Source organism: Rousettus aegyptiacus, unplaced genomic scaffold, assembly GCF_014176215.1.
Source record: "Rousettus aegyptiacus isolate mRouAeg1 unplaced genomic scaffold, mRouAeg1.p scaffold_m13_p_17, whole genome shotgun sequence".
Lineage (NCBI taxonomy): Eukaryota > Metazoa > Chordata > Mammalia > Chiroptera > Pteropodidae > Rousettus > Rousettus aegyptiacus.
Genome location: NW_023416292.1, coordinates 43,450,888 through 43,715,720, shown reverse-complemented (window position 1 = coordinate 43,715,720; position 264,833 = coordinate 43,450,888). Strand labels below are relative to the sequence as shown.

The 264,833-nt window shown below is 39.3% G+C and overlaps 4 protein-coding genes and 1 pseudogene across 8 annotated transcripts in view; 2 read left to right on the top strand and 3 right to left on the bottom strand.

Moving 5' to 3' along the window:
- The window catches only part of CNN3 (calponin 3), a 23,966-nt gene extending 17,025 nt beyond the window's left edge, over positions 1 to 6,941 (bottom strand). The window contains exon 1 of the mRNA XM_016140913.2: positions 6,699 to 6,941. Coding sequence (XP_015996399.1) covers positions 6,699 to 6,755 — 57 coding nt within the window. The 5' untranslated portion in view covers positions 6,756 to 6,941. The remainder of the gene's footprint in view (positions 1 to 6,698) is intronic.
- Positions 6,942 to 42,226: 35,285 nt separating this feature from the next.
- ALG14 (ALG14 UDP-N-acetylglucosaminyltransferase subunit) lies at positions 42,227 to 119,692 on the bottom strand. 2 transcript variants are annotated; one of them, XM_016140917.2, is made up of 4 exons: positions 119,524 to 119,692; positions 116,215 to 116,366; positions 91,505 to 91,636; positions 42,227 to 42,659 (listed from the first exon to the last, which is right to left on the bottom strand). In XM_016140917.2, the coding sequence occupies exons 1-4, from the start codon at positions 119,657 to 119,659 to the stop codon at positions 42,429 to 42,431; spliced, it is 651 nt and encodes a 216-aa protein (XP_015996403.2). In that variant the 5' UTR covers positions 119,660 to 119,692; the 3' UTR covers positions 42,227 to 42,428. The 2 variants fall into 2 exon arrangements, with proteins under 2 accessions (XP_015996403.2, XP_036091057.1); XM_036235164.1 differs by lacking the exon at positions 42,227 to 42,659 and adding an exon at positions 46,403 to 52,185.
- Positions 119,693 to 120,376: 684 nt separating this feature from the next.
- Positions 120,377 to 197,051, top strand: LOC107508889 (TLC domain-containing protein 4). 3 transcript variants are annotated; one of them, XM_016140915.2, is made up of 8 exons: positions 120,377 to 120,735; positions 147,728 to 147,876; positions 171,861 to 172,026; positions 175,360 to 175,449; positions 177,288 to 177,346; positions 179,586 to 179,680; positions 184,557 to 184,630; positions 191,351 to 197,051. In XM_016140915.2, exons 3-8 carry the CDS (start codon positions 171,872 to 171,874, stop codon positions 191,667 to 191,669), a joined length of 792 nt encoding a protein of 263 aa, XP_015996401.1. In that variant the 5' UTR covers positions 120,377 to 120,735; positions 147,728 to 147,876; positions 171,861 to 171,871; the 3' UTR covers positions 191,670 to 197,051. The 3 variants fall into 3 exon arrangements, with proteins under 3 accessions (XP_015996401.1, XP_015996400.1, XP_036091056.1); XM_016140914.2 differs by lacking the exons at positions 120,377 to 120,735; positions 147,728 to 147,876 and adding an exon at positions 151,785 to 151,918; XM_036235163.1 differs by lacking the exons at positions 120,377 to 120,735; positions 147,728 to 147,876; positions 191,351 to 197,051 and adding exons at positions 151,785 to 151,918; positions 185,424 to 185,822.
- Positions 176,142 to 176,260, bottom strand: LOC118613183 (annotated as a pseudogene).
- Positions 197,052 to 213,490: 16,439 nt separating the features above from the next.
- RWDD3 (RWD domain containing 3) lies at positions 213,491 to 228,412 on the top strand. 2 transcript variants are annotated; one of them, XM_016140918.2, is made up of 4 exons: positions 213,491 to 213,607; positions 225,732 to 226,219; positions 228,039 to 228,154; positions 228,253 to 228,412. In XM_016140918.2, exons 1-4 carry the CDS (start codon positions 213,523 to 213,525, stop codon positions 228,365 to 228,367), a joined length of 804 nt encoding a protein of 267 aa, XP_015996404.1. In that variant the 5' UTR covers positions 213,491 to 213,522; the 3' UTR covers positions 228,368 to 228,412. The 2 variants fall into 2 exon arrangements, with proteins under 2 accessions (XP_015996404.1, XP_036091055.1); XM_036235162.1 differs by lacking the exon at positions 228,253 to 228,412 and having other exon boundaries at positions 225,732 to 226,172; positions 228,039 to 228,115.
- The last annotated feature ends 36,421 nt before the right edge of the window (positions 228,413 to 264,833 follow it).

The following is a 264,833-nucleotide window of genomic DNA, read 5'->3' as shown; positions in this document are numbered from 1 at the left end:
GCCGTGGAGCTGGAGAGAGCACAGGCTCGAACCTGCTCTCGGGAAACGGCAGCCTCAAAGGGCGCTGCCGGCACGGTTCACGAGTTCATCGTAAGAGATTTGGCAGAGATATCTCAGACTGAAACACGTTAATTCTTCCATGGGCCCCTATAAAAAGCAGCCTCCTACCACGTGCATGTTTTAGAAGGTGGTCTAAAGTGGACTTCAGGAAAGGGTGTCAACAGCAGAGCTGTCGCTTCAGGAGAAAAAGAACGTTTCAAAATCAAGCAGAGAGAGGAAGAAAAAGAAATGAAAGCCTAGCTGGCTAAGCACATGCCTGTGTGTGTGGCCCGGGCGGGGCGGGTGGGGCTATGACGCAACCTCAGGTCTTTGAAGAAAGGTAAGGAAAAAGCCGGAGACAAAGGCACGTCAGTCTTCAGAGGCTGGGCCCATTCCGGGACGGATCTGGCCACCGGTGGACTCTGAAGAGCAGCCCTGTGGTCTCAGCTCAGCTGCTAAGGAAAGACCAAGAGCCTGACAAACTCACAGTTGGAAGTTTAATATAAGTATAATCTCTATACTCTATTAGAAGTATGATTGCTGTTGCTATTTTTGCTTTAAAAGTAGAATCACATGTTTGAATTACAAGAGACGCCACATGGTATTGATTATTTCCTCTATTTCCTTCCACGTGAAACAAAAGGAGGGAGGGCAAACTGCAATAAAAAGGCACACACTCTATCCATCTGTGGAGCCTTGTGCAGCACTAAGCAGGCTGAGAGGCCTGCAGTAATGAAGAAAGATCAGCCTGCAAACATTTGAGAAGGGGAGGAGAAGAAACAACAATGACATCATAGCCAGCCTTGTCTAGCCACTCGGCAGCTAGGAGCCCCTGGAAAATTTGTTTGGGGAAGAAAGCAAAACAGCCATCAATGCTTAAGGCTCTGACTTACCCAGGAGAGTCCTGCCAAGCCCAAGGGGCCTCCTCTTTTGTCCACACTCACATCCCCCGTGCCCTGGCCTTCCCATTGCTGATGCGCCCGCCCAACAGTCCCCTCATTCCCCGAAGCTTCCATGTCATGAGGAAGATGTTGAAGAAGTTCCCTTCCTACCGCAGCATGGGGGAAAGCTAGGAATTAGTCTTATCTACTCATGGACTTGGTTCTCAAAGGTCTAGATGGAGCCTCTGGTGATAAGTGAGATTTGAGTACTAGAGAAATACGGACCCTCTCTGAAATCAAGAAATGAAAGATGTATTGTGTTTAATGGAAATCTATCTGTAAGGAAGAAAGGCCAGATAATACCATGCCTAGAAATAACGGCCTCTAACTCTACACAGAAGTCCCTGGTCGGAGGGTTAGAGACCTCGGAATTTCAGTGAGAGAAGGCATCACAGGCTGCCTAGGAGGAGTCCTGGACAGGGACTCTGCCAAGGGCAGATCACAGTCCTGACGGAAGCAAAACAGAGCAAGAGCTTGGGCATCGCTGTCTGCCCGAAGCCACATTCAGATACAATCAGTTCCATACACGAATGTCCAACTCCTGGAAATACACTCAACATCTAGAAGCTAAAGGAAGCTCAGGAGAACACGGAACCTAACCAGCAGCAAACCAGCCAGCAAAATGGAACAAGTGTTAACATTTACATAACATGTACTCTTAGTTCCAGGCCTTATTCTAAACACTTCACATGGGCTGTCCATCTTACTTACTTCTCCCAACAACCCTATGAAGGTAGGGACTACCAAAGCCTCACTTTACAGTTGAGACACACACAGTTCACTTGCCAAAAGTCAGAGTGAGAACCAGAACGAAGATCCTAACCCAGACGGAGTCCATGGTCCACATTTTAGCCACTTGGCCCCACTTTCTCCCTGGCAAGAACCTGGAGAAGACTCACTAAACATCTTCAAGTCCACAAGGATTCCCATGGTCATATGTTTTTATAATCTTTGCAAGATATTTTTCTACGTCTTTGGAATGATGATCCACAAATTGTGTAAACTTCAGGTGCCACAAAAAAACCTTGATCTACCCCCGGGCTCAAGAAATCCTTAATGAAAACCTGAGCACAGGTATCTGAGTAATAGTGAAGAGCCCATGATAGCTATAAGCTCAGTTACGGAGAACCAGAGCATGTAGTACATATGCTGTAGAAGCTTAATGCCTACAATTAAAGGACACTTGCCAAGAAATTCTAAGGACAAGCTCCCTTCCACCACCTAGTCATACTGAGAAGGGAGATAAAGCATGTCCTCACTCTCCTGGATATAACGGTGACTGGCTTAAAAACCAAAACCATCCAATTGTGTATGTGTTTTTTTTACATCACAGATGATATTAATTGTGCTTCATGATACGCTGTTAATTGAAAACACTCACTAACCCTCATGATCTCAACTTGGAAGGGAAGAAGGCATAGGGAAAAAAAAGATATATGTCTGGTTTGATGATAGTCCTATTGAGGTCTTCATTGTCAAAGCTTATTTCTGAAGTCTAAATGAATGAATAGAGGCAAATGACACAATTTCCACAAAGCTGTAGGTCACAGGATAGTGAGCTTGATAGTAATGCTCATTAATACTCCAGAGTAGATAAATCTGAGCATTTTAAAGAGGCAGCATGGTACCTCTTACGTCAGCAAAGTGTTTTTTCTTTATCCATTTTGGTCAAGAGGGGACCTCTATCACACTTGCACTACAGAATTCCTTTACACAGACTACTCAAACAGGGTTAATTTCTAGTTTCTAAAGATAGTAAAACCTATTCCTTATGGATCAACTCATTAAATCCACACGCATTTATTGAGCATCTACTATGTGTCAGGTTCTAGTCTAAAAGATCTTATGCATCTCATCAGTGAATTTCTACTGGAAAAAAACAATAAAGAAAAAGTTTTGAACTGTAAAGTGAAAAAAAGTTAAACATAAACCCATCTATACATTTTTACTATGATTCTGGTGTTCTTGCATTAAAACAAGGCAGACCACCTTAGGATACGATTTACAGTGGGAGTCCACAGTCATCCTGGGGTTACTCTGATCAGGGGCAGCCTTGGAACAAATGCTTGTCCAGGCAGGCCAGCAGGGCCTTATGAGATACTGGGTCTAACTGAATTATTACTATAGGATCTTTTAACTTACTCTTCTCAATGACTTACAGTATTAGTAATATCTTCCAACATGGTTTTTAGCTGTTGAGAGATACCGTTTTGTAGCCAAGCAGATTCTGAGAACTCAAGAGCTATTTTGCTCTAATTGGACATTCCACAGGAACAGACAACTGTTAAGACTGTGCAATCCGATGTCACACTTAGTATTTCCTCCCAGAAAACATATCAAAGTCAGCTTCACGCACTGTCCCCCAACAACCAACTTCTCCCAGTTTCCCAAAACCTGTAAGAAAGCTCCCTGCAGCATGCGCTCTAAGACATCCTTCACGGTATCCTGAACTTTCTACAAGAAACTACGCCGACTCTAACGTCTCGTTCGGAGCCAAGTATCAGGAAAGGCTGTGCTTCTCTTCAGGACCTTCTGTGTTTTCTCATGGCCCATAAGGGACAGGGGTATTTCCCTTTTCATCCTTGTCCCCAAGATGCAGGCAAGGGCCTGGACAGTACATGGGGGACCCTATTACTTTACGAGTGTTTCCACCCCTCACCGAATGACCTATATACCAGCTTCTGCATTTTTCCTGACCCTCTACTCTATTACGATCTTCATAGACTGCAAGTTATTGATCTTTTCATTGTTATTAAAGAGACGTTCATATTCTAGGCTTAAGGATTCTTTTTTTAGGCTGTTTTCAAACACCTTCTTGCCCATTGCAGGTGGTTGGGGGGGGGGGGGAGTAAGTTTGTATGTTCTACCAGCTATTATCATCTTGTCAAAGAAGTATCTTAAGTTTACAGATTTTTCCCTGAAATTTTACTAACTCAAAGTATTTAAATCAGGACTTTCTCAATTCATTGATTAACTGCTTTCACAAGTCAAATATAAAGACCAAAGGCTTATTTAATAGAAATGGAATACTACCTAAAGAGGAATTGACATATGAGTGTAAGAAATATAACATCAATCCTAAGTAATTTTCTATTACAAAGAACAACTACAATGTAGTCATTGAGTACTTACTACAAGCCAGGCCTGTCTCAACAATGTAGAGTTTAGGGGTATTTCCCCCCATCCTACTGATGAGGAAACTAGAACAGAGATATCAAATAACTCGCCCAACGTTATACAAAGCAGTAAGAGGCAATGGTGGAGGACTAGGACCCGTATCTGCTTGACTCCCAGGTCCATTCCATACAGCCTCCCCAGGATACTTATGCTTTTTCCACTCTGTTAAATCAGGTATCAAGGAAAAACAAATACTCTTACATTTAAGTGACTTACCCATTATGTAGTACATAAAGAAAAAGCAGGAAGGACTCGACAGGTGTCCAAACCAAGCAAAGTCAAACTTCCTGTTCATGTACCCACTCTTCAGGTGGTTCAGAGCCATGATTTGAAATGCAAGTACAAAGGCCCAGCAAAATGGAGATTTGATGTTCAAGTTCAGAACAGATTAAAACAGAATTACATGAAGAATCACGATGTCAGTAACAGGTGAGCATCAAAAACGGGGTTAGGGAGAGTGGACAACAGTGATTTACAGAACATCCCTGAATACTTCACTAAACTAAGACACCACTCTTAGAGTTAAAATTCTTAGAATATTCCAACTTTCTTCTGTAACTTTTGGGCTTCAGCCTCCTGATCTGTAAATGATGTTGGATAATCCTCCTGACTTCAGAGGGCTGTTAAGATCAAAAGACTTCTTATGGAAGGAATACTGTACAAAAGGACCATGTAAATGAAAGGGGTTATTAAAAGAGGGGTTTGGTACTTAAAGGATAAACCTAAAGTTATAACGAACTTTCCAAAGCTTCTGAACACAGGTTTTACTGTTTTTTTAAAAAGTCTAATAATTAGTGGTCTAGCCTCAGTCTATGCCTTTCCTTAAGTCTACTCAATAATAAGTAGGAAGCGGGCAGAAATCACTTTATTAGTTAAAAGAAATTAACATATTAAGAGAAGCAGGCACTTGAAGGACTGCCAAAGTTATCAGTACCTCATCTACAATGCAAAAGGTAAAGACTCGCTTGCTGCCAGCCAAGAATCACAAGGGCGAATTAAAATTAATGTGCACAAGCCAGACCAGAGTATCACATTCAACACTGTGGACAAGCAGATTCCTGTGAAAAGATTCCTAAAGCTCCTGTGTAAACCTTGGGGGAAAAAGGACACCATTTTGCAAATATTTTAGTGGGTGAGGGTTGTAGTCAACCATACACAAACCATTCACTTTTCTGTTCTTTAAAAAAATGTTCAGGAAACTAAGGGCAAAAATCAAGATAAATTACAAAGGAAAGGACCTAAAAATTTCGACTTTAGAGGCGTGGACTAAAATCAAGTCCTTGCTACAAAGATTGTTCAGAATTTAACAACTGAATTATAATATGATGCGTAGATTGTACGGGGTGATGAGAGCCTCGACTCTCCCTTGGGGTTTGATAAGGGTGCGCCTCCTCACTGCAGAATGCACTCCACGCCGCGCAGCCCGCGACGCGGGGATGCTACAGCTCCGACAATGCCACCCCAGGCGCGGTGGCCATCCCGACGCGCCGCGGCTCGGGGAGGCGAATGGGAATTAAACAGCAGCCCTCCTTTGTGGTGCTTTGGCCAGAACAGCAGAAAGGAGACAATGAGCGTTCTGTGCGCAGTTCCGCGCGGATTGGCTGGTCTCTCCCCCCAGAAACCCCTGATGTCATGGACTTGGAATGCAGGGAGGGAGGAAGGAAGGACAGGATTTGGGGAGGGGGACGCCTCTCATCTCTTTCCCAGACTCAAAGTCCCAAGATAAACTCGACGTATTCTTCTGTTAGACAAAAGTGACAAAACTGGATGCTCCCCAAACTCGATCATTCCAAAATACAACCCGCCAAAAAAATCAACCACGAACAAAAGAAACCCACGAAGACGCTCTTGATACCGTACCAGCCTCAGTACACAAACTTCTCAGGGCTTCATGAAAACTCTTAAGTCTCTGGCAGATAACGCTCCAAAGCGGCGCCCTTAGGCTTTGTCTCGGTTTCCCACAAAAGCCGCAATTCGCCGCTAGGCACTGAGATTCGGCAAACTGAAGGGTCCCTGGGGTGGTGGGGCGGACGCTTGGGAGCCTCCCTGCCCGGGGGAAGAGGGGGAACAATGCGGGGTCCACGTCAGCCCCGTAACCGCCTAACTTCGCTCGTGGCTGCATTCGCCCCAGGGGTTGGAGTGCGAGGGGGCGCAGGGGCTGCAGCAGTGGGGGTCAGGGCTGCTCTCGGAGTCCCCGGCCTTGCGGACCGGCCCCACCTAAGGGTGAGTGACCACGCAGGAGCGCCCCCTGCCCGGAGGGGCGCGTCCTGCAGCCACGAGCGACACCGCGGCCCCAGGCGCGCGCGGCGGGACCCCAGGCGCCGGGAACCCCCGCCCGCCGCTCGTCCGGCCCGCGGCGCAGGAACAAAGCCAGAAGAGCGGCCGGGGCGGGCGCCTCGAGCCCGGGACAGGGTGGGGACACGCGGCTGCTCTCCGCCGCTTCGACGCCTCTGCGGCGCTCGGCCGCAGAGCCGAGGAGCGCGGGGGGAGCGCGGTCCGGCGCCGTCCGGTCGCAGGGGCCCCACCCGCGCCCCGGCGCACCTTGTTCTTGACCTCGGCCGAAAGCCCGTAGGAAGGGCCCTTGTTGAAGTGGCTCATGGTGGTCGGCGGCGGAAGGAGGCTGCGTCCGGCCGCGGGGTGCTCGCGCTCGGCTTCCCGGCTCCTGGCCCCGAGGAGAGGCCGCAGCGCCAGACGCTGGGGGATCGCTCCTGGGCGAGGCGGAGGCGCGCGGGCGGTGCCTCGAAGGCTGGATCCGACTGCGTCCCGCCGAGCCTCCCGTCCGCTCGGCGTCGCGCACTCACTGCCCCCACCTCCGCCCGCGGCCTTTGGGGATTGGCCGGCCAGCCTGACCAATGGCGGGCCGCCTGCTCCCGCCTCGCCCGCCAGGGGCGGTGCGCGCCTTCCCCGCGGGGCCGCGGTCCCCGCCCCGCGCTCACGCCACCGAGGCAAGGCGGCCCCTCTTCCCGGCCGGGCAGACCAGCTCGCGGGCGGGGAGCGCCTGGCGGCCGCCCGGCGGCCTAGCGTTCCCGTCAACTTCCACGCCTTGGCTGCCGCGCCCAGGGCAGCGGCCGGAAGGCAGGGAGGCACGCCTTCCCCAGGGCTGGCCCGCTGCTAACCTGCAGACCCCGCTTGCCTCGTCCCCATCGCCCCCAGAGCGAGGACAGGGCCCCGCCACCTGGTGCAGGAAGCCCCGGGAGCAGCCTCAGAGCCCCGCTGCCAGAGAAAGTGGGCCCCTCCTCCGAACACCTGCTCCTTCCTCCCCTACCTCGCAGCTCTCACACCTGTCGGTCTGACCTATACCTGGCTGCCGCCATGGGAACAGTCGAGGCTTACGGCAAAGCCTGGGCTATTTCCAGTGCTTTTCTGAATTCTCACCAGTTGCTTTTTTTTGCAAGCATCTTCATCAGAAATTCAGCTAAACCAAAAGCTAGGTGGCTCTACGTTTTTTGTTTGTTTGTTTAATCTGGAGGCTTCTTTGAATCAGGAGACCTATGTTTAGAGATAAGTAGTACCCTTTAGGCCAGAGGCAACCTCCATTCTTTTATGGTCCCGTTTCTCACCTAAGGGAACTTTTCCCATTACCCCCCACCCCCAGCACCTGACACTGTAGTAGACGCCTTCCAAACATTATCTCATTTACAACTAGTAGGAGGCAGCCATTATATCCGTTGTTGGAGGTGAGAAAGCTGAATCAGAGACAAGTACCCTGGCCGGGATCTGACCCCCTCTACAGCTTCACCTCTTGCCATGGCTTCCCAGTGCACATCTAGGACATATTTTAATCCCTGAGATGCTAGTATAGAATTGTGTTGACTAAACACCAGCTACTGCGTCAGAAGAGACCATGGAACCAGATATGGCCACCTGCTTGAGACCAGAAGCCAGACATCTAACCATAGTTGAGACATCCTGGAACAGGAATGAGTAAGGGGACTTTAAAAGAAAATGCACAATACTGCTGTTTCAAGGACTTTGGAATGACCGGAAGTGGGAGGAAGTGGGAAAGTGCAGGAGGCTAACAGGGAGGCAAGTAATTTATGATGTGCAAATTTAGTCAGGAGATAGTAATAATAATTAGGTCATTCTTCCTACACAATGATGACATAATTGACTCATGATTAGTGGCAGGTTGTTTGGGCAGTTTTTCCAGTAGAGTGACAGTGGCCGTGGTCATCACAAGACCTCACCCACTTTTCTTTGGGACTAAGGAGTATGGGAAATGTCCAGGTTTGAAGTTACAAGTCACAGTTCCATTACATCCCTGACCTCTAAAGCCTTCCTGCTGCTATGTAAGCCTAAGTAGTCCACCACAGTGGAGATGGAGATTGGGTCAAGATCATTTTAATCTACTTAAAGGTCATTCCTTGTAGAATGTTCATTAATTATTTTCAGTTTTGTCATGAAAAACTTAGAGACAAAATGTGAGTTTTGTTTAATGGGAGTTACTGTTTAACGCGTACAGTTTTAGTTTGGGATGATGTAAAAGTTCTGGAGATGGATAGAGCTAATGGCTACAGAACAATGTAAATGTTAATATTGTGATAGTTTTGTATGGTGTCAGATAGTTACTGGTCTGACATGGTGATCTCTTCTTTAAGTACATAACTGCTGCATAGCTGTGGTGTACACCTGAAACTAATATTGTATATTATCTATAATTATAATAAAAGTTTTTAGAAAACAATGTAAATGGTTATAATTGTAAATGTACTTAATGCCACTTTTTACTTAAGGCAACAGGTGTGGAAAACCCATTTATAGTGGAAGGAAGCAAAAAAGTGGGACAGTCTTTAAGTAGGAGAGTTCATGGAGTCAGAGGGGCTAGCAGGGAGTAAAGTGTTTCTTCTGGATGTCCCAGGGATGTCCCCGTCACCCACCTCCTGCCTCTATCTTCCTTTCTCATGATCCCTTTCCTCCCTCTTCCTCTCTTCATTCTCATATTCATTCATTCATCATTCATTTTCTCTGTCTTCTTTTCTCTCTTTTATCCTTCCTTGTTCCTGCTGGAAGCAATGGGCAACATCCCAGCAATTTTATCTGTTGACATTCAGGATCAAAGAAATCGCCGACTGTTGAGGTTTTGTGTAATGTGCTCATGGGCATTTTTCTGGGGGAGGGTCCTACTGCTTTCATTGACTCTCAACGAGAAAAAGGGTCAAAAAGTCTCAGGGTCTCACTGCCTTTCACTTCTATCAAATACAGTTGCTTAGTTGTAGCTTTATAATAATGTGTGTTCTTGATTTTGATAAGGTTTAAAAGCTTCTGTTGGTAAGGTAAAGGGTTAACATCAAGAATCTCAGCGAAGCATTCATTTTGAAATACAGAATGACTCACATTCCAGTGTCACATTCCAGTCTTCTTTGTTGCTTATCAAAAACCTTAGATAACTTAAGATGGTATCAAAATACTAATGCAGTTTAATGCCTTTGTAAACTTGTTTACTCTGAAATGTAAAGGCCACAGTTCCCTACTGAAATGCAATTCCTTTTCACTCTTTGAGGAGTCATTTTCTCAGTGGTCTAAATTTCAGCACAAAGCACTGTTCTGACAAAGGAGTTTTCTAGATTATGCCGAAAGTGGCTTGTTGAAATACATTTGCACCCACTTCTTGAAATAAATGTATCTACCTTTTGGCAATGAAGATATCTGGAAAATTGACATTTCATACAGGAGTGTTAAAAGCATTAATATAGTGAACAGAAAACTTAACTAGCTGAATTTTTCTTTTATTTCTCATTGGGTTATAAACTCCATGAGAGCAGGAACTATTCTGTTCAACATAGTATCCTTCATGCTTTATACTAACCACTCAATAAATAATTATCTAATAAATTAATGAAAAACAACCAGCTGATAACACATCATACTTTATAGAAAGCATTTTTTAAAGCATGTCATTTGATCAACATTTACTTCATTCAATACATTTATTAACCATTTGCTGAATTCCAGCCCTGTATTGGGGGCTTTTGTTGGCCCTGGATTTCAATGGTAAATGGAAGGGTTAAGACCTTTCTCTAGTTTTCCATCTAGTAGGGTGGGGCACAAATCATAAGCAAGTACAATAAGGAAGATAATTTCAGGAAGCCATGAGCACCATGGAGGCAATAAATGGATATTGTGTTTGAGAGAGTGTGTGCTGCTTCCGAGACAGTGGTCCAGGAGGAGATGACGTTGAAGCAGATATCTGAACGTCCAGAAGATAAGGGGGAAATATGCTCCTGGCAGTGGAAGTCAAGGTAAATATATTGAGAACTAGCAGGAGGCATTGAGGAAGAGGGAGAAGGAGGAAGTGGGAGAGGTAGGCAGAGGCTGGGTCGAGGAAGGTGTCAAGGGTGGTGAGGGGTTTGCCCTTCCTTACAGGAGTAACAATGATGATCTGAGGTCCTGAAAAACCCTCTGTGCTTGTCTTCTGAATTAAATAAAGATTAAAATAAGCCTAGGTAAATTAAGTATTGAGGTAACTTAAAAATAGAAATTTATTTGATAATTCATCCAAAAAATGAAATAAAGTAGGTGGGCCCATTTTCCAGCCATTCTAAGTAAATAACCACCTCTTATATTATAACACTTATTCAACTGAAATCCTTCTTACTTAGGGGAGGGTCAACATAACAGGAAAAGAATTTTCCACTCTTTTTTGTGTTTAGAATTGGCCACTATACTAGATTCCACTTCTTTATCCAACTCTGCATTTTCGAATGCTTGGATTATAACAGATTAGAAAGATATTTTGGCCTCACCTAGTCTTTTCTCAAAAAGTTTTCAAGGAAACTGCTTTGTGGCTATGATTTATAGGCATTATTCCAAATGTAAAAAAAAAAAAAATCAATTTCAGCTGTTAAAAATTTGCCTTTTAATTGCTCAGTTTCACTACTAACTTATCAAAAGTTACACAGGGAAAAAAAAGGGACACTTACCTCATACAATTTTGTGAGATTTAAATGATATATATTATTTTTAAGTATATGCTCCAAAGGTGAAACTACATGTACTTTATTAAAAACTAACCCTTAATTATTATTTATCTTACATTCCATTTATTCATATATTCTTATGTTTGCAGGTATGAGCTAACCCACCATTAGTCATTATCACACAATTAGCATCGGTAGTGATCACCTTCTTTCACTCACATGTAGGTGAGGAAAAACTTTCCTCTACCTTCTTATGTTCTGTAACTGGTGCTTGCAAATTAAACTGACGAAAAGCAGATTAATAGGAGAAAAGACTTATCATGCATGCACATGGCAACTTCACACAATAGAAGTGAAAACCCAAAGAAGTGGTTAGGCTTGAGAGCTTACATACACCATTAACATAGGGCAATAAATTGTGGAGAGGTGACAAGAGAAAGGAGAGGGTTTGGGGGCTTCTAGTGGTGGGAAATTGTGGGAAAATAAATATATGGGAGAAAAACTAATGGAGATAGGGTTATTTTAGTAAGGTTTAGCAAACTCCGGTGATAAGAGTCTCCAGGGATTAAGAGTCCTTCTCTTCCTCTTGGGGCAGGAGAGAGGAGGGGGACACCTTCTTGAAAGCAAACTTATGCCCTGATTTTAGTCAGAAAAGGGGAGGGAAGAAGGTTCTTCTTGAGACTACTGTTTCTTAATTGCCTTCGCTTCAAAATAATCCTTGTGCCAAAGCAACGTAGTTTGCGTGACATATCCTGATCCTTTTGGCATGTTATCACCATCTTTCTATTATATCTTAAATCTATGAGCTAGAGGTCATGTTTTATATCTGTGTTTTATTTTGTTTTTTTGTTTTTTTTTGTTTGTTTGTTTGTGTTTTTTTGTTTTGTTTGTTTGTTTTTTTACTGGTTTCTAGTTGAGTTCTGAGTACAAAGCAGGGCCCCACTCATATTATTTATGAGTTAAAATTGTATTATCACCTCCTGAGGACTGCTGAGTCATTTATATAACCATCCAAAAGACTGGTTAATATATAACTTAATAACTTCTCAGCTCCTTCGGATGTAAGCCAAAATTCTGTTCTAGGCATCATCAACCTACAAAGGATAAATGAAGGTTGGCAAATGGTGCTCTTAAAATACACACATCTTTTCATCCAACTCATTTATTCATTCGACATATATCTGTCAAGTGGTTACTGTGTGCCAGGTTTTGTCTCAGATTCCAGAAAGATAGCAGTGAACAAGACAAAGTCTGTGTCTTCAAAGTCATGGCTTTCCCTGCTTGGGGTTTACTATCTAAAATGATTCAGGAAAAGTCAAAAAGTTTGCTCTTATAGCTTTCGTTTAATTAAAAACACATGTGCTCAGGGATAGCTGCGCATCCAGTCCTGTCCTTCTATTGTGGGACTCACATGTGCTTCCAGGATGAACTTTGAACATCTTAGGTTTGCAAAGCCCCCTTCACGCAGAGTGTCTCACCGTTAACTAGCCTGGGAAACAAACAGACAAGTAATAAAACGCTCTCTGAGCCTTGTATACTTTACCTTCGTGTTTTGTGTTCTAAGCAATGACCTGCTTATTTTAAATTATTATTAATTTAGTAAAACGGCTGTGTCCATAAAGCCTTTTCCCCTGGCGCCCTCCCTCCCCCTCCCCCTCCCCCTCCCCTCCTTTTCCCCCTCGCCCTCCCCAGCAGCCGCCTCCTTCTCCTCCTCCTCCTCCTCCTCCTCCTCCTTCTTCTTCTTCTTCTTCTTCTTCTCTTTCTCCTCCTTCTCTCTCTCTCTCTCTCTCTCTCCCTCTCTCTCTCTCTCTCTCTCTCTCTCTCTCTCTCTCTCTCTCTCTCTCTCTTCTCATTAATCATCCCCTCCAGGAAACCTTCACCACTCCTCCCAATCTGGTTAAGTACCCACTGTTCACTCCCATGGCTTTTAGTTTTTAATCTCTGTTATAGAAATTACTGAACTATGTTATAATTGTCTAACTTCTCTTACACTAGACTCCTTAAATCTAGAGACAAATTCACATCTATGATAACTAAATTAAAAGAAAAAAGTAAGAAAAAAGTGAGGATGTGTGGCAAAATTGATAATTCTCCTTAAAGTCTCCCCCTTTATTATTATTATTATTATTTTTTTTGAGTCAGACCCACTTGGTCCAAACCCAGCATTAATATTCTCAGTTGTAAGACTTTGGGCAAGTTACTTAATTCAGCTGGATCTCTTACTCCTGGTACTAAGCAGGAGCTTAATAAGCATTTGTGTAATGAAATAATAATGATCATTAGAGGCTTAATAGATAATGATAGCTAACATGTATAACGCTTACTCCGCCAGGCACTGTTTTGAGCACTCTCCACATGACTCTGTGAGGTGGGTACTATTATATGCTTTTTGCAGACGAAAGTGAAGAAACTATGGCCCAGAGAGGGTGACCTGCTGGGTTACTCAGGGAAGCTCCAGGGCCCATTCTACTAATGGTTCCACCCTCCCGCTGGCTGCTAGCTGCTGGCTGCTGGCTACGAGGGAGAATCAGAGAAGAGAGGAGTGAAGAACATGAACCATCCCCTGCCTGCAACAAGAAAAGTGTTCTCATCGCTGTTATTTCATCTCCTGGGGATGACCCGCCAATATCTCGAAAGTGCTGATCTTCAGTCTGATGTTTTTTTCTTTCATCTAAAACTTTACCCTACCTGCCAAAAACATCTCATATTATGTTTGACTCACAGCTCCTTGAATATGCTTGAGTGAAGAGTTTTTCTTCTCTATTTGGGACTGTCATCCTCATTGACAGAACAAGCAGCTTTGGAAGATCTTCACAGGAGGACAATACCACCCCTGAGGTAGCCAGTGCTCCCTCACATCCATAGGAGACCTTGTTAACTGGGAGAGACACGTTGGTTTCCTTTCTGATTTCTGAGATTTCCTTCTTACTCACTAAACCGTTAACGCATACGCTTTGCTTTTAAATGTTATAAATTATTTATTTATAAAATAACACATTTGTGCCTCTAGGAATGGTTAGTATCAGTCTAGAATCCTGGATGGCCCTCCGCTGAAGACCACTTCATCCCATCCAAAGAGTGAGCCCTGGAAGCTTGGCTTTTACCTCTCTTGGTTTAGCTGACTGGAAGACCAAGATGGAGCAATCAGTCTTCTCGCCTGGCTATATATAAGGTGCTAGGTTGGTCACTTCAAATGAGGTCATCTAAATTTAGAAGCTACAAGGTGTTCATTTTCCATCTTATATGTAGAGAACAGAATGTGAGAATATTCATTAAGTTACAGTTTCTGGCTTCAATATAACACCAGCATAAACAAGATAAAAGCATGTTTCCCTTTCCTATGAAAGTCTGCACCAAGGCACCCCAGGGCTAGTGTGGTGTGTCCATGGGGCTGGAGACCCAGGCTCCTCCTACCTTGTGGCCCTGCCATCCTCTGCCCACAGCTTCCATCCTTAGGTCCAAGACGTGGCTTTGGCCCCTGCCACCAATTCACTTGTAGGCAGCAAGAACGGAAAAGGAAGAAGAGAGGAGCTCTCTCCTTTCTATGTAAAAGCATAACCTCGAAGTTGTGCATATTACTTCTGTCCTATTGCATTGGCCAGAGCATAAGAATGGCTACCATTGGCAGCAAGGGAGGTTTGCAAGTGTAGCCTTTAGCTGAGTAGCCTTGTATCCAGCTAAAACTGTATTCTCATAGAAGAAGGGGAGGAATGATAGTGGCTATACCAAACATTCTCGATACTTGTGTGACTCACACAGCTGGCCAGCAGGGAGTCATTATGAAGTAGAGGCTCAGAGAAAAGGCAGTGGTGAGACTCGAAACCTCCAATAGACAAGAAGAACCCTACTGATTATTGTTGGCATCCCATTCTTGCTTTTAGCCCCTTATTGACACCCAGCAGCTTTTTTTCCCCCTTGCTTATAATAAATCCTTGGCTTTACATCAGCCTGCCCCCCAAGTGGCCGTCTGTCTGTTGACACCAAAAAGCCTTGTCTAAGACAGTCAACCCAATTATACATGCTCCTTGAAGGACCACATTCCACATTTTCTTCCTGACTCAGGGTTCCCACAGTGCTGATGTTCGGCAGATAAATATTGATTTCAATTAATGTATTGCTTCCTTTTGCAGCTAGACGCATTTTATCTGTATCCATCTTTGTTGCCAGTGATGGACTGTAAACTTCCAAATCACTTCAAAGAACAGAAAGGGTGGACTTGCAAGGGGAATAAGGAAAGTCTCGATTTGAGACTTAGAGGAAAATACTAACTGTTGTGGCAGGGCCCGTCCCTGAAATCCATCCGTGCACAGAGGGAGGGGCTGTTGGCAGGAGCAGCCCTCATCCACTGTTGTGCAAACCAGGACCACAGTGATTGCCTCCCACCAGCCTATGTGTGGACAAACCCTTGGGGATGCGTGAGTTAAATACCAATGCATCCAGCTCACCCTCAAATGAAAATGCTCCCTTTAGTCCAGACTTGGAGAAGAGTCTTGCATGAAAAATTTTTCAGTGTTCTAAATTTAACCAGCTGGAAAGAAGGACCTTTCTATTAAACGTTTTTTTAAATGAAGAATTTGCTTTTTAATAATAAAAAAAAAATCTGCATCAAAGGGATGGAAAACAATACTCTTGACTAGTTCATCTGACTCGAAGTCCAGCACCACAACATATCCAAACACATGCTTTTGTTGAGCGTCTTCAGCAGCAAATAAAACAAGGGGTGGGAGAAGCTTGCCCGACAGGGTTTTTAAGTTGCATTCTGCAGTATCATAATGAAAACAGCAGGAGTCAAGTTAAGCCAAAGCATTTTATGTGTCTGACTGGAATATTGAAGATATTCAATTAATTCTTGTTGAATGAGTATGTTTCAAAACTAATGCTGAAGCCATGAGTCTAGAAATATCTATAACATGAAATATTTTCATTTAACTCTGAAAACGCACAGTTTTTGTGAGTGGATATCAGAATTAACTTCATTTATACTGGAAACAAAATCAAATCCATTGTGGGGAAATAGTATGAGGGGAGCAGCAGGACTTTTAAAGTGAGATGTTCTAAAAATCATAAATTACATCATTGCCACTTTCTGCTTCTCTCTATAAATTAGAGCTAACTTCTACAGTGCTGATAGATTCCTAAACCTTTTATAATTCTAGAGAGCAGTCACCGAGCACAGAATGCAGCATTTTTATCCTTTACTCCTTCAAGAACATTTTTCAAATTCTGTTTCTGAGCCTTTTTATGAAAAATGATATGTTCATTTATTGACGTTAAATTGGATAATACCATGGTACCAGTCTTTTGCAAAAAACTGCTTTTCTTTCAGAGGCAGCTAGTTTGGCGCCACGTCAGGGGGCCCTCAGGACCACCCCCAGGCTTGATGATCCCAGAGGAGGACTCATGGGATCCGAGTCCATCGTACTCACAGCTCTGATTTCTTCCAGCGAAAGGACACCAAACACAGTCGGCAAAGGGAAGAGGCTCCTGAGTGATGTCTGGAGAAAACCAGGAGAAACTTCCAAGTGTCCTCTCCCAGTGGAGTCACAGAGGACATCTTCATGCCCCTAGCAACGCATTCTACATGTGAGAGCACGTGTGAAATGTTACCCATTAGGGAAGCTCACTAGAGACTCAGTGCTCAAGTTTTTGATCAGGGCCCGGTCATGTTGGCAGCTTCTGCCTGGCACATACCCAAATTCCAGACTCTCAGATAGAAAGCAGGAGTCGAGCATAAACCACATTGTTTGTGTAAACAGTCTAGGCACAGGAGCCACTCTTATCAGGTAAGGGTAGGAACCTTCTTAAAATCTACATTCCCAGACACCAGCCAAGGGCCTCTTCCTGGATACCATCTTGGACCTGTTATGTTAACTCTTTCCTGCACAAATACCATCAGTAAAATATCAATAATCATGATAATGACATTAATAAAAGTTCAATGAGGTTTTCTTTATTTGTTTTTGTTAATTCAGTCCAAACACAATCCTGATTCATTTTTATTTTTTAAAACCTGTATTCTCCTTAGTATTCACTCCAGTCAGATTGATTTGCCAACTATACCTCAAAATTTACTTGCTTTTCCTACCTCTGTTTTTTTGCTCATGTTTCCTTGGAATGTCCTCTTCCCTCTATCTATTGAAATCTCAGTCCTACTTATGTCCCAATTCAAGTACAGTTCTTCCATAGATGCTTTCTCTGAACTTAACAACCCAAGGGTTCTTCCCTCTCCTGAACACCCATTATACTTACCGTCTGTCCTGCTTATTGCACATGTAATAATATATGCTGCCTTCTACTGTTATTTAACCTTCTATTTGTGTTAACTGGCTTTCCTCATTAGATTTTAAATCAGGAATTTGACAGAAGAGGCTCTGAGTCATGTTAGAAGGAAACACATTCACCAAAGAAAGCACAAAAAAATTAGGTGGAGTAAGCCTTCTTTAAAGAAACAGAAGAAAGTGTGTGTTAGTGAAGAACATAGTTGTAGCAAGCAAAATTTTGCTTCCTTTTCCAAACAGAGGTTTTGTCAGGAAGTGACTTCCCAGTCAAGGACCACATTTTCCAGCCCTACCACCCCTCTCAGTGAAGTTATATGACTGGTTCCCAGTAATGGAAAGTGACTAGAAATGATGTGTGTCATATCTGGCCAAGACAGTTAAGAAGCAGATGGACCTTCTCTAACCACACTTTCCTTTCTGTTGGCTAGACACAGAGGACTCAGTAGGGCTGGAGAGTAATGGATCACAGAATAAAAGGAGCCAGGGTCTCTGAAATACCGCTTGATAAAAAACTGCCCCCTGTATCTGGCTGCTCCATGAGCAAGACATCAATTCTATTGTATGCAGCCACTGAAATGTGCAGGATTATTTGTTACAGCGTTGTATTAGTCAAGGCTCTTCATAGAAACAGAACCAATGTGTATTAAACATATATATGTGTATAATCATACACATACACATACACACACACAGAATGTGTATATAGATGGAGAGAAACTGATTATAGGAATTGGCTCACATGATTATGGAGGCTGGCAAGTCCAAAATCTGCAGGGTAAGCCAGCAAGCTGGAGACCCGGAAAGTGCTGATCTTGCAATTCAAGTATAAAGGCCATAGGCTTGCAGGATTCCTTCGTGCTTGTGGAAGGTCAGATTATTGTTCACTCAGATCTTCAACTAATTGAATGAGGCCCACCCATACCATGGAAGAAATCTTGCTTCAATCAAAGGCCAAAAATTTAAATGTTAATCTTGGCCAAAAACACCCTCACAGAAACATCCAGAATAATGTTTGTCCACATCTCTGGCTGGGCACCGTGGTCAAGCCAAGTTGACACATAAAAGTAACTATCGTGAGTGGCTAGCTCTTCTTTAATTTATAACAAAATGTGTTGAAAATAGCAACTCACCCATGAAGAAATGGTATTTTTCTCATTTCTGTCTTCACTCAGAGGCTATTCCAACTCTTGTAAAGAAAGATGCATTATTTTCAAAATATGCTAAAAAACCATCTTTCTACAAAGATGTAAGAATTATTTGCAAAAGCGCTGGAGAATACACTATAATGCTAACACCATAATCTGTTGTGTCTGCATTGGAAAGGACAGTCACCTGAGTTTTGATAAACAATTTATTTTTCTGCCTAGAATTGGACACAGTGAAGATCAGCACAAAAGATACCTGCCTCACATGTCCATCTCTAATGGAAATTATTCCCGTGGTGAGTGGTCCTCAGACTGAGGTCACCTGGCCTCTGTTGTGTTCACCATTGCGCCTTTTATGTCTTGGTTCTTATGATAAAGCTTGTAAGCAGAGTAGAACTAGTAAAATTAACTTCCTTACCTTCAGCAGAAAAAGATCACTCAAAAGCTAAGTGTCCTCCCTGACCCTAACATATCTAATAAGAATAAGAAAGAAGTGAAAGGGAATTGGTACTGCTTCTTAATATGTATTGAATGCTACAGGTCATGTAGGAGATATAATAAAAAGTTTACTATAACTAATATTCTGGCCAATGCCCCATAATGACCTAGGTGACTCACTACCTCCTCCATGAAGCCCACTCCTACCACTTCGGGGTTCCTTATTTCAACAGGATGTAGTCATTTATTCAATAAAAATCAATGAGTTGAACATCTACTATGGATATACCACTGTAACAGGAATTGTGAAGGATTCAAAGGACAAATTTTAGTCTCATTCATTTCAAAAAGCTTTTTAAAATTTAATAAACATTTAATAATTAAAAAGTTTTTAATTGAAGTTGGCATATGATATTAGTTTCAGGTGTACAACAAAGTAGTTAGACATTTACATTACTTACAGAGTAATGACCTTGATAAAATCTAGCACTCATCTGATACCATACACAGTTATTAGTGTATTATTGGCTATATTCCTTATGGGGATACACTGTATTCCCACAACTATTTTGTAATTACCAATTCGAACTCTTAATCCTTTCCATTTTTTTCCACTCAATCCTTAAACCCCTTCCCATATGGCAACTATTAAAATGTTCTCTGTATCTACAAGTGTTTGTTTGTTTTGTTTATTTGTTTTGTTCTTTAGATTCCGCATGTAAGTGAAATCATATATTTGTCTTTCTCTGTCTGATTTACTTCACTCAGCACAATACTCTCTAGGTCCTTCCATATTGTTACAGATGGCAAGATTGCATTCTTTTTTTTTAATGGCTAAATATATTCCATTGTATATATGTACCAGCTCTTCTTTATTCATTCATCCATTGATGAACACCCAAGTATTCTTCATTTCTTGACTATTGTAAATAATGCTGCAATGAACATATGGATTCACATGTTCCTCTGAAGTAGTGTTTTGGGTTTCTTTGGATAAATACCCAGAAGTGGGATAACTGGGTCTTTCTTTGTCTCTTGTTATACGCTTTGTTATAAAGTCTATTTTGTCTGGTATAAGTATTGCTACCCCAGCTTTTTCTTTGTTTGTTTCCATTTTCATGAAACATCTTTTTCCATCCCTTTACTTTTAGTCTCTGTGTGTCTTTCTATCTGAAGTGAGTCTCTTATAGGCAGCATATGTAAAGGTCTTGTTTTCTTATACATTCAGAGATACTTTCTTTTAATTGGAGCATTTAATCCATTTATATTTAAAGCAATTGTTGTTAGATATTTAGTTATTGCCATTTTATTATTCATATTTTTCTCTTTTCTCTCCTCCTTCTTCTCCTCCTTCTCCTCCCTCTTCTCACCCCTCTGCCTACTCTCCACCCCCCTCCCCTCCTTCTTTTCTTCTCCTTCTTCTTAAAGAAGTCCCTCCAACATTTCCTATAATACTGGCTTCTTTAGCTTTTTCTTGTCTGGAAAGCTCTTTATCTGACCTTCAATTCTAAATGATAGCTTTGCTGAGTAGAGGAATCTTGGCGGTAGGTTTTTCATTTTTATCACTTTAAATGTTTCCTGCCAATCCCATCTGGCCTGCAAAGTCTCTGTTGAGAAATCAGCTGACAGTCTTCTGAGAGCTCCCTCGTAGGTAACTAACTACTCTTTTCTTGAAACTTATAAGGTTCTCTCTTTGTTTTTAACCTTTGGCATTTTAACAACGATGTGCCTTTGGTGTGGGCCTCCTCTTTGGGGTCATCTTGTTTAGGACTCTGCACTTCCTGTGCTTGTATGTCTATTTTCCTCACCAGGTCAGGGAAGTGTTCTGTCATTATTTCTTCAAATAGGTTTTCATTTCCTTGCTCTTTCTCTCTTCTCCCTCTGGAACCTTCATGATGTGAGTGCTGGTATGCTTGATGTTCTCCCAGAGGACCCTTTAACCATATTCATTCTTTTGGATTCTTTTTTCCTGTTGCTGTTCTGTTACCTTATATTCTAAGGTGATGATTCAATCCTCTGCTTCATCTCATCTACTGTTGATTTCTTCTAATATGTTCTTCATGTAAGTTATTATAGTCTTTATTTCTTACTGGTTCTTTTGTTTTCTATCTCTTTGTAAAAGTTCTGAGTTCATGTACTCTTCCCCTAAGTTCATTGAGCATCCTTATCACCAGTGTTTTGAACTTTTCATTTGGTAAATTGCTTGTATCTATCTTGTTTAGTTCTTTTTCTGAGGCTTTGTTCTGTTATTGCATTTGGGACATGTTTCTTTGTCTCCTCATTAAGGTTGCCTCCCTGTGTTTTTTCTATATATTAGGTAAGGCTGCTATGTCTTCCCCTCTTAGTAGAGTAGCCTTATGTAGTAGGTGTCCTGTGGGGCTCAGTGGAGCAGTCTCCCTGGTCACCTGAGCCAAATGCTCCAGGTGGGTCACTAGTACAGGTGTGTGTAGCCCTCCTGTTGTAGTTGAGCCTGGGTTGCTGTTTGCATGTTTGTTGGAGGGATTGACCCTCAGGCTGTTTATTAATGAAGACTGGCCATGACTACAGTGGAGGAGCTGTTTGCAGGGAGGAGCTGTTTAGCACAACTCTGGTGCCTGCCCAGTGTAACCTTTGGGTGTGTCATCCTCAGATGTGGCCTTGGTAATGCTCTGGCTTAGATTGAAGCTGGCCACTAGGCATGCAGGCCTGGGCCTCCTGGGAGTAGCTGCAGGCTAAGTTCAGCTGCAGCCTGTGCCCTGCCAGGGCCACCTGGCATGAGCAACAAAGCAATCTGCAGATGGGTGCCACCTGTGCTGGGCTTAGATGTACTTTGAAAGGCAAAGCCGCAAATCGAGGCTAGCTGTTGTTAATACCAGGCTTAGGGACGCTCATCAAGAGGTATGGGGAACACTGAGGCTAGATGCTCCTCTTTAGGTTTTGTGAATCTTTGAGAGATTTTAGGAAAGTCCACAGCATGAGCTAAGACAGGCCGTTCATATGGAAAAACCACTGGAAGTGGCTTGGCTGGGCCTGCAAGTTGGGGTGGGGGTCTCAGAATCACCAGTCTGGGTGAACTGTGTTAGCCAGGTTGATGGAGACTCAGATATGGCAGCCCTTCCATCTGCAAGGTGAGAGGTGGGAGGCTATCAACGAAGGAACAATGGCTTCTGTCAGCATTTCTATCTGGGAGGAAGCTGCCCTTCCAGCCCTTAACCTGAAGCCAGACAACTCAGTTCCTCCCTGTATGTTCCCTGGCACCTTTTGAGCTGCTGCTGCAGCGTTGGAGATCAGAGCGAATAAGTCCATCAATGAGTAAATCAGCACATGAACCCTCAAAGAGGCAGCCTTCCGTCTCACTCAGCCACGATCTCTGCTGATTTTCACTGCCAGAAGTTGTGGGGACTTTTCTCAGCACTGGAACCCTGAGCTGGGGAGCCTGGTGTGGGGCCGAGACCCCTTGCTCTTTTGGAGGGACCTTCATAACCGATATTTCCTCCCGATTCTCAACTACCATATGTGGATATGGGACCAGCCACTCCCGTGTCTCTGCCTGCCACCCCACCACCACCCCCAGTCTTAAGGTGGCCTCTTCTGTGTGTCTCCAGTTATAGGATTTCTGTTCAGTTAGATTTCAGGCAATTCTCAATGATGATTGTTCTGTAGTTTAGTTGTAATTTAGGTGTGGTCATGAGAGGAAGCGATCACAGTGTTTACCTAATCCATGTCTTGACCAGAAGCCTTCGATAAATTCTTAATATGTAATCTCTGCAATAAGCTGTTTGTGTGCATTTAAAGGAAAATGCTATCCTACTTTTACCCTGTGTTCTTCCTGACTTCACTTTTCTGGTGTATACGAACACTCTGTTTGCCTGCAACCAGTAGGAAGGGCTAGTTTCCTGGGTTTCCTCCCTTGAAGGGCCGCTCTGGCTCTCTGATCTTTAAATTGTAATGGAATGATACATTTTCTACATGGATAAGAGGGGGAGAGGGAGATGTGTGGGTTTGGGCTGGAAGTGCCCAGCAGCCTATGGTCCCTTATCCACTTCCAGAGGGCAAGATTCTATAAAAAGGTCACGGTAGTTGTGGCGTGAGGAGGAAGTCCGTTGACTTTTTGACTTGCAAAGGTCTAAGCACAGGGCCAGGGCTACTGCACCCCAAGGCCACAGGGAAGCCCACCCCACAGATGAAGTCTGGCTGGTGCACAGATAACCGGAACTGCTAGAGATGAGATTATGGAGCAAAGAGCACACTTGTCTGTTGCCTCCATCCCCGCATTGCTCCTTTTTTTCCCATTCACTTTTTCCTGAAGGTTGAGGGCTGGCACCAGGAATATGGAGCAAATGTTCCTGTGTGGCAGTGCTGTATGGATACCCAGGCTTGTCAGACCCTCAGGCATCTCTCACCCTTGAGCAGAGAGGAGGGTGACCTTCCAGAGACTTCCTACCTCACCATGTGGTACAGTTCTTGGTTTATTTATCAGACTGAAAGTTTATATTGAAGTTTAGATATTTTTGTTGGTTGAAACCTTTAGTAATTTCCCTGGCTAGGCTACAGTTTCAACATTCAACCTTACCAAGTCCTTGCTCCAAAATTTAACTGCTGAATTCTTTTCCCCTGCCCCCCACTTCCCAGCTGAGACTCAAAAGGGAAGCCTGGGAAGTCTGAAGGAGGGTGGGATTTCCCCTCCTCTTGTCACATAAACAGGGAAGTGAAGGCGGCCTTTGTACTCTTAGAGCTCAGCTCCAAGCATGAAATGCCATGAGTCTAAGCATTTCTATCACTTGGCTGGGATTAAGCATGAAGAACTTTCTTTTTCATTCCAATTAAGTGTGAACCTCTGTGATGCATTTTGGGGTCCATGGTTATCACTGTAATTATAATTATACTACATCACACACTGGATGTTCTGAAAAGCTTTAACGCACAACGCTAACAACAATAATAATAGCAGTTACTACCAAAGCTCCTGGCAGTGCACCAGGTGCTTAATGTGAAAGCTTTATCATTTCCAAGCATTCTTATTTTACAGTGGGGATACTGAAACACAGAGAGGTAAAACGAAAATAAACAACAAAAGCCTGCCTAAGGGCACACCAACAGGTCAGAGGTAGAAGCAGAATCCAAACCCAGGGCTTTTGGTTTTACCAAAACACTTTTAATCTACTCCACTATCTCACAGGGAAAAATGAGGTACATCAAATTACATTTAAATTACTTAAATGTACATTTAAAATTACATTTAAATTACTTAAATGTACATCAAAGTACATTTAAATGACTTTAAATCTACAAAGGAGATTTGATATATAGAAGGATCTGGTGAATCTTTTCATCAAGCAAATCATCCTTAGTTTGTGTGAATCAGATTTTATATATATTTGGCATTTTACAGTGAGCTATATAATGTTTGGTCTTCCTATTTGAGAAAGTAGAGAGGTTTCAAAGCATACTTCAAGGGGCCCTTGTTCACTTCTGTGGAGATCGTTACTCAGCGTTCCTCCGTGGGAACGCGAAGAGGACGGCAGATGTCCCTGTCCTCAAGGAGTGTGTAGTTTCTGGCTTCTTGGAGTGCAGCACTTCTTATCACTGGGTTGCTTAAAAAGAGAATGTCCATTTTATTTATGGCAATAAGTCAATAGCTTAAACAATTTTATTTTATTTTCTACTTATCACAGTAATACTATCTCATTGTAAAAATGAAAAGAGCAAACGTTACAAAAATGCATGATATATAATAGAGTAGTTTGCGGTATTGCCAGCCCCAAAGAAAAACAAGCAGAATTAGAGATGAAAAATTTAATATTTAAATCTCTTTCTCCAAAGAGGGCCAGAGCACTGGCTTGTGCCCCCTCCCCTGCCTCGAGCTGCCCTGCAGAACCCGCGGAGACTTTTTCATTAGGCAACTCCCAAGCTTGCAGCAGGCACACGAGCTGAAAGTAAATACGAAACAAAACTCCAGCCAGAGGGTCTGACAAAGGCTTTTCCCCCTGCTCTGTTAATTTATTTTCATGAAAAGATGCCAAAGACCTTTTAAAATTAGGACCGTTCTAGGAAATCCAGGGTAGATGGACACCAGATGTATAAGGGGAATCAGGGCACAGCAAACACTCAGTAGATGTCTGCTCAATGAAGGAATGAAAACTCTGAACTGATATTTAGAAAATAAAACCAAAACAAACATGAAATCTGACCTGCCGGACTTTGTAGGTTCTATAGGTTTCCAATTTACTTTTTTCTTTCTTTTGTTCAAATGCAGCAAAGAGAAAAACAGCCAAGTGTTTTTTGGCTGATTTATTTTGCTTTCAGTTTCTGCCATTTCAGGTCCTATTATCATGCTTCGAGGTGCACTGAAGTGCAGCAAACCCCAGGGGTGTCCAAGGCCGAGCCGGAAAGCCTTGACCGAGACACAGGCAGCAGAAGATATTAATAATGTAATGTCAACACAATCTGCACTCAGGAACCTCCAAGAAAAGAACACCGAGATAACCCTGGATCCGGGGTACACAGCCCTTTTTGAAAATGCTTTACTGCAGAAGGGCAGTAAGCGTTTTACAAGAGCTATGAAGAAACGTATTTAAGTTAATAAAGCTCTTTATTGAGTGTTTACTGTGTGTTACAACCTGCTTTACATCTATTAACTCACTTCATCTTCAAACAACTCCATAAAGAAGTTGCAACTATAATCCCCACCTTAAAAATGAAACAACTGAGGCACAGAGAAACTCAGTAACTTGCCCAAGGTGAGGGGACGTGGCAGAGACAGCAGCCGCAGCCAGGCAGCCTGGCACCAGGGCCCGGGTGCTCATCCACTCTGCTCTATCACCTTTCAGATGACAGAAACACATGATCAATTACTGGGTTACCGAATTTTAGGTTGTGTAGATTGTTTTCCCCCTGACAATGCATCTGAAATGTTGACAATACCATTTTTTAAAAGCGCTCTTTGTTCTCCTGAATCTATCATTTGTTCATTCTTTTCAAAAGTACTTATCAAGTACCTACTATTTGTAGAGCAATGTGTTAGCACTTGTCAGGAAAACAGAGGTAAATAAAGCATAATTGTACTCAATAGTGTTTCCAATGAGTTTGGTTACTGAGCTTCTCTGTGTCGCAGTTGTTTCATACGTAAGGTGGGGATTATAGTTGTGACTTCTTTGTGGAGTTGTTTGGAGATGAAGTGAGTAAAGTGCATTGTAACACGCAGTCCCACCACCTACCAGCTGTGGATGTCAGGCAAGTCTCCTCACTCCTGAGTTGTTTACTCACATTGAAAAGAGGGAGCATAGCGGCCGTTTTGCGGGGTCCATGGCGTGTCCAGCGGAGTGCCTGAAACACAACTTAGCCAGGCTCTGATTCAGGCCCTTACGCCCTGAAAAGATGAGACACATGGATGCAAGGAATGATGACGTCCCTGTCGAACGCCCCAGTGCAAGCCACAGAAAACCGAGGGGAAGTAAAATCGGATGAGTTGCACCTAGGATTGCCCCACTGAGGGAGTGCCGTCGTTGCGGGTGGTGGGAAGGTCGGCGGGAGAACGAGGGCCTTAGTTACCCGCCGTCCTGACTCTGGGAGTCCCACCGCCTTCCAGGCCATTTCCTCACGTGTCGTGAGCGGCGGCTGGCACAAACGATGCCAAAGTTTCTATCAGTTAAAAACTATTTGAATCAACTTTTTGGTCTCCATTCTTTCTTGAAGGCACAAAAGAAAAAGAACCATAACTAAATTGCTCCACAAATATAGAGTAGTGTTTTTTCTTTTGAATTCCACCGATAGGCTAAGCATTGGAAACGGCCAGCCACTAGCTCGGATCTCTACATGGGACCAATGGAGCCGCCGCACAGCAAACAAAATCCTCAGGGTGCAGGGCTCTTCTTCTTTAATTCTTCTTCTTCTTCTTCCTCTTCTTCTTTAATAATTCTTCTTCTTCTTCTTCTTCTTCTTCTTTTCTTCTTCTTTTCTTTCTTCTCTTCTCTCTTCTTTTTCTTCTTCTTTCTTTAAATTCTCTCTTTCTCTTTCTTCCTCTTCTTCTAATAATTCCTTTCTTCTTTCTTCTCTTCTTTTCTATCTTCTTCCTCTCTTCTTTCTCTTTTCTTCTTTCTTCTTTTATTCTTCTTCTCTTTCTTCTTTTCCTTCTTCTTCTTCTTCTCTTTTATTCCTTCTTCCTTCTATTCTTTCTTTCTTCTTTTCTTCTTTCTTCTCTTCTTCTTCTTTCTTCTTATTCTTCTTCTTCTATTTACTATTTCTTCTTCTAGCTTCTTTGTCTTTTGTCTTCTTCTCTTCTTTTTAATTCTTCTTCTTTTCGTTCTTCTTCTATTCTTCATTATTCTTCTTCTTCTTCTTCTTCTTCTTCTTCTTCTTCTTCTTCTTCTTCTTCTTCTTCTTCTTCTTCTTCTTCTTTCTTCTTCTTCTTCTTTCTTCTTCTTCTTCTTCTTCTTCTTCAACTTAAATTATACAGGTAACATGATTATTGGTCAGGGAGAAAACTCAAATTCATAGAAATTCATACTCTAAAATTAAAAGAAGTTAATGTCCTTTACTTTCTTAATTTATTTCCTCCACAGAGTAAGTATAACTTTAAAAGAAGAAAATAACTTTAATGAAGTCAATTTTAAAAATTGGTTTCTGGTCTAAGAAGCAGAATGACAAAGATCAACCTCGGCTCTGTGTTGTCTTCTTGTGATGAGGTATTTGGTGATAGGCAGTATCCTTTTAGCTCTCACAGTAGTCACACTGTTGAGTTCCAGGTGTCATACATGTGTTTTAACTGTGTATTCTTTAATAGCATTGTACGATAAGTCAGTTGTTCTCACTTGAGTTCTCTTGGTAGTATGAAGTGAAAAGTAGGCCTAAGTTTCAGTTAGAGCTTTTGTGACTAGCCAGTTCTGTGCCTTTGGTTCCTGTGTCTTCACTTGTTTTTTAAAAAAAGTAAGGGTATCCACTTATAAACCTTCCACCTTAAATTCCATGTTTTCACATCTGAGTTGTTAAGTTCTTTTTAGAAGAGGAAAAATATAATAAACAATTGAAAGTTCTCTTTTGCCGACCGCAAGCAGAATTAACTTATTTGTGCTTTGGCAAACTGCTACTCCTATGGTTCTGTCTTTTGTTTCGACCCCCAAATGGTTTATTTTATATCTCAAACTTATATTCAAACATCTGATTTATTTTGCATGTCAGTCTGACCACTAAGCGCATGTCATCACATCACTTAATTTATAACAGGACATAAATTTGCTGTCGGCTCCTCTAGCTAAAATAGAACCTAATAACTTATAGTCATCCACAGCGGGATTCACAGGAAAGACCACTGAACAACACTAACAACAGCCAAGAGATCAGGAGAGAAACAAAAATGCAAGGCAGCTATCTGTAAATCAACAAAAAAATCATTAAAAAAAAATTTCCACTACTTTTTTCCCACTTTTTCTTGCATCCTGCTGCCCTCTGAGAAGGCCACCCACACACACACGCGCGCACACACACACACCACATTTTTTGAGGAATGAGATGATTGACTAGGCACAAGAGGAAAAGAGATAAAGTTGTTTGTTTTTTCCATTAGATTTCAAGCCTCAGATTTGAAAAAATGATTTTATAATAAATAAATATGTCCTTAAAAAGCTTCAAAATCTTAGTGTAAATTTATATCCTTTTTTTTGGGGGGGGGGTAGAAAAAAGATTATGGAGAAGCTAATGAAAGCTATAGCCTATCATTCCTGAAAATGCATAAATAAATCCCAAAGTTTGCAAACATTTCCATGGACCCCAGTTTAAGAATCTCTGGTTTAGTTGTAAGAGAAAATTAATTTAAAAAATATCGAATGTATGATTACCAGATATGTAGTTAATAGTGGTAAGCCAGGCCCTTAATTTTGCAAAATATTTAATACATAATTAGTGTATGGTATAGATTAACTCCCATTTACAATGTATGAAAAAAGTAATGTTAACAGGTTTGGTAAAACAAACCTGGGTGTTAGACCATTGGACGCCTCTCTGGAACAACAGAGGAAAAGGTGAGGAAACCCTTCCATTGTATAACTGACTCGTTTCCTTCCCATAACTGGAAAACGCCTTTTACCATGCGTTGCCTTCAAGCTGTATGTTCAGCGTTCTGTGTAAACCAGGAATTATGTGGACATTCACCTCTGAAATGCTGTCAGACAATGGAAGAAACACAATTTGTTTTTTTTTAAATTAGTTTCAAGTATACAGTACATTGGTTAGACATTTATACAGTTTATAAAATAATCTCCCTAATTGCTCCTTCTCTCCTCTGATTTTCCATCTAGCTGATATATTACTGCTGACTGCATTCCCTATGCCGTGCTCCCCATCCCTATGACCATCTATCAACTACTAATTTTTACTTCTTTAACCCTTCACCCCATTCTCCCAGCCCTCCAAACCCCCATCCCCTCTGTCCATCACCAAATTGTCCTCTATATTTATCGGTTTTTGATTATTTTGTTCTTTTTGTTCCTTAGATTCCATAGATAAGTGAAATCATATGGTATTTATCTTTCTGACTTATTTCACTTAGCATAATAACCTCTAGGTCCACCAAAACACAAATTCTTAAAAACCCTGACACTGAATCAAAATTGTCTTGATCAATAATCAAGTTAGAACCTTCACAAAAGTCACCGATGCTTGTGAGAATTCAAGGATTTCTGTTGTTCAACCCAGATTGTTCTAGCCAATGTCGATAGGAAGAATATGTTGGCAGCTCACAAAGACATGTTGCCACTTACCCCGTTGTTAGGACAGAAATATAAACCTGTCCTAGTTCTTTATGAGTCCCTCTGGGGGTTTGTTCTGAACTACAAAGAAAGGCAGTCTTCTAAGAAGACTTAAAAAAAAAAAAAAAAAAAAACTGTAACCGAGGGGAGGATGTAGTAATAATTTGCAACATGGAGCACTTGGAAACATGGATAACTAAACAGGAAGAGAAAAAAGGCTCCATTTAGGGTCTGGAGTGGCTGTATTAAGCCCATGACTTCAAAGCATGTTGAGAGGCAGACAAGGTACTTCTCTAACTAACATCATGAATGGAGCTTTTTCCATCAAAGAAAGGCCTTAGGTCATGAGGGTGGAGCCCTCATGAATGAGATTAGTGCTCTTATAAAAGAGACCCCAAGAGAGCTCTCCGGCTTCTTCTGCCATGTGACATTACAAGGAGAAGACAGCTATCTATGAAGCAGGAAGTGGGCCCTCACTAAACACCAAATCTGCTGGCTCCTTGATCTTGGGCTTCCTAGGATCCAAAAGTATGAGAAATAAATTTCTGTTATTTGTAAGCTGCCCAGTTTATGGTATATTTGTCATAGCAGGTCAATTGGACTAGGGCAGAATAAATGGCAGAAATGAAAGAGAAAAACAGATTCTAATGGCAGGTCAGCATTTCCTGTGATAGCACACTGTGGGTAAGAGAAGACCAGGACGGCAAGATGGTGCCGAGAATACAGAGGCTGAAAGCACAGTGTCTCGGGGATGGCGCATCTGAGCCTGAACCCTAGCACTGCTACCGAGGGGCTGTTTGACTTCAGACAAGTCACCCAATGTCTCCAAACCTCAGTTTCCTCGTTGAGGAAGGAGGCATAATAATAGTACTTATAGTTCACTGGGTTGTGAGGGTTCAGTGTAAGGCAACTAGTGTAAGAGCCTCTATGAGTACCCAATAAGTGCTTGTTATAATTATCAGTGTCTTTGAAAGAGACACTATTACAAATTTAATGTCAAAGAATCATAGAATTATTTTAAAAAACAGAGCTGGGAGGTCCTTTGAGAGCAAGAAGTCCTCACTTCTCATCTTATTCGTAACACTAAAAAATGATTACTAATTAAAATTCCCCCTATTCTCCCACTGGCTTCCTTTGGCTGGATGCAAATGAAAAAAGCTGAGATCCAGTCTGATTACTCTTGAAAAGAAAAGGAGGGAATATAAAGTCCTCTAGCACTAAGAACAGTCCTGGGTAACAGGAGGCATGTCATAAATATTTGTTGAATGAAAACAGACTTGGAAAGGAAGAAATCTTGAAGAGTGTGATTCCAGAAAGGAAGGAGCAAAACGTTTTTTGTTTTTGTTTTGTTTCTTAAGGGAGAAGGAAACAGAAAAAGAGTATTTGGGCACTTGGCAGAGGAAGAGGGAATTTGGGAGGGAAAAAAGTGTTTTAAGGAAACTGTAAGGATGTTTTGCTGGTGAGATGTGGTGCAATCCTTACCCCCTCTCATCTTTAGTAGAAATCAGCATTGCCATGCAAAGCCTCAGGAATCATACTTGGGGGGGGGGGGGGTTGGCATGTAGTGACACAGACATCTGACCACCAGGACAGGCACTGGGCCTCGGAAGCCCAATACCGTTTGTGTTGTATCTTGATGAACAAATATGGGCTCAGAGAGGTCAAGGGATTGGCCCACGGACCTAATTAATGGCAGAGCCAAGGCTAGAACTCAGATCTCCTGATCCCCATTCCACTCACCTTCCTGAAAACGGGTATGAAGCTCCTTCAGTCTTCTGCCATGCTTACTTGAACAGATCACAGCGTCAGCAGTGTAACACATTACTGGTTCTGCCCACTGGGCCTGTGCTCACAGATACCACACTGTGATTGCATATCCTAACACTCCAGCCTGGCTCGGCCATGTACCATCTTCAGAGGCTTGGACAAGTCATAAGCTCTCTGAGTTTTATGTTCATCATTTAAAATGGGAGCTAAGACTACCTCTCAGCACCTTTGCAGAGATCCAGTGAGATGTGAAAGCTGTATATAAAAGAGTAAGTGTTGGACACATGTTTATTAAGTAATTATTTCTATTATTATTTGGTACACTTGCCAATATGGTATTTCTTTGAAGACATTAATGAAGAATGTTTCCCTCTTTTGCTCCCTTAACTGATGTCTTACAAGAATTCAGTAATTAAAAAAAAAAAGTATTCTCTTTTATTATGTAGCACGTCATCAAAATAAAAATTTAAAAATGAGAGAACAACCTTTATACGTAATTCCTTAACTCAGAGATATCCATTTTAAACACTTTGTTTTCAGCTTTTTAAACTTTCCATGTATTTACACAGATTTTCAAATTGTACTTATAACACACTCATTTGCATCATTTAAAAACATTTACTTAATATAACATTTTAAGCATTTTTCTGTCATTAAATATTCCTCAACAACATGATTTTGAACGACTGAACAACAGTCTATTATGTGGACATACCATACTTCATTAAACATTTTCCAATTTAGGTTGTTTCTAATTTTTTTCTATTGTAAGTAGTGCTTTGATAAACCCCTTCATGTATAATCTCAGCTCTAAGCTTACTAACCTCTCTGTTCTTCAGTTTCTTCATCTGTAAAGAAGTGGTAGGATTACTAACTGCTTCATGTGGTTTGTGAGGACCAAGTGAGCAAATCCATGTAAGAGACAAGAATCATGTCTAGCCCATAATGAGTACTCAGTACTGTCAGCTACCATCATTATTACTAACTTCAGATATTTGTGGTTTGTGACCAAAATATAACTAAATTGATGACTTGGTATTAAGTATATCAAATTATGCCTTCTAAAAATACTTTAAGAATGTTTTTAAAGCTCTGTTCAGAAATTTGCTTTCTCGAACTACCTGTAATTTGCTGGATGTTTCAGTATAAATTGTAACTCAAAGTATGTTTAGTCGGATTTCATTTCTGTGCCTCGGGATGTCCTTGGAGGGAGGGAAGAAGGGGTCTTAACATGTTAGAAGTCATTTCCTGGTTTTAAACTCTGGTTTAACAGGGTTAAAATCTAGGTAAGGTGCCTCCTTGATATTCTTCGGTTGGACTAGCAGCTGTGGGTCAGGAGTTCAGAACAAAAAGTGAAATCCTAGGATTAACTGTCATACTCTTGTATCAAATATTTTTCTGTTGAATCAACTTCTCATGGTAATTTTTTTCTGGATGAGGCATTGCCACCAGAGCTGTCGGCCACATTCCCAGTTGGCACCAATAATGTAGCATGGAGTAGGAAAGTCACTCAGCTAGTGGAAGACAGGACTGTCCGTATCTCATCAGAGCCTTGAGGATCTGCAGATTCTGCAGATTTCGTTGGGTGGAAGCAGGAAAGGGAAGAACGTGGAATCACAAGGACAGCAGTCCGAACTTCGGCTTGGCCGCTAACCAGCAGTGCGGCTTTAGGCAAATGACTTAACCTTTCTGCACTTCAGTTTTATTCTCTGCAAAATAGAGGTGGTGATAATAATACCTACCTCACTAGGCCTCTAACATTTGCAGGACCGCGGGCAAGAGTCTAAACAGAAAAACCCAGCCCACAGCCAGTCTCCCTTCTCTTTCTACCTGGTTCCATCTCACACTGTGCAGTGTCCAGCCCAAGCATGCAGGTCCTAACCTGTCCCCACTGCAAGCTGTCCTGGGGAGGGCAGACCTGGGGAGAGGCCCACACAAGTCCTAGGGGCACAGTTGGGCCACTGAGACTGGGAATTCTGGGATCCTAGGCAGCAGAGTTTGGTATGGCTCACAATTCTGGCTGCACGAGGAAGGAAGTGGCAATTGGAGGGAGCCTCTAAAGTGTGGGGCTGCCGTTGCCTGGGTCTGAGAATTAAATAGATCAGCGCATGGACCTGGCATGTCACTAGCACTCGATAAACGATGGAAACGATTATGATGACCGATGCTGTTGTTGTGGCAGTATTGTCATTGGAAGGGATCTCAAGAATAATCTCGTCCAAATCCTTCATGTTATGTGGTGAGGAAACTGAAACACAGGAATATTAAAATTAACCACGGCTGAACACACGCATAGTGGCAAAGCCAGATCCCAAACCCAGGTCTCAGCACCCAGCAGCTGTCCCTCTGCTCCACACGGTGGTCTCTTCAGCAGCATGAAGAGTTTGGGGTCAGTGCTAACTTTAATAATCACCATCCAAAGAGTTGACTTGTGCTATCACAATCTCCTGAAAAGGGGCGGAGCACGTGTCCTTGCAGAAAGGGGAGGCCTTCAGTGGGAGTCAGTGCCCTTGAGTATCCTGTGAAGGTCTTGACAAGGGTACGTCGGGACACCTCAAATATTTACTGAGTCGGGACACCTCAAATATTTACTGAACAAGGAGGAGCGGAGCCTGCACGTGATAAAGATGGTGACCTTTTTCACTTGATGGAGTCTTGAAAGGTCTGGACTAAATGTTTTTTTAAGTCAGAAAAACCTACCTACTCAGGTTCAGGAATGAGGTTTGCAGACTGAATTTCTTTTCATGAGTTAAGCACGAAATTAATGTATCTTTACAATTTCTTTCCTGGTTCTCATTTTAAAACTAGGTTGTTTCATTTTACCTGTAATCAACACATTCTTTGGCTTTTGAGTATCTGAAGATTTCTTACATGACTTATATTTTTAAAACTTTAAATTATGGAAAAACGCAAACATATGTCAAAGTAGAGGAAATAGTAGGATGAGAGCTTGGTGTATTGGTGCCCTGTGTACCCACCGTCCCTCAGCTTCCAGGGTGATCATGCAGGGTACATCCTGTTTCACCTACGGACTTCTCTTCCTTCCCTGGTGATGGAGTCTGAATCAAATCCAGATCTTTCATCGTTTCACCCCCACACACTTTGTTTTCTGTAACATCCTGATGAACACTTTAAGCTCCCTTTCCATCTGGTTGTTCAGACTCAGCTCCTTTGACTGGGGAGTCAAGAGGCCCAACCTGGGCTCTTCCGGAGGCCTTGCAAGTCATAGGTCCAGAGAATCCAGGGCAAATCAGCTTGAAAATGGAGCCTCTTTTAATTTGGCTGCCAGGCTGGAACTGAATAAAGAAACATTTTAGATACTTTCTATTCCTTGCTGAATTTCTGCCAACTCTGTATGGTATTTCCATAAAAGTCTTGTTTTCCTCCCCTTTTCTTTGAAGAATGAAACTTATTTTCCTTTTTTTTTGAGATGGGGGTCTTGTCATTTCGGACTCCTCCATCCCTCCTGATTCTACTGGCTTTGATTCCAGCACTGGTCTCAGTTTACATATTCTGGGCTTTGGCAATTCACATGAGGACCCAGGGAGGGGGAAGGTGGCCCTGCTCAATGTCATGGGAAGATTATTGTACTTCGGTCACTGGAGCTCAGCTGAAAACTTAAAAAAGTTCTCTTCATAGTCATTGAATTTTAAATCATTATTCCGAAAAGACTGAGAGGGGAAAAAAATAGATTTTAAGTTAGACAGAAAAAAAGATTTCACATTTCCCTGACAGGACGTTGTTCTTATTTTCAGTTGAATGGCTTGGCTAGTAATTAAGTCTTCGTGCTCAGCAGCTATCTCCTTTTCTGCATTCTTGCTGTTAATCGTCATATAAGGGACACATGACTTCTGTTTAAATGCTAAAGTTTATTAGAGTGGAAAAAAACCCCTCAGTTATACAGGAAAGGAAAAGAGATTAAGAGTCAAGTCCAACCATTCGCTTATTCATCTGCATATGGTTAAAAGATTTAAAAGAATCCACTGGTTTCTGTTTCACTGCTACATGCTAGCCAAAGAGCAAGGAGAAAAAAAGCCTTTCACCAGCTCTGGTGGAGGAATACATTTTCCTGTTTGCCTTGGGGGCAGAGAAATCATTTCCTCTTCTAAGCCAAAGTAACCAAACTTTGGAGGGACTGGCTCCTTAGAAAGGGTTATTGTTTCAATTACCTATTACTTTGTAACAAATTCCCTGAAAACTTAGTGGCAGAAAACAGCAACCATTTAATTCTGCTGGTGGACTCTGGATCAGGAATTCACAGCATAGAAGGGAGGGCTCCTCTCTGCCGGAGGTGTCTGAGCGTCAGCTGGAAGGACCAGGCAGGCTGGAAGTGACACCCACGACAGGGCTGGAATCGTCTGATGGCTTCTCCCCTCCCACATCTAGCACCTGGACCGAGATGACTCAAAGTCTGCACGCAGAGGTGGCTGTGAACCAGACACCTACACGTGGCCTCTCTGGGTGGCTGGGTCCTGAGGGGGGAGCCCAGGGGGAAGCAGGCAGAGGGCAAGCATTTCAACAGACCAAGTCAGAATGACACTCCCTGCTCTCTGCATTCTAGTGGTTGGACAGGTCTCTCAGGCCAGTTTAGATTTAAAGGGGGCGCACCCAGACTCCTCCTCCTTTTGGGGAGGTGGCCGGGTCATACTGCAGAAAAGCACATGGACAGCCAGCTCAGGAAAATACAGTTCAGCTCCATCATCTTGGCTCTTTGCTGGGCTGTGGCCCTTAATGAAGCGTCTTTGGCGAGGGGCTGTGGGAGACAGTTGTTTCATGCGGAGGCCATCTTCTCCCTCCAGGCCCCCTTACTAGGCTCTTTGCATCCAGTTCTTGCTCAGCTTGTCCCCAAGAGCCATGCTTTGTCTCTAGAACCTTCCATCTTTGTCTCTGGCCGTGGGCAGAGTCGGAATCACAATGAACAAGCATATTCCCTGTAGCCACTTCCTGGCTGTTCCTTTCTGGCTGCCGCTTAGTTTTTTGTTTTGCCTTTTGTTAGCTACATAAAAACCCACAAGTATATATGAGTATACATGGATAGATTCCTTTACTATCGATGACAGCTTTTTTTTATTGAGAAATAACTCACATACTGTAAGATTTGTCCATTTAAAGTATATGATTCAGTGGTTTTTAGTATATTCACCGAGTGGTACAACCATCACCACTATCTAATTCCAGAATATTTTCATCACCCCCCCCAAAAAAAATCCCACACGCATTGAGTCTCCCTATCTCTTCTCTCACGGCCCCTAGCAAAAATAAATCTACTTTCTATCGATTTGCCTATTTTGGAAAATTCCATATAAATGGAATCATACAATATGTGATCTTTGTGACTGGCTTTTTTCACTAAGTATATTTTCAAGGCTCTTTCATCCAGGCTGTAGCATGTCATATATTAGTATTTCATTCTTTTTTTGTGACTAGATAATATTCCACTGTATGAATATGCCACATTTTTTCAATCTATTCATTAGTTGATGGATGTCTGCTTTTCTGGTGTATATATTTAGAAGTGGAATTGCTGGGTCATATGGTAACTTTGTTTACGTTTTTTGCAGAACTGAACTATTCTATGTTCCCACCGATGTGTGAGGGTTCCAACTTCTCCACATCCTTGACACCTGTTATTTTCTACTTCTTGTGATTACAGCCGTCCCACAGGATGGAAGTGGTTGCTGCACATAGTTTAAGGAGAGCAGTCCTTCAGGACTCTTCCACACCAAAGACACCCCAGTGTGCTTGTAGACACAAGGTTACTGAGTGCTTACTATGTCTCAGGCTCTGAGCTAATGGCAGTACATGTATCTCATCTAGTGTGATACTCACAACTTTATAAGCAAGTATTATTATTATTATGCCTGTTTGACAAGTAAACAGACTGAGGCACTAAATAACTTGCTAGAAAAGGACAAAGTGTGGAAGACATGAATTTCCCATATTAAAAAAATGAGAGAACTTGGACACTAAGGCGGCAGTTTGGTGGTGTAAGTGCAAGGCTACAAAAAATTTTTTTTTCAGTACAAAACCAAAACCACTGGCAGATTGTGGTTGGCAGAATTCTAAGATGGCCCCCAATATCCCACCCCATGATGTATACACTTTTATAGCCCCCTATTCTAAAGTATGGGTGGAACCTGTGAGTCTCATGGGCTGTCACCCCCTTGATTATCTTATACTAATAAGGCAAAAGGGATTCTGCAGATGTAATTATGGCCCCTAATCAGTTGAAATTGAGTTAATTAAAAGGGAGATTATCCTAGGTATGCCTGACTCAATTCTGAACACTAAAAGAGACATAAACAATAGGAGAGACTCTCCTGCTGGCCTTTAGGAAACAGGTTATCAAGAGTCCTACAACTACAAAGAACTGAATTCTGCTTATGACAAACTGAATATGCTTAGAAGAGAATCCAGAGTTCCCGATCAGAAACCAGCCCCGGCTGTCACCTTGGTTACAGCCTTGTGAGACCCTAAGTAGAGAACTGTGAAGACTGTGAGGCCCTACCTGGGTTTGTAACCTACAGAACAGTGAGACAATAAGTGTTTTAAACCACTAAGTTTCTGGTAATTTGTTACACAGCAAGAGAAAACGAATATGCAGACCACCAACTGACTGCTAGAGAAGGTGAAGCCACTGTTGTGTCATTATGTAGAGCAGCTGTTCTCAAAATGTGGCCTAGGGGCACTCAGGGGTCCTCAAGACCTTTTTGGGGACCCATGAGGTCAAAACTATTTTTATAATAACACTAAGATGAAGCTTGCCTTTTTTTCCGTTCATCCTCTTATGATTTTATAGTTTTCTAGACGTTACCTGATATGTGATGATATTATTACTCTGATGGCTAATGGAATGTGTCTCTGTGTATTAAGTGTTTAAAACATTTAATTTCTATTGTGGTAAACATTGACAAATATAGTCCATATAAACAAAAGTTCTTTGGGGTCTTCCATAATTTTTAAGAGTGTAATGAAGGCCTGAGACCAAAAAGTTTGAGAACCATTGGTCTAGATGCAACATAACTAAGTAAGCCTAGAAAAGTCAGAAGGTATAAGAAGTCATATGTTTACTTAATACCTATATTTTGTCCAAAACTTTGGTAGGTATGACCAAGGTTGGAGCAAGGAAACAAAAGTAGTATGAGCAAGGCAAATATAAAGAAATAATTAGCAAAATCACTTCTTTCTTCCACAGGTGTTTCTATGTAAAAGTACTGCGATATGATGATATGCACTTCGGTGCTAATCTTAGGAACAGGTGGCTATATCACAGAGGTGTTTAGGGAAGTGGCTGAAATGGGGCAGATTTTGTGGGAAAGCAGAAATTTAAGGTGGGAGGAAAAGTGGAGGAAGGAGGACAAATATTTAAGGCAATATTCTTCAGATCTCAGCTGAACTGTCGCATAGAGAGGTCTTTCCTGAGGTCCCTATCTAGAACACCAAGCACATCATTCTCCATCTCTGGACCCTGTCCATTTCTTTTCTTTTTAGGGTTTTTTTTTTTTTTTTTTTTTTAACCTAACATACCTGTTCAGACAGGTCTGGCGAGAGCTAGAGTACCTTGGTTCAAATCCCAGCTCTGCCCCTTTTCAGTCACAAAATCTTGGATAAATTACTTAATCTGTTCTTTGGTCCCTCAAAAAATGTGCTAATAAAACAAGGAATTTGTGTTGAAGAGTTGGCTTAGGTTGTGACCATGAGACTGAAAAGAAAAGGGTAAATACGAACCAGTTTGAAGGCAGAATCAATAGATGAATTCAGACAACAAAGAGAGGATGAAAAGTCAAGGGAAAATTCTGGGGATATTTTTTTAAAAGGCAACCATTATATGTGGATTAAGGAAATTGTAAAAAATAAAAAGTATTCCAAAGTTTCTTGTTTGACAGATGTGACAGAGGCTGGCATCTGTTAACTACTCTGGAAGGAAAAGGAGGAGGAGTCTCAAATCCGTGTTTAAAGTGAGCTGGCGAAAAGAATACAGTTATAAACAACTTGTTTTCAGAATGCTCGAGGGACGGCCCTCATGGAAGAAAGGTCAGGGCAGACAAGAAACCTGGGTGTCTGCTCACTGAGCCGAAATCTTGGGGAAGAAACTCCACAAGGCCCCCAAAACTGAGCTGTATGGAGAAGGATGATCTTTCGCACTCATGAGAACATTCTCATTGCGGACAAGATGCTTCATATGTTGCTGTGACAAACTCCATTTGGTGAGATGGGCTTTTCAGAAGAAATAAAGCACTGATATAACCTGTGGAACTGCACGTAAGGGGGCAGTACGTTTCCCAATTGTAATCTACCTTTGAAAGGCCAAATAAACAATGTCTTCTTGAGTTGGAAGGGCCCTCTTGCTCTTCAGCTTAACGTCGTACAGCATTCCTCTTGACATTCCACAGCACTCTTCGTTCCAGGCTCATGCTTCCTGTGATGACTTCTGGATGTCCTATTTGAAGCAGAGAAGATTTTCCGACCTGGTGAGCCACTGAGGCCTTGTAGAGGAGCTGAACTGTAGATAAAAATCTTCCAGGGAAGTAGGTGTGGGCAGGATGTCTGGTTTCCCTGCCTCTCATTTAAAGACTGATGCAATTAATTTTTCATGGCGTCTCTTCCAGTAAAAGTCACATTCCAGAGTGTTTCAAGAAAAATCGGAAAGGATAAGTAGCTACTGATCTTCCTCGGTCTGAGTTGAGAGTAGAGTACAATCTTTCTCAATGTCACAGGCATGCACGGCAGAGAAACTGTGCCCCTGGCTATAATCTCAAACCAGCCTTCTTTGCTAGTGTGACACTGAAGACTCAAATTAGCCATAACAACACACAGCAGAGCATGTAGTTGTTTAGCAAATAATCTGAAACCGAGCAAGAAGGCGTGATAACATTTGCCTCAGCCTGGCTCTGAATGTGTGCACAGCAGCCTGGGCCCAGAAGGTACTGCTAAGCTTTTCATGATATAACACACACTGATTCTTTCTCTCACATTCCAGGCTAACCACTGTCTGAGTCGGGCTCTGTCAAACATCTGGGCCATATATTTCTGGAAAATATCATGGCATCTTTTCTACAACTTTCTATGGCATTGTGAGCTCTGGCCCAACAGGAGCCTCTGCAGCCCAGAGAAGCTTCCCAGGAGCACAGACAGGCACTGACTGAACGCACTACAGTCCCATTTCACGCATCAACTATTTACCCAGTGCCACTTGGGAACAAAGTACAGAGCAGAGAAAATTTCAAAGATGATTCAAATGCACATGCTGCTGTCCCTAAAAATACTTTCTCTCCAGAAAAGTAGAAGCTTATTTCATCGCAGCTTGCGGTCGAACCACACGGTAGCCGTCCAACATTGCGGGCCTCCTGTCGGTGGAGACGGAGCCGGAGCCTGCAGCCTGAGAGGTCGCCTGGAGGGGCGCCGCGCAGCCGCTCCGCCCCCCGCAGCGCTTCCACTGCTCTGAGTCTTCCGTCCCGTGTTCCTCAGGCCCCAAACCTGCGGAATGTCCTGCTGACAGATGTGCTTACGCTACTTCACTCACGAAAGGAGATTTATAGAAGAACAAAAAAGCCTGGATCAGCCTCGACATTTTAATTTTACACCATCTTGGGTGATCACGGCTCTTTTCACTAAAAGTCAACCTCTTCATTAATTTCTTACCATTTCCTTATTAGATTTATATCGTACCTCTAAAAAAAGGAAAAAACAAATAACTAATACTACAAGAGGGCTTGGCATCGTCGGTTGCCCTGTTAGAGGAGCAGAGCGCAGAGGGCGGGGGAGGGGCTCCTGTTTACGGAGGAGGGGCCTGGGCCGGGTCGCCTGGGCCTGGGCCGGGTCGCCTGGGCCTGGGCCGGTCCGCACCAGCTGTTGTCCTCCTGCTGCAGCTGACGTGGCCCGGTGAGAGCACAGGTGCTCGAGCAGGACCAGCTAAATGTGGGGTCCCTGGGTCAAAATATATTAAGAAATTCAAGAGTGTGACAGCAAAATATGAAACCAAGTGCAGGGCCCTCCTAAGTGCGGGTGCCTGTGTGACTGCATAGGCCACACGCCCACGAAACTGGCTTCCCTCTCGTGCCGGTCTTCCTGGCTTCCAACCCTGGCTTTGCCCTTTACTAGTCATGCGATGTTGGACAAGGTATCTGTAAAATGGGGATAACAGTCCCTATCACAATGAGTTATTAGGATTAAATGAGTTAATATTTGAAAAGTGCTTAGAAGAATACCTGGTATACAGCAAGCATTTAGTAAAATGTTTATTAAATATATACTGTACTATGCCTAAATGTCTCAAAATGCCAGAGACAACTATGGCCTGAAATTGTGAATTCACTAAAACATTAGAAAAAATGTTTTGAGAGTTTGGATTCCTTATAAAGAGATTCACATTTTTTATTAGTATGGCAAGGGTCACCTTTTATTTTAACAATTAAGAGATTTTAAAAGATATTCTAAATTGAGGCCGACTACTCACAAAGCAAAACTAACGAATGACAAAAGACACTGGTTTATGCTTCAGGTTCTGGAAGCCTGTGAGGTGCAAACTGTCATGAAGCAACTTAATATGACTGCTTCCTTTATGCAGAGAGGACTTACTAGAGAATTCGCTGCTTCCATGCAGGAAATAAAGCCTGCTGAAGCAGAACAAAAGCTAAGAAATACCATTTTCTTTTTACAATGCAGAATACCATTAAAAAAAAGAAATTTTACTAATCATTCAGATTCTATATTTAGATCTAGAAAAAATATTGCTAAAACAAGTCAGAGATAACCTGTAGGCAGTGATAGATATTTTTATAGAAAAAGTGTGGTACACAGAGGTATAAATACTTAATGGTTTATTAATGTTTGTTTTATAAGAGCAAACTCAGTTATTTCCCTGGGTTATTTATACATTATTTACTCTTGACTATCAATAATTCTCAGGACTTCCAGAAGCTTTTACAAGAAACATGTAGTTTTTCTCTCCAATAAAAATAAATATTGTTGACTGCAGAATTCTAAAGAAGCAAGTTGTCATTTGTTAAACGATTCGCCCAAGGTACACAGATTTGGGATATTTCTCCTTAAGAGTCGGCCACTGAACAATGAAGTAATCGGAGAGGTGAAAGAGAATCTTTCCGGACAGGGACAAGTGTTCGACTCGGCAGATGCTTTCCACGTAGACAATGATCACTTTCTTTATTCCTAGTATCCCAAGGAGAAGGGCAGATACACAAATAGGAACACATGTTCCTGGTCCGTTACACAACACCTTAAAAAAAAAAAGTTGAAGGTCAAATTAAAATACAGAATACTAGTCTAAATGAGGCATTTGGCATTAAAAATGGTCACGGCTTAGAGGTTTTTTTTTTTTTTTTTTTTCATTTTAAGTCTTGAATTATCCCTTGTCAAGATCTAATATGTAGCAAACCCATGAACTTAGAACCACTGGGACTGTGCTGCTGGCTCTCCTGCTCACCAACTCTGTGACTTGAAGCAAATCACTTAACTCTTCTGGGCCTTTGTGGCCTGCCCTAGGCTACGGGAGGTGTCAGCAGTGCCTGGAGCTCAGCCAGCAGTCACTAGACAGGGTGTGTGCTGCTCTTCTCAGACTGCTCCGTGGATCTTGAATGTCACATAAATATGCAGAAAAGTGATAAAATCAGCTATGATTCACTGTTTTGTCATGTACCAATTTGTTCTTGTCGATTTTTAAAATCTGCCCTACCCTTCTCTGCTGGCAAACATCCACTTGTTCTCTATATCTGTGGGTCTGTTTCTGTTTTGTTTATTCATATTTTTTAATTTTAGATTTCATAGGCAAGTGAAATTACATGGTATTTATCTTTTTCTGTCTGACATACTTTACTTAGCATAATATCCTCAAAGTCCATCCATATTGTTGCAAATGTCAAGACAGAATGTTTTTTTAATTGCTAAATAATATTCTATTGTATATATGTGCTACCTCTTCTTTATCCATTCATCTACTGATGGACATTTATATTGCTCTTATATCTTGGCTCTTTCTAGTAATGCTGCAATAAACATAGGGGTACATATACATTTTCAGATTAGTATTTTTGTTTTCTTCAGATAAATACTCAGAAGTGGAATTGCTTGGTCATATAGTAGTTCTATTTTAACTATTTGAGAAACTTCCACAGTTTTCCATAGTGGCTGTATTAACTTACATTCCCACCAACAGTGCCTGAGGGTTACCTTTTCTCTACCTCCTCACCAGCACTTGTTATTTGTTGACTTACTGATGATAGCCATTCTGACAGGTGTGGGTTGATACTATGGTTTTAATTTGCATCTTCCTGATGATTACTGATACTGAACATCCTTTCATGTTTGTTGGCCATCTGTATGTCCTCTTTGGAGAAATGTCTATTTAGGTCCTCTGCTTAATTTTTTTTTTTAACCGAATTGGTTTTTTTCTTTTCTTTTTTTGGTATTGTTATGAGTTCATTATATATTTTGTATATTAACCCCTTATCAGATGTATCATTGACAAATATCTTCTCCCATTCAGTAAGTTGTTTTTTATTTTGTTGATGGTTTCCTTCACTGTGCAAAAACTTTTTAGTTTCACACCATCACATGTGTTTATTTTTGCTTTTGTTGTCTTTGTCTGAGGAGATTAAAAAAAAAAAATTGCTAAGAGAGATGTCAGAGTTTACTGCCTATGTTTTCTTCCAGGAGTTTTATGGTTTCAGGTCTTACATTTAAGCCTTTAATTCATTTTGAGTTTATTTTTGTATATGGTATAAGAAAGTGGTCAAATTTCATTTTTTTTTAAAATTCATGTATCTGTCCAGTTTCCCCAAACCACTTATTGAATAGACTGTCTTTACCCCATTGTATATCCTTGCCTCCTTTGTCATAGATTAACTGACCATAAAAGCAAGGATTCATTTCTGGGCATATTTCTATTTCTTAAAAATTCTCAATAAATGTGGGTGCATTGCCTTTACCCTCTCTCTTCTTCACCACTTTATAAGCTCTTTATGGGCAGAGTCAATAGGACAATCTATACTCTGCATGTTAAACAAAATAGTCACTCACTGAATTTAGCTGAAAGGGAGAAGGAAGGAAAGGAGTGAAAGGGGTAAGAGTGGAGGGAATCCTTCTTTCCCTATCGTACATGGAGTCAAATATTCTTTTTGCCAGACTCCACCCTGTTTGTAACTCTATCATATACTTATTACAAACCTCATGGCATAACTGACAGTTAAAAAAAATTTTTTTACCATCCCACATCCATTTGCCTTTTCCTCAGGGGAACCACACTGTATCCCTCATTCTCAATTTAAGTACTTGAGTGGAGTAGACTCCACACCCAACTATAAGGAGAGGACATGTGACTCCTGTGTGACCAGTCAGATCATTGAATTCCTCGACAAGAGCATTTTTCAGGGAAGAACACATAATCCTGTGAGAATCCACGAGACTGAGTGGGACACTTGTCAGGGCTGCTGAGGGTGTGGCGCCTTTTCTGCTGCCCTGGAGCCTTGGAGGAAGGGGGCCTGGCACTGCAGAGCAGAGAACGAGGCCATCCCAGAGCAGGACGGGGCAGAGCAGAGAAGACAGGCTAGGTCCCAAAGGTAGTAGCATTTAAGATCCAGGAATCCAGCTGTGCCAGAAGGAAAGCACAGCTCCCCTGAGACCTGCCAGGTTTGTGAGAGAATACATTCCCTTTTTGCTTAAGCCAGTCTGATTCAAGGCTTCAGTCACCAGCAATAAAAGCATCCTTACATGATACAGCCTTTTATTTTGTCTAACTCCTTGACTAGCCTCTGACCGACCACTTGTAGTGTCAACTGGTAGGTGGTGTTCAATACGTGCCTAGTGGGCGAGTTAACAAATCAATAAATAAACTTCTCTGAGGGCAGGAAATCCAAGAGATGTCTGAAAGGTAAGTTATGGGTCTAGAAAACAGAAAGAGGTCAGGGTTAATATAAATATAAAGTCACGAGGGTAGATGAGCCAGATGAAGGATCAAGAACAGTTATAAGAAGATTGATGTTCTGTAGAATTGGGTCACTGCAGGTCATTGGCATGTATGAAAAGACATATTTCACTTAAATTGTCCAGTAGGAACCGAAAACACAGAATATGGGCCAAGACCTCTGGTTGGAAGGTTGCAAACCATGAAGCGAGGGTGAAGGTGAGAATGAAAGCCAGGTGGAAAGTCCAATTAGGGCTGCAACCTGAAGAAACTGGACAGAGAAGCAGAATCCACCTCTGAGGTCCACTGGCCTGAGGACTAGATTTCTGGACAACCTCTTGCTGGTGGAGGCAGAGGTGGAGGCTGGAGAGAGCTCCCTGAGCAGGGCAGCGGGGATGGTCTTACTGAGCTTCTAGGGCCCTGGAAGAAGTGGGAGGACTGGAGGCCGCTGTCGAAGAGCTGGTCCAGGCAGGTTGCCTCTGTGGAGGTTACATGTCCTATCGAGATCAGTACTTCCGTTTATAGGTCATTGGCTCCACTATACCAGGAGATGAGGAAGAGAGCAAATCCTGAGATATAGGAACAGTCAGGAGACACGGAAAGAAGAGCTTGGTTGTAAGAGTTAATAGGAAGCAAAGTCAGGTATGGTGCTTAAGAATGCACCTTTTTCCTTCAGAGGGATAGGAAAACCATAAGGCAATCTGATTTAGCCTATGCCCAAAGTGTGTCAAAGATGATGAAATAACCAATAAGGTTTCTTGCAACCCATAACGCTGCAAAGGTAGTGATGGAGAAAGAATCTTCAGATTTGTCTAAGAGAGGAGTAACAGAAACCCCAGAGATGGCTATTTCAGTGAATACAGGGCAGGAGAAGAGTGCATACGTGGGCGAGGGGAGGTCAGGTAGGATCTGGGTCAGCTAAGCAGGGCTGGAGAAAGGTTTATAGAATATGAACATAATGATCAGTGGGAACAAACGGGTGGTTAGGGAGGAACTGATTATATAGAAAAGGGTGAGTCCTTTCAACATCAGAAGAAAAGAGTTCAGAGTACTGAGTCTGGGTTGGTCTGGGAAAAAATGTACCTTCTGAGAACATGACAAAGGATAAAAATAGTGGCCCAGGAAGGTTGCCCTCAGTGGATTTTCTTTCAACTATTATTAACTTTTATGCTCAATGCAAGAACTACATAAAACCATTAAAAGAAAAGCAATCCTCCAATTTCATCAATCTGTTAATATTCTGGTATAGTCTCTTCCAATGTTTGTCTGTCTGTCTGTCTCTCTCTATACACACATACACACACACAGACACATATATACACATACACATTTATATGTTATTATAAAACATGCTCATATCTGCATGTACATAATTGTGAGAGCCATTATAAAGTTCTTTTTATATTTTTGTTATAAAAAGTTTTTAAAAATCCATGACTTTTAATGAAAACATCTATTTAATCCTATGGATATCTCATAATTCAACTAAATATTCCCTTATTGTTAGAAATTTAGGTTTTTTTCCCTATTCTAAATCATGCTGTTATGAACATCTTTGTATACAAATCTGTGACCCCTAAAGATTTAATTTTGCATTGAACTATGTTCCAGAGTTCTTGCTGAGAGAGGGTAGAAGCAATAGCTTCAAGGACTTAAGGAAGTTGTAGAAAGTTTAATAAAACAACTGTCATGAATTGGGAATGGGCCATGTGGTCTTTTCCTGTGTGTGTTTTTGTTCCTACCTAGAATCTGTTCGAGCAATTTCTTACCATGTGAGCTGCAGCGGCAGGCAGAGCCCATCTCTCACAGCACGAGTAAGATATTCCTTTATAGGTCCCCTTTGCACCTGGTAAAAGGGCCAGTGACTTGGCCAGAATATTGTCTAGATATGACCAGGAGCTAATTGAGCATTAGAACAAGGTCAGAGGAGGCTCTGTTTTGGTGGCGAGTGTGCCGCTGGCAGCGTCCAGCACCTGTGGTGCCGGCAGCAGCGTTCACGGTCCGTCGGTGGTGGCAGCGGTGTCCCCCCAAACCTCCTCTGTGGCCAGGGGATTCTGGCCACAGTTCTAGCTGCTCGGCTGCCACCTTCTCCTACTTTAGTTAGCTTTCCTGGTAATTCTGAGAGTTCTCAATAGCCTTTCATGAGATTCTTTTATTTCAATCAGAGTGGATTTTTATGGTTTGTTTCCAAGAACCCTGATCGGTATGGAAAGGACAAAGACTTTGTGAACAGCAAATGCAGAGTTAGAGAAGAAACCGTCATAGGATTTCCTCGGGCAAGGCTGAGAGACCTGGACCGTGAGCCCAGGAAGTAGACAGTGAAACATGGATGAGAATTATGCAGGAAAAAGAGCTCGGGTGCGTACTGCAGGGAATGGAAAGGGCACGCAAAAGGCCTCATCCCAGAGAGGAGGGCCAGGGCCGTGGGACGAAAGTCTCAGAAAGCCGGACAGAGGAGCGTCTGCGGGTTCTTAGGGAGTAAGGAGGTGCACAGCACGTAGGGGTTTGAGTCAGGACCGGAAGGCCGGGGGAGAGCGGGGAGGCAGAGCTGGACGCCAGCCATCGGTGGAGGTGGACAGCAGGAAGGAAGAGGATGTGCAGCAGATGGGCTGCTGTGTGCCCTTAGCTCTCAGTATGGTGCACTGTATTTGTTCTTTTTTATGTCTATTTAATCATTTGAGCGGTAACAGTTAAACGGAACTATCTGAATATCAACACCAATATGAAATAACCAAGTAAATCCTAAACGCTACAATCACCAATTATTTATGAACTTCGAGGTCTCTTATAATTGTATTGCTAACGCACAGAGAATTTCCAGAGTTGTCATCATCGTGCAGACAGCATTGCGAGGTCTACTTTTCCTATTACGCCACCACTTCCATTCCATGTTACTACGGAGGCATTGCTTCACTGCATGTCCATGTAACAGCTCACCTAGCCACTTCCCTACTTCTTTATCCAGGCACAGCTTTCATCTTCCTCTAAGTCATACGAAAAAGGTAAATAAGTTATAAACTGTTTTTATCTAGGCTAATGCATTTATGTTGTAAGAATACCGAATTCATTGCTGGCTCCTCAAATATCACTTGCATTTTGCTTGGTGACAGAACGTTAACATGAAGACCAGCTGTGGGCGACGGTGGGACGGACCATTCCCAATGTAATCGAATAAAGAACTTCAGTCCTGTAGGATCTTGCTCAGGTAGTAAGTTCCCTATACCGACACCCCAGCACTGATAACTTCAGTTCAGCCAGAAGATTCTTGCTTGTGTTACATTCATATCATCCATCAAGAGGGGAAACCACATGTTCATGAACGGGGCTTTGCAATCATACAGACCTGGGCCGGCTGCTTAACAGCAAGGTGACCAGGCACAAAGGAAATATTTATTGAGCAAAGATAATATGCCAGGTACTGTTCTGGGTAGGTATTAAGAATGTATTCGTGAACAAAAGTCAAAAGTCCCTGTGCTCACGAAGGTTACATTCAAGTGGGTAGACAGAAAATAATAGATACGAAATAACATGAATATAGACTACATTCTATAAGGGAGCAGAATAAGGGATCAGGAAGATACGGGAATCAAAGATCTGGGAGGAGGTGACTTACGAGCACGTACGTGGTGACATGCATGGACAGGGTTCTGTATAAATCAGCCATCGATTAGAACAAGAGGAAGGAAAGAAGATGATGTTGAGTTTGTGGACTGACTATAAGTTACCAAGAGTCAATGAAAGGGTTTGGGAGGTTGAGAAGGGTGAGGATTTGAGACAGATTATAATTTAACAGTGCTGTTTTGTCCAGGTGAAACTCTATCTCTGGGGTTTGAACTTCTTGTGGAGAAAAATGTCAACAAAGATGTAGTGCAAGATGAGCCTAGTCCTTGCGATCCTTCGGGGCAGGTGCATAACTGGTTCTAATGTACCTGCTTTCCTGTTCCGATAAGGTGGGGAATGTCAAGGCTGGAGAATGGTAACCCAACCAGGAACAAATGTAACACAGGGAAAACAGTATCTACCTAACAGCACTGCTGTGGGATTAAACGATACAAGTAAAGCATCTAATATAGTGCTTGGGCCATGATAGAAATTCCATAAATGGTAGCTACTATTATAATCCATCCAAAAGTGGAGTAGTACACTTGTGGCATTTTTCAAACTCTTAAGAGTACTGTGTGGCACCAGGTTTGTCCCTTACTTTGTCAGGCATGCCACTGACCTGGCATGATTTAACTTACCCTTTAGAGGGTACCTTATCAGAGTAACACAAAGCTCCATTTTGGTCACTTTATTGCCTAGTCACCATTTTTTTGCCCTGTGAGATCCACTCCAAGTGACACCTATGTAAGAAAATAACAGAAGCAGCATGATTGCCAGGAGTAGGATCCTCTGGATGTCCACGGATGGTGGGTGATCAGAGGATTCTCTAGCCTCTCTGCTCTGGATCTGCTGAGTCCCAGAAGTGTACTTCTCAGTGGCCTTGAAAATTCATGACCATAACGTGGGAAACAAGCCTGATGACATGATGAATAAGCCTGATCTTGTTCATCTCAAAACAAGAGTTGGCTACTTTTCCCTTGTGCAGAAACCAGGTTGCCCAACCTTCTTGTGATCATCCCAATTTGGGCCTGAGCCACGGGGGTGGTGAGTAGGTAGCAGTGACAAACAGACATCGGGTCCAATGTCCCCTCCACGACTAGGTGATGCCCATTGTCGTTTCAGTGCCTGTGAATAGGGCCTCCGCACCGGGCCCCACACAGTTTGGCCTCCCAGTGACCGAGTGTGGAGAAGGCCAAAGAGGTCAGAGGGTGCCAGCGCCACGCCGGGCTGGCTTTTCACTTCCTCGCCCTGATGTTCCATCACAAACAATATGCAGATAATTAAACTTATTTAAACTTATTATTTTTTCTTTGTCTGAATGGGTAAGCCATGGCTGCTCTGCATCACTGAGGATCATGGTCAGGCTAACTACACATTGTTTTCCTAACCTTCCTGGCTACTTCTACATTCAGCCAAGGAAATTGCATCTTTTAGTTTTCCTGTTCTCTGGACACAATGGTCAAGGTGACAATTTCCTGCCTTCCTGGTCTTTTATTATTTTCATTGTATTTTCAACCCTCTGAAATGTTTTCACGGAGGTCTTTGAATCCCGGCAATCTGGCATTTTTCCCTTTTGTTTTCCCCACGCCCTGCACTCGACAGCTCTCCCAGAGGCACAGATTGTTAGAACTAGATGCAGCCTCTGAGGGTCATCATTTCAACCCTCTCTCTTTAGCTGGAGGAAAAAGGGACATTTATAGGGCAGCTGCTACTTGCCAGGCACAGAACCTGGGTGCGGAATTTTGCATAATCGATCACCTCACTAAAACCCTATAAGAGGCCTCTAGGTGGACATCGTGATCCTTACTTTTCAGACAAGGAGATGAAGGCACAGAGAAATTAAATGACTTATGTATGACCACACAGCTGAGACTCAAACCCAGCTTTTAGAAGATGGGGCTCTGCTGTCCACCATCCTGGTCCAGCACTGTCCTGTGCCTGCTGGCCAGATCTAGTGCTAGCCGGAGTGGGCTGAAGGCAAGGTGGGCCCCAGGACAGATACAATATGAGGAGTTTAACCAAAGGTACAATTACTGCAATTATTATTAATATTTCATAGTTTCAAAAGAGAAATCAGTGGCAGACTAAAACATGCCATTGGACTAAGATGGATTAGAAAAACTTTTCAGCAGATAAAATGGGGAAAATGGTTAACATTAAAAAAATGAGACTATCCTTTCTAAACAGGAATTGAACTGGCTTGAATTCAAAGCTATTACATAATTCTGACTCTGTCAAGTCCCTCTCTTACGTAGGTAAGTGACATTTTCTTTGTGATATTTCCCTAATTTTTTTTACTTGTTCCTATGTATAGTTTGTTTTGCTGAACTGACAACTAGTCAGTTTTCCTGAGATAATGTATGCACAGATAATTTTTCAGTATAAACAAGGCTTATGAATTTTTATAGAGGATTATCTGATTCCTTATCTCATTCTGAGGTAAGAGGATACATAAAAAACACTTTATAAGAATCTGATTGTAGTGTGTGTAAAGAGAGGCAGGAAGAGAGACAGATATACATATGCAAAGAAAGACAAAGATAGAATTTGACAAATCGAGATGCGTTAAGTACTCGTATCTTGTTCTGGTTAAGAACATGGTACTCTGGAGCCAGGCTTGGCTTCCATACTTTGAATAAGCTGTCAAGGTTCTCCAAAGACCATGTGTTTCCCTCTGTACATGCAGGTGTTGAAAAGTTTTTTTCCTTTCACTGTCCACCACACATTTACCAGAATCTGCGCAAAGGTGCACCTGACTCCATCAGCAACTTGCAGAAGCAGAATGACACTGCTTATCAAAATCAGGGTGTTTTCTTGTGAGGTTTTTATTGCCTTCAGGCTTATCTGAATTTTGTTAAGTATGTTTGGCTGCACTAATGACTCCTTATTACAGACTCAAAAGACAGGAATGTTGGTAGGACCTGAGAGAAGCAGTGAGTTTATCCCCGTTCCATTCGGAGCGGATCTCCTTTACACTTGCAAGTAGCAAACTGACTCTGTCCTGGTGTTTTGCAGGTCTCCACATCACATTTACTTGGGAGTACTTGAAAAAAATGTAGGTGTTTTCCAAATCGGAATCTCTGGGTCCAGGGCTCAGGAATACATCTTTTAATCAAGCTCCCAGGTGATTCTGGTGCCAGCTTGAGCTTAGAAACCTCTGCTTTACACTACAGGAAGGGGGCTGGCAATCTTCAGACATGGCACCGCACCTGCATTTGTTCCTCCAAAATGAGTCTGTGTGCTAAGGGAGAAAGAGAGGAGGAGGAGATCCATCAAAGGCCACTCCTTCTCTCATCCAACCCAAAACCACCTTGGGAACAAGCAGCCCAGCAAATTCATCCGAAGGAGCTTTTCGGTGAGCCTGAGGTTCCCAGCAGCAGGGAGAGCTGCCTGCAATCACAGTGCTCAGCCAGGACGCCATCCCCCACCTCCCGTGGACTCAACTTAGAGTCATGTCTTAGAAAGCAAGTAACCCTGGGAAGAGTCCTATCTTAGAAACTACAAGTTAGCTCCTTAATTATCTGTTAATGCTTTAGAAAGGATCAGTTGACAGCATTCTGAGAATAAGGACAGGACACAGAGAAGACACCTGAGGGGTGGGTGGCAGATGGCAAGAAAGCATATCCTCTGCCACTCAAAGTTATATTAGCTGCCAAGGTTTCTTGTCCCACTGTGCTAAGGGAGCATCTCGGTAGACGTGGGAAAGCTTTGTTGCTCGGCATCACAGCTTGGGTCTTCGGGGGAGCGAGGGCTGGACCAGCAGAGCTCTGCGAGTAGCACCAGAGTGACTTCTCTGCCACACTGTCTTAAGGGCGCGAACAACAAGTTCAATCTAGCGAGTAATCTGGGAAACATCTTGCCTGACCAAGAGCCAAATATTATTAAGGAAGAGAATCTCTGCCAAACCTCCAGGTTTTCTAATTCAGACATGAAGCCCCCCTATTCCTTGAAACCACAGTTTCTGTCTACTTGAAACAAGATGGGGTAACTGAGGCACTGACTGTTGGGCAAAGGGCAGTAGTGAGGACATGGACTCTGGAGCCGGACTGCCAGGGAGTAAATCCTGACTCCGTAACTTCCTACCTGTGTGACCTTGGGCTAATTATTTCACTTCTCTGTGCTTCAGTTTCCTCATCTGTAAAATGGAGATTCAAAGAGTGCTTTCCTGCAATAGGGTTAGAGTGAGGATTAAATGAGGTGAACTCTGCAAAGCCCCTCATGTGTATCTGTTGATGTTATAACCTCTCTGCCTAAGGCTGCCTCACAACAAATGTGAAAAGAGGGTCTTGGAGCTGAAGGGGGAACAGAATCCTTGTGTCATCTGCAGGCTGATGTTCTTTTCAGACCAACAGTGGCTCTTTTGACTGAATTACAGTCTTCCCTCCTCCGCCATCCCCTGCTGAGGGCACTGTTGGCCACTGTCCAGGCATCTTCTGTTGGGGCAGCAGGTTCTTAGGTCCTCTTTTAAGAGCCTTTTAAGAGAAAAAGAGGTGGGATGGCAGAAGAATAACTCCCTAATTTGTATAGTTTAGCTAACTGGACAAATAATGTACATCATGTTGTTTATTGATAGGGCTTCCTAGGGCAAGATTGAAAATAAAATTCTATTAGACGAACAGTCTATTCTAGGGTATAAAATGGAGTTATCTTAACCAGGATTAAATCACATTTCCTGAGTCTGACAGAGCGTTTCCTGGGAGAGTAAGTGCTGTGTGGCCATTAATGCCACTCGGTCATTGTTGTTCATGACTCACACCCCCACTGGCTGTGCCACCCCATTCAGCCTCCCTGCCGACCCACAGTGCTTTGACTCTTTGAAACAGACCCGAGAGCTGAGTCTGAAACCCAAACCGGGCTCCCTTTAGTCGGGGGAAATGCTGGCAATGGGGAATTCTGAAGGGGACTTGAGCAAGGCACTAAGACATGTGACAGACAGTAACTTTAAGCTTGATGTTAATTATAATAAAGTACGTTAAACACCACTAGCCCGTTGCTCTGGGGTGTCCCATCTGTATGACTTTTTAAAAAAATGTATTTATGAATTCAATAGTTATGTCCTGAGAAGAAGGGTAGCACAAGTAATGATTAGAGAGTGGGCACGGCAGTCGCAGGCTGCTGGCTGTGGACCCTGTCTGTGCTGCCTAGCAGCCATCGGGCTTTGGCCACGACAGTTTTCTTATCCACAAAATGGGGATAAAATGGCGGGTAACTAACGTGTAGGGTATCATGAAGATTACATGAGTCAACACCTGTAATGATGTCTGGCATTGTTCTGAGCCAGGGCCAGGGAAGGGGCGTATGCCACGGGGCGGGGGGGTGGGGGGGGGAACTACAATCTAGAAACGTGGAACTGAATTCCATCCCTACTGTGTGCTTCGCATGAAACAGGCTATGACGAAAGCTAGCAGAAACTGCTGATTCACTGTTGGGTCTCTAGCCAGTTTAACATCACAAAATACCTTGGGGAAAAAACAATGGTTTCATACATTGCCTCTACAAAAATCAAGAAAAACCTTTGTAACATGTCATTAGCTAAAAACTCTCTGCTCCAATACTGAGAGTCTTTAAAAACTATGAAATAGCAGGAAAAGTTTTAGTCTTCAAATAGGTACAGAAAATATTTTTTTTTGTTGTTTTATGTAATCACTTATTAAAACTTAAAGTTTATGTTCATCATTGATACGCCCAATAATTCTCTACTATGAGGAGCACAGAGTGCTATGTCCAATCAACAGAAAACTTTAGACAATATACAGCTATAAAAGGGTGACGGAAGCACATCGTGGACTGTCCCGAGGCATAAATTCATCCCCTGCCCCTGCCCCTCCCCTTCCACCTCGCAGGAGCACTCACTGATCTTTTCTGGTTCCCTGTTCTTAGATCCTATTTTAAAATAGAAAAAATTCTTGTAATATCCTGTAAAAGCAACTGCAAGGAGAGAGCCTTTCTCAGGGATTAAATTCCCTCCATCTGGGCAATTTAAGGTAAACAAATACAATTTATACAGCCCGAAGAAAATGAAGATATAATCTGCAATATAAAAAATATCTAGCCAAGTATTCAAAGAAGCACTTTTGCTAGATTTTTTTTTAAAGAAAAGTGAACTAAGGCTTCAGGTGCTTTATGTGAATGGTTACCCTTGAGTCAGGAGAGTCTATACATCCTGGCATTCTTGAAAGCATCCAGTCCCCAAATGTCCCCAACACACTGACTGACTTCTTCTGCTCCCCGTTTTCCTCCTCTTGCTTTCTCTTTCCAGTCAGGGGAAGGCACAGCTCTGTGTTGCACCATGCCTGAAGCTTTAACTTGCTGGGAGTTCCCTCTCTGCTTCTCTCCCTGGGCTGGTCCAGCCCCTCTGAATGGTCAAAGTCCATCTCTCCTTGGGCTCCAACTCTCTTTCCAAGGCTGCCTGGATTCCCCTAGCTAACTTTCTAATCCTCCTGCGGAAGGGTCTCTGGCAGCACTGCCATCTGAAATGGTATTACTTTAACTTTAGGAAACAGCCCTCTTATCTGATACATTTCTCTTTGTCCTTTTTCACCTGAACCCTGCCAGTTCTACCCCAAAGCCTCTTAATTCTGCGTCCTGCTCTTGACCTCCACTACCCGGCGTAGTCACTTCCCTTTCACAGGATCACCCAAAGCCTCCTCCCTGCTTTTCCAGCCTCCCCTCCTCCTCGGTTTCACTTTCCACAGTGCTGCTACACCAACTTTTCCCTGAAACACAAATCTAATCATGTTATCGTTTATTGTCAATGGGTTCCTGCTGCCCTTAAAAAAAAAAGTCCAAATACTATGAATAAAAGTGTTTTTCCTGAGACAGACTATTATCTATACTGTTTTTCTTCATCATGTGGTTTCAAGGCTCACCTGAATTATTTTCCATGGTAACAGAGAAACTTAGGAGTATCATTCAAGTTAATACAACAAAAGCAAATGTGAGGAATCAAGACATCTATCTCTCATGTTATACTTGTTTATAGCCATATACTGGACTTTGGTGATACTTCAGGTAAAACCAGTTTTGTAGTTATAAAGTAGACTTAATTGTTCCAAATGCTTCCTTTATCCAGATTAATGAGTTTTGTAACACAAGCCAGAATTTAAAAAGATTTGGGCAGTCAACTGTGGTCACTGGAAAATTTTTTTTAAGTGAGTAAGGAGGGGAACAAATGACCAAATTTAGAAAAAGAGAAAGAGCAGGCAACAGAGACACATCAAGCTACTGAATGACCAATTGTACTCCGGGCTGGTCCCCATAGAAGTCATATTCTTTGTACATAGTATCTCATTTCGCTTTAGTCTCCAGAGCCACAATAACAGGTACGGCTATGCATGCTTTACAGGTGAGGAAACAGACTAGTCTTAAGCAAGGAAGAACTGAGGCTGCAAAGTACAACAAAGCTTTACCTGAGGTCTTAAAGGATTTGAATCTGGGAAGACAGATTCAGGGAAAAACTTGAAATGTGCTCTGGGGAAGACAAAGAAAGCTAGAGCCTATAAAGGCAAAAACCATAAGCTATAACAAAATAAATAGGGAGGCAAGTTCCAGGACCTTCTAGGGCAGGCATGAAAGTCCAAATTTTCTCACCTCGTCTGGGTCTGGGCATGCGTGAGTCTGACTTCCCTAACGGCCTCCCAACTCCAACTAAGGGCCCTTTTACATTGTTAATTCCATTTGCAGATGATCTATTCACACCACCAATGTTTATTTTGTTTACTTTAGTAATGCCGGTTCAGTGTAACGTTTAGGGTTAAGGTGGGGGGGGGGGCACTCGACCCTCCGGTGTCTCTGGAGGGAAGGGCGTTTCTAGGTCGCAAGAAGGAAGCAGAGTCCATTCTCAGCCTTCCCACTCCACCCTTCCCCAGGGAGGAGGACGGCTTGCCCGGCCAATGAGAACAGGAGAACAGATGGAGGATGCTCGGCTTGGCCAGGGCCCAGTAAGCTTTTTCACTTTTTTTTTTTCAGCTTGTCTGACTTCAACATGTGCCTGCTCTCTGAACCCTAAAGTGTGGAGCAGAGAAGAGAGGCAGGCCTGCAAGCTGAGTTAGGGGAGAAATATTAGTCATGATGGCTGCGTATAGAAGCCACATCCTTTGATCTGCCTTTTAGCAGTTGATAGAGCTAATAATTAGATTTCTAGGTATTATCTCTTGGTTGTGAACATAACAGAGGAAGACAGAGTGCTATTAATTGGTTCCACAAAAGCTAAATACAAGGCACATAATAAGCAGTCAATAAATAGTTGCTAAATATGTGAATTAATTTGTCCAAGGCCATACAGCTAATAAGCAATAGTTTTGAATCTATGTCTGACAGAAAAGTCCATGGTTTTCTAAAATTCGACTTCAGTACTTCTTGTAGAACGTTCTATTTCCAGGCTCAAGTACGGCTTCCTGGAAACTGAAAACACTGACTGGTGTAGGCATTAACCACCTTAAAAACACACGTATGCAGAGAGGAGGGAAAAAAATGGCGTGGATGATAGAGGCTCTGTTTGTCTCTGGTGGCCAAATCAAAGTTGTGATGGAAACAAGGAGCAAGAAGCAAGGAAAATCACCTGGGATCTAGATGAACAAGGCATACAGATAGGGAGATATCCAAGAAATCGCCCTACAACGGCAGAATGTAGGAAGTTCGGGTGAGGACGCGGGGCTGCCTGGTCCCCAGTGGCTGAGTGAGACAGAGGCTGTGGCAGTGGCAGATGCCTCTTAAAGGGGCCACGTCCACGAGCAAATTTTCATGGTGACAGACCTGCTAGCTCTCTGAGCACCAGTGCCAATTCGGCTATGCACAGGGGGCACCAGGGAGACATTGTCAGAGTGAGGGCCAAGGCGAGACTTGCTCTGTACAGAAGTGTCGGCAGTATCCATCGGCCCCTGTTGAGTCCTCCCCCATACCAATGCATGGACACAGCGCTGCCATAGCCCTGACGTCATCAAACTGGATAAACCAAGGTCACTCCCCACAGAGGATTCCCTGATGCCCCGCCTTCCCCAACTCGTGGCCCATCCCAAGCCACATCCAGGTGTATCCTCAGCGAGTCAGGTGCTCCTTGCTGAGCAGTGCCTAGACTCACACAGGAGGCAGCTGGCCTTGGTTTCTGATGTGGCCTTTTGAGGCAACTGTAAGCATAGCATCTATGGATTGCTTGCTGAATCTTAACAGGTGGCCCCAGAGAAGTAGCGTCTTGGGCTAAATTTGGCCTGCGGCTGAACCGCTCTCAGGACTGTGCCACTGGACACCTACTTCACAAACCCACAGTAATAAGACTGGGAGACTTAGGAGCTTTGCTTAGTACATAGAAACAGACACAGAAAGGCAGCTAAAATGGGAAGACAAAGAAGCAGAAACCATATGACAAGACAGAACAGAGATCCAGATATAATGGAGTTAAGCGATCTAACAGATGCAGAGTTCAGAACACTGGTTATAAAGATGCTCAATGAACTTTTTGGAGTTGTAGAGAAATTCAACAAAGATAAAAAACATAAAAATGTAAATTATAAAATGGAATTGGTCTGAAACGAATAACACGTTTTCTGAGATGATAAGTATCTTAAATGGAATAAACAAAGTAAATAAAGAAAAGGATCAAATGACCTATCTAGAGGGTGGGAAAGCCAAGGACACTTAATCAGAATGGCAGGAGATAAGATGCCAAGACTATAAAAATAATTTAAAGAACATATGGGACACGATTAAGGGTCCAAATATCCATCTGATTGGCGTAACTGAAGAAAATCAAGATGTTGAACAGCTGTTTGAAGAAATAATGATGGAAAACTTCCTAACCTGGTGAAGGAAATGGACGTAAAACCCAGGAAGCTCGGAGAATCCCCAAAACCAGCGATCCAAAGAGGCTCACACCAAGACACATTGTAATTAAAATGCCAAAGTTGAAATACAAAGAGAGAATCTTAAAAGCAGCAAGAGAAAAACAGATATTTACCTATAAGGAAATATCCATAAGACTGGCAGTTGATTTCTCAAAATAAACTGCAGAACAGAAGGGCTTAGCAAAAAATATTCAACGTGATGAAGACTCAGGATCTACAATATAAGCTACTTTGTCCAGCAAAGCCATCATTTAGAGTTGAAGGGTAGATAAAGAACTTCCCCTAGAAAAAATTAAGCTAAAGGAGTTTATCACTACCAAGCCAGTATTACAGGAAATGTTGGAGGAACTTCTTTAAGAAGAAAAAACATGTATCAAAAAGAGGAACAAAGAATAGTAACAACTACATTCCTATCAATAAATACCTTAAATGGAAAAGAATTAAGTGCTGAAAGGATAAGAAAACAAGACCCCTACATATGCTGCCTACAAGAGACTCACCTCAGATTAAAAGGCACGCACGGACTAAAAGGAAGGGGATGGAAAAAGATATTCCTTGATGGACCTAGAAGGTATTTAAGTCAGACCAGAGAATGATAAACACTATATGATTTCACTCATATGCTGAATCTAAGGAATAAAGAGAACAAACTATTCAAAAACAGATTCACAAATATAGCGGACAGTCTGGTGACGGACAGGGGGGATCGGGGTTTGGGGGGTTGAGAGAATGGGGTGAAGGGCTAAAGAAGTACAAATTAGTAGCCGAGAGATGGTCACAGGGACAGGGAGCATGGCATAGGGAATGCAGTTAGCATTAATAATGTTGGCTAGGTGGAGGGTGGGGGAAGGAGGGAGCAATTGGGATCGTTTTATGAACTATATATGTCTAACCAATGTACTGTTTACTTGAAACTAATTAAAATAAATACATTAAAATAAATGAAAGAACTTAGCTGATGATCTATTTGTCCACAGTGGCTGGGGACGGGTTCAACATGTGTACTTGTTGTCGGCTACATCACGGGCCGGTACTGCGCCCTCTCGGTACCAGAGGAGCGACCTAGAAGATGCGAGGAAGTAGCAGAGGTGGCACTAGCAGTGCACGTAACAGTTGGGGGAGGAGAAACACAGGCAGCCAAGCATGAAGCAGGATGTACACGAAAGGGGCAGGACAAGGGACTGGGGAAGAGGAGGATGAAGTCCCAACAGAGATTTAGGGGAGGAGGTGGGGAAAGGAAGAATGAACATAAAAGTCCTAGGAGGACAAAGGCTGCAGAGATGGGAAATACAAGTCCAAACAAAGAATATACAAGGGAGACAGATAAAGAACAGGAGTAAATCACCTACTATGAAAATAGACCCAAAGTGATTTTCTATCTCATGTCAAGAGGATGAAAAGTAGGAGCTGACCTGTGTGCCTGTAGCCTTCAGGAACTAAGAAATAAAACACCCAGGTTAAAAACAATTTGGGGAGCCAGAAGATGACAAGATTCCTTCTGCAGGCAAAAGGACCGCATCTACTATCCCTTCTCCCTCCCAGCCCCCAAGTCCTCAGTCACAGAAAAAGGGGGAGCTGTTTATCTGGCAACCATGTATGAGCTCAGCAGGGCCCCTATTCTGATGGAGCTAATACAGTTGGTTTTAAAAAGTATCCGGTAGAATTCAGGATTGTGTGTTCACAAATACCACATAAAAACAGGGGCGTCTCTGCTTTCCAGGCAGCTTTTTTCACTGTTTAAAGGCCAGGGTTAGTCTTTCTTTCCCCCTCACCGGAGCAGCACACAAAGAATTCTCTGACACACCGCACCACTGCAGATGAAAGCTCTTAAGTGTGAGTGAAAGCCGCAATGTTTAGAGTGACATTTACTAGCTGCAAACAGTGAAATCAGAGAGCTCCAGTCCATGGAGATTCAATGTCAAGCTTTACACATTTAGCAGAGTATCAGCTGTGGAAGTTTTTAAAATCCAGGATTTAGTTTTAAATTGCAAAGAGCACTTACGAAATATAAAAGAAAGAATTTTTAAAGCAAGGAAACCATGGCGCCCTTAGCTGACACATAGTATATATATTTTTAACTGACGGAGAGACAATTGCAGGATAATTACTGAGTTTAGCTCAACAATACTGGTAGTGCCCCCCTTTGTCACCATTCCATATTAGTGAGAGCAAGGTGACATCCCCCACACTTCATACATTGAAAGATATAAATTGAAATCCAAAACACAAGAGTTTCTAGGCACATAATTTTCCACAGTAGGCATAGACATTATAAGCCCAAGGGTTTCAAAATGAATGCTTTTGAATGCACCTAGAAAAGTTAGAGGGGAAAACAGATCACTTTTTTCTTTTAAGAGTATTTTCCATAGGTAAATTTATTCAAGACAAAATTAGCTATCATTGCCAAATATATAAAATGCATCTTTGTGACTATATAATAAAATCTCAAAATCTGACAATATCAGCAGTCCTTCATTGAAGATTGCTGATCAGCACTTTCTCTATTATGCTTACTATGAGGTGGAGAACAGATACAAAGCCAATGATAATGATTTAACGTTTCGAATGATGTTTCAAAGTTTATAAGCATTATATTATCTCCATTTTACAGAAAAGAAAACTGAGGCTTGAAAAGATTAAGGACTTTGCTAAAGATCACAGGACTGTTAAATCAAATCATGTGGGATTCCAACTGCAGCCACTGACTCTAAAGTCTGAACAATTAACTTCTACTCGAGAAACTGTCTGGCACAGACCACAGGCATGTGAACAAGAAAGTTCAATGCAAGAAATGCCTCAAGGACATGAACTGAGACGTGGACTGAGAAATTGTGTCTCAGGTCTGGGACTTGAAGAGGAGACATTTAAGCTGGGTCTTGATGCATGAAGAGGAGTTTTTCCAGGAGAAAAAGGTAATAATTACTCTAGGCAAAGGGAGCGACAGAAAGCATGGAAGGCTTGGCATGTTCGCAGAATGGTCACTGTGTATCTGAAGAGGAAGCACAGAGGCTAGGAAACCAGGCTATTTCGATGGCCTGGATGAATGCGTAAGGGGAGGCTGGAGCAAGGAGAATATAGGGTGCCAGGGAAAGGCAGAAATGATGTGGTCGGTGACCTACTGGGTATGCACAGTGAGGGAGATGAGTCCATAGTCGCTAACTCCTCGGACTGCTGCAAAGAGTGAAAATGATGCCTAAGGTCAGGTTTAGAACAGCTGAGTTACAGGCACTGGAGGGCTATCTGGGCACACTCTCCACTGCATTCTCTACTTTAACAAACACTGAGGCCTTTTGTACCAGGTACGATGAAAGTTAAAAGAGAACAAAACTGGGTCTTGCCTTCCCAGAGTTCATGCATTGTATTGCTTGGTTTTCAATGGTGACGACATACTGGGAACTAAATAGGAAGGTTTCTGGTGGTTGTAGTTTCTGAGGGGTGCTATTTGCACTCAGTGGACAGGTGCCATGGACACAGACATTCTGCAATATCTAGGACTGTTTAATACAACAAAGTACTACCCTATGTCCCACTGGACATCCACATGGCTGATAACATGTCTATAATTATCTAAGCTTAGACCTAATTTTGTTTTATATAGAAAGATAAAAATTTTTTTTGGCATATTTAATATGTACTATGAATTTTTCCAAATAGAACTATGATGGAAATTGAGGGGAAGACTGTTTTTGTTTTGTTTGGACCTTTACCAAGAGCTTGTTCAGAATTTAAGAAAATTACATAAGTTGGGGGAGATGAGAAAGTTATGCAGATGGGAGAGGTGACAGGTGCACAAGGTGACTGTACTTAATGCCACAGAACTGTACACTTAAAATGGCTAAATAATATTTTGTTATAAATATTTTTAAAGTTTTCAGTTATAAATTAAAAAAAAAAAGAAAAAGAAAAAAGAAGATGACATCATGGATAGCAAACCCACTCAGTTTTTGGGTTTCCGGTGCAAAGCACCTGCATCAGCCTGCACTGTACCTGTCCTATGAGTCCACACTGCAGGTCTCTCTCCTTGACTCTGCTTCCTGGTGTGGTGTGGTCATGCCTGGAGATATTGTAAACCATGTCATCTGATTATGAATTACTTTCTTTTTCTTACAACCAGGGCACTATTTTGCATTTTTGGAATTATGTGCTGCACAGGTAGTTTATATTAACTATGGATTCGATTTCGGGAGAACAAAGGGTGTATTATGAAAAGGATACACTAGGTTGAAAGGGTTGAGAATCACTCATGGGAGACAGATGCACGTATAACTGGAGGTAAACCTCAAGGGAAACCATGGAAGCACCTCGCAGAGGTACGAGTACAGAGGGAGAACAAGGAAAAGAGCCCTTATGGCCATGGGAACCCGGGGAGGCCCTGGGGGAAGCACTACGGGAGCACTGACCGACTGCCATCCTCCACTAGGATAGCTCCAGATGTGGGGGGTGGTATGTGCCTCCAGCGACGGCTACTCCTTTTGGCAGGGCTTTTATTTTTATCAACTTCCTTTCAATGTTCTTCCTGTTTTTCCCCCTACTATGCCCCTTGTCCCAGAAGTCTACAGTGGGCAGAGCATGATGGATCCTCGGCCTATGGGGAGGCTCATCCACAATCTGAAAACTAGTCTCTGTAATACTTTCTGGTTAATCTTTCCTTTAGGCTAAATCTCCCTACTTCCTCCGACTGTTTCTCATATAACTCGGTTTCATATTCCCTCACCATCTGGGTTATTTTCCTCTAAACATGCTACAATTTGTCAGTGGCCCTTTAAAGGCGTAACACCTGGAACTGAATGCAGTTTCCAGAGCTGAAGTATATAACTATATTTCCTAATATCCCCAAAAGAGGAAGATGTTATTGCTCCACACAGTGAGATTAGGGTGGGGAAAGGTGTGTGTGTGGGGGGGTCTGTCTTAATCATCATTGTATTTCCAGCCTCGGAAACTTTTCTTTTTTAAGCAAGTTATATCTGAATTTTTAATACCTACAATTTGAGTTCTGATCCCAAACAGTTCTTTCTTCCAAGTTTGTTTTCATTTTGAGGATTAAATGAAATAAAATGTGGTCTGGCACTAACAATTATTTTTATTTGCTTATAGTATCTGTTTACTGCCATCCTACAATTATTTCTTGTCTGAAGACATTTTTCTCTTAAAAGATTGGGCTCTGCCCATGTCCCAAGTCAGTCTAACAGAGATTGGCAGGCACACCACCCTTTCCAGGGGCTTGGCCTGTTAACTAGAATCAGTATTTCTGCCTTTAGCTTGGTCCTGATGTGTGCGTGTGGAAAGCCTCTGCACTCCTGTGTCTAGTGACCCTCAGCTTGAGCCCCGCCATGCACAATCCCATCTGCGCTCCTGATCTTTATCCCAGCTTGGTGTGAGACTAAAATTCTGCAATTGTATGAGTAGCTCTTGTCTTTAATAGGCTTTGCCTTAAGAGGCTTGTCTTTAAAAGGAATGAAATACTGATACATGATACAGCATCTCTAACTCTTGAAAACATGATACTAAATGAAAAAAGCCAGACAAAAAAGGACAAATACTGTATAATTCCAATAATACGAGGTACCTAGATAAGCAAATTCATAGACAAATCCAACAATATTTAAAAATAATTATATGCCACAATCAAATGGGATTTATCCCATGTATGCAAGGCTGGTTTGACATCCAAAAATCAATTAATGTAATCCATCACATCAATAGGCTAAAGAAAAAAATCACATGATCATATCAATAGATGGAGAAAAAGTGACAAAACCCAATATCCATTCATGACAAAAACTCTCAGTAAACTTGGAAGGGGGGGGAAACTTCCTTAATTTGATAAAGAATATCTACAAAAAAACTATAGTTAACATTATGCTTAATGATGAGAAACCAGAAGCTTTCCTATTAAGATCAGGAACAAGGTAGGGATGTCTTCTTTCATCACTCCTTTTCAACATTATACTAGAAATCCTAGCTAATGTAATAAGGAAATAAAAAGTGTACTGAATGAGAAGGAAAAAATAAAACTGTCATTGTTTGCAAATGGCATTATTGTCTATGTAGGAAATGTGGAAAAACGGATCAAAAAATTCCTAGGACTAAGAAATATTTATAGCAAAGTTATCAGATATAAGGTTAATACACAAAAGTCAATCACTTTCCTATTGAGCAATTGGAATTTAAAATTAAAAACACATTATCATTTACATTAGCATCCCAAACACTGAAATACTTAGGTGTAAATCTAACAAAATATGTACAGGACCTATATGAGAAAAACTACAAAACTCAAACAAACTCAAAGAACTAAATAAATAGAAAGATATTCTATGTTCATGGATAGGAAGACAATATTGTCAAGATGTCAGTTCTTCCCAATTTGATCTATAGATTCAATACAATCCCAGTCAAAATTCCATGAAGTTACTGTGTAAATACTAACAAGCCTACTTTAAAATTTATGTGGAGAGGCATGAGACACAGAATAGACAATGCAAGACTGAAGGAGAATAACCAAGTTGGAGGGCTGATACTACCCAACTTTAAGACTTACTATAAAGCCACAGTAATCAAGACAGTGTAGTATTGGTAAAGGAATAAAAAACTAGATTGAAAGAACAGAATAGAAAGCCAGAAACAGGGCCACAAAGACAGTCAACTGATATCTGACAAAGGAGCAATGGCAACACAAGGGAGCAAAGATAGTCTTTTCAACAAATGCTGCTGGAACAACAGGACATCCACAGGAAAAAAATAAAAATCTAGACCCAGACCTTATGCCCTTCACAAAAACTAATTCGATGGATCATAGACCTAAATGTAAACTGCAAAACTATGAAATTCCTAGAAGATAGCACAGGAGAAGAACTAGATGACCTTGGTTTTGGTGATGACTTTTAGATATAACACCAAAGTCACGATCCATGGAATCATTGATAAGCTGGACTTCATTAAAATAAAAAAATTCTGTTCTTCAAAAGACATTGCCAAGAGAATGAAAAGATAAGACTGGGAGAAAATATTTGCAAAAGACATATCTGATAAAGGACTGTTATCCCTAATATACAAAGAACTTTTGAAACTCAACAATAATTGAACAAACCAATTAAGAAATGGGTCAAAACTCTTAACAGACACCTCATTAAAGAAGATATAAGATGACAAATAAGGATATGTAAAGATGCTCCACATCAGATATCATTAGGAAAAGGCATATTAAAACAACAATGAGGTATCACCCATAAGAACAGCCAAAATCTAGAACACTGACAGCTCCAAATGCAGACGAAGAGGTAGAGCAATAGGAACTGTCACCCACTGCAGGTGATAATGCAAAATGACACTTTAAAAAGATAGCTTGGCAATTTCTCACCAAACTAAACAAACTCTTACCATAACGATCCAGCAACTGCACTCCTTGGTTTTTACCCAAGGAACTGAAACATATCCACACAAAAACCTGCACACAGATATTTATAGCAGCTTTATTCACAGTTGTCAAAACTTGGAAGCAACCAAGATGTGAATGGATAATTAAACTGTGGTATATCCAAACAACCGAATATTATTCAGCACTAAAAAGAAATGAGCTATCAAACCATGAAAAGACATAGAGGGACCTAAATGCATATTACTAAGTGAAAGAAGCCAATCTGAAAAGTCTATATACTCTAAGATTACAACTCTGAAATTCTGTAAAAGGCGAAACTATGGAAACAGTGAAAAGATCAGAGGTTGCTAGGGTTAAGGAGGGATGAATAAGTAGAGCACAGACATGTTTAAGGCAGTGAATCTATTCTGTATACTATGAATACATGTCATTGTACATTTGTCAAACCTATAGAATGTACAACGCCAAGAGTGAATGATAATGTAAATTATAGACTTTGAGTAATAATGATTTGTCAATGTAGTTTCATAAACTGTAACAAATGTACCACTCTGGTAGGGGATGTTGATAATGTGGGAGGTTATGCATATATGGGGACAGAGGGTACACAAGAAATCTCTGTGCCTTCTACTGAATTTTGCTGTAAACCTAAAACTGCTCTAAAAAATAAAATCTATTTTTTTAACAAGTGAGAGAAAAACAAGCTACTATGTATTGGGTAGTTCTATTAGCCATGTGACTACTTATTGTGAATTATGGATTTAGAAAATACCACAAGGATAAGTTAGTTCTTTTTGCCATTCCTAACTTCTGCAAAGAAAAGTAAGTTCTTGTTGACTGGAAGGAAAAAGAATATCATTCCATATTTAGTGGAAAGTTCTATAAATTTTAAAGATAAAGTTCCTATTCCAACAGAAGGCTTAGGAGAAATAAAAACAAAGTTCTTCATTATTTAAACAAAGAAGCTGAACAAAGGGAAATTGTTCTTACCATATATTTACAATACTGTGTGCTGATGTGGCCACGTTATGATCAGAGAGCCAATTGAGAAAAGGATGAGGGATGTAGGGGCATCTAAATTAGATGAAAAACCTGAAGATCCCAATTCCTTGCATATAAAACTGGATTAAGGTTTTCTATTTTCCTTATTACTGAAATTCGAAGAATAAATTGTTTTAGTCTTCACTTTTAATTAGAAAAGTGATAAAAAGTGAAAATAACTAAAAAATTTAACCAAATTTAACTTAATTATTATTTCATCATATGAACATCCATGTAAACATGATTTGGATCTTTGGTGAATGTCATGGTAACTCGAAAATCTCTAGTTTAGGGAAATAATCCCATCCAACTCAATCGGAAGTAGAGTTGAAACTAAATTTTTATAAACTATTTTATAGTTGTTATTGTAGGGGAGCTACCATGTTATTGTAGGGGAGCTCAGTAGGATGTTGCTACTCATTAAGGAAAAATTAGTTCTTCATATTTGTTTTTTTAAAATATTTTTTCTTTGTTTAAACTTAAATACGGAAGTATAGTTGGTATACAATCTTATATTGGTTATATTAGTTTCAGGTGCACAATAAAGTGATTCATCATTTTTATACCTTACAATGTGCTTGTTAATTCTAGTAAATCATCTGTCACTGTGCAAACTTATCACATATTATTTATATTCCCCTTCCCCTTTCCACCCATCCCTCCACATCTGTTCCTACTAAGAAATAAATACAAATGCCAGAGGTAGTGGTCACCAACGCTGCCTTAGCAGAATTAGGGAAAGTTCTGAGGTATCTCTAATCAGGCAATGCTCTGCAGATTAGTCACATACTACATCACCTGGTACTGGGTTTCCCCTTGAGAACATCTATGCTCCAGGGCCAACAGGGCCTGTTCCAGGGAGCCTTGCTTTGATAGAATTTCCTAGCACATGACTTTAGAATCAGTGAAACAAAGACTCTTAAAGCTGGAAGGAACCTTAAAGATCAAAAGTGATATTGCAGGAAAAAGTATAATCTTGTAAAAGGTTGTTCAACTCTTTTTTGTGTGTGTCTGCACCGTTGATTAAGTAACAAAACAAAATAAAAAACAATGCAGCAGAATCTTTCCCTCTCATCATAAATATTAGGATTTCTATGTATGTGTATGTAAATACAGAATTGTCTCATTTTCCCAGTCTGGGATAAATAACAGGCTGTATTTGAATATGACCAAAAACTATTGTTTATTCACATTTTATTCTAACCCTCCATTTCTTTTAATGGAAGTAAGTTTTCTGTGCTCCATTAAAACAAAACAAAACAAAACAAAACAAACAAATAAACAAAAAAAACAGTGACCAGAATCTAGAGGTTTACAGTATTTTGCCAACAGCTAAAACAAATAATCCTCAGAATCTGCACTGGCTATGGAGACAAAAGACATCAAACAATTACTTCAGAGTTCCAAAACTAATATACTGGTCTAATGGGGACTAGACTCCAACATGAAGATTTTACCATTTTCACGTCCCCTTTATTTTTATTTTAATAGCATGGCCTTTGAATCACTTTTCCTTAAAAACAAAAAATAAAACAACTTTCCGGCACTTCCAAATTTTGGATTTTCTAATTGAATTATGTAATTCGATTATGAAGCAATGGTTTAGTTTACCCAACTTTTATCATTTTGTGTTTAGAATCATTTTCAGAGATCCAAACTGGCTGATTACTGAACAAGTTCTAATTACTCCTCAAAGACTGTGGGAGCCGAGGCTTTTCTCATTGTTCACTATTTGGCTGGAAAACAGGCTTCCTCTTGTAGCACCCAATCTGTTATTGATTTAAAAACTGACCCAAAGGGCTGTTTGTTCTGGGCTCTTTGAAGTACATTTGCTGCTCCTGCCTTCTGGAACTATTCTGTCAGACATCCTGAAGATTCATGCCATACTCTTCACTATGTATTTTGTGCCACCAGGAACAATGGGATAGTGGCTCATTAGCCTGCTCTCACCTCTGAATAATCACACTGGTGTTTCTGTCTTAGACCTTGAGGCAGGTCAGTTCAGTTCCAAGTCTACATCATCCTTCCCTCCTGGCCTTGGCCTTGGGGCCTTGCCTGTCCCATAGACTCTTGTGAGCATAAACGCCATCCATGTCTCAGAGCCACCTCCATCTTCCATGGTGCTCAGCTCAGGTCTCAGTCCACAGCAGTTATTCAGTGCAAAGTAATAACAAATTTGTGAATAACTTATTTATTTAAACTTATTTATGAATAACTTTTTATTTATAAATAATAAATTTATAAAATAACAAATCCAGGAATAATTTCAAAGGGCAGAGATTCAGATTAAAACAAGTAAAATCCTGCTTTGTATCTAGGTCTTATAATCCTAAGAAATGGCATCAGAAAGCAAGTTTATCTACACTGATAGTTGCAGGTCCTCTAAAAAATTAAAAACAATTCAGTGACATTTTCCTTAAGAATCAAGTGGGTGCTTTGGTGGAATGGCAGCAGAGGAAGACCTGAGATCCTAAGGCTTGGGTATGTTTCTTGATCATTTTCAATCCAAAGAGACCTCTGCACAGTAAACCTACAATGGCACTTAGTAAAGGGCAGGCCAAAGTTCCTATGCTCTTCATAACCAAGAGGACAGGGCACATCCAGCTTGTGCGGAGGGAGAGAATCACAGTTACTAGGTGATCTAAGAGGCAGTTCAAGAGTCCCCTGAACTCCATCCGTGTCTCAAGGGATCCAGGAGGGAAAAGAGGGCGCTAGCTGAGGGGGAGAAGGTTAACTGACAGAGGAGGAAAGCAGTGCAGTGCTTGAGGGAGCTGGGATCAGAAGCTGCTGATTTTTGGCATGATGTGTTCCGGTTCCTTACTATCCAGTTATTAATCAAAGACCTTTCTAAATACCTGACACGCTGCTAAGCAATGAGTGACAATAATAAAGCCAGAAGACTTAGTTTTTGGCACTTATAGTGTTCACATATAATTTGGAGAAGGACGAAACTAATAAAGTAAAATGACCAGAGAACAATTAAATGCTAATCTGTAAATTCAAGAGGAGTTCACAGGAGGGAAAAATCTGGATGGAGTGAAACTGCAAGACAGAGTTCAGAAGAAGCTTCCAGAAAGTGAGAAAATGAATTCTGTAAATGAGAATCAGGCCCATGATGACTGAAAGGAGCAGATTCAGAAGGATGTCCTTGAATGGTGGCCCAGCAGGAAAGAGCTGAGATTCACTGGTAAATCCTGACACAAAGCTTTTGGAAGGGCTAGAGTCTCTGATGAAAACACAAGAGGGCCAAAAAAGAAAGAACAGAGAATCAAATAATCCCTGGTTGTTTTCATGTCTGAAGGGGCTCACCGTGGCATGAAAATTGACACGAAACAGTTAGGCATACCACATCATCCAAGCTGGGCGCTGTGCTGACGTTTATTAACTCCTTGTTAGCCTCTCAATTTCTGGAAGAGGATATTTAACCTAGTGACAAAATGGCAGGAGAAGACCTGGGAATCTACTATGGAGTTTCCTTATGCACATACTAGTTATATTCACATAAGACTATAAAGTAGGAATTATGGTCTACAGATGAGGAAAAGAAAGTTTATGGAGATTAAATAGATCACTTAAGTGTGTCCAAAAATCAGAATGGCAGACTTAGATTCTGAACTGCAGTATGCACATTGCCCAAGCCCATTTCCTCCATTCCATGTAAAGAGTGTACACTCGATCACCCCTAGAGAGGAGAGAAATTGAGGCTGTGTCATTTGTAGCGTGGTCTAGAGCTGAGCTGGGAGTGAAAAGAACTAGGTTTTATGTCCCTGCTTTGGACTAGGCATTCTTCTCTCTTGGTTCTATTAGCTAAAGTTTAAAAAGAGGATGTGAAATTAAATTATTGCTAAGTTATCCTCCATACAAGTTTATGATTCTAACTATAGAAGTAGATTCCTTACCAGTGAATGACCTAACATGATTGTTCTAAGAAAAAGAGGGAAGGGACTATGAGAATAAACACTGATCTTTGTATCGAGAAATCCACCTAGATTTAAACAATCTAATAAATATTAACTATCCTGCCACGATAGCAGTGGTGGCTCCAGGACCTTAAAGAAGGGTTTAGGGATAGCAGGTTTGTTTTGCAACTATGCACAATAAGCCCATGGTCTTCACGTCATGGCTTGCATTTAATTTAATCCTCCATGACACATATGAGGCCTATAAGCCACCCCAGTGCACTGCTACTATCCATGAAGGTCCTTAGGAAAAGGCGTGCAGGTTGGACACAAACACGGTCCACTCAGGGAACCCACGGAAACCAGAGGTAAGAGACTACAGAGAGCATGTATCCTGGACGGGGCAGTCACTCCTCAGCTCTGGCTGATAGCCACGCTACAGTCGGCTGTCCTTCCAATTTCTCAAAAAGAGCCAGAAATATGTTTTTTTTTTTTTTTTTTTTTTTGGTGCAATGTGAAATACCTTGAATAATTATGTAGTCCAAATACTGACTGACTACGCGGCTCAGACGAAACATGTTTGTATCCACATGTGGCCCAAGGATCATCAGAATCAGCTGATACAAAAGGCAGAGGCCTAATGAATGTTAGTCTCAGAAATAAAATAAAAAGTCATTGAAGTAGGCAGAGAAATGGCATTGAGAAAGACCTTACCCAGTTCACATTTGAATAAAGTTAATTGGTAATCCATAAGTGCTTATTCATGTAGCTCCTATAATGCTTACAATTTTTGTCAACACCTACGTGTTTCCTGTAGTCAATAACAAGGAAGCCCTTAAAATGAAGGTGAGAGTGCTGGTTCAGGGACAGAAAAAAAAATGAGAGAATTGCTGAAAATGAAAATTAAGTTCTATTTCCCAACAGACCTAAGGGGAGAATTCCTGTAGTGGAAGCTGATCAGGGAAACTGGGAAGCAGTGGAGGTCAATGGGCTAAACCAGGGCCTTCGTGAAGAAAGCAAGGTGGGAGAGGGTGTCCAGGAGATGAAAACAGGGGCTTCAACATGGATGCTGAAGGGAGGGCAGAGGTGCACATGAGGGAGAGGAAGAAAGAAAGAAAGAAAAAAAATGGCCACAGTGTGAAAAGTCACAGAAGAGAGAAGGCCAATTGAGAATGTACAGGGAAGGGCGGCAGAAAGATAATCAAGCTTCCGAGTGTGTATATGGGTGACAGGTGCTCCTTGAATAAACCATGAGGGCCCTCAGAAAGACTCTAAGAGATAAGTCACCATCATAAGTTAAAAAATATTTTGGGGGCAACCACTATATCTAAGACACTGTGAGGTGCAGGAAGTCCAAGTAGCCTAAGTCATTCAGACAGGAGGTGAGTGGAGTTACCAATTTTGAACGTAGAGAATCATCTTCCTGGCCGGGGGAGTGGTCTGTTTAAGAACAAGTAGATCTGATCTCTCTGTTCCTCTAGTCTGGCTTCTTATTATTTCCATTTGATAGGGAGGAGAAGCCAAGCTTAGAGAGGCTAACTGATTAGCTTCGAGTCACACACCTAATTACTGACAAAGCTGAGAGTAAACCCAAAACCTCTTGATTCCCAGTATGGCATCTTTTTTTCTTCTGTGCCACAACTAAGATATAACAGATGCAAACCATAGAAAACAGTAATATGGAAATTTTAAGAGGAAATGTAAAATAATACTCAGAGTGAGTTCTTGGTGAAATCTACATAACAAAAGTAGGGACCTCTTCATCTGTGACCCAAAGACCAGAAGTTTGCTACACACAAGCCTCAGGCAGTTCCCACAGAGGGAAGGGAAATCCATACCCCTACCAACTCTCAGCCCTCATCCCGCCCACTACAATTCTGTTCTCCATTGGTAGTGAGCAGTGAGGAATTTTTTTCTCCCTGTGTGATTTCAGAGAGATGAATCATGGCTCTTGAAAAGCTGAAACAGGAAAGTTGGCTTAGGACAGCAACAGACCTAGTCCCCTGAGCTCTGGGCACTGCCTCCACTAACAAGATTTATCTACGAAATACTGTATTGTGTAAGCAAATCTTTTGAAAAAAAAAATAGCACCTGGAGCTTTGAAGATGTAGACACAACTGATTTGAGCATGAGACACCTGTCTTTAGAGAAAAGTGATTATTTGGCCCATAAGAGCAAATCTATTTTCACAAACTGTCAGCTATAAACATTAAAAAAAAAAAAAAAACTTTGTGAAAGATTTGTATAAATGGCTTAAATAAATGTGAAATCAGGAAGACCAAGAATGCAAAATAGTATTTTGCTAACACATGGAATTTGCTGCCCTTTGCAATTTTACAGCTGATCCCACTGCAGATTTCATTCTTTATGGCAGAATCCCAAAATATGGAAATTTTGACATCATAAACACATGAAACTTATAAATCTAGTGTTCATGTTTCTTAAAAAAATGATCAGTCACAACATATTTTTTCTGTAATATAAAGGTCTCATCTGCAGGGAACTTCTTGCTTTTTTTAAGAGTGTTTAATACCAACTCAAGATCTTTAACCTGTTTCTAACTGGACCCTTTTCACTCATCTAAATGCTAAAATACCACATAGTGTTTGAAATTTGTAAGGTGTTTACTCATTCCTCTTAGTAAATCTATGGTAATCATAGTTTTCTTGTCCCTAACTGTAAAGTCTTTTAGTAAGATATTTTCATAAATATTTGCTCATGTGTCTTAGAGAAAATCAGTTTGCCCTTTTGACCTTGTGGAAAAGGTTCCATGGAAGGTGAGTGTAACTGGCTTACATCTTGTATAAGGTGCTGTCCTGGTATAAGCGGAGTCTCAAATCTCAAGTTCCATGTAGAGAAGTGAGAAGCTTTGTGCAGCTGATTTAGTTTCATCTCATCTAACACTAGAAAAAAAAATCCATACGCATACATACACACGAGGAGTCCAGGAGAAAAAGAAATCACCAAAACACAAACTCCCAAAGAAGAAATGCTAGCCTGAAAAGGTACATTTTACCTAATGACTCGTGGAAGAAAACAAGAAATTCAAAAGATGAGACTATGAAGAAGATGGCATTTTGTCTCCAGAGGTTTTTAGAAAACATTGTTTAAGTTTTCATCTTTTTCCTTTATAAATAAAGTAAAAAAAACCCCCAAAACCCGAAGTGGCTCTATGACACTTAGACATTAAAATAAAGCAATTATTGATGAAAATGTTTTGAAACCTAATGGTGGTGACTGTACAACATTGTGAATGTATTAAATGCCACTGAATTATACTTCAAAATGGTTAATTTTATGTTATGTAAATATCACCTCAATAAAAAAATAAAGCAACTGTATTCTGCTTAAGGTGAATGAGAAACTTTGTCATTTTCTCTAAATTGCTTTGATAAAGACAATATTTAACATGTCAGAAACATGCTATCAAAAATATCCTTAGATGAATTCCAAGGCTTAATTTCAGTGGGTGAAAAAGTTAACCAAGGAGTGAGTTCCAGAACAGATGGCAGAGTAGGAAAACACTGTGCTCGCCTCCACCAGTGACCACTTCAAAATTACAATTAAATTATATATATAGAACAATCAACCTGAAGAACCATCCAAACACTGGCTAAACAGAAGTTTTATAACTAAGGTCATAAAGAAGCCAGGTTGAGACTGATAGGAAGGGCAGAGACGTGGGTGGCCCCACACCTACACATGTCAGCTGAGAATTGGAAGGGATATCTCAGATGCAGAGGTCCCCCATAAAGAATGATGGGTCCCAGCCGCACACTGGGCTCCCCATCCCACAGCACCAATGCAGGAAGAGGAGCCCCCAAAATATCTGCTTATAAAATTAGTGGAGATTTTGTATGTTTGGGAGAGACAGAAAGCTGCTAGAAATCACTTCAGATTGAAAGACACACATACACTGAAAGGAACAGAAAAAGACATTTTATGTGAATGGAAATGAAAAAAACTGGGGTAGCAATAATAATATCAGACAAAATAGATTTTAAAACTAAGGCTATAATAAGAGACAAAGAAGGGCATTTCATAATGATAAAGGGATCAATTCAACAAGAGGATATAACTCTTGTAAACATTTATGCACTCAACATAAGAGTACCTATGTATATGAAGCAAATATTGACTGACATATAGAAAGAGATGAACAGTAATACAGTAAGGGTAGGGGACTTTAACACCCCATGACATCAATGGACAGATCTTCCAGGAAAAAAAAATCAACAAGGAAACAATGGTCTTAATGACACATTAGACCAGATGGATTTAATTGCTATTTTTAGAGCATTTCACCCCAGAGTAGAATAATACACATTTTTTTTTCAAGTGCACATGTAACATTTTCCAAGATAGAAGATGTTAGGCCACAAAACAAGTCTCAATAAATTTAAGAAGACTGAAATCATATCAAGTGTCTTTTCTGACCACCATGGTATGAAACCAGAGATCAATTATAAGCAGAAAACTGAAAAATACGCAAATACATGGAGGCTAAATAACATGCTGCTAAACAATGAATGGGCTAACAATGAGATCAAAGAAGAAATCAAAAGATGCCTTGAGCCAAATGAAAATGAAAACACAACAATCCAAAATCTATGGGACACAATGAAAGCAGTCCTAAGAGGAAATTCATAGCAAGACATACCTACCTCAAGAAACAAGCAAAATCTCAATCTAACCTTATGTCCAAAGGAACTGGAAAAAGAACAGCAAATAAAGCCAAAGTCAGTGGATAGAAAAAAAGAGAGATCAAAAAACAAAAGAGAGAGAAAGAGAAAGAAGAGAGCAAAAAAACAAAAAACAAACAAAAAACTAAACCAGTCTGAAAAAATACAAAGGATCAATGAAACCAAGAGCACGTCCTTTGAAAAGATAAACAAAATTGTTAAATCTTTAACTAGATTCTTCAAAAAAATAAGAGAGAGGACCCAAATCCATGAAATCAGAAATTGAAGAGAAGTGACAACTGGTACCATACAACGATAAAGCATTATAACAATTTTATGCCAACAAATTGGCATCTGGAACAATGTGAAAGAAATAGATATATTCCTAGAAATACAGAATCTTTAAGACCAAATCAAGAAGACACAGAAAGTCTGAACGGACTGATTACTCATAACAAAATCAAATCGGTAGTCTAAAAACTCCCAAGAAACAAAAATCCTGGACCAGATGGCTTCACAAGTAAATTTTGCCAAATACTCAAAGAATTAACACCTATCCTTCTGAAACTATTCTAAAATATTCAAGAGGAAGGAAGACTCCCAGGTTCATTTTAGGAGGCCACTATTACCCTGGTTCCAAAACCAAAAACATTACAAAAAAATAAAATTACAGGCTGAGATCCATGATGAATACAAATACAAAAATCCTCAACAAAATATTAGCAAACTTAATTCAGCGATACATTAAAAAGGTCATACACCACAACCAAGTGGGCTTTATCTTGGGATACAAGGTTGGTTCAATACCTGCAAATCAATTAATGTGATATAAACAAAATGAAGAATAAAAAGCATATGATCCTATTAATAGATGCAAAAAACCACTTGACAAAATCCAGCATCCATTTAGCATAAAAACTCTCAGCAAAGTGGGAATAGAGGGAACATACTTGAACATAATAAAGGCCATATATGACAAACCCAAAGCTAACATCATACTCAAGGGGAAAAGCTAAAAGCATTTTCATTAAGATCAGGCATAAGACACAGAAATGCGCTTTTACCACTTTTATTCAACATAGCACTGAAAGTTATCAGACAAGAAAAAGAAAAGTTACCAAAATGAAATCCTACCATTCGCAACAACATGGATGGACCTAGAGGTTATTATGCTGAGTGAAATAAGTCAGACAGAAAAAGATAAATACCATATGATTTTACTTATATGTGGAATCTAAAGAACAAGATAAATGAAAGAAGAGAAACAGACACAGATACAGAGAAGAAAGTCATGGTTGCCACATGGAAGGGGTTTGGGGTGGGGGGAAAAGGTGAAGGGATTAAGAAGTACAAATTGGTAGTTACAAAATAGTCACAGGGATGTAAACTGCAGCATAGGAAATACAGTCAACATTGTAATAACCATGTGTCAGGTAGGTACTAGACTAATGGGGGGGGGGGAGTCGCTTCATAAATTATATAAATGTCTAACCATTATGCTGTATCCTTGAAACTAACATAACATTGAATGTCAACTGTAAGTGGGGAAAAAAGTTAACCAGGGAGCAGTTATGCCATGTTTTTTTTTTCTATTCTGTTTTTTTCATTCCACTTAAAAGCTCTAAGCACCCATCACTGTTTAAATAGCTTCTTTAACTCCTCCCTTTCTATCTTCCTCTTTCGTGATTTTTCCCGTTCAATATTTATTGAACTCCTGTATGCCCAAAGCACTTTATAGGTGCTAGCATTGCCAAGATGAGTAATACATCTTAACCTTTCCTCACTAAAAACATAGCTCCCAATGTCAAGTGTCAGCAGCCTCAGGCCTGGATACAGTTGGAGTCAAAGTGATGAAGCCCAGTAACTTTCATGACGAGATGTGTATTTAACCATGTTCCAAGGAATTACAATGATTGTGCCCAGACCCACCAGGCAGGTGACATTGGTCATTTCCCCCAAGTACTAGCATCCCGGGGCTGGTTTCCATCACAGTCCATCCTCCCCTGGACCTGTGTTTTGCAGAGAAAGAGCTAAGGCCCCGCTCCCTTAGGGCCAAGGTGCAGGAAGTCTCCATTTAGATTTCCAAAAGCCCCCATGCTACTTCCATTTCAACTCTAGTTATAGATATCTCCAAATCTTAAGGACTCCACTCAACGTGGACTGCAGTAGCCCTTCCTAAGTGCCACAGTCCACACTCGCCTATTTGTGCTCTGTTTGTGCTCCCTTCTTTTCTTTTTTCCTTCAGAATAAAGGGAGATTTAAAAAATCCTAAACAAGAATGTCAATTTATTGCTTTTCAGATGCTATAAAAATAGAGCTATATTGATTCACCTGACATTTTAAAATAGGCACTGAAAACCTCTAAAACTGGGAATTCTAGGAATCGCTTGTACATTTAAACTTAAGATCATTTCAAAGACTTCTTTTCTCTTCATCCGTCTGTTCTCCCTTAGCACCAGTGCCCCGCCTCTTTCCCACAAGGCCAGGCCTCTCCAAGTTCATTGCCTCTGACCACACACCATTCCTTCCTTTGAAAATAGCTTTGTTTCCGTCATGCTTCCCTTATTTTTACATGCTCACAATTAGATGCCTTTTCCTTTAACTTTCATGTTTGTTTGCACTGTAGCCACATTACTATTCTTAGGAAAACATGCTAGCTTTCACCGTGAAAGGAAGAGGCCCCACCATGTCCCGATCTCACACATGCCTGTGATGGCCTGGAACAGTGACAACTCGGGGAATGATGCAGGCAAAGCAAATGTAGAGAGCAAAAATGGAAGCCAAAGCCACACTGGCTTCTGCAGAGAGGAAAAAGGTAACGTTTGCCAAGTGTAAATGGATCAACTTGGAAAAAAAATCATTTTCAAGCTTTGAAGCATCGCCCCTAAATGAAGAAAAATCAAAATAATTCAAAACAACCTCAGATACTTTACAGCCTAATTTTGACACAGATTTTGTTCTGAGGTCACTCAGAATATGAAACAGAAGCCATAACATTTAAATTAAATACGTCATTTCTGGATGGAAGCAACTACAGGTTGTCACCCAGCCAATGTGTCAGGGGCACAGCTGGTAATTTCACCATGCGGCTGGGAAAAGCGGTTTGTCAGTCCTAAGAAACTAGATATGTGGGAGGATTTTCACATAAAATCACTTCTTCCAGTGGACTCTGACCATCACCAGACTTGCTATATGCACATATAATATAGCGCTGACCCCTCTGTTTCTGTATGAAGGTTACTAAATGCAGTGTGTATACAGAGGGGAAACCTAAGCTTGCAAAAAGTAAACCTGGCATTATCTTAATGCATTACGAGGAAGAATGGTCAACAGAGGAACAGGAACTAAACACATTTAAACAAATGGCTCCCAAATATGATTTCCTTAATCTTGGAAAACAGAAGCAGTAGACAATTGTGGTCTAACTATTTCTTATTTGTCTTGGCTTGAAAAATCTTATTCTCATTTAACTCTACTAATAGATAAGGATCTTGGGTCAGATGACCTTAAGTGTAACTTAGTTTCCTTTGAACATGTTATAAAGGTTTTTGATCACCAAAAATATAATACCAGATGAAGGTCATTATACAAAAGACAATCGAACCAACAGCAGTTAAGGGGAAAAATTAAGTTCCTGTAAGGGCTGTGGCTTATCAACAAGAAGTTAACTGACACTTCTAATGTTTCAAAAACATGTCAATCAATAGGTCAATAAAAATTTTATATCCTATGCAAACAGTGGCAATCCCTGTGCCACTCAGTTTGTGGCTCACCACCGAAAATGCCTGATTCAAAAAAAAAAAATAAATCACAGTATGCCACTTATGAACAATAACCCACTATCCAAGTCATTAACTAGCTACTGCTATGAACTTAGACATTTCACAGCTCAAACTGGGTATGAAACGTGGAAAAAAATGACTAAGAACATAATGGCCTTCTTTCATATAAAGCATGACTGTACATGTAATAAATACATCTAAATTTGTCTTGGTGAATTAAAACAGCTTCAGCGTTAGGCAAAGAGGTAGAGTATTAGGCTGAAATGGTCCATTTATATGCAGAGCTCTTTGCTTGAGTATTTAACAACAGCCAGGTTGGAAAAACGCCAGTGATAAACACTGCAGACTCAGGAAACCCTTCTAGCTTTTTGGCCTTTCATAAAGCCCGAGAAGAACACCAGTTTAGAGAGTGGGTGTCTTTGTTTTGTGATGACTCACATTGTCCAGGATTCATTCATTTATTTTTAAGTCATTCCACAGATATGAGAAAGGCACTTTTCTAGGAAGGGCCATGGGAACCACAAAAATACATGGCCTTTACCCTCAAGAGCTTTACAGATCTTTCCCCCATCAACATAAGCAGTCCTTGTACTTTAGTTTAAAGATGGGCAACCTTACAAATTAAACTTTCTCTTCTCCTTGAAACAAACTAGTTTCACCTTAGGGGCATATTTTCAAGAAAATGTGAGATCAGGCTACTCACTCAAAGACTCTTACTTTTCAGAGAAACTAAAGGCAGAACAGTGAAGAAATCTTTGGATTCTGAGATGCAGAACGGTGAACTACAAGGAGTGTCTAAAATTCATATTACTGTGGGATCAATATGTACATTACACTAGGGGGAAAATGGCATACAACGGATTATGAAAGGTCAAGATTGGTGGGACTATTCAGATATGGTTTCAGAAGGGTTAACAAAGCATCCCAATGTCTCTTGCTACTATCAACAGAACTATGAGATAGAAAATTAGCGAACGTATGGAAGTCAAAAACATTGCCAACTAACAGAATCTAATAAACAATTTTACAACATCCCACATAATGACAGCAGAATACCTATTCTTTTCAAATACTCATGGAATATTTACCAAGACAGACCATATCCTGGATCATAAAACAAACCTCAACATATAATCTATGGGTCAAAAGAGGAAGTCTCAAAGGGCATAAAAAACAGTTAGAATCAAATGAAAACAGAATATAACATTTGTAGGATAAAGTTAAAGCAATGCTAAGAGGAAAATTTATAGTACTAAAATGCTTACATTAGAAAAGAGGACAGATCTTAAGTCAGTAACTAAGCCCCTACCATAACAAACTAGAAAAAGAACAAAACGAACCCAAAGCAATCCGGAGAAAGGAAATAATAAACATAAGAGGAGAGAAAATATAAAACAAAAAGCTGATACAAATGGCATCTATATAAAAAAAAAGAATTATATACCATGATCAAGTGGGATTTATTTCAGGAATGCAAGGCTATTTCAATATTTGAAACTCAATCAATATACTTTACCATATCAATAAGCTAAAGAAAAATCAAATGATTGTATTAATTAATACAAAAAAGCATGTAACAAAATTCAACTCATTAATGAAAAAATTCTCAGCAAATTAGAAATAGAGGTTGTGATGATTAATTTTATGTGTCAACTTGACTGGGCCACAGAGTGCTCACACAGTTGGCCAAACATTATTATATGTCTGTGAGGGTGTTTTGGATGAGATTAACATTTGAATCTAGAGCAGACTGCCTCCCTAGTGTGGGTGAGCTTCATCCAATCAACTGAAGATCAGAACAGAACAAAAAAAGCTGAGTAAAATCCTATTCTATCCATTCTAGTTCAATTTTTCTGAAGAACCTTAACATGTAAGGCAAACTCAACTTGACAAAGAGCAGTCATTAAAAAAACCTATGGTAGTATCATACTTAGTGGTGAAAGAATGAATGTTTCCCCCCTAAAATTAGAAATAAGACAAAAATGTCTGCTCTCAGCATGCTTACTCTACATAGTGCTAGAAGTCTTAGCCAGTGCAATAAGGCAAGAAAAGGAAACAAATGATATACTGGTTGGAAGAGAAGAACTAAACCTTCCCTATTTAGAGAGGACATGATTGTCTTTGTAGAAAATCCCAGGAAATCTATTTTAAAAACACCTAGATGTAACAAGTCAGTTCAGTGAGATCACAGGATATGAGATTAAAAAGCAAAGATCAATTGTATTTCTATGCATTAGCAACAACATGTAAAGACCAAAATTAACAACACAATACCATTTATAATTTACAATAGATCCAAAAAAAGGAAAATACCAAGATATTAACTTTAAAAAACATATATATATAACCTGTTAGAAGACTCAATATAGTAAAGATGTCAATTTTCCCCCATAACTGATATATATATAATGCAATTCCCACCAAAATCAGAGCGAACTTTTGTTGAACATATAGACACACTTATTCTAGGAGTCCCATGGAAAAGCAAAGAAACGAGAATAGCTAAAACAATTCTGATAAAGAATAAAGTGGGAGATATCACTTTACCTGAAGTTCAGGCTTACTAGACATAGCTATAACAATCAGAACAGTGTCTGGCAGAGAAATAGACACAGAGATCAATGGAACAAAGATTCCAGGAGTAGACTGATACAAATACACCCGACCAATTAAAAAAAATTTCCACCTGCTTTTTGACAAAGGGGCAAAAGCAATTCAGTGGAGAAAACAATGTATTTTTTAACAAATTATGCTGTACACTGATAGGCAAAATGAGCTTCCATCTAAACTTCACAGCTTATGTTAAAATTATTCATGAATTTAAATGTAAAACATAGAACTATAAAGCTTTTAGAAGTAAACACAAGGAAATCTTTGGGAATCTAGGGCTAGGTTAAGAGTTCTGAGACACGACAACAGAAATACGACCCATAAGAAAAAAATGATAAATTAGATTTTATCAATAGTAAAAACTTTTGCTTTGAGAGAAGGCAGAGAAACTGGAGCTCTCATACATTGCTGGTGAGATGTAAAATGGTATAGTCACAATAGAAAATAGTTTGGCAGTTTCTTATAAAACTACACTTGAACTTTCTATCAGACTCAGCAATCTTATTTTCGGGCATTTACCCAGAGAAATGAAAACATATATATACAAAAACCTGTACATGAATGTTCACAGAGGCTTTATTCACAGCAGTAAAAAAACTGAAAACAATTAAAATGTCCTTCAATGGGTGAATGGTTGAACTGATCTATCCATACACTGGAATCCCATTAAGCAATGGAAAGGAATTATTGATACATGCAAAAAACTGAATGGCCCTCAAGCGCATCATGTTTAACGACAGAAGTCAAGTTCAAAAGGCTCTATACTGTATGATTCCATTTACAGAACATTCTTGAAATGACAAATTATAGAGATGGAAAACAGATTAGTGGCTGCCATGGGACAGGGATCTGGGGTAACACAGGTAAGTTCCTTTGTGGTGATGGGACAGTTACGTATCTTGATTTTGGTGGTAGTTACACAGATAAAGCACAAGGATAGAACAGTACAGAACTATACATATTCACACACAATGACACATGAATGCCTATTAAAAATGATGAAAGCTGAATAAGATCTGTAGTCTAGTTAACAGTATTGTACCAATATCAGTTTTCTAGTTTTAATGTTGTATATATTACAGTTATATAAGACATCACCATTAGGAGAAGCTGAGTTGAGGTGTACATGGAACTCTATGTACTATTTTTGCAACTTCTTTAGCAGTTAAAAGATGCTTAAAAAAGATGTATTCAAATGCATTTTAAAAGAATCTCAAGTAGGAGAACAGGCTGTAGGCTGCAAAGATGGATGAACAATTTCTGATTTAAAGTTTTTTTCCCAAAGCAATTACTCTCTATTTCATGTCTACCTGTTGTTTCTTTACCACTTTTCTTGAAGCTAACTAAATATTATGCTTCTTGAGGATATAGGCTATATTTCATTCATCCCTTTCAGTGCCTGCTACAATGCAGATGTTGAAAAAGTATTAGTTTTTAACTGAGCAAGTTAGCTAATTCTGGCAGAATCTGACCCATTTCTCAAGAGCACTGGAGTTATGCTATGCTGACTAGCCCTGTGCCCATGCTACTTAGACCTCTTTGGACTTTGAGCTCCTAATCTATAGAATGGAGGTACAGAATACCACGTCAGAAGACTGTTAGGAGAATTAAATGAGTTAATATATGTAACATACTGAGAACAGTGCCTGACACATAGAAAACAGTCAATAAATGTCATTTTTCTAACAGATTTTAAAAACATGACATGACTTTTAGGTAGATCCATTCACGTGAATCAAAATGATAATCAATAAAACGTTTACGTGGCCATTTCCTTTAACTTTCATTGGATTTCAATAAAAAGAAGTCTGTTTGTAGGGATAATAGAGAAAAAAGCCAAACATGCCATCTTAACAGTATCTATAATATTTAGCCTTATAAAAATGGCTACTTTACTATTGCATTGATATCTCAAGTTCCAGGTACCATTAATTTCTCATAACAAAATATTCTAGGTAAAATTCTAATTAATAAAAGTACAGTCTAAATATTTCAACTTTATGTACATTATGTGGCTCTCTTATTTGATGGACTTATTAATCTTTTACTCTTCTTAAGATGATCTTTATTCTTTTCTCACTAAGTAACTCTTGTACATCTTTGCTTAAATGTCATCTCCACTCTGAACCTTATCCAACTCTGCACAGAGGATCTATCACACTGTAACCATCCAGCTGTGGGCAAGATTGCTATCTACTGTGCTGACTTTTATATCTCTCGAATACAGTATAAATCCTGTCACATAGCAGGGTCCTTGACGAATATTTGTGAATGAAGAAACCACTGGCTTCTTGTAATACTGCCAGAGAGATTTTCACTTCCTACCATTAAGGCACTTGGCATACTGTGTTATAATTACTTTCCCGTTTGTCTCCTCCACTAGAGCGTAAGCTCTCTGAATGCAGGGCCCATGTCTCACTCATGCTTGCACCCTGAGTAACTAGCACAGTGACTGGAATAATCATTAAGGATATGCACTAAGAGGCTAACACGGGCCCGGCACTGTGGCATAAGTGCAGTGAACAAGGCAGTCACGGTTCTTAAGGAATGAAAACAAACACATAAAAAGAGAATTTTTTATTTGGATCAGTACTACGAAGAAAATCAGGCAGGGCAATAAGACAGGGGGATGAAGTTGTGAGCCAGAGGCAGTGCTGGTGGTCAGGGTTGGCCTTTGAGAGGAAGCAGCATCTGAACTCAGAGAACATGTCACGTTTAGATCAAAGTGAAGAGTTCCTAGCACAGGAGGCAGCAAGTCAAAGGCTCTGAGAGATGAATCAGCTGGCTTGTTAAAAGCAAGCAAGCAAACAAACAAACAAAAATAAACAGGCAGGTATAGGTGGCACGTAGTCACCCCGAGGAGAGGAGAGGAGGTCAAAGCAGCAGGTTGGGGCTGGAGCGTGTGGGTTACACAAGTTTGACTTTATTCTAAGAGCACAGAAAGCTACTAGAAGATGTTACGTGTGAAGTAAGAGAACCTAATTCATATTTTTTTTTTTAAAAAAGACATTGGTTAAGTGGCGAAGAAATTGCAGAGGATCATGAACTTCTCTTCTACAGGCAGACAAGTTAGGAGACTGTGGTAGGGGGTTGGATGGCAAGGTGACAGAGAAAATGGACAAAAATGGGCAGATTGTGTGATAAATTTTGAAGACATGGTTGGCAGGACTTGCTACTGAACACAGAAAGTAGGGTGTCAGAAAGAGGAATCAAAAATGTCTCCTGGGGATTTGACTCAAACAAATTTATCAACATGGGAAAGAAGAAGAGATATCTACTATTTTAATCAGACTGAGAAATGTTGAGATGCCTACGAGATAACCAAGTGGAAAAGCAGCACGTAGCAGGCACTTGAGACAAGTTTCACTAGTCTAACCCGTAATACAGCAGTCCAAATCTGACTATTCACTGCTTCTAAGGTTACAGAGACAAACAGAAACTAAGAGATTGAAATGACCCAAGAGCTCAGTTCATCTGATGAAATATGTCATTTTTGGCTGTTACTGATGTTCCCTGACCCAAATTTTAATACGAAGGGGCTAAATTTTATGCCAGAAATTTCAGACAAATGCTGTCAGCTCAATTCAAATATTCGCTCCACTTTTCTAGGCCTTATAAATACTGGAGTGGTTCAGTGTCAAGAGACCAGGGAGCAATGACTCACCAGGTCACTTTTACTCAAAGATCGTTAAACACCATTTATAAGGCCAAATGGAAAGCCAAATATTTTGATGCTTTTGGCAACTGCACATATTTTAATACACTTTATCTTTTTAAAATTCATATTGATTGAGATATATTGATATACAGTAAAATTTACTCTTTTTAGTGTACAGGTCTGAGTTTTGACAAATGCATACAATTAAATAACCACAACACCGCAAACAAGATCTAGAACAGTTTCTCACTCACAAAAGTTCCTTCAAGGCCTTTTGTTGTCAATTCCCCCCACCCCAGGCTGGCAACCACGGATATGTTTTTGGTCCCATTGTCTTTTTAAACTCAAGAAGAGTCTTATGAACTTATGACTTCTAGTAACAGATGCCTGGCAAAGCCATATTTCTTGAAAAATATGCTTGACATACTAGAATCACCTAAAAAAGTATTTAATGACCTTGTAAAAGAAGACCATCCTTTCCACTTATTGTTAAGGATTAGATTCAGGTCTCCAAAACAGAGTTTACAACTTTTCTCTAAGGCAAGTTTTTCATTTAATAATTGGTTTGAAGGAAACAATTATGACTCTTAATATACACTCAATAGACAGATTGACTTTTTCTTCAAAATAACCTGAGGTTTTAAATTATTTTTTCATCTACAAGTCATTTATGACACAAAACAGTATATATCCTCACAATGGTTTTACATAGGATTTTCTGTAACAGGAAACTGGAAAACGTGAATTCGATTAATTTTCCAAGCCAATCTCATATATAGAATTCTGTACTAATACTTCTTTAGTAGTACTATTCCCCTTATTTTTATTATCCATTTTGAGTTTTAAAAATATTTTGACAGATACAGATATTTAACTTTAAAATATATACTATTATTATTATTCAATTAGATCAGCCTGTTAAATCTACTATGAAAGCAAGTATTTAACTTGAGCTGCTGGGATATATTTTTATTTTATATTATTTAGAGAGTAATATTTAATGTAATTGATTTTAAAAGTAATTTATTAATTGATTCTTTTTTAATTTATCAATCTATTTTCATGATTACTTTAAAAAATTTATTAAATTTTTTGGGGTAACATTGGTTAATAAGATTCTATGTTCAAGCACACAATTCTATAATACACAATCTGTTTATTGCGTTGTGTTCACCCCCCAAAGTCAAGTCTCCTTCCACTACCAAATATCTGACCCCTTTTATCCTCTTCTACCTCCCACCCTTTCCCTCTGGTAACCACCATACTGTTGTCTGAGTCCATGAGTTTTTGTTTGTCTTGTTTGTTCACTAGTTGCTTTTTGTTTTATCTCCCACATATAAATGAAATCATATGGGTCTTGACTTTTTCTATTTGACTTATTTTTGTTATCAAGATCCATCCACATTGTCGCAAATGGTAGTATTTCATCTATTTTTATAGCTGAGTAGTATTCCATTGTATACATGTACACTGTATATATGTACTTCTTAGAGATTAAATATTATCTATTGAAGGATACTTTGGTTATTTCCATGTCTTGGTCACTGTGAATAATGCTGTAGTGAACACGGGGGTACATATATATTTACGAATGAATGTTTTTAAAATTTTCAGGAAGAACCCAGAAGAGGGATTGCTGGCTAATATGGTAGCTCTATTCTCGAGTTTCTGAGGAAACTCCATAGTGTTTTCCAAGCTGGCTGCACCAATTTGCATTCCTACCAGCAGTGCATGAGAGTTCCCTTTTCACTACAACCTCTCTAGAACATATTTCTTGTCTTGTTGATAATAGCCATTTTAATAGGTGTGAGGTGTTATTTCACTATGGTTTTGATTTACATTCCCCTAATAGCTAGTGAAGTTGAGCATCTATTCATATATCTGTTTGCTATTTGTATGTCTCCTTGGGAGAAGTGTCTGCTCAAGTCCTCTGCCCATTTTTTAATGGGACTGTTTTTTTTTTCTTGTGAAAATATATGAGTTCTTTATATATTTTGAGGTATTGGTGGCCAAATATCTTTTTTCCCTTCAGTTGGCTGCATCTTTTGTTTTGTTGATGGGTTTTTTGTTTTTTTTTTTGTTTTTTTTTTTTTTTTTTTTTTTGCTGTGCAGAAACTTTTTAGTTTGATATGATACAGTCCCATTCATTTATTTTTGCGTTTACTTCCCCTGCCTTTGGGATCAAATTCAGAAAACCCAGTCTAAGACCAAGGTCCATAAGTTTAGTACCTATGTTTTCTTCTGTGTTTTATTGTTTCAGGTCTTACATTTAGGTCTTTGATCCATTTTGAGTTTATTTTTGTGTATGGTGACAGATAGCAGTCTAGTTTCATTCTTTTGGCATGTGGCTTTCCAATTTTCCCAGCACGAATTATTGAAGACATTTTCTGTTTCTGTTGCATGTTTTTGGCTCCTTTGATAAAAATTATTTGTCCATATATATGTGGGTTTATTTCTAGACTCTCAATTCTGCTCCATTGGTCTGTGTGTCTGCTATTCTGCCAATGCCATGCTATTTTGATTACTGGCACTTTGTAGTATAATTTGAAGTCAGAGAGTGTGGTATTTCCGGCTTTGTTCTTTTTTCTCAGGACAGCTTTAGCTCTTCAAGGTATTTTGTGGTTCCATACAAATCTGATGAGCTTTTGTTCTATTTCATTAAAAAATGCCATTGAGGTTTTGATGTAGATTACATTAAATATGTATATTGCTTTGGGTAATATGGCCATTTTAACTATGTTGATTCTTCCAATCCATGAACACAGAATGTCTTTCCATTTCTTTGTGTCTTCTTCGATTTCCTTTAATGTCTTGTAGTTTTCAGTGTATAGTCTTCACAACCTTTGTTTGTAAGTTTATTCTTATATATTTAATTTTTTTGTTGTAAATGCAAATGGAATTTTCATTTTTTTCCTGAAATTTCATTATTAGTATATAGAAACACAGTAGATTTTTGTATATTGATTTTGTATCCTGCAGCTTTATTATATTGTTTCTAATAGTTTTATGGTGGAGTCTTTAGGGTTTCCTATATAAAGAATCATGTCATCTGCAAAAAGTGACAGTTTTACTTCTTCATTCCAAATCCAGATGTCTTTTATTTCTTTCTCTTGCCTAATTGCTCTGGCTAGGACTTCTAGTACTACGCTGAATAACAGTGGTGAAAACAGGTATCCTTGTCTGATTCCTGATCTATTAATTGATTCTTAATTGGTAAGAATAAAGGAACACATCTGCCATGGTATTGGCCAGAAATGGTGATTCAGTGGTTAAGCCCTTGGAATCGGAAAGTCCTGGATTCTAGTCCTAGCTCTGTTATTTATCAGTTGTGCTAACTCTGGGCAAGTAAAGTCATGTCTCAGAGCCTCTGTCTCCTATCCATTAAATGCAAACAACAGTACTACCTACCCTATGCAGCATGAATGCAAGCACTGAGTACTGCATTTGGCACATGTAAGTGTGTTCAATAAATGTTGGCTATTATTACCAGATGGAAGTTCCATTTAAAAAACATTAAAATGTTTTATTCAGCATTCAGTCTGGAACAATAAGGCTAGAGTCTTCACATTTTATAGATGACAAAGTGAGAAACAGAGACAGCTGAATGGAGCAACAGACTTAGTAGCTCTAGTGCACGCACTTAAAGAAAAGCAGAGAGGCACCTGGCCATTCAGACACTCGTGTAACTTAAGGTGGTAACCTTCTGCCCACTGCCATCCTTTCTAAAAGTGAGTTTTTCTTCCCGTTTTTTAAAGAAGTAAAAAAGAGATAGTGCTTGTGATAAAAGTCTTAAGAAAGCCAAAGATGAATACAGGAGAGATCTGCATGTTGCAGTTTTGCTTCTAGTGTAGAAAAAAAGGCCTCTTACCCATGAACTTTATTCTCCACACTTTTTCACTAAGTGGGAGTCTGTTCTGTGAAGCTGAGCATGTCAGAAAAGCTGATCAGATAACGTTCAGGTCTGAAATAACTTTTAATACAGACTTGCGTTTAAAATGGAAATAAGTATTTCACAATTTCTCCCTTCCCCCCTTGTATTCCTTTAGAAACATAATAGTTTTTTCCTTTAACTTTTTACAAGCAAATTTATAGCACTCATAACATTTTAGACTAAATTAGAAGGAACCTGAGAGGACACCTAAATCGACCCTTCTGTTTTAAGGTAAAGAATGAGGCCCAAAAGGGAACTGAATAAAGTAAGATAAAAGTCAAAGTCAGCCTGGGACCACGTGTCCTAATGCCCCATTAGCTACTCTTCCCACGATAAGGGGCCAGGCAGTCACTGGAGCTCCTATGCGTCCAGGGCAGACATCAGCCAACATGTCACTTCTCCCCGCTGAGTCTCAACACCTTAAAGTCCTAAAGTCACTGCACTTAATCCGGCTGTTGCCAGTGACAGTGGCCACGTCTCTAGTGATTTGGTATGTAAACCTAAACTTTTCCACTTAGAATGTGAAGACTCTTTTTCTTTCTCCAATTTTGTCTCCTTGAGTTTTACATATAAAATAAAACTTTCAGGGCAATAATGATCCTTTAAGAAATCGTCTGAATTCCAAACACTAAAAATGTGTTTGGAGACTGTGAGATAAACTTATTTTGCCAAAAATATAAAAATAAATACAAGCAAAATTAATCTGTGGTGACAGAAATCAGAAAGTGGTTGCTTGGAGCTGAATGGGAAGGGGCAAGGGGACACTTTGTGGGGTGACAGAAACGTTCTATATCTTGACAGGGATGTGATCAAACCGTACACTTAAGATTTGTACATTTCACTGCACAGAAATTTATCTTTTAAAATCAGTCTGAACTGCTCATGTAGAAAATGCGGATTTTAAAATTCTCATCTAAGGGACTTGAACTGTAGTCCAGCTGGTGAAAGGCAATGACTAAACTGATGGAGATCTCTCCAAATCACTGTAGCTAAATGCATTTCTGTTCATCTATGCATGAGAACAATATCCACTGTACCAGAACTCAGGTATGTGGGAAGCAAGTAAAGGGTCCCTTTCAGGCTATGTCAATTAATGGCGTCTACCTTAAATAGGAATGAGAATCATTTAAGAACTGTGTACACTACTGTGATAACATATCCACGGCTCTGCATTGTCTACTGCAGTGCATTTAGAATTTAATAACAGAACTTCCACCTAAAGACCACAAAGAACTTAAGACCTTTATAGGTAAGGAAGGTAAGGCTGCAAACAGTGCACTAATTAAGTTTTCTTATTTCTATTTTCTATATTCGTTTCCTGTAAAAACTTGAGTGTGTATGACCTTCTGGCCACTGCATATCATATTTGGTAACAGTCTTAACAAAAACAAGAGGAGTATTGAAAGGGAACACAAAAGTGGCTCTTCTTGTGTTGACAAGCACCTGATGTTGGCTCGGGAACCACAGGTGGATAGGCGCGCACATTGGTTAAAGATACTGCTCTGCGAGTGTCACGGGACAAGAAGGAGAAAAGGGCACATTTCGAGTACAAGCAAGTGATAGCTAAAAAGGAAAGAAATTTCTCCCCTCTTTCGGCAAGGGCATTTAAGTGATAAATTTTAGCATACATCAGTAAAAGGTCTAGTATCGTATCTGGCAGGCTGATAAATGGTAGCTGTTTAAGAAAACAGTATTTCCTGTTACTTATGAATGATCTGCAGGAGTGATGGGCATACGTACCAAATCTGGCTTCACTTGGTAAGTCAGGGGAAAGGAGAGCCACATGGAGTACAAGGTGGAGAGCACTGTGGACAGCCAGGGCTGCTGCACCTCACGGCTTCTGGGAATACGGTGGATGTAGTATTTGGGGAACTAGAAGGAAACAGTAAAAATTCAAATCAAATGGGCCACCGATACCAAAGGTAAACATTGTAACAGTTAACACATGTATAATAGGAAATGCTTTCTTGATTATTTAAAATTTTCATTCCAACTACTTTTAAATTAAGTTATAAAACCCTTTTCATGCTTTATATAACACACATCATTGGGTTATGACAGAAAAGTTCCTAAATATGATATAAAAACATTATTCAGTTTTAACAATAAGTTGTGGAAAATTTTCTATAAAATATATTTTAGGCAAAGAGCTTAACACGCTGATCTACAGAGTTCTTAACAAATCAACACATAAGTCAAATAACCTGGTACCAAGATGGAAAGAGGAGATGGACTGACAATTCCAAACAGAAGAAACACAAACAACTAACTAATAAACATATGAAAAGATGGTTAACAATTCTATACAAAAGAAAACAATGAGTCATTTTCCCCCTACCTGATTGACCAACACTGTGGATACCTATTTAACCCTATTTGATACAGATGAAGCTGCACAAGGGCTTGAACAACAGAAGAGAATGAACGTTTCTTGGCGCCTGGCTAGCACACAGATTAAATCAGAGAGTAAAGGATTAAATATTTAACATAGTCCCCTCCCCATCTCTCCTATGGCTTTGAGAAACGATATGCTCCTTGAGAATAGAAAAGCTTTTCCTAAACTAGTTAATACACACAGCTATTGGTCCTAACTTTTTCAGCATTTAGAAAGAGCCATGAAATTGTGTCTGGAGGCTTGATATGCTCTAGGAGGGCAGAAGTGTAGTCCTTACACACTTAGAATAAAATGAAAATGGGCTGCACATGTGACCACTCTGTGTCACATATGATGATAAAGAATACTTCCTCCTCCTTCCATGTGCTACTAGTGGAGAAAGAAAGATTTGGGCTCAATGTGGTATTTATATTTATTTATTAATCATTTATTAAATCAACATTGTTTTTCCCTACAGGATTAAGGAGTACGGTAATAAATGTTAACTAGACTATAATACTGAATAGTTTACCAAACTACAGGGCTATACAAGGAGCGGTAATGAAGTGGGGGGAAATCGTAAAGAATTTTGTTTGAGGTTTGTGCTTGCCTAGTTTGTGGAGAATATTAATTGAAAAATATGTAATAGGCAAAATAGCACCATGGAGCCAAAATCCTTTATCAAAAACCATTTGGGTCAGAAATGTTTCAGATGAATAATATGGTGGATATATACTACATAATATCCCTCTTTTAGTTTTTGGGAACTAACCAAACATATTAATATTTCTACAGCAAAACATGATTTTCACACGAAGTAGAATAAAGACTAAAAGGCTCACGCCAATTCAAATAAGGTTGTGCTGTCAAATAAACCTGTGACAAACTTGGAAAGTTTTTTTCAGTTTTCAGAGCTTTGTAGAATTTCAGATCAGAGACTGTGGACCTGTATTACCAAACACATTTAAATACAATAAAATGCGCAGTCAAGCGGATGTGAACCTGGGGCCATGCGGATAGGCACAGTACCCTCAGCTTAGCTACGACTGACACTTAGAAGTGGGTGCTGGGGTATCTGGTGTCCTGTGTCACCTAAAGAAAACAGAGAGCCAGGCTGTGGCAAAATCTTAAGAAAGTTTTTATTTCTATAGTTTTAGAAAATCATGGAATATTTTGAAAAGTTGATGAAAAACTTTATCAATAGAAGGCTTGTATTTTGATCTTAACAAAAGTTCTTTTGAAGACTAAGGAATGGAACAGAGTTTCAGAGAGCAATAATCAGGCCTGGCTATGACCTTAGGCCAGGCATTCCCCAGGGGCTGTGGCATCTGGAGAAATCCACGTGAAGGCATCTTTATAGACATACTGTTTTTGTTACTCTGTACCTTTGCCTTGAGGGAACTGTCCCCGACTCTCTTTTATGTTCTATTAATGGGATGCAGGACATAAAGAATGCTTCATCCATCATCTTACCCTTACCCCCAGGCCCAACATCTGGTTCAGAGTGACCAAATGACCTAAGCAGGGTCAGTCTTCTCCGGAATGCCTACAGAGACACAGGGAAAGCTCTTCCTTTGAAGGACACTGTGGACTCCTAGCTAAACTGGCTCTCCAACCATTCTCCTGGGGCTGAGACGTATATACGTGTTTTAGTGTTCCTCTGCTCACTAGGCTTTTCTGTAACAACTAAAACAGAACTATCATCTTCACCACTTAAACTTGCTATTCCGGCATTCTCAAGCCAGGAATTGACAAGTGAGCAGTAGAATCTATTTTAAACAGATTTCCTACATAGACATGAAGATCATAAAGAGCTAAGTTGGGGTTGGCAGGGATGAGGGTGGGGGGAACTGCCCCATGTTTCCTTCCAAAACCTCTACATACATCCCACTTCTACCCACTTATCCCCAACGTCCTTGCTGCTCCCTGGTGCAGGCTATAGCCATCTTCACCATGACTACGATAGCTTCTTAACTTGGCTCTGCTTCTCCTCTTGGTCCCCTACAGATTCTCTACAGAATCTCCTGAGTAATCTTTTTATAATGTACAGACCTTTCCTTTCATTGTCTTGCTTAAAACTCTCCAAAGGCTTGCTTATCAATGCACTTGCGATAAAATCCAAATTCCTTACAATTGCCCCCAAGGCCCCATATAACCTGGCGTCCAGTTCTAATGGCTCCTTGCTCACTCACTGGGGCCACACAGGTCTTTCTACCGCTGTGTGAATGTGTCACACTCATTCCTTCCCAAGGGCCTTTTCGGTTCATTCTGAGCAGTCAGCTTTGCCTCCCTCACCCCCAACCACCCCCTCCCCCGACTGCCTCGTTGTTGGTTCCTTCCTGCAAATCGGGGGTCGCCTGAACATTATCTCCTTAGAGAGGATCCTGTTTTCCCCACTGGGTCCGCCCCCCCAATGCATAGCCACTCTCCACCACACTGTTCATAGCAATTATCAGTATCTCAAATTAACTGTTCATTTATGTGTCTGATTGCCTCTCTCCGCTGAATGCAAGCTTCGTGACAAGAAATGATTTCATGTTGCTCACAACTATAATTCCAGGGCACAGATGGATAAATGACTATTATTACAGTTTCCAGAAGTCCAGTCTGTGGTCAAAGCTGGGAAGGTGATCTCCTTACCTCATAACATTGCAGGACTGTCTTAAGAGACAAACTAATTCCACCACCTCATTTCACAAATAAAAAGTCTGAACTTTCCCAAGATGACAGAATGCAGATGTGTAGGGCTGGCACCTGAACCCAGGTCTTCCAAGTGTACCGAAATATGCTCCTGACCCACCCCACTATAGGCTCTTCTTGGATCTCTGCTTCACACATAGGAGCTCGCCTTCCTCAACCCGTAATTGGCTGAAGCAGCTTCCTCTGGAGCTGTGCTCCCTGCCTTCTACTGCTTCTACATATAGGCAGCTACCCATCCTGACCCATTTCCTTTTCTTCTGATTCCACCTCATCTACTCTACATATCTACAGCCTCCAACCCTAGAGCTTAGTGCCTCTTTTCCTGGCTCTATGGAAACGGCGATCCCTGCCTCCTCCCCTCTCTTTGTCCTTTGTGCCCTGTTCTGCACCGTAGGTTTGGCACTCCAACCCCACCTACCACTGTTACCCGTGGCTCCCTCCCTTCCCCCTGAGACTTTCTGGGGAAAAAGCCAGAATAAAAACATAGAGCCTCAGTTCAGATGTTTCTGTTGAACCTTCAGCCCCAAGTCCCTTCTGGCAAGTTCTGCTGTTTTGCTATTGCTCCTACCTGATAGCCAGCCAGTTATACACGTCTAGAAAATAAGTTTCCGTTGAGTCCTTTCTTTCTGTGCAGTTCAACATGTACAACCTGCAGTACATGAGTGTCCTGAAACATGATCCTGTCTCTTTCACACAACTGGCAGGGGTATAAAAAATAAAGAAGTGAAACTCTTATTCTCCCTCCACCACACAGTGAAACACCCTTTCTATTTGAGCTTCCTAATTAAGAAATGGCAGGGACTGTGACCTACAGTACTGTGTATAGCCACAGAGCCTCCCAGAGTTCCACACACATACTTAATTGATGCAGAACTAAGTGGTAAGAGAGTCAACAAAAGTAAAATGCTTAAGAATAAAAAAAGAAGTGGAAAAATGAATTTTTCCAGGCTTCTAGTTTGTCTGAAATTATGTGAAACAGTGAGTTAAATGCTAATGGTATATGACAACTTGTAACTTTCAGAGTATCTTCCAGAATTACATCACTGCTAAAAACCACAAACATATCTGGCTTTAGATTCGGGACAAGCTAATAGAAGTTTATAGTGATTTAGATGGAAACAATTCCACCAAGGAATCCAGACGGCGTCATAAACCACAACAGAGCAGATCAAGCGGTCTATGAAGTCATTCTTTGCTGTTACCACACACTGGGACATACAACGCATTTATTATTTAATGAATGCCACACTACTGCAGAATCTTGGAAACAAAAATTTTACATAATCAAAAATGATTTCAGCTTTCTTTCATAACTTTTCAACAATGCAAAAGTACAGCAAATTTGAAAAGAAGAAATGTTGGATGGTTCAACCAATCATTCTGAAATCAAGATGACCACAACCTACCACACCAGAACATGTTTTATACGCATGTCCTTCAAATATGTGGCAGCTGCTCTCCATGGGAGCTGATGACGTGTCACGAAGGAACGACGGGGCGATCCATTCCAGACGGGGTCCTGCCGACGGTCTCTTCCTCTGGGCCCCGGTCTCTCGCTGTGAGGCATGGAGGTCTCGGGAGATCAGGAATCACCAAGGAGCTGCAGTGTTCCTACAATTGGCTCTCAAATCTGAATTGTCACAGATAAAGCGGGCCGCAGCTCCTCACCCCCAAGGGATCGCAGCTACTCCTCACTTTGCCTTGAGAAGCCCCTCCTTGCCTAGAGGTCTCAGGCTTCAGGAAAATAAAAAAGTCATTTGTTCTTGATAGAGTTATAAGAATCTCACCCAAAAGATTTCAAAAGTCCTTTATAATAAATACTAGTTGTCCTCTTCCCAGCCTTTTATTGTATCCTTCTTTTGTCCACAATAACCCAGTTTTTCCTTGGGTAATCCAATCCTCTCACATTCTTGGTCAGATGATTTTGGTGGAATTTCAGCTCCATCTCCTTCACCCCCAACCTCCAGCTACAATAGTAGGTCTGGGAGAGCGTCATCAACATTGAATAACCCTCGCCCCTAGCCAAAGTGATTGGCTGAAAGATGGGGATGCAATCAAATTTGAGACCATCAGACAGATGTTTCCTGGGACTTCTGGGAAAAAGAAGTTTCATCTCTCCCTCCCTCTTTCTCCTACACGCTGTAAAAGACTTTCTTCTTGCTTAAATGGTTTAGTGCAAAAAATACGAAGCTGGGATTAGGGTTAGGGTTAGTTTTTTTGCAGGAGCTCTGCATGTTTTAAGAATTCTGTACAAATTCAACTGACACAGGGAAACTGGCTAAATTACCAGAAGGTTGAAAAAACTGTAATGTTAATCATAGTTATTTCAGTTCCATCAGTTCAAAGCCTGATTCGAAGAAAGTTCAATCTAACTTGCCTTTCTTACAGAGATGGGACGTGAGATAATTAAGGTTTAGAAAGGAATTTAAAAGAGTAAGCTATGTAAAATAGTTCAGAACCATGTATACACCTATCTGGTATAACCATTTATTCACTGAAATAGCCCCGTCAGGTTTTTTATTTGCAATAAATTACAGTTATTTTCTTATTCATCTATTTACTCGGAATTATCTTCCAAATTAGAGTTATTTTTTTTTATCTTTACCTATAATTGAATACAGTTAAGATCCATTAGAAAAGATTAAAGTACACATATACATTAGTCACATTCTAAAAATGTAATTATGTTAAACCATGAGTTGTAATATGTAACTTAGGAACTGAAACAAAATCCCACAATTATACTTATGTAGTTTACACATTTGTTTCTTTTAGAATCGCCTGGGAATTATGAGATACCAAACCAAGAAGCTGGAAGTTGCAGCAGTTACCACAGCCTCAGCCCACCGGGTGAGGCCGGCAGGTGTCGTGTAACAGAAGCACATGTCGTGTTAATGTAAGGGCTACTGACTGATAAATGCTGCAATCACCACCCGGCAGTGCTGCAAACATGCACACGGGCAAAGGGATGCAATTCGAAAGAACGCCTATTTATTAAAGTAACAGAAAAACTAATGCGCTTCCAAAATACAACTCGACTGGTCCTAAATTATTAATGTTTATGATACATGTTCGGGTTATTTAGTAAATAAGTATTTCACATCAATAGGTTATTACTTCTACCGGGGCTTTTATCTCTTCTTGGCTTTGTTTTTAACAAATAACTTCCATTGTTTTTTATTGTAATCTTAGAAAATATAGAAAATGCTCAAAGAGAAAAAAAAAAATCAACCATTATCCACAAAGAGGGTGTACTACCCTCTATGTGCACCCTTCAGATCACTAAAGTCCTCCCTACAACTGAAAACATTCTACGATGACCTCAAATTTCTAAAATGGGAATAATTTGTAATTTAGCAGATTTCTTCCCCAATTTTCTGTTGTGATTCATGTCAAAACACACCCTCCATTTGTCTGTACATGTCCTGCACTTTCCAACTTCCTTACTTTTTCCCATGGTATCTTCCTCTCTTCATATTCTCCTACCTTTTTGGAGAAGACACCCCCCCACACACACACCCCAACACTCTAGACCAGAGATCGCTCCTTCCCCCGCACTCAAAGCACTTGTCTTGCATGTGTGTGTGTGTGTGTGTGTGTGTGTGTATGTATGTATGTATGTATTTATAACTAAATATATATATATTGCTTTGATATATATATGTATACACACACACACACACACGCACACATACATACATACAGAGTTTTGAAGTTCCCTATGGTACCCTCAGTTTGGTCAAACACCTGGGGTAGTTTATCATCTCTGTTGCTTTCTTGGCACCATCTCTTTTGGAGTTAGTTCTCTGTCTCCCTGATCCACTCCCAAACGGTTCTCTCCTGGCCTGCTGTATACCATGGTCTTCACACCAGAACTCTCTTCACTGCCACCCTGAGAATTCTAGGGCCAAAGCCTTCCTCATTCTTGGGGCCCCCGTGTTTTGGTGGAGCACATCCTCTGAGAAAGGGCATATGGGAATCAGTCTGAGGACACTGTTCCACTGTCATTCTGAATGCTTGAGGGAGTTTCAAGTGGAGGGTAAAACGGTCAGGATTTGATGATACCGCTGGGAGAAATTCTAAGTGTCTGAACCTATGGTTGCATGCTCCTTAGCAAATCCGTGTCTTCAGAGCTAATCTGCAGTCTCCCGCCTGGGGGATACAGTGTGGGATTCTGGGAACTGACTGGAAAGGAGGCCTACGTGATGAATGTTGTGGGGACAAAGGGTAGTTATTCACTCTCCCAATCCCTCTGTTTTCAGGGCAATGTCCTACCCCATCTACAGTCTTGCTTCGTGTTCCCAAAGCTAAAACTTGTTTAGTTCAGCCTTTATGGTGGGAAAATTTGGGGTTTTCTATCGGGATATGGTAGAGGGGCTGGGTGTCTAACTAGTCTATAAAGCAGAGTTAACCAAGAGGCCTCTAAGCCCCACCCTGCACTGCCCAGTGACACTTTTATTAATTAACTCCTAAGGCTTCCAGTATTTATGCTTTTGCTTCTTCAACTGCACAAAATACTTCTCGAGACAAAAGGGCAATTTCTTTCCTTACTTGTATTCCTTAAAACGTAGTCCAAATTCTGCATACAGGAACTACTCCATCAATATTCATTCAAGAAAGATTTTACTTCTGGGAAGGCAAAACTTCTAGAGAGCTGTTCTACCTATCTCAAACCAAGAAGGGCATATAAAACAGATACAGGAGTACCGCAAATTCAGCAAGGTGTTTGGTAAATAGTCTTTAAATAAAAACACTATCCTAGGTGGAAAGACTGCTCTAAAGCCATGTAGTAGTGCCTTTTCAAACTCTGGGGATGAAAACCATCCCCGGCAAGGATAGATGATGTTTCTAAAAAAGAAGTGGAGACAACTCTCATCTTTCCCATGCCAGATCAGTCTTTAAATATACTAGAAATCTCCACTCTATCTGCCATTCTAAAGTCTGCCCTCTCCTGCCTCTGCGGAGAAGGCAGGTCCCAACAGCTCAATGTTCAGCAGTGCACTGCCACCTGGTGGCAGCATGGGGGGATGACATGGGCTGGGAGGCAGCAGAGGAGAGTCCATTAATACAAGTCCTTCAACATCTGGAAGGACTCTGCAGGATTTCTGAAGCATGAAGGACCTTTTGGGTTGGAAGAGGGAAAGACAGTGGGAGAAGGGAGGGAGAAGAAAAGGGGAGAGGGAAGGAGGAGAGAAAGAAAGGGAGAGGACTTAGGAAATTGTTTAGAATCTTTGCAGGGAGGGCCTGGGCAGTCTCTTTGGATCCCAGGTTGTGTGCGGGTTCCTGTAGCCACTGCAGAGGCTATCGACTCATTTGGGTGGTATGAAATATTATTTATAAAGACACTTGGAGACGGGTGCTCACAAGGTCAGTAATGGTGATTCCATTCTTACAACTGCTCAGACCTAAAGCTTTGACATTCTCCTTGACTTCTCTCTTTTGTTTCCATCCCACATCAATCTGTCAGGAAATTCTGTTAACGCTACTTTCAAAAAAATGTTCAGAATCCAATTATTTCCCTGTATTCCTATCCCTGCTGGTGCAAGTCATACTATCTCTGAAAATGTTAGAATACTGCATTATTTGTGCAAAGAAATGTTTTAGAGAGATAGCTGTGGGCAAACAAGAAGACCTGAGTCCAAAGTAACTGTAGCATATGTAGGGTTTGCATGTACCAGGCACTTGGTATTGCTGGCGTGAGCAAACTATGGCAAAATATGAACTCTACAGGGCACAGGAGGTTTTGTTTACTGACCAGGACAAGAAGAGTTTGGGACATGTATTACATTTGTCTGTAACTCCTAAGATATTTATACTCTTTTATGTTTACTACATTTACTTCAAAACAGGAATTCGGTCAATGATCCAGCAGAATGCTACGGTGGCCATGGGTCCGCATGCCCTTTAACAGCAGCAAGTTACTTAACTTGGGCTTTTTGGGTTTTTATTATCATTTTTTAAAATTTATTTAAATTAGTTTCAAGTAAACAGTACATTGGTTAGACATCTATATAGTTCGGAAAACGATCCCCTCTGTTGCTCCCTCCCTCTCTTGACCCTCCACCTAACCAACGTGTTAATGCTAACTGCATTCCCTATGCCGTGTTCCCCATTCTCGTGACCATACATCACCTACTAATTTGTACTCCTTTAACCCTTCACCCAATTCTCTCAGCTCCCCAAACCCCTCTCCCTTCTGTCCGTCACCAAATTGTCCACTATATTTGTGAGTCTGTTTTTGATTAGTTTGTTTTTTTTATTCCTTAGATTCTGCATATAAGTGAAATCACATAGTGTTTATCTTTTTTTCTGGTCTGACTTAAATACCTTCTAGGTCCATCAAAGTATGATCTTTTTCCATCCCCTTCCTTTTCATATGTAGGGATCTTGTTTTCTTATCCTTTCAGCCATTATATCTTTTGGTTGGAGCACTTAATGCTTTTCCGTTTAAGGTACTTCTTGATAGGAATGTAGTTACCATTCTTTATTCCTGTTTTTGATACGTTTTTTTCTTCTTAAAGAATTTTTGTCTAGGAAGCTCTTTATCTGTCCTGCAACTCTAAATAATAGCTTTGCTGGATAAATTATTCTCGGTTGTAGATTCTGGGTCTTCGTCCTGTTGAATATTTTTTCCCAAGCCTTTCTGTCCCGCATAGTTTCTTTTGAGAAATCAGCTGCCAGTCTTATGGGTGTAATTATCTGTTTTTCTCTTCCTGCTTTTAATATTATTTCTTTGTATTTAGCCTTTAGCATTTTAATTATGTGTCTTGGTGTGGGCCTCTTTGGATCCCTGATTTTTGGAATTCTCTGAACTTCCAGGGTTTTATGTCCACTTCCTTTACCAGGTTAGGGAAGTTTTCTATCATTATTTCTTCAAACACATAGCTGTTCAACATCTTGATTTTCTTCAGTTGCGCTAATCAGACAGGTATTTGGACCCTTAATAGTGTCCCATATCCTCATTAAATTATTTTTATAGTCTTGGCATCTTATCTCTTGCAATTCTGATTGTGTGTCCTTGTCTTTCCTGTCCTCTAGGTAGGGCATTTGATCCTTTTCTTTATTGACTTTGTTTATTCAATATACTTCTCATCTCAGATACTGTGTTCTTTATTTCAGACTAGTTCTCTTTAATAATTTCCATTTCCATTTTTATGTTTTTTATCTCTTTGTTGAATTTATCTACACTTCTCAAAAGTTCATTGAGTATTGTTATAACCAGTGTTCTGAACTCTGCATCTGTTAGATTACTTGACTCCATTATATCTGGATCTCTGTTCTGTTCTCTCATATGGTTTCTGCTTCTTTGTCTTCCCATTTTGGCTGCCTTTCTGTGTCTGTTTCTATGTACTAAGCAAAGGTCCTAAGTCTCCCGGCCTTATTAGTGTGAATTTGTGAAGTAGGTGTCCAGTGGCAAGGTCCTGAGAGGGGTTCAGCTGCAGGCCAAACTTAGCCCAAGCCTCTGCCTCTCTGAGACCACCTGTTAAGATTCAGCAAGCAATCCACAGATGCTGTGCTTGTAGTTGCCTCAAAAGGCCACACCAGAAACCGAGGCCAGCTGCCACCAGTGTGAGTCTTGGTGTTGCTCAGCAAGGAGCACCTGACTCACTGAGGATACACCTGGATGTGGCTTGGGTGGGGCCTGAGTTGGCATAGGTGGGGTTTCAGGGAATCCTCTGGGCAGAGCAACCTCTGTTATCCAGTTTGATGATGTAACAGCTATGGCGGCGCTGTGACCGTGCACTGGTATGGACTTAACAGGGAACAACGGATATCGCCAGCACTTGCATATAGAGTGAGTCTCTCCTCAGCCCTCAATCTGACAATGTCTCCCTGTAAGTCCCTGGTGCCTCTAGTGCACAGCCAAATCGGTACTGGTGCTCAGAGCAAGCATGTCTGTCATAGCGAAAATCCATTTGCAGATGCGGCCCCTTTAAGAGGCGTCTGTGGCTGCTGCTGCCGCTCCCGCTGCATCCATCTCACTCAGCCTCTGGAGACCCAGCAGCCCCGCGACCTCACCCCGTCCTACCTTCTGGCGTTGCAAGGTGATTTCTTGGATTTCTTTCTAATTGTACAGCTTGTTCATCTAGATCCAAGGTGATTTTCCTTGCTGCTGCTTCCTTGTTTCCATCACAACTTTGATTTGGTCACCAGAGGGATAAACAGAGCCTCTATCACCTATGCCATTTTTTTCCTCCTCCTGGGCTTTTTGGTTTTTAACCTTTTTTTTCTAATCAAAGTAACACCTACACTTACTGTAAAGTTTTAAGAATGTGTGTAAGTACAGAAATGTTTACTGTGGTATTCTGTGAAAAACTGAAAAGGGCAATAGGGAAATGGTACATCAATACTGTAGACTATTATGCAATTATTAAAGGTATAGGGCAGACCTATAATGTACCGACACAGAAAGCTATCAGGTATAGTTAAACGAAAAAAGCTGGTAACAACAAAGTTCGACGTGATTTATAAACTAGCCATACCCTGTCTCCCAGTGTACATAGTGATGTGAATGTATGTATTCATACTATTTTAGGTACATGTAGAACAGGAGGGGAAAAATTATAGCAGCAGCAAATAACTCAAGCAGATATAACGATTACCTCTAGGGAATGGGAATGGGGTGGTGAAAGGGAACTCCCACTTTGTAGTTTGTATACGTCTTTACTATCCAAAGTTTTTAAATCAAAGAACAACAAAAAAATGGAAAGAAGAGTAAAGAAACAAACATAGGTACTTACAATCCTGTCACAGTTAATCCTGGGGCACATTCGACAAAGATTTGCTGAAATATCCACGTAAACATAGTGTCTTCTACAGAATTGGCACTCATTTAGGATTTTTTGAATAAATAAACAATCTTTCTTGGTAAAACCTTATAAGCTTAATTACAGAGTAGTGGTAAAGAAATTTTTGACCCTTCAAATCTGTTTTCAGCAACTTCTACTGCTGTACATATGAAGCAAGCCCGTTCTTTAATGCATACATGCAATATAAAAAATGCTTTACTTGAGCACACTGAGCTTTTTTCTTTAGTGATATGATCTAAAGGTGCCAACCTGTGCTGTAAGAGTAGTTATAAGGAGTAAAGATCGTCAAGGGAGTGGTTAACAGATAAGACTGAGACTGGGTAGCAAGTGAAAGGATGACCCAGAACCCACAGTGCACTGCCTGCCCTTCCTCATTTCCTTCCACGCCTCGCAGAGGGACGTTCCTGCTGGAAGACAGCCAACGAGGGGACTGCTGCTCTCCAGGAAAAAAGCTCTGGTTTGATTTTTCACTTACCATCACATAACATAGCTCTGGTAATCGGTTTTCTTTAGAGAGGTTACTGTCCAGTTTTCTTAAAGATATTACCTTAGCTACTCTTTATTTTAGAACAAATCCCAAGGGAAATTACATTTCCTTTAGAAGGTTTTTCAAGATATTTTTTCATATAAGTAATTTCACAGCTAAACATTTGTTTTTGTTGTTGTTGTTTGTTTGTTTTTTGCTTAGGTTTTTGCTACTTATCTTTCTAATCTCACTTGCTTTATTCAAGATTGAGATGTTTCTCCCAAGGGAAGCCTGTTCCTCTTAAGGAGCTAGTGAAACTACTCAGAAAAACACTGGCTAATAGTAAGAGTTTAAAAGTACACAGGAATAATGATTTCCTTTCATTCTCATGTACCGATAAAGTGAATTACATAGCTAAAGATTTTAAACACCATTAAAAAATTACATTGAATCTTAGGAATCAGGAGTAATTTGAATGGAGTTTCTGCAACAAAAGTAGGTCATTTCTACTGCTGAATAAGTAAAATTACATTATTAATATAAAATTTAGCTTAAAATCTGCTGTTTATTTACATCTAGCATAAAAGGGAAATACCAGCATCTAAATATTTTTTCTACAAAATAGCAAAAAATATTTAGAAATTTACTGAATAATTCTATATAGAGATGTTATAAACCAAACAAAAGAAAGTTTCTATGTTACTTGGGTCTGCTCAAAGCAATTCACAACTGGTAATTAGTATTTCTGATTTCTGGAAGAATAGGCTTATGTTGACAATGTGGGTTTGAGCTTCTGACCAGAACCAGGCGTGAATCAGTGTACTTTTAACTCTTCAAGTGCTCCGAGTGATATGGACAAGACACCTCCTTGCCCAGGTACAGGGTGCCATTACTGTTAATGCTCTAAAATGGTACAGATTTCCTGGTTCACTTAAGAAGTCTGAAAAAATTAAATCGTAAAGAGATGCAAAGCCCTTAACCACATGAGTATTATCTATAGCTAGAAAATTATTGTTGGTACAGTTACATCGAAAAAGAAAAAGTGAGGAAAATTGTGTGGGTAGGGTGGGAGGCTATTTATACAAATAGTCCAGAATAAGCATCTACACAGACGATAAATGAAAACTCTGACTTTCACTAAAATATGAATTTGACTTTGGTTTTTGTAGGTGACATAAACCAACCTGAAAACTCACCTTCCACAAACAAATTAAAGTACTGTAAGAAATATAACAAAATATTTTTTTCTGAACTTGGAAGAAGGGAAATCCCTACTTGCCAGAAGCAAGAGGAAAATGAAAAGCGAGCAGATAGCCAGTGATGCTGAGGTCTGAGCAGGAAGACATGCCAGTAATTTAGGGCTGGGCTTTGGTTATCCCTGCAGGTTGGGAAGGAGAGGCTGGCAGCTGATGTTCTCACAACAACAACAGCTCCATTATACTAGAAAGTTGGAATGCTTTGGAGCTCAGTTCTTAGTCCTCTTTTATTTTTTAATTGTACTCAATCCCTGGGTGATCTCACCTAGTTTCTTATTTTTAGTACCATCATGTAAACACAAATGACTCCAAAATTTATATCCCAGACCTGACTTTCCTCTTTAACTTCAGATTCAAAGATCCAATGACACACAGTCAACATCTTACTTGTAGGTTTACAGACATCCCACACTGACTCTCCTGGTCCCTCATGTAATTTTCCTCATGGAAATAAATGACAACTCCATTTTTCTTGTAGCTTAGGCCAAAAATCTGGACATCGTCCTTCATCTTCTCACCACACTCAGATCTTATTTGCCAATAAATCCTTTTAGTTCTACCTGAATCTCCTTCCCAGAATCTGACTAAATTCCCCGTTGCCATCCCAATCCATGCCACACTGGTTTTTCATGTGAGTAATGGCAATAGCCTCCAAACTCCTTTACTTGCTTCTGCCCTTCTCCCTTTTAGTTTATTCAGCAGCCAAAACAATCCCATTAAAATATGTCAGATCACATCACTCCTCCATCTAAAACTTTCCAATGGCTCCTCATTTTACCTACAGAGAAAAGAATCTGAGACTGAGAATGGACCACAAGGCCTTAAAAAACTACCCCAACATCCTTACCTTACCCCTATGGCCTCATAACCTACTCAGTTGTCCCTTGCTTACTTTGCTTTGGCTACACTGACCTCCTACTATTTCACAAAATGCCAGGCACAGACCCATGTCAGGGGCCACACCCAGACACATCATCATTAAAATGCCAAAAGTTAAAAATAAAATCTTAAAAAGCAGCAAGAGAAAAGTAGTTAGTTACCTACAAGGGCGCTACCATAAGACTGGTAGCTGATTTCTCAACAGAAACTTGCAGGCCAGAAGGAATTGGCATGAAATATTCAAACTGATAAAAATGAAAACCCTACAGTCAAGATTCTTCTACCCAGCAAAGCAATCATTTAGAATCAAAGGACAGATAAAGACCTTCCCGGACAAGTAAAAACTAAAGGAGTTCATAACCACCAAACCAGTATTACAAGAAATGTTAGAGGGACTTATATAAGAAGAAGAAAAAAAGTTCAAAAGCATGAATAATAAAAAGCAGTAATTACACATCTATCAACAATTGCTTTAAATGTAAATGGATTAAATGCTCCAATCAAAAGACAGAGTAGTTAAATGGACAAGAAAACAAAACCTTGCAGATGCTGCCTACAAGAAATTCACTTCAGATCAAAAGACACACAGAGATTGAAAGTAAAGGTTTGGAAAAAGATATTTCCTAAAAATGGAAACAAAATAAAAAGTTGGGATAGTAATACTTTTACCACATGAAATAGACTTTAAAACAAAGGCTATAAGAAGAGACGAAGAAAGACCCAATATTCCCACCTTTGGGGACTTACCTGAAGAAACCCAAAATGTTAGTTTAAAGGGACATGTGAATCCAAATGTTCATTGCAGCATTATTTACAACAGCCAAGATATAAATGCAACCTGGGTGTCCATTAATGGATGAATGGATAAAGAAGAGATGGTATACATAAACAATGGAATATTACTCAGCCATAAAAGAAGAATTAAATCTTGCCATCTGCAACAACATGGATGGACCTAGAGGGTCTTGTGCTGAGTGGAGTAAGTCAGACAGAGAAAGACAAATGCCAAATTTCACTTACATGGAGAATCTATAGATCAAAATAAACAAACAAACAAAACGGAAACAAACTTATAGATAGAGAGAACATTTCGATGGTTGCTAGATGGAAGGGGGCTTGAGGGGATGGGTGAAAAAGGTGAAGGGATTAAGTACAAAAGAGTCATGAGGTTGTCAAGTATAGCATAGCAAATATAGTCAATAATATTGTAGTAGCTATGTATGGTGTCATATGAGTGCTAGATTTATCAGGGTGATCATTTCATAAGTTATATAATACTTAATCACTATATTGTACATTGAAACTAACATAATATTGTAGGTCAACTATAATTGAAAAATAAAAAATTGTTTTTAAAAAACAGAAAAAATATGCAGAATACAATCAAAGGAAGGGTAAAATCAACACATATCTGCCAGCGAACAAAACAGGGAAAGAATAAATCACTTACAAACTTTCCATGAAATAACTAATAAAAGATACACTTCTGGAAGAAAGATATTGAATTCAAAAGGAAGGAGTAATGAGGGTAAGCAAAGAAAATGCTATGTAAATCTAAAGAAGCACTGACTATATAAAACCATAGTAATAATAAGTAATTCAAGTGGTATAAAAACGAGGTAGAACCCAAATACTGAACAATAATCTATAAGATGGGAAGTGGTGATCACAGTTAAGAACATTCTAAAACCTCATTTTTCAGTAGGAGGATGGAGAGATTAAGTTACCGATTTTAAGTTAAGTATTCATGTTAACAATTTAAGGATAATGTCTAAGAAAACAGAATAATTTTAATTCCAGGAAAAGGAAAAAAGGGGGGATAAAGAAGGCTCGATTAATCCAAAAAGAAGACAGAAAAGAGGGAAAAAAAAGATTTAAAGGAAAAAATATGGTAAGTAGAAAGAACCAAATAAAATAGTAAAAATAAATCTAATACATTAGTAACCACAATAAATGTACATGAACCAAACATGCTAGTTAAAAGCTAATGATTTATGGTTCTAAATTTAAAAAATTGTGCTGTATGTCATTTATAAAAGACACACCTAAAACTGAATGTCACACCAAAAAGTAAAAATATAAAGATGGAAGAAGATATAACATGCATACAGTACAGCACATATAGGTATAAGTTCTCCTCAAACTGATGTAATGATTTAATTTAATTAAAATAAAATTACAACAGGATTCTTTGTGAATTTGTCAAAGCTAATTCAAAAACCCAAATGAAAAAGAAAGAATTATGACACTTCTGAGGAGTAAGACTAAGGGAGCTTGTTATTAGCTCAGGGATAGACAAATGAACCAGTTAACAAAGAAGAAACCTGATGTAATAAGCATTTGATAAATGCTGCTGGGCCAATACTGGTGGCTGCTGTACTAGACAGAGCAGATCTAGATTGTTTGTATTTGTGGATGATAAAGGCTATGCTAGCAAATGTATTGATCACTACTGATTTCTTCAGTAAGACCCCCCTCTCCTCAGTGTTGTGAACTCTATGGAAAGTACAGCAGATAAGCTGTCAGGGAAGCTGCAGGTACAGCTTCCCTAAGCTGGAGTGTAGAAATAGGACTAAGTGAAGTCCACCTTTTAGCAAGACATGGTGGGAAGGTATCTCTCCATCATGCTTCCTCTCTCTGAACTGTGGACACTGGGGTGGCCAGCAGAAAGGAAAACAAGCATGTTCACATTACTGCCCTCAGTGGCTCTCCTCTGCATCTCTGCAGGACTCTTACCACCTTCACATTCATGAGGAGACAACCTTTCAGGAACAGGGTAGAGTTTTTATTTCTCTAACAGGAGTGGCATTGCCTCAGCAGTAAATTAACTAATGGAGGAAGGAAGTAAAACCGAGATGCTTGACCTACGCTGTGGTGCCACTTGGATAATAAGAAAAAAAAAATGGCACTTAAAAAACCCCAAATCTTGCCTTTCTTATTAAAGTGAATCAAACCCAACTTATTGGGTTCCAAAGTGGCACTTATCCACACTACATAACAATCTTCCAAATGTTTCACTCAACCATGAAGTAATTTAGCAAATAAACAATACACATGGGCTAGGAGGGAAAAAGTATGTATGCTGAATTAAAACTGAAGCCTTCGAATTGGATACAATTGTAGACTGATTATTGAACCAAAACGAAGACATCTGTTTGTTATGTTGGAAACAATAAGAATTCTGTAATTATCTGACCTTATATCACAGCTAAATTACAATACTATTTTTATCCCTTGTGTGAAAAATCATCATGTTCTCCAAATTGTCCACCAATTCTAATACATGCACTAAGATAAGAGATTGAATGACATTTTTAGTTTCTGATATCTTGGATAAGGAATGCACAAAAGAGGCAGCGTGTCCTGTGCAGAAAAAGCACAGGCTTTGGAGAAGACATGTTTAGGTAAGTGCCACATATTTGGTGGGGCCATGGCTGATTATTTACACCTCTGAGCCTCAGTTTTCTCATTTATAAAATGAAGATACTATTATCTGTCTCACACGTTACTGGAAGGATCAGTTACTGGCATGCATGAATGAATAGTGTCCTCCAAAAACCCATGGCCACCTGGAGCCTATGAACGTGGCCTAGTTTGGATATAAGGTCTTGTAGATGTGGCTAAGACAGGTGGGCCCGAAATCCAACAACTCGCATCCTTACAAGAAGAGCATGTGAAGACAGACTCAGGAATGGCCCTGTGACCATGGAGGCAGAGATTAAAACGATGCTGCTACAACCCAAGGAAGGCTAAGGACTACCTGCAACTGTCAGAAGCTAGGAAGAGGCAAGGGAGAATTCTCCTCTAGAGTCTTCAGAGAGAGCATGGCCCTGCTGACACTTTGATATCAGACTTCTGCCCTTTAGGACTGTGAGAAAATAAATTTTCGTTTTCTTAAGCTATCCAGTTTGCGGTGCTTTGTTACAGGAGCCCTAAGAAACTAATACAGTATTGATTCCTAAACAGAAATGAAGCATTTAGCTTATCTTCTAAACACCATGCATTTTGCTCTGGCTGAATAATAGCAGATTCTGATCCTGTCTGACATGGACTCTTCAAGAACACATTTTAACTGTGTTTTAATTGGGGATCATGTTTATAGGTGATCAAGACTTGACTAAAACAAGCTTTAAAAGGTTGGAAGGAGCAGGAGGAGGAAAGTGGGGGAGGGTAGTGGAGAGGGGCTATCTAGTGAACCCTACTTTCCAAGAAAGATATGGACCACCAAACCAGGACCCACACAAATGTGGTTAGACCTCTGCAGTCACTGAAAGCAAGACTCACCAAGCAGTTTCCTATTTTATTCTTCTTGTGTATTAACTTCATTCTTTTATCTATCTATCTATCATCTATCTATCTATCTATTCTTCTTGTGTATTAACTTCATTCTTTTATCTATCTTCATTCTTTTATCTATCTGTCTTTATCCACCACATGAAAACATGACTACCAGAAACTTTCACGTTTTATCTTTTACGGATTTTGCCCCTGAAGAAAGACTGCCTTCATTCCTAATTCCCCAAGCCCAAAAAGCCCAGAGAAACACTTTGAGTAGCCTGAGCTAGGTCACTAGGTCACTGAACTACCTGTTGCAGCCCCACGGTGGGGCACGTACCAGAGAGAAGGATGAAGACAATCTACAAAAAAGAGTAGCTCTAGTTTCATTCCTTGAAAAAGAAATAGTTTCACTTTTTTCTTTTACTCCAAAGTCTAACTAAAATGCTAAGATTAAGTCAGCAAGCGAGGATACAGAAGTAATTTTAAAAACATACAAATATGATTTGAATAGGAGGTAGTTATAGATAAATCAAATTATCAATAAATGTAATACATTGATAAAGAACTTTAAGAGCCAAAGGCACATAACTGGATGCTTTATGCGTGTAAGTATAAATAAACTGTTTTTGCATTTTTAATTAACTAAAAAATAATTTCTTTTATTTAAAAGAATAAAAGAGGGATTCTGGGAAACATGGTGGAGTGAAACACTTCCTCAGATCTGTCCCCTTGAAACATCAATAAGCTGAACATCTAAAACTCAACAAAAAACACCCAAACCACACACAAGCACGTCTGAGCATGGGATCTGCGCATAAGAGCCACCATCCCAGAACCTCGGGAGTCGGGCAGTGGACTGGGAGAAACAAAGAAGCTGCTTCTTACAGCCACTGGAGCTCCCTGTAGGAGGAGGGGGAGGGGAGAAGGTGCAGTGTGTTCCCTGAACAGCCCAGCCTGGGAAAACTGTGAGCGCCCTGTGGCCAGCCAGCAGGAATGGAGATAAGGCATGCATAGAAGAAAAGGGACAACTGTATCTATCTATCTATCTCTATCTATCTATCTATCTATCTATCTATCTATCTATCTATCTATCTATCCATCCATCCATCCATCCATCCATCCATCCATCCATCCACCCACCCACCCATCCATCCATCTATCCTTTTCATATACATAATGGTAACCACACACCAAAGACTCAGAATGGAAGTATATAACATAAAACAAGAAGAACCAGAGGGAAAACCCACAAAAGCCAATCAAAATAAAGAAAATAGAAACACGAGGACAGGAAGCAATGGAAACACCGAGCTACCAGAAACCAATAGATAAAATGGCTATTGGAAAACTTCATATTTCAATAATCACCCTAAATGTAAATGGTCTGAACTCACCAATAAAAAGGCACAGAGTAGCAGAATGGATCAAAAAACAAAACCCAACCATATGCTGCCTCCAGGAGACATATCTCAGCTCCAAAGACAAATATAGACTCAAGGTAAAAGGGTGGAAAATGATATTTCAAGCAAATGGTATTCTGAGAAAAGCAGGACTAGTGGTACTAGTATCGGACAAAATAGACTTCAAAATTAAAAAGGTAAAGAACGATACTGAGGGATACTTCATAATGATAAAGGGAATCATGCACCAAGAAGACATAACACTTATTAATATCTCAGCTCTCAATTAAGGAGCCCCAAAATATATAAACCAATTACCAACAGAACTAAAGGGAGAAACAGATCAGAACACTATCATAGTAGGAGACCTGAATACCCCTAAATGCTGCCAGATATGAACAGATCATCTAAAGAGAAAATCAATAAGGAAATAACATCCTTAAATGACACATTAGACCAACTGTATATAATTGACATATATGGAGCATTCTATCCCAAAAAGCTGCTTATATATTCTTCTCTAGTGCACATGGAACATTCTCAAGAATCGACCACATACTGGGACACAGAGATAGCCTCAACAAATATAAGAGGGTTGAAATCATACCAACCATATTCTCTCATCATTAAGCTTTGAAACTAGAGATCAACTGTAAAAAGAGAGCAGGAAGAACCACAAATACATGGAGATTAAACAACATGCTACTGAAGAATGATTGGGTCAGAGAAGAAATAGAGAGCAAGAGATACATAGAAATGAATAATTACAATAGAACAACACATTGAAACTTTTGGGACATGGCAAAAGCAGTAATAAAAGGAAAGTTTGTACCATTTAAAGGAGTATCTCAAAAAAAAAAAAAAAAAACAAAAAAAAACAAGCAGGAGCACAAATAAAGAACCTAAACTTCATCTTTAAAAACTAGAAAAGGAAGAACAAATGAAGCCTAAAATCAGTAGTAGGAAAGAAATAATCAATTTTAGAGCAGAACTAAATGAAAATGAAAACAAAAAAAAATAGAAAAAATAAATGCGACAAAGAGCTGGTTCTTTGAGAAGGTTAATAAACTTGACAAATCCCTACCTAGACTCTCTCTCTAGAGAGAGGACACAAATAAACAAAACCAGGGGTGAAAGAGGAGAAACTAAGACAGGCACCACAGAAATACAAAGGATCATACAAGAATACTAGGGAAAAAGTATATAACACCAAATTTAATAACCTAGAAGAAATGGACAAGTACTTAGAAAGATACAACCTTCTTAGACTGAATCAACAAGATCTGGAAAATCTAAACAGAATGATCAGCAGTATGGACATTGAAACAATCATCAAAACCTACCAAAAAGTCAAAGTCCAGGACCAGATAGCTTCACCAGTGAATTCTACCAAACATTCAAAGAAGATTTAATACCTATTTTCCTCAAACTCTTCCAAAAAAGCGAAGAGGAGGCAATACTTCCCAACTCACTTTAAGAGGCCAATATTACCCTGATGCCAAAACCTGGTAAAGATAACACAAGAAAAGAAAACTACAGGCCAATGTCTTTCATGAATACAGACGCAAAAATCCTAATTAAGATACTAGCGAACTGAATAAACAACATATTAAAGAGATTATACACCACGATCAGATGGGCTTCATCCCAGGGGCACAAGGATGGTTTAACATATGCAAATCGATTTACATGATATACCACATAAACAAATTAAAAAATAAGAATCATATGATCATATCAATAAATGTAGAAAAAGCCTTCGACAAGATACGGCATCCATTTATGATCAAAATACTTAACAAAATCGATATAGAAGGAAAGTGCCTTAACATAATAAAGGCCATCTATGACAAACCTTCAGTGAACATTATACTTAATGGTGAAAAACTACAATCCTTCTCTCTAAGATCAGGAACAAGACAAGGCTGTCTGCTATCGCCTCTGTTATTCAATATAACATTGGAGGTCCTAGCCAGTGGAATCAGGCAAGAGAAAGACATAGAAGGCATTCGAATAGGAAACAAATATGTCAAACTGTCACTATGTGCAGATGACATGATTCTCTTTACAGAAAACCCTAAAGACACCACTAGAACACTACTAGAAACAATAAGCAAATGCAGCAAAGTTTCTTGATACAAAATCAATGTTCAAAATCCATAGTGTTCCTATACTTAACAATGAAGTGTCAGAAAAAGAAGTGGAAAAAATAATTCCTTTTGCAATTGCAAAAGAATAAAATACCTAGGAATAAATCTAACAAAACAGGTGAAGGACCTACATAATGAAAACTACAAGACTCAACTAAAAATCTAAGAAGATACAAAGAAATGAAAAGATAGTCTGTGTTCTTGGATTGGAAGAATTAATATGGTTAAAATGACCCCATTACCTAAAGCATTATACAGATTTAATGCAATCTCCATCAAAATCCCATCGGCATTTTTTAAAGAAATAGAACGAAAAATCATCAGATTTGTATGGAAGCACAAAAGACCTCAAATTGCCAAAAGCCATCCTGACAAAAAAGAACGAGGTTGGAAGTCTCACTCTGACCGACTTCAAATTATACTACAAAGCAACAGTAATCAAAACGGCATGGTATTGGCAGAAAAACAGACACATGGACCAGTGGAACAGAATTGAAAGTCCAGAAGTAAACCCATATTTATATGGGCAAATAATTTTTGACAAAAAAGCCAAAAACATACAGTGGAGAAAGGAAAGCCTCTTCAATAAATAGTACTGGGGAAACTGCAAAGCCACCTGCGAAAGAATGAAACTAGACTGTTGTCTATCAGCACATACCAAAATTAATTCAAAATGGATTAAGGACCTGAATATAAGACCTGAAACAAGAAAATGCATAGAAGAAAACAGAAGAACTAAACTCAAGGGACCTTGGACTTAAAGAGGATTTTATGAATTTGACTTCAAAGGCAAAGGAGAAAAAGCAAAACTAAATGAATGGGACTATATCAAACTAGAAAACTTCTGCAAAGCAAAAGAAACCGTCGACAAGGTAAAGAAACAACCATCCAAATGGGAAAATATATTTGCAAGCAACACCTCTGATAAGGGCCTAATATCCAAAACATACAAAGAACTCATACGATTCGGTAACAACAACAAAAAAACAAATGATCCAATCAAAAAATGGGCACAGGACCTGAACAGACACTTCTCCCTAGAGGACATACAAATGGCCAACAAATATATGAAAAGATGCTCAACATCGCTAGCTATTAGGGAAACACAAATCAAAACCATAATGCAATACTATCTCACACCTGTTCGAATAGCTATAATCAACAGGACATGTAATAACAAATACTGAAGGGGATGTAGAGAAAAAGGAACCCTCATACACTGCTAGTGGGACTGCAAATTGGTACAGCCACTATGGAAAACAGTATGGGGGTTCCTCAAAAAACTAAGTATTGATCTACCATATGATCCGGCAATCTCTCTACTGGGTACTTACTCCAAAGACTTGAAAACCCATATCCGTAAAGATATTTGCACACTAATGTTCATAGCAACATTATTCACAGTGGCCAGGACATGGAAGCAAACTAAATGTCTTACAATAGATGACTAGATAAAGAAGATGTGGTATATATATACAATGGAATATTACTCAGTCATAAGAAGAGATGAGATACTGCCATTTGTGACAACATGGATGGACTTCAAGTTAATCATGCTCAGTAAAATAAGCCAGACAGAAAAAGTTGAAAAATCACGTGATATCACTTATCTTAATAATGAAGCAATAAATGAACAGGACAAACAAACAGAGACTCGTGGACTTGGACAATGGACTAGTGATTACCAGAGGGTAAGGGTTGGGGTGGAGGGGGAAGGTAGATGGGGTAAAGGGAATCAAATATAGGGTGTAGGAGGATGGTGAAGTGGATAAAGGGGATCAAATACATGGTAGTTGAAGGAAATTGGACTTTGGGTGGTAAACACACCACAGACTATATAGATGCCAAATTATAATGTACACCTGAAAATTATATAATTGTATTAACCAATGTGACCCTAATAAAAACTTAATAGTAAAAAAAAAAGAACAAAGGAAAATATCAAAAATTAAACAATCCCTTCAATGTGAAGATTTAAAGAAATTCTTATGTTTTGATAGTAAAAGAAATATATTTCATCAGTAGTAAACATCTGACTGCCTTACGTGGGCAGGGCACTGAAGTGTCATGGATTTTTTCCAGTGATAAACTCAATACACAACTTATAACTTTCTTGGAAATAGAAATGATCACTTACCCTGGTATGGAGCTCTCTATCAGCTCGATTTAGTTCAAAAGAACTTATTTTCTGGGCACTCATTTCATCAGTGTCAGCAATGATGTAATGTCTGGGAGAGTAAGCATTGGACAGGTACTCAAGCAGCCTGAGGATCTCGGTGGTATGTCCACCTGAAAAAAAAATATTGGAAGGTCTTAGATTAAGAAATTTGTAATGGATGTATCCTATTCTAGCAGTCCCTAACCTTTCTGGCACCACCGAAGGGTGCTCCTATGAGAATCTAATCCCTGAGGTGGTGATGCTAGTGCTGGGGAGCAACTGCAAATACAGATAAAGCTTTGTTCACTTGCCTGCCACTCACTTCCTGATGTGTGGCCCGGTTCCTAACAGGCCATGGACCAGTAGTGATTCATGGCCTGGGAGTTGGAGAACCCTGTCCTATTCGACTATCTATACTGTTATGTTTTGTGTTTTTCTCAAAAGACAGAAGGAACAGCTGGAAACAATAATCTATGCCCTTGTATGAATACTACTTTTATATGAGGAAGAGGCTAACAAATGTATAAAAATAAAACCAGCACTAGCGGTAGGTGCTGAGGAAGGTACAAAGAAATATGAGACAGCTCCTGTTATCAAGAAGTCTAGCGGGAGAGGGGCAAGACACAAACAGACATATAAAGAGCGATGCAGGACAGTAAGCAAAATGTAAATGGAGGGTAGTGGAGGGAAACAAATGGTTATGAAAAATCAATGCCATAAGAATACTGGAGATCCCTGATAACAGCTGAGATGACTTAAAGATGAAACTAATGGATAGATAGGACTAGGGAGGCCATTGGGCAGAGGTGGTATTATTTGGACAAGTGATGGCAAGATCTGAAATGCCTGTTCAAGGGATGGTGGGACTACTGGGAAGATAAGGGCAAAGTAAGGTCAGGAAAATAGGTTGAAAAGAAATGTCAGGGAGGCGTGAGCACTGACCCACAGGGTTCAGGTCTTCCTAAGGAAGACTGCTGTTCACCACAGCTTTCGTAACCCCAGCTCCTAATGGAGGTCTCAGCACACCACAGGTCCTCAAATACTTATCATCTTCACCAAACAACTGAATGCTCTGCAAAATTTTAATTTCAAAACCATGAATTGAAAAAATCAACTGTGTTCACTTAAGTTTCCTTCAAGGAACAAAAACCCAAAAGGACACCTACCTATCACATTAACTATATGCCACTGAAGGAAAACAATCACATTCCTTACCAACTAGCTCTATCATACCTATTTAGTTTCATTTCACAATTTCTCAGCCTCAGCCGGGTTGCTGTCCTTAACATTCTCTATAATCATCCTGTTACCTTTCCCTTGCCTCTAATCACTCCGTTCTCCCTACTTACAGAGCTCTTCCCGCTCCCCTCACTTCTCATGTTTGTAAAAAAAAGCTTTCAATAGTGATAGAGTGAATAGAAGGATAATCAAACAAATGAAGTATGTGATTTCTCTCAACACATATATTTTCTTATAGTATAAAGGGAAGGATTACTCTCCAGATTGCAGAAGGAACTAGGATAGAGGAATAAAATCAGCACAGAGTGTGAGTTTCAAGAATTAGAATCATACTTTTTAACTTGTCACCCGTGTTCTTATACAGGGCAAGGAATTTACACATCTGATTTATACTCATTTTAGTATTTTTGTTTTTAGCCTTGAAAAAGTGTGGTAGTTTGCAAAATAGGTACTTGTTTTCACAGCTGGAACAATTAAGGATAAAACCTAATATTCACAACATTTTCCAGTGCAATTGAAACTTTATTAAACCTGCTTTAACAGTCTTTTTTTTTTTTTAATGGAAACCATCACTGAATACATTCCTTGAAAATTTAAACTTGCTACTGAATTAAGTCATTAAAATGATGGGCTTTATCTACCATTTTACTCTTTCATTAAGATTTATTCTTTTGGAACAAAATCTGTTCTATTTTTTAAATATCCAAAATCAAATCACTTCTCACCACCTACTTTGCTACCACCCTGCTCCAAGGCACATCACTTTCCACAGATTATGACCATAGCTTCCTGGTCTATTCCCCACAGTCCACTTGTCTATTCAAGTGTCCACTTCAGTCTGGTTTCAACACAGCATTGAGTGTGATCCTATTAAAAAGTGCTGATCAAATTACTGACCTTTGCTCAAAAACATCCAGTGGTTTCCCTTCTCACATGGAATAAACGGCTTCTTATCATGTGACCCCTTAATCTGTTAGCCTTGGACCTCATCTGCTTCTCTCCCCATTACTTGGTCAACTCCAGCCCTTTGGTCTGCTTGCTTTTGGATATGTCATCTTCCCAGGGAGGCTTTCCCTGACAATTCTGTCTAAAACACAACTCCCTCTCCTCATGTCACAGTATGCAGTTTATTTCTTATCTCATTGTGGCAAATGTCCATTTGTTTTTTTGTTAGTTTTTCTATAGTCTCCACTTCATTCACTGCCGTATCCTTGCACCTGTCACACTGCTTGGGACACAGTCAGCAGTCCATGGCAAATAAAATTAGTCAGCTTTGTTATTCTCAGAGAACAGTTTAGTGTCTGGCCTCTCCTAAGGCTCAGAATATGTTAGGTGAATAAAGTAATAAATTATACTTGAACATAAGTTTAGAACATTTGTTCATACTATAATTATTCTATCTTGATGCAATCTCCTGGCATTTCAAAATTTACACAGCATATAATGTATACCTCGGTCAGAACTGCCACTTAAAATTGTGAGAACCTATAGAGCTGGTGGACTGTTTAGATAGTATTGCGTGATAGGACAGCTTGCTCTTCTTGCACTGACACAATAACCTCCCTCCAGTGTGGGCTGTCCTACACTTAGGAACTTATCCTCGTATATATATATATGTATATTACAAATATGACAATTCACCTTGCCTCATTTCTCACATGGAATTTATGATTCCTAAACTAAATACAAGCTGTCTAGATTAATAACGCAAAATAGTAGTTTTTATTCAGAGAAATTGCACGTTAGCATGAAAAGGCTTCTGCGTCCTCTTTGTTCACTAATAATTTGTTAGAAAAATATACGCTGCAGAGGAGGTTAATTGCAGATCAGGGCAAGTTACTCATTTGTTATTAAAGACCTGACCTGGGAAGCGTCAGCCAACCAGCATTTTGCCTGGCTGGGCTGGCCGGTTCCGGTAACGCAGAGAAACTACAAACCTCAGCATGCAATGCTGCAAAAGTGCTAAGGAGACCAGGGAACGCCGTCACGGTGTACTCTGGGGTTTGTAGTGTCCAACCCCAGCCCGACAGTCACTGCCCTGATACTTACCAGACCCGGCCACCACCATGAGACTGAGAGATTTCCGGGGTACAACGCCCCGGGAATGAAGCACGATCCACAGCCGTAGTGCTAGCAGCACTGCAGCCGCTCCTGCCACCGCTGCCAGAATAACGGCGCTCTCCATTCAAAGGAAAAACGCATGCGTGCTAGCCACGGCTGCGGCACTGAGGACCCGTCAAAGTTCAGGAACTACGGGCGCCGAGGAGACTCAAACCCGGCGAGTCCAACGTCTTGCTAGTTTGCGCAGGGCGGGGTTCAGGGCCACGGGCGGCAGTTCCGGCTCTGAGGCTTTGGGACTCTCCACGACTCCTGTCCAAACTGAAGCTGGAATTCCGAAAGTTAAGCCCTGGAGAAGTTAGGCTAACACCGGTGATGAGATCAGGCCAGCTGCGCGCCCTCGAGGTCTTAGAACTCCCAAGTTAGTAGGTGTTCCAGCGCTATCAACTTTGTGAATTCCACCTGAAGCCTTTGGCATACATCGCTTTTTTTTCTTCCTTTGTTTTCCTCCCTCCCTTCCTTCCGAAATGTTCCATTCGCACATGCTTACAATTATTGAAAGTGTTTGCCAGTAAAAGATACCTTAGTACAAAAAAAAATTAAATTCACAGTCCTCATCCTGTCAACAAAAGGATGTAGGCAAATAATAGCGTTTGGATTGCTGTGGAGAGATGTTGGAGGCTTTGTAAACTGGCACAAGCAAAACAAGCAAAACATATTGGTCATGTTAAAAATTACTCGGCTCCAGGCCCTAGAAGACACTTGCAGCCCCTCGTGCCCTATCCCTTCACCACTGTAACTACCTGTATCTTTAATAAAAATCAGTTTTACCAGACTTGGCTTGCAGCTGGAATGAGTGGAGTGACCGAACATGTAGAGGCTGCCAGTAAATGCAGAGAATCAAAGAGGGTGGAGTAGCAAACGTTTGCACTTATGGGCTGTTAATTTAGATTAAGGCTAGGGTCAAACCGTTGAGTGTTCTGAAAAGGGAATTGAGGACTGTAGGGAGGAGTTAGGTGGCAGTCAGGGACAGGAACAAAGTTGGGAACTCTTGAACAAAATAAATGGATACCGGGTGAGCCAAGTCCTGGGCTCTGACAGGCATGGAACATATAATCAAGAGATCAAGAACCTGTACAGCATTAATCAGGAAAAACAAGGAAGGCTGAGCAGGAAGAAGCAACTAAAATTTCTCTTTGGGAGGTAAGTTGTACTGATAATGCAGGTAACATGCATGGGGGTAAATTATAGTTGGGTGAAAAGCATGAAAAATGTGTTAGTTGACAAAATGAATAATGGTTTTGAGCCATAACTAATCATAAGTAAAGTCTGGAAAGTGATTTTTATTATCTTTGTAAATCTCCTAAAGTTCCTATTGCAAATATCTATTATGAATATTTTTTTAAGTGTAGATTATTTTGCTCTGTTCTGTAGATTTGTGCTTGTTAATTTATTCAGTGTATTAATAAGCACCTGCTATGCGCTAAATTTAAGTACAGGGGATCTCGTATGAGTAGGACAGTCAACCAGACAAGAACAGAGGTAGAGGTGGCGGATTTGAGATGTATGTTATGGATAAAGTCAATAAGATTCGTTGATGGATTAAATACTGGGAATCAAGATGGCTCCTAGATTTTTGGCTTCAAAACTGGTTGGATGGCTTCATTTGCTAAGAATAGACAGGAAGAGAAACAAGCTTTTGTGGGTAGAGAAAGGGGAGGAGAGGATGAAAATGAGGTGTTCTGTTGTGGATGTTAGTTTGAATAGCCTGTTAGACATCTAAGCGGTTATGTCAAATAGGGAGTTTCATGTACAAACATGAAACTTGGGTCAGAGCTAGAAGTATAAATTTAGAACTCAGCATGTAGATGATATTTAAAGCTGTAGGACTGGGTAAGATCATCTAGAGAGGGAGTCTAGATCAGTCCTGTCCAATAGAACTTTCTGCACTAATGGAAATGTTTTACGTTCATGTTGCTCATTCTCCACACGGGCCTACTGAGCACTTGAAGTATGGCTAGTGAGAGTGAGGAACTGAGTTTTAATTTTATTTAAATTATTTTAAGTTTAGACAGTAGCTAGTGGTTACTGTGTTGGACAGCTCAGGAGAGAGAAGAGCCTGGGGTGATTAACATTTAAAGGTCTAGTAAAGGGGACTGAGCCAGCAAAAAAGATGGAGAAGGAAAAGCCAGGGAGATAGGAGGAAAATCAGGAAAGAGTGGTGTCCACAAAAACCAAAAGAGGAAAATAATTCAAGAATGGGAATGTAGTCAGCTATGCCAGATGCTGCCGATAGGTTGGATCAGGTGACTTCGGAACAAGTGTGTCACTGGGGATCTAAACAAAAGCAGAATTTCTGTGGAATGGTGATTGTGGAAGGCAGATGGAAATGGGCAGAAGAGAGAACAGAAAATGAAGAAAAGCAGTCTCTGCAGACAATCATTTCAGGTTTTTCAAAGGGGAATAGATAAATTGGATGAGAAAAGGAGGAGAATTTTTAAGATAGGAGTCACTAGACATATTTGTCTGATGTTAAAAATGATTCTCGATAGAGGAAAATTGGAGCAGGAGAGAAGAGGAATAAGAACAGTAACAAATTTCTTCAAAAAATGAAAAGGGTTGGAATCTAGGGCACAAGTGGAGGGATTGGTCTTTGATAGGAGGGACCCTTATTCCATGGTAAGAGGATGAAAGGCAGGGTTATGGATGCAGATCCTGGGAGGTCTGTAGAATTGCTGGTGAATAGATGAATGTGTGGGGACTGGGGGTAGAGTATGAGAGGTTTGAGGAGAAAGATGGTATAAAATAATTCATCTGGTGTATTGGCACATGCACCAGGATCAGCGTAGGATTTCTGAGTAGACTGGAATGCCCATCTGAAGCTCGTGATAAATATAGAGAGAAACCAGTTAGTGGAATGCTATGTCTTTTTCCCCCAGTGGAAAAGGCAGATAATTGGCTTTAATCAGAGTTAGATTTTTGACAGGTGAATACGTTAGAGAGAGAAGGTTCCTTTTAAGGGAGTGAGATCCACGGAATTGCCTCTGGACATAGTGGAAAGTAAAGATAGGAGAGTAGAGGTGGGAGAATTGATGAATATTGGAAGAGTGTAAGGTCAGTGGATTGGAAGCCTAAAGAAGATTGAAAAATTGCAGTGAAAAAAACTAGTCACTCAATTATAGAGATAAGTGGTGGTCAGTGAATAGGATTTTTAAAGTCAATTTTGTGTTATTACTGGTAGTATTTAGGGTGTAACTCTAGGAATGAATGAAGAAAGATCATGATGGAGGTGCCCACATGGATGCCAAAGTTACGAAGGGGCAGAGAGGAAGATAATGAGCTCAAGTTTTCAAAGAGTATGAGGTTGGAAGATGACAGCAGCCATAAAGGGCATTGGGTACAAACTGGGTATCTTCCATTTGTCACTCTGGTCCATACTTCTCCACCCCACTCAGTGCCATGGGAATGGAAACCTATGGATAAAATCAACAGGTTTCCTTGCTTTCTGGTTCTGGTTGGGTTTGGCCTAAGGGGACTGTCAGCAGATCTGAGGGAGGGAGGCCGTGTTCCTGGACTGCAGGTGTCTGCTCTTCAATGTGGCCTTCTCTACACATCTCTCTCCTTCTGGGTCCCAGGACTCCTGTTCCTTGTTCCTTCAGGCTAGGGGTGGTAATAGTTCTGTTACTAGCCCTGAGTTACTACATTATCCCTGTACCTTTTCTACCTCATCCACACCTTTGTAAATAGTCCCTTTATTAAATCATCCCCAAATTAACCTAACATGAGTATGCCATCTGCATCCTGTTGGGGACACTGATACAGGGTGGTACAACTGCATGGCAAGAACTTCAAAGGAGGTAGAGTTTTTGGAAGAAAGAGAAATGGTTTGGAAGCAGCGATCAGGATCAAGAGAGATGCTGAACCCACTTCCTCTGGGCGTGAGGAACAAATGGCTTCTATTTGAGAGACATACTGAAGAAGTTTGGGAGAGCAAGGCTTTGGCTTGTACAGGGAAGTGGACAAGACATTCAGAAAGAAGCTGAAGATATAGGGGAAGTTTACAGGTTATAGATCAGGAGGTTCAAAGGGTAGAGTGAAAAGGTTTGAAGGGTGGTAAGGAATGGGACTTGGGTCAGATTGAAGGGGTATGTAAGTAACTGGAGATAAGAATCAGGATGATAATGGCTGATCTACAAGGTTTCTGAGGATTGAATAGGGATGAGGGCAGGCTCTCAATTCATTTCAGTTCTGTTCTACTAGTACTTATTACGTGTTGCCCTGGGCTAGGCACTGGGGTACACTGGTAGGACAGTAACAGTCAATACCCAACCAGTGACTTAACAATGAGCTTGACTGTGTGAACCACATACCTTTTGACAGAGCCTCCTAGAGAAAACACCCACTTTCATGGACTGCCCGGGAGTGTGGGCTGCTAGGGACCCTGTCATCTAGGCCCCTTCCCTCCCCCCCCCCCCCAAATTCAACAATCTTCAGTCCTAGTAAGGACAGTGAAGTATGCAGAAAGAAGACTGAAGCTTTTCTGCAAGAGCCTGGGAGGCTACTTTGGTCGGCATTATGTCCATTCATGACAAGGTAACATAAAGCCAGAGGGAGTTCTTAGTCTGGGCCAGAGACAGAACTTTGGGCACCAGGACTCCTGGTTGTATGCCTTACCATTTGAGTTCTGGAAGGTCGGGTTGGATGGGTGACCACAATTGTCCCAGTACAACCCAAATAATCTGGCAGGCAAGACTTTTTTTTTCCTTCTCCAATATATTAATACATGTTTAAGTCACAACCTTTTCCTGAATGAAGCCAGTTCCTACGACTCCTTGAATTCTAACGCTTAAGTCTAAGACACTTCATTGGCGCTTTACTGTGTCCTTACTATATGGCAGGTACTCAGAACATGAATTAACTAATTTAATTCTCACAACAATCCTATGGGGTAGACATTGTAATGATGCCCATTTTAAAAATGAAGACATTAAAGCACAAGAGAGCTCACACCACATCATATACTCTAGGCCACAAAGCCAGGAAGTGGTAGTCAGAATTCAAAAAAGCTGACTTTTCTATAGCATCATTAAAAGTATTTATTGTATATTTATACCAGCTACTGTGTTATATATTAAAAATAACATGATAGAAATATATTATTTACTATGCCTGAAACTTCATTTATAAAATTAGAACTAAATAAGGGGAAGGGGATTTTGAAAAAGTGGCTTTTTGACATGCCAATCAAGAACTGCTTTTCTGTTTTGTAGCTTTTTCTCCAAGTAAATTAAAAAAGGATACCAGATTAGATAGATAGACAGACATATGTATGTGTGTGTTTCTCTCTATATACATATATTCTACTCTTGATTCAAGCCTTGTTTAAGATGAATTTACAGTGAAATTACTAGATAGCAATTTTATTCTCACTTTATGTCCATTTATCTCAAGTATGCTTTTTCTAGATATGTTTTAAATCCCTCGTCCTATCCCTATACACCCAAAATGCCTTATCAGTTTCAAATATAATAGGACATTAAAATCTTGTTTTAAAATACAACTCCAGGTTACCATGGTATCATACCACATTATACTGTTTATTAATGACAACCACAAAAATACTAGCTCCTTTAATTTTCAAAGTTACTATTTCTTTAGTTTTAGACTTGTAAATCAACTAAGAGACAATTCTAATTTCTGCACTAGACACTGCTTGTCTTTAAAATCTTTAGGCTTAATTTTCTCCTTTCCCTCCCTCCCTTCCTCCTTCCCTCCCTCCCTCCCTCCCCCAGAGCCTCTGCCTAGTACCTCCCTCAAATTTGTCTTTTCTTCTTCATTGTATATCTGCCCCCCTTTTTTTATATCTCAAATTCTTTTATGCTGCCACAGAGCTTTTTGCTCCTGATAGAAACACACAAATTGTGTTTTCACTCTTATCTGACTCTTATTTGTCCTTTACATGAAGAAAACACATGGCAAATCTCCTGTGACATTCACATCAATAATAATACATGCCGGCTACCATTCAGGAGGTATTTATGTACTTCCTCAACTACCTCTCACAACTGTCCTATAAACTAGAGTACTATTATTATCTCCATTTTGTAGGTAAGGAAATTGAGGCTTTACAATGCTAAATCAACACTGCTGGGGCTTTGATCAGACTTCTGTGGATGTACTGTGGCCATCTAGTGGCTTCAGGGATATTACTTAGGGAAGGTAATTAATGCAGAAAACATTTTACATTAAGAAGGGGACCAGAAGAATGAAATTTACAGATGTGCTAATTCAAAGTTAGTGTTCTCTTAGAATGTTTGTGGAAGTAATATATGAATACATTTTACAACAGTGGTATAGAGTTCTTGCTGTGCTCTTTAACCTGGTTTCTTCTCAGCATCTCCATAATTTATTTACTATCCTCTTCATCTAGGTCTCTTGTTAATTTGTTGCAAATAGGCTTGTTAACTTAAAAACTTTTTTGATAGAAACCTCAGATGACATAGCTGTTTTTCTAACTTAAGATTCCCTTCTCCCTACCAGAACTCCAGTGGCATCTTTGCTGGCTATTGTTGTTTTGGAGTAAGTTAAAAGATAACTGAAATGGACCCGGGAAAGTCAACACTTTGTAGTATGTGATTAATATTTAGGGCACTGTGGAACTGTCTTAACTTGGAAATTTAAAAGACTCTCTAAATTTCTCTTTCTAAAAAGTTGCAATAAATTCACAAAACCTTTTAGGGTCAGTTTCCTCCATTCATTATGGCTTCTTTTTCCTGAATCTTTAACTACTGACTCTTATTGTGTCTTTACCCTTAGCCTATGAAGCTCAAGTCTTCCCCATTAAAAAATAAAGAAGATCAATAAAACCCCTCCTCAAATGGTCTGGCTCAGCATTACTTCAGATTCCATCAGGAACAGTTCAACCACATTAAAATGGCTCTCCAGTCTTTAACTACGCTTTTCAACCTTTGCCAGAGTGTATTTCTACTCCCAGGTGGTTTTTATTCAATTAGCTCTTTCATGGAACTGAAGCCTGTGGTGAGCAAAGAACAAAGTTATATTTCAGATGTTGAGAGGTGGTCATTCTGAACATGTAGCCAGGCAGCCTACTCTTAGGGAGGTCCAAGCATATGGAGGTTCCGTTCACCATGTGGTGGAGGCATGGCCCCCCTTACACTACAGAAGTCAGGTAGTGCTTGACAGACACCTTGCCCTAGGATGGCACTGTCCTGTGCATACTGGATACCTCTATAATATACTGATCCAAATGCCTCTGACTTCATCCCACTGAGTGAGCATTCTTTTTTGGCGTTGGGGTAGCGGGGAGGCTCCAGAGTGTAATCGGCTCAAGTCTCATAAGCAAGTTTGAAGGTGAATCTCCCAAAGTCATTCAGTCTTCCCACCAAAGTGAACTGTGTGTCACCTAGAACATAAGCACACATTGGGATAAGAAACATTTGTTTTCCTTAGAGAAAGCTTAATCTATTCCTTTTTCTATGAAATGGTATTTCTCCCTCTATATATAATAATTATTATAATTTTTATTTTTCAAATACAGTTGGCATACAATATTCTATTAGTTTCAGGTATACAACATGGTATATATAATATTATAATTATAATTTTTTATTTTCCAAATACAGTTGGTGTACAATATGATATTAGTTTCAGGTGTACAACATGGTGATTAGATGTTTAAATAACTTACAAAGTGATCACCCCAGTAAATCTAGTACCCATCTGACACCGTACATGGTTATTAAAATATTACTGACTATATTTATGCTATACTGTACATCCCATGACTCTTTTTAACTATTAATTTGTACTTCTTAATCCCTTCTTTTTTACTCAGCCTCCCAACCCCCTCCCATCAAAATGTTTTCTGTATCTATGAGTTTGTTTCTGTTTTGTTAGTTAATTTCGTTCTTTAGATTCCACAGGTAAATGAAAACATATGGCATTTGTCTTTCTCTGTTTGACTTATTCCACTCAGCACAATACCCTCTAGGTCTATCCATGTGTTGGAGATGGTAAGACTCCATTCTTTTTATGGCTGAATAATATTCCTTTGTATATGTATACTACCTCTTCTTTATCCATTCATCCATTGATGGACACCTAGATTGCCTCCATATCTTTGCTACCAGAAACACTGCTGCAATGAACATATGGATTCACAGGTCCCTTTAAAGTAGTGTTTTGTGTTTCTTTGGATAAATACCCAGAAGTGAGAAAACTGAGTTAGTCCTTCTATGTCTCTTTGACTCTCCAGCCTTTCTTTTGAAGTCTGTTTTGTCTGATATAAGAATTGCTACCCCAGCCTTTTTTTGTATGCTTTCATTTTCATAAAACATCTTTTTGCATCTCTTTAGTTTCAGTCTCTGTGTGTCTTTCAGTCTGAAGTGAGTCTCTTGGAGGCAGCATATGTTTTGGTTTCTTGCCTGTCTATCCACTCTATCTTTTAATTAGAGCATGTAATTCATTTACATTTAAAGTAATCGTTGATAGATATGTAGTTATTGACTATTTTTACTTTTAAGGCTTTTAATTCATATTGTCAAAATGACCTGCAGAAAGATTATATCCGATGTATATGAAAGCAGCACATTCCTTAGACCTTTACCTGTTAGAGGTGTAGGTGAGAATGATTTCTCATTGTTATTTTTATTTGCATTCTTTCATTACATATAAAGCTACTTATTTTTTCATATATTTCTTAGCCATTTACATTTTGTCCTTTTCACCTTTTTTTTTTATTATTATAGGGACATTGGCTAATGAAATCCAGTAAGTTTCAAGTGTAAAATTCAACAGTAAATCATATATATTTTGTATTGTGTGTTCACCATGCATAGTTAGATTTCTTTCTATTACCACATATTTGACCCCTTTTATACCATCTACTTCCCCCCCACCCCCTACCCTCTGGTAACCCCTAATCTAATCTCCATGTCCATGAGTCTTTCTGTCATGTTCATTTGTTGCTTTTAGGTTTATATCTCATATATAAGTGATATCATGTGTTTTTCAACGTGTTCTATCTCACTTATTTCACTTAGCATGATCATCTCAAGGTACATCCATGTTGTCACAAATGACAGTATTTCATCTCTTATTATGGCTGAATAATATTTCATTGTGTATATATACCACATCTTCTTTATCTAGTCATCTATTGTAAGACATTTGGTTTGATTCCATGTCCTGGCCGCTGTGAATAATGTTGCTATGAATATTAGTGTGCAAATATCTTTTTGGATATATATTTTCAAGACTTTGGAGTAAATACCTAGTAGAGGGATTGTTGGATCATATAGTAGATCAATCCTTAGTTTTTTGAGGAACCTCCATATTGTTTCCCATAGTGGCTGTACCAGTTTGCAGTCCCACCAGCAGTGTATGAGGGTTCCTTTTTCTCTGTACCCTCTCCAACATTTGTTATTACTTGTCCCAGGGATAATAGCTATTCTAGCAGGTGTGAGATGGTATCTCATTGTGGCTTTGATTTGCATTTCCGTAATAGCAATGTTGAGCATCTTTTCATATATTTGTTGGCCATTTGTATGTCCTCTAGAGAGAAGTGTCTGTTCAGGTCCTCTGCCCATTTTTTTTTGATTGGATCATTTGTTTTTTTGTTGTTGTTACCGAATCGTATGAGTTCTTTGTATGTTTTGGGTATTAGGCCCTTATCAGAGGTGTTGCTTGCAAATATATTTTCCCATTTGGATGGTTGTTTCTTTACCTTGTCGACGGTTTCTTTTGCTTTGCAGAAGCTTTCTAGTTTGATATAGTCCCATTCATTTAGTTTTGCTTTTTCTCCTTTGCCTTTGAGGTCAAATTCATAAAATCCTCTTTAAGTCCAAGGTCCCTCGAGTTTAGTTCTTCTGTTTTCTTCTATGCATTTTCTTGTTTCAGGTCTTATATTCAGGTTCTTAATCCATTTTGCATTAATTTTGGCATGTGGTGATAGACAACAGTCTAGTTTCATTCTTTCGCAGGTGGCTTTGCAGTTTCCCCAGCACTATTTATTGAAGAGGCTTTCCTTTCTCCACTGTATGTTTTTGGCTTTTTTGTCAAAAATTATTTGCCCATATAAATATGGGTTTACTTCTGGACTTTCAATTCTGTTCCACTGGTCCATGTGTCTGTTTTTCTGCCAATACCGTGCCGTTTTGATTACTGTTGCTTTGTAGTATAATTTGAAGTCGGTCAGAGTGAGACCTCCAACCTCGTTCTTTTTTGTCAGGATGGCTTTTGGCAATTTGAGATCTTTTGTGCTTCCATACAAATCTGATGATTTTTCGTTCTATTTCTTTAAAAAATGCCGATGGGATTTTGATGGAGATTGCATTAAATCTGTATAATGCTTTAGGTAATGGGGTCATTTTAACCATATTAATTCTTCCAATCCAAGAACACAGACCATCTTTTCATTTCTTTGTATCTTCTTAGATTTTTAGTTGAGTCTTATAGTTTTCATTATGTAGGTCCTTCACATGTTTTGTTAGATTTATTCCTAGGTATTTTATTCTTTTGCAATTGCAGAAGGAATTATTTTTTCCACTTCTTTTTCTGACACTTCATTATTAAGTATAGGAACACTATGGATTTTGAACATTAATTTTGTATCAAGAAACTTTGCTGCATTTGCTTATTGTTTCTAGTAGTGTTCTAGTGGTGTCTTTAGGGTTTTCTGTACAGAGAATCATGTCATCTGCACATAGTGACAGTTTGACATATTTGTTTCCTATTCGAATGCCTTCTATGTCTTTCTCTTGCCTGATTCCACTGGCTAGGACCTCCAATGTTATATTGAATAACAGAGGCGATAGCAGACAGCCTTGTCTTGTTCCTGATCTTAGAGAGAAGGATTGTAGTTTTTCACCATTAAGTATAATGTTCACTGAAGGTTTGTCATAGATGGCCTTTATTATGTTAAGGCACTTTCCTTCTATATCGATTTTGTTAAGTGTTTTGATCATAAATCGAAGGCTTTTTCTACATTTATTGATATGATCGTATGATTCTTATTTTTTAATTTGTTTATGTGGTATATCATGTAAATCGATTTGCATATGTTAAACCATCCTTGTGCCCCTGGGATGAAGCCCATCTGATCGTGGTGTATAATCTCTTTAATATGTTACTGTATTTTGTTCGCAAGTATCTTATTTAGGATTTTTGCATCTGTGTTCATGAGAGACATTGGCCCATAGTTTTGTTTTGTTTTGTTTTGCGTTATCTTTACCAGGTTTTGGTATCAGGGTAATATTGGCCTCATAAAATGAATTGGGAAGTATTGCCTCCTCTTCGCTTTTTTGGAAGAGTTTGAGGAAAATAGGTATTAAATCTTCTTTGAATGTTTGGTAGAATTCACTGGTGAAGCCATCTGGTCCTGGACTTTGACTTTTTGGTAGGTTTTGATGATTGTTTCAATGTCCATACTGCTGATCATTCTGTTTAGATTTTCCAGATCTTGTCGATTCAGTCTAAGAAGGTTGTATCTTTCTAAGTACTTGTCCATTTCTTCTAGGTTATTAAATTTGGCGTTATATACTTTTTCCCTAGTATTCTTGTATGATCCTTTGTATTTCTGTGGTGCCTGTCTTAGTTTCTCCTCTTTCACCCCTGATTTTGTTTATTTGTGTCCTCTCTCTTTAGAGAGAGTCTAGGCAGAGATTTGTCAAGTTTATTAACCTTCTCAAAGAACCAACTCTTTATTGCATTTATTTTTTCTATTTTTTTTGTTTTCATTTTCATTTAGTTCTGCTCTAAAATTGATTATTTTCTTTCCTACTGCTGATTTTAGGCTTCATTTGTTCTTCCTTTTCTAGTTTTTAAAGACGAAGTGTTAGGTTCTTTATTTGTGCTCATTCTTGTTTTTTTTTTTTTTTTGAGATACTCCTTTAAATGATACAAACTTTCCTTTTATTACCGCTTTTGCCATGTCCTAAAAGTTTTGATGTGTTGTATTATTGTTATTATTCATTTCTATGTATCTGTTGCTCTCTCTTTTTATTTCTTCTCTGACCCAGTCATTCTTTTGTAGCATGTTGTTTAATCTCCATGGATTTGTGGTTCTTCCTGCTCTCTTTTTACAGTTTCCACCAACTTCCAAGCATTATGATCAGAGAATATGGTTGGTATGATTTCAGTCTTCTCGTATTGGTTGAGACTATCTCCGTGTTCCAGTATGTGGACAATCCTTGAGAATATTGCATGTACACTAGAGAAGAATGTATAGCAGCTGTTTTGGGATGAAAGGCTCCATATATGTCAATTATATACAGTTGGTCTAATATGTCATTTAATGATGTTACTTCCTTATTGATTTTCTGTTTGGATGATCTGTCCATATCTGACAGTGGGCCCCCAACTATGATAGTATTTTGGTCTGTTTCTCCTTTTAGTTCTGTTAGTAATTGTTTTATACATTTTGGGGCTCCCTGATTGGGAACATAGATATTAATAAGTGTTATGTCTTCTTGGTGCATGATTCCCTTTATCATTATGAAGTGTCCCTCAGTATCTTTCTTTACCTTTTTTATTTTGAAGTCTGTTTCATCTGATATTAGTACTGCTACTCCCGCTTTTCTACGAATGCCATTTGCTTGAAATATCATTTTCCACCCTTTTACTTTGAGTCTATATTTATCTTTGGAACTGAGATGTGTCTCCTGGAGGCAGCAAATGGTTGCATTTTGTTCTTTGATCGAATCTACAACTGTACCTTTTTATTGTTGAGTTCAGTCCATTTACATTAGGGTGATTATTGAAATATAAAGTTTTCCTATAGCCATTTTATCTTTTGCTTTCTGGTATTTTGGTGTTTCCATTGCTTTCTTGTCCTTGTAGTTTGTTTTTTGTTTTTGTTTTTGTTTTTTTAAATTTTAGTTGGATTTTGTGTATTTTCCCTCCGGTCCTTTTTGTTTCATGTTATATTCTTCAGTTCTGAATCTTTAGCATGTGGTTACCATTATGAATGCGTAAAGGATTGTTATATATACATAGACCATTTTCTTCTTGTGTGCCTTATCTCCATTCCCCTTTGTGAATTTGCATGTTTGAATCTCCTATTTATTGTCTCAATTTGTCCCTATGTATGCTGAGCGTTCATTACTATTTTGCAATAGCAAATCTCTTCTTATCGTGTAAGCTTATAACGTTCTGTTCTTAATAAGGGTTGCACTCCTCTGCTTCTATCTGCCTGCTAGTCGACTGCCTTACTCATAGTTATGTTTTCTTTCTTTTTTGTCATTTTGTTTTAGATGAGCTGACCTATTTCAGTATTTCCTGTAATGCAGGCCTCGTAGTGAAGAATTCCCTCAATTTTTTTATGTCTGGAAAATTCTTTATTTCTCCTTCATATCTAAAGGAGAGCTTAGCTGGATACATTATTCTTGGCTGGTAATGCCTTTCATATAATAGTTTGAATATTTGATTCCACTCCTTTCTCACTTATAAAGTGTTCTGAGAAGTCTAACAATAATCTAATGGGTTTTTCTTTATAAGTACCATCTTTTTTTCTCTGGCTGGCCTGAGAATTCTTCATCATTATTTTTTGATAATTTTAATATAATGTGTCTTGGAAAAGGCCTTTTTGAGTTGAGATAATTGGGTGTTCTGTTGACTTCTTGAATTTCAAGCTCCAGTTCATTCCTTAGATTTGGGAAATTCTCTTCAACTAGTTCTCTGAAAATGTTTTTAATCTCTGCTCCTTTTCTTCCCCTTCAAGAATGCCCATTATTCTTATATTTCTTTTCCTGTTGGTATCAGCTAGTTCTTATATCTCTCTTTCATAATTTTTCATTCTTCAGTTTCTCTCTTCTTCCTTCTGATTTATTTCTAGATTTCTGTCTTTGATATCACTGATTCTTTCCTCCATTTGGTCAACTCTATTTCCCAAGCTTGCTATTTCGTTGTTCATCTCTTTTAGTGTGTTCTTCATCTCCAGAAGTTCTATTTGGTTCTTTTTGAGGGTTTTAATCTCTTTGCCAAAAAACTCATTTTGATGAATGTTTTTTTCAATTCCTGGAATTGTTGATATGAATTATTTTGGACTGCATTGATTTTTTTCAGAAGTACTATCCTGAATTCTCTTATTTAAGTCGCATATTTCTATGTCTTTAAGTTTGTTTTCTGGATATATATCTCTTTCTTTCTGCTCTGCCTAGTCACCTTGGTTGTTCATGGTGTTTAATGGACTGTTTATATACCTGGGCATTAATGGAAGTGTATTCTGCTTTTTTTTTTTTTTTTTTTCCAGAAAGAAGATTTATAAAAGTCTCTCTCTAGCTTTTCACTAAGAAGGCATTTCTCTTTTGGTTTCCAGTATCCTTTCCAAGAGGCATCTAAGCTTCTTGGATACCTGCTTTATTTAAAATCTTAATAATGCCTTTTTTTTTTCCTTATAGATATTCAGTCATGCTCGTTACCCTCAGTCTCGGTGTCTGTCAGTGTTAGCAACAGTTTCGGTAGCATTTGCAGATTTCCTTGCAGCTCAGCAGTTTTCAGTCTTGGAGGGTCTGGGAGGAGTTGCCCTCTGGGTTGGAGGATAGCAATGGTGGCTTAGCCTCGCGTTTCGCAGCAGTGGCTGGTAATGATCAGCTGTTGCTTCTCTGCCATCCCCACTTTGTTTTGCTTTCTTCCCCGATCCCTGGGCACTGCTTCTGTGTGGAGCTCGGAGCTCTCTCAGGGAACCTGCCACACCTTCTTCCCTCCCTCTCCTGCTGCAGAGACCTCTGGCTGCGAGAGGTAGCTTCTTTGCTTCTCCTAGTCTACTGCCCAATTCCCATGGTTGTTACCTGTGGTACCTCTTATTTGCAGATTCCTTGCTCAGATGTACTTGTGTGCAGGTTGGGTGTTATTTGTTGAGTTTTAGATGTTCAGCTTATTGTTGTTTCAAAGGGAGAGGTCTGGGGACATCTCTTACTCCACCATGCTTTTGCTGTCACTCAAGTTATTGCCTTTTTATTATTCCTATCTTTGAACTTTTTTTCCTCCTTCTTCTTATAGAAGTCCCTTTAACATTTCCTGTAATATTGGTTTGGTGATCTCTAACTTTTTCTTGTCTGGGAAGCTCTTTATCTGTCCTTTGATTATAAATGATAGCTTTGCTGGGTATAAGAATCTTGACTGTAGGTTTTCATTTTCATCACTTTGAATATTTCATGCCAATCTCTTCTGTGAAGTCTCTGTTAAGACTTCTGTTAAATCTCTGTTGAGAAATCAGCCGACCATCTTATGGGTAACTAACTGCTTTTCTCTTGCTGCTTTTAGGATATGCTCTTTGCATTTAACCTTTGGTATTTTCCTGATGATGCATCTGGGTGTGGGCCTCTTTGGGTTCATCTTGTTTGGATCTCTTTTCACTTCTTGGGCTCTATGTCCACTTTCTTCACCAGATTGGGGAAATTTTCCATCATCATTCTTCAAATAGGTTTTCAATTACTTTTTCTCTCTTCTTCTTCTGGTACCCCTATGATGAGGTGTCGGTGTGCCCCTTAAACTCATCTTCATTCTTTTAGATTCTTTTTTTCTTATTGCTGTTCTGATTGGGTGTTTTCTGCTACCTCACCTTCTAAATCACTAATTTGATCCTCTGCTTCATCTAATCTACTGTTGATTCCCTCTAATGTATTCTTCATTTCAGTTATTATAGTCTTCATTTCTTACTGGTTCTTTTTTATGTTTTCTATCTCTTTGTTAAGATTCTCACTGAGTTTATCTACTCTTCCCTAAAGTTCACTGAGCATCCTTATCACTGTTTTTTTGAACTTTGCATCTGGTAGATTGCTTGTCTTTATTTTGTTTAGTACTTTTTCTCTTGCTTTGTTCTGGTCTTTTATTTGGGATATATTTCTTTGTCTCTCCATTTTGGTTGCTACCTTGTCTTTGTTTCTCTGTATTAGGTAGGGCTGCAATGTCTCCTAGTCTTAGTAGAGTGGTCTTATGTAGTAAGTATGCACAGTGGCACAGTCTTCCCTGTTCACCTGGGTTGGGTGCTCCAGGTACTTCCTTTGTATGGGTTGTGGTATCCATCTGTTATAGTTTAGCTTTAACTGCTTTTCTCTTATCACTGGGAGGGATTGACCTTCAGGGTGATTGGTTTTGAGGACTGGCTGGTAAGAGTCTAGCCCTATGGAGTGAGATTCACTTTAGCAGTATTCTGGTGCCTGCCCTATCCACCCTTTGAGTATGTTGTTCTTGGATGAAGCCCCAGGTGGTGCTCCAGCTAAGTCCAAAGCCGGCCACTGGGTGTGCTGGCTCCAGGGCCTCCAGGAAGGGTCCCCACTGCAGCCCAAGTTCAGCTTCAGCCTGTGACCTTCCTAGGGCCACCTGACGTAAGTCCCCAAGCAAATTGCAGATGGTCACCACCCACACTGGACTTGGAGGTACCTAGAGAGGCTAAGTCACAGACTGAGGCTGGCTGCCACTATTTCCAGGCTTTGGGCAGTTCAGTAAGAGGTACAAGGCATACTGAAGCCAGATGCTGCTTCTTTGTCATTTGTGAACCTTTGAGAGATTTTAGAAAAGTCTGCAGGGTGAGCCACAAAAGGTCATTTGTATGGAAAAGCCTCCAGAAGTGGGTGGGTGGGAATGTAAGTTGAGTGAGGCGGGGTCACAGGGAATCAGTGAAGCAATCAGTCTTATCCAGGCTGATGAAGACTTGGATATGGTGGCACCTGTGTCCGCACCCTGGGCAGGGGGAGGTCTCAACAACAAAACAATGGACTCCACCAGCACTTCTGTCTGGAAGAAAGCTGCCCCTCCAGCCCTTTCCCTGAAACCTGACAGCTGAGTTCCTCTTTATATTTCCCTGGCACATTTTAAGCAGCTGCCCCAGTGTTGGAGCTCAGAGTGAGTGAGTTCGTCAGCAAGTAAGTCTGTGCACGGGCCCCTTAAGAGGAATTCCACCTGCCCTCCCTCTCATTCAGCCACAATATCCACTGGTTTTCACAGCCAGAAGTTGTGGGGACTTTTCTTCCTGGCACTGGAACATGGGCTTGGGAACCTGGTGTGGGTCTGAGACCCCTTGTTCTTCCAGGGGGACCTCCACAGCCAAAATAATCATCCCAGTTTTTAAACACCATACATGAGTATACGACTGGCCTATTTGGTATCTCTTTCCCTCCTACAAGTCTCGAGGATACATCCTTTGTATGTTCTTAGTTGTGGACTTCTGTTCAGGTAGACTTCAGGCGATTCTCAATGATGGTTGTTCTGTAGTTTAGTTGTAATTCTGATGTGGTCATGAGAGGAGGCAAACACAATGTTTACCTACTCTGCCATCTTCACTGCAAATCTGTGAAATGGTACTTCTTAAAGGAATTTCAGCTTTATCCTATAAGAACAAGGGATTGCTACCTTCCTTGCCACTTTGAAGAAACAGCACTAACTTGAATTGGAATTTATTGGAATTTGTTGATTCTGGGTCTTTTCTTATGGGGATATGGGATGGAAGGGGTTCATATTTCTAATTTAGTCTGCCAAACAAAAGTGCCTCCCATTGGTATTCTAAAGGGGGAGGATTTTGCTCAAACTCCAGGCTGAGGTGTTTTTAGTTTTTCATTTCTACACCCAGCTTGAATCCCATGACTCTGCAAGGAATTAGCTGTTGATCTCGTGCAGAAGTGGCAATGACTGACTATGAGACTAGAGATGGAAACACTGTCTCTGGAGGCCCCAGAACCCCATTACTATAGGATTCAACCACCACATCCAAGAATATTTCCAAACTTGGGAAAAACTTCACCAGCCTAAGATGCAGGGCACTCTGTTCTTCCAGCTATTCAAAATGCACATGTGCTGGGCAGCTATAACTGGACCACCTTAGTCTATGGGACTTGATACCTCAACTCAGCCCTTGGGGGCTAGTTCACATGCAAGTGGAATTAGTCCTAACCCACTTTATCTCTTCTTTCCTGAAAAGTGAGTGTTCTTTTTTTTTTAAAAAAAAAAAAACAAAAACAAAAAACTAGTCCATGCTTGTTGTCTCATTTTCTTTTGTTCATTTTTACTCCTTAATTCATTGAAATCCAGCTTCTGCCATGATTATTCATCTGTAACCTCTAAACCTTCAAATCTAAAGGAGATTTACTTTTCTAATATTTCTTGTCTTCTCTAAGGCAATTGAAAATTTTTTCTCTCTTTGACTTTCATTATTTTATTTTCTTCTGATTTTTCCTCATATCATTATTCTATCTTGATATTCTTTTTGGGTCTTTATCTAATTCCCTTGAAATGAAAAATGCTTTTATTTATCAAATACATTCAGAAAAATACTTAAAGTAATAAAATGGAAACTTGGGTACTCACTGGCTGTATTTTGCCTTCTCTTTTTTTTCTCTCTCTTTAGACTGTTATTCTCTTTCCCTCTGAGAAACAATATTTTTACTTACCTCTTTTTGCTCAAGAATTCTTAAGCCTGGGTATGTTTTCATCTTATATATATATATTTTTTTTGTAGCAGCCTAATGGTTGTCACCATAAAATCTATCCTTTTCTTTCTGGTCATAAGTTCTCTCAGTGGGAAACTACATTTCTTATCCTGTTTAGCAGGTAGGTATGATTTTGAGGGTAAGTTCTTGCCAATGGAATACAAATAGAAAGGATGAGTACAACTCTTACCTTATCCTTTTAAAAGAAGATGGTTTGCCTTCATGGACCTGTCTGTGACCAGCTGCAACTGTGAAGATGAGGAAGATATCCTATGAGAGGATGGAGCAACAAGATAGAAGGAATCTGGGTCCTGAATGACTTCATAGAAGAGAATGCCTGTCGGTCTAGGCTCAACTTTGTGTGAGAGGAAAAAGAACTTCCATTTTCTTTATGTCACTTATTTCTGGGGTCTCTTTATTAGAGCAATTTAGCCTTGACTTTAATATGAAAATGGATACCTAAAAATTAGGGACTTCTAACAAAATCTTAAAACATAGCATTACCTAAGCAGTCAGATAGTTGGCAGTGAGGAAACATCTTGAAAGTTAGAACACAAGTGATCCTTGTAATGCCATTGCAAAACATTTGCTAAAAAGTTTACCTACTCAACTTAGAAGGCTGACCATGTTCCTTCTATGGCTGGACATAAGTGGGGGTGCGGGGGGTGGGCATTTAGAAAGAACTGGAATATATAAATATGCAATGATTGCTTCTTGCTGAATTTAACAAGGTTTTTTCAAGAAATGAGCTCACATAAGACTTGACAGGTTTATAAGAGATGGAAGGAAATAGAATGTACAGAAAATTGGAAACTCACAGGATTGGAAAATCCAACTATTTCTGTAGTCCAAACATGAGAAGAGAAAACTATTTTTTTCTGAGACTTTTAAAAAGTCCTCCAATTAAGATTCCTCAGCCAAAGAAACAGATCTAGCCTTGCAGCAAAAATCAGATTAGGTTATTACTCTCACTTATTTTTTTTAAGATTACTTCAAAGTCACCACTATTAAAACAATAAAAAGTTTATTGAGTAGAGCATAGAAACTGGAGAATAAGCAAGCTTAAAAGCTAGGCCCAGGAAAGAACTTTGGGTATGGTTCCTGGCACATGTAATGGATTGGGGACGAATAGCATAGAAGTTTTTGAGGAAATTGTATTGCTAAAAAAATCATAAATCTGACCTGCAAAAGTCTGTCATTATGTGTGTCCTCAAGCAGTTTCCAGGAGAGTACACTCTCCAACATCAACTTCAATTTTGAACCTAGAGAATAATGGACAAAGAAGAACCTCTCAGAGAATAAACCCAGGGGCACTGCAGGCACAACCAGAGGCCTTCTGAGGGGTAATCAGAGTACTTCTTCCATGGCCAAGGTAGGAATTCCTGTCTGAAGAGAAAGGGAAACTGTTAAGGATGACCGGTTGCTTCATGTTTCCTATTGTTTCCTTTTCAAATGGAATTTTTTATTGTTGTTAATTCTGTTTCTGATCCGTCATTGTATATTGGGTTGAGAGTAGGGATCGAGTAACTTATTTTTAGTTTATAGGTCACTGAGTTATATATAGCCATATCTGGACATAAAAGAGAAGGCTGTACTTCTGCCCAGAGACACCAGATCTTGAGTTGGCTATAGAAACTGGATAGAATCCTAGATGGTCTCTTTAGAGAGAGAGGTTGAGATATATGAGAAGAAGAATGGGTGGTCTGGAGGGTTGACTAAATCTCTTTGTTCACCTTAATTAATGCAATCTTACTGGTAGTTCAGATTTGTTTATTCAGAAACCTATCACCAACATGTTGACAACTCTCAAATTTGTCCAATTAGGATTCTCTTTTATGTTCTACACCTATATTATCTAAATGTTGGATACCCTTGCATGAGTTACCACAGGAAAAACCTTAATCACAATATGTCCAAGACCGAAATGATTTCATTTCTCTTTAAACATGTACCGCCTCTGTGATTACAAGAAATGGTTACAAATTCGTCCCCTTTGTGCCTTTGCTTTTTGACTTTTCTGTTCTTCCCATAAAAAAATGAACTCTAAATCTCTGCCTCCTTGTATCTGGGCTTGCCTTGGGACTTGTTTTGGTCAATAAAATGCAGCCAAAGTGATGATGTGGGAATTATGAGTCTCAACCTCAAGAGGCCTTGCAGGCTTTGCTCTCACTTTCTTGAAAAGCTTTGGCCATCATGTGAAGAGGCTGGACTAGCCTCTTTGATGATGAAAGGCTATATGGAGAAAGATTCCCAGCCAACATCTAGCACCAACCACCAGTATAATTGGCAACATAATTTGCAAGGCTCAGTAGGACCCCTTGTTCCATAATTATTAAGAGTTTCAAGACAGTAAGAGCAGAACAATAGATGAAGCACAAGTTGGTTGCTCCTGAAGCCGGCCTTCATCACCAGAGAACCATCTTGGACCATCAAGGGCCAGCCAAGTCGCTACAGCTGACTATTACCACATGAGTAAGCCCAAAGCCAGCAGAAGAACTTCCCAACTAAGTCCAGCCCAAACTGCTGACCTCACAGAGTTGTTAGCTAGTAAATTACTGTCATTTTAAGGCATGAAGTTCTGTGATAGTTTGTCAAGGCAGCAATGAATAATTAAGACATTGTTAGTTATGATCTCCTATCCTGGATAATTATAGCCTGAGTCATTCAACCTCATTCATACTTTTCACATCATCTCTATATATTTCCTTATCTGTACAACAGAGCTATTTCTTATTAGGATCTGGGTATGTTAAATGAGGTGAAACATGAACAGCACTTAACACGGTCACTGCGCTCAATAAATCTTAGTTATTATGATTGTCTTGGATTCAGTCATGCTTATCCATGAGATTCAAAGACTTCTGGGCTTGTACCAGAACAGTATGCAGAGAGGCAAGAAAAAAAAAAAAAAAAACAGACATAGTCCTAGGGAAACTTTAAAATATTATGACATTAGAAACTCAATCAATCTCTAGAGTCAGACTTTCTTCTCACTGTGGCTCTGCCATTTGCTTTGTTTCTTGCAAGTTATTAACCTCTTTAGGTTTTAATTTTGTTGCTTCAGAAAATCTGGAAGATATGTGTTCTTAAACCTCTCTGCATTCTGCAACAGCAAAGCATAAAATGTTACAGGAGGAGATTCTGATTAAGAGGGAACGGTTTGTACACATCACAGCCTGTTCTCTACCAGTTAGCCTTTGAGGGACCCTTTCACTTTAAGGTCAGTTCTTGTCTTTTCCTTCCTCATTAGTCAAGAATCCATTCATTCACCAATTATTTACTGAATACCTTGGAATGCAATGATAAACGACCAGTTTCTTCTCTTCACAGAGCTTCTGACTAATAATAGGTCCCAAACAATTAAACCAGCAAGCTCAACACTTTGTGAGAACTTAGGGATCCGAGAAAGCTTCCTGGAGGAAGTTACATTTAATGAGAAACTTGAAATGTAGATGAATAGGTTTCAATTAAGCTGGGGTCAGGGGGGAGATGGTGGTGTGTGTGTGGCTTGGGGAGAGAGGATGATTCCAACGGCATATGCAAATGCACGGAGGGAAGAAAGCCAGGAATTTGGGGAATTTAAAGTAGTTCAGTAGTGCTGAAAACCTGACTTAGAAGCCAGAAATGGTTAGAGAGGAGGCTACTGGGATGAAATCTGTTTGCTCTGTTAAAAAATTTGGACTTTATCCTAAGAGCAATTGGAAGTGATGTGTTTAAAACAGAGGAGTAACATTTAGAAAGAGTACTCTGACTATAATGTGGACAACAGAAGGAACAGGACAGAAAGCCCGGCACCTGATTTTATAGATAAAGTTTTATGGGAATATAACCATACCAGTTCACTTACATATTGTCTACAGCTGCTTCCAGGCCTTAAGTGCAGAGTTGAGTAACTGACCATCTGGCCCATGGAGCTCGAAATATTTACTACCTGGCTCTTTAAGAAAATGTTAGCTGATTCCAGAAAGACTGTGGCAATAACCTAGGTTAAGAATGGTGCCAACTTTAGGGAAGATAATGGGAGTATTGGAAAGGCAGACCTATGGAGTTTGTGCCAAATCTTCAATGACTCTGAAGAAACCATGACCTAAATCTTGGTTGTGAATGTCAGGGTTTTTTTCTATCTAGATAAAATTGATTCAAGCCCCAATTACACAACTTTTAGATAAAGATCAGCATTTCCTAAGTGTTTTTGTCAGTTTTTTAGACATCCATGATTCCAGTATTACCTTGGACTCTGCTCTGGCTTATGGTTCAATTGACGGACTGTCTCATTATTCTGAGTGTGCTGTCTCTATTCTGTTTGAAGTGAAACTTGGCTGCATGATTTCTTCACATAGCCCCTCCCTACACCACCACTCACACTATGTGTGTGTCGTGGGGGCAGTTTAGAGGTAGTGGAAAGCTTACTGAAGATTTGCAAGACATAAGGGGAGTTGAAAAAATACAAATAACTTAGAATATTATACCTTTAAAAGTATTTTAGTTATGTTATGAATTACTCTGCCTTCCATCTCTTTTTCTCTTTTTTCTCTCCCCCTGCAACTCCTTCCATACCCTCAAGTGAATTTCTAATATAGGAGTCTCTCTTTCATTATCCTGTTTCTTGCTAACCCAAGTTCTCAAGCACAGTCATAATGACTCATCTAGTACCAGCCATGGAGAGAATTGGTTTAACTTCACTATAGTAGCAAAGTGTCTTGGAACCAGGGTATGGTACTGAGGACAGATTTGGATCAGACAAGGTGTAATCTAACTCATATACCTGGGGTAGCCAGGAAAAGAAGTAGTCCAAAGTCAGGGTTTGGGGTTGGGGTTGAGGAATGGGTAATGAAACAGGGAAACCAAGATCACTTCTACAAAAGTGGTGTAAATATCAGACCTAAGGGAAAAGGGTGAGGTTGTAAATAAGAGGCAGCAAGGGATCTAGAATAGAGAAAATCAACCAAAAGAACTATATTGTAGACTCTTGACTACTTTCATAAACGTAGCACGTAATGCAATGTTAGACACACAGTAGGGACACAAGAAATGTTTGATAAGCTGAACCTTTAACTTCATGCCACTCCTGAAATCTGCTTCTCCTTGTGCTCCTGGGATTTGCTGTTTTGATATAGATCAATCTACTATGTCTGAACAAGTCAAGCAGTGTTGTTTATTTCTAAACAACCCAGGTAAACAAGCATCAGTAAGTGTGTTTAACATGTTCTTCCTTCAAAAAGACCCAACTTAGGTCTCAAAATATTTGTATTACAACAAAAATTGTAACACATAACTGTTAATACTACCACCATTATTAATTGCCTATTACAGCTGAAGTACAGTAGCAGGTGCTGAGGTTTCATTTAAACCTCACGATGACCCTATTATATTCATTTTTACAGAGAAGATTCTGGCTCAAAGATGTTCTTTTCCTTAGGTTGTGACAAGTGGCAGTTTGTCTGACCTCAAAACTCTTGATCTCGATAACACTAACCTTTGCTGCCTTAAAACTGCCCTGCCTCCAGCTCCTAAACCTTTGAGCTCATTCCTTTGCTTAAAACCCTTCATCATTTTCTAATCTCCTCCTGCACAGAGTCTGCAATATTTAGTTGGCATAATTTATTTTTCACAATTCCTGCCTACTTTAGTGACCTTGTCTTCTGTTTCTGTTTCCATAATGCATATTGAGTTCCAAATATTTCTGGTTCCTGGGGACATGCCAGGCTCCTCCATGCTCAGGTTTTGTGCATTCTCCCTCTTTCTCGAGTGCTCTTCCTCCCCTTCAGCCTGAGCTTTAAAACCAGAGACCCAGTTTCTAATCAGTCTTTCCTGGGAGATCTCATAATCTCTTTGGGTTTCGATTCTCCTGTTAGTAATTTGAGATGATATTTTCTACACTTTGGAAAGAGGTTATCTAGGATGAATTGCATGCAGTTTTGCCACTCAGTGGCTGTATTATTTTGGAAAAGTACCTTGACTTCTCTAAGCTTCATAAAATAGTATAATGATGGTTATTTAAAACAGGACCTAACACAGTACCTACTTAGAGAGAGTTATTATTATACAACTCATGTGTGAATTAAATAAGATTAACATATGTAAGGATTTGGCAGAGTAATTCTTAGCACACTGTGCTTCCTTAGTGATTTCCTGCTCACTCTTCCAGATTCAGCTGAAATTCACCTTTACAATGCTTTTCTGTAAGCAACCTGTACATTCTATATATGGCTAGACATTTTATCAGTTGCGCTAACATACCTCTATTTTCATTTATTATATCATGTATGTCTCCCCCCCACACACTAGAGTATTTATTATTTTACTTGGCAAAAAGTCAAATGCTACATTTTTTAAAACAAAATCCCAAGCAATCATACACATTATCCAGCCCAGAGAGGGGCTGGCAACAGTACAAAACATCCTACTGAAGATCTGTTTTTAAACATAGAAGCCTGTTTAAAATGACAGAAGTTCTGCGAGAACGAAGAAATCTATACCCTGTTTATTAGAAAAAATTAAGACAATTAAAAGATCTCTAAGCATCCAGGATTTACCCTGTTTATAGCACCTATTTCTCTAGGTCAGAAAATAAGAATTCTAGAACTTATGGCAGCTGTCTTGTACCACTAAGAGGGTGGACCTGCTGTCTCCCTGCCAACTCCCATCATCAATGAGAAGACACTTTTTTTTATCAGTCGCCCCACTTAACATCCAGCAGAGGGCATAACTGGGAACTGAAGTTCTAATCTCCTCAGCTAGCCCGGACTCCTTGAGGACGGGACTATTTTATTACTCACCCAAACCTAGAATGGATAGATATTTAACACACATTAATTGATTGACTGAGTACATTCATTAATACACAAGAACAGGTCTCAAGGAATTTAGAGTTAGTAGTACTATTACCACTAGTGCTACTACTACTGGGTAATGTTGATCGAGTATCATGTGCTTAACATGTCCTAAGCTCTTGTGCTCATTAACTCATCTAGTTCTCACAATAGCTGTATTAGGCAATATTATCCCTATGTAAACTTTTTAAAATTATGAAATATTTTTACCATTTTACAGATAAAGTAACTGAGAGGAGAGAGGTTAAGTAACATACTCAGAGTCACACACTAGTAAGAGGTGTAGAAAAAAATACGTTTCAATAGAAAACTCTACATTGCCTAGAGGACTCCTTCTAGGTCATCTGACACCTGCCTTTCAGCATCTTTGATTTATTTGGATTATCTGATTGTCATCTTTCATCATCTTTTAGCCATTTTACAACTCTGTAAATGTGTCTTTTTCAGACTTTCTTTTGAACAGGTTATAAATCTGCCTGGTTCCCTCATTGAGTGCGTTAAATTAAATCTTTATTTTTCTTTTCTGTTTGTATCAGGGTCATGATTTTAACTTTTTCTGAAAATTACCTTTTAACAGAAATATAAATGAAATGTAACTCCCAGTCTGACAAACTTTAAGGCTCATTTCTGCAACTCAAAGGACTTTACCTTCACTATGTACTTTCCTGGGGAACATTCTTGTAAAATGCAGAGTTCTGAGTTTCACCTCAAGAAACTCTGATTCTTGGGGTTTTATTTTATTTTGTTTTTAACAAGACTCTAGTTATTGTGTTTGCGGGTGGTCTGAAAAGCGCTGCTTTGAATGACTCTATTATACTACTTTTCTAGTGAGAGAAATTGACAGAATTTGGTGTTTACTTGGATATAGAGTGTGAAACAAAAGGGAGGAATCTAAGAAAATTAAGGTTTCTGGGTTTAGTGATTAGAGGCATGATAACTCCATAAATGGAGAAAAGTGAGAAAGAAGAGTATGGGGATGAATAATGAGTTATATTTTATTGCATTTGAAGAACCTGGGAACACATGGTAGGATATTGGGAATACAGATCTGGAGCGTAAGAAAGAGAATTTTAGACAACTGTTGTATAAGTAGAGTTGGCATCAGATATATCTCAGTGGATTGGGGAAATAGGGAGGACAGAGTTAAGCCAAAGCTGAGATTGGGTCCAGATTGGATAAGGCCATTAATTGGAATAGGTAGAGTAAAAGGTTAATTGCAAATTAGATGCCATAATTAAAGCAGAAAATCCCCTATGTTATGTGAAGGAATCATCATAACTCAGAGATGAAAATATCAAGGGCTAGGAGAATGAGTAAGAGCTCATTGAGAAATGAAAGAAAGGAGGTGGATCAAGTTGAAGAATGTTTTTTTCCAGGACATAGGTTAGAGATAGTGCTGGATTTGTCTGGAAGATCTACTTTAGATAAGCAGTGAAACTCCAAGGAGCTTACGCAATAGATGCTCATTCATTTCCCAGGTAGGGAAGAAGAGAAAGAGGAACATAGAGCTGGTGGGAGGCCATTCAACTCCTCAGGAACGCCTTAATCTTATGTAAAGGTGGGGGAAAACAGGAGATTCTTGGAGATAATTTTCTGTGGAAACTAGCAGAAGGGCTGAATTCTGGGTTCGGGGTGATAAGGCAATAACAGGGCTATCAATGAGTTAACTCTTTGTATTTTTATATTGACATTCAAATTCAAAGAATGATTGGTTTTTATTTTTGTAGTGGTCATTACAAACCGAAGAAGGGCAGAGCTACCAAAAAACACATTTAAATTATTTAGGAGACATGTGGTTTTGAACTTCAGCTCTATCATAGTTCCCCTTTACAAGCAGGGATACCTTCCAAGACCCGTAGTGGATGCCTGAAACTGTGGGTAGTACCCAACACTGTATATACTAGTTTATTCCTATATATACCTAGTTATGATGTTTAATTATAAATTAGGCACAGTAAGAGAGTAACAATCACTACTAATAAATAGAATAATATATACTGTAATAGAATTTATGTAAATGTGTTCTCCCTCAAAATATTTTATTGTACTGTACTCGCCCTTATGATGATGTGATACGATACAATGCCTGTGTGATGAGATGAAGCAAGGTGAATGAGCCATCATCATTAAGTAATATAATGGTTACTTGAATACAAACACTGTGATACAGAGACAGTTGATCTGATAACCGAGATGGCTATTAAGTGATTAAGGGATGGGTAGTATATACAGTGTTGATATATTTGGCAAAGGGATAAGTCGCTTCCAGGGTGGGACAGAGTGGAACTCACAAAATTTCATCAAACTATTCAGAATAGCATACAACTTATGAATTATCTATTTCTGGAATTTTCCATTTAATATTTTAGAACTGTGGTTGACTGGGTAACTGCAGAAGGTGAAACAACAGATAAGGGGGGACTACTGTATGTTTGTCCCCCTCCCCCCCAACTTCTGAATCAATATAACAAATGTTGAATCTAGATAACTGGTGATTTTAGCTGTTGGTTATTGTTACTTACATGTTAAGAATTTCTTGTATGGCTATCAGTCAGGATTTATGCAATTGTTTATGTTCTTGCATTCTTCGTTGAAAGAGTTAATAATTTGGACTAAGATAAAGTGAATTAAAACCGAGTTCCTTTTACCTCTACGTAGATACATTAGGACTACTTTCTCATGATGTACAAGTAAAATACTGTGTGCATAAAACCATTAAAAGTCAAATCTTGATAGTTTTTAAAATGTCATCTCATACAGGACTTCCTGTACAAACCAGAAGGCAGTTCCTCTGTAGATCTCTAAAAGGGAAGGCAAAGCCGTTCTTTAAATCACTTGATTCCCTTTTATTAATTTTAGATAATTGTTCTTTTCTTCTCTAGATGTAGGGTATCCATTAAGACTCTCCTTTTGCCATAGATCTTCAAACTCCTAAATGAGTTCCTTGACAAGCTTTGCAAAGCTGGAAAAATATGTTTGAGAAGAATAGATGCAGAGCTCCCACCTGCCAGTGTAAAGTGCAAAGGCGTATAAATCAGAACTTTGTCTTCAAGCAACTTAAAATCCAGGTGTGTTTGTTGATCTAACACCCAGAACCCAGGTTTGAGACTCTCACCTATGCTTTGGACTCTAATATATCATAATGTTGCCTGTTCTACTGGTGATGAGCTTTGATAATTAGGCACTTGTCCAAGAAAGCTAGACTTTAGATTAAGATGCGATTTCTTTTATTTCTAAATTCAGAAAGTATTGTTTTCTAACTGATGACAGCAAGAGAGGTAATTTAGAAGGTGTGGGAACAAGACTGTTGCAAAGAAGACTAGTTGGAGGCCAGGGCTGTGACACAATGCTGAATGATTCTGTTGGCCAAGAAGGAAGTCAGAGGTAGTTGCCAGTGGCTGTGGCCTGGTGGATCATGTAGCCAGGCAGAAAGATAGAGAACCATTGCTGAAAATGTGTTATCTGGGAACTGGTTATTGCCAGTTTCTATCTCAGATATTTATAGGAAAAGTGAGTTTCATATCTACATCAAAAGAAGTCATTTCTATGCTAAAAAAAATTCTGAAATTTCATTTTAATTTGAAAGATTATATATTATATAAAATTATATTATATAATTATATTATATAATTATAATATATATAATTTATATATTATATTATATAAATATATTATATATTATATAAATATATTATATATATTATAATTTATATATAATTTATATATATAATTTATATATTATTTATATTTATAATTTATATATTAAATATATTATATATTATATAAAATTATATTATATATATTATAATTTATATAATATATAATTTATATATTATTTTTTGTGAAATGCTTGATTTGTATTTGATTGGATGAATTCATAAATTAAGTAACATTTCCTTATCCTGATGATCTTTCTATTTGTTATTACAGTTTTTAATGTTATGCATATCTCGCATTATTAGTTAAACTTTTCCTTACCCCACAATCTATTTTTCCCTACTTTTTTGGCTATTAAACATTATGTTAGCATTTTGGGATACTCCATATTTTATTATGGAATATATCTGACAAAATTTGGAGACATTTAGTTGTAACAGTCTTTCAAAAAATTATTTTGCACCTGGTAGTTTGTATCATGGAGAATTTTAAAATCTGAGACTGGAACTATACCTTTCCTTGGGGAAAATATATCCCCACAAGATGATTTTTAAAAATTAAAACTAAATTGTCTTTTTAAAATAATGGCTTAGTATATTGTAAAAGATAACAAAAGTATTTGAAAAGAGATGGCAATGGGTAATTTTTTAAAAGTGTTATTGGAGGGCAAAATATTTTGTTTTTATTAAAATGCAAAGAATGCAGGCCTCTTGATTAAGTGGAAGATCTGAATATATGCATTTTCTATATGATCTGAATATATGCATTTTCTATATGAATAATTAGAACTCATTTTTGATGTTTCTAACTTCTCATATAGTGTCTAAAACAGGAACTTCAGTTAAAGATGCACATGATTTAAATGTATAAAGTGGTTTGATTATAGTAACACAATTGCATAAATGATAGTCATAATGATATTACAAGATCAATTTAATTGGGACACATAAGGGAGAAAATATGTTTGTATTAAAAAATAATGTCATGAAAAATTGCTCTTGTTTTTTCTTTTTAGTTATTTTTAAGATCATATGATCATTTGAATTTTACTTATTATGTATTACTTTCATTAAAAATAATTTATATTTCCATAATTTATATTATAATTTGCATAAATTATAATTAATATCAATCATAATTTATTTGGAATTTATAATAATTTATATTGTTATATTATAGGAAAAATCACATAAAATAAGCAAAAAGAACATAAAAGTCATAGAATCTCACCTACCCAGAGATAACCACTGTTTATGTCCTGAAATAGTTTCTTCTTGAAAAATTCTGAAAAACAAAAGTACTTTTAAATACTCAAAAAACCTTACAAAAAATTCTTGAAATACTAAAACTCCCAACAAGAAAATAGTAGTGTCTGAGGTTGTTCATTTTTAACTAAATCAACCTTTCTTATCAAAATGTTTTGTGTCATTTTGGTTATATCTTCACTAACAGAGAAGAGGAGAATTGAAGCCGTTTTCCAAAATATTTTTACTTTAATTATCTTGTTGTTTTAGAAAGAAGCAGCTTTCGGTCTCAGTTTTCCAAATAATTGTCTCTGTTTAGAAGTTTAGGAATTTTTGGAAACAAATTTATCAAGAAAATTTGCCTCAAAAGAATTTTTGTATTTTTTTCTCTTTTTAAGTATGGATGAATAATTCCATTTTTTTCTTAACTTTTTTGACTGTTTTTAAGGAACAAAATTCGTAAAAAGTGCAATTAACTTTGACACCTCACACTTAAAATGCAGAAAAACTTCAGATAGTGAATACAGAATCTGGGAGAACCATCTTTGGAGTATTGGTAAAACAAAGTTAAGAGTTTTTAAAGATTTTAATGTGAATTATGAAATGGATAATTTTAAAGAAATTAAGATGCATTAAAATATTGAGAAAAATATGCATTAGATATATTCTTCTACCTCCTAAGGTCATTGAGTTTTGATTAGTTTAAAAGTTACAAGATTCAACTAATATTTACTGACTTTCTTTCCTATCTTTCAGGCCTTGTCCTTGTATTTATTCACTTAATGCTCTGTAACATTTCAAAATAACCTGAGGATTTAATGATGTGTTGTAGAAGCCTCACCTGAAAAAATATTATGGGAAACAAGAGTATAGTGGATTTCTGTGGGTTTACTTGGCCTTGGCCACTGTTGTAGGTGTTAGAGAATATGCATATCAGAGATGATGATGGTGAAATCAGGAAAAAAAAAAACCAAAACAGAGCAACTGTCAGTCCCAGGAGACAAGCCATAGGAGTGAATATGGAGGAGGTAGTCTTAATGCCGAGTCCTGACATGGGCAATCTGTACTTACTTGCAAGGCTGACCCCACAGATGTCCACATACAACTGTCCCACTCATGAAGAGTTATGAGGTAGCTACATGAGAGCATAAGGAAGGTAAGGTGTGGAAAGCACCTGCAGCCTTAAGCAAGAGCGCCGCGGGACTGGCTTTGGCCAACTCAGACGTGGCCGGAAAAATCAATAATTGTATTGTGCTCTTCTTTCTGATGATGAAAACGTGGGCATCATTTAAGCGTAAGGCATACTGTAAACTCAAAATCTGAAAGGAATTTTGGTGACGTGGCGAGCCCAGGTACTGACCGCACGGAAGCGGACTCAGGCGCAGAGGTCCCCAGTTGCGGTCTCCGTTACTCGCTTTGGACAGCCAGGCGCCGCCCGCCCTCTTCCCGCGAGGGTGCTCTCCCAGGACCCCGCAGCCCGCCTCGGCAGTTCTCGCTTCTGACCCCCTCCCAAGACCCGGGTTCCAGCCCCTGAAGGTCTGCCCGGCTGCCAGCCACGGGGCCCCGCCCACTCTGGCCGGGGGTCGAAGCCGCCCGGAGCCGGAGCCGGAGCCGGAGGTGGAGCTCGGGCGGCCGCGGCCCCTTTAAGGAGCCGCGCTGCGGTAACCCGAGCCCGCAGCCTGGGAGGGCGGGCGCGCGGCAGCTGGACCTCCGGGACGGCTGGCTCTCCAGCCCCGCCGAGCATCTCGCGGGCTGGCTGTGGCCAGCGACAGCCCTCGGCCTGGCCGGAGGACTAAGCGCCCGAAACCCGGCCTTGCGCAGCCGCCGCGTACACGCGACTCTGCCCAGGACTCGCGGCACAGGTGACGCCGTTTGCAGAGCTCGGAGGAGGGCGGGAGCTCTATGCCCCGCGGGACCCCACCCCGGCCTAGCGTGGCCAGGGCTCCGGAGGCCCGGGTCGTCCCGAGCGCGCGGGGCTGAGGCGGCTCCAGCAGGTGCGTGCGGCTGCGCAGCATCCTCCGGCCGGTGGGCTGCGCAAGTGGGGACCTGGCCCGCGGCCCCCGCCCACCCGGACGCCTTTGTGCGTCCGACTCGCGCTTCCCAGCTGTCTGGGGTGCCTCCCGCGTCTCAGCTCAAACGGGCGGGTGCTTTGCGCATTCAGGAAAGCCTTCTTGGTGGAGCCTGGAATACAGTCAGGTGCATCAAGTGGGTAAGTCTTCCCCCCTCCTGCTTCTACTAAATAAAACAAGAAGCTTTTATTCACCCTGGCGGTGCTCAAGTGGGTCTCATTTTTAGCCAGCGAGTTCTAAGAGTCTAGTGCTGAGGGACTGGGCGCAGAGTCAGAGGTAGACATTTGGTTTCTGTTTCCAGCGCTACCATTGTCACCCTGCGCAAGTTGGTTAAACCAAGTGCCTCGGTTTACCCAGCCGTGAAATGGCATCTGCAATACTAGCCTTTTCCTACAGCCCTAATACGGTAGGACAACGGCTGCGAAAACACTGAGTTGTTAAGTTTATGAAAGGGTCACTGTTGCTGGCCAGTGTTTTCTTAGCTGTACACATCTGAGTGTTAACGTGCACATTTCAATGTGAAATTATAAAATTGTTCTTTGAGAGTGACATTTGACAACGTTTAAATCAATCTCATACCAGTTAGGGGATAAGATGGAAAAGTTTGTGTGGATGTTAGGAGTTGGTGTGTGAAGTAAGAAAAAAACTGTCACTTTAGTAAAATCTTCACTCAGTCATAAATGGAGTTGAGAAAAAAGGATTTTGGATTGTGTGTGTGTTTTAAGTGAGATACTGCTATGTGAGTACAGGATATAGATCAGAATGCAGCTTCCTCTTTGTGTAATCAAGGTAATACAGTAGAGAATCCCATTTCTCTTTGTGAAGTGTTATATGTGAAGTAGAGAATTCTTCCCCTTGTTTGTCTTTTCCTTAAATTCTATGGATGAAACTAAATGAGAAAAGTGTACTCCTGCCACTCTAGAAAATTAGAAACAATAGCTAGAGGAACCATGGATTTTTTTTTTTTTTTTTTTTTTTTTTTTTTTGCCGCCATCCTTCTGTGCCGTCAGATGATCCAGAGGGTATTCTATTTTGACGGCGCTTCTTTTTTTTCTACCCCTGCAACTCCTTTGGCCACATTACCGCCCTCCACAGTTCAAATCATTAATGTGTGATCTTGCACAAATTTTATCTGTCTGGAGTTGGTTGTCTCACACCCAGCTGCTTAGCCAGCCGTAATTATTTGCACGTTAGCTATTACTATTTCTTTCACTCTAAGCGTTCTTTACCATTTTGAAAAGAAGAATGGCTCTTTGTAATTAAAGCCACGTACTTGGAGGTGCCTAGGAATAGCAGTGGCCAAAGGGCCGAAACTTGATAGCAAACTTCCTTGGAGTATGGATGCAAGAGTTGTCCTACTTTTTTCTTCATTTTCTGGAATATTCATTGGAGAGATTCATTTGATTACCAAAGTTAAAGAGAGGCCTTGGAGTAGGGAGCTATCAGAAATCTCTCAGTGATTAAAGAGTGTTTCCAGCAAAGGAGTGGGGAGGAGGGAGTGGCGACCTGGGAGGTGATGGAGTGCCCTCCGGGTAACCACATGACCAGAGAGTCAGCAAAGGAGCCCAGGGGAGTGGTGGAGCTGGTGCCCTGGTGTGACTTGCCCTTCAGAGCCTAGCGCAGCTGTCCTATAGCTTTAGACGTGTTCACTTTCCTCCCTTGGTATACAGGAGAGGAAGCCCAGTGGTTATGATTCTCCCTCAACACTGGCCTTCCATGTAGGGGAAGAAATAGCAATTCACTTCCTAAGAAACCTTCAGACCTCAGTGTCTCCCACACTCCTCTCAAATTACTGTCCCATATCCTACAGATAAAGGATTCATTTCACTTCGGTAGCTCTCGGAAAGTTAAAAAGTGGGATATTCAGTTTGAGAAAAGTTAACAGCTTATAGGAAGATACAGAAAACTTTTTTTTTTTCCTGTAGAGGAAGAAATGAATTGATTGGGTGAGAATTGTGGGCTATTGGACAAGGGAGAGCAGGACTGGGCAGCAGATGTGCTGGACGACTTGTGCCCTTGCCCTTGGGAGAGGAAAGGGTGCCACCACACTCATGCCGTCACCTTGTTGTGCTTTTCCCCTTCCCATTTGCCCCGTGAGAGGAAGAAGACAGCAATACAGAGGTGGAGTAACCATCTGTTCTTAGGATGGGAAACAGACTTTAAGTCAGCATTAGGGATGAGCTGTGTTAACCTGGTGTCGGTATCAGACCCTGGATATATTTATTACACCTGAATGCATTACATCAGGAGAGTGAGGTGAATTTTGTAAGAAACTTTGAGTTATTTCAAGAAAGACTCTGGTGGTGTTTTTTTCTTGTCGGAGATGAAAGGTAGCACACAGAGAAATGGAGTCCTACTGCTCTGAGATTTCTTATTCATAGTGAGACAGTTGGATGTGCTACAAGCAATTTCCAGACCTGAAAAGAAGGCAGGAATAGCAAAGGATTTTTCTTTCTTTTTTTTTTTTGGCTGAGAACGTTGGTCTGTTCAAGAAGGCAATCCTTTGTATACGTGAGCAGAAGGTTGTGAATCAATCACTGTAAAAGGCTAAGGTTTGTGAAAACAGCCGATGAATAAGACAGCTGGAAGTCTGTTCAGAGCTTGAGCCTGCATGAGGAAGTGGGTCGCTGAGCAGTGGGACCAGCAGCAGTGGGCAGTCTGACTAGATGGTGGACAAAGGCTCGCCAAAAGCAGTGTTTCAGAATTTTTGGATTATAACACAGTACAGAAGGCACTTTCACATTGAGACCCAGGGCATAAGTAAGTACATGTATATCTGAAACAAGTTTCATGAAACAATACATACCCTTACTGTGGATTGCATTCTATTTTCTGTTTCTGTTTCTACTCTATTTCTGTTTATATTCTGTGTTCTGAAACACTCATCACCTATTCAAGGATCACAGACGACTGTTTGGAAATCAAACATGTGTCTAATGGATGGAAGAACAGGTTGCAGTAGAGCAGGCTGGGCCTTGGGCTTGGAGATGCTGGAGGAGGTGAAGTGCGGAGCATGGAATTGATTGAGAGCTATCTGGACCCCTTGTTGGTAGGGGACTTATCTGGTGCTGATGGGTGCTTGACCCAAATTAATGGAAGGCAGCTGGCTGGGCACATGCAAAAGGGGACTTCCTACCTGTTCTCTCTACTTCGAAGAAAAACGATTGGTTTTAAGGGAAGAGGAAAGAGTAAATTTGGATTTGAAAGCAGTGTCTTTAGATCAGTAGAATTTTTTCCCTATAGATTCAATAAGATGACAAATGGATTCAGAACAAATTGTCTGATGGATTTAGGCCACATCCACTTTCATCAGCCAGAGAGAAGGAGAAGGGGCTCCTGGTACAGTGGGTGGGTGGGTGGCTCACATCTTCTCTTCTAGCTTTGAGAAGTTTGTGCAGAAGAAAAGGATAGAAGTGTTGTTTGCAAAGGCCATTTGCTGATCAAACCTGTTAGGAAGTTGGATGCTTGCCTCACAGAGATTTGGAAAAGTATTCTCATTACATTTTATAAAAGCATTAGATTATCAAAACTTCCTTAGATGTCTATTTCAAGATTTACAATCAAACTGGAATCATCATGCATAGTCTTAGGGATTGCCAAAAAATTTTTTTGGAGAAATAGGTGAGGCAGCACCCAGCATCCTTGAGTGAATTCTGGTATCTGTGCTCTGGAGTTAATCAAGGGTGGAGTCTATCTGCAGGATTTTGGTTCCTTTTTGTAACAATTAACATCTGACACACCTGGCATGCTCACCAGTGGGCAAGAACAACAAAGCCTGGAGGAAAATGTTCACAGGTATCAGTTTACCGGGGTTGCTTGCTTGCTACTTGCTTTTATCATCCACATGCTGACCTAGTTGTTTCATCCCAGCCCTACTTTTTCCGATTTTCTTCTTAGTTGATATGTTTTCAGAGTTTGATTTTATATCTCCTCAACTGTCTGGTATCTCTCTATCTAACGCTTTCAACTCTGGTTTCTGCGATGTGACCTTAAGCCCCAGACTTATGGTGTCTGCCTGACTATTCCCGTGGAGCCCAAGTTTGGGGCTCAGCCTTGCTGTGTTGGTATCCACTGTATCTTGCTGTGACTACCCTAAAAATAACTGTACATCGATGGGTTTATACATTGGTTGGGATTTAACCTTTAAATTTTGGAGACATGGAGAAACTATATCGTCGAGTTAATTAAACTAACTTTCTTAAAATAGGCTTTAAAAACTTTTAAGAGTACATTTGAGGCATTGACAACTCCCTATTTAGTATATTTATTGTGGAATAGGAGGAGCAAGGAATTTTCATTTGACAAAATATTTAGAAAAAAATTTAATAACCCTTTACAAAGTGTTACATTTTAGGGACATAATTTCCCAAACTAGTCTTGCTCAGTTAACATGTTTTGCTCTAAGACATGTAAAAATAGACACTTATGAATTGAAATGCTTTATAATTTGTTACATGCTATTTTAGGAACTTATAAAGACTACAGCTGTGCTCTAATTGAGAAAGATTCTCGGCCTTTTCATATTTTAAAAACCTGCAGGAGTGTTACTAAACAGATCAGTTGCTTACATGCTTTGTGGAAGAATCCAGGGCAAGATAAAGGCTGTGAGTGGGAGGCCGAGTCCTCTGAAGGGGAGGCCTAGCTGCTTAGGACAAAGGCGGTGTGTTTGCAGCATCCCAGCTTAGTGTCTCTGAACCCAGTCCTAAAGCGCTAGGCGGTTTTGAGGACTTGAAAATGCTTTATAGTCTCAAGTCTCTAAATGTTTTCTTCAGTGTTTTTTTCTTTTTAAGTTACACAAGTTAACCTTACTCATTTGAAAAAATCATCACAAACAACTAATGCTTGAGAATGAAAGTTCACTTCTCCCCTTTCTCCAACTCCTACCTTCTTCAGTTTCACTCACAAACACAGCCAGATATCAGTTTTGGGGCTATACCCCTTCCGATCTTTTTCTCTACAAATGCCAAAATGTGACCAGTCATGTATTTATGAAAAATCTATCATTTTTTAGTCTACTTTTTTCCCCACTCCACAGTATGTGATGGGCATTCTTCTGTATCATCTCATTCATTTAAATGTCTGTATAACCTACGGTAGTGTAGCTGTACCAATATATTTAACCATTTTTCTATCATTGGACCTTAAGGTTGCTTCTCCCAAAGCTGCAATAAGTACCCTTATACATGCATCCTTTCACAGTATGTGAATTTGTTTTGAAAACAAAATAAAATAGTATGCTGCTTATTTTTATAATTCAAGTAACATAGTGCTATCGAAATTTGCACATCCTATCACTTAATTTTCCAAATAGTCAGTAGTAAATGTGTAGTGCTAGACACTATAGGGATTTCAAAGTTAGGGCAGTGTGCAGCCCCAGCTTATAAAGAGGTCTCTATCTCGAGTAGGGGGAGGAGGCATATGCGCGGAGTCTACTTTCTTTAGTTTTATTTATACCCTACTTTGTTCCAAAACCAATTTGGAAAGCCTTACAAAGACGCATACAGTACAATGAGATAAAGTCAATTTAGGGTAAGAGAGGAAAATATGCCAAAGGAAAACAAGATGGAGGTAGAAGTGAACTTAGTGTACTCTGAGGTACTGTTCTCTTCTCCCTGGACGTGCTGGTGATAAGCTTTCCAGCAGCCAAAGAGAAGAGGCCAGCAATCCATCGCATGCTTCAAGGCATCTAGGAGAGAAACCAAATCGGACAAGTCCATCTAGTCTTGAACCTAGGAGGGAGAGAAGTTTTTCCTTTGGATTTGCTTCAAGAATACACTGCATTTGCAATGGCCAGCATTCTCAGTGGCACTCCCAGTGTTGTACAGTTGTACAGTCAGACCTAGTGCCCTTGCTTTCCGAGCCATTTCATATTATGTTCCTTGGTGCTGGCCAGGGGTGTCATGCTTTGGCATTGCTTAGTGAAAGGTCATTAGGCCGAGGTGGAAATTCATGGGTTTAACCAAGAAATAGTTTTACAAGGACCTGAAGGGATGCATGACCAATAAAAACAGCAATCTGATATTTTTCCTGGACGTTTTTCTACTAGGTAGTATAGAACATATTATTTTAGTGGGATTTCTGTGAGTGGAACCCATTTGCCCCCAAATACTAGGCTTGCACTGTTAACAACCCAAGAAGCGAGGCTGTTGTAGATGACATTAATATATTAGAACTATGATAATGACTGAGCAAAATATTTTTCTTTAAAAAAATAAAGAACAAATCTCTGCACTTGGTCCATGCAGAAAGGATGGTACTTGTCCACATGGGTCAACCCCACAAGTTAGAAAGGGTCAGGGTCAGTGAATACAGATGTCGAACTTGTTGCACAGAGCAACATGGGCAGAAAGTGCGTCACATTCATAGTCCTAAGAATTGATATAATTGATCCACATCTTTTCACAAAAGTTCTGTGGTGAAACCTAGAGTGGGATAAGTTATATTGTTTTACTTCTCTAAAGACACTAAGCTGGAGAATCAAAGAGTAAAAAGTTAATATTCTTTAAGGTTCTTCCTTGACCTCAGATTTCCAAAACTTCATAGTATTGGATTTCACCTCCGAATTTACAATATTTTATTTATTTGTTTGTTTGTTTGTTTGTTTAAATAAATACTTACAGCACCTGGTATTCCTAGGTGGTCTCCTATCCAAGTACTAACCAGGCCCAATTCTGCTTAGTATCTGCGATCGGAGGAGATCAGACACGTTCATGGTGGCATGACCATAGACTAGACAAATTCACAGCTCCTTGCTGTCATCTCATTTAAGCCACCAGATTCCCCAATTAGATCATAGGTGTAGACAGCCTACAGGGCTTCCAGGCCAAAGGTTAGAAGGAGGGGGAAGTAATCACATTGCTTTAGGCACAGGCTGTCCTACCTCCCTATCACTTGGTGCCATCAGAGAGAGAGATGTAACATTTCTTGATTAGGAAAAGGTAGGTAGTAATAATAAACACTATCCTTTATTGAGTAGTGTTTTGATCTCCTGCTGAATAACAAACCACCCAAAACTTAGTGGCTTAAAACCATGACTTATTATTTCTCATGATTCTGTGGGTGGCTGGGCAGTTACTCAGTTAGTTATAGGCTCACTCATGTGGCTGCATTCAGCTGGAGGGTCAGCTGGGCTGGAAGATCCAAGATGGCTTGCCAGTGTGACTGGTAGTTGGTATTGAGTGTCACCTGTCAACTGGGCAGCCTCAGTTCTCTGTGTGGCCTCTCATCCTCCAGTAAACTAGACAGGTTTATTCACATGGCAGTCTCTGGGCAAGAAAGTGAAAGGCAGGTGTTGCAAGGTCTTTTGATTCTTACCTAAGCTCCTTTTCCTAACCTTAGAAGCCTCCTACCCTCTCTTCTCCTGTATTCTAAATTTGTCAGCAGGTGGCAAGGTCAGCCCAGATTCCTAGGGGCAGAGAGACATAGACATCAACTCTGGATAAGAGGAGTAGCAATGTCCTATGACAAAGGAATTTTTGGCCATTAAATGATTTATCACAGTGGCTACTGTGTGCTAGGTGCATTTAACTGATCTTCGTTTAAGCCACATAACCACCTTGCAGTGTAGGCCTTTTTTTCCCTGTCTCATAGGCTTCGCAGGGCAGAGAGGTCGTCTTGTCCAACTGCCAGCCACGTGGTAAATACTGGGGCTGGGATTTAATGCTAGGATTCTCTCTAGCCGAATGGAGTTTGTCCTAACTCAGCAGGAGGGAGAGATTTGCTCAATTACTTTTCATCCCCTCTAACTCATTTAATACTCTTGTTTCCTTTGGGGAGAGGCAAAGAGAGAGAGAGAGATAAAAGCAGGTTGGCCAAGCCACACTGCCCTGAGATCTAGGGATTTTCTCCAGGGTAATCAGATCAACAGTGGAGGCAAGAAGGACCTCTTTCTCTCCCTAGGTTGTGACTTCCTAGGTTGCTTGGCAGGTGTTCCAATGTTTCCTTTAAAAAAATGAGTAAAACATATTTGGAAAAATCTTGCTCTGTCCAGCTTTTCCTTGATTTCACAGTGTTGGGAGGAAGCCAAGAAATGTCACAGCCAAGAGGCTCCGGCAAGGGAAGAGCAAGGCTGTGGCAGTTAGTCCATCAGAAGTTGCATAGAGGTTGGCTGCAGAACCTCATTTCCCTTCCTGGGTGCCACCTAGCCCCTGTTTTCATTTCAGGGCCCCTCGCTCAGACCCCTTCTGAGGCTCAGGGAGGGTATGGCACTTGAAATGTCGATTTTCTTAAAGATGGGCCCTCAAACTGTATAAAAGTATCCAACCTCTTTTTATTGTGTCAGGTTCAATATTTGTGTGACTTTCCGATGACTCTTGTCTCCTGGCTTAAGACATTCTGCTTTATCCCAAACCGATGACTGTCATTGGAACTTGTAGGTTTCAGAAACAAAGATTTCTTTATAAAAGTTTTAAGTGGGATGAGAAGCTAGGAAGCAACATTTATCAAGTAAATAAAATGTGCCATTTGTACTCTGAGCCTTAAGGCCCTAGAAATGAACTAAATTTCCTAACAAGAGAATGCTTCACTGCGTTGGGACTTGGGAAGCAGCAGAGCCCTAGGGGGAGCTGGGGAAGCAGACGTTTTCCCACTGTCAATTTCCAGACAGCCGCACTTGTCAGGCATTATAAAAACAAACTCCAAGTCAGATAGTGTAAAATGGCATAAAGACAAAAAAAGTTGACGTGACATAGATTAACTATAATAAGTTTTATTTTAGTGTAAGATAATAACCAGAACATGTAAAAACTGTAAGTGTAAACTAGGAAAATAAGAATCAAAGTCTTGTTAAAAATCTAATAAAAAATACCTATAACAGAAGGGGTTACTGATCAAGTGTATTGGGAAACCAGGGGAGGAATTATTTCTCGAAGGAGCAGGAAAGTTTAAGAAGATGGGATAACACTCGCCTTTGCTGTGTCAGAATCTCCTGGTGGGGACTCTTGGCTGTGTGAAAAAATATATATGAAGAAACCTATCCCCCTGCTCCCAGTGCCGAAAACAAACTGTAGAAAGGAAAACTGTAGGCTCTTCTTCACTGGTAGGAGTAAGCAGAACATGCACCCAGAAAGTGTTGGGCGCGGGGAAGCTCTGGGATATGAAAATTTGAAAAACACTGAATTAGAGGGATCAGAGAAAGAGTCCCAGAAGGCGTTTAACTTAGGATGTAAAAGGATAGATAGGATTTGAGAGATAAAAGGGAAATCTTGGATTAAAGAGATCTGTAACAATACGAATTAACTTTCAAAACAGTCCTAAGTTGACAGCAAGAAGGGGCCACTCTGTGGCCCCCCGAGGTCGGATACTTCTTGCTGGGGGTGAGTGACTCTTACAGAGCCGGGCTGAGGAGCAGTTTACCCTCCTTCCTCCTTCCTCCTCTAACACCCTGTGGTTGTAATTACTACATTGAATTCTGGGAAAAAATAAAGACCAGTTAGAAAAGTATGAATATTCAACTTTAAATGTTTGTTTATTATCATTAAAACAATCTACAATCCAAAAATACTGTTTCAGGGGGGTGTCAGTTGCTAGGGTCTGTAACAGGCAGAATCCGGTAGTTTCTATTTAACTTGAATTGTTACATGCTCTTGGAAGAGAAAGGGTTGAAAGAGTGGGAAAAATATAGCAGGAGTCCCTAATCGCCAGGCCCCAAACCAGTACTATTCCGTGGCCTGTTCGAAACTGGGCCGCACAGCAGGAGGTGAGCAGCAGGCAAGCAAGAGAAGCTTCATAAGTGTTGGCAGCGGCTCCCAGAGCTAGCATCACCGCCTCAGTGCCACCTCAGATCATCAGGCATTGGATTCTCATAGGAGCACCCGTCCCTGGTGCCAAAATAGGTTGGGACTGGTGACTGGGTACCCTTAATCAAAATTTATTGTCTTTTTAGTGACAGGAACCATAGAGATATCTTTTCAAAAGTCACGAGCAATTCCTTGTTAAATATTAAGTAACATTGTTAATCTGAGAAAAGGAGTGTAACTTAATCATGTTAATGTGGGATTCCTTAGCATTTCCTGGTTTAGTCTTCATTTTCTTCCCATTTGCTGCAGTTTAAAAAAGCAGTACCGTGAATTTTGGAGGATTTATAAAAGTTAGTTGGCTTTTATGCAGCTGGTTTCATATAGGCTTTCACACTAATGCTGTTGATTCTTGAACTTGATACTCAGAAAATAAAAAAAGAGGTGCAATGTTTTCTGCCTGCAATACTCCTAACTTTTTAAAAAATATAGTTCTCAATGCAGAATTTAAAAAATCAACAGTAAATAAAACTAACTGCAGTTAGCTGTGAGCTTTATATGCATTTTATCAGATGCTTAACAGTTTTTATATGAATGAAAAGTCAAAAGTGGGGAGTGATAGTAATTCTTTACTAAGGAGTTTTAATGTCTCTGGTGAATTATTGAAATTTTATGAGCATTTAGACAGATACTTGCAATGTACCACCCATATGAGAATGCAAACAAAACCCAGAATGAGTTTGGGGTAAGTTCGCCTCTTTTTTGATAGGGTTTTTGTTTGGTTGGTTTGGTATCTTCTGCAGTCATGTGTTCATTTACAAATGATTTACAGTTGGTAAATAGAGACTTTAGAACACATGTTTGGGCTGCTGATGTGGTAGATAAATCAATTAGAATAAGTACTTTGGTAGCTGAAGAGTGTGAAAATACAAAGAAGACTGCAATTGTATATACACACGAAAGCTTTGAATGTATGCCACGTATTATAAGAGTTTGGAGAGTCAAACCAAATATCATACTGCTATAGTCTGGTGTTTGTGTCCCCCCAAATTCAAATGTTGAAATCCTGACCCTCAGACCTGGTGGCATTACTTAGTGGGGCCTTTGGAAGGTGATTAGATCTAGAGGGTGGAACTCTCACGAATGGGGTTAGTGCTCTTATAAAAGAGATTCTGCAGGGCTCCCTGGCCCCTCTGCCTGGCAGAGGGCCCTCACCCCACCATGCCGGCATCCTGATCTCAGACTTCTGGCCTGTAGAACTGTGGGCAATAAATTTATGATGTCTTTAAGCCACCCAGTCTGTGGTATTTTGTTATAGCAACACAGACTAAGACACACACTCAGTACTAGTTCATTTATAATATTCATGCACTTTGCTGTTGAATATTTGGAGGTGAGAATTTTTTTTTGAAGTCAGTCTGTTTTCATGCTGTTGACATAAGAACATCCAAACCTTCAAAGAATTTTTGTGAGTTTTTATTTGAGGGAAACTGAAAACAACTGCCCGGAAGCAAGATCTTGAATGCTCTGGAGAATAATAGTTTTGCAGTTTATTTTATACATTTGAAATTAGGGAGGGAACCTAAGGAAGATTACATGGAGGTGGGAGAAAGCAAGGCAGGGATTGGATTACAGGATAGTTAATAAGATGATGTGTTTCTTGAGCGTGGTTAAACTTATTTCAAAAATGTGTTCACCCAGATGCAAGAGAACAGTAGACAGGGCTTGCTTAAGGCAAAGATAAACCTTTTACTAAAAAAGTTATATGCCTGAGGTGTGACTGCCCACCATGATCTGCCCCGTTAGGAATTTGTGATCAGATCATCCTGTTACTTTCTATAGAATCTCTTTTTTTGCCTATAATGCTGTAATACTAGCGTCGTCAATTTAGAAGGTTCTTTTTTCCCAATATTCTGGTTATACTGGTAAGATGAGGAACCGGTAACTGATGAGATACTAGCAGAGTGGAAAGCACATGTAAGAATATGAATGTCTGTTATTGTCATTATTTTATTTGAGAGACGTTTAATGAGCACATGCTGTGTGGCAGGTGCTGTGTTAGGTGTGGGGACACAGTCGGGTGGGGGCATGTGTCCTACCCTTGTGGTTCTCACATTCTACCGGGGGAAGGAGTTGTCCTTTTATTTTTAATTCAAATTATTTGTTATTTTTAAAATTAAATTGAGTAACATTGATTAATAACATAAATTTCAGGCGTACAACTTTATGTGCGACATATGTACACTCTGCTGTGTGCTCGCCACCTGAAGGATAGAGGAGACTCATTTAGATAGCAGCTGTAAATGTGTGTTTGGCGGGGGGGGGGCGGGGGGGCACGTGATGCTGTGTGCTGTGAGAGCAGACAAGGAGGGAATTGACCTGGTAATGGAGCTCAGAGAAGGCTTCCCTGAGGAAGTGAGGGTTGACCTCCTGCTGAAGAAGTGTGAGAGTTCATTTGGGCATGGAGGGGTGGGAGTGGAGGAATAGGCCATGCAAAGGCCCTGTGGAGAGAAGAACATGGTATCTTTAAGGAAGAGAAAGAAGGTGTTAACTGGAGTGCAGCAGGCAGGGACCAAGTTTAAGGGTTAGACCTCGCACTCGGTTTTAAATGCTGTGTGGTGCCGACAGGCAGTCAGTTGGCTGTACGTGTCAGGAGCTCAGAGGAGAGCTCTGGGATGGATATTTAAACTCGAGGCGGTTCTGCAGACAAATGGTAACTGAAGCCATAGGTATAGGTGGAATCACATAGGAAACAGGTGAGAGAAGAGGATCTGGAACTGGACCTTGGAGAATGCTGTTTTTCAGTGGTCGGGTAGAGGAAGGAGTGTGGTGTTACGGAAGCACAGGGAAGAAAGCATTCCGAGGGGAAAGTGGTCCGTAGCGTACAGTGTTCCTGAGACGTCAGATAATGTGAAGACCACACATGGAGTTCATTGCTGACCTTAGCAGTAGCTGCTTCAGCGAAGTGATGAGGGTGGGGACAAGAATGCAGTGGGCTGAAGAGTGACAGAGGTGAGACATGATGATGATATGGACAGACCTTTCTAGACCTTTGTCTTCAAAGAGGGTGAGTGGGAGGAAGAGAGACAGGGAGAGACGATACAGGACAGCAAACTATACTGAAAAGAAAAACAAGATTGAAGAAGAGGTAGTGACTGTGTTGATTTTTGTTGTCACTGGGAACTTGAGTCTGTTTAAAAGCCAATAGAAAGATCTAGGTCAGAAAAGAGTGAAGGATAATAGGGAGCAAAAGATTCCCAAGAGGGCCAGAAATGGTGGATCTGAGGTACACAGGTTAGAGAGTGGGAGGGCCGATAGGGGAAGGTGCAGTAGTCCATGTGGTTGACAGCGTGATATCGAGAGTTTTCATATGTTGGCTTTTACTTTTTTGTGAAGTGAGATGGGGATTCTATTGAGAATGGGGATGGATGGTTGGAGGTTCAAAATGGGTAGGGATGATTTGGAAAGTTAATTGTGGAGAATGAAAAGACTGGTCAGCCAGTGCAAGGAGGTAGTATTGCGGAAAAGCTCCAAAATCAGACCAGCGAAAAACCAAGCAGTAACTCAGAGAAAAGGAGAACTCAGTTTTATTATGCATGGTCCCAGAGGAGCTGGTGCTTTGAAGATCTGGGCACTGTGCTCGGTTGCAACATTCCTTATATACAAGAATTTTACACAAGCTGATTGGTCAGTTTGAACTCAAACCATTACAAATGGTGGGAGTTGCTATGGGTAACCAGCAAATACAAATGGGTACAGGAAGTGAGAGCTGCTAGGGTACAAATAGTTACATTCCTTGAGCACAGGGCAAGTAGAACAGGTTCCAAGCGAATTCTTCAAGTGAGCTCTTGCATGCAGCAAGCATATTTACAGAAGCAGAACAGAGAGCTGATTAGTTTCAATGAAAATTCCTGAAATTTCCTCTTCAGTAGGAGGCAGGGCGGTGTTGATGGCCTTGTGATTCCTCTGTAATTTTACACTCGCCAAACTCCCTCTCTTCTGGTACATGACTTTTTCCAACAGTGTGCCGATTGTTCAGGGCTGGTCAGTGAGTAAATAGTTGGGCATGTCCGTGGCTGGCACTTTGCCAGCTCTTGACAGTGGAAAGGGAACGTAGGGTGTTAGTAAGAGTTGTTGAAATGGTGGCCTCTAGGATTTAAGCTGATTAAAGAGAGAAGTAAAAAAAGAGGGAAGGGCTAAGTGGGCTGAGGAAAAGCCGAGAGGTCAGTGGACTTGAGAATGCTGTAACGCTGAGCACGCTCAAGGGAAAGGTCAACAAAGGGAATACTTGAAATGTTACTTTGGAGGCAGAAAAATTGGCTGAGGTGTCATGGAAGAGGTACCATTCCCAGTGGAGACAAAAGGACAGAGTTGCCGAGGAAACCTGGGCCTTCTATGAGGATGGGAAGTCACTCACGATGATGGTGGGACCTGAGGACATCAGTGAACCAGGCCTAAAGTCCTCGGATGGGAGGATGTGTTTGGGAGGTAGGAGCATGATACCGGTGAGGTGCAGGAGAGGGCGGTATACCTGAGTAGCAGCAGGGTGAAAGCATTTTCAGTGTTTGTAGGGAGCGAAGGAGTGGAGAAGTGAGGCCTGCAAAGGACCCTGAGGAGCAGAGAGGAGAGAGGGTCACCTCCTGACTCTTAAGTGTGACCGCTGGAGAGGGTTGCAGAAAAGGGTGTCTTCAGAGCACATCAGGGAGAGAGCCAGGGTGGAGCACTATTGTCGGGGTGTGAGCCACGGTTCCAGGGGCCTAGTAGAAGGGTTTGGGAGGTGAAGGGGTGATGAGCTGGCCCCAGTGGTTGGGAAGCAGCTCCGGAGCACAGCGGTTGTGATGGACGGTAGATGATGGACTTCTGCAGTGGGGCTGCTGACATTTCGAATGTTGACCAATGTAAACAGAGCTTAGTTAGGGGCTTAAATCCTAGTGGCCTGAGAATGGTTTTGTTCCCCTTGGCTGGTGTATTGACAGACCCAGAATCCTGTGGGAGCAGAAACTTACTGAGTGTGCATCGCATGCCAATTACTATTATAGGTACCTAACACACGTTATGTGGTTTATTCGTTGTGACAACCCTGTGAGGTTAGTACAGTTGTTACCTCCATTCTTCAGGTGAGAAAACTGAGGTTCAGTTAAGGTAAGGTAAGAAACTAGTCCCAGATCTCACAGTTAGCAAGTAGTAGAACCGAGATTCAAACTCGAGACCGTGACTAAGCCCGTGTACTTCCCACCATGTTGTATATACTTCATATATACTTACATGTGAAATTTTGATTTTTAAAAGCATAAACGACAGACTGTCAAGAAGTTAAATGTACTGTTTAACACAAAATTGCCTCTTTAGCTACCAAAATTAAGGTCAGCCCCAGAATCCCAGAATCTTTGAGAGGGCTCTGAAGGTTTGACCGGCACCCACCCCCTCTGTGGACCACCGCCAGTGTTCCCTTTACCACTTCCGTGATAGATGCTGAGCACTTCTCAGTTGTTGGAGGGTCTTTTCAATTAGCCAAACTCTTCCCTCCCTGTAATTTTTGCCCATTTGTGCCCTTTCAGGGAATGCACAGTTAAGTTCCCTCTTTCACTTTTTCATGAATTTTTTAGCTGTTAGAAGAACAGTCTCAAGTCCTAAGTAGTCTTGTTCCCAAGCTAACATTGCTCAACCCTTTAACATTTCATGGTATGATATGGTTCCTACAAATCACCATCTTAGTTACGCTACTCTAAAGGTATTTTGGTATGTAATTAATTCAGAGGAAAGTGGGACTGATAAGCATCTTGATCCAAAGGTATACTTCTGCATTCCCAGATTATAAATGAGCCTGATGTTTGTTTTTTGTTATTAGTATCTCCATTGCATTATTATCTCATTGGTTTGTGTGACCTACAATGCTAAGGTTTCCCGTGTGTGCACACGTGCACTCACGTGCACATATGTAGATTGAGTAAAAATATAAATATTTGTAAAAATATACTGAAGCAGACCAAAAAGAGAGAACCTTATGGGACAGAAGGAGATAATTCTCTAGTCTACTTAAGATCATTGATCTACATGCTACCTTTAGTTTTTCAACCAGCTCTGGATTTACCTACTTTTGTTATCCAGCCACATTTCTTCGCATTACATAAGGCTATCGTGAGAAACTTTCAGAACTTGTCTGGAATCAGGTTGACCTTCATTTGGTACTGTTCAGTCCACCAGGCCTTGGCAGTCAGTCAGTGTGGGAGCGAGGGGCGGGAAGGAGTCCAGGGTGCCGGAGCTGCTGTAGATGGGAAGATTAGGAAGTGAGGTGGGTGATAGTGTCATTCCCTGAGACGTGGAGCCCTGGGGAAAGGACTGGCATGGGGCTAAGTCCGGCTGGGGTCACGTGGAGCCTGTGGGGCCTCCAAGATGCCCACGTGGAGCCTTCCAGAGGGTAGCCGGCCGTTAGGACTGTGACTGGGCGAAGGCAGGGCCTGGCTGCACATGACTGAAGTGGTGTCGAAGGTGTGGGGCTCACCCCCCCGGGCAGAGCCCATAGCGTGCAGAGAAGCGCTTCTGGGTCGGGGTGCGGGGGTAGTCAGCCTTTTCACATTGAGGCTTTCATGCCCGGTAGCCTCTATATTTTGATGAAGAGGGAAGGAACCATCTCCATTTTAGGACAGGGGAGAGCTGGAGCGTTGCGAGCAGCGGGTATTTGGAGTCAGTGTGGGGACAGGACAGGCAGCTCACTAGGGCTGGGAGAGGGAGTGCTGACCACGAGCAGGACTTTCTTCCCAGCTTCTCCCTTTCTTGCTGCAAATACAGACAACCATACAAGACCTTTCTTCTCTCTTTTTAAGAGTTTTTACTGCTAAACACTGCAGCGTGGTTCCTGCCTGAAACTATGGAACGTGCAAGGGTGCAGTTGTGCGCGTGCGTGGAAGTGGTGTTCGTGATGCCTGCCTGCCCTGTGCTTGCCAGGGAGTAACAAGCGTGGGGGAATGAGAGTCACAGCTGTGTTCCCAGTTTGGCAGTTCCGAACTCAGCTGGTGGAACTGAGTCCTTTGGGCTTCAGCTCAAGAAGATGTCCCCTCGGTTCACCTTGAATGCTTTCAGTACCTCCTCGCTGTTTGTATCTCTTCTCTGCTGGGTGTTTATTCCCCAGAAAGTGGAGAGTGCTCCTTAGCACCTTGAACTCACCACTTTAGGTAGTGGAGATCTGTTTCTGTGTTTCCCTACTGGCCCATGAGCATGTCCCCAATTTTTATTCTGAGTCCTTGCACAGCACCTGGCACATGGTGGACATGGGACAGACATTGGATGAACTGTTGGCTGAAGCAAGACACTATCCCTGGCTGTGCTGTTTCTGTGGCCCTGCCTCTGAGGCAGCTCTGCTGGAGAAGGGGTCTCGCAGGCCAGTGGCGGAGAGGTGGACTTCAACCCTTTTCATGTTTTTCTTTACTGAGAAACCAGCTTCAATTTAAGTCTATGGAAACCGTCTCTGGGGACATCCATCACTGTATTCAGGAGGTCTCCGGAGGTGTTTCCTTGGTGTCCACAATGCTTGTGAATCAAGAGGGGCTAATTCTGTTGTAAAGTTCATGTCTAGACACTCCCCTTGTAAATTGCCCCAGAAATATTTCACACTTCTGTTCAGCTCAGCCTTTCTGGGACAGTATCCCAGCCTTCTGCCAGCTACTAGCCACATGTGGAAGAATATGAAATAGGTCTAATACTTTTCTAATTTTACTGTGTATTTCTATGCATAATAGAAATACTCTCAAAGGCCCTTAATCCAAGTCATGAACATTTTTTGCTTTTATCCATTTTACCATTTTCTTGCATAATTTAGTGAATGAACAGAAGCAACTGCTGCTTACCTGAAGCCTGGGTTTTCTGGGGAAATTTGTAAATAATCCCTAGATGAGTGCTTGATCTGCCATGACTGATGAAGCAAGCAGCTGTGTAATGAGAAGCAAAGCTGGTTGTAGAACGATTTAATTAACTTCTGTCTGTTGAGCCTTTAATGGATTCCACAACTTGACTATATGGAATTCTTTAGTTTAAAATGAAACATTTTTTGCAAAGGGAGACTCTCAACATATGCCCCATAGACCCCAGTTAACTGAAAGTAAGTCTGTTGAAAACATCTGATATCCAGTACAACAAAGACTTAGTAAAAACTACCTTTTTAAAGAATGACAAATTTTTTAATGGTGCGCTTTTAGAAAATGTATTGCTTAAATAACAGTTCATAAAATGGCTACTGTTGCATGACTCCTACAGTTTATAACATTTAGGAACCATTCATGGAAATAAATGCTGATTATATATGTTGAATTTTAACAAAAATAAATGAGTATTCGGTGCCTAGCCGCCCTCCAGAACCAGCAGGGAACATACAGACCCCTCCAGGGCAAGCTGTCATTGGATCTAAGATTATTCATATTATTCATCTAATCATATTGAGGGTTAGACTCTTCACTCTCTTCTGGTTACTGGTTTCATTTTCTTCATTTATCTACATACATGGCCTCCAGATCCCTATTTACTTTCTTTTTCTTTCTGTCTTTCTTTAATCCCTGTTTGCTTTAATCTTAGACATTATCCCTTTTCTAACATTAGAAAATCATAACGATGTTTAATTTATACACAAAACTTACTTTTATGTATTATTTGGTTACTATTAAAGTAAAAGAGCACAAATTAAAAATTTTAATGCCCAATAAACACATTAAATTAAAAAAAGGTAAATGAGCAATAAAGTTAATGGAATCTCATGGAGAACTGTAATATCAGTATTTTTTGCTGAACACACACACCAGAAAAAAAGAATGAGGAATGAATTCATTACAGACACATGAATTCTGTGAGAAGGGCCCCTGTGGAGGACTGATTTTTTTATCCAATAGCCTGGTTGGAAGAGAATGAAGTGAGGATGTTGCTTGTGCAGCCAATGACTCAGTTTTTTTCTAGTGAGTTGGCTTCAGTAGGTGACTTCATTTCTTCACATTAGCAGCTGGAAATATCTATTGATTCATTTCCTTTTAATCTGAGGGTCAGCTCTATCAAAGACAGAGCCATAGAAACACTGTATTTGCTGGGTACAAGCAAATGCTTCAATGTCCTTTTTTGGTCTAAATGTTCCTAAGATTTTTAGGAGCTGAATAAAATTCAGCTCACTGAGCCAGAAAACAGACTTTGAATGTGCATATATGCATGTTACTATTCGCTAACTTTGTCCTTAAAACCTGAAGCTCTTTTATAAAAATCTTTTATTTTAGAGATAAAAAGCTATGGAGGATTGGTCCAAGGATATGTGTGATTGTTGCAGAAAAATTGCAAAACTCAGCTCAGCAAGAAACCAAGTAGCACTCGGAGGCTTTGGAGAGCTCGTATTTTTTACACCGGTGGTCCCAGAAGAACTAGTGCTCTGATAATCTGGGCCCCCAGTTTAGGGGCAATTTCTCTTTTATACTCACGTTGTTACAGTTGGCATGGGCTGATTTACAGACCCTTGGAGTTGCTATGGACTACAGGCAGTTACAGAGCATGAGATTTTCAAACAGGCACTGAGGCAATAACATCTGTTCAAACAAGCACAGCAATCAAAGGGGAGGGTGAGTTTTCGGTTGATTTCGGGACTACTCTGCCCTTTGACCTATGCAGCAAGCATGTCTACAGAAGCGGAACAAAGAGCCGATTACAAGATTAGCCATTTGAGTGAAAAAATTCCTCTTCATGATTACAGAATATTTTTTTAAGTTAAATACTAATTTAAACAGTAACAGTGGTATGGTTATTTTGCTAGATGGTATTATTCTTCCTAAGATTTAAATTTTTAAAAAAATATCTGCTGTACAAACAACATTTAAAACAAAATTTATCGTATAGTTTTTTTATGTAATTAATCTTTTGTTTTGCTACTGCAGAAAATGTTAGTTCTATTATGACTTAATTGTTTCTTAGAAATTGCCCAACCAACTCTCTCATTTTATAAATGATGAAATTGAGTTGTAGAGAAATCAGCTGATTTGGCCTTAGTTTAGTTAAAAATATTCCTAAAAGAGCACCTTCAGTTATAGCACTTTAAATTCCCTCTTACTGTTAAACTTTAAGACTTAGATAATTTAGATAATTTTGAATAGAATGATGTTGTATTTACAATATTGAAATCTTTAAAATAATAGAGTTTTTTCTTCTTTTGTTTTTAAATACAACTATAGGCGATAAAGCATAACTGGTAAAGTCTTAAAATTTTTATAGTTTCTTTGTATTCTTACATTTGTGCTAAATTAAAATAAATTAATAAAAATACATTAAATTAACTTAGTCTTATCATGAGCAATTTAAAGCAATTGATAGTCATCATTTCTCTTAACAGATTGAAGAAATATGGACACCAACACCATACTGAACATCAGCACAGTTTTCGCCAGCTTTTTCACTTTTCAGCTTCTTTTCTACTTTCTAAGTGATTGGTTTTCAGCAAAAGTTTCTACAGGTTTTAATAGTCTCAGCTCCAGAAAGAAGATTGAATGGAACTCAAGGTAAAGCTTATGAAAACGTAATTAATTTTTTTAAAGGCTAATTTTATGAAGTAAAATTATTTAAAATATTTCCAAAAAGTCTTTTATTTAAGATCTAATAAAATCTAAGGTCAGAATTTTTATTTGACCTTAGGAATAAAAGAAAAAACAAGTAGACAGATCTCATATAGGAAAAAATTTAAAACTTATACTGAAAGATGTTAGGAAACATTTATTCAGCTTTCTGGGGAAATGTGGGAAGAAGGTCAAGTAGATTCCTGCTGACTGTGGAGGAGTGCTGTTTTGCATTCTTCTCTGAAATGTTTATGATGACAAACACGTGTTCTTTGGAAATGACAACAGAAGTAAACATTCGTTGGGGCTGCGAGTAGCCTATATATAGCGTTGGCTGCTTTTGCCCTACAAGGGCAGTTACATACCATATATCAGAGAAGGCAGTGTGAGGTTCATGCATCTACCTCTCTCTTTGACTGAACTTTTTCATTATGATTCAGAGCCCTCCAGAATCTATTCTCTTGTTATACAATCCAAAAGTAAAAATTGCTTTTTAGATTTTTTAAAATAAAAAAATAAGTAGAAAATGAATAAGATGTTAAGATATAGAGGGCTGCAGTAGTTTTCATTAGTTGGTTTCTGTGTGTGCAACTCCTTAATTTCTCACAAGTTTTCAAACACAAAGTGACTAATGACTACCTCACTGGCTTTAGAGACCTTCAGATTCCTAAACATCAAAGTGCGTTTTCAAACCTCGGTGAATCAGAGCAGCTATGGGAATACGTTTTGTTGTTGTTATTTAGTTAAAGTTAATGCTAACTTTAAAACGAATTCAGCAGATCTCTAAGATTGCTATAATTAGTTTTCACAGAAATTTTCTCTTAGAATTAAAGACCTGCCAAACTCTAAGTATTTATTTGAGCATGGGCATATTTGACCTGAAATCCCCTATCTTTGTGCCAAATTGTTGTACACACTTCCACTTTTGTCATTCAGGCTGTGAATTAGACTTGTTTTTTCTTTGGCACCTTACACTGATATGTTTGGTTCATACAGGCTACAGGTCTTTTCATCCAGAAAGTGAAGTTTCTTTTTCCATGTAATTTTGAAAAACAAGAGGCATGATTTGTCTTAAGAGTAGTACAAAGATATTTTTCAAATGTGAGATATGAAAGATACTAAGCATTACTTTAAAAAACCTTTCTAACTTAAAAATAGATAGACTGACTGATGGGAAAGGGAAGAGATATGGGGACATACATTTTATGTGGTTAAATTTTGAACTGTTTTCATTTCCTTGGTTGATACAAGCTAGGAGGTAGAGGCATTTGAATCTTGGAGAGCTGTTAGCCAAGAAATAGGGGAGCACAGGGGGATAGAAGCAAAGATGAAACAAATAAAATGATGAACTTGGAAAATACATTGCATCATTCAGTCTTATCACTGCCATTCTATGATACATGGAATCGCCATTTGGGAAACTGAGTTTCCATTTGAAAACAAAGTCTGGGATTGTATAAAATAGATTATACAATCCAAATGGTGTGTTCTCGTTCTCCCTCTCGCTCTGTCTGTGTCCATGTGTCTCTGTCTCTCTTTTTCTCTCCGCCCTCAAATTTACTCATTTCCCACTTCAGCTTAGTTTACATGGGACTTAAGCTGTGAGGTAGAGAGTGCAAAGAAGGGAAAAAAATGATTTTTGAGGAAAGTAAAATCCAGCCTCCAGTCTTAGACAGATTAACATCACTCATATAATTCTTCCTAGTAATCAAGAGTCTCTGAATAATGCATGGTCTAAGTCATCTAGCGAAAAAAAGGACAGGAGGAAAAAAAAGTCACCAGAAAATTCAGACCTGAGAGATAACAGTTTAATTAATTATAAGTGGGAAATTGCTATACTTAAATAGTTGCTTTTCTGAAAACCTACATACTTATAGGTATTGTTTATATCATGATTAAAAGTTTTTCTTATATCCACTTCCTTTCCTATGGTATAGAAAGTCCTATTGTATTGAAATACTCCTAATTTTTAACTTAGCTTCTCCAAAATTGAACTGTTTTGTCTGTTTGAGCTATATAATTTCTATTGGTAATGCTCATACTACTTTGAATGATTAAATCAGTAACTTAAAATTGCTATTCTAAAATGGTCATTATTGCCTTAAAAATAAACAAATGTCTTTTTGTAAGACATTTCGTTTGACCCTCTTTTGAAAAAAAAAATTGCAATATTTTATCTTGCGTTTCTTTTTAGACACTAAGGAATCTACATTTTGCTTTGCTGGGAAACTGGTTTTAAAGAATGAAAAATGAAAGTTTTAGTAACAAGTTTCTGAACAAATAGGCTTTTAATACAGAATAGTATGTAAGCACAGGGTGTTTTCTTCGTTCATTGTATTGCGAACTATTTGATCCAAGTAATGTTTAACTTTTCTCTCGTGAATTACTTGCCATTTCCATTGCTGAGGGCTTATAATTCTTCCCTTTAACGATATAACATCTCAGCGGAGAAGGGAATTTGAGGCCTGAACTTCAGGAACAAAATGTTAGATTTTTTCCAAATGGAAACTGATATTTTTCATCTCAACCTTATTCCTTCTGTGAAAGAAAATTCGACCTGGATCTTGTGAATGAACATTTTGCTTTGACTTGGACATTTCTTTTAAAAACAGATTTTCTGTGTAAATTTATGGTCCTCAGTTTTTCTGTTTATAAGGTCTTTCATATTAATTATAAAGAGAGATTAATAAGAGCTGCCTTAACTTTCTTGCAGATTTGTTATAAGAATTGAGTACAATAATGCATGTGAAGGTGCATTTCATGGTCTGTTTGAACATGGGGTTGGTTGAGGCCAGTAGATTTGGAAGTCATTTTTGACTGATTGGAGCAGGAAATGAATTGAATTGCACAGTGATGCTCTTGAGGAGGGAGCTCTGAGTGGGGCGCAGGGTGTGGGGTGGTGGGCTTAGCAGTCACCATCTATTTGCACAAAACCCTGTCAGCTGCATTATGAGACGTTGCTGCCATTTTAGAACCTCTAAGAGTCGTATGCTCTACAGACTGAGCTAGCTGGTCCACTCGTTCATTTTAGAACTTTTAACCAATAAGTAATTCACCCATTTTCTAACAGAAAATTGTAGACGTGGGTATCCTTCTTGTTATTAATTCCAAAGTAAACTTGTGGCCCTTGGATTTCTAAGTGACAATTTCGTATTATACATACTATCAGATATACTCCATTCCTCTGGATTTAACTTCTTCGGAATGTTAAATGCTTTGCACAATTAAAGTTTATTGGCAAAGAATCTGAAATCCTACATACATTTCATTTCATTTCAGGGTAGGATCTACATATCATTCTTTGGTGGTTGGAGTTATTGGCCTGTACCTTTTCTTCTTTGATGAGGCTACAATCACTGATCCACTTTGGTAAGCTGTTTCTTTCCAATATATTCAATTTGATTTACATTTTGATATTAATTATTAATAAGAACATCTCTTTGAAACAGAAAAAATGCTGATGGTATATGGTTTATTAAAATGCTTGTGTTCAGACTTATTTTAGCACGGTGCATTAAAATGATTTGTTTTAGATTTGAATACAGATAACGAGGGCCATTTTGCCTTAGTATCATTGTTATCCAAACAAGGAGAATATAATTATGTAAACACTTACTTACACTGTTAGTAAAACAAATTATTGTAACCACCGTTTTGAGCAAAAATGAGTTATTATTGAGATAGGCTAGTCAACTTGGATAATATCTACTTAAGACTTGATTTTCAAATTTATATTTAACCCGTCATTTGATATCAAAGGTATGAAAATTAGAATTATACATGTTCATGTAAGAGGAAGTTAGTACCACATAAGATTTGAAGCATGAATAATAACTATGTTCAGCGATAATAGGATAATTTGTAAAATGGGCCTTTCTGAAAATTTTAAATGGCATTCCAATGGCAGAGATTTTACAAACTGTATTTCCTGGTGTTTTATGAAAAGAGTTTGGCTCAGTTTGAGAGATTAGGTATGTTTTGAGAAAGCACTGCATGATGAAGTGGGGAGGTTTAACCAGGTCTTTTGACCATCTCTGTTTGACTGCAGTGATTTTTTTTTACACCTACAGCACCTGGTCTTCCTAGGTGGTCTACTATCCAAGTACTAACCAGGCCCGGCCCTGCTTAGCTTCCAAGATCAGAGGGGATCGGGAGTGTTCAGGGTGGCATGGCTGTAGACGCAGTGATGATTTTTATTCATAAATATGGAGTTACGCTGATCAGAAGTATACTAGTATCAATAAATTTTCATTGGGAAGATATTGTTCAAAGTGAATCCATTTAGTGAATTTAATGCCTTTACCAAGTTTTTTGTGAATTTGCCTAAACAATTTCTAGCTTTTTTCTTTTAATATTTTTATTTTACTAACATGATTGTTAACAGAACCAGTTCTTTTGCAAAGTAAATTTTATAACAAAGGTTTGATTAATTGATCAATTTTTGTCTATATATGACTTTTACCTGTTATAATTTTTTGATATTTTTACATTTTCTGTGATGCCAAAATTTATTCCAGGTCCAATGTTCCTAGGTTATGTGAAGACGACGTGATTTCTGCCGAGTCTTTCCATCTGTGGTTTAATTGTTATCAGTTTTATTTTCTGTTCATTTCACCAGTAGTTCACATTATAAGTCAGATGATAAAGAACTGATAATTTGGATTTGTTTCGTGAGATGAAGAGCATTAGTGCAGCAAAGTGTAGGATCTTGATATGTGGAGGGGTAGAAACATCAGGATTAAAATGTCCTGTTCTGACGACATCCTGACGTGTGGTTACAGGCAAACCCCTCCAGTCCGCAGTAAAGTGATGACGATAATAGTATATGGCCTCAAAAGCAGGGGCAGTGTGGGTGATTTCTTGAGGTTGAATCTGATTTAGAATAAGGAAAAATTAAAAAATCAGCATCTGGAATTCTGTTTCAGTTCTTTTGCAAACAAATCGTATAAGAACACGTTTATAAAAAGTCTTTTGATAAAACTACTTTTCTAAAACTTTTAGCTAATAAATATAAAAAAAGATTATGCATGCAATCAGAACTATTATCATAGCTAACATAGTACCTTATGCAAATGACAGTTTACCATTTGAGAATCTGTGGAAAGCATTTTAATTAATTTTAAACCTTAATAGAAAAAAAAGTAGCTGTAATCTATAACCTATGTGCTAAAGAAAGATACTTTTTTTTTTTTTTTTAATATTTGTAGGGGTGATTCATGGCTTGTAAAACTGAATGTTGCTATTTCTTCAGGCTACCTCATTTCTGGTATGTGGTATATTATTTACTGTTTTGTTTATTTTTTTAAATCTTTAAAGTTCCATTTATTAAAAAGACAGCTATAAACAACCTACGAAGTATTTATGTTCTAACAATTTAGTAGCTGTTTGATAAAATAATGCACATAAAATGAAAAGATTAATATTTTAATTAAATTTTTAAGTAACCACTATTATTCACTAATTCACTGTTTCTTTTTAAGTTACTTATGCACAGAATACATAGACTATGCTTTTAGTTTATTTATTTGAGAAGTAGCTTTTAGGATCCACACAGTGGGAAAAAGTGTCTGCTGTGAAGGTTCTTGTTGGAGAGCAGAGCTACAGAGTGGGGCCCTGTTAGGACTGGACAGTTTTCACTAGCAATTGTCCCTTTTTGGCCTGAAGAACCTCTCAGGTAGAATTCTCATGAAGCTAATGTAATTTAAGCTTCAGCACCCCTCATTTGCAAGGGCCCTTGAAATGTGTTCCCATGGACATCGTTTTGGTAAAATTTGCAGAAGTAACTATTTGAGCCATAATCATTTAAGATCAGGTATTCTTTCTGTCCCACATTTCCCTCTGTCTTATTTCTACCCATGTTTTCGATGGAGTTGGAATAAACTTTGATACAATGAGATAGAGGGGAAGTTAAGTAGAGCATATACCATAAACTGCTTTTTGAAAAGACATTTTGGACTGTCTCCATAAAACAAGAGAGAAATAACCCAGATTTGGGCATTTATATAGAGAACCCTCTTTTATAAGTTTCAAATTTAATAAATAGATGAAAAAACATTCAAATAAAAATAATTTAATATGAAGTAAAAGTGATGAAGTGATCAAAAATTAGATTATACCAAAACATGCAATTCATTAAGAGGAAGAGATAAATTTTAAAGAGAAATAATAGGGTATTGGATTATTTGATGGCCCAATTAAAAGAAGAGTGAATCTCGTTAACTCCTTGGAAAAAAATTTGCTTATTTGGCACAAAATACTGTCATTGACAAGCATAACACAAAGTTTATAATATGCCTCACAAACTGGTTAATGAATATTGTTAATTCAGAGAGTCATCACTACCAGGGAAATCTTGTATGAAAGAAACAATATTTTCCCAAATAAGATAACAATCCAAACGCCTTAAAAATAAGAGCTATGAACTGAAACAAACTTTTCTAACCCAAACTGAGTGAAAAGTAAATTCTTTTTATTCTCTCTATAGAAAATATTACAAGATCATTATCATATAAATTGGTGACTAAAGAGTACACAGCCAAAATATGTAGGGAAAATGTATTTAGACAGGTATACCGGGCAGTTAATTCCTAATAGTGTTATATTTTCTGGATTTCCACATTTGTGCTGTTTTTCTTTTTAAAATTTGTAATCTGATGATTTTTTTCTCTTTATAAATTTTCACATTTGGTTTTATATTAGTAACTTTTTATTTTTTGTAAAAGAAAGTCTCTCTGTACTTTATAAGCTTCGAGCTCATAAAACTTTAATCCTCCCCTTGTTTCTATCATGATAGCTATTTCTTTCCATGCTTAAATTTCATGTTAACAATTGGGCAAAGAAAATAGTTGTGTTAACAGTTTTTTAGAAGTTTCTGTTGTGTTAAATGAAACTATTTTCTGAATTATAGTGTTTAGATTCAGGCTCTTTTAAAGAAAATTGATGTCTTGACCTCTTTCTTTGGTGTATCTTTTCCATAATCATCATTCTTGGTGTTTTTTTGTTTTTGTTTTTTTGCTATTTTAAATTAGTATTTAACCGTATCCTTTGTTAAATTTTAAACATTTTTTATTAAATTAGTGTTATAAATGAGTTGGTCTTTTTTTACCTTTTCTGTGGCCATCTCATCTGTATGAATTATTGAAGTGACCCAAAGCAGTTGTTTAAGTTTATTTTAAATTTATTTTTATTCCGTAATATTTTTCACTTTAACCCTGGAAATGTTATTTATTTATACTTTCAACAAATACATCACATAGCTACATGCCAGGCGCTGTCTAGATGCCCACACTTGGTCCTTGTCCTGGAGGAGTTACAATAGAGTGGGGGAGACCATTATATGGGAGCTCATACTTCATGATAAAATGGGTAATTGACAACGGAGATGTGAACAAAGTGCCATGGGCTCAGAGTGGATTGCGATCAATTGTCAGGGGAGTTAAATACACGTAAAAAACAATGCAGTTTTCTTCCTGCGTAGTATCTTACTTATTTTTCCTTCTTAACAGACTTGTTGATTCTTATTTTGTATTGGAAAGTGATTGGTGACAAATATTTTATAATTCATCATTGTACAGCTCTGTGTGCCTTCTTCTTCATACTGGTGAGTGCTGGGATTTACAAGTTTGAAAAGCAGACAAGTTTGGGAGGAATGACTTAGGGGTAGGTGTAAATCTAAACATACAATTCTTAATTTATGAAGACCAACTCAAAATGCATTCAGGGGTTCCTCTTGTGATATCTTGTTTATTACAAAAATAACTTTACTTGTGTTAGTATGCCTATTTGGATTCTTAAACTTTGAGAAAGGCGGATGACCGCAGTTTCTTTTCACTTGAAATTTTTAGGATCCTGAAGCTACTCATATTTGTCTTTTGAGATGCATTTATAATTGAATCTGTAGCTAGTCAGGACTTGGTATAAAATCCTTATTTTCTGTTCAATTCCATATGCATGCATAATTACACTTATGTAAGCTGGAGCAATCAGAGAGTCTCACTCAGAGACCATCAGAATTCCAAGACTGAGCTAATAGAAGATCCTCACAGCAAATCTCAGGCAGTAATGCATATTAAATTTGATATCTAAAATTACTTTTTTATGTATTATACGTTTGTAAATTAGCAATTTTATATCCCTTGCATGTTTGTTAGGTTTCTCTACAATGAATTATTTTTCAATCTGGATATACCAACAAGCCCAAGATAGATATCTGGAAATGATACACAGATGTAAACTAGGATGGTGTAAATTTTATGTAACAGATATGGTATACCATTCCATGTTTTCTGTTTTAAAAATTAAATGTAACCACTGTCTTTTTTTTCTCTATAATCCTTATTACTGGGCATTTGTGACTATTTGGAGGGTTTTTTAAAAAAAATCATACCAATGTATATTAATATTTTTCTATTCACAAAGATACCTGGTGAATAAGGTGAAAATTTGGCATTATTTCTGTAAGAATAAGATATATCAAAGCATCTCTCTATATAAATCCAAATAACTTAATGTAAATGTTGTAAGTAAGTACTCGTGTCCCAAAAGGTATCTGTCATTGCCTTATTTTTGTGAAGCAATAGGCTGTTTTTACTAGCATTGTCTTCTTTTTTAGATTTTAATAGATTGCAGGTAGTTATTTATAAAATACAGCTTTCTACCTTTTATATGTCTTCAATATTTGGTATATAATAAGCACTTGTTTTCTAAACACATATGGTAAAAAGACATGGAAACTGACTTACAAAACAGTGGTTAGCTTAGGAAGAATGTGTGTGCGTACCCATGGGGGCTCAGTATCACGCTGTAGTTTAGAAGTATGTTATCTGAACATGAATCACAAATAATCATTGTGCTGTGAAAAGAATGTCAGCTAGTGAAAGATAACCAGTCACTCACATGCATTTGTAAATATACTATGACGTACTGTTCACTCTTGGCCACTGCAATCACAGGCTCGGCAAATGGCTGGCTGTACAGGGACTGGCGAGTTGAATATTTATTTATGTGGGATGAATACTGTTTTCTCTTTGGAATTTAAGCCTTTGTTAAAAAAAAAAAAGTGCATACTAGATTTTTAAAAAAGAAATGATCTGTTTGCTTATTTAGTAAAGTTGATAAAATCAACTGTGATTTTTTTTTTCTAGAGATGGTTGCTTTTTTGCTGTCTTCCTGTGTTATATGAAATAAATTAATGGTATGAAATAAACTTATCTAATTAAAGTGAATCTATTCATAGAAAAAGAAAATAGGAAAAATTTAGATGAAATAACTGTTCATAGATATAGAAATCCTATATCATTTATAGATCTTACATTTGCTGTTTGAGTATAAGAAAAAATTTTTTCCATGCAGTGAATTCCCAGGCCACTTTGTGCATATTAAGTAAGGCTAACAAAATAACAACAACGACAACAGCAACAACATCAGCAACTGCTACAATTATTATTTTGTATAAACTTTCATGATTCTTATCCTTTATGTTGCACTTTGACTTGATACTTATACAGGCATTTAAGCTGTTTCGTAGTAAGTTTTCCTTAAAAGATTTTTTAACTAGAACTAAGTAAGACTTTAAATGAAGAATAGAAGCTGAGATACCTGTAGGTTTTAAATGTATGCCCTATGCCGAATAGTTGAAAAGTGAGATTCTTTTGAATTTAGGGTGTTATAAAGTATTATAGGTTATATATAGGTTGCACCAATAGCATGTCACATATGCTTAAAAAAGAAGCTGCTTTCAAATTTATACTATATTAGGGGAGGGAACAAACAAAATTACAGATTTCCTGGTTAGACCATACCCAAGATTATCATCACCTGAAGTCCCTAAACTTGCATATGCCAAGGGAGAGACTGCCAGATAACTGTAGAGGGAAGATTAGATTAGGTAGCTGTTGTCCTATAACAAACAATTGAAGGACCCAGAGAGGTCAGCCTAGAAAAGGTAAGAAGTTGTGGGATCTGATGGTTTTGAAATGTCCTTGGAAATGTGGAAAGACTACTAAGTGGAAGAGAGAGTTGACTTATTTTGGATTCATTGAGATGTCAGAACTAGGACCAATGGGGATGGTAAAGAGAGGTGGGGTGGACGTCTGTTTTACAGAGGAGACATCCCCCGTGAATAGAAGATTATAACAGTGGCTTCGTAAAGTGGTTCTTCTACCCTAAGATATCATCAATCAGATGCATGTAAAAATAGATATAATAAAGCAGACACTTTGGGTAGGAGCTTGTACTACATCATCTCTTAAGTTCCAACTCTGAGATTCTGTGATTCAACTTTTTTGTTGAAATGATTTGATTTAGTTCTAATACTAGAGAGCTAGGCAATGAACAAGTAAAAATAAACCAGGTTATGTCACCAATTTTTTAAGTAACCCTGGGAGGAAGAGTAAAAGCAGCTAGCCTGCAAATCCATTCACTTCTCTGGGAGAAGGGAAAAGAAGAAAAGAGGGCAAGCGACTCTGGTCCATTCTCCTTGTCAACGGGACTTGTGGGTAAAAAGAGTACTGGCATTGCTGGGAGGAAGGGATCTTAACTCCAACATGCCCTTAGGATGTCCCTGGCTAAGGATTCCCTCCTGTAAGGAAAACCCAGGCTACATGACGCCTGGCTCCTCAGAGAATGTCATGAGTCCGTACAACTTTCTGGGGGCATAAAACAGAGACGTTTTCTAAGTTTCTCACTGCTGCATGCAGAACCTGGCGAACCTCACTCAGAGCCTCATGTGTCCTGAGCCCCTTGTTCAAGACCTGAAGCGCCTGGCTTGCCACCTGCCCTTATGTCCCAGACCTCTCTCTGTCACTTCTGAAGTACATCATAGCTTCTGTCCTTGCAACATCTAGTAAAGCTTAATGCTCAGATCAGTCGCTGTTTCCCTTGAGTCTGATCTGGCAATTCAGCCCTGTGCGTTAGCTTGAACCTCAACTCTCGTCTTGTAAGTAAATAATCAGAAAACCCTGAATGCTTAAAGTTAAGCAAATAGTTATTAAATATAGGGTGGATTTTGTCCCCCAATCTCAGATCTAGATTGATGGTACTTTGGAAAGGTTTTCCCATGGACATGTGCTAAAGCCGTAGGTCAGTCTAAATAACATAAATAAGTACCTCATTATTGCTATAGCAGAACACAGTCACATTTTTAGACAAGATTCCCATCTGTGATGCCCCAAACCTCTTTCATACCAGTTATATGGCCCGCAAGGTGGGAAGGGCTCCCCATCCCACTTCAAGCTGTTGGTGCAGTATTTAGCACCATGCTAGCAGTAATCCGTGCATAAGAATTCTAGTTATCTTTCTCCCATATCTTCCAAATCCCTGACCCTAGTCACTCTCAACTGTTAGAAAATTAAATCTCCCGTGGTAAGAAAATTCAGATTTTCATAATCACCAGCTAAAAGGAGAATTTTCTTTAGGCTCTGGAAGGGATCAGACAAATCCTGTTTTGTTTTCCCTCACAGAGTCGTGCAGAGGCCATGGCAAGTAGGAGTTTTACACTAGGCAAAGCTCTTTAAAGGTAGATGGCAGAAGTGGAGACACCATATTGACTAGAAGTGAGCTGTGAGTTTTGGCATAATTTACTAACAGTAAAGTGTCAAAATTTATAATTTATTTAAAAGTATTAGAGAAGACTTAAAGCTCTCCCTTTAATAATATCTCTCTCCCTGGTTTCTCAGTAGGTTTCTTCAGTGTGTGGGGGGATAAGGTAATGAAAAATTACTTATAACATGAAGCTTATCAAACGGTTACCTGTGTCTTTGGAAGTATGTGCCACACATGATGCTCTCACAGGCGTATTGGATTAAACAGGTGGAGAATCACTGATGTACAGGAAGCAAGACTGTGCAGCTTAGTTCTACACCCCTGTGCAGCTCACAGTGGCTTTGAACTAAGGAAGTGCAGGGTAAGGGGTGGGGATACAGTGGAACCTCTGGGATTCATTTAAATACTTGAGATTTAAATACAAGAAAATATTTTAAAATTCAAGCACTATATCACCTGGTGATAAATTAGTAATACTATAGCAGTTTAGGGAATGAAAAAAAATGAGTGTGTTAATTTCTGTTGTTCTTTTGGTCTGAATGTGGATGTTTGCCAAAAAAAAAAATTCTGAGTTTGTAGAAATACAGGGCTTTGTAAAGTATGACATTTTCTAGGTCTGATTCTCCATAGATAACTACTGACAGTATTTGATATATTTTCTGATAGTTTATACACTGTTACTAATGGCTGTTTGCAGAATTTCTCAGCTCAACATAAGGCAACTGCTTGAAATCTGGTTTTATAAGTAAACAATATACACATAAGTGAACATAAGTGACATTTCTAAATTCTCATAATGAAGATCAGTGTAGCAGACTTGGTCTGTTTTGATGTTGATTGTTATTTTATGCTGAAGAACTACTAATGTTTTTTCAACATTTGGAAATTCTGATGAAAAGTTATCCCCGACATTGTGTTTTATGTTCATCACCTAGAAAAATGATGTGCTGGAGTACGTTGGGAATTTCCGCCTGCTTGCAGAATTGTCCAGTCCTTTCGTGAATCAGCGGTAGGTTACTGATATCATTAATTATTTTAAACCCGCGCCATTTATTTTTAGCCTGGGAAAAATTTTTTTCCAAGCCTAAAGCTACTATATCAAAATGAGCATACGTGGTATGAATTATTATCACCATGTACAGCACTGTAAACACTGGACATGCATGGTTTATATTTGCTTTCTCTACTTTGTCATATCTTTTTTGCCCTTTAACCCATTAAAATTAAGCTTCCTCTTCTGTTATTTTGCTGGAACTGTTTCATTAGAGGCACCAGTGACTTCCCGTTGCAAATTCGAGTGAATTCTCTTTGGTGCCTGTGTTGTATCTCTGTGTACTTGTTTCTGTCAGTCATTGCCTCCTTCTAATGCCTAACTCCCTTTGTTCTCATGATCCTGCATGCATCTGCTTCTTGTGTTTCTCTGACCATACTCCCTGTCTTCTTTGTAAGAGACCGTTCCGTTCCCCAGGGCTTTCTTCTGGGTCCATGGATCTTCTCTGAGCTTCTCCCTGAGCGAGCTCAACTTTCAAGGTTTCAGCTCTTACCTGTCTGCTCATTTTGTGTCATGGGTTTGCATGAATTTTACAGTTGGTTAAATTCAAGTTACAATTCTACCTTGTCACTTACTTGCTCTGACCTTGGGTAAGTTATTTAACATCTCTGAACTACAGGTGCTTTCTCTATAAAAAGATACTTCTTTGTATTATAGTCAAGTGTTTTCTCCTCCCAGGTGGCACGTCAAATTCAACATGTCTAAAATAGAATGCACCATGTTTCCCTCTGTATTCTCTTGTTTTCTCTAGTTCAGCCCATGACTCAGCTATTCTCTCCGTTACCCCTGCTCGACATGTGGAATCATCTTGGATTATTTCTCCCTCGCCTATCTTTGGTCCATCACCAGGTCCTACGGCATCACTGCCTACATATTTCTTGCCCGTGCCATCTCCCTTCCATTCCTCCTGTTAGTGCCCTAGGTCATCTCTTGCCCAGGCTACTGTAACAGCCTCTAACCCTGTACTACCCAGTACAGTAGCCACAAATCACATGTGACTACTTACATTTAATTTAATTGAATAAATTAAAATTTCGGCTCCTCGGGCTTCATAGCCCATGAGGCTAATGGCTCCTGAACAGGGTAGCACATCTGTAGCACATTTTTATTGTTGCAGAAAGTTCTTTTTGACAGAGTAGGTGGGTGGGTGAGTGTGTGTATTGTTGGGGGCGGGGCATGTCAGCAAACTAAGGCTTAAGGGTCAAACTCCCTGCCTGTTTTTGTAAATCTTGTTTGAAGCACAGCCGTGCTCATTTGTTTACCATGACTGCTTTTACACTACAGAGGTAGTCAATTGGTTGTGGCAGAGACTGTACAGCTTCCAAAGCCTGTCCCTGTATGTTACTGTGGAAGAAGTTTGCAGACCCCTGCTCTAGACCATCTGCCTGCCTCCAGTCCTCTCTTCCTTTTCATCTCTCTTCTATATTATCATCTTCCGTGGTGATCTCTCTAAAAAATCAGCATATGCAGTTCCCTTGGTTGAATCCTCAGTGGATTAGAGGATAAAATTGGGTCTCTTTAATGTGCTGGAGAAGGCTCTACAAGCAGAGCTGTCTTATCTCTTTCTGCCACAGTTCCCCTCAGAAATCTCCTCGCACTCCAACTGTCCATGTTCTAGAAAGGCTGCCTGGCTTCTCACTCATCCTTCAAGACCCAGGGATCATTTCCATCATAAAACCCATCTTCTTCCAGAATGGATTGGGTATCCCTCACCTGTGTTTCTATAATAGCGACATAAAGTTATCTGTTATGATTAATATATTTTATTGTAAAATTATCTCTCTCTGTTTTTTATTTATCTCTGCATTTCAACAAATAATATTGGAGTGGAAGGCAACTTTTCTAAAACTAAGTTCCTGAACTCCTCTAAATTTCAAGAGTTAATATTCGTTAAATACAAATGTTTACATGCCTGAAAGAATCACACTGCAACCAAGATATAGCTAAGGTCAGCTCACAGCCCAGTTTCTGCACAGTCTCAGAAACAGGACGGCATCCAAATCCTTACTGGAGTTGCTCCAAGGAAGTCAACAAAGATCCAGTTTGTTACTCACAGCGACGCTTCTTAAAATTCTCTTCATTTCTTGTGAACTCACAGTATCTCCTGGACCCTGCAGCTTTCTCAAGGTTCACTCGATTTTCTGACTCTCAACTCCCAGCTCCGCAAACTCACCGAGCCAGGACTTCGTAGGACTGGTTCTTTGCTCCTGTCCTCTTTTCTCACTTCTTTTCTTTCTTTCTCTACCTGTAAGTAAGCCCCCTCTCCACTTTCCAAATGTGAATTAGAACAATAATACAAACAAATTACCTCAAATAGTAATAATAATTTTTTAAAAACCTGAATTGTTTTTACACTATTTGTAAGCAGTGAAGAGAATACCACACTCTACACAGTTAACTCTCAGGAAACTTAATAGAAAGGTTCAAGTTCCGTTAGAAGGGCTGGGGAGGAAGAGGTGCTAAATGATCAAAGGCAGGCTTTTCTTTATGGCGTTGAGGGGGATGACAAACACATACAATCTGCTCTCTTTTCTTTTCACCTGGCTCGCTAATTATGTGTGGTGGGTAAAAGAGAGCATTTCCCTCTTTCCTCCCCCCACGCACATCTTTCTTCTTTCTCCTGATTCTTTCCCTCGCAGCTTCAGTCTGACTACATTCACAAACTGTTAGCCTTTATTTTTTGGAATGAGTGTACTAATTAGGTAAGAAGACACGGATTCCAACAAAATAACTGGCCCTTCTGACATGAGAGACAAAGATAAGTACGATTATATAAATATTATTTCACCTTGAATTCATACATGAGTTTTTCTTCCTTTAAAAGAGACTGGCTTAAAGACCAGGGACTAGTCATGTGGAAAAATTGGCAGAAAATAAACATGGCAGTTGCATAGGAAAGCCAAAGGACATGCTCTGTAATTCTGGGTTTGTAGATCATCACCTTTCCAGACAACCAAAATTTTTAAAAGTGTGTGAAGTGCTTGGAGAACAGGAAGTAGTCTGGGCTAAATGTAGTGTTGGACTTGTGGCATTGAAGAGAAAGGCTAGAGAGGTAGAGGCAAGGGAGACCAGTAGGATATCGTAGTGTTCTAGGTAAGAGATGCTGAGGACAGAAGATTGTAATCACAGCAGTGGAAATGAAATGAGTCAAGGGACGACTATAAAGAATTTTAGGAGATAAGATGGACAGGGCTTGGTTTTGGACTGTCAGAAGAGTCTATCAAGATTCCAGGTTTCTGACTTGGATGAATAAGTCAGTGGTGGTCCCAGTGAATAGGGTTGGGAGGATCAGAAGAGAAACAGACAGTTTTCTATGGTAGTGGTCACAGGGGAAGGGGAGGTTAGACAAAGAGCCAGAGTATGGGTTTTAGGCATGGACGTATTTGAGAATTTGTGATTAGTCAGGTGAAGATGCCCAGCAGTAAATTAGAAATATGGAACTACAAGCAGAGCTTAAGAGAAGACTTGAAACCAGAGATTTGTGTCAGGGTGCTGAGCCCATGGATGAAGTAGCCTTGGTGTATAGCATGTAGAAGGAGATAGTCCTTGAGAAGCACAGCTATATGAGGGACAGGTAGAGGAAGTGGAGACTGAGAAAGTATAGTTAGGGAATGAAGAAGAAATACTATCATGGAAATCAAGAGAGGAGAGAGAGAAGTCTGGTAGAGGTGTCATATGTTATAGAAAGGTCACCTGGGATGAAGGCTAAGATGAATCCACTGTCTTGATTATGAGGAAGCCACCAGTGATGGATTTCTTTTTTAGGGGAATGCAGTTATATTGTACTGGCTTGCGAAGTACAGCAAGGATGTTTGAATGCACGGTTGACTTCGCTTTCAAAAAGTTTGGCAGGGAAGACAGAAGGAGAGAGTTTTGGATTCGGAAGAACTGAGCATGTTAGTATGAAGGAAGGAAGAATCAGTCTATAGATGGGGAAGTAGATGGAGCAAGGAAAAGGGGATCATTGACTAAAGTCCCAGGAGGTGGGTTTGGATCCAGAGCATGGGTGAAGAAGCAGTTCCTTTTCGAGAGATCGAGAAAAACCTCTTTATCAGAGTATAAAGGTAAAGGTGCGTGAGGCTTCAGGGTCAGAGCGTGGGGAATTCATGGCTGGTGGACTCAGACATATATCCCAGTTAGTGGAACAGGCCACTTCCTCTGATGGGATTGAGAAGTGGAAGGGAAGTGATGAGCAGGAAGACAGGTTTGGAAGCAGCTCTGTGGACAACGTGGAGTTAGTGAAAGGGATATCAAGCAAATTTGGGAATTCGGCTGAAGTTTATTTAGATCTCTTTAAATTATATCTGTGCCATTTATCTTAATATCAGTATGGGTAATTATAGCTACTTATCTATCTCTTAGTATGTGTCACAACAGCTTATAATGTGTTATATATATATGTATACATATATATGATATACATATGTATAATGCAGTATGCTAAGTCTGTATATTATGTATATGACAGCTTATGTAAATATATAACATTATAGGGAGGTACTGTCATTATCCCCAATTTGCAGAGGTAAAACTGAGATATAGAGAGAAGTCAGTAACAGAGAGAGGTAAGAAAACAGCTGCTCAGTGGCAGAAGCAGGCTTTGAACCCAGGCAGTGTGGCTGTGGGGCACAGTACTCACCTTCCCCATACACCGTCCCGCCTAAAGGAAGCTGGCTTGCCGAGAGGCTGGAGGTAGGTCGGGTGGGTGGGATAGATGTCGTGGTGAGAGAACCAGGGGTGCTGACGTGTGTTCTGAAGTTGCGTGAGCTCACGTAGGTTGCAAAGGATGCGCATCAAAGTCCGGGGGCTGATAGTGAGGGATTTGAGAGTTAGAAGGTCAAAGAAGAGGAGGTGGTCGAATTGGATAAAGTGAAATATGCGATGCTAAGTGTTGTGCTTAGGAAGGGTTGGGTTATTTGAGGTACAGCATTTCTGAGTAACCCCAAAGCTACCATGTAGTCAAAAAAGAGCGAGTGAGGGTACGAGGGTGAGTCTGGAGCAGAGAGGCTGGAGGACAGGAGGTTTGGGATAGACCGAGGGGCGTTGTTTTGACTCTACTGCTTCAGTGACAGTTTTCCTGTTTGTGATATTGTTTTATTAATTTGACTGTTGGCTTCCTGTTTTCTCTTTTAATTGCCAGGAATAATATCACTGTTCACCCTACATGTACTTATAAATTGGAATACACCTCTTATTCTACAAATTGTTCCTATTGGAGATTTTATTCTCACTTAGTAAAATAATTTGTTTTTTTTTTTTAACTGTTAATTTTTAGTTTCCGAGGCTGAGCCATTTCTCATTCAGTCATGATTAATTCAGTCAAATTGAATATTAAGATACATGGATGTATTTTTACTACATTTACACTTGAACCTCCAAAATAATGAGGTAATATTGTTTGTTTTTTTTTTTAATAAGCTTTTTAGAATAGTTTTTGATATACAGAAAAGTCGCAAGGATGAGGTAGACGTGTTCCCATATCGCCCACCCCCAGTTTCCCCTACGGCGTCATCTTCCATTAGTGTGGTGCATTTGTCACAATTAATGGACCTGTACTGGTCATTATTATTAACTAAAGTCTATATTGTATTCACATTTCCTTGTTTTTTACCTAATGTCCTTTTTCGTGTCCCAAGATTTCATACGGATGCATTACATTGAATCAACATGTTTCTTTAGATTCCTCTTGCTTGTGACAGTTTCTCAGACTTCAATTATTTTCGGTGACCTTGTCAGTTTTGAGGAGTACTGCTCGGGTGTTTTGTAGAATATTTCTCAATTTGGGTTTGTTTTATGTTTTTCTTATGATTAGACTCGGCTTAGGGGAGGAAGACCACAGACTAGAGTGCTGTCCTCTTCGCACTGTATCAGGACTGCATGCTCTAAACAAGTCTTATCACTGTTGATATTTACCTAGTTCGCCTGACTGAGGCAGGGTTTCTCACATTTCTCAATTTTCAAGTTACTCTTTCCACCCCACATGCCTTCTATATGAACTCTTTGGGAGGTGGTCACTATTCTTGGCACCACCTTGAGGAGTAGGGGTTTTGCTTCACCTCCTTGAGCAACCAATATCTACAAGAATTATTTGCAGTTATTCTGCACAGGATATTCGTCCCTTCTCCCTCATTCATTCATTCATTCATTCATTTATATTACTATGGATTCATGGATATTTATATTATACTTGGGGCTATAATCCAATACTACATTATTTATTTGGTTATTCAAATTGTTAGTTTTTTCCTTTGGGAGCTCTTTCTGTTCGTTTCTGTGTCCCTTGGACATAACCTCATCATTTTGTTTTTTGAGCACTTTCTTACTTTCTGGCATTAAAAAATACTCTAGACTCATATTGTATGTTCTCTGTCCCAGCCTTAGACTCGGTCACTTCTCAAGGAGCCCTGATTCCTTTAATTGGAGAGTGGTATTAGAAACCAAGACCCAGCTTTCTAATGGGAGGTCATCATTGTTCTGTGCCCTCGCAGCTGACAGCCTTGAAACCTCTAACCAGTGTATGCACACATCTAGAATTATTTTTATATATGTCTTTTGTGTCTTCATATAAGTCGTAGGGGGCTGGCTGTTCACTGAATTTTAAAAACTAAAAACTAAAATTTAAGTGGTTAATCCTTAGAGATGCAGAGTAAATGCGATGTTTCTTTCATTTTCTTCCAGGTGGTTCTTTGAAGTTCTGAACTATCCCAAGTTTTGCAAGGCTAACGTTATCAATGGGATACTCATGACGGTAGTATTCTTCATTGTGCGGATTGCTGCCATGCCATCTTTCTATGGCTACATTTATTCCGTGTCTGGAACAGAGGCCTACAGGAGGCTGGGATTTTTATTCCAGTTTATCTTGATAGCTACTTGTAGTATTTTGGATGTGATGAATGTCATGTGGATGATCAAAATTTCAAAGGGGTGCATCAAAGTCATCTCTCTCTTCAGACAAAAGAAAGCTAAAAACAGTCTTCAGAATGGGAAACTTGACTAAAAGTGGGCTATTGATAAGCATACTTCATATCTACCTTCGTTATATCTACTGATAGGATGAATTCTTGGCATGTTCTTGTGTTTATTAATTATACTTACTATCCAGGATTTCAGTGTCTTTTTTTTAACCTTTAGAAAAGAGAAACTAAATTTTTATTTTTATCCCCAGATTTCTTTTCCAGTTTTCTTCTGCATTATACGCATGGATAATATCATAAAGGTTTAAATAAAAAGTTATAAATATAGTGGTGAATTCAGAAATCTGTTAACCTGCATTGATATTTTTCTCTTTGAAAAGATGACTATGCCAATTTAGTGCACTTGATTTTATGTCACCAATTTTGCTGAAAGAATGGGAACTGCTTTTAAATATGTAAATAGCTAACATTTTGTTGAACCACATTCATTTCTTATTATGACTGTCAAGGCCTGTGTAAGGTTTAATTTCTAAATTATCGAAATGCTCTTTTTCTTAGGCTATTAAAAGTGATGTATTTTTCATTTAGGTGTGCTATCATCTATTAATGATGAAGCATTTTACTTTGGGCACATTTAATTAAGTTAGTCATGGGAAATACTTCCGGCATTTTGAAATTTTTCAGACATCACTTTATTTCTAGCATTTTATCAAATTATTGCCTTTTTACTTTATAGTACGTCTTAAAACAGATTTTATAGAGCTCCTTAAGAGATGAATTCCTCCTAAAAATGCATGTTAGAGATGACTATTAAGGCTAATAGGAGCAATCATTAAGAAAAAGCTTTACCACTGCTATTTCTCTCTGTTTCCCTGGCAGTTTTTCTGTGAAAAATATATTATTTCTATTTGCAAAGCATGCCCTCCTAAGTTCAGAATCTAACATCATCAGTACCAAAGTCTTATATGTAGTTATCATACTCCTAAGGTGAGCCTCTTCTTGGTGAGACCAAAACCACAAAAAAAATCAGTATTCATATTTTACTCAGAGTTTACACCCATACTTGCTTAGTCAACATTTAAAGCGTTTTGAATTTTTATCTTTCCTAAAGGACACGGGGAAAAAAAACATAATTTAATCCAACTCTTCTGATACCAATATTATTGTCTTACATGATGATCAATGACTGGGGACTCTGGTCTTTTTTATATATTTGTTTGTTTTGGTTTTTTTGTTTGCGTGTGTGAATTTATGTTTCTTTCGCTTTGGTTCTTGCAACCCAAGTATAGAATTATGTAGTTGCCTATTAATGCCTTTATTTATTTTTCTCAAGTACTTGACTTTAATGACTGCTCTCACCTAAGAAAAAAGAAATTTAACTGGTGGTGTATACTTGAATTTAATCAAACCCAAACCAAAAGATCCATTCAGATTCTCAGTTTGAAAGAGAATGTTTGACTCATTTTCATGCTCATGTTATGAGGGTGAAGTGTTTCAAGACTTTTGATCTAAATTGATTTGATTTGGCTGTTTAATGTAGATAGTGCCTCATTAAGTGTCAGAACATTTAAAGAAGTAGTTAAAATCTCAACCAATAACCAAATGGTAAAATGAGATTGATTGGCTTATACTAGATACACTTATTTTTGAAAGTAATGTCAAATATTGGTCTTCATTTTTTAAAGCTACTAATATTACATTGATTTGTTACTAAATTTAGTGCCTTCCACATCGTAGGCACTTGCATATGTATTGATTGTGTAGAGAGTGTATGAATGAAAGCACATGGTTTTATCTTGTTCTTTTCTTGCTCTTTTGCAAGAAAACTGGCTTTTAAAAAAATGTTTATATTAGAAAACTATTTTGGAAATTCATTCCTTTAGAAAGAAATAAAACTTGAAATAAATATTTTTGACTCTGAACATTTCTATAGTTTCTGAACACAGATTTTAAACCCACCATCAAAATGAAGGTTAGTGAGTTTCCATATAGCAGTTTCAATTTTTATGGTTGCTATTTCATGTTTAAAACTTCATTTTTATCTTCATCGACGGCATCTTTCATTAGTATAGCTGCTCACTAAATAAGTATATTTAAAATATCAGTGTTTCGACTAAAGTTTGTTATTCCTTTAGTCAGCAATTCTTATTTTACGCTGGCTGCATGACAGCCAATTTATCATCTAGGTTCAAATCCAAAAGTATACTCTATGTATTTTCTGTTATAGCAGACATAAGATAGAAAAGACACTGTAATTTGTCATGTTACTTTAAATCAGGTCTTTACAGGAACTGTATTTTGCTTTCCTATGATTGTACCCACCTCCCTAAGATACAAGTAAAGATAACACATCATTTATTAAACAATGAATCTTTCATTTATTAAATGACAAACTTTTGGTGGATGTTTTACATATTACATATTTTGACTATATGGATTAATTTAAGTATTTCTATTTGGTATTCTGATTTAACAACTCAAAATATTTATAGAAAATAAAAGCAAATTGGTATACATTTTTAAGCAACTCTATTTTTGTAGAAAAACATTAGTAACTATAAAGATGCTCTTTGAAAGTATAGTAGTCTAGAAAATAAAAATTCTTAGAAAATTTTGAAAATGAATGAAAATCAACTAAATAGCATGCAATATAGATTCCGCATTAGATACTTTATTTGACTTGGGAGAATTTAAAAATTAAGAGCTTGAGTTTATAGAAGTTGCATTCTTGTGTCCAAAATCTTTTTAATAAGTATTTTTTGCATTTATTTAAAACTCAAAATGGACTATTTATGTAAGAGTGCAAAGAAATTAACTCCTGCCTAAATTATAGTAAGTTGAAATGCAGTTTTTACTCCAGCTGTTAATTTTGTCTTTACCATTGCTAAGGGTGATTAATGCACTATGACAACCCACTACTGTCGTAAAGGTCTACTTTTAAAAACTGCCTAGTTTATAGGTGTTGCAATCAAATTCTTTTCTACATTTTAGTAATCTATTTAACTCAAGTCAGATTTTTGCTAGAGTATCAGTTTTTACATTGTATGCTTTCTCTGGAGAATGGTCCTTCACCAGTGTGAAGAGCGCTTGACTGCTGGTCGTACTATTTGTGGGCATGTGTTTAGAAACATTATTCTCTTGCAGATGTATAGGGGAAAATATGTTTTAATTTTCATGTTTGTGCTGTTTCATTTCTAAGGGAAATAAACATGTCCCAAAAGACATTATTAAAATAAACGTACAAGTTTCAATTTCTAGGTTACTCTTAACTGCAAATTTGTAAACATACATTTGAATTGGCTCGAAGTGGTTTAGTCTGTTAAATGAAACTGAAAAGTCCATATAATGTTGAGATTATCAGTTATACTTCATAGAAGAGTACGTATTTACATATTTTGGATTCCATAAGAAGCAAACCCATATAATTTTATCCGAAATGTGGCACAGTGTTTCTCAACAGGTATGAACCAGCACAGCAGTGAGTCCCTGTCTGTGTGGGGAGGCTGGGGCTGCACACACAGCTGCGCAGCCTTGACTGCAGCTGGGTGACAACAGACACACTAACTCTACTGAAAGTGAGTTCTGACACAAAACACATGTGATATGTGTGAGAACTGTGAAAAGCCAGCAGGACCTGGTGTTGGAGAAGACATGAGGACTGATTTTCCCTTAAAAGCTGTGATGCGCCTTTCTCAACCTAGAAGTTATCCCCCTGAGTACTTCTGGTCCTTCTATCCCTTCCTCCTAACACCCCAAACAGGTCATCAGCAGCTCTCTCCCTTATGCCAGCACCTTTCTGAGTCAAGTCTTGAGGCCTCCCTATACCTGTAAGCTTCCCTGTCTATTGTGGCAAATTTAAAAGTTTACAAGTATGTTCTTTCATTGATAAAAGCATTGAAGTAAGTTTAGCGATCAAACCATAATTTATTAAGAGGCTACAGGAAGCCATTTAGCATTTAATAATACTTGTTTACAACATGAAGCAAAGCTAATTATGTTTTGGTTTTATTGAGAAACATCTGTAGTTTCTTTTTTTTTTCAACTAGTTTAGCAATAAGAGCTTTATAACATATTTCAGCTGGGAATTCATTACAGGTGTGTAAATTACCTGAACGTTCTTCCTTAGACCCCACGGCAGGAGGAGGAACAGGCAGCTCTGTGATAGGATATTACGAGGAGGCGGCCTGGTCTGCGGCAGCGTTAGTAAGCCCTGCTCTTTAATCAAGTCACCTTAGTTATTATGATCATGTTTCTTTTAAAAAACAAGCTTGCCAGCAGATGGCTTACTCAGGGTGTTTTCCAAAGTATGACACCCATGGACTTGAGTCCTCGCCTTTCTAGCCCAGACCTCAAACTGCCTCTACTGGCTTTGACAGTAAGTCATCCCTTTATTGAAAGATATTTTGGATAGTAGTGAGGAGCTGAAGGCAGCTGCTAAAGATTGCTGTGCCTGCACTGAAAATGTTTACATCATCTCCTTAGAGGAGTAGACAGTTTTGATATCAGGCCCTATATTTAGACCAAAAACAATGAGAAATATTTCTAAATCTCAAAGATATAATACCTCTGGCCAAAAACTCATTAATATCATCTGTATATTTATTTCTTTATATCTTTATGTAATTCTTTCTGTAATTAAGTGCGCATTAAGGTATTTGCTACTTTATGGTTAATGGAACCTAAAAATATAACTGTAAATGTCTATATTTTCATTTCTTGCTTGGTTGGCTTCTACTATGATTATGTCTACTTTTAAAGAAATTTTTGCATAGATAATACTCTTACTAACTTGTAACTAGGATGAGTTACAAGATTTTTTGGTAATTAGAGTTTATAGTAATAACTTTTAGGCATAGGTTTAATTTGAAAAAGTTACTTCAAACTGCAGTAAATTCAATAGCTAGAGTGATATGTACATAATTTTTTTCCCTGGGAATATAACATTCATAATTAATCATCATAAAGATTTTGGAAATTTTTCAAAATACATTTAATGTTTTGAGAACATACCTTCTGATTTATTTACAGAAGGCTGAAAAGTTTTGTTTTCTTTATGAAATGTGAGCCTTGGTAGTTTACAAATCAGTGTTATTCAGATTTATTGGCAACTAAAATAGCAATTTAGTATTCTTTATTTTGGTTTCTTGTACTTTATGTGGAAAGATTAATAAACATCTTTAGGTAGTTCCCTTAATATTTTAAATGTTTGTATACTTTATTTGTATGTGTGCCATTTTAAAGTATATGCAAGTTCTAAGCAATAATCTGCATGTTATACAAGGTTGGCATTACTTTGTCATGACAATTTTATTTAATATTAATGTATATAAAATAAATATCCTATATGTAAATCACCCCTCTTCCCCCAATGAAAGTCTTGGGATTTTCTTGTGTAAGAACACTAATGTGGTGCAAAGCTTTGTAAGTTGTGAAAAAAATAAAATAAAATAATTATTCGTGCAAAAGTTTGAGTCTGCAAGGTGTACACTTTAATAGTAATTAATGAATAGATTGATGATAAAAAATTACTTTTCTCAAATCAAATCACCACTTATAGCACCCGAATTCTAAAGTTATTATTTACCCCTTAAGATGCTTTAGAGCTTGCTTGCTCCCTTCCCACCCTTCTCCTCCTGAGGCCCCGGCCTTGTAGCAAACCGTACTCATACCACATATTTTAGTTGTTTGTCAGTGGAAGGAATGGTGCTATCTAATCAATAGGCTCTTTTAGATTAAGTAAAACTTTGGCAGTTGTGTTTTTAATCTCCTTTTCTTTGTCCCTGAGACCTCTCATGTGATCTCTAGTGGTTTTTGCCAAATGTCTTGGCTGGAATTCCTGCCTTCTCAAATTGTCTGCGGTCTTAATGCTGTCTCTTGGTCTGAGAATATCCAGTAGATCAGGAAGCAGAGCACTAATTGTACAGAATCCTGAAGTGGCTTGGCCTTTGGAGAGTAGCATGAGTCATGCTTCAGAGCATGCCGAAATGCTGTGTGAAGACTGGCAAGGGAACAGCTGAATTTCAAAATTAAAATAGCAGTACCAGCTGTCAGTGGAGATGGGCCACAGGTGAAATGACAAGATCCAGAGTCCCTCTAAGTGGAAACGGCACTCTCCCACTCCTCAGGTGTCTCAAAGATGAGTCACCCTTTATCTCCTGTGTCCTAGTCTTTACCAGTATTTACTTATTGTTTTCCTTCCTTTTGGTGGTTCTTAAATATACACAAATAAATGGTATGGCGAAGTGGCAACTTTTCTCCATTCTGGTAACTGACAAACTGGCAGGTGTTCCTGGATGCGCCCCCAAACTGGACTCTGGCCCATGCATGACCCATCTACTTGAGTGACCTGTTGTCATTTATGGCACTGTGTTCCTAACTCCTCCATCCCCACTCTGACTAAATGGCCCCTCCTCTTCTCACCTACCTCCAGCAAAATTCTGCCACATTTAGTCTTGTCCTTTTACCAAATCATTGATGATACCACTCCAGAAATTCCCTGAGCAGAACTTTCAAAGTAGGGAAATTTGGGGGAGAAATGAATGGTAATAGGGATGATGGCTACATTCTATCAAGGATAAAATTCAAGGATAGATGGAAATTTTGAAAGAATGACATTAAAAAGGAGTGAGAAAGGACTGCAGAGAACAGGAAAAATAAAGATCATGCTATGTACATATCCATTGCATTTTGGGTAATACGAACTTGAGAAAAATGAACGTAGTAGAATTCCTATACCTGATGTACAAATTTTTGTCTTTTCTATGTTAAAATGCAATATACACATTATTCATTATATGCCTCTATATGTGTATATGTGTGTGCAAGAGAACAGATCTTAGCAGTGTCTCACCCACTGCCCATAACCAGATGCCTCCGTGCAGAGGCAGGAAGGAGGAAGTGGCTTTAGTGGAGTCATGGTCCAGGTGGGCTGCCTGGCCCTGCGGGAGATCCCATGTCCTGCTCTGTTGTAGTTTATGAGAACCAAACTGCCCAACCATTAAGCTTCCTGGAATGACTCATGTCATCAGGCAGGCTCAGCATGACGAAATGAAATGAGCAGTTTTTAAAGGACACTGTTGTGGATGAGAAGGATGTAAGAATGGATTTGGCACAAGAGGGTAGGATTTTATTTGAATCGTAAGTTGGAAAGAGCAATTTAGAAAGAATGTGGTGCCTGAAAGCCTAAGATAGCCTTGAAAAAACACACAAATCTCTGTGAGTCTCAGTTTTGTTATCTGTAAAATAATGTTTGAAGTATCTCCAATGTTCCTTCCAACTCTCCTATCCTATTAGTAAGAGCAGTAATTGGAAACAATTAGGAAGAAACAAGTGTAGCTTTAAGGCTTAGTAATATGATTAAAATGACATCTGAGGGAGATTCACAGTGTCAGGTGAACGGGACGCCAGAACTAGGTTAGCAGTGGAGAAACTGCCCAAGCAACTGCACAGTGGTTAAGCCGGATGCACGGCCTGAAATGAGGAAGGAAAATAAGGAGCCAGATCTGATAAATATTAATAGAGGGAGAGCCAAATGGATTTAGAAAAACGGCACATAACTCACGAATAAGTTCGTGGAATTGTGAGGTGGCAGGTGCCACTGGCTGTGATGTCAGGACATGGGAAGCCATGGACTCAGCGGGCGGCTGGAGAGCAGGCTGGTGGCAGCTCTGAAGGGAATGCTATGGATGAGAGGAAAAAGAGGGGAGTCAGGGTCTGCGGCCTTCTGCCATGAATGAAAAATAGAAGGTACCGTAGTTGGAAAAGCAGCATGGAGCCTGTGGGAGGCCTTTTTAAAAAATTAAATGTATTGGAATGACTTTGGTTAATAAAATTATATAGGTTTCAAGTGTACAGTTCAATAATACATCATATGAATGTTGTATGTTCACCACCCAAAATTAAATTTCCTTCCGTCAGCATGTATTTGACCCCCTCTACCCTTACCTAAGTTCTCCCCTCCCCCTCTTTCCCTCTGGTAACCACTGAACTGTTGTCTGTGTCCATGAGTCTCTATTTGCCTCATCGTGTTTGTTGCTTTCAGTTTTATATCTCACACATGAGTGAAATCAACATTTTATATCTTATTTCACTTAACATGATAATCTCAAGGTCCCATCCATGTTGTTGCAAATGGCAATATTTCATCTTTTCTTTTGGCTGACTAATAAGATGTGTATATATGTAACACATCTTCTTTATCCAGTCATCTATTGAAGGACATTTTGGTGGTTTCTATGTCCTGGCCACCATGAATAATGATGCTATGAACATCGGGTACATGTATCCTTACCGATAAATGTTTTCAAAGTTTTGGGGTAGATACCCAGAAGAGGGATTGCTGGGTCATATGCTATTTCTATTCTTAATTTTTTGAGAAACTGCCATATTGTTTTCCACTGTGGCTGTGTCATAATGAAAGATGAAGAATTCAATCTGGGGGAAAGAAAAAGACTGCCTCACTGCTGTGTTTCCCATTGCTCTTTTCATTTCTGACCTGCTGTCTTGCCTCAACCCCTGTATCTGTGTCTTCTGGGTTTCTGGCCGGGTCACTGACCCATAGTTCGCCCACAACCCTTCGGGCCCTCCAGCTGTCCCTCTCCAGCTTCCGTGATGTCATCCAGTCCTGTCAAGTCAAAGGGCTTAGAAAGGTCTGGAGATGGTAAGAGGTAGAAAATGAGGCCCTTCTGTGGAGTCTGGCTGAGGTGTAGTGGGAGGAGGCTGGGTGCTGCGGGGTGGAGAGAGCCTTGCCGCTGCTGGCAAGGTGGTCTTTGGATGGTGGGAGGAGGGGCAGAAGTGAAGAGCTAACCTGAAAATAAAAGGCCTTCCAAAGTGAGAGGCAACAGGCATTTACTTGAGATCAATAAGCATAGCTATTTGGGACACACTGATTGGGGCAGAAGCCCAAATAATATTCGGGTTAGGAGACAAAGGCAATGGGTGTTTAAGAGAAAGAGAAGGGAATAATTACATAATAGAAAGAAGGCATTTCTATCCGTGAAGATAAGCTAACATAGTGACATGAATTCTAAAGCAATTTAATTTTCAATCTGGTAGTCATCAGTCTGGTAATCATAGTAACTGCTTTCTTATTATCTCTGTAAACATTTCTCTGGGACACAAAGTTGCTTTAGTGCCAGTCCAAAGGTTATTTTGTCCTGTTTTAGCATTCCAAAGGTTTGAGGTATAAGAACTGCAAGGCAGTTCCTCTGGGATGGCAGCTCCGACTCCACTTTAAAGTGGCTCCATTTATATTATTGTTTACAAAAGGTTGGAGCAGAAGCCGGTGCCTCCTGGAGCAGGGGCGGGGAGGCTGCGGTGATCATGTGCGGTTTCCAGTTTTGGCTCACGAATTAAGAGGTGAAGTGGAGAGGCGTCCTAAAACATTTCTTCATGGACTGCCATACAGTCTCCTAGTTGGTCTCTCCCACCACACTCTCTCCCTGCCCATCTATCACACATGCTGCTGACTGACTCATTTTAAAACATATCTTTAGGAAACCAAAACAATAATTCATAAAGATCTATGCACCCCTATGTTCATGGCAGCACAATCTACAATAGCCAAGATATGGAAGCAACCTAAGTGCCTATCAACAGACGATTGGATAAAGAAGTTATGGTCCATATATACAATGGAATATTACTCAGGCTTTAAAAAAAAGAAATCCTACCATTAGCAATGACATGGATGGACCTAAATAGAGGTTATTATGCTGAATGAAATAAGAAATAAATACCATATGATTTAACTTATATGCAGAATCTAAGGAAAAAAAGAACAAACTAATCAAAAACAGACTCACAAATATAGTGGACAATTTGGTGATGGCCAGAGGGGAGGGGGTTGGGAGGCTGGAAGAAAGGGGTGAAGGGTTAAAGAAGTATAAATTAACAGTTGATAGATGGTCATGGGATGGGGAGCATGGCATAGGGAATGCGGACAGCTTTAATGTAACGACGATGTGTCGAGCCAGAGGAGAGAACGAGCAATCGGGGATCGTTTCATAAACCAAATGTCTAATGTACTGCATACTTGAAACTAATAATAAAATTAAATTAAACAAACAAAATACATCTTTAAGTTGTGTTACAGCCCTGCTCAGAGCTTTTAATATGTTACTCCTAAGTCTAAGCTCTTTAAACCACAGGTAAGGTTCCCAATGATTTTACCCTACCCGAGTTACTCTCATTCTACCAGCTGCAAGCCATGGCACTCGCTGTGCCTCGAACCTGGAGGCCCTCTCCTTTCACAGAGTTGTCACCTGTTTGTCCTCAAGACTCATACTGAGAGAACTGGTTCTTTTTTTCCCAATCAAAACAAAACATGCGTTTAGGTAGAGTTGAGAGGAATAAGTACATAAAATTACTTTAATAGTTATTAAGCACTGGCTAGATTGCCAAGTGAGTTACTGGAACAACCAGGATCAATTTTTGAGCTTGGATCTTGGAACTTCCTATTCTGGGTTAGTGTCTAGAGCCATAGCTGAGCTGTTGTTTCCTCTCAGCCTGAAGGCCAAAGAAATGAGTTCACCCACTACCGCTGAATGGGGCAAGTGGTGGGAGCTCAGCCCTCTTCAGCCATCGGTACACAGTTTTTCGAGTGGCACGGTGGAAAGACTTTTCTCCTGGGAGTCTGGACACTTGGATTCCAGTTCTGGCTCCACCAACAACTAGCGGCCGTCTTCGGCAGGTGCAAGTGCTTTCACCTTCCTGGCCTTTGGTTTTTTTTTGTCTGCAAAGTGAGGAGTTGAACTGGGTGAACTGAAGAACCTTTTTCTTTCAAATTCCATCAGTCTATGATAATGGTTATTAGAATCAAGGTTAGGATATAGCCCAGGCTATGGCAGGCTACAAGCAAAATTCCTGTCAGATGGCAATTCTAGAGCATTGGTTTTAATTGTGTAAGTTTTTGGAGGTGGCTTCAACTCTCACTTTGATTGTGACTGGGATGCCCTTGGGTAAGGCCACTTGTTTATGACTCTGTTTTCTTCACTTGCCAGAGGAGATAGTATTCCTTGCAATTGATAAACCTAGCCCAAAAGGCTGAATGTAATATTTCCTGAGTGCTTCAACATTATTAGGGGAAAGAGATAAAGTTTTAATGATGTACTTTCTTACTATACTTGAAGCCAAGTGGATTTTAAAAATATTCTTTCTAGTGTTAACCTTTGCAAGATGTAAACATCTTAATCATGGTATTCAAATATGGAAACCCATTTTGTTTCCCATGATAAAATATCATAAGGAAAACAGATGACTAATGAAAATGTAAATAATAAGTTATTTATTCCTCTTTTACCAAACCAAAAAATCCGAATCCTCCAATTATCTTCGAAGCCAGCTTATCACTAATGGGTCAATTACCTTGGTTGACTCAGTCTTGGGTAATCAGACTTTTCGTGAGATTTCTATGTTCTTAGTAATCCTAAATGTGGGCTCTGGAGTTATTTGGTAGGCTTTGTGCACAGTCAAGGCCAGGATGAAGCGGGCCGGGAATTATTCGGACAATGTTTACTGTCTTTTCCTTCATTCAGGGTACAGTTAATTGTTTCCTGCAATTTATTGGTCTCTAGCTGACTGGTAATTGAAATATCTATAGTAAAGATCCACTCCAAGTTTTTACAATCAGTAATGCACTCTCTAAGACAATATACATGAAGAAAAGTAATGTATTAAGTAAATCTGCACTGCTTTAGGGGAAATTTTAATGATTCCTTAGCATTGTAATGAGCAAAAATACATAATTAGGATTTATGTTCTAAAGAATACAGTGAGAAAATGATGTGCCAGTATGTTAATATTTTCTTTAAAAATTACTAAATGAAGACTTTTATAACTTTGTACCATTATTTATAAAAAGGCCTGTAAGATTTTTATTAAAAATGTGAATCTAGAAGGAAGAAGTCTACACTCCATTGTCTATCCATTTCATGACTCTCCGATAATTAACTTCAATGCTTAAATATTTTTATCCTGTATATGACCAACTGTTTACATTTTCTGTGCTTAACCCAGGCTCTAGGGACCTGCTGGAAAACCATGCAACTCTATGTAATTGGAGCCACCACAAATTCATGATCTCAGTTGTCACTTGAAAAACATTTATCCTATAGGCACCAGGCACTGTGCAAGGCAGAGGGTATAAATAGTGAACAAGATCCTTGCCCATGGGAGCTGGAAGGGAATAGAGGTAAGGAAGAGAAAAGCATATAGTATGTCAAGTGACTCTGTAGGGTGTGTCATTCCTCTTTGATCCCAGATCTAGTATAATGTTTCACATATGGTAAGCCACTCAATCAAAAAAGCGTCTAGTCAGCACGTACTATAGGCTCTGGAGACACATCAGTGAACAAGGAATTAAAGGAAGGCTCTGCTCTCTTAGAACTTGGAGAACAGCAAACAGGTCTGAAAAAAAGAAAAAAATATCCAAGAGAGTGATAAGTGCTGTGGAGGAAAGAAAGGACAGTGGTGATTGGGGGGCATTTAAGAAAGTCCTCTTTGTGGAGATGACCCTTGCATTAAGATCAAGTGGAACCTAAAAGCATTGTGAAGAGCATTCTAGGCAGCAGAAACAGCAGGTTCAAAGTCCCTGGGGTGGGGATACTTGTGGTGTGTTCAGTGAAAAGGAAGCCGGTCTGATTGGAGCACTTAGTGAGGGGTAGGCGAGATAAGGTGTGGTTGGAGAGCTAAGCAGGTATCAGACCATCGTAGGATGTTTGCCTTTTCATCATGCTCGGAATAAGCAGTCCAGGTGAGAAATGATGGAGGCATGAATGCAGGCTTTAAAGCATTGTGGAAACATTTTATGGTGGTGACTCAGTATGTAAACATGTATTCATAAATAAAAATTTCATGAGTCAGTACCTGTACGATGAGCAATTGCACTCTAAGATTTTCTATTCGAGTTTACTGTAAAAGGAATACTGGTTCTCACCCACTAAACTGATTTCATAAGTCCACCAATGGGTTGCAACTCACAATTTGTGAAATGCTTGTTCAGACTCAGGTGCTGACAGTAGAGAAAAACAAACAGATTTTGGGGTACATTTTAGAAGTAGAGTTGACAGTGGTTGCTGATGGACTTGTGGGTAGGTAAGGGGAAAAGTCTGATAAATGATGATTTGCTATGATTTTGGCCTGAATAAATGGGAGGATGGTGGACTTCTATCCTAAGGTGGGTAAGACCAAGGGAAGAACAAGTACGAAGGGAGGAGTGAAGGGAAAATCAAGAAATCTCTAAATACTTCAAAAAATTCTGATCATATATGTTCATGTGCATAAAGATTTGTAATATTAATCATTCAAATTACAAGCCAATAATAAAATATTTTAATATAGACTCTGAAAATATTTTTAAATATTAATTTTATTTTCATCATAGAAATAAAATTTGCTTACAAAGATACAAGAGGACGATATATGATCCATGGTCTAGCCACATAAAAGTGACCATGGTTAATTTTTTAATGTTTTCTTAATGTAACTTTTCTCTCTACATATGTTTTTGTTGTTATTGCCTAAGCTTTCATAAAGATAATTGTTTAGGATTGGAATAATATAAGCAGGATGGAGATAATCAGTGGATTTGGAGACAGTAAAGGTGATAATCATTGAAGCTTAATGAGTAGCTTTATTTTTGTAATAACAAGGTAATTTTAGTGCGGAACCCCATTATTTGGTCCAATGTTTCACAAACTTAAAAAGTTCATACACGTGATCACATAATTTCCAACCCGTTTTGGATATGTGCCCAGATTTGGATGTACACACTCCATACACGCTTCTTGAAAAAGCCAGCTCCATTCCCTGTACAGCTTAACAAAATGAGCCAGCAGGGCTCAAACTATGGCCATGTTAGAAGTAATATTTTATTATTACTAGTTAAATGTATACATTTGAATAATTACAGTGGTATCCTTTTTGGTGCAAGTGACGAAATCCCAAACAATGCATGTGTAAGTCATGTCAGTTTTGTTTCCTCAAGCTTCTCAACTTCAGAGATGTTAACATGTGAAAAATATGTGCATCTAAGAATTGATATACACATGGTAGGTGGCCCATAGAGGGCATCTCACTTGGCCAAAAAAAAAAAAAAAAAAAAAAAAAGTCATCGATAAAATTATTTGAAATAGTGAACTCGTTTAGTGCATTAAAAATATTCGAATAAGCACTCTTTAGTCTGTATAAAATGGGATATACATGTATCAATCACTTTTTTTTTTTACATCAACACAATGGTAGGCTGAGCTTGTAGGCTAAAAACAACTTGCCCTAAGTGAAGGAATGATTTTCTTTAGTTCTATTAACATCCCACTCACAGAGACAATTGGGTGCCATTTGAAGATACTTGAAACCTGCAGCTTTTTCTTGCCAAGATTTGCTATAATATAAAAATTAAGCAGTAGCAAGGCTTAAAGATTTTTTAAAAGAATAAATTCCTTCAATTTCTAAGCTAAAGGCATACTCAGCTCAAATTCAGAAAGAAGGGACTCTTATAAAGGTATTATAAACTTACTAATCTGTTTTCCCCCCACAATACACTTTAAAAACAAAATTGAGATATATTATACAACATATCGAAGTAAGAGGAAACTAAGAGAAAAAAGGAAAACTTAAGTGGTCATGAGTTATACAGTTATACAGAAAATCAGTCTCATAGCTTCTTAATTTTAATTGCTATGGCTACATTGTTATATATCACTACTCTCTCTTCGGGTGACTTATTTTTTAAATAATTAATATTACCCTGACTGCTGAATAAAATATAATACCCTAGTCAAAGATTCAGGCGGAAATATGATATATTTCTAACCAGGCTGGATCAGGTACCATGTGGTATCCCATTTCAGTTCAGGACATAAACACTATATAGACTTACCTACCACATGACTTCTGGACTTAGCCTAGGAATATCAAAATTTTTTTGTGTTAGTTGTAATGATTGCTTTAAAATCTATTTTTTCCTTTGTACATAATCTAGTCAAGTTAAGTAGCAACTGTGGGCAACTATTACTCAAATGTAAAAAGTTACCGTAAAGGTGAAAGCGTACATTATATATATTATACTCTTTTTACTCTCCTGTATGAAACTGTGAGGCTTCATTAGGAATAGGTCACTATTCACTTTGTCTATTCATTCTTTCTTCATTAGTCTGAATGTGATGCAAGTAAGTAAAGACATAGGTAATGATCTTGCTTAATATTGATGTGTATTAACATGTTAAAAGGATAACAAAATCTAGTGGGAATCAGAGTAAGGTGAACCATAACTTATTTACTCAGTATAACCATGTATTCATACATTCTTGATTTATTCTACAAATACTGAGTGGCTCTTATATACTAGTCACTGTGGTAAGAGCTGGAGATACAACCAAAGGTGGAATAGAAACACCCCCACCCCCATCCCACCTCATGAAAGTCTTACTCAGCTGAGGTTATAGACACATAAACAGCTACAGTGCCATCTGACGAATGTGTAAAGATGATAAGTGTTGAGGAAATATAGGAGGAGTTCCCAACTCATACTCAAAGGGAGAGGTGGGATTCAGAACTGAAGAATGAATAAGAATTCACCAGGCAAAGAGATGGCAAAGTGTTTTGTAAAAAAGGAGAAGGAGATAAGGACAAATGTTTGGTAATATCCCAATAATAGGAGTCGTGGCTGTGCTTCATCTGGAAGTATAATGTTTCTTTTAAACCCGATGAAGATATCAGTGATGAAACTGCTGGCCAGTCAATGTTTCAAAGGCAATGAGAATCGCATAAATATAGCAAAATATTTATCTGAAACAATAGGTAAAGTATTCTAGCATAGCCTTTTTATTCTTAAATAGTTTTTAAAAGGTAATAATAGTACCACAAAAAAATAATCTTTTCCGTGCTTTCTTGGCTTGATTTTTCACCCCACCAAAAAAGAACAAAACAAAAAAGTGAAAAACAACAACAGGAAAATATAGAAACACGACCGCAAAAGGACTATTGTTTTGATCCAGATTGTGTTAGAAAGACTGGCAAACCAGTTCTTCTCTATTCCAGTTGCTGGGAATTACATAACCATCATTGTGACATTCTTGACTTCTCTTAATTTCAACAGGCTGCAGATTACCAAATGTGTGGTCTTTGAAGACCTGTCTCCACGCTACACTACAACTTCTGAGAGGTCTGTTTCAAACCAGTTGCCGTGGGACCTGGCAACTGTACTTGCTGTATAGTAAGATGCTCAGTTAATGCTTGTTGAAGAATGAGATCAGAGATCCACCTTTCCAGCCATCCTTTTCTCCAGCTTTCCTCGCCCCCCCCCCCCACTCCCCACCCCTCCTATGAAGGGAAACCTCTAACAATAGTCAAACCAGGCTTCCTGGCCCTTCTCTGATGGCCCCCCGTTCACCTGGCAGGACACTCACCACCCTGCCCCAGGAAAGGCTGATACCTCTCCCAGACTGGATTTGGAGTCCTGGGGGGCAGTGACTGTGTCTTCTTCTTTCAAGGGATGCCTAAGACCTCATAAAGTAACCAGCATGTAGTGGGTGCACCATAACTCTGTTGAATAAGCAATTGTATGAAGTAAACTTTGTAATGAGTTTACTTGTATCAAGAAATGTTTATTGAATTACTAACTTGCCAGGCACTGTTTCAAATGTGGAGCAGACAGGTGAACAAGATTGATCAGGCCTCTGGCTTCATGGAAGTTAAAATTCCAGTGGAGACAGACAACATACACGTCTTACTTGTTTTGGATGTCTGACCGCTGACAGCTTTCAAGCCCTATGCATCCCTTTCCCCTTCTGCCTCACCTCTGGGCAAGCAGGTCAGAAGATTTGGGTTCTCCTCTCCTTTTTCAGACCACAGAAACCCCAGCGGTGCATAGAACTGTAACCCTCGCCTTCCCCCTAACCATAATGAGCATCTGCACCAGTGCCCCTGCCTTCATTCAGGCCGTTTTCAGTCGCCCTGCTTTTCCCAGCCCCTCTTGGTGTGCGTGTGCCCTCATCGCTCTGGGTGTCGGTCTGCACCAGCCCGTAGTGCTGGTGGGGAGCCGAACCTGCTCTCCGTGGGGCAACCACAAACACAGAGGCAAATGAGCCAGGTGTTTGCATGTAATGGTAAGTATTATGGGAAAAATAAAAGAGTTAGGAGTGGAGGCTTGGCAAGGGTGAGCTCTACAGAATTAATTATGTTATGTGACAATCTCTTGAGCAAAACTCAACTCAATGTGGCAAGACTGCTAGCTGTCTCCCAGTGCTGTTTTCCCAATCTCCATAATAAGAAAATAATAATAATAATAATAATAATAACAATACTGTATTTCTTCTACCACTTTTAGCTGGGTACATAGTCTCCTGCAATAAAAATGACATTTCCCAGCTCCATTTTTAGTCTGGAGTGGTCATGGGACTTGATTCTAGCCAATGGGCTTGGATTGGGTTCCATTCTTCTGACCCGATGGAGACCTGGTGGTTGGAGCTGCAGTGGCTGCCCTGGACCATGGCGTGACCTTGGGGATCCAAGCTGTGCAGAGGAAAAGAGAAGGTGCTTGCATCCTTACATTGAGGAGCACCCGAGCTCCGCCTGCCTCCCCAAAACTTGAACATCTGAGAAAAAAACACTTGTATCTTGTTAAAACTACTGAAATTTTCGGCTCTGTGCTTTTCTCATTGGAACTAATCCCAAACCATACATTTGTTGAACATACAGCTTTAGAACCTGTTATCTTCTGTCTCCGTATCTTTCACCAACTATATTCTTGCTCCTTAGCCCTGGTTCTTTTCCCTTCCCTCATACTTCCTCCCTTCCTTTCTGTTCTTTTTTTCCTTAACTAACCATGATGCAAATTTAAATATCTTGAAGTATTATCTATAAAATATATTTTTAAAATTAACTTTTATTATAGAGAATGTAAAGTACACAGGAGTAGACACAATCAAATGCCAAATTCTTTTGTACCCACAACTCTGCCTCACTAATTATTAACCTGTGGTCAATTTAGCTTCATCATACCCTCATCTCTTCCCTCCTCCTACAATATTTTGAAGCAAACCTCAGACTTCATATTATTACTGAACAAAACTCCAGGTCTCACTGTTGCTTAAAAAGCAGCTAAATCAATCTTCTGCTAGAAAGCCAAATTCCTAACTCAGACTTTCCTTCATTTCCTAAAAATCATCCTTTTCATATCATTTTCTGAGGGTTCATCTTTATTTTTTCTCTTTGATTCTCACCCTTCCTCCTATTTTTTCCCTTTCTTCCTCCTTCTCTCTCTCTCTCTCTCTCTCTCTCTCTCTCTCTCTCTCTCTCTCTCTCTCTCTAATATATCTTTTACCTACAGCCCCCTGCCCACTCCCCACCCCCCAAGGAAATCCAGGTCTAATTTACTCATTCATAGTTGTGGTTCTTTGATACACATTTCTCTTTCAATTTTCAACCACTGAGAATTTATTTTGCAAAAATGGCAGAGTTTTCTCATATATAGTTCCTTTATGAATTTGGAGAAAATAATTTAAAAAAAGTCGCACAGTCCCCAACCTTCCGTCAGATAATAAAAACTAGCTACACTAGTAAAAACAGTGGGAAAATAGAGCGAATAAGAAGAATCTACTTACAGTAGTAGTCAACATTAAGTATTGGGTGTTATTTTAACTAGACAAGTTCTAAAACTCTAATGATACTGACGACTTGTTTTTATAACATTTATAAGGCATCAATCTTTATATCAGTGGACCTTGGGCTGTGTGGATGTTTTCTTACCAGGCAGGCTGGAAATGTTTTGATATCACTCATGCCTAAGAATCAAGCATGTTTCTCAGAAGCAGAGTGTTACCAGTCTTTTAGAGGGAGTACAGATTACTTGCACATGGAAGAGGCAGATCTTTTCACAAAATGATACGATTACAGTGTTACATGCTCATAAATTTTACTTCCTTTTATTTTGTAAAAAATAAATCTGTGACTCGCACACTGTAACAGAACAGAAAGAACTATGACCTATCAATACTACTGACTTCATATGCTTTTGGAAATCTACTATGTTCCTGAGAATAGCAAATATATTTTTCTTCTGGGAAGCTGGGGTACATGCCATCCCATAACCTCACTACTTTTACCTGTACCATGATTTCGAACGTACACCAATAAGCAGTTGTGGTAATTCCTGTCCCCTCAGGGTGGTCAAAGCGCTACACATGTTTATACTCGTCTAGATTGAAGACTGGAAACTGAGAGCAAAGGCTTGTTGCTTTTGTCTCTGTATTGCAACGCTCAGCTCCTGGACCCAGATCAACAGTCAACGAGCACACAAGAATATTTTGTGAAATGAGTAAATACAGAAACTCTTTAAACAAAACCAGTGTCATGGCTTATTGGGAGTCAAGTTTATTTAGCAAGTTGGTATTCAATGTCTCTTTTGTTCTTTGTTCTAAGTACTTCCTGGAGGCCTTTTTACTTTTCTTGTGGTCCTAATACGACAGTTTTCCTTATCACGCCCTACTCACTTCAGTATTAGGATTCCCAGTTTTTGTTTTTGTTTTTTTGACATACTAACATACTCTTAAGGTTGTGTGTCCCCATTTCTATGCCCAAGTGGGGTTGGACTTATAATTTCAGACATAGAGTTGAGAATTTAAGTACATATACTACCCATGATAAAGTGTTTTCCCAGAAGATTTAAAACCACTATTTCCTGGGCTGTGAGAGATTTAAAACTTCTTCTTATTGTCTTGGGGAAGCAATGATTTAGAAAAGCTGCACGTATAAATAATATTGTTACAGTAAGCCAGCCACTGTGGGGGCAGGGGGGTGGTGGGGGACTGTGCTCTACGTAGACATTCATCCACATGTCTAGATATTCATTCCACATTTAAATATTTAGAATTTTCAGTAGCCCATGAATACAAGAAAATGTATTACATTAAGGTGGGCTTTGGGTATTTGACATGTAGCTGATGTTTTCATAGTGTGAGAAATATCAAGCTGACATTAGCTGTCTTGGTGATGATTACTTTCAAATGTCAGAGAGCAGAAACTTATCAGGGGACTTCAGGGCTTTCGGATAGTGTCAACTTAAAAGACATTCACATCGGCTTCTTTTTATTTAAACATGCTAAATGGAGTATGAAAAGCAGGTTAAGAAATCCACAGAGAAAGCAAGAGCAAAGAAGAAACCTATTGACAAGAGCATTTTAAATAGATTGATGTACTCTTACATCAATTTTGTGGACACCTTGCTGACAGCAGGCTTCAGCGACTGTCTCTTAATATTTCTGACAGCTGTAATCTTATTATTCATATTATTTCACTCATATCATTTATATTGAATTCAGGAAATTTAAAATAAGGTCCGAACTATCTGATTTTTGTTGATTATCTTGAATAATAAGTGAAATAACAAAATACTTTCCTACCACTTTTAATACTAATATTGGGCTTCAAACTAAAATTAAATAACAGAGATATTTTAAATAGAAAATTGACTTATTTTTGTTCACCAAACTTTTTAGTAGCTAATTATGAAGCTACTGCACTGCTGCCACTTTGGAAATAAAAGTTTTTTAAAAAAAATATCATTAAATAAATTGGCCATATCAAAGATAATTATGAGTTTAAATAAACCTTCATCTTCCCAATTATGTGCACAGCAGTGCTCTGACTTACTTGGGGTCACTGAGATCCCACGGCATGCTCTGAAAAGCATTTCTCATGCAGTCTATCTTTGAGAGTTCCTTTCTGTTCTCGGAAGCCAGTATCTTCCTCTTTAAAATCCCTTTCTATCAACAATGGAAATGCTGTCGATGGTGGTAACATGGATTCAGAGTCTTAAAATCAGCCCTGTTTGTTCTGACTTCTGTAGGTCAGTGAGAGGAGTCACTGTGCAGCCATCTAAATCACCTGATTTATTTCACACAATGCTATTTCTGGTACAAACAAAAACTGCGAGGCCTCTGTGAGCTACCCCGGCTACTTCTGGGGGCTGCGAAATGTTAAATGTGTTATTCGAAAAACTAAAATGTCTTGGTCAAGCCAAACTCGTTGACAGGATCATTGTAACTTCACTAAGTCGAAGCTTAAACGGATGGATAATTGCTACTCTTATCAGTTTTGCTCAAATTCTTAAACCTAAGTGCTAAATTCAAGGGCCATCACTTCATTAATTAAGCTTCAAGAGTCTCACTGTTTTGTATGCGTCGAATTTCTCAAAATAAATAATATTGAAAAGGTAGCATTTGCTGCATTTATACACTTGATTATATCCCTAAAAGCCGAAGAGTTCCACTGGCGGATTTCAGCAGAACTGTCCCCTGTGAAGGCAGGAGACAAATGCGGCACCTTGGCGAATAGCTCCCCACAAGGTTCTGGGCCACCGCAGCAACATCCTGAAATTCAAGGGCTGGCAGGTTCAATCTCCCCTCTTGCATCCAAAAAGGGAATGAGGCCCTGGTCCAGGGTCCCAGCGCCAGTTACAGTTCGGCCTCTGGGGCTTGTTTGAGCCCCAGATGGCCTGGGCCACTCCATGAGGGCGGACGATCTCGTCTGTATCTCCATGCCCAGTTCAGTTCTGAGCTGGACAAGGGCTAATCTTTTCTGGTCACTTTCCTGCTTATTTTCTTCCTAATCAAGTTCCTTTCGCCTGGTGGGTCCTCCATCCCGCAGCCCAGGCCGAGTCCAGGCGGGACGGTGAGTGTTAAATGTCTGGAATAAGAGTGGGAGGAAAGCCTCGGCCACCGGGCCTTTGGCGTCCAGAAAAGTCTCCCCCAAAGACAGAGTCTCCCCTGGGGAGTTAGGAAGCAGGTGCTTCGGGCGGCCTTCTTAGGGCCTTCGGGCCCGGCTCGCCCGCTGCTCGCTGCGGAGACGCGGGGCGCCCCCCGGTGGCCGCCCGCCGCGCTGTTCCAGGCGCGGGAGGCCGCGGCGGAAGGGGAGGCGCTGAGCCGGCGCCGCGTGGCCATGGAGGCGTCCGCTCAGGAGGAGCTCTCGGCCTTGGCGGCGATCTTCTGCGGGCCGGGCGAGTGGGAGGTGCTGAGCCGCTCAGGTGACTGCTGCGCGCCGCGGGGTCGCGGCTCCCGCTCCTCCGCTCTGCCGAGGCCGCGCTCCCTGCCCGGGGCACACACTCGAGGGCCGGCTAGTTGATGAGGCAGTGACGCGCACCGGGGTGGGGGGGCGTTGTGTGGGGCGCAGGCGGGAGTGTGAGGCGCCCGCCTCAGTGTGCCCCGGCCCGCGCGTCTGCAGTGAACCGGGAACCTGATGCTCGGGCTTGGGCGCCCCCTCCGGCCGGTCCCTGCCTTCTGCGCCGCTTCGCCCCGCTCCCCACCTCGCCCTTCCCGCTCCGGGCTCGCCGAGCGCCCAGCCCTGCGTGCCAGCCTTGCCGCCTCCGGGAATGCGCTCCGCTACGCATTCCTTGGCGGTCCCGTACTTGTTCTTCAGCTCTCACCTTAAAAAGAGGCCTATCCTGACACCCTTAGCTTAAAGTCAGCTTCCCCAAATCGCATTATTGGCTGTTCTTTGTAAGCACTGTACATCCTGTCATCTATATATTATTTGGTGGTTTCAAGTTGCTTGAGGGCAGGAACCCTGCCTGGTTTGTAATCACAGAACTCCAAGCGAAGGACAGTGTCAGGCGCATGGTAGGTGATCAGTGAATGTTTGCTGAATGAATTTTTGAATTCGTATAGTGCTCAATCTGAATCTTTTCTCAGTTATGTTTAGAAGTCGATTGCTTTTCTTATACTGTTTTTTCTGGCCCCCTGAATGGTAGGTGCCAATTACAGGTTCTTGGGGACACATCGATCATTCAGCCAACATTTATTTATTCCCTGCAAATATCGACAGTTTCAGAGGCACTACCCTTTTTAAGAAAGGTTCTTTGGCTATTTTTGATGAGAACTAAAACTTATCCGGTTCCTGTCTGTGGCTTCTATTTAGTAAAAAACAAAACTGAAGTTTATGAAAAAGGGCAGTGATGCAGATAATCTTCTATTTTTGTGTGGCTTTCAGATACATCATGTAAATTTTTTGGCATGGGATTTAGCCTTCTGTTATGTTTCAGCTACTATTAAAGTTGCCTTCCTGACCATAAATTGGTTGACCTTTAATAAAGTAGGTAGTCTAAACTGCTGGGTGTCGTGAGAAATCCTTCTTGGATTAAGATGGTTTCATGTATTCGTGTGATGTGTTGTTATTCACACGCACAAAGCAGGAGTTGACTCCCCTTCATTTGTTCTTTCATGCATCGCCCATCTACACACATTCATCGAGCCCTATGTATCAACTGGCACTGTGAACCAATTAGTGTAATGGACCAGCTTTCTCTTTAATGCCTAGGCTGTCTGTGTCTTTCTGAAACAGTTGTATAAAAGCCATATGAACGGATTTACTCACAGTGTTTTCTTGACACCACTGTTCTGATTGGATAGCATTCCTAGTTCTTCATCATCTGACTTGCTGTCTCCATTGCTCTCTTATTGATAATTGCTTCTGCCTGAGGCAGGCTATTAGAAGAGATCATCAGTTTCCCTCAAGTCCTTTCTTATGGCTCAGCTGGGAATATCTTGGAAAAAGGAGCCTGTGATTTTTCATCACACCTTAAAGAGGCTGAGTAGTGGCGGTCTGGGTCATGAGGACATGGCAGAGCATGAGACACTGCTGAAGGGTCAGGGAAAAACCAAGAAACGAAGCGTAGGAAGAATGGGAGCAGTTTCTTCACATCGAGAACACTGTGGACCCTTTATCTGCTGTTAAATTAAGCATGACTTTCGAGCCTTGCCTCCTAATTAATTTAATTCAGTGTTCTGGCATCAATAAGTAATTGAATTATAAAAGAATTCAGTGTAACAACTTAGGACATTTTGTTGCTGAAAGGTTCATTGGAGAATAGAACAATTCGCTGATTGAAATAGGGTTGTTTGATGTTCACAACTGGGAACTAAGGGTAAGGTAAGGAATTCTTACAGTGGTCCCCAACCTTTTAGGCACTAGAGCTCAGTGCTTCTATGAGAATCTAAAGCCTGATCTGAGGTGGAGCTGAGGCAGTGATGCTAGCACTGAGGAGCGGCCGCAAAGACAGATGAAGCTCTGTTCACTGGGCCGCCAGTCACCTCCTGCTGTGTGGCCTGGTTTCCAACAGGCCATGGACTGGTACTGGTCTGTGGGCCAAGGGTTGGGGACCTCTACTTTAACAGACCCCAGTAGACACACAGTGAGTTGCTGGCTACCACTCTGCTGGTCACTGTCAGCATGGGTTGGAGGATATAAGCTTGATACTAGAATATTTTGAATGCCATTGGTTTCTGACTTCCCCCAAATAAGTTCCTTGTTGCTGCTGGAATCAGGAGAACACTGTGGAGGATGGCAGTTGTGGTACAAGATAGGCCAGGAAGGCTCAGGGTGCCAACCCAAGGGTCAGCTGTTAAGGCTGTAAGATTGAAGAGGCTGAATAATTGGATTCAGTTTAGCTGGGGTAATTTATGCTGAGAATTGCAGGGACTTATATACATTTTGGCCTCTTTACAATGGTTATAGTAAGCTCATAGTAAGAGACATCAGGGATAACTGTCTCTTATGAGTACAGGTTCTGTAAAGCCCGACACTCCTGTCTACTAGGGAGGGCTATGGGTGGACTAAGGTGTACCCTGCCCCTCCTCAAGCAGTACAGTCAGGCCAGGTGCCAGGTTTAGTGGGATCACCTACTATGTACCTGATACTTTAAATGCATCTTACTTGATGAAAGTTCTCTTAGCTTTATTTTATAAAGCAGATAACGGATGCTCAGGTTGGTTAGGTGACCACCAGACTCCAGGGTGTATGGACCCTAACACTGCATTGTATTGCTAATAGAGATGGGGCTGCTGCAGCAGGAAGACAATTCTTAGGAAAGGGCAGAGGGAGAGAGAGAATGAGAGAGAGAGAAAGAGAGAGAGAGAGAGAGAGAGAGAGAGAGAGAGAGAGAGAGAGAGAGAGAGAGAGAGAGAGAGAAAGAATGAACACTCAGAGAAAGAGATGGGTATGATACCACCTAAGTGCAGGATAATTCTGCAGGGGAGTGTGTGTGTGCATGTGTGTGCACACCTATGAGATAGATGGGATTGGTATTATTATAAATCTTAATTTTCCTGATGAAGTAATTTGGGGCCACAGAGATTATATTGCCTTAGTGCTTATTATATGCAGAGTCATGTTTCTGGAAATTATTTTACAGATCAAAAAGTTGTACAACGGGAGGTATATAAGACCCAATAGCATGTGATAAGTTTACACAGGAGTAGCTCCATAGTGAAATTTTGTATTCTGCTATAATTAATGTTCAGGTTGCATAGGACCTTCTTGCAAAATGAATCATGACTGTCACCTACTGACCCTTCTAACTCTGCTGTGCACTTTCGCCTGTGGATTGTCAGTACTGAGCTCACCAATTCATCCTTGAACTTCACTTCTAAAGGATGGGATTGACACTTCTAGCTTTTCTTATTTTTATTTTTTAATTTTTTTTGCAACCACATTTTAAATGTATATAAAAATTCAGCTGTGACAAAAACCAAGCGCTAGTGGATGCATGCTGTGGCGAGCCACCGGGGAGCGAGAGGAAAGAAAATCTTGCGTGATGACATGTGAGAGTGTGTTGGGGGCTTCTTAGTGGTTTTCTGAACACAGCCTTACTGAGGATATAAAAAATTGCAAAAAAATAAAAAAAAAATTAAAAAAAGCAAGTCTAAGGAAAGTCAATTGTATATGGTATATATATAATTTAACAGACCCTAAATGAATCTTGAAAAACTCAATATCTTAAATTTAGCTTACATTTTCTATTGTCTTTTGTTATCGTGTATGACTGTGAAGTAGGGTGAATACTTGAGAATGACATTCGTATGGAATCTGGGGGTTCATTCCAGATCTCTAGTTTGAATTTCCGTTGTTTGGAGTGTGGTTAGGAGCAGAATTTCTTCCAGGTACTTGTAGGGAAGAATACGGTTTGAACCTATTTTTGTTTGTGTTTTAGTTATGAAGTTGCTACACTTAGTATAAGGCAGAGTGTCTTATTCAAAAGAAAAACAACTAGTGAATATTTATTTGAACTTCAACCAGAGGCAAAACCTATATCTTTTGGTAGGGTCTTTAGAATAGATGACAATTGTCTGGGTACTTATGAAAATGTTAATTTTCTAGGGCAGGCATAAGTTTTCTAGGGTACCGATGTTTACTAAGAATGATGAGTTTGTGGGTTAAACTCAATAACTAGAGTTTTTTGGGGTCATGGAGGGTCAGAGTGTTAGATTATTTTCCTGTTAATCACTGTGTTTCTAAGCTGTTAATAATCTTAAATCAAATAGGGGCAACTTCATTTTTTTTCCAAGATTATTTTCTTTTTTATTTATTTAAAAATTTTTTAAATTACAGTTGATACACAATATTATATTAATTTCAAGTGTACAACATAGCGATTTATACAACATTTATATAACTTTCAAAGTGATCACCCCAATGAATCTCGTACCCATCTGATACCATCCGTAGTTATTAAAATATTATCGACTCTATTCCTTATGCTGTACTTTACATTCCATAACTACTTTGTAACTGCCGATTTGTACTTCTTAATTCCCACCCCATTTTCACCCACCCTTACCACCTCTCTGCCCTACCCAATCTGGCAATCGTTAAAATGTTCTTTGTACCTGTGAGATTGTTTTTGTTTTGTTTGTTTTGTTTTTTAGATTCCACATGTAAGTGAAATCATGGCATTTGTCTTTCTCTGTCTGACTCTACTCAGCTCAATACCCTCGAGGTCCATCTATGTTGTTGCAGATGGCAAGATTTCATTCTATTTTTATGGCTGAGTAATATTCCATTGTATATATTTACCACCTCTTCTTTATCCATTTATCTGTTGGTGGATACCCAGGTTGCCTTCATATTTTGGCTATTGTAAATAATGCTTTAACAAACATATGGGTATACATGTCCCTTTGAAGTAGTGTTTTAGATTTGTTTGGATAAATACCTGATAGTGGGATAACTGGGTCCATCTTTGTCTCTTGTTATAGCTTTTATTTTAAAGTCTATTTTTTTCTGATATAAGTATTATTCCCACACCGTTTTTTAATTTCCATTTTCATGAAATATTTTTTCCATCCCTTTACTTTTAATCTGTGTGTGTCTTTTGATCTGAAGTGAGTCTCTTGTAGGCAGCATATGTAGTGTCTTGTTTTCTTATCCATTCATCCTCTCTATATCTTTTGATTGGAGCAGTTAATCCATTTACATTTAAAGTAATTGTTGGTACATATGTAATTATTGCCATTTTATTATTCATATTTTTGACCTTTTTTCCCTCCTTCTAATTCTTAAAGAACTCCCTCTAGCATTTCTTGTGATTTTAGTTTTGAGGTGCTGAACTCCTTTAGCTTTTTCTTGTCTGGCACTCTTTTATCTGTCTTTTGATTATAAACAATAACTTTGCTGGGTAGAGTAGTCTTGGTTGTAGGTCTTTTCTTTTCACCATTTTGAATATTTTGTGCCAATCCCTTCTGGCCTGCAAAATTTCTGTTGAGAAATCAGCTGACAATCTTATGGGAGCTTCCTTGTAGGTAACTAATTGCTTTTCTCCTGCTGCTTTTAAGGTCTTCTCTTTTACTTTTTCTTTTGGTATTTTAATTATGATGTATTCTGGTACCTCTTTGGGTTCATCTTGTCTGGGACTCTATGCTTCCTGGGTGATTATGTCTATTTCCAGGTTAGGGACATTTTAATTATTATTTCTTCGAATAGGTTTTTTCAATTCTTTGCTTTCTCTCTTCTTCTTCTGGTACCCGTATGATGTGAATGTGAGTACACTTGATGTTGTCCCAGAGGCCCCTTAAAGTATCCTCATTTTTTTGGTTTCCTTTATTTTGTTGCTGTTCAGTTTGGGTGTTTTCTCTTACCATATCTTCTAAATTGCTGATTCAATCCTCTGCTTCACCTAATCTACTCTTTATTCCTCCTAAGGTATACTTCATTTTAGTTATTATTTTCTTCTGTTTTTTTTTTTTTAATGTTTTCTAGCTCCATTTTTATGTTTTCTAGCTCTTTGTTAAGGTTCTCACTGAGTTCATCTACTCTTCCCCTAAGTTCATTGAGCATCTTTATCCCCAGTGTTTTGAACTATGCATCGGGTAGATTGCTTGTCTCTGTTTTGTTTAGTTCTTTTTTTCTGGGGCTTTGTTCTGTTCTTTCATTTGGGACATGTTTCTTTGTTTCTCCATTTTGGCTGCCTCCCTGTGTTTGTTTCCATGTATCAGGTAGTTTTGCTCTGTTTCTTCGTCTTAGTAAAGTGGCCTTGTGTGGGGCCCAGTGGCATAGGCTTCCCTGGTCACCTGGGTTGGGTGCTTCAGGTGTGTCTCTTGTATGGGTTGTGTGTGCTCTCCTGTGGTATTTGAGCCTTGGTTGCTGTTTGCACATCAGTGGGAAGTATTGACCTTTGGGCTGATTAGTTGTGAGGACTAGCTTGTTAGGGGCTGGCCCTTCAGAACAGGATTCAATTTTGTAGGGCTCTGCTGTCTGCTGAGTCTGTCCTTTGGGTGTGTCGTCTTTTGATGCAGTCCTGGGTGGTGTTCCAGCTCCATCTGAAGCTGGCCACAGAGTGTGCCAGCCCTGGGTTCTCCTGGGAGGAGCTCTAGCCACAGCCTGTGTCCTGCCCAGGGCCACCTGATAAGAGTCATCAAGCCATCTTCAGATGGCCACCACCCGCCTTGGGCTTGGAGGTGCCTTGAGAGGCCAGTCCACGAACCGAGGCCAGCAACTGCTAGTAATGGGCTTGGGGCTGCTCGCCAAAAGATACAGGGAACACCAAGGCCAGATGTTATTTGCTTGGGTTTTGAAAACCTTTGAGAGATTTTAGGAGAGTCTGCAGCATGGGCCAAGAAAGGTCATTTGCATGGAAAAGCCACTGGAAGCAGCTTGGGTAGGCCTGCAAGTTGGGTGGGGTGGGGTCTCAGGGAATCACCAGGGCTGGGTGACCAGTGTTACAGGTTGATGGAGACTTAGTTAGATATGGTGGCTGCCTATGTCTGCACACTGAGAGGAGAGAAGGTCAACAAAGGAACAATGGCTTCTGTCAGCATGTCTGTCTGGTAGAAAGCTGCCCCTCCAGCCCTCGCCCTGAAGCCAGACAACTCAGTTCCTGCCCTTAGTTCCCAGACATCTTCCAAGTAGCTGCCCTAGTGCTGGAGCTCAGAGCAAGTGAGTCCATCTTGAGTAAGTCCACTTGTGGGCTCCTTAAGAAGAATATCTGCAACTCCAGCTGCCCTTCATCTCACTCAGCCACAGTCTCCTCTAGTTTTCACAGCCAGAAATTGTGGAGACTTCTCTTCCTGGTATTGGAACCCTGGACTATGGAGCCTGGTGTGGGACTGGGACCCCTCACCCCTCCAGGGGGTCCTCTGCGGCCAAGATAATCCTCCCGATTCTCAACCACCGCACAAGGGTGTGGGACCAAACCATTCTATCAGTCTCAAGATAGCCTCTTCTGTATGTCCCCAGTTGTAGAACTTCTGTTCACCTAGCCTTCAGGTGACTCCCAGTGATGGGTTGCTCTGTCATTTAGTTATAATTTTGATGTGGTCATGCGAGGAGGTGAACACAGCATTTATCTACTCTGCCATCTTAACTGGAACCCTGGTTTTTGTTTCTTTTTGTTAATTAAAAAAACAAAACAAAACAAAAAACAAACCCCTCAAAATCAGACTGATAGTACATGTGGTTACATAAATTCTGAAGCAAAAAGGACTTTAATAGCATTACAAACTAAGGCAGATGAGAGATAGAAGGGTAATTTACATACTTCTAGAGTTTTAGGGAGAATTCGAGTATTTAAAAGAATGTGTAAATTTATTACTATGTTAAATATTAGAGGAATGGAGCATGTTACTGGACTTTCTGTTTTTTTTTTACAGAGAGAGCATTATTTTGTGTGATTTTAGTTTGTTGAAGGGGAGGGTGGTGAGGCAGGGAGCCACCAAGAAAACCAATTAGGAAGAATGCTATTTTTTTTCAATTATTAAAAGAATTAAAGCAAGTGTTCTTCTAAACATATCTAATAATTTCACAGTTCTCAAAGGCAAAAGTCAGAATTTTCTCCCACTGCTTTTCTGTTTGATGACTAGGACCAGAAAATTACTAAGAAAAAAATGAAAATTGCTAAGGATTTAAATGACCAACTTAATAGCCTTTCAAGACTTTCTCCCTGGACCACCTGTTTCCGTCAGTTATTTGAGCATAGTGAAGAGGACCAGGTGGGTATTTATATGGCCAAGATTGGAGAACACTGTACGTTTCAGAGTTTTGGTAAGAAAGGGGCTCTTGCTTGAGAGGAAAAGCTTGCTTTCTAGGCATGGACACTGTATTAGTTTCCTGTGGCTGCTGTAACAAATGACCCAAAACATGGCAGCTTACCACATATTTATTCTCTTACAGTTCTGGAGGTCAGAAGTCTGAAATCAGTTTCACTGGGCTGAAATCAAGTGGTCAGCAGGGCTGTGTTCCCTCTAGGAGTTCTGGGGAGAATCCGTGTTCTTGCTTTTTCCAGCTTTTAGAACTGCATTTCTCATGGCCTCTTCTCCATCTTCAAAGCCAGTGGTGTAGTGTCTGCTTCAGTGGTCATACTGCCTCCTTCTGTGGTAAAACTTCCCTCTGTCTCTCTCTAATGAGGATACTTGTGGTTACATTTAGGACCCACTGGGCAATCCAGGTTAACCTTCCATCTCAGGATCCTTAACTTAATCACATCTCCAAAGTCCTTTTTGCCTTGTCAAGTAGCATTGGGCCATTGTTTAGCCTATCACAGATAAGGACTTTTGCATTTGTGAGACTCATGATTATAAGCTAGCGGCGTAATGCTCAGAGCTGTATGACTGTAAAATTTAAAGTTTTGTGTAAGCCATTGTTTTTTGGGTTGTGTCCTAAAAAAAAAAAAAAAAAAAAGATTAATTCCAGTGGTGAAGAAAATAGTTAATTTGGTTCAACCACAATAATTCTGGATATGAAAATCCCACAAAATAAGTCTAAAGTACCATGGAAATCATAATTCAGGCTTCAGAGAGGTGCTTTGGCAGTTAAACAAAGATTCCAGTAGGCAGAAAGGGAAGAGCTAAGGACCTACTTGGCAGATAGCATAGCAGGAGCAAGTGTCAGAGAGGAGAAAGCAGGCTCTGTGTCCAGGACAGGGCATGTGGGTTAGCTGGAGCCAGGAATAAGGAGAGAGGAGGTTGGAGTTGTGGGCTGGCTCTAGGAGTTGGATAGAGGAATTTGTAATTTGTCATCCTGGGAGAGTGGCATAGGATATTCTGGTGTGGGCGAGAGGCAGGTGGTGAGGAAACCACTATTGCCAAAACCAGAGAGAGACCTGAATTAGGAGGGTGGTGGGTAGTGTGAATGCAAAACTGGAGAAGTTAGGGTAGGACTTTGGCAGTTGAATACAAAGTATGAAGCAGGGAAGGGAAAAGAGTCAAGCTTGGGTAACTGGAACAAAGAAGTTGTTCATGGAATTATGCTTTAAAGAGTCCCTGTGCGTTTAGGGGGTTAGGAAGGAAGATAAAGCAACAAAGGAATGATTAAAGATGTAGGGGAAAAGCCAGGATGATGTGGTGTCTGGGAGTTATGAGAAGATTATGAGAGGATTTGGGGAAGGAAATTGGCTCAGTAGGTTCAGATGCTGTGGAAAGGTAGGGCGGGATAAAGGCCATCGAATACAAGTGGTAGTCCCTAAATCTCCCTCAGGCTTGACAATTTGCTAGAACTCAGAAATGCTGGTATATTCATGGTTAGAGTTTATTGCAGCAAAAGGACAAAGATTAAAATCAGCAAAGAGAAAATTTGGTGCATGGATTGAAGTCCAGGAGAAACTGGGTACAGGCTTGCAGATGTTTTTCCAGGGGAGCCACACAAACTGCTTACTTTTCTTAGCAAAGGTGTGTGACAGCGTGGGAGAGGTATGGCCAATGAGGGAAGTGAACTTGAGTCTTGGTGTCCAAGTTTTTATTGAGGGTCAGGCATGTGCCTTCCTTTCCTGTTTGGCTGACCTCAGATACTCAGACTTGAGCCCCCAGAATAAGATTAACCATAAGTCACATTGTTAGCATACACTATTTAATCAAACTGGTACCATGTGGCCCAAGGCCACACTCCTGTCGGCAGACTATTCCTAGGGCATAGAGCTCATCTCTCAGGAGCCAGCCAAGGGACAGTCCTGAACACAGGCCTTTCTTAGGGGTGTGCAGGCCTGGCTGAGTTAACTTTTGTCTATAGAGTGGCAGGCTCTGAGGAGCTCACTGGGTAATGTTTGAGAAAGGAGCTTTTATATATACAATGTTTTATAAATATAATATTTGAGGGAGGAGCTTATATATAAAACATGTTTATATAAATTGTATATACTATGTTTATAAAAACAGATAAATAATAATAATAATACATTTTGAGGTGTAGATGAGAAGTTGAGGAAGATCACTTTGAATTTGTCTACTGTTTCATGTTATGAAACACTGGATTGAGTCAACGTGACAAGATCGGTTTCTCACCCATTGTTTTTTCTCAGAGGCTAGGATAGGTGCCTTGGACCTAGTAGGTGCTCAGTGAATGTTGAACGATGAGTGAACCAAGATCTTTATGTTATGCCTCCCCCTTGAGAGAGAAAGTGGACTCCCAAGATGATTTCTGGAGAATTTATTTAGCCTTATGGCCATGTGTTGTTTATGTCTATTTACACTGCCCGTTTCACATAGTGAAATGTGCTGACCTAATTGATATACATGGAGCCAACTTTAATAATAAGATGTGTTTTTTAAAAGAAGCCTAAGTAATGGGATGGAGGAAGGGCTTTGAGAAACTGGTGATGGATTCCTCTATAATAATGTACTGAGTTAGTTTTGAAAATTTTTTCTTTATGCAGTATACGTTTTACTTATGTAAAACAAATTTCGGTTCTATTATTTTAATATGGCCTTTATAATGGTTACTGCCTGTGTTTCCAAGTGGTGTCTTAAAAAGGTAGTGTTTTGCAGCTGATACTGAATATTCCATTAAAGAAAAGACTCTCATGTAACAGCTTTTTGGTCCCAGGTGAATTAATGTTGGTCGCAGAGGCACTCATATCAGTGGAGTCAGATGGCGAGGGAGCCACGTCAATGCTCTGGTGGGTTCTTTAACATGGGGAGGCATTCGGGTTTCTGTTGTTGAGGCCGTGGAGCAACAATCCAGGTGTGAAAATGAGAAAGGTTTGACTGCCTCTCTGGAGGGAGAATGAAATGAGGACAAGTGGAGAGAGGAGCAGGGGAGCGAGAGGAGAGAGGCAGGTTAGCTTTAACGAGATTCATCTGCACCAAGTTCTGCTCTACTCTGTTTCTGATCTGTGTGCTTCTGCCTCTGCAGAATGTATCAGCCTGACGCTTTATCAGCTTTCTGAAAAGCGGGGTGAAGTGGTGTGGAACACGTCAGCGGGGTGAAGTGGAGCAAATCGGAAAGAGAGCAGAGCGTTTTATCTTGTGTCCTGCGAGTTCTTCTGGAGCCAGAGATGGCTGAATGGATGTCCACCCAATTTTAGTTCATCTTGCTGCCTTCCTGTTACAGCGGTAGTCACATATGTGAAGTAAGATGGAGCGAGTCCAGGCAGCCACTGTATCGTGCAGTCACGAGTTCTCTGCAACCCGGCTGCCACTCAGGCTTCCAGGGTTTGTTTGCTTCGGTGTGGACTGACCACAAAATGACCTTCGCTGGATTCAGCGTAGAACTTTGAAATTATTTACTGATTTTGTAGATACATGATATGGTTTCCTTGCATGTTCATGTGAGTTTATTTAGGGATTTCCAGAATTATCAACTAAGTCTGGGTAGAAAACATTTTATGATGAGAAACCTTATTGGTAGTCTGAAGAAAAATGGGATAGGAGCAAGAGTAAAGGCCAGTGAAGTCCTGGGTGCTAGCGTGTGTGACCCCCATGGACATATATCTGTGGTTGAAGGAAATATTCTGTAAATCAGGGCTTTCTCACTATTATGTATCTTTTCAAAACATAACTCAGTTTTCACATGACAAATAAATTGACACTTGAAACAAAAATTTTAACTTGTTAGTCTTCTATTCAAATCAAATTATGTGCAGCTAATCATTATTTTTGGATGCCTTCCAGAGACAGATGGGACCGTTTTCAGAATTCTCACGAAAGCCGAAGGACTGACAGATGCACACACACCCTTGGAACTGGTGTTCCATTTACCGGTCAATTACCCCTCCTGTCTACCTGCTATCTCGGTTACCTCTGAACACCTGACCAGGGCCCAGTGTGCGGCTGTGAAGGAGAAGTTACTTGAGCAAGCGGAGAACCTCGTGTCGGAACCGATGGTTCATGAGCTGGTCCTCTGGATTCAGCAGAATCTCAGGCACATCCTCAACCAGCCAGAAATGGGAAGTGGCAGTGGAAAGTGTACTTTCGCAGCAAACACGGCTGTGGATGATGGATTGTGGATGACTCTTTTGCATTTAGATCACATGAGAGCAAAGACTAAATATGTCAAAACTGTGGAGAAGTGGGCTTCAGATCTAAGGCTGACAGGAAGACTGATGTTCATGGGTAAAATAATACTGATTTTACTGCAAGGAGAAAGAAACAACATCAAGGTGCCAAAAAGTTTAATATTAAATAGGAATTTAGCTATTTTCTGCTAAAATGGTGTTTCTATAGTATGTTTTAGAACAATGCGACAGGTTAATCATTTAGGTGTTTTCACTTTTACTATTACCATGTTAATACAGCTCCATGTTTTTGATAAGAATATCGTTAACTTCTAATTAGAACTATAGATTTGCAAAACTTGAAGAATAAATAGAAGATTCTATTTTAAAAATTATGCCACTTAATGTGAGAAGTTATAAAAAAAATCTCTGTGGTACGTGTTTGTTTCAGTAATTAGCCTCAACTTTATAAATGTGCACATGGTGGATATTTATATTTCTTTTCTTAGTTAGGCACAGCAAGGTTTATATTTTGGTAGCCTGCAAAAATTTTTAACTTTTGGCAGTTAAAGGTACATTCTGACACTTTAATTTGCTATGTAATTCCTGGAAAGAGGAGCTGGTGCCGCCTCACCGGGACTCAGTGCGAGTGGAAGTGGAATCATTAGGACCGTCGGCTTGTCACCTCCTACCTGATTCTGCTTTCCACCTGACTTGTCTCAGCAGCCGCTTTCAAAATCATCATCTTCTGAGTTTTCAAGTTCTCATTCTAAATTCATCTAACCTGTTTTACGTGGGACCGGATGAGAAAAGCTGCTTATTATATTTTAAATCTTAAAAGAGCTACAAATCACTTAACTGGTTTTATGCTTTGGGTCAAGAATTGTTCCAACTGAATTTATTTAAAACAGATTTAGTTTGCACAATCTATGATTTTAAAGATTTGTAGAATAACGGTCTAACTTTTTCATGAAGGGCTCTGACTGTTGAACTTGTTTGGCATTTGGTTAGCCAGATTAGTTCTGGGTTATAGCATATAGATACAACAAGTAATTGAAGTTTAATATAGGTCATGGATTGGGTTCTGATCAAAGAACCACATGTTTTAAGGTGACTTACAACATATCTATAAAACTCGATCTTTTTTGGGGAGATACTGGCTGGCAAAATGAATAGAAGTTAATTTTCTTGCTCATATTTCCCCTAAGGGCTCAGAATTTTCTTTAAGCCATCCCAGGCACATTAGGCTAAGTGCACCTGCTTTGCAAATATTACCCAGACTGGATCTATCAATTAATTAACAAGTATTTATTCATATGACTAGGACTCTGCTAATGTAGAGAAATTACACTTTTTAAAGAGTTTTTTTTAATTAACTTTCTAAAATGCCATTTGATGTAAATATTTGATGTAAATATTTAATTTATTTTAAATATTTGTTTTTTTTTATAAGGTTATAGATCTGGATTGAGAATTACAGGTACATATTCATAGATGCCATCAATTTGGAGTGACAACTGCTGTGTGCCTGTTAACCTCATCCAGACACTGAAGTAGTAACAATAATGATGGCAGTTGCTGGTGCTGCATTAAATGTGCCATAGCGCTCTGTGCCAGGCCCTCCTCTAAGTGCTTTGCACGTATTGACTCGTTTGATCATCACAGCTTCCCCATAAGGTGGGCGCTGTGATGAGAACCATTTTGGAGACACAGAGGGTTTAAGCAGCCCGGCTGGAATCACAGCTCATAGGCCGTCCAGTCCAGAATTCAACCCGAGTAGTTGGGTGACGTTGCTCTTACCTCCTGCGTTAGTATGTTATGCTGCCAAGTATGTAAAAACACGGTAACTCTGTTACTGCTTGGTTCAGAAAGAGAGTGCTCCTCAAGCATGAACATAAACCTACAGGTTTACAGCTCTTTTAAAACCAGGACTTTGGGATTCAGAGTAAGATATGTGTTTAACATACTGATTTATCATTTTTAGGAGTACCTGATTCTTCAGAAAACTTCCAAAGTAGATGTGGACTCAAGTGGAAAGAAATGCAAAGAGAAAATGATTAGTGTACTATTTGAAACAAAAGTACAGACAGAACACAAAAGGTATAATTTAGTACCATTGCGGGTGGAAAAGCAACTGAATCGATAATTATACTCTGACAGATCTAGGCGTATTCATGAATTTCCTTTGTATAATGCAGGTTCCTGGCATTTGAAGTCAGAGAGTACTCATCGTTGGATGAGCTACAAAAGGAGTTTGAAACGGCAGGACTTAAGAAGCTTTTCTCTGAATTTGTACTTGGGCTGGTTAAATGAAATGGAAGACAAATTTTAAAATAAAACATCGGTGTTTTGTTTTTTGGGTTTTTTTGTTGTTGTTGTTTGCATTGGATTTGGGGAATGGCTAATTGAAATAACTTATGATAAAAGGAACAGTTTCCAAGCAAAATAATAGATACCATCCTAACTTTAAGAACAAAAGCCAATTTGTGGAACATTAAAAGTGAAAACACCTGTGTGTTCTAGTTTTTGTCAATAAAGACTAGGTTTAGTAGATGGAACATTCTTTGAAAGATAAATATAAAAAAGATGATGGTAAATGAGCCGTTGTGTTTATATAGCACATTTGTTTGGAATTGCACTACCTGTAATCATATGTTCCTAAAAACAAGTGAGGCAGCCGAATGTAAAAGGTTGAACCGCAGACATACGTGTTGTAAAGGGGCATTCCAGTCCCAGAAAGCTAAATTAATCCTCAACTGAGTGAAGATTAATGATCGTATGGGTAATATGCTAAGAAAGGTGGTTGTACAGTTTTGTAGCATAGATAAAGAAAATGAATTTGAAATAGATTAAAAATAGTAGCAATGCCCTCATATTGTGAAAAATAGACAAAAATATTTAAAGGCTGCAAAACTGCCAATGATGTATAAAAATTAATTACCAAGAAGTGATAAAAGTTGAGTAATGGAATTATTTGGTTTTTGACTAGATTACTTTTCACCATTTGGTTTTTGACTAGATTACTTTTAACCATTTGGTTTTTGACTAGATTGCTTTTCACCATTTGGTTTTTGACTAGATTGCTTTTTTCCCCAAAACAATCTGGACCATATGTTCTAATTTCTTCAATTTCTTTAGATCACCTGACATTATGTTGCTTTATTCTTTCCATTTCTCTTGTATTAGTCAGGGTTCTATAGAGAAACAGAGCTAATAGGATATGTATCTATTTTTAAGGAATGGGCTCCAGTGATTATGGAGTCTGTGAAATTAAAAATTTGCTGAGTGGACCAGCAGGCTGGAGTCACAGGAAGAGTCAACATTGGAAGGCCAGCAGGCTAGAGACCTAGGGAAGAGCTGGTGCTGCAGTGGAAGTCTGAAGGCCGTCTGCTGGCAGAGCTCCCTCCTGCTTGAGGGAGGTCAGTCTTTGGTTCTATTCATATTTTCAACTGATTGGATGAGGCCCACCCACATTATGGAGGACAGTCTGCTTCACTCAAAGTCCACCTATTTAAATGTAAATCTTACCCCAAAACACCCTCACAGGAATATCCAGAATTATGTTTGACCAAATACCTGGGCAATGTGGCCCAACCAAATTGACACATAAAATTAGCCATCACGCCTCTCAAGAAACATCCCATTTGTGGCTTTGCTTTTAGAGGCAAGGCATGTGGCTTTTAATTCATATCTGCTTAACTCATTGTAATCTCTTCCTTCTGTGTTTTCACTGCTACAAAACATTAAATACTGCTGTGAATCTGCAGTACCATCGGTAAGAAAGATACCATTTACAAAATAAGTTAACAGCTAAACTACAGTTGAAAAACTGTAGTTTACTTTGGCCAGAATGGCTCCTCTTGAGTCAAACTACAGTTGAAAAACTGTAGTTTACTTTGGCCAGAATGGCTCCTCTTGAGTCAGAACTGGCCACAATAATAGATTGCACAAAAGCTACATTTCTACTAGTGTAGGAGTATAAAAAATGTGGACTTGAGGACATATATTGATTTTTTAAAAAAGTGAGCTCATCTGCTTTGGGGCATCATTCCAGAGTTCTAAACTTATGTTTGCTCAGTTCATTGTTGGCAGCAGACACCCTGAAGTGTTATGAGGAGGGAATTCTGGAATTGCACTCCTTTCTAGGTGAACCCCGACCTGGTGCATTTCTGAGGAATCTGACGACTTTTTTCTCCATCATTAAGGGATTTCTACCCTCTGCTCATCTCAGCAATAGACCCTTCATGCAATTAAGAAAGCTCTGTTGTAAAGTGCAGTTTTTCCCCAAAGTTTTATGTGTTCTTTCCCTTCTTTATTCCTTGGGAATTTCATCAATTTCCATAGCTTTCATTATCCCCTCTATGTAGCTGAGTCTCAAAGTTACACCTCAGGTTCTCACTTCTCTCCTAATTCTAAACATCCATTTCCTACTCTCTGCCTGATACCACAACCCAGATGTTCTGCCAACAGCTCATATCCAACATGATTAAAACGGACTCATTAACAATCCCATTTTTGCTGTTGTCGATACTGTTGTTGAAACTATCACAAGGCTCCCAGGACTAACCTTGGACTTTCCTTTGACTTATTCCTCAGTCCACTGCATCCAGTTAGCTGCCAATCTAATTCCCAGTGATTCTTATATTCACCCATCTTTTCTATTCACATGGCTGCCACTGTACGTCAGGTTCTTATTTTTTCTGGCTAGGACTATTGGAAGTCTCCGAGTCTTCTCACCTCTGTTCACCCCTGATCCCATCCTATACATGGCTACAGTCAATAATCCCTCATGTAAAACTCTTGGGGTCAGATGCGTTTTAGCATGTAGATTTTTCTTTTTAATTCTTGCAGTTTTAGAAAGGAAATATGGAGAAAACACTATTACAAAATCCCCTTAGTGGGAATTGGACAGGATCCTGAATCAAACATTATTTTGCAGTGAAGTATATGAATTTCACATTAAATAACATAAAGAGTACAAATGGTCCCAAATTGTTCATGCTAATTAAACTTTAATGCAAAACGAGTTCTGTTTGTCTTCAAGGAAATTATATAAAATAACCCCATATATTCAATTTTTAGAATGTTTGGATTTTAGAATTGTCCGTAAGTGTTGGTAGACCTAAACTATATAAATCTACCTAAAATAATCATATCATTACATTTTCCTACTGGATTAGTTGTAAACTCTTCACTCTGTTTTTTTGAAATGCCTTCTGAATTTGACCACAAACCATGATTTTCTGGTTTTATCTTCTACTCATCCTCTACATATCTTTTTGCCCTGGCTCAACTAGATAAATACTCCTTATTTTTTTCTTCTATAGATACACAAGTTTGTCCTTTTTCATGAAATTTCCTTTACTCTTGTCCATTCTTCTGCCAAGCATCTGTTGAGAGTTTTTTCCTGTTTCCAGAATTTTTTTCTGTTAACAGTTTGACCCTTATTCTGGGATCAATAATTGTTCTCTAGTCTGAATTCTTGTAGAAAGCTTCAGTTTTCCCATACGTAAAATGAGAATAATACTACTTCTTACCTCTTGGACTTGTCACCAGATTAAATAATGTTCAAGTGCACCAAGCACAGTGTGAAATACATAGTAGGGCCTTAACTGAGGTTAGTTCTTCCCTTTTCCTCTCTTCCTTCCTTCCTGTTTTTTAGTACATACTCTGTATTATAGTTTTAGATATACTTTTATTGTCCCCATTACTAGATTGGCAGTTTTTTGAGGGTAGAAACATGCTTATTGAAAGCTTAGTAGATATTGAGTTATATGAAATGAATACAAATGGTGTTACTAGAGGAAGTCCAACTCCTTTGGATTCAGGAAAGACTGGTTTGTATACATGTGATTGTACAATAAAAACTCAAACAAAACAAAACCTATGATCACAGAACCCATCTTGATGTTTAGTGTCATAATTTTTGTTTCAGTGGCGAGCCTCAGGGCCTAGAGGAGCATGTTTTTTCTAGTGCATGAATAGGCCAGTGTGCTGTTGAGAGGCACTTGCCAGAAACCAGTGGGCAGGCAGACTGACACGGCTCCTCTGTGCTGGTGAGATATGACACACACTGTCATGGAACCCAGATAGCGAGGGCACACCGACCCAGCTCTCACATTGTCCCCTGGGGTTCACTCGAATGTCTCCTGGCTCTTGGGTGGGCCTCTGACACCACCTCTGTTTTTGTCTGCCTGGTCCTTTCTTACCTCCAGGCTCTACTATCTCTCTCTCGTTCTCAAAACATCTTCCTTCAAGCTTTTTTAACCCCCAGTCCAGAGGTTATATCCTCTGGAGAAAGAAAAGCTAGGGCTGGTAGAAATCACTAAGTATTTACTTAATTTCCATTCCAACCTTCTTTCTTAGTAATTTTTAAATTAATTTTTACCTGGGTACATCGCTCTCTAGAATAAAAATTGTATTTTGCAGCTTTTCTGAAAGCTAGGAATGGCCACAGGACTAAATTCTGGGTAAATGGAAGTGTTGTATATGATTTCCTGGGACTTTTCTTGAAGGACTTGACTCACTGGAACTGTCACCGCAGCCCTTCCTCCCTTCCACTGCCTGGAATGTGGGCATGATGGCAGAAACGCCAGTGGCAGTCTTGGATTATGCACTGAGCTTGAGGATGAAAGTGGAGCAGAAAATAGGAGATGCCTTCTAAACAACATTTTTTTTTTTTTAATATGAAAGAATATGCCTGTATAGCTTTAAGCTACATTTTACGTTTTCTGTCATTTATCATCAAATCTAGTCCTGATGGATATGAAGTTTGATACCTAGTCCAAATAATAGAAGCTAAAATGGAATTGATCAGAAATTATTCCAAATCTATTATTTATGGCATAAACTTTTGCTTGGAATTCTTAGAAATCTGGATTTTCTTAATTCAATGTAAGCTTTCAAAACATGTTATCTAAGAATTTAATTCTTTTATTTACTTGTATCCAGCTTCAACAGACATCCTCTTTTGCAGTGAATGTGGGCTGTCCTAACTCTTCGGGTTGAGAAAGGATAACAGAAAATGCAAGAGAAAAAGATATGCAAGTTAGTATTTTCAAATACCATCCCACATCACATCCTACAGATAAATATTCCTTTGACTATTTGTAGAGAAATATCACCTCAGCTCATTCTTAGGTTATGTTCCCATGTTTCTAATAAAGTTCAGGTCAATTTTGAATGCTTTTATTTTTTTTATTAAAATCTTTCTGTTTCCAAGAATTATTACTAATAATATTGGAAATTTACATGGTACAAAGATAGTAGACCTAGAATGATGTTACATTTTTGCTCAGAATTCTCCCAAAGACACAGATTCTTATGAAAATAACACATAGGAAAAGAAAATGGAGAAAAATCTGCTGTAAATTTAACTTACGTGGACTTCTTGGTTTTCATGAAGCCCGTCAATGGATTTGTGTTTTCATTCCCACGCAAATGTGAATTCCAAAGAAATCCAAGTAGAGGATAGAAAGAAGACAGAATATATTTGATTTCTTTATGGCTAAGGCTTTGTTCTAGACCCTCGAGTATGAAGTTATTTATATCTATTTATGTATCATTTGTGTACATATATGCGCAAATCTACTCCAGGGAGCATCAGTTCATTTTGGATGAATGAGGTTCCCCACGATCCAAAGGTCAGTTCTTTAATTAACAAGCCTCTTTTGGAAACATCTGAGAGATGAAAACATTTTAAAGATGTTTTACACTCATCTGATAAGCAGAGTGGATGAACATAATCTAAGCTCAGTGTGTGGGGACTGTCACTAATAGCCATGACTCCACTGGCTGTGATATAAGGAAGACCTCCTCTGATCTGTGAGGCGAATGAGCCTCAGCTTCCACTTCTGAATGGAGCCCACTGCTTTCATGTTCCCACAAGGGTTTTCCCCTTTCTTCTTTATTTTTTTGCTCTCTCTACTCCATTTCTCCTTGCTCTTTCTCTTTTTCTTCTTTTCGTCATTTCCGATGCTTCTCGTAATCTCTGCCATTGCTTATTGATTTCTTTCCTCTTCTTTCTTTTTTGCCTATTTGCTTTGTGACTGCGTCTTCTCTCCTTTTCTTTACACTTCTTCCAAATTTTATGATGTGAGGGTAACGTGGCTTGACTCTTAGAGATATTATCACCCAATGAGAGTTTATCATCTTTCAGTCTGCCAGTCAATCACCATGTGTCTTCTTAAACTTCATCCCTTTTCCCTTTTTATTATTTCCATTGGTATTCAAAATTATAAGTTTTAAATTTTGTTTTTAGGTTCAAGCCTTCAGTTTGTTCCTGAAGGCTGACAGTGCTTGACTGCATAAGTGCATATACATAAGTGGGGTATCGTACATGTAGAACTCTTAGACCTTAGAAATTGAAAGGACTAAAAAGATGGTCTAATCCAACTGCTTTTCTTTTTTTTTAAGTGCGTACTGAAGTAAGTTACTGACCCAAGGCCACTCTTACATCTGGTATCAAAACTGGGACTAGGACATAGATCTATAAGCTTACTTAATTGTCCAATGTCACAGCATCCTTGGGAAATATCTGCTCCATTCTGCTTTGGTCTGTTGGAGAGGAGAGAGAATTTTCTTTACTTTTGATCTGTAAAATTATTCCTAAATTTATACTCCTAGTAAATTAATAGGGTTTCTTCACAAATAAAAGCTGAGTTTTTTTTATGATTGCAATAATTTATGTATGAATAGAACATATAGGACCCAATGCCTAAAACTTGCTATACTTTTGAAATACATATTGAGTGTTTTAAGTGGCCAAATGGCTCTTTTTCATTGGGAGTAAGCATTTGATGTATCACAGAATCTTATATTTACTTTTAAAAAAATTAAAATATTTTGTTGTAAGAGAAACGAACATACTATAAAAATCTCCTTTGACACTACATTTGTGTATTTTATTTCATCCAGAAAAGTAGAACTTGAGAGTCACAAAGAAATTCACAGACTATAAGTTCAACTTTCTACCCAGTGCAGGAATTAAAAAAAAAAAAAATCATTACTCTGACAGACATCCAACTCCTGCTTGAAAATCTCCTGAAGTTGATACCACCCTCATGGGCAGCTGTTCCTGTTACTGGACAGCACACACGGGTACAAAGTTCTTCTTTGCATTGAATCGGGGTCTGCCTTCCTTAATGTCCAGGTTTTTGTCCTAGTTCTGGCCTCTAGAGCAACACAGAATTATACTCATCTCACCATGGCAACCCTACAAATATTCGAAAGCAGATCTCCCTTTCCTTATTCTTACCTTCCCAAGTTGTTTGAATAATTTATTAAAAATTATACCTTCTCTTTTTCACCTGGACATATGCCTTTCGTGGTGTTCTAATTGGTCAATGTCCTTCTTAAAATGTAGCACCCAGAATTGAATTCTATATTTCAGATGTGGTTTAATGAGCTAGAAATATAGTAGAACTGTCATGGGTAGTAATTTCTCAGGGAAGCCTTAGAAAACCCTTAAAACAAGGTGGCTTCAGCATAGAACCTGCAGTCAGCAGTAATGTAATGTCTGTAGAGGGAAAATAGAGTAATCGGGGGATTGTTTCATAAACTGTATAAACATCTAACCAATGTACTATGTACTTGAAACTAATAATAAAAGAAAATAAAATACTAAAGAAAGAGAAAGCGGCTTTTATAAGAACACATGGTTAACAGTACTTTATAAATAAAATACTTTCTTATATTCTATTTAAAGACTTTGAAAATACAAAAAGTAATCATAATCAAATAATTTTTTCTTTGTCAATAACAATGCTGATTTCAGCCTTTGGGTTAACAAAGTTAGCAGAGTTAGCAAAATGCTTTGTATTTTCTCCTTGGCAAAAGTATAAAAATGATTTTAATCTCAGCCATTTTGTTGGGATAGTGGGCCTTTTCTGAGTTGAACAAGTTTTAAATAATGTAGACCTTTTTTGGGACATGCGTTTTTTGCTGCATATGATATATGTAATTTTTCTCTGTACATACTTATTTAATAAGACAATAGCAGAATCTCCTATTGACAAAATATTTTAATGTTTTCACATTACAAGTAGAATTTTAAATATAAAATCTGTATTTTTTCAATTTTAATTAATTTTGAGTACAATGGAAATGTGATTTAATATTGTCATATAGCCATTCTCGATTGCTTATTATCGATTATGACTTGGAAAAGACAATCAATTATTTAATCTGTTTTCTTCTAAGTCTCAAAGAGTATTTGAAAGAGGAATTTTTCTGTCTACTGTGTTTGGCATGAATTATACCCTGAACATTCTGTCTAAGGATTTATTGCACTGCTGGATAGAATAATCTCAAAACCAGCAATTGCAGGTTATAGTTGGTGAATATAAAAATATGTATAAATGATGCTTAAATGGGTTAATGGTAGTGATGGGGAGCCCAGCACATACCCTGGCACACAGTAGATCTTAGTCAATATTTGCCATAAGGATACTGCATATTGAAGGAGTATAATTTCTAAACAGGCAGTGTTATAGCCGCAGGTTGAGTTCTGTAGATTGATACGTTGTTGTTCAAGCAAGTGAGACACATTTGGTACTGCACTGTATTTTATGACCTCAAATCTCTCTTATAGGAACATCATTTCTTGGCCAAAAGAAATTGTTAAATTTTCTAAAACATGGCAATGTTGTGGCGATTATAGTTTGATTTACAATGTCTCAAATACTCTAAAGAGCATAAATTATTTAAAAATACATAAGTATTTAGAATAAAAATCTGTTGTACTATACTGTCTACACTGGAAATTTAATAAAGAAAATAACCCAGTAAATAACTTCTAAGGATTATGTATTCCAATATTAATTTAGAAAAATTAGAATTCTGGAGAACTATCCCTTTGTTGATGTGCTTTGCTTTTAATTGTGCAATTTAAACTTTATTTTTTTTTTCCTGTTAGAAATCTTAGTCGCTAGGGCCATATAAATTGGAGGAAGCCTGCTTTTTAAAATTAGATTTTGAGTCATATAATTTAAATTTGCAGTACTAAGTCCAGAATTTATTGGATTTTCTTTCTTTTTAATAGTTAAAAAAATTATTATACAAGTATGTAAACCTTTCTAGGGAAAGACTGTGATTTCTCTTTATATTTTATAAACTGAATCTCCTTAAGCTAAGTATTATTTGGTTAAATATGCAATATGTAGTTATATATAGACTGAAGAAATAAATATTCTAATAGCATTTAGTTGTTATTTTTTGCTCTATGGTGTGTGGGTTTTTGTATCAACATTAGTTAGTGTTTTCTAAACATCATAGTATTTTTCTCTAGTAAAGAAGTGTCTCTTTCTGAGCAGAAAAAAAAAACTTGCTTATAAATGAGGCCATTTTGCATATTAATTAGGAGGTCTTTGAACTCTAAGAATAAAATCCGTTAATGCTTTTGGTATGGAACAATTATGCATTTAAGGACTTTAATTTTATGCTAATAATACAACAAGCTTTACGTTTTTCTTTGTTTTGTTTGCATTTCCTAAAGATAATTTAATGCAGATAATCCATCCCTATACTGCATAGAGCGCATCGGATGGTTTCCCTATAGTTAAGATTGTATCAGCACTCCCATTATAAATCTCTATTACCCATGGTTTATAATTTAATTGAAAAAAACTCACTGCGGGCAAAAACTCAACACTTAGGGTTTCAGGCTAAAAGCAATATTTCTCTTTTAAAAATTGCCTCCTCTATTTAATTTCATAGTTAATGGAAGTAGAAAGATCATCCTGGAGCTGATTTTGAACAAAGCTAAACAGATCATTGTCTAGAACTGAAATAATTTCTAAATAAAAGTAGTTGAAATCTTATCATTCCCCTAATACTACAACATTTATCCAAATGAGAAAAGACAACAGTGCAATCTGCTTATCCTTTCTCTACAAAAAAATACACACAAGGAGAACATGAAAATTCTGTAAGACTAGATATCTATAAAACATATACTTGAAAATATTGTGTGAAGTGCTACATTCTTATTTTATTTCAAACTGCATACTTTATTCCTTTCAGTGGAACTGGTCTAAAGCTGTAGGGTCTACTTTTTGTCAAACTGAGATGTGAAAGGGCATAGGGTGGGGATGTGCATGCTCTGGAATTTTTTACTTTGTCTGCCATATAAATCTTATCTTAAGTTTATGCTTCAACTACCTGGACAGGATTCAAGGGTTAATTAACAGTCATAGCAGTTTCAACCTGCTTTGCAGGGTAGAATTGAAAAGATCAGTTTTTAGACACATGGTAGTTTTGTCATCAGCTTTTGAACCCAAATCCTATAGTAGAAAGGTTAACCTGCCAGGAAGTATGCAATCTCTAGTCAAGACTTCACTGTAAGTGAAGTCCAGTCAGACAAAGAAAGTGTGAGTGAGTTAGAGCAAGATGTTCTCTATTTCCCTCAACCAATCAACTTTTTTCTAGTTGATTCTTACTTGTATTGCTGCATGTGAAATATATGCCATGATTTCTTCACCCTAAGCATTCAACAGTAACTTTCTTAAAATGGTCTGGCTTTATCTGTGAAATGTGTTGTGTTTCTCAATCAGTCGCCTTTGAGATCCTAAGGACAATTTTTGAGGAAAATAATTTAGACTCCCACTTCTTATAGCACATAACAGTTTATGAAGGGCTTTAATACTAACAACCAGTCAAAAGTTGAGAAAAATGGAAGCTAAGAGATCAGGCAACTTGTTTAATTCAAGCAACTAACACGTGGTGGTTAACTCATTTTTTCTCTAATCTAGTGCTTCTTTAGCAGCCCAGTGCCTTCTTATTTCTCCTAGAGGAACTCAGTTTTAACTTTGAGAAAAAGAGTCTGGTAATACCATGGTCTCTCATATTTTCTTGACATTTTGGTCTATTGTCAGAGATCAAAAGAATTCATAAAATTTCTAAGCACGATTCTTAAAATAGTCTGTGTTAGCATATATTCATAAATAAAGACTTTGGAGCCTAGATAGGATTTATATATATATATATGAAAGCTAAACAATCAATCAGGGATGACAAAAAAGGAAGTCATGGATTTACTATTTTATCTTTCTGATTAAAAATTATCCCTAATGTTGATGTTTTGATTATATCAGAAACATCACATAAATATAAAGATTATGAAAAAAGATTGTGTGAACACACTTGATTGTATTGTCTTGAGAGATTTTGAGAAAATAGTAGATAATTACATTTTGGTATAAATGTAGTACTGCTATATTGAAGCTGGTGCACACTAGAACCCAGACCTGGCTGACGCAGCCTAGAGCTTTTTTCCTAACCCTCCTCAGGGATGACCACTGCTACAGGTTTTTATATTTTGATATTTTTCTCACTGACTTTTTTAAATGACTAAACAAATACTGTGGTATATATGAATATTTAAATGTGTGATGTATATTGCCAAATTGTCAGACAATTTGGCTTTACTAATTTATACTTTCCCTAACATTTTCATACTGGATATCTTCTGTTTCCCCCCTGGATGCGCCCTCTATGCTTTACGCCCTGTTTTGTGCTCTGGGACGCTGACTTGGGAGGATCCGGTCCGGTCCCTTGTCTTCTGGCTTGTGCTAGGGCTGGGTTGATAGTGGTGGTAGTGGGGGCACCAGCAGGGGGTAAGAAGGAAGAAAGAGAGTTAGCTGCTCTCCCTGTGGGGTTGCTAAGCACTGGCTGCCACCCTGGAGCCAAGATCACCATTCTGGTAGGTGAGCCTCTCTGTTCAGCTCTGTCATTCTGCTTCTCGCCCGCCCGGGGACCACCCTGTCCCTTCTAAGTTCCCACTATGCTGCCCACACCCTTAGGAATAATCTTTTTATTAAATGCTCTTCAAATTATCCAGTTTGAGTGTGCTCTTTGTTTCCTGTCTGGACTCTGAATAATACTACTTGTAATACTACTTTTATGAGAGTGCTTTTTTCTTCCATATTTCATGTCAAGACAGGGTATTACCCACGTTTTTAATCATTTCACTTCTCATAAGGGGAAAATGGTATCTTGTTTTAATTCATATTTTTTGATTATTATTGAGTTTGAACATCTGTTCATATGTTAATTGGCTATTTGCAAATTTCTTTTAATTGGTTGTTAATATTCTTTGCCCATTTTTCTTTTGGGTGATTTCTCTCCCTCTCTCTTTTTAATTCCTATTATGAGCGGACCATATTTTCCTATTATATTTTTCGACTGATTGTTAGTATGAGTGAAAAATATTGCTTTCTTTTTTTCTTCGGAACCATTTTGGTAGGTTTGATAGTTGATTCTCTTGGATTTTCTGGTATCATCTGAAAAGAACGGTGATGCTATCTCTTCCTTTCACATTTATGCAACATTTCTTAATCCTGTTTTATGACACTGGTTAGCTCTTCAAAAGCACTACTGGACAATAGGGTTGTTAGTGGGGATCTTTGTCTTATTCCTGATGCTAACTCTGGTTTTCCCAGAGTGTTTTACAGACACACCTTGAGAAAAGTCCAGACTCATGAAGAAAGCAGAGCACACTCTTCTGAGTCCCAATGCACAGGAGCATGTTAAAGGTGCCGAGGATATTTTTTTGAGTCCTTGCCTAATACAGCTCTGGTACTGAATTTTAGTACATTATCAGTTCAATAATTTGCATAGGTCCTGGAGGCCAAAATGCAAAAATATTTTATAATAATATAGCTAAAATACAGATTTTATGCAAAAACTCTGATATTCTAAAGCTTATACCTTATGCCTCTTCTTAATGCTTAGTATGTAAAGACATAAGCCACTATATTTTGTATTTAAGAGATTGTATGAATCATGGACCATTTTGGCACATGTTACTCTCAAAAGAAACAATTGAGATTAAAAAACTAACTTAGATGAAAGGATGAGTATCAAGAAATCATACTGTTCTCTCTCCCTCTCACCTTTGTTTTCTGTGTGCGTGAGCAAACACTCTCTCTCTCTCTCTCTCTCTCTCTCTCTCTCTCTCTCTCTCTCTCTCTCTCTCTCTCTCTCTCTCTCTCTCTCTCTCTCTCTCTCTCTCCAGGAACCAAAAGACCTCAAGTTAACCATTTTCCTGCATGTGCTTGTGTCCTGTATCCCCACCCCACCCCTCGTCACCTCCAATACCTTTCCATTGTTCCTTCCTCCCTCCTTTTCTTTCTCTCAGTGCATGTTTAGTTATCACCAGAAAAATCTTTCTCTATCATCACTCTTTTTCCCATTCCAATTATCAGTTAAAAATTACTCTTATCATTGTTGACAAAAATCAAAGTTAATATTAGAGAATACCTGCAACAAGGAAAGGGAAAGGCACTTGATTATAAACTTACTTTAACAGCACAAGTAATGCATGTTATTATGTTTTCAAGTGAAATTAATCCCTAATACAGAATTGGTGACAAAACCCTCAAAGACCTTGAAAAAGCTCAGAAGTCCCCTTCAGAATTCTTGCAAGTGTCTCATCTACATTTGCTTTTTCTTCCAATTAAATCTATTCTTCCTAGAGCATTTAAGGATAATAAACTTCTTTTATTCAATTTAACTTTCCATTTTCTTTAGTTACCAGTATTGAAACAGTTTGCTTTCTGTAATATTTCATTGCAAGTCTTTCAGCTATGCTATAAGGCTAAATAAAGCATTTATAGATTTTTTTTTAGGATGAACTTAATCCCCATTTATTGCTTCTAGGGTAATATGCATCTTAAGTTTCAAAAAACTGACATGTAAATAAACTTGGAAAATAACTCACTTATAAATTGGCAATTTCCCATGTGGTGAAAAAAAAAGAGAATCAAAACATAGATTCTCCCATGTTCACAGATTTTCTTTAGTTAGTTCAAGTAGGTCATATTTGTGGGATGTGAATTTAATTAATACTTCTAGGTTAATATAGAATTACAGAAATTCAGGGGTACCTCAATTGTTATCTATAATTTTAGTCATGTCTATTTTTCAATTTTAATCAAATTTTTTAATTTCCGAATTTGAAATTCCAGTATTAAAAAGACTAGCTCCATGACTTTATGCTAAATGTGATAGCATAGTAGATTTTTTTTTTTAGACGAGGTAGGGAGTAGTGTCTGGAAAAATGCCTTTTCCATTAAGCAGAGCTGTAAGAACAAAAATTCATTATTACTAAAGAATTCAGGGATTTTACTTTCTGTAAGTAGTCAGGTTGTCTGGTACAAAAATGCACATTGCATTATGAACCATAACATTGCAAGGTTTGTAATATGAGAGCTGCTAAATGTATTTTGAATATGACAAAGACTGTGTTTCTTGCCTGGAGCATGCTCTTTGCTATATCCTGCTTCTCATATTCTTATCTTTTATATGAGTAGTGAATTTCAATAAAATTTATGGGTTATGTTATGTTTAAAGGCTATTTACTGAACCAATATTTTCACAGATAAGATCAATAATATATGTGTAAACCTTTGAAATTTAGATTGGAGAGGAAACTGTCTAATAAAACTCTAGTACTGAATTTTATACAACATTTTACTATCCTTTTAATTTTATATTCCGATCCTGAAGTTACCGGCAGATAAACTGAACATATTTATAATTGTCTGGATTAAACCACAATGGTTTGTATAAAAACTCTGGATGCATTTAAGGTTTATGTATTGTGAAGCACTCTGTGTAATAGTTACTCATTTCATTTCTTTGTTAAAAACCTTCGTCTAATGTTAACATTTTGAATTAAAAGTTTTACATTTATACCTGTTTAGTTGAACCATTAGTTTAAGATGCAAACTAAGGAAGCGCTATAGTACTAAAGTGTGTTTCATTCAATGATTTTTTTATAGAGTTAGTATCAAATGCTGTATTTGTTAGGCTATCAGCTATTAGAGCATGGAAATGCTAAATTCCTTTTGAAGCTTTCAAGAGATATTTTAATTAAGTTTTCAAAATTGCTTTTGGATCGTCTTCATGATTCTTTAGTGCTTTACTTCCATTAACAAAATAGTAATTAAAATTAAATTTTAAAAGAAATAACTATAGTAGGTCATACTTTTATTAGCTGAGGTAGATAATGAACCTGTCCTATATAAAGAGTGAGCTAAATCTGCTGAGAGGCTGGGAATAGTGTATTTTAATTAAGGTAATCCTTATTTGCATTTAACAAACAGCGTTGCTACTTAGAAATTTAAGACCTCAGTGTTGCATATTAGTACATTACCTCACAAATCTAATAGAGATTTAATACTTGTGTTTAAGGAGCAATTTGTCATAAATTAAGAACATCTGCATAGTAAATTTCAAGGATGTCATTCTTTGTGGAGTTTTCTATAATTTAGGAACACATGAGACATTAAAATTTTATAATTTTTTTACTACTAGGAAAGCTTGTTTTGTTATTAAACTGAGCCTCATTTTCAGCTGTGCAGAACCCTATGGAAAAGTCCAGCTTTAATAAAGACATAATGAATGTACTGTCACTAAGATTTTTTTTCTTCTTAAATCCGGAGCAATGGCTTATATTTTAAAGAACATTTTAGCATGCAAAATGCAATTCCGAAGACATCCATTCAGTGGGACGAAGAGTATTTAATCATTTTAAAAGTAAGGCAAAAAGACCTTCCTTGACCACACCGCTAAACAGTTATGACACATCATATCTAAATTAAGAGTTCTCTAATTTGGGGTATGGGTAGAATCTTTCTTTAGTCAGTTAAATGTTTACAGTGTTAACATGGAGTTAGAGGAAAGAAATCAGAAAGCTCATTTAAGTTAAGAAGGACAACTTTATTCTCAAGTTTCCTTTTATGTTGATGGTTAACAAGATAATTTTAATATATGCATTTTATTGATCTGACAAGAATGATTTTATGAAATACAGCTTAAGATAAAGCTTAACAGCCCAGTTCACCTGTGGTTATACGTTTTAACTTGGGGATGACTTAGGGTATGAAGGAACAAGTTCCTCAGAGAAGCAGGAATTTATACCTTAGTCAGTTTACCTTAAATTGCTGTGTATTTTTTCTTCTCACTATTTTCCTCATAAACTTACTGAATCCCCTTACTTCTTTCAACCAAGAGGGAAGAACCTAGAGAAAATATCCATACAATTCATTAGCAACTCCAGCTTGTGGTAGTTTAAAAACTCTCCCTGTGGCAGAGAATGCAAGTGCTTATTCAACAATCTCTTAATGAATTTGATGTTTCGAAGAACTAATTCAGGTTATATAGGTGTGAGCGTTATATTATTCATGATTTTTACTCAGCATTGCATCAAATTCTCATAATACTTATAAAATATTTATATACTTAGCTTTATTGGAGCCAGTACGGAAGATGGTGTTTCAAGGTGTCTTCATATTTAGAGATTCCCATGCTATCACTATATTATTATTATATATAACTAAAAGATTCTAATAGTTATAACGTGTTAAAATTAGTTATATCTAAGAAATAATTGTAATTAAAGAGGACATTTGAGTTTTTCCTTTCATTACAAGGGAAGGTTCAAGTTCTAGAAATAGCAGGCACCTGAAGGCAGTCAGTTGCGAGTTCAATTCTCAATATTGTGGTTACTGGCTGGGTCTTAATTTCTACATTAATACATTGGAAAAATTGTAGCAGGGTTAAGTATTAGTTCCCTCTTTCCTCAACTTTAAAAGAATATATCAATATGAAAGCTCTAGTGATTTCATGGACAAAATTTATAGCAAGTATACCTTCTGGGCCTTACTACCACTTGCTCATCTCCACCTCTCACGATTATAGTTGTCCCCTCTTATCCATGGGGGAGATTTTCCAAGACCACAGTGGGTCCCTGAAACCACAGATAGTACTGAACCCTATATATACTGTTTTCCTATATATTCATACTTATGATAAAGTTTAGTTTATAAGTCATGTACAGTAAGAGATTAACAGTAACAAGTAATAATAAAATAGAACAGTTATAACAATATACTGTAATAAAAGTTATGTGAATGTGGTCTTTCTTTTGCTCTCTCAAAATATCTTATCGTGCTGTACTCACCCTTCTTGTGATGATGTGAGATGATACAATGCTGAAATGAAATGAAGTGTCATAAATGATGTAGGTGTTGTGATGCAATTGTTAGGCTACTATTCACCTCCTGACAACATGTCAGAAGGCGGAGCATCTGCTCCAGGTGATCCTAGATCATTGAGCCATGATGATGTCAATGGTTGTGGAAATTTAATATTTTTGGACTGCAGTTGATTATGGGTAACTAAAACTATGGAAAGCAAAACCCTGTATAAGGGGAGAACAGTGTATTTAAGAGTTGAAAAACAAAAGCCAGAAAGATAAAATATGATTGATTTGGGTAAAACATGAAATAATTAAAAATAAACAGTGAGTAGTAGATGCAAGATTAACTCTCTGGGTCACTCAGTCATCGGGATGAATTAAATGCCCCTATGTGGGTGGAACACTGAGTTATACCACTGAGACTTTGTGAGGAATGTCCATTATGTCCAAGAATTTCCAACCTAATGTCTGAGATTAGGACAACTGTCAGGCTATTTTGTTGTTTATGTCGCAGAGTATTATATTCTCAATAAAATCTGGTTCTTGGAAGCTGTTCATCTAACATATTGAATAGTAAGTGATGAAATCTGCATTCCATTAGGGTAAAAAGAGCTAAAAATGGTTTCCAATATTATTCAGCATTTCCTATGTGCCAGGCACCAAGCACTTCACATTAAGTAACTCATTTGATTATCACTACAACCTCATGATGTTACTGTGATTATCACTCTCATTTTTCCTGTGAGAAAACAAAGGCTGAAGAAAGATAAGAAAATTACCTGTGGGAGGAAGTCACAGAACTGAAAAGCCAGTCTAGGCGATCTGAGCCATCACCCAAACTATTAACCACTTTGCTATCCTGCCACTTAGGTGTTGTGGGCTGTCTAAGGAGAAGTGGCACAAAGATGTGTATGGGGCTCGGATCTGCCATTCAGTAATTATTTTTCACTTTTGAGGTAGCTCAGTGGAAGACACACATGGGAAAGGGTCTGAGAGAAGAGCCGCAGAATAGAGGGTGGTTGTGTCACAGGGACTTGGAGGTCAGGCAGATGTGACTTTTCCAGTTGGCTCGGCAACTCCCCAGCATGACCTCAGGGGAGTTCCTGAAGCTCTCTGAATTTCCTGCTCAGTAAAGTGGCACTAATATCTCTGTGGTGGGATTGCTGATTCTTGTCACCCATATAGCCTGCTCAAAAGCAAAGGCTTATAAATTGTAGCTTTAATTATAATTTGCCCACTATTTCACCTTAGAGAAGTAAGGAATTTTAACTCTTGCCTCGATACTCCCATTCATGAATGAAGCTCTACTTCATTTTTGTTAATTGTGGTGGCCTACAACGTCCTTAGTTTCTATGATCTAGGTTTTATACTTGTGTTTTCAAATAGATAGAACTTTTTCTTCTGGTGTATTCATTTCCTCACATGCGAGAGTAATGAACACCTGCATGAGATTGGAAGCTCACTGCAAAAATAAAAAATATTTTCGTGAGGCATTTATTCGCAGTTAATCTCCATGAGAACGCTTTGTGGGAATGAATAATGGTTAAATGGATTTTGGAAGGACAGTACTAACATAGCATGTTTTCATTTGGAAAGAGGAGAGGGAGTTTTGTTTTTTTAATTTTGATTAAAATTTATGGAGTGCTTATTATGTGCCAGGTACTGTGCCTGGGTAGAGTGAATAGATAACGTTTTAAGTGAGCATGGAACAATTGATGGATGCTGTTTGCAATGCGGTGTTAAGATGACTTGAGGTCCTGAGCTGGCAGGAGGGCGTGCTAGAGGTTGACAGAGGGAGATGACAGAATTTGACTCTGTACTTGCTGCTTATGATGGAACTGTAACAATATAAGCAAAATTTGAACCTGAGTCACATTGTATTAGAATCTCCCTATATTTATAGTGTTTTGAATATATCAACTGGTTTGGACTTTTCTCTATTTATGCATACAGATAATAATGTATTACTCATGTGTCATATGATTTTTAGTGTATTCGATCTCACCCAAAACATCATTTTTACCATCTTGGTATGACCAGTGTGTAGGCGTTTATCTTCAAAGAGAAGTTATTCATTATCCTCAGATTTATAACAAAGACATAGCTCCTTCTTTTTAGGAGCTTAGAGTTTAAAATAGGTTGTGCCAAGACTAAAACACCCTATAAATATCCAAAAGGTACCTATACTAAATAAAACATTTTGTATTTCTAGAAATGTCACTTACCTTAATCAGATTATTTGCTAGTACTTTTTGCTTCTGTTTCTGCAAAAAACAGAACTAACGATTCAGTTCTAATGGGGAAAGAGCAAAGATGTCACAAAATCATGCAGTTCTTTAAATTAGTTTTTTCCATACTTATTATTGTGATGCCCTTTATCTATGATTGCTGCTCTAAAATACTGACCTTTAAAAAAAATGTATTGCACATTTGGTTGTAGCACTGTAATCTGCCAAACTCCAGCATTTTGAGTGTTTCCACACCCTTGGGAATCCCCAGTGGGTCTCCCTAAATTCCCTGAAGAGGAATAAAAATTTAAATTATTGTTTCTCCTCCTGCTTTTGTTCACAGAAAGAAAAGATCTGTTCATCAGGAGCAAATGCACGAAGGTGAGAGGCAGCCAAGCTCTAATCTATTGAGCATCCTCTTCCTTAGGAGGGAGTCCCACAGTCAGTCACCATGAGGGGTCTCGGGATCTGAGGAGGATTTGTGTGAACTGTCAGTTGAAAGCATTGATAGAGTCCCATTAGTGATGAATTATGAGAGTAATTTTATTAATTTCTTTACCTCAGTATATGTTAGCATAAGCTGCTCAAACATCAAAAGAACCATTGCATTTTAAACTTTTAGTCTTTTACTGTGTAACCAGGAACAGTAAAGAAATAAATTAGTGTAACATTCTTTTTTAAAAAATGACTAGAGATAAGCAGTGGACATAATCTTTCCTGTTTTTAATTTAATAGCAGGTTTATGGTTTTATGCAAACCATTCATGTTACATTTGACCCTCTGGGAGCAACCTTTTTTTTTTTCCTGTGGGTATAATTTTGAGTCTTTAATAATCTGTTGTTAAATCCAGTCTGAGTTTGATTAATGAATTGTGAGGAGCTAGTACATTAATTTGCAGGTTTGGTCTAATGCCCTAAATGGCTGCTTTGTTGTGGATATTATTAATGCTAAAATCTCAGGAGGAGCCATGGGATGGCAGTGTGCCCCAAATAATGGACAAGCTATGTCTCTACAAAATCCCAGTGATGGAACTATAGCTCTGGAAGGAGCCATGTTATTGACGGAGAAAAGCTCGAGTTAGCTTCATGTCCTAGACTAGAGGGCCGAAGACCCCAAGGGGTCTTTGAATGGAATTTAGGGGAGTCTGTGAATTTAGATAGTAATTTTTTTTTTACTTTCATTAACCTCTAGCTGAAATTTAATATTCTGTTCAGTTATCAATGTAGGCAACAGACCACAGTATTATTAATAGTATCTGTGTGACTGTTATCAATAGAAATCACAGATATTCTCATAACACATTAGAGGGTTGTGAGTACTTCTATGTGTCATGCTCATCTCTGCTTCAAAATTATAGTTGTTAGGGTAGCAGTTGGATCTGATGATTTAATATGTTAGTGAAGAAGTACATAGATTACAATATCACAAATTTAAAAAATGATAACTATATTTCAATATAATTGGTTTCATTTGTATTCTTATTTTAGACATTTAAAAACATGATTCTGAGAAGGGGTCTAAGGCCTCCAACATGGTTAAGATGCCCCTTTCTAGGGGGACTGTTGTCAGTGCTGCCATGTTTCCCTTTGGTAAGTTGATACTTTACCTGTTCCCCAGGACTTTATTTTCAGGAATGGGTCCAAGGGTCAGACATGTTACCTGTGAGGCCAGATGACAGCAGTCCCTGAATCGTGCTAACATCGTTAACTTCGTTACTTTCTGCTTTCTTCCCCCTAGGCTCCTGGAAGCTATGAACTACTGGTTTTATCCATTGATAATTCCCAAGCACGTTATACTGCTTGATATATAGTAGGCACTATGTAAATATTAGTAAATATTTAATAAGTGAATAAATGAATAATAGTTTAAGAGGAGATATATATATATATATGTGTGTGTGTGTATATATATATATCCAATATATATATAGTTCCCATTTGAATGAATCTGAGTTTTAAAGTCATTTTTTTAATGAAATAAAATTCGTTATCCATATTCTAAAGGGTTTATTGCATTATAAAAGTTATTTACAAGGCACTAACATGTTTATAGGAACTGATATTAGTTTACTGTCCAGCAGCTCAGCTTATTAGGGCTTTGTAGACTCTCATAAATGATTTTTTAAAAGCATTGTTATAATTAAACAAAGAGAACTGGAACTCTCCAAAGGCAAATATAACTGCAGAGAGATAGGAAAATTAGATTAAGGAAAGAGATTAACGTGTGTCGGGAGCGTGTATAAGTGTGACGCCGTGTGTCCGTGTGTGCACTCATGTAAGAGACAGCCTGGGTGAGAGAATCTAGGGCTGTAAGTTGCCTCGGAGGTTATTTTTCTATTTAATTTAACAAGTATTGAAACCGAAGCACCAGGAGGTTAAATGATCAGTGACCTTCTAATGGCTAAATCCAATAAAGCCTTCCCAGACCTTATCTTAACTTGACCATTCTGCTGCATTTTTTGTTGCTTACCTTTTCCTTTTTCGTGAAGCCAGTGCATATGCTGTCTCTGCCCTCCAGAAAGCCTTCCTTTCCTGCTCCTTCCTGTCCCTGCCCTCTACTCTTCCTCCAGAAGAATACATGTTTTAAAACCCCTGGTTTCCAATCTTCAAGTAGAGCTCAGCATCATTTTATTTTATTTTTTAAATTTTGCCCTTCTAAGTAGCCCCTTTAGATTTTTCTTTTTAACTCTCGCCACTCTTCTCTTCTGCTCCTTGCCCTCTTCCTCTGGTGTAATTTTAGTATCATAGACATACTGTATATCTGCTTTTGTACTGCCGCCTTTGGGAGAGCAACAAACCATTATAATATCTAAAATATTTTCACCCCATAAGAACCAAATTTTCCTCCCTGGAAGTAAGATCATCTACAAAGCCCTAATAAGTTGAATATGCATGCTCTCAAAGAACTCAAATGTCACCAGATTTTCCCTGTCTGTAGATTCAAGTGAGGTTACAGAGGGCACCAATCTCTGCCCATTTTGCTAAGAGAAATTTCAGTCTTTACTATGGGATTCCTCCCTTCCTCAAACTCCTCAGAAGTGTCTTTGTTCTGTCTGCCTGTTGCTACCTGTAAGAGAACTGGGAACACAGACACAGACTTCAAGGATGGACTAGAAAAGACCTGTCCTTCATTTTGCTCTTGGTCAAGCCCAACAGAATGCTATTTGTGGGTAGTGAATCTCTGATCCCTCTGTTGCTGCCACCATAACTGCTTGGTAAGGTGGGGACGATAGTCACTGTCACTGCTCTTGCTGCTGACTGGAGGTGCCTGTGTTTTCTAGATCTCTGGCAGAGTAATTGCTCAGCCAAGTGTGGGGTGTGTGTGTGTGTGTGTGTGTGTGTGTGTGAGATACATAACTCTTTCAATTCCCATGTCACTCAGATATGTTCTCTTGAGCGCATCTGTAATACTAGATCAACTTGCAAGTCCCTGAGGTCCCATGGTCTCTCTGGCCTCCAAGCTTGGCTCATGCTATTCATCGTCCTGGGATGCTCATCTCTTTTCCAAGTAGATAACTCTACTCTTGGTTACAATATTACAATAATCATTTCTTTCAGAAAGCTTCTCAAATGCCCTACAGAGTCTATGTATGCTGCCCATCCTGTGTGCTCCCATGGAATCCAGGATTCCTGGAGTCATTATATACAGACTATTTATTTATCTGTATATCCCATTATACTCTAAGCTCCGGGCAGGCAGAAAACATGGAGGGTTGTCAGCTTTAGTAAATAAACCCAGTTAACATTTATTTTCCCGATGAACAACAAGTAATTTTTAGTGCCAGTATGTCCCATAATTGAATATTTGAATATAGAACATACATATTTGAATTTGGGACATTTGTGTATTAAGAATTTTTCGTTGTTTATATATCATTCAATTTAACTGTATCTTATCTGGCAATCCTAAGGCCATGTCATGTTTCTTTTTTTAATTGTATTCCTAGACCCTTGCACACTTCCACTCATCTAGGAGGCACTCCCTAAATGCTTATGGAATGGATGAATTTATTCTAAATGCTGGGGATATCACAGTGAACAAAACAAAGTCTTTGGCTTTTTGGAGATTATGTTCTAGTGGGCGAATATAGATAATAAAAATAAATAAATAAATAAATAAATAAATAAATAAGTAAAATACATAGTATGTCAATGTTGAAAAGAGCTATGGAGGAAAATAAAGCAGAAAAGGGGACATGTCTAACATCAAACTGATATTTTTTTCTCTTTAAACTTACTCTATTTTAGTCTTTCTCATTTCAATGGATGGCAACTCCATTCTTCTAGTTGTTTTACCAAAACCACAGAATTCATCCTTCTTCTTTCTCTGATACTCCTCGCCCAGCCTGTTAGGAACTCCTATCTGTTCTACCTTCAAAATATATCCAGAACATGAACATTTGTCACCATCTCTACTGATGATTCCTTGGGCCAACCCACCATCGAGTCTCACCTGGGTTACTGTAACAGCATCTGTGATGGTGCCCCTTCTGTCCTTGTCCTTATAAATTTCATTTTCAACACAGCAACAGAATAAGTCTTTTAAAATATAAGTCAGATCATGCCACTTTTCTCTTCAAAATATTCCAATGGTTCCCCCATTTTTTTCATTCTAAAAGCCAGGGTCCTTAAAATGGCCCTCCTGGCTCTAATTAGCTGGCCTAATTAGCTCTCTGACCTCGCCACCTAGAGCTCTTTCTCTCTAGGGTGACTGACCAACCATCTCAGGTTGCCTGGGATGCTCCTGGTTTTAGCACTGAAAGACACATCTCAGAATCACTTGAGTCCCTGGCAAATGTGGACAGTTGCTCCACCTACACACCACTCTGGCCACATGCGCCTTCTTCTTATCTCTCCAACATGCCAGACACACTCCTGTGTTTGACTTTTGCACTTATTCTCCCTGTTTGGAATGCTCTTCTCCCTGTGTCTGCGTCACTAACTCCCTTCTACCTTCAAAGTTTTGCTCAGATGCCATTCTTCTCAATAAAACTTCCCTGAAGACTTTATTTACAATTAAAACTCTCTTCTTATCCCTTCTGAATAGTCTAACACTCCTTAACTTGCTCTAGTTTTATTTCCATAGCATTGATCTATGTCCAACACACTGTGTAATTAGGGTATCTATATTTACTGCTTGTCTCCTCCCACTAGAGTGTGGGACCCATGAAAGCGGGAATCTTTGTCTATTTTGTTTACTAATTTGTCCTGAGCACCTAGAACAGTACCTGACTCATATCGGCATTGGATGAGTATTTAGTGATTTGAACTGAAGAGGGATTGGCAGTTGTGGTGGAGGGAAGGTGATATTTATGTAGAGAGCTGAAGGAAGTGTGGGAGTGAGCTGCATGAATCTAGGGGAAGAAATATCCAGAAAGAGAGAACAGTGAGTGGAAATGCCATGGGCAGAAATATGCCTGGCATGTTCTGTGAAGATCAAGGAGGCCATTAAGCTGGAGTTGAGTGAACAACAGGAAAGTGCGGGGTGGAGATGAGATAGGTGAAGAAATAGTAGTCAAGATCATGTAGAGACAAAAGTCATGACAATTATTTAGCTTTTAATGCAAGTGAAATGAGAAGCCCATTAGGCAATTTTGTGTACAGTGGTTGTGAAATGATCTGAGTCAGTTTAGGCAGCTCACCATGGTGACTGTATTGACAATAGACTATAGGAAGCAAGGGGAGAAGTGGAAGGCCAAATATGACATTTTGAAATAAATCAAGACATGCTGTTGGTGTAGACAAGATTAGCAACTAGGAGGTGGAGAAATGGCTAGATTCTGGATAAATTTTGAATTAAAGCCAACGGGAAATGTTGATAATCTGGATGTGAGGTGTGAGAAAAAGAGGAGTCAGGAGTAAATTTTTTTTAAGTGAACTATTTTTTTGAGTATAACAGGCATACAGAAAAATGTCCGAATCGTAAACAAACAGCTCAGCAACTTTTTTACAAAGGGACAACGCTCATGTAACCCCCTCCTCTGGCAATTCAGCAATTTGTAGAACATTACCAGCTCTCGAGAGGGCCCTGCTGTGCTGCTTGTCAGTTGTCATTCTGCCTTCTCCAAGCCACCACTGTCACCACTGGCTTTTCCCACTAGGCACATTTTAATGCGTATTCACGAGTTTCGATATCATGTTTTTATTAAGATTTAGTTCAAAAGACATTATGTTCTAATTTCAATTTTGATTTCTTCTTTGACCAATTTCCAAATATTTGGGAGATGTCCTAGTTATCATTTTGTTTCTGATTTGTAGGTTAATTCAACTGAAGTCAGAGACTATATTAATGGTTTCAATATACAAAAATTTGGGGGGACTTGTGGACTTGTTTTATGGCCCTGCATATGGTCAGTTTTTGCAAATATCTCATGCTGTCCGATTAGATGGAGGATTTTGTATGTCAATTAAGTCATTTATTAATATATCAGTGAGCCTGATTGTTTAATGATCAATTGAAAAAAAGTTTGTTGAAATTATCTACTATCATTGTGGATTTATCTCTTTCTATATTTCTGTAAATTTTTGCTTTACTTTTAGAGAGAATATGAATTTAAAATTTTGTTTTTCTTGTAGATTCTAAACATTTTTATTATTAGAATAGTGTTTTATTGTCAAATAAAGCATATATACAAAAGAGATAATGTATTACAGATATGTACAGTTTAAAGAATAATAGAAAGATGAACATCTGTGAACCTGCCTCATGGCTTAAAGATATAAAAGTTCCTCTACTCTCCTTGTTTATATTCCTACCTTGTCTACCCCCATGCTACCTCCACCCACCAAATTTTTTACTTAATCACCCTTGCTTTTAAAAAGTCATTATGATTATAAGCATTCTTAAATTATTGTTTAGTTTTATCAGTTTTTCATCTCCATATCTGGTAGGTCAACTGTTAAATACTGTTATGAAATGTCCTTTTTATGTTTAATAATAGTGTTTACATGATATCTCTTCATTCTTTTTCTGTCAACCTTTCTGAATCTTTATATTTAAGATGTGTTTATTTATGGTTGAATTTTTTTTTCACCTAGCTGAATAAACTTTATCTTTCAATTGGAGTATTTTGTCCATTTACACTTAATGTAATTACTCATATATTTGGAATTATATTTACTGGCTGTAACAATGGGCATCCTTTACTTAATAGAGTCGAATATAAATGAGCAGTTTACCACTTTCTAGGCAACACTAGGATTTAAGAACGCATTAACTCCATTTATCTCATTCAGCTGTTTGAGTTATTGTTGTCACGCATTTTAATTATACATGTATTATAAACTCACAACATATTATTATTGCTTTGTAGTCAATAGTCATTTATATTTATACTCATATTTACTTTTATTTTGCTCTTCATTCCTTCCCGCATTTCTTTCTTTCCATGTGGGATCATTTTCCTCTTGTCTAAATAACTTATTTATTTATTTATTTTAATACAGGTCTTTTAACAAAAAAAAAAAAATGCTCTTTTTTTTTGGATGCCTTTATGTTCAAAGGAATTTTTCACTGTATATAGACTAGTACTTCATGATATCCTTCTATTTTTTCTGGCTTCTGTGGTTTCCGTTGAGAACTTAATTGTCATTGTTGTAGCTCCTTTGAAGGTAATATGGTAATTTAAAATATGGATGTGCTTATGGCTTATTCTTTATCTTTGTCATTTGGCAGTGTTTCTATGACATGACTAGTAATGTATTTATTCCGCTTGGTGTTTGATATCTTTCATCTGTTTTGGAAAATTCTCAGATATTATCTCTTCATACATTGCTTTTGTCCCCAGTTCTTCTCTAATTCACTTCTGAAGCTGCTGTTAACCCTTATGTTAGACTTTTGTCAAGTCTCCTTGTGCCTCTTGCACTCTTTCCTACATTTCCATTCCCTTTTTCCTTTGTTCTTTGGTCTTAATATTTTCTACTGAGCTATCTTATAGTACCAATCCTCTTTTCACCTGTGTTTAATCTGCTATTAAACTCATCTGTTGAATTCTTAATTTTAATTATTGTTTTTTTTTTTTAGTTATAAGATTTCCACTTGATTCTTCTTTTTCTTTTTTAACTCAGTTTTTTTTGGTTAAGCTATTTTTCGAGCATATTAACTTATGTTTGATAACTCAATATTTAGATAATCTGTAACCCTGTTTCTACTGTCTTTTCTTTTTTGTCTGATTTCTTGGTACATCTGGTAATTTTTTGAATGCCAAACATTTTGTATGAAAAATTGTAGAGGCTCTGGATGGTGCTGTTTTTCTCTAATGAGGGTTCACTTTTTAATGGTAGGCAGCCTAAATAGGAGCAGAACAACTCAATCCAATCCAATGACAGAAAAGAGACTGGGTTTTATAATTTGTAAGGTGTTAGGGTCATTTGCCTGGGTTCAACTTGTAGACTGTGTCACCTTGGGCAAGTTACTTAACATTTCTGTTCATCGATTTTCTTGTTAGCCTAGGGAATATACTAGTATTTTCCTTATAGGTAGTAAGAAGATTAAATGAGTTAATATATGAAAAGTATTTAGACTAATACCTGACACATAGTAAGGAGTAAATAAGTGTTTGCTAGTGTAGCCATTAATTCTTGTCCTGATCAGACAAAAACCTAAGGCCAAAACTTTCCCCTTCTTTCCTGCATTTAACAAATATTAATTAGAGTGACTACTGATGAACACACGTGGAGAATGACTAGACCTTGTTAGAAGATAGGATCAGGAAGTAGGGTGGAATTGCTAACACTTAAAAGCTCTTGCTATAATGATAATAGAGTTAAAGAGAATGTAAGCATCTCAGTGCTGGTTCATGGTTATCCCAGTAATTTCCTACATATGATCCAGTCAGTTCCCATAATGCTAGGAGGAGTTTCAAGGTGCAAGTCTTCCACAGTGAAGGTGATTTCAAGGACTCGTCAGTTTCCTACTTGCAGCCTCTAGAGTGGGAGTGAGGGATGGGTTAGAGGAAGCCAGCCTCAGAAAGAGGGAATGAAAAGCCTCTAATATTCTCTCTATTCTATCTCTCAGGCTTTTTCTGTACTTCCTTTTGGAATGTTGTATTCTTGATCTGGGCTCAAGGAAAGATGTTCTAGCAAACCATGAAACAGACATGATTTCATTTGAGAAGTTTCCAAATAATATTTCTTACCCACTCTTACAAAAATTATCCTAGTAGGATCGTTTCAGTTTGACTGGACTCAAGATACATGATTATGCCATAGACACTGTACATGAAGCAATCTGTGTTTTGACTAGTGATAAATTGATAATCACCTCACTGGCTAAGTCAGTCCACAGAGAGGCAGTTAATATTGTGAAACTTCAATAAAGTCAGCTGTCAATGCAATAGATATTACAGGTGAACTTCTTGATCTCTCATTGTAATCCTTTGAATCTCTGTTATCCATCACTCTGTAATACATTTGTTTAGAAGGGAAATCAGTTTCTAAAATCTTGCCATCAAAGTAAGCCTCCACAATAACATTGCTAAATCTGACACACAAGTCTCAACAACACTGTCAGAACACTATTTAGCCATCAAATTTAGTGAGATGATGTAAATTTACAGAAGGCTGGAAAGAGATTGAAAAGTGCTCCCCTTTGTTTTCTTAGACAATAAGATAGTTTTAGAAGCATATCCTTCCCCACTGTGCTGTGGGTCCCAGGCCTGGCTGGACCCAGGTCTGGGTGTGATCTAGCCTCCCAGCTAGGAATAGGACCTCAGATTTAGAATGTTACATTAGTGTAATAGGGCGCTTGTGCCTAACATATATAAGCATGATTTAGCTTACTGTATCACGCTTGTGTGGCTGAATGCCACTATCGAACTTAGATATGTGTGGAGCCCATGCAGTCCCCTGGGGAGCAGAAGAAAAGCAGAGGAAGAAGCATGCTCCCCCCACCCCCGATAAAGTTGGTGCCTGCTATTTCATTCTCATGTCAGCCCCTTGTGAGTTCTTCCAACTGGGCGTCGCACCACCAAAAACTTTCCTTCTCTATCAGTTCAGAGCTGACGCGTTGTATAGTTGGCAGGATGAGGTGTTTGTGTCCCCCAGTGCTCCAGATGGTCCCTGGATGGAGGATACCCGGGTGGAGGACATGTGGCCTCCCGCCTTCCCATGGTATCCTGTGGCTGTGTATCTGGCTATGTGGACACCCCCTGAGGGCTTGGTTGGAGTGAAGCTGCATCCGGAGGACTTCCAGAAAGCCCTGGAGATGTCGGGCCAAATGTCCAGCTCACTGGGAGGAAGCAGATTGGGTGGCCTGGATGTTCCTGGTGGTGCTGCAGCAGGCTAGCCTGGAGGCTCAGGACCAGACACAGTGCGTGCAGCAGCTACAACACCAGGAACACATGCTCCACAGTGTGTGCTGACCAGGGGGCTGCCAGAGACAGTCAGTAGATGGATTACATACTTAGATCTAGTCCAGATAATTCAAGAAATGGGCATGTGACAGATGATGTTTCGTTCTGAGTACACAAGCCCCTATGAAGAGGTATTTACAACCTGTATGAAGGACTTGATTTTGAGTTCTGGCCCAGCTGGTACTTCTGGCCCCTTACGTCGATAGGTGGATCCACAAGGTCACCTCCGCTATGGCTAGGTTGGGGGATGTGGAAACGAAACATAAGAGTGTCCCACCAAGTGCATGCTGGTCTACCCGCCCTCACTCCCAAACCGGCCAGTGCACTGACAGCAGCATGCCCAGAAACCGGGGATGGGGGGGGTGGTCAGGTAGAGGTGCAGAGCTGCCCTCAGCCCTTTTGGCCTTGAGAGTGAACTGCAGCCTGATGTGCTTTGATCTCCTGACGGCAGGGGGCGCTGAAGAAAAGATTGAGCAGCAACCTAATGAAGCGCAGCTGGTGCAGTGGAACCAGCTGTGCCCTGACCAGTAATTCACTGTTATTCCCAGGAAAGCCACAATCTGTGAGGTACGGCTGGCTGATTATCTCCCTTATTAGGGATTTGTCCAGGGCACCCAGTTGGCGGGGGAGCTGATTGACCTGTAGCTGAGGGATCTGAAAAAGGTGACACCATCCCTGCAAGCTGCCATGTTGAATGTCACGGACATTATGGACTGGTTGTCACACGAACTTGGACAATACCATTATGTGGTGGACTTGGCAGATGCCTTTTGCTCTATTGCCATAGCCCTAGAAAGTCAAGAACAGTTTGCCTTCACCTGGGAAGCGCCACAGTAGACATTCTTCGTCCTTTGCCAGGACTATCTGCATAGCCCTACCCTGCGTCATGATTTCATGGCTCAAGATTTAGCCATGTGGAAATGACAGTCCGCAGTGCACTTGTATCATTACATTGATGACATCATGCTAACCTCTGATTCTCTTATAGAACTGGAAGCAGGGGCGACCAGCCTGCGAGAAGCTCTTACAAACTGGCATTGGGCAGTCAGTGAGCACAAGGTCCAGGGACTTGGCTTCTCTGTCAAATTCTCGGGAGTTGTCAGATAAGACAAAAGTAGTGCCGGAGGTGGTGATTGATGAGATACAGGCATATCCCTGACCTGAGACTGTGAAGCAGCTCCAAACCTATTTGAGACTGCTGGGGTTTTAGAGAATGTTTATCCTCTATTGGGCCTCCTTGTTGTGACCCCTGCACCATCTAGTGCAATGGGGTACCTGGTGGGGTTGGACCTCCGAGATGGAAGAGGCCTTTAAGGCTACAAAGTGAGCTGTAGCACAAGCCCAAACTCTACACGTAGTAGATCCAACCCTCCCATTCCTGCTTACGGTGCAGGTGGAGGATGTAGGGTTTGGATGGGGCTTGCGGCAGAAGCACAGTTCCCAGAAGGTGACAATAGGCTTCTGGTCCCAGTTATGGAAAGGCACAGAAATGCGATAATCTCTGATAGAGAAGCAACTAGCTGTCATATATGCAGCCCTTCTGACCAGTGAGGCCATCCTGTAACCATGCAGTCCACATACCCCATGGAGGGATGGCTGCAGTCTTGGGTGAAGACTCCCCATATGGGAATCGCACAGATCCCTAAACAGAATAGTGTGTGTGTGTGGGGGGGGCAGTGTATCTGGAGCAGCAGGCACAGTTCTCTGCAAGCTCCCTGTCAGGTCAACTGCATTCCCTATTGGGACCAGTGTGTTTCAAGCAGAGCTCCTGGCAGAGCCTGCTGAGACAGGAGATGTACCAAGGCCCTGTGTAGAGAGTTGGACTCCCATCCCTGAGGAAGCCTGGTATACAGATGGCTAGTACCATGGAACAGGTAGTGAAATAATGGGGGCTATCCTTGACCTGACCACAAACAAGCACAAGTTGCCATGTCACAATGCCCCTGGTGTGCTGAGCAGCACCCAGAGAGATGGCTGGTAAAGATGCTCCATGGGGCTAAGCCACTCCAGGAATGGCAAGTGGATTGTGGGCTCAAGGTAGTGCCCTCCAGACAAGATCCTGTGCCGTGACCCTGTAGGGATGGAGTGCGGGTCCCAGGCCTGGCTGGTCCCAGGTCTGGCTGTGATCTAGCCTCACAGCTAGGAATAGGACTCCAGATTTAGAATGTTACATTAGTGTAGCAGAGCGCCTGTGCCTAACATATGTACACATGATTCAGCTTACTGTATCACGCATGTGTGGCTGAAAGCCACTACTGTATTCAGATATATGTGGAGCCCATGCAGTCCTCTGGGGAGCAGAAGAGGAGCCGAGGAAAATGCACAGCCCTGCAATAAAGTTGGTACCTGCTGTTTCATTCTCATGTCGGCCCCTCGTGTGTTCTTCCTGCCGGCCGTCTCATCATCAAAACCTTCCCTTCTCCATCAGCTCGGCCCTGACACCCATTCCCTTTACCAGTCAGACATTTGAGTAGCAGGTTTTGTTACTAAGTTTCTGAGATTTTCCTACTGCTAAGTTTTAAGTGGTACATAGTGGAGTATGAATTAGATTGGGGGATGTACAAGTTTATTATCATAAATGGAGGCAAAACTTGAGGCAGCAAATACTATAAACAGATGTTTTTCATTTAGGAAAAAAGATTTAATAGTTTTTAGCTATCTTGTACTCAGTTTATTGTCAAAATGAGTTATTACCTCAGTAATGCTTTCTGGAGAACTTGTATCCCAAAAAGGTGAAAATTGAAGAGTAAATTGAAGCATAAAATCAGTCATGGCTCCACTCAGCATTTCTGGGGCGTTACCTTTTATGAGGAAGACACTCTAACCATGGTGTGTGTGTGTGTGTGTGTGTGTGTATTTGTTCATTTGTTTGTTTGTTTTCTTTAGAGGTGGGGAGGTGGGCAGGCACCCCCTCTCGCCCCCAGACTCTCCCGCCCCCCGCGACACGCCCCACACCCCTCACCCCACTGTCGGATTGGGGCGCCTGACCTGTGGACCCTCACACCCCAAGCGCAGCCCCCGGCCCCAGAAAGAAGAGGAAAGAGGGGTGAAAAATGATGGAGGCCAGGCCACCACCTTCCCTCTTCTCCCCACCCTTCCCGTCACCCACTACCGAGCGCTCACGATGCTGTCATGGAGGAAGAGACCGACAAACCCTTGTGTGGAGTGGAGAGCTGACTTTCAATAGATCGCAGAACCATGGTATGTTTTGAATTTACATGAACATGGTAATGAATGATTGTATTGTGTACAGTTCAATCTCCTGAGGAAAGAATTTTCTTCTATCTAATCTCAGGAAGTAGGATCAGCTCTGCTGAAGCATTAGAGAGCCCAAGGAAACACTTCCTGTATTTAAATTAAGCAGCTTTAAAATTGCTTAAAGGGGTCTTACTAATTAGAATTCCAGTGGAAAGCTTGGAAAGGTTTCGGAATGCTGTATCTGGCTCCACCTCTCTTCTACTCCTGGTGGAAATTTTGAAGGGATTTTGCACAGCTTCCCTAGGTGGTCAATTACAGACTTATTTTCCATGATAATTTTTCAATTCATTATTCTCAAATATCAAAATGCACAGAGGGAATATATTCTTTAAGTTATGGCATAAGACATAGTGATTCAATCAAAGGTGTCTTACAGTTTAGAAAAAATTTTGGTTTCCCTCACCTTTATTCTGAATAGTCTGGGAGAAATGTGGAATCAAAACCTTCTGAGGAAACAAAATTTTCTTCATGACAGCAAGTTCTTGAGATCAGGGACATGTATGGTACACCCTAACTTCTCTCCGAGCAACATACACACTACTGCATGCACGATTTATGTTCAATAAACGTGTAATTAAATCTACTGATTTATATTGCTTGGAAAAGTACTTCTCACTTAGGTATTCCAGAACATTCTGATAGTGTAGAAAAAGGTGGATTGTTTCAAGATGTGTTTCAAGCAATTGTTAGGCTGTTTTACTTGCAGTTGATTTTTCATAAAAATAGGACTCTCCTGGTGTCAGTAGAATTCTGCTAGCTAACAGGATGTTTGCTTTGGCTTTTGACCCTCTCCTAACTAAATTTAATAAAAGGACTGGGAAGCAGGGAAGGCAAGAATAAAATTAAAACAATTTTTTTTTTACATAAGGTACATTATTATTTTAAAAACTTGCATCTAACATGATAATTGAAGCAGATTTTCACAGACTTATTGGAGGCATTGGGTAATATGTTTAATCACAGTAATAAGTGGTAAGTTGAAATGCTCAGAAGGGAAATAGTAACAGTAGCTAATATTTATTGAATCCTTAGGTGAATCATATTCTTAACCTCTAGGAATATTGTCTTCCAGAGCTGAGTAACATTTTCCCTTTTTTCTTCAACAATTTGCTTTCTCACAAGGTGACCAACTGTATTTAGGCCCAACTTAATTTCTTTCAGTCCTAGTTATATAGGCCTATGCTAATATTCATAATCATATTAAAGGTTTTGGATTTTTAAATAGCATTTCATCAGATGCTTCCAAAGATCTTCCAGAAAATTCTGTGCTCCATCTACCTCGTGTTTCCAAGCCATACTCAGTTTCCCATTCCCAGAGAGCTTCAGTTATTTGACTCTGAGGAATTTGAACAGCTCCCAAGGCACTTCATTTTATTAAGCGCTCCCAGTGAGCCTCCATGCGCTATGTGGAATTCCATTAATTTGGAACTCAAAGTCATTGCATGCAGACAAGTGCAGTCCAGAGGGCAGTCAGAGGGATTCATGGAAGGAGGAAAGCTAGAACATTGTCCAAAGGAGGATCATAGTAGTAACAAACCAGTATTGTTATTAACCACAGTGAGGATGAGCTTAAAGGGATTTAAAAACCACTTTAAATCTCTTTGTATGAAAAAGCTGATAAGTAAAATTAAGTAATATGATCCTGCATCATTACCATACAGTGGCAAAGTTGGGACCAGATGAGCAGGAGGGAAAAAGACTCTCCTCACCACTGTCAAGGGCTAGTGCATAGTAAGCTTCCCGTTAATTTTAGCTGAGTGAATGAAAGATTGCTATGAAGGGAGATTTTTCAGGGCAATAGACTAGAATATGAAAAACATGATCATCTCAAAAGAACAGTAACTGGATTCACTCATGCAAATGAAAAGAGCAGTGCAAGGGGCATTGGGGACAAATGCTTGCTCACTTTAGAGTCAGTGTGTTTTTGTTCACTAACATACTTTACAATATAAAGAAGGCAGGTATAAATAGGGACCTGTGTAGATGATTAGGCTTTGGTTTGATTTTTAAAACTTTTTTGTTTGCTTATTTGCCTCCTATACTCAGTAATACCCTGTGGTAGAACAATGGGTGGAATAATCTTAGATGAGACACTTGACTTGGATTTTTCATCTATAAAAAAATAGGTTATAATAAATGAGACTTGAAATCAGTTTGAGTTCTCATATCAAGATTTTCTCTTTTCTTCCTCCTTCTCTGTTACTTGCAACCCACATCCACTGACTGGGTTTTAATATGTTGATGTATACAGAGTTTCTGATTTTAAAAATTACCTGCAAATGAGACAAGTACAAAAAGAAAATGAGAGATTGATGGGGCAGGGGGTTGGTGAAGAATAAAGAGACAGTTGAAGAAAGACTGATTCCCTGGTCCCTTATTTTAAGGAGTTTAATAAGATGATGAAGGGGTTCCCCAACAGGAGAGACTGAACAGTGGCTTCCTGTCTGCAGCTGGGATGTTCTGTAAGGCTCCTGGAAAGGCCTTTAAGAATTTTACCTCTGGGGTCCTTAGCAAGGGGCCTTCCCTAGCTGGCTCCTGTTCCCTGCCCTGACTGACACACTTGACAGAGCAGTGGCCCACTGTCCCCTTCTGAGAGTCCTGGGACAACATTCTCAAGATGAGATGATCTTTGAGAAAGAGGTTAATAGGCTGCCATAACCCCTCAGCCATCATTTGTCTCCATGCATTTATTTCTCTAGGTTGAATGAACTAAGATTTACTTTTTCTTATTTTAGAAATTACCCCATTGGTACAAGTAGATGCTGAGTTAGTACGGTGGGGAGAGTAGTTATCAAGTTCATTGGCTTCCAGTCTCACTTTCTGAAAGCAATTTATACTGTAATTATTTCAGATATCAGTTCTAAATTTCATAAAGTTAAACTTATTGAGTTTGGGGTCATCATTTCTACTCAGTATTGTAATGTGCATGGAAAAGTTAATGTAATATCTGAAAAGTAATTCTTTAGAAAATTATGAATAGAATCTTATGGTACTTTAAGAGCTTCATGGATTTCTAAAAATATATTTTCAAAAATTAGATTTAAAAATATAAATTAGCTATGTCCTTCAGTGAACTAGGTAACTGATGCCTTTGATAGTAATACAGTTTACTTGAGACTAAAATAACCCTTAGTATACCTGCCTACCCCTTGGACCACACTGAATCTGGTCATAGTTGAATACCAAAGGGGGACACCATTAAAACTCTACCAATGAATAAAAACTGCAGTTAGGGATCCAAACAGTAACACTCAGTAAAAGAGGTCTTGGCATGCAGATGATGTTCAATAAATATTTATTGAAAGAATGAAACTGAGGAAACTGCTAACTGTGTGCTGGGGATGAGGAAGTTTGTGATGCTAACTCTGTAAACATGGCAAAAGTAAACATTTATTCAGAAACCACAGCACAGAAGATTGTGGGATTGGCATGGGGCGAAGTGTCAAAGATCTAGTTCAGCCTCTACTACACATTTGTGTCTATGAATACATTATTTCTATTCTGTGGATCTCAGATTCCTCTCTGTAAAAGGGAGAGGTTTTCAGTGGTTTGTTTTCAAACTGTGGTTTTCATTTTTCAAACTAAGTCTTCTGAAAAATTCTAATATGCACAGTAGATAAAAGTAGACCTTGTTGGGTTGAATCAGGGAAGGCAGCCTGGAGCCCTGCCTGCCCTGCCAGCCCAGGAGTTTGAAAGTTGATGAGACTTTGTGATCTGTGAGGTCTCCAGTGACATTCTGGGCAGCATTAGTAACCAGTATTACAAGGAGCTAGCTGACTGGAGGCCAGTGGGTGTACTTGAGGAGATATTGTGAGAAGTACTTCTTTAGAGTGTTGTCTTCTCCCTTCAAACCTACTCTGGCCCTTGTGGTCACCAACTCAGTTGATGGTATCACAATCTACATTGTCTCTACACTTGAACCCCGGGAGTCATTCAAGATCCCCACTCACTGCCCATATT

Coding starts and splice junctions, on each gene's coding strand:
- RWDD3 (XM_016140918.2), top strand. CDS start 213,523: ATGGAGGCGTCCGCTCAGGAGGAGCTCTCGGCCTTGGCGGCGATCTTC. Junction 226,220..228,038: donor GAGAAAGAAACAACATCAAG/GTGCCAAAAAGT, acceptor TATCATTTTTAG/GAGTACCTGATTCTTCAGAA. Junction 228,155..228,252: donor GTACAGACAGAACACAAAAG/GTATAATTTAGT, acceptor TGTATAATGCAG/GTTCCTGGCATTTGAAGTCA.
- LOC107508889 (XM_016140915.2), top strand. CDS start 171,872: ATGGACACCAACACCATACTGAACATCAGCACAGTTTTCGCCAGCTTT. Junction 179,681..184,556: donor GTGCCTTCTTCTTCATACTG/GTGAGTGCTGGG, acceptor TTCATCACCTAG/AAAAATGATGTGCTGGAGTA. Junction 184,631..191,350: donor AGTCCTTTCGTGAATCAGCG/GTAGGTTACTGA, acceptor ATTTTCTTCCAG/GTGGTTCTTTGAAGTTCTGA.
- ALG14 (XM_016140917.2), bottom strand. CDS start 119,659: ATGGAGAGCGCCGTTATTCTGGCAGCGGTGGCAGGAGCGGCTGCAGTG. Junction 116,367..119,523: donor CATGGTGGTGGCCGGGTCTG/GTAAGTATCAGG, acceptor TTTTTTTTTCAG/GTGGACATACCACCGAGATC. Junction 42,660..91,504: donor ACCAAGTGAAGCCAGATTTG/GTACGTATGCCC, acceptor TTTTTTTTTAAG/GTGTTGTGTAACGGACCAGG.